General features: G+C 36.8%; 1 long non-coding RNA gene and 1 pseudogene across 1 annotated transcript; one reads left to right on the forward strand and one right to left on the reverse strand.

Annotated features, from left to right (window-relative positions):
* Positions 1-21,224: 21,224 nt before the first annotated feature.
* Positions 21,225-209,577, reverse strand: LOC140520381 (uncharacterized). The gene is made up of 6 exons (XR_011972484.1): positions 208,958-209,577; positions 111,086-111,186; positions 87,374-87,482; positions 47,381-47,604; positions 23,117-23,185; positions 21,225-21,453 (listed from the first exon to the last, which is right to left on the reverse strand). It is a non-coding gene; the product is annotated as an uncharacterized lncRNA (long non-coding RNA).
* Positions 209,578-226,697: 17,120 nt separating this feature from the next.
* On the forward strand, positions 226,698-227,431 carry LOC140527592 (proteasome subunit alpha type-7 pseudogene; annotated as a pseudogene).
* The last annotated feature ends 60,927 nt before the right edge of the window (positions 227,432-288,358 follow it).

The following is a 288,358-nucleotide window of genomic DNA, read 5'->3' on the forward strand; positions in this document are numbered from 1 at the left end:
TGAGGTCAAACAAAACAAGACAAAGCCTTTTCCGTGTGGCAGTCTTTGAATTGCCTGATGGTAATGGTCATACCCTATTAAGTCTATGCTAAAAAATTACTAGTCCTTTAAACTATTACTCACATATCAGAGTCTTCAGTCATTTTGCCACCCATGTCCACTCTTCTCTAAACAATAAATTGTTGCTTTAGTATGAAACTGAGCAAGTAGCAGGAACCATATGAATTTTTTCATCTCAACAGACAAGTGTTAGAAGAAGGCAGATGGACCAAGAAGATCCAGTCCTATTCTCCCATCAAAATACCACTTCTCTCTGAGAAGTTCCCCTGGTCTGACTGTTGCCAAGAAATCATTTTAAATCTAATCTTGATGTTAAGTGAATCTTCAAGCTTAATTAGAATTAGCATATGGAAACTGTATGCGGAAAGACCATTGAAAAGGTCTAAATTTAATCAAAGATGAAATCTTAATTTACGTTTTTCTGAGTAGCTTGTGAAAATCCTGAGGTCCAATATATGATACGTATGTTCATAATATACATTCTCATATATCTCTCTCTATTTCTACAAATTCTCAGATCTTTCCTATCCCTTCACCTCCCCTCTCCTCTGTTTCCTCCTCTTTCTTTTCTCTCCTGTCATGCCCTATCCTGTCCTCTCCTCCTCTGAGATAGAGATAGAGAGACAGACAGAGATAAAGACAGAAACAGAGAGAGAATGAGAAAGATAAAGAAATGAGGAAGAAAAACAGGAGGAAAAGAGGAAAAGCAGGAGGAGGGAGAGACAAAGAGACAGAGAAAGTGAAAGGGTGTGGAGGCTTGTATTGCCATGGTTGCTACCTTCTAACATGTATATTTAAAGTCTAAATAGATCTAAGAGATTTTTCCATAACTTGGCTTCCCTGATTCCACTAAACTGGTAAATCCGTTCCCCAGAATATCTTTCTAAACTTTTTTTTTCAAGTTGAGGTGTGGTGTAATGGAAGAGCAGTGAATTTGGAATCAAGACAACCAGGATCCCATGATCAAAGAATCATTGTCTTTATACGCTATCCTGTGTGACCTTGGGTAAGCAATTTAACCTTCCTGCGCTCCCCTTCTCCTCATCTGTAAAATTAAGTGGTTGGACTAGATGACCTTCGGGGTCTATTTCTTCCCCAAATTTGATGATTCTATTACGAATTTATTTCCAACCACAAAAAATTGCACCGAGTCAAATTTTGTTGCACTGCAGTGCCATCTAGTGGTCACTTTGGCTAATATCAAGGGATAATTCCCCAAGGAAACACTAAAAAAATAAAACGACACCACCTCCTTTCGCCCCAACCCCCCACTATCTTTCCCACTTCCACCACCATATTTTCAATTCAGTGATGTTATGCTAGGTTTTAGAGAAAGATTAACTGGCAAGTACCTATATTTACTGACATCAGGAGCTTAAGGGGCATATAGTCTAATACTACATTTGTATAATATTTTCGCTTTAAATAGTTATACTTCCCCTCGCCCCCACCCCCATTTGGTAGAAATAGCTCTGCTTGACGGAACTTGTTTTCACCAGGAAAATGAAAATAAAGTCTCCAGTATGAATCTTGGAGCTTGGATCAATTCACCTGCTGTAATCATGGTCACTTAAGACTGCAGGCACAGGCAGCCATGCCAAGAAAATACATTATGCTGAACTTGCAAGCATTTTCTGCAGATGTGCTATATGTATGAACTGCTGGGACCGGGCAGAAGGAGGCTTGAAGTGTGTTTATTGCTTCAAATGGAAATGCAAGATGTAATAGAAAGAATGGATCAGAAATAGGAGAACCCAGTATACATGTGCCTTTGTGTTCAACAGCTTACAAGTAACAGGACCTAGGACTTGCTCTCAGGAGGAGACAACATAGTTGGAGAGGGGAGAGGAATGCTAGATTTGGGGCATCAGGGCAACTGCACTGTGCTACTTTTGTGACTTTGGGTAAATCACTTAACCTCTCTTGGACCTCAGGCCCCCCAAACGTCAAAGAATTTGGATTAGATGGACCCTATGTTCTTATCTATCTCTGTCAATGGTCTGGATTAATTTTCCCCTTTGTGTCTAATTTGATTTATGACCTTGAATAAGATACTTCACTTTTACTGTTCTCCTTTCTATAAAATGAAAATTAAGACTTGTTTTTCTCCGCTACGTCACTGGATTCTCATGAGGACCAAGTAAAATGGGTTGCTGTGTTTTTCAAAACTGTTAAGGTAAAGCATTGTGATGACAGGATGTCTTCATTAATTCAGATCATTCATCTGAACTGTGTGGAACTAAGGTTTCCCTTGCTACTCAGAGACAGTCTACATGAACAAGATTATATTTTTGTATGTATGAGCTCTGGAAGATATTCAATGGAGGAAGTAAAAAGGAGGAAGGATGAGAGTGGGGAAGGAGGGGAAACCTGTAGCAAATGGTAACATGCAAATGATATCTCATGACAAATAATTATCAGCTCATTAAAACAAGTTCCCCAAGGGCATATACTATGGAAACGCTTCATTAAAAATAACTCCCATTCCTATAATGTGTTAATGTTTCCAAAGTATTTCTGTCATATTAGCACCATGTAAATATTATTATTCCCATTTCACAGATAGAAAACTCCTACTAGGAGGAAAGAAGAGATGACTAAGATTAAATACCTGGAAAATATAGAAGCCAGGACAAAAAAAATTAAGGTCTCCTGGCTTTATGCCAAACACTCCACCATGATGCCTTTTTGCATTAGAATTAATCACTAAGTGTCCTTGAAACCAAGACAATTGCCTGTCAATGACAATAATTTTCTATAATATGTGTTAAACTCTTTAAAGTTAGGGATTTATTTTGTATGTGTGCCTAGCACCTAGTGGACATTTGCTCAATGCTTGTTGATTGAAAAATTGACTGATTATACTACTTCCTCTTGTCCCAAATCCAGATGATGTAAAAATATAATGTTTAGGAATTAAATTAAAATAAAATATCTCAAAAGATGATTGGATTTAGAAAAATAAAATTTCACATTCGAAAAAAGTTCAGGTTTAAGAAATATTAATTCAAGTGACGTTGGAGACTATAAGGGATTCTCATCATGAAACAGGGTGATATACCAAAGGACAGTTTGATGTAGCTAGAGTCCCAGAACATGAATTCAAACCTTGCCTCTACTGCTTATTACCTGAGTGAGCTTAGATAAACTCTTCCTTAAATATAAAACTGGTTATCTAGAGTCATATAAAACTATAGATTCTGCTGGATATGCAAGTGACTTGAAAAATACCAAATTGTAGCAAGCATGACACAAGACAGAAAAGGTCAGTGTTGCTTGAAGACTTGAAAAGGAGGAGGACTCTTGAGATCCCAAGGAAACCCATTTTTCTTTTGACTGAAAACAACTATTCCCGACATTAAGTCTAAATTTACTTCCTTATAATTTTTATCCATTGCTCTTGGTTCTCCCTATTTCCATATGGCAGCATTTCGAAGACCCCAAAAGAGTTATCATGTCCTCCAGAGCCCTCTTGAGTCAAGCCAAACATCTTCAGTTCCTTTAGCTCACCTTCATAGGACAATAACTCAAGGACCTCAACATCTTAAGTAATCTATTCAGTTCTGGGAACCAGGATTTGGGGGAAAACAAACACACACACATTGATAAGATGGAGAAAGTTCAGAGAAGGACAGTCAAGACTGTGTTCTGATGAAGGCACAGTATAGAAGGATCTTATTCCCCCATTCCTGGAATCTGTGCTTTTCTAAAGCAGACCTTAGTTTTTGGCTGTCACGTCCCACTGCTGACTCAAATTGAGCTTGCTGTTCACTAAAACTGCCAAATATTTTTTTTTCCTCATACAAACTGTCATGTAACCATTCCTCTCGCATATTGTATTTGTGAAGTTGTTTTTTAACCCATATGCAATAATTTACATTTATCCTTTAATACTTTACATTTTTAATTTCATTTTATTATATCCAGGCCAATGATGTTCCTTTTCAAGGTGATCTCCCCCCACCCCTTATTGTGACAAAGTCTGAGTTTTCCTGCAATTACTGGGAAAATTGTAAAATGGATCGCTGAAGAGGTGTCAGTAAAACTATATCTGAAAAAGAAGATGGAGGTTGCAAAGAGTCAGCATGGTTTCATTCAGAACAAGTCAGGTTATAATAAATATTATTTCCTTTTTTAAAAGGAGACATAAATCACCAGTAGATCAGGTAGAGTTTACCCAGATTTTAGAAAAGCATTAGATAATATGTTTGTAGAAAATATGAAGAGATAAAGAATTGTATGCCATTTTGCGGAAGGAGGGGGGTAGTGGGGGGTAGGTGTGTGGGGGGTTAAAATCTTAATTTTATGGTAGTGATGAATGTAGAACATTAAAAAAATAAATAAATAAAAATTAGGAAATATGAAGAGATATTGACTAGATGATAAAAATGCATCTTTTAAAATTCATTGAATAGTTAGACTGAAAGAATAATTGTTAATGGTTTGCTCTCTAGTGTAATGCCCTAGGGAAGCTATTTTTGTAGAGTGAAAAAAACAAAATCAGAACAATATGTACCATGACTAAAAAATTGTATAAATGATACAAATCACTAGAAGGAAGGCAATCTATGCCTAACTAAATATATGATATTTGTAATAATAAGTGCATAGTTCCAAATAATAATATAATAACTGATCCTATAAGATATAATAATGATATCATAAGTGAATAATTGGTAGTTCCAGAGAACAAATAGCAAAGTATACCTTTCCTCTCAAAAGAAAGGATGCATAGGGTGGAATATTATGTACAATGGAAGACATGGTTGCTGTCTTGGTTGTCTTTGCCTGGTTTTTCTTTGTAAATGTTGGTGGCAGGGAGTAATTCCAGAAATGACTTTCGGAGGAATAGAAGGCATCAATATCACACACACACACAGACACACACACAATCATATACATACATATACACACATGCACATGCATATGCATGTGCATGTGTGTATACATGCATAGAAAGTATTAATAGTATTTTTAGGATCATTTTAATATTAACAGTTTCAAGATTTTTGTCAACTCTTTCTTTATTACTTTGAATCCACTTGTCACATATGCAAAAGCAGAAGCTTTGGCACAAAAAGCTTTAGATTCATTGGAGTCCATCCAATGACAGATCCCTCAGTTGATGGGCAGAGACTACTTGAGGAAAAGAGGTTACCTCATAACCACCCTGATGTTCCATCAAAGTAGTGGTTGTTAATGAACATTGATCTCAGATGGCAACATTTTGTCCATGTCCCTACATTTCGTACCTAAGGAGAACCAAAAGAAAGAGTAAAAGAAATCTTATTCTCAGCTTGAGAAATCATACTTTTGGAGACATAAACTTCAACGAATTTGGCCAATTCCATAAATAGACAACATTGATGATATAGTTCAATGGTACTAAATTTTTTTAAACATTACATCATTTAGTCATTTCTCCAACTAAAACAGGTAATTCAGTGTTTCATAGGAACTTGTCAAAAGTAGAGGGGACCTCAGAGATAACCAGGTCCAGCGAGTCAACCCATGTAGGGATTCAATCTCCTACAGCTCCCACAAACTGCCATTTGTACTCTACTTGCAGTTTTGTATTAGAGAAAGCTCAGTATTTCAGAGGACTTCATATTTCCCTGCTAGGAGCTCAAAATTGTTAGAAATTTCTGCCTTAAATTGAGTTAATATCTTCCCTCTGGCAGTTTCTGCGCGTTAGTCATATATCTCCATTCTGGTTTTTCACAGAATAAGGTCTCATTCGCATGAAACTCTTTCTAATATTTGAAGCCAGGTACTCTCTTCCTCCTAAATTATAGATTCTCAGGTAGAAAGCCAATGGGTCCAACCTATAATACAAAAAGAATTTTTCCTACAACATATCTAACAACTGTTAGATTTATCTACATAATCCTCCTTTTAATTGAAGAAATCTGGTCTAAGTCTTCAGACAGCCCATTCTATTTCTAAATAGCTCTATTTTGTGTTTTGTACATTTAAATTTTGTTTTTCTCAATTACATGTAAACAAAATATCTTGGCATTCATTTTTCAAAATTTTGAATTTCAAATTCTCTTTCTCCTTCCGTTCCCTTCCCTCTCCCCAGGAGGCAAGTGATTTGATATGGGCTATACATAAGATAATGGTAATTCATAGGAAAGTTTTCCTTACTATATTAAGCCTAAATTTGCTTCTCTTAAATTTCTAACCGTTGTTCCTAGTTTTGCCTTCTGAGGTAGAAGATCTTAGTATAAAACTTTGGATAAGAACCCACCACTTAACCTGAATGTATCTGACTTGCCTGTTCTTGGGGTTTGTTTGGTCTGAAGTTTCTCTAGGTCAGCTATGCTACCTACCTGCCTCTAATTAACCACAGAAACTCCTCCTTATATAGGCAGCAACTAATTACATTTTCCCCAAAGTAAAAGAACCCAAGATGCTTTCCAGAGAAATGTGTCCTGCTCACTCCCTTGTCTATAACACTGTCTTCAACTGTATCTCTGTGTAAAGATCAAGATCTAGTTGATAAAAGTAAAGCCATAAGTATTATGTGACACTAGGTAGGTCATGGCTATAGTCTATAATTTAATTTTTTAAGCTGTAAAATTGCGAGTCTCTAGAGAAATTTTTCTTGCAAATATCATCAGATCAAAGAAAAAGCTATCCATAGATGCTTAATTGTTATGAGGAGTTCTCAATTGGAAGTGGACAAAAAAGGACTAAAGTGATAATTTGGAAAATGAATCCTAGAATCACAGAAGTTGAGAGATGGAAAAAATCAGCTCAGATGAAAGAAAAAAAAATGAATGGCAAATTTAACAGTACTACATAATTGCTAGTTATTTTTACTTCCTAAGATCACATAGTTTGTTAGTGGCAGAATCAATATTCAAACTCAGATCTTCAGACTCCAAGTCCAAGTGTTCTGCTTTCGATTCTACGGCACCCTAGGACTGTATGTCTACTACTACGATTGTTGTAGTGATGCGTTGGAATAATAATAATGACAACTAATATCTCTATAGCATTTACTATATGTACCAGACACTATGGTATTATCTCCATTTTGTACATGAGGGGATTGAGGCAAACAGAGGTCAAGTGACTGGCCCAGGTCACAGCTAGAAGGTTTCTGAGGCTGGATTTGAATTCAGGTCTTCCAGCATTCCATCTTCTGTGCCACCTAGTTTCGCATAACAATGGAATGTATTAGATAAATCATGTTAGAGTTTACAGGAAAATGTAATGAGAAGTTTCTCTGTATTAAAAGCAAAATCATAAATTTGACTATGGTTTCTAGTCATACTCTACTTTATCTTGAAGTTTACTAGTTATTTAAAGTTTCTGATAAAATTTCACTGGAACATCCCACTCCTTCATCCATAGACATAATTTATGGCTCTTATCAGAGTTGTAGAGCTTCTTTTTCATTCAGTCTATTAAAATGAGGGAATATTCATTAATTCAAATTTGACATCTATATTTAATTTTTTTTTCAAAATACATAACAGAGTATAATATATTGGAAAGGCAACTTAGTAAAGATTACCCAAGGACATTTATTTATCTTTCAGTGAATTATCTATTCCAGGCAAGATTGATAAATGAATTCATTTTACACACAGCACAGATATAGAGTAGTAGAAGATTTCATAATGTCGCAAAATAAAAGGTATATTCACATTGCTGAAGTAAAAAAGAAATAATATAGGCTGTGATTTTTCATTTCTTGAAATCATTTCTTTGAATGGCAATAGCTCACATTTGCAGAGGATGAAAACTTGGTGAAAACAACTTCCTCTCCATAAACTTTTGAGGAAAGAAGTCCAAATTTTATTCCTTCTGTGTTACAGAGAGGTTGACTGACTTTTTCAGAACCATGCAGAGTAACAAAATCCAGATCCTATGTCTCTGAAATGAACCATTCAATGCAAGTGAAATTATTTTTTTTCAAATAAAATACATATTAGTGCTTAAAAGATATATGTGTTATCTGAAAAATCCAAGTGTATAAATTCATTTGTCAATGATGCTGGGAAAATGAAGAGTAATTGTGCATTATTTTTTAATTAATTTAGTATTTTGTTATATGTAAAAACAATTTTTAACATTCATTTTAAACCTTTGAGTTCAAAATGCTCTCTCTCTCCCCAATTCTCCTTCAGTGAGACGGCAAGCAATTCTATAAAGGTTATACATGTGTAGTCATGTAAAACACTCATAACAGTCAGGTTGAGAAGGAAAACATAGACAAGAAAAGAAATTCAAAAATGATGAAGTTTAAAAAAAAGAGTATGCTTTAATCTGGATTCAGACCCCATTAGTTCTTTCTCTGGGGATGGATAGCATTTTTCATCATAAGTCCATCAGAGTTGTCTTGGATTGTTGTGTTGCTGAGAATAGCTAAGTCATTCAGAGCTGATCATCGTACAATATTGCCATTTCTTTATACACAGAACATTTCATTTTGTATTAGCTCATGTAGGGCTTTCCAGGTTTTTCTGAAAGCATCCTGCTCATCATGTCTTATAGTACCAAAGTATTCCATCATAATCACTTACCAGAGCAACTTGTTCAGTCATATCCAAATTTATGGGCATCCCCTCAATTTCTAATTCTTTAGCCCCAGAAAAGAGCTGTTATAAATGTTTCTGTACATATAGGTCAATTTTCTCTTTTTAAAAAAAATTCTTTTGGGATAAAGACCTAGCAAGGAGTATTGCCAGGTCAAAGGGTGTGCATAGTTTTATAGCCCTTTGGATACAGTTCCAAATTGTTCTACAGAATGGTTGAATCAGTTCCAAACTACATGAGCAGTGCATAAAAATCTCATTTTTCCCACATTCCCTCCAACATTTGTCATTTACCTTTTCTGTCCTATTAGCCAATCTAATACATATGAGGTAGTACCTCAGAATAATTTTAATCTGTATTTCTCCAATCAGTAATGTATTCAAGTATCTTTTCATATGGTATAGATAGCTTCAATGACTTCATCTGAAAAATTATTGTATCTTTTGATCATTTATCAGTTGGGGATGATACTTATTTTTATAAATGTGACACAGTTTTCTATATGTTTGAAAAATAAGGCCTTTATCATAGAAACTTGATTCACATTTTTTCCATTTACTATTTATACCTGTATTTCCCTCCAAACTATCCCCTCAGTTTACTCTATTTTCTCTTCTGTTTCACCTTGTCCTTCTTCAAAAGTGGTTTGCTTCTGATCACTCCTTCCCCGAACATGCCCTCACTTCTATTACCCTATCTCCCCTTTTCTTATCCCATTCCCATCCTACTTCCCTTTAGCATGAGACAGATTTCTATACCTAATTGCATGTGTATGTTATTCCCTCTTTGAGCCAGCTCTGATGAGAGTATGATTCACTCACTCCCCTTCACATCCTTCTTCTTCCCCTCCAAAATAGAAATTGAAAGAATCCATTGATCACCTCTTGAAAAAAAGTTCAGAAATGAAAACTGCTAGGAATATTATAACCAAATTCCAGAGCTCTCACATCAAGAAGAAAATATAGCAAGCAGCCATTAAGAAGCAATTCAATTATTATGGAGCCACAGTCAGGATAAAACAAGATTTAGCAGTTTCTACGTTGAAGGATCAGAGCTCAGAGTATGATGTTCTAGAGGGCAAAGGAGCTAGGATTACTACCATGAATCACCTACACAGCAAAACTAAGTATAAACCTTCAGGGGAAAAAATGAACATTCAATGAAATAGAGGACTTTCAAGCATTCTTGATGAAAAGACTAGAGCTGAATCAAAAATTAGACTTTCAAATACAAGAGTCAAGAAGAGCATAAAAAGGTGAACAGGAAGGGAAATCATAAGGGACTTAAAACTGTTTACATTTCTACATGGGAAGATGATGTTTGTAACTCATAAGACCCTACTCATTATTAGGGTAGTTAGAAGGAGCCTATATAAACAAAGGGCACAGGTCTGAGTTGAATATTAAGGGATGATATCTAAAAAATAAAATTAAGGGATGAGAGAGTGGAATGTATTAGGAGAAAAAGAAAGGGATAGGTGGAATGAAGTGCATTATCTCACATAAAAAATGCTAGAAAAAGCTTTTGCAGTGGAGGGGAAGAGGGGAGATGAGAAAGGAAGTGAGTGAACCTTACTTTCATCAGTACTGGCTCAAAAAGGGAATAAAATGCACATTCCCCAACTGATAAATGATCAAAAGATAAAGCAAGTTTTCAGATGAAGTAATCAAAGCTGTTTATAGCCATATGAAAAAATACCCTCAGGGACTACCTCATATTATTAGATTGGCTAATAGGAATGAAAAGGTAAATGACAGATGTTGGAGGAAATGCAGGAAAAATGAGGTTTTAATGCACTGTTCATGTAATTTGAAACTGATTCACCCATTCTGTAGAGCAATTTGGAACTAGGTCCAAAGGGCAATAAAAGCATGCACACCATTTGACCTAGCAATACCCCTACTAGGTCTTTATCAAAAAAAAAAAAAAAGATTAAAAAAGAGAAAATGGGCCTATATTTACAGAAATATTTATAGCAGCTCTTTTCTGGGGCTAAAGAATTAGAAATTGAGGGGATCTCATCAATTGGGGAATGACTCAACAAGTTGTTGTGGTAAGTGATTATGATGAAATACTTTTTTATTTTAAGAAATGGTGAATGCGATACTCTCAGAAAAACCTGCAAAGCCCTGCATGGGTTGATGCAGAGTGAAATGCAATTCTTCAAGGGGAAATAGCTATTCTCAGCAATACAGCAATCTAAGACAACCCTGATGGATTTATGATGAAAAATGCTTTCCATCCCCGGAGAAAGAACTGATGGTGCCTGAAAACAGATTGAAGCGTAGTTGGGTTTTTTTACTTTGTTTTTCTTGAGTTTTTTGTTTTCTTTTTTTTTGTTCTTTCACATTGACTATTACAAATATATTTTGCATGACTATTAGATTATACACATGCATAATCTATATTGAATTATTTGCTTTTTCAATGAGGGGGTGGAGAGGGGGAAGGGAGAGAATTTGGAGCTCAAGCTTTTAAAAATGGATGTTAAAATTGTTTTTACATGTTGCTAGGGAAAAATTAAATACTAACTAAATTAATTAATTAAAAATTTTTTGAATAAACCAAAATACTCATTGTAAGTCTTTCTCTGGCAGCAAAGAACTAGAATTAAAATCAATGTTTATCAACTAGGCAATGGCTATCGAATTTGTGGTACATTAATACAATGAAACATTACTTAGTTTTTCATAAACAACGGATATGAAGAATTCAGAGAAGCATATATAAGTAAATATACAGAGCAAAGTAAGTAAAACAAAGGAAAAAACTAAATGCACAAGGACTACAATAATGTAAATAGAAAGAATTTTTAAACAGAAAAGGAAACTAAATATTGTTCAAATGTAAAGAGCAAAATTGTCTCCAGAGAAAGTATGCATAATTTTATTTCTATTTTTTTATGTAAGATGGGAACTACGTGTGTGAAACACTGCTTACACTTCGTAGACTCAGTTGATAGTAAGGTTTGTTTTGCTGAACTGATTCTTTTTCTTTTTTTTTAAATTGTCTGTAATAGTTCACTAGATAAGAGAGAGGGAGAAACCTATTCATATATGTAAGTGATATAAAAATAAAAGTTTTTTCTCTTAAAAAAACATGTATCCTACCCACCCTCCTAACGGAAATGCTACCGCAATTATAACTAAGGAAGGTACAGAAAACTTGACATCTTGGAGCTGGATGGGGGGAAGGGTTTCTGTACAGAAAGAAAAAGGGTCTAGACAGAGGGCTTCTTTGGGTTAGTCCTTTCCTGATGGAGTTAACAGAAGGCAGGAACCCACCTGAAACCCCACACCTAGCCCCTCCAGGAGATGAGGCTGCTCAGCCTCTCTGCTCTGCCAGAAGAAAGCATGTATGTCACACAGTGCTATCCACACAGTGGAAGGAGCAGAGCCAAATGCTGTGGAGGTAAGCCTGGGGCAAGACACTTAGACTGAGAGAAAAACACAGTTGTAGTTGTTGATGTTTCTCAATTACCTTTTGGGGGAATCAATAAGGTTTGAAATTTTTTTCCAGGTCTTTTATATCTTCCCCTCCAAAACCGGTGATTTGGAATGAAGAGAAAATCCAGTGTATCTTATGAACTGGATCTCTTATGTTTTCATCACCCTATGACCTACTCCCATCCCCAATCCCTGGCATGATTATCCTATACTGATATGGCTTCTTTTCCCATATTTGTTTTCTGTGGTGCCATTTTTGATACTTATAAAGTAAGAAAAACTTGTCCTCAATCAAAAGGCTACAACCAAAGACCTAGAAAGACACACGTGGCTTCCAGGCCACAGGTTCTGCACTCCTGGTAGGACTTATTCTGCAGCTTATATCTTTGAGAGTTGCCTTAGTGACCTCCCTGCAATAACACAACAAAAATGTGCCAGTGGCAGCTCTTGAATCTAAATCTTTTTTACACTGAGATTAGCTCTCAGCCAAATGCTATTTTTTGATTAAATTCCGGGGATATCACTAACAATAAAATAGGCCCTGCTAGCAAGGATCTTATCATCTTATGACAACTCTGTAAATACCATAGCTTTAATATGAATTAGAAGGTAATGAGAGAAATTTTTCCGCAGTGCAGTGGAAAGAAAACTGGATTTGGAATGAAAACAGCTGAGTCTTCTTCCATTCATTAACTTGGTGACATTGGGACAGCCAATCCTTTTCTCTGCTCTTCAGGTTACGCATCTATAAAATGCAGTGTTTGGAGTGCATTTTCTCTAATTAAATACAAAGGAGAGCTAAAGGAGCTGAGTCATGGTCAACATTTATTCCAACATCCTCAGGTTACCAAGGAGGAAACTGAGAGAAAGGAAAATCAAGTGATTTGTCTAAAATTACCCAGCTATGACTGATGGCGCTATTACTAGAACACAAGTCTCTTGACTTCTAGGGAAGTTCTTTTCTATCAGCTATGCTGCTTCATGGGAATATGAGGGAATAAGGACCACCTCTGGCTGGGGCTGATAAGAGAAGACTTCCTGGAGCAAACAACACTTTCTCTATGCTTAGAAGGATTAGAAGGAATTTCATGAGAATGATATAGGAGCAAGTTCTAAAATGTTATATTTGTGAACTGTGTCGCCATATTCAAAACTTGTGACTTCTTATATATCCAGGGTCAAATATAAACTCCTATTAGACATTTCAAACTTTTCACAACCTGGTCTCTCCCTAGCTTACCCACCTTCTTATGTATTAGTCCCTGCCATTCTCTCTACAATCTAGCCATGGTGTCCAACTCAAACATGCCTCCTCGTGTCCCAGCTTGTCTTTGTACTGACTGTCCTCCATGTTAAGAATACTCTTTTTCTTGTCTCATCCTTTTATAATTCCTTCTTCCTTCAATACTCAGCTCAAGTGGCACTACCATCTGTAGGAGCCATTTCCCCAGCACACAAGATGTTAGTGTCTTCCTTTCTAAGGTGTCCTCCTATCTACCCCACATGTATCTTCTATGTTTGACACTTTGTCCCCATAAACTTTTTGAGTGCAAGGATTGCTTGTGTTTTTCCTTTGTATCCCTAATATTCAGCATAGTCTTAGGTACATATTAAATACTTAATAAATGCTTACTGATTGATTAGCACCAGCAGTTCTTTGCCTGTTTACATCAGGAGCAGGGAGCCAGTTTGCCCCTGACTGAGGGAAAACTCAGCTATAGTAGGACCAAAAAGAAAAATATGATAGCTTAAATGAAAACTATTCTTCTATAAGTCTCCTGAAATGACAGCTAAATTGAGGCAATCACACCAAGGACAGGAAACAAGATCTAACAGAAATGCAAAGCAAAAAAGAAAAAAAATATTGATCACCTTTTAGAAATAATATCAGGAGAATGTAGCTATGAGAAAAATAGGAAAAGGGAGCTATTCATCAAAAGGAGAGGAGTGAGAGAGAGATAGAGAAAGAGAAGTAAAAAGGGTGGAGGAAAAGACAAAAGAAAAAATAACATGACAGGAGGAAAGAAAGAAGGATAGAGAGACCGAAAGAAAGAAAAAGAAATGAGAGAGGCAGAGACAGCAAGAGAATGAGAAGAGAGAAAAAGGAATGACTGCAGGCATTTGGGATCGTGCTGAAAGAAACTCATAAGTAAAAGCTTCTTTTAAAATATTGGAGTTCCTCCATATGGAAAGCTTGAGGAGAAAAAGAGAAAAAAATTAAATTAAAGCTTTTGAAAGTGTATTATAGTTTTATCTCTTCAGCGCTTAGATTTCAGAAATAATATAATCCTATAGAAAATATGCTGCCAGAGTATTTTATCTCATGGCACCCTGACAGAAAGGAACGGAATGATGTCAAAAAAGCTTATATAACAGTTTTGTTTTATTCATTTACATAAATCACATTTACCGTAGGTGTTTTATTCAAAATAAAGTTTGGGAAAAATAAATTGAACAGATGAACCTAAGCAAACCTGGTGATTTTTTCATGAGTAGTGTTTGATGATAAAAGCATAAAAGCATAATGTGGTATCGTTTCACCAAGGCACAATATGGATCACCCATATGGAGCAGAAGTTGATAATACTGCAAAGAAGCAAAAATAAACAGAACAGATGTACTTGTAAAATCAAGTCTGCACCCACCCCTGAGTACCTGCCTCTGACTGGGGGAGATGCTGCAAAATCTCTCAGCTGGCTCTGACCCACCTTCTCGCTGAAACACTAGGGAAGCTGGAGATTGTAGAATATGTCTCCTGAACCAAAACAGATTGCCATCCCCTAAAGGAGATGGAGTGAATAGACACTGTGGGGGACCACACTGGAACAAGATTTGCCATAGAGCAGAATTAAGTCTGAGAAAAGTTTGTCTGGGACCCTATCCAAAGTGTGGAGTGGCAGGATGCACCTTCATTCTGAGAACAGGTTACCTCTAAATTTGTCGCATAGTATGGGCTCCAAGGTGAGTTGTGGCTAAACTGAGCATCCAGTGTAGAATCATTACAAAGAAAATGCTTTTAGTTTTATAAAAATTCGGGAAATTGGTAGGATATTTCTTATTACAGCTGTTGCAAGATAAACTAGCCCCTGCATTATACATTGGAAAGACCATTGCTTTTCCAAACAGAGGACCCCTTTACTTTATTCTTTTTGTGGCCTTTGGCAAGTCATGTAATCTCTCTGGTCTCAGTTTCTTCACCTGTAAAAGGAGGCAGTTGGACTAGCTGGCTTCTCATAAGTCTCTTCCAGTTCTATGTTCTATATTCTAGTTCTATGATCCTATGACTAATTCCATTGCATGTATGAAGTGGTGGAAAGAAAGCAGGACCTGAATTTGGAAAACTGGGCTCAAGTCCTCTCTCCAAGTCCAAAGTTTATTATCTGTATGACCTGAGAAAAAATATTTCACTCTTCTGGACCTCAGTTACCCCATCCATAAAAAGAGTTGTTTGGAGGAAGTATGATCACATGAAAACATCATTGGATCTGGATACAATCGATCTAGGATGAAACTGAACCTACTACTTTCTAGTGTTGTGATCCTAAACAACTCACTTAATCTCTCTAAGCCCTTGTTTCCGGAACTATAAAATTAGAGTATTGGACTAATTTATTTCTAAGAACTCTTGTAGCTCTAATTTAATACTCAATTAGTCCAATAACCTTTTCTTACATTATTCTTCCAACTCTAATCTTATGATCATAGCTTCTCAAAAGGAAGGGTCCTCAACTGAATGCATTGTAAACCTAATTAAACTTGATGTCAGAATACCTGGATTTGTAAAAATAAAATGAGATGTTTTCAAAGGATTTGTAAACCTTAAAAACAATATATAAATGCTAGTTATTATTATTACTATTATTGATATCATTCTTATATATGTAAAATGACATCTAAGGTATTTTTCAGTTTCTAATCTATGACTTTATGATCCTGGGTATGCATTTTGATTATTCTCTTGTCATCACTAAAAGGTACACTCAATGAATTAAACGCTATAAATCATATCAGTTCAAGTTCCTTGAAGCATAAAGGGGCAAACTGAAATTCTATGGAAATGCTGGGATTTTCTTTTCATTGTGTATTTCTCTTCTTATTCCCTATCTTCAATAATGGACAACTAGGTGGCGCAGTGGATAGAGTGCTATGCCTAGAGCTAGGAGGACTCATCCTCCTGAGTTCAAATCTGGCCTCAGACACTTACTAGTTACGTGACCCTGACCAAGTCACTTAACTCCGTTTGCCTCAGTATCCTTACCTGTAAAATGAACTAGAGAAGCAAATGACAAACCGCTTCAGTATTTTTACCAAGGAAAATTCCAAATAGGACCACAAAGAATCAGATACAACTAAACAACAATAAAATCACCAATAATCACTTATTAATACCTTTTGACTGTACACCACCATCATTTCCAGATATGTTACCTCCTACCTCTATACTCTCCCTCACCCACATTCACACAAGGGCCTATTCTGGTAACAAAAAGAAACAGGTAAATAAAACCACTTAGTCTGACTAAATAAACTGTATTCTACACATGTGGTCTACACCTTTTTTCTGAAAGAAAAGACGTGCATTTCCTCATCTGATCTTCAGTGTCATTTTGAAGCACATTGGAAATCAGATTAAAGTCTTTTTATTTTCACTGTTATAGCCACAACATGGAAGAAATGAGATAGAGTGAATAAAGATGTGCCAAGAAAAACTGAGGTTCCAGTCCTTAATCTGACAAGTCCTGATACTAGCTGCCTGATTCTGTACAAGATTTTTCAGAACTCTAGAAAACTAAGGCTTGTAATGGTAATTTGAATTGGAAAATCTTTCCTATTGATTAATAGACCCATTAAGTCATATGGAGCCTATGGTGGGAGGAGTTTGCTGAATGGGTGGAACAGGAAAGGCAGAGCTAGAGCAGAGCTGAGAGGAAGTTAGTCTTGAGAGCAGTCAGATCTAGGAAGGATGCAGGCACTTTGGGGCTTGTGATTTTGTTTAAGGGGAACTGCTTCTGATTTGTTTAATGGACCTGGTTTGTGGGAAGCCTAGCAGGGGGAAGGCTTGGGGATGGTGCTGTGCTCTGCATTGTTATTATGTTTATATTTTTGTTGCTGTGATGGATTTGGCTTTTTGGTGTCTGAATAAAGGTTTTGGTTCTGCCTTTCATGTGGAGAGTCTGTGGTATTTCAAGATTCTGAATTGCACCGTGATATTCATGGATGCCATGGGTACTATGAATATTGCATTGGTGCTACAAGGCTACAAATACAGAATCTTAACCAATCCAGAAGAGTAGAAGTTTGTCATCAATTACTTATTACACCAATAAAATCACAATGAAATCAGTTTCCTCCCTATTCCCTTTGTGGGTATTGTCCTGGTTCTATTTATTTCATTATTATTCTATGAATCTTCTCATAGTTGTACATTTCTTATTTATAGTTATTATGGAGCAGTAATATTCCATTATGATCATATATCTTATTTTTTTCAGTGATTCCTCAATCAGTGGTCATTTGCTTCAATTCCAGTTTTTGCAGTTGTTTTTGCTACCACAAAAATACTGTTATAAAATTTTTCCACCTATAAAATGTTTCTTTTTTGACCCATTAGGGTTTGAGTCCATTATTGTGGTCTTTCTTCATTTCTTTAATATATTATTATGTAATATAAAAGCAAGAACAGTCTGTTAACAGACAGTTATTAAACACCCATTATATTCCAGACACTATGCTGGAGATATACATGCAAAGCAGATCAAGAAGGATAAAATCCAAGAAAGTAAACACTTGCACAGAACCTATGAAGAAATTTAAATCAAAAGAAAAAATACTCTTAAGTCAAAAGAAAAAAAATACTTTGTTTTCCCCTTGGAAAGACAGATTTTTTCATAATAATTCTGATACCATGGTCAACATCTGGAATTCACCATACATGACCTCTGATATAATAAAGTAGCCATCCATCTGCTGCCTTCCCAAAACAGAGAAGAATAGAGTCCCACATCCCACACACTCCAGCTGTCCCCAGCAGCCAGTGCTGTTTTTTTTTCTAAAAATAAAATAAAGTAAAATAAAATGACTTTCCCAATCAAGAGAGAGTTTGGGTAAGAAACAGTGATGATTGTGATAGATATCACTGTTTAAAGAGAGTTGTGAAGTTTTATAAACAGAATATAAAAGCCATTCTTTCATAGAGATGGCTTCGCTGAGGAAAAAAAGCTGAAAAGCTTATCAATATTTTAGTTATAGGATGAAATATGCCCTTAAATTTTTCTGAAGGAGGTAATTCTTGAGTACTATGGAGCTCTGGAGTACATAGATTAAAGACTGGTTTTCTCCAATAATGAATAAATTATAAGTCCCACTTTTACCTCATTATTGTAAGTTCCACAAATGTGTGTGAATTAAATTTTAGAATATATCTAAATGAAAGCATGAACCTTGTAGTTATTTATAGATACATAGGCTCTAGAGATTTCAGCAAATATATGTTCCATGAAACATTCTTTAAACTCTCTCCTTCTCCTACACACTCTAGTTGTCACTGGCTTTCTCTTTCAGACAACACAGAGTTGTTATTTTTGTACTTTTGAAATGCTTTGATTGGATTATACTGTATATTAATGCTATATATAACATTAATTGGGTTGTACTGTATATTAATGTTCTATTACATTAATTGTTCTCATTGTCTTAAAAGATTGTAAGATTGATGGAAGTGTACATCTTATATAAAACATTCTATTTAAAGAAGTATTGAGAATAGTTGTATATATGTGTAAATATATACATTTAATAATAATAATAATAACAGAAATTTATTATTACTGTTCAGAGAAAATAGTGACTTCAGAATTCAAAGTGTTAGAAACTAATGTTGAGAATTATTATTGCATATAACCAGGAAATAAGAAACACATGTAATGGGGTATAGAAATTTATCTTGCCCTACAAGAAAAGAGAGAAGATGAGGATAAGGGAAGAGTGGGGTGTGATAGAAGGGAGGGCTCATTGAGGGAAGGGGTAATCAGAATGCAAGGTATTATGGGATGGGAGGAGGGGAGAGATGGGAAGAAAAATTGGACATGTTACAAGGTGATGTAAAAGCAATTAGTATTAAAACAATTGGCTGAATTAATTACTGAGACTAAATCAGAGACGTCTTTAGTTTGGGGAGAAGAATTTTAGTTTAAGTTTCCTAGAGGCAGGTAACTTTGTGTAAAATTTGGCATTGATGGAAAAGTTAAGGTTTTAATGATAAATTTGATTTTATGATTGTTATTTAAGCAGAACTAGAACATGTATAGAAAGGCATGTAAGCCACTTAAGACTTGCCTCAAAAGATGTTCTTTAGCCAATGTGAAATTATAGTCATATCTGAAACCTGGTTATTGAAGCTTGCTATTTTAAGATGCTATGGAACTATTAACAGACTGTTCTTATGAGTCTAAATCCAGGCATGGATAGCAAGAAAGGAGGTCTGAGCCTCCAGTCCATGATGCCAGTAAGCCTGTGAGATGCTGGTAAGAACTAAAAAAGGTGACCTCATGGGAAGGGTGGGAGAGCAGCTGTTCAGCCTGGGCTGAGGTAGGATTCTCCTGACTCAGTTTCCCCACTGACATCTGGCAGACTTTAAGCCTCACTGAATGCAAGTTGACAATCTACTCATGCCTGGAACTGACATGAAGCTGGGGAGATATTGTTTCCCTACAATGTTCCTACTCTTAGTGGCAACTTCATATAGTCAAAAGCTTTGTAAGCTTAATACCAGATCTAGGGGAACATCCAAGGTTAAGTCTAAAATTAGGCTATTAGGCTTAGGACTTTAGACCAACAACAATAAGTTAGGGTCCTTTACTTCTTAGTAATAATGTGGAGACAATTAGGTCAAGGGCTTGTGAAGATAGCATACATAGTTATCATTTGTGTCTCAGCTGGTTAATGTTTAGAAAAAAAAAATCCGTTTCTGGTCTATATTGTAAATGCTTTAAAAGTATCACCTGACCAAAAGTTGGAATTGTTTTATGTTATATGAACTGTGTTAAAATATGAAAAATTTTTAAAAAAAGAAAATAGTTTCTTCCCTTACAATAGCACATTTTAGAGCAGTCACTCTCCAACTTGTTGTTACAGGAACTTCAGGTGCCATAGATATATTTTCTTACCAAATTCTAGAGCCTTAATTCAATTCAAAGGAGCTAATGATTAATAGAGTATATTGTTTTCCATATGCTCACACCTCACCTCTATACATAGTATTTTTTTTCTTATTATAGAATATAATATACTATACAATTTAAAGTGATAGCAATCCAGCACTTTTTGTAGCAGCAAAGAACTGGTATAAAATAGTCATCCATTATGGAATGGCTAAACAAATTGTAATACATGAGCACGACGTAATACTACTCTGTTGTTCGGAGCAGTGAATATGAAAATAAAACAGAAAAGCATGGGAAGACTTAAATGAACTGATTCAAAGTGAAGTAAGCACAATGGAGGAAACAACAAATACAATAACTACAGAGATGTAAATAATAAGAACATCAAAAAAAGATTAAACTGAATACTGAAATTAAAATGATAAAGCTTGACCAAGAAAAGTGAATGAGAAAAATATTTTTTCCAGAATTGGGAGATTTGGAGTTTTGAATATTTATATAATGTTAAAGTTAGTTGATGTGCTGGTTTGTTTTACTAAAATCCTTTTTTGGTTGTTTTTTTTTTCTTTGTCAAGGAATATTTTCTTGGAGAAAGGAGGAAAAAGAGTAGACTTGGAAATTATGGTGATGAAAAGAAAAAAAATTGAAGTGGAAACCCCTAATGCTTTTCCCCTCCTCCTATGGTATTGTTGAATTAACACATTCATTTTTCAATCATTCATATATACATTCATTTAGTTAATGTTTATAAATGTCTATTGTACACAAAGCATTATGTCAGATAGCAGGGGACATATAAGTCATGATTCATTTCTCCATGGAGCTTACAATTTAGTAAAAAAAAAAAAAAAAAGCATACACACACATCACCCATAACCCATAAAAAGTTTCAAGTATCCATACAAGAAGGGCAAAATCAAATATTAGGTGAGGTCTGATTGGGGGAGGCAAGGAATTTGATGTATAGGACAGGAAGGCCATAATAAAGTTCAGTAGGTTCAGGATCACTTGAGCTTTGAAGCTAACAATAAATAGCACAGTTCTTTGCTTAATGTCAGGAAGAGCTATTTTGGCAGGATAAACCATAATGAATTGGAATAAATCTGACCTGGTTTCCAGGTCTGACACCAGACATTTTTTTAATATATTAAACATCTTACCTGTATAGAGCATGCTTGTTTTTACTGGAGAAGATTCCAAGGTGAGAAAAATCATGATGCTTCTCTTTATATTACCTGTAATGAATTCAGTCTCTCAGTAAGGAAAAAAATACATCATATTAGGTACTAAAGGACACAAAAAAGAAAATAAAGGTAATCTCTGCCCTCCATGAGTTCACAATTTAATGGGGGAGACAACAAGGAAACAAATAAGTACAAGTGAAATAAATACAGGAAAAATAGGAAGTAATTAAAAGGAATGTGCTAGAAATAAGAGACATTGGGAAACACTTTTTGCAGAAAATGGAATTTTAGTTGAGATGTAAAGGAAACCAGGGAAACCAGTAGGTAGAGATGGGAAGGGAGAGAGGATCTTAGTTTCCATGGACATCCAAAGAAAATGCCTGGAGTCTAGAGGTAAAAAGCTACAGGCAAAGAGGCCAGTGTCACTGGATCAAAGAGTATGTGGTAGGGAATGAGGTAAAAGATGATTAGAAATGTAGGAGAGGGCCATGTTTTGAAGGGCTTTGAAGGCCAAAAAAGATGATTATGTGTTTGATCCTAAAGATGATATTGTGCTAGATAAATGGGCAGTGGGGGAAACATTTGACATGATTGGACCTAATCTTTAGGGAAATCATTTTGGTGGCTGAATGAAGGATGAATTGGAGAGTGGAGTGGCTTGTGACAAGCACACCCACCAACAAACTACTGTAATATTACAGATGTGAGATGATGAGTGACTGCGCCAGTATAGTGGTACTATCAGAGGAAAAGGGAGACGTTTAAAAGAAGTGTTGCAGATGTGAAATCTATAAGCCTTGGCAATAGACTGGATATGGGTAAGGTAGAGTAGGGTAGTGAGAGATAGTGAGCAGTCCAGGATGACTCCTAGATTATAAGCCTAAGGTACAGGGAGGGTAATGTCACCCTCTATAGTAACTGGAAAGTTAACAGGGTAGAGCTTAGAAAGAAAAATAACCTATTCAGTTTTGGACATGTTTACCTTAAGACGTTTACTGGATATCCAATTCAAGATGTTCTAAAAGTCAGCTGGAGATGTGAAACTGAAGATCAGCAGAGATGTTAGGGCAGGATAGGTAGTTTTGAGAATCATCAGCATAAAAATGGTAATTAAATTCATGGAAGCTGATAAGATCACCACGTGTAGCACTATATAAGAAGAGAATGGTGCCCAGGAGAGAACCCTGTTAGATACATATGGTTAGAGAGTGTAATCTGGATGAAGATGTAGCAAAAGAGACTGAGGAGTGGTCTGATAGGTAGGAGAAGAACCAGGGAGAGTGGTATCCCCAAAACTTAGAGAAAAGAGAATATAAAGGAGAACTCAATAAACAATGTCAAACATTTCAGAGAGCTCAAGGAGAGAGACTCTATAGAAAAGGCCATAGATATGGCAATTGAGAGATCATTATTAATTTTGTAGAGATCAGTTTTGGTAGAATAATGAGGAGAATTTTGAACTAAGTTAAAATGGGTTATACATAACAGCTGTTCTAGATTTTAAAAACTCATGATTTTATAAATTTATAATATTTTATAGATATATTATATTATATTAATGAATAACATATTATTTATATTATATATGATATGTAATTATTATATATAATATATATTATGAGGAAGCCCTCATGTGGAATCAGTGTCAGAAGTGGAAGAATCATAGATAATCTAGTCCAGCTGGTATGAAAACTTCTTCTATAAGATTACTCACAAATTGTTACCCAAACTCTCTTCTACAAAATTACTCAAAAGTTGTCTTCCAACCTTTGCAGGACAGCACCTGGGAAAGAGAACAGCTCTGTGTTGAGATAATTCAACTGACATTCAGACCACTCCAACCACTGGAAAGTTTTTCTTTCCTTTCATCAAGCTGAAATTTGTCCTTTTGTAACTTCCCTCATCTGCTCCCTGATATATTCTGAAGAAAAAAAATATAAATATAAATATACATACACATACATACATATATATCTCCTGAATAAAAACTAAGAACCGTCCTAATGCCACTTCCACTTGTAAATGATAAATACATCTCCTCTTTACTGGTAAAGAAATTGATAACATCCTTTATTGTTTTATGTGTGTGGTTTTTCATCTACTGTTCTTCCTTTGCCCTTAGATTTTTAGTTTTACTCACCTCAAGTTCTAGATCTTAGAACAAAGGACCTTCAAAGATAGCAGGATTTTGGAGATGGATTCATTCATCTTCATGGTAAACCTTTCCTGTGACCAGAGAATGACTTTCATACTAAAGCATCTTCTGTTAAGTTTATTTTTTTAAAGACATAGGAGGAAACAATCATTTTAACCCAGCATACCTAGATATAGTAGCGTTCAGAGTAAACAGTTGAGTAGTGATCCTCCAGAATCTCCAAAATTAGTACTAGAAATTAATAAGTGGTTTCATTTCATTGATTCTCTTTTGAAAATGGATAGTCAAGTCCTTCAGGCAGGAGCTCTAAAATCTCATAGAAAAAAAGACTTAATGATTTAAAAATAACAATATGGTTGCTTGGTTATTGATTGAACTGATACCAAGCAAGCCACTTATAGCCTCTGGTCTTTGCTTCTAAAGGGATGACTGTTAGCAGATGCTTAAATAAGCCACTTTTTCACACAAAAGCTTTAGTAGTACTGCATTAAATTCAAAGTACTGTGCATGGATGTACATTATAGTCAGAGTTCTGAGTTTGTGTTTCTGCTGAAGTATGTTAGAAAATTAGCATGTACTATTATTGTATCCCCCTGGCTAGAGACATGCATTGCAGTCACTAAAGACTGCAAAGGAAACTGATAACGATCAATTTGTAAACTAGAATGACCATTATGTTTATAGTAGAAAAGCCACCAGTCAAGAAGACCTGGACTTTAATCCCTCATATTGAATTCCACCCTAATTAAGTGTATGACAATGGGTTTGCTACCTCACTTTTCTTATAAAAGGGGAAAAATAGTATTTTCATAATTACCTCACAAAGTTGTTTGGGGAAAGCATTTTGTGTACCTTTAAAAACCAGGTAAATGTAAATTATTAGTATCTTCAATAACTACATTTAATTCATTTTCTCTCTTATAAATTTAGTTCTTAGGATCTAATAATTCTACTTCCACATTCTCTCTCATATCAATTCCTAATTCGGAATTCCCATGGATATTCCCTTCTATGGGTCTACATGGATTATTATAAGAGATTCATAATATATCTTCCCTTTTCCATTATATTCTCTTTCATCCTTCATAATAATTAATTATCCTTATATGGATATGAGATGATGCCTGTTTCAGATGTGTATGATTTCATCATTGAGATAGAGAGAGACAAGGAAAGCTATAAGAGAAAACTGAGAATGTAGGCCTCAGACAAAAGATGCTCAGAGTGAAAGTGATCAAAGTATGCTGTTTCGAGCTTGTTTACATGCTACTGAAATGAGGATTTTGAGGTTGATAGCTGGGAAAGTCTAATACATGAAACTGTTTAGTAACTATGAAACAAGCATGTATTGCCTAATTGTAACTTAGTTGAAAGAAATGTGCACTTTAGTTTTTTGACATGAGCTAGAGGTGAGTCATATCATTCAAGAAAAACTGCTTGGGAAAATAACTATTGGTCTAGGTCTCCTGGGAGCCAAGATGGTGGAGTAAGCAGCAAATCACTGTAACTCTTTCATATTAACCCCCAAAGAACCATAAAATAGCACCCAAAGATAAATCATGGTACATCAGAAGCAGCAAAAAGATGGGGCAAAACAATATTTTAGCCCCCAAAACTTGTGAGATCAGCAAGAAAAGTCTGTCCTTCTTGGGTAAAAGGGGAGTGCATTCCAGGACAGGAAGTGACCCAGCATACCAACAACAAGCCCCACCTCAGCATAATAGTATGAAATCCTGAGCTCCAGTGTGGTGGAGCAGGCAAATGCCAATACCAGGACCCCCACCCCCCATCACCATGTGCCTTGGCATAGCCATGGGGACCAGCAGACTACAGCTTCAGTGTAGTCACAGGCAAATGGGCATCCTATAGCATAGCAAGAAAGTAGGTCAAACCACTACATGCTTAAATATAACCTCTGGGAAGCACCAGGCCTCAGTACATACCAGACATTACCACTAGGACCACAGTTCGACACCACATAAACTGTCAGACCCCTGCAACCTCCAGCAGTGCCAGCTACTCTACACCCCCACCACACCCCATCAGCACAGCACCAGACACAAAGATCCCCCAGGGACCCCAGGGCAACATAGGGTAAACAGATAGAACCTGTGGCCACTGGCACAAGAAGCCTGAGACAGTGCCCTGGATGTGGAGTTCAAATTTAAAAAAAAAAAATGGAAAAGGATAAAAATAGCAAAAAAATAATAATCTGACTATAGGAAGTTATTATGGTGACAGGGAAGACCAAGACACAAACTCAAAAGACACAGCCATGCTAAAACATCTATGGGCAAAACCTCAAGTGTAAATGGGAAGTGATCTCAACCCCAGAAAGAACTCATGGAAAAGTTCAAAAAGGAGCTTAAAAATCAAGTAAGAGAGGTAGAAGAAAAACTGGTAAAAGAAGTAAGAATGTTGCAAGAGAATTATGAAAAAAAAAAAAAGAATCAATGGCTTGGAAAATTTCCTAAAAAGTAGAATTGACCAAATGGAAAAGGAAATACAAAAATCCAATGAGGAAAACAATTCCTTAAAGAGTATGATTGGTCAAATGGAAAAGAAAGTACCAAAGCTAATTGAAGAAAACAATACCTTAAAAGTTAGAATTGGTCAAATGAAAGCCAAAGACTCTACAAGACATCAAAAATCAATCAAAACAAATTTAAAAGAATGAAAAAAAAATGGAAGAAAATGTAAAATACCTGATGGGAAAAACAACTGACCTAGAAATTAGGTCCAGGAGAGACAATACCAGCATCATTGAACTACCTGAAATGCATAATCAAAAGGAGAACCTGAACAGTATCTTTCTAGAAATTATCAAGGGAAACTACCCTAATGTCCTGGAACCAGAGGGGAAAATAGATCTTGAAAGAATTCACAGATTGCCTTGGGAGAGAGACTGAAAAATAAAATTCCAAGGAATGTTATAGCCAAATTCCAGAAATATCAGGTCTAGGGAAAATACTGCAAGTGGCCAGAAAGAAACAATTCAAATATCAGGGAGTCACAATCAGGACTTAGCAGCTACAATTTTAAAGGATCAAAGGTCATGCAATATGATACTCCAGAAAGTAAAAGAGCTAGGACTACAGTAAAGAATCACTTACCCAGCAATAATTAAACATAATACATGAATGGGAAAAAAAGATTATTTAATGAGTTAGAAGGACTTCAAACTTTCTTAAGGAGAAGAACAGAAGTAAATGAAAAATTTGACCTCCAATATGAAGATCCAAGAGAAGCCTAAACTGTAAAAGGGAAAAGAAAACATAAGCGATTTAATAGAGCTCAAATATATACATTCCTTCATAGGAAGTTGATACCTATAACTCTTTAAAATTGCATCACTAATAATGCAACTAAAAATAATATACATAGAGAGAGGGTAAGGATACAATGAAAATTTGAGAGACTGAAATTAAAAGGTACAGTGGGTACAGAAGGAAGGGGGGGTAGAATGGGTAAATTATTTTACATGAAGAGTTGTGAAGGATCTATTACAGTGGAGGGTATGATGGGAATTTGTGTGATGAGCATCACTTGAACCATACTCTCATCAGTGTTGTCTCAAAGAGGGAATCATATACACAGTTAATTGAATATAGAAATCTATCTTATCTGACAGGGAAGCAGGAAGGGTGGGGATCAAGTAATGAAGAGGTGGAGACTGGCAGAAGAGAAAGCAAATTACGGGAGGTGGTAGACAGAAACAAAGCACTGGTCAGGAGGCAAATGGCAAGAAGAGAGGGCAGACAGGAGGAAGAACAGGATGGAGGGAAATACATAGGCAGTACTTATAACTGTAATGTAAATGCGATGAACTCTCCCATAAAATGGAAGTAGATATTAGAGTGGATCAAAAATCAGAATCCTACAATATGTTATTTATAAGAAATACACTTAAAACAGAGAGGCAGAATCCATTATACTTCAATTGAAGCAGAAAAAAAAAACATAGGTAGCAATCCTGATCTCAGACAAAATGAAAGCAGAAATAGACCTAATTAAAAGAGATAAGGAGGAAACTACATCTTGCTCAGAGTACCATACACAATGATGTAATATCAATACTAAACATATATGCACTAAGTGTTATAGAATCAAATTCTTAAAGGAGAATTAAGGGAGTTACAGGTAGAAATAGCAAAACTCTACTAGAGGGACACCTCAACTTTCCCCTCTCAGAACTTCATAAATCCAACAACAAAACATAAATAATAAAGAAGCTTAGGAGGTAAACAGAATATTAGAAAATTTAGAGATGACAGATCTTTCCATGACTTAGATATAAAGGGTGAGACCTTAAGCAAATAGAAAAGCAAGGTATAATCTATATGTCAGATCTATGGGAAAGGTAAGGATTCATGACCAAAGAAGAGATAAAGAACATTAAAAAATATAAAGTAATTATATTAACTTTTTTTAAAAAAGCTTTTGTACAAACAAAACCAAGGGAACTAAAATTAGAAAGAAAGTAAAAAGAAGAGAAACAATATTTACAGCAAGTGTCTCTGATAAAGGCCTAATTTCTCAAATGTATAGAACACTGAATTAAATTTACAAGAATACTGGCCATTCTCCAATTGATAAATGGTCAAAGGTTATGAATAAACAGTTTTCAGCTGAAGAAATCAAAGCTCTCTATAGGCATACGAAGAAGTGCTATAAATCACTTTTAATTTGAGAAATACAAATTGAAACAATTCTGAGGTACCACCTCACATCTATCAGATTGGCTAACATGACAGAAAAGGAAAATGATAAGTGCTGGAAAAGATGTGGGGAAATTGGGACAATAATACACTGTTGGGGGAGTTGTGAACTGATCCAATTATTCTGGAGAGCAATTTGAAACTATGCCCAAAAGGCAACCAAACTGTGCATACCCTTTGTTCAAGAAATAACACTATGAGTTCTATACCCCAAACAGATCATAAAAAAGGGGAAAAGACCTACATATGCAAAAATATTTATAATAGCTCTTTCTGTGGCTGCAAAATATTGAGAATCAAGAGTATGCTGATCAGTTGGAGAATGGCTGAACAAGCTGTAGTATATGAATAAAATGGAATACTATTGTGCAATAAAAAAATGAATAGTCAGATTTCAGGAAAAACCTGGAAAGAATTGTATGAACTAATGTAAAGTGAAATGAGCAGAACCAGGAAAACACTGCACACAGTATCAGAAATATTGTGTAATGATCAGTTATGAATGATTCATCTCTTTCAGCAACACAATGATCCAAGAAGAATATAAAGGACTTATCTAAATGCTAACCATGTCCATATAAAGAACTAGTGGATGTTAAATGCACTTTGTTTTTTTCTCATTTTTTAAAATATTTCTTCTTTCACAACTGTGACTAATATGGGAATATTTTTACCTGTTAGCACATGCATAAACGATATCAAACTGCCAACCATTTTCAGAACAGGGAAGGAAAGGGAAGGAGGGAGAAAAATTTGGAATTCAAAATCTTATAAAAAAATGAATGCCAAAAATTGTCTTGATATGTTATCATCACAATGTCAGGGAAAAGGGTCATTCTTATCATGCCATGGACCTGTCCTCCTTTCCTATCGTACATTTCCCTGCTACCATCCTTTACTCCAGTTCTTCCAAGCCCAATTTTTCTATGTGTTACAGCCTAGTTACATATATTTTGTTTCTCTACTCTCTCTGTGTAATTACTTAATTGAAATTACTAAATAATAATTGTTTTACTAAATAGTAATTCTTTAACCCAGGAACCCTGAGGATCTTCTCTTCTCAGTCTGATTTTTTTTTTTTTTTATTAAACAGATCATCCCTTGAGTAATTACTTAAAAAAGACTATTCATTGAATGGGTGTATCTCACTCAAAGTGAGAATGCCATAGGACCTTAACCTGAAAGGGCCAAGGTCTCACCTTGCATCCTGGGCCATCTCCAGTCGTCCTGATGAATATCAGGTCACTGGACCCAGAAGTCTCAGGAGAAGAAAGTGAAGTTGGTGACCTTTCACAAATCAAATCAAAGTCAACTACAAGTCATGTCATCATCTTGATGTCATGATCCTCTTCAAGAATGAAAGACAAACACAACAACAACAATATGTAACTGAGGAAAAAAAGGTAAAATACTATTCAAAGGGCAAACAAAGGTAGTACTGGTCAAGATCAATCTCTCTGTGGGTTAGAAGAGATCTCTTATTTGACTATGTGAAGATTTCTTAAAGCAGGGACCATGACAGACCTCCAGATAGGTAGGTACAGAGTGGGCCACATTATATTTTGGAAAACAACTTACCTTAGAGCTCAGAGAAGGCTGAGCTAGGAGCTGAGCTGATCAGAGTAGATTTTATGCTTAGAGAAGACCTACATTTGGAATAGCTCAAAGCTTAGTAAATAGTTGAGCTTGAAGTAGAGTTAAACAGTCTTTAGAACTTCAGAAAAGAAAAAAAACTATGAAGAGCTGAGCAGAGAACCAAGAACCCAGGAGAGACATCTGGTCTCAAAGCAGATATTAGAGTTTACATTGTTGTCTACCACAGGGAGATAGAAAATTTTCAGTACTAAATCAAGAGAACAGACTTTAAAAAGTTCCACAAATGCATACTTAAAGTTTGTTTTGCTGCTCCATTAGCCCAGTAGAGAAGGAGCCCCAACCTGCAGGATAGTCAAGTGACCTTTGAGGAAGAACAACCCCATCTATCAATGAATAAGTTGCACAGGATTTTCCTGGGGGAGACACAACATCAAGCCCTGAATTTTCCCAGACACTTATGATTCCCATTCTTTGCCCTCCTTTCCTTGGTTCTGTATATTATGATTCATGTACTCCATGGACACTGTGCACTGGTTTCTGATTTGTTAAATGGATACCAATAGGGTATCTGAAACTACAGTGGTAAGAAGAGCAGAACTCTCCTGGCAAAGGATAATTTTTGAGATATTGAAAGTGATTTGTAGAGAGGTGGCTCCTCTTTCTAGGAACCCTTTATTTGCAGGTTGAGTAATCAACCCAGTCCAGAGAGAAAGAGTAGCGGTACCACACTCACTCATGTGTTATAAATACATGTGTCCATATAGCTCATCTCCTTGAAGAGTCTTTGAAAATTGAAAGCCAAGTTTAAACTCCTTTCACTTCATTCAAAGCTTTCTACAATTTGTTTTCATCCTAACTTTTCATCCTCATTTCACACTACTGCACATGCATAGTCTACATTCAAGATTACTATGGATAGTCTCTATTTTCCAAATGAATTATTTGATTTTCTTATCCCATTGTTGCAGTAAGCACATACAACATATACAGAGGGGCCTGCTATCATAGGTTCGTAGGTCAGCATTCATAAAAGAAAGTAACTTTCAAGGGATTAGCAATCACTTCAATCAAACACATGTATCATTCTTTTAACCAAGTACATATATCATTCAGTTAGTTCAGGGAGCACCCTGAATTTCAAAGAAAATACAGAGAAATCAAAAGATCAACAGCCATGGCTTCATCTGCCTGAATTCAACAGACAATTGGATCCCAACTTTCTGACCATAGTTACCAGAGAGGGAAGCACGACATCTGGGTTCTCAAAGCCAGGGGCTCATTAGTGGCTTACCAGAGAACTTATCTGTCACTCAAACCTTCTTACCAAAAACTAAACCCCAAAATAAAACCTCACCCTCAGAATATTTATACCTTTCTTAGAGCCAGAGGGCATCCCAACCCTTGAGAACCAGTGCCTCATTAACAAAAGCTGTGGGTGTTCCTACAAATCTTCCCTAATCAGACTCCCCTTAATGGGCAGGCCCATTAATGAGTGGGGAAGACCTTTAATCACATTAACAACACAAATACATATACTGTTTCTAGTAAAAAAACAAAGAAACTCTTGTTGCTGTATTTTACTCCTAATAAAGACTCTTGATTGATAAAGGCAAGATTCAATCAGACACTTAATTATACTAAAACAAAAACAGCAAAACATCCTATTTTGATTGCCATTATGCCCATGTATACTCATATTCTTCCTAATAATATCTTTCATTATCTTTAGCTGTTAGGTTCCTTATCCTTTAAAGCCCCACACAAATGCTACTTTCGGAGTCTCTCCTTCTATCTCCAATTACAATATTATCCCCTTTACACATATCACTTTATTTTAGGCCACCCTAATGTCACTATCATTATTATTGTGAAAAATAACTTTCTGTGTATGTATTGTGTGTGTTCATCCTTCATTGCTGAAAAAGACCATGCCATCAGAGAAATGATGACATGACTTTCACTTGAGTTTGTTTTGAGTGAGGGAGGACTGTGCAAGGTCACCAACCTCACTTCTCCTCCAGAGTCATCTGAATCTAGTGACCAGATATTCATCAGGATGACTGGAGATGACCTAGGATGAGGCAATTGGGGTTAAGTGACTTGCCCAAGGTCACACAGCTAGTGAGTGTCAAGTGTCTGAGGTGAGATTTGAACTCAGGTCCTCCTGACTCTTGCACTGGTGCTCTATCCACTGCACCACCTAGTTGCCCCTTGTGTATGTATTATGTTGTTCAAGAAGACTATGAGCTTAGTAAAGGCAGAGATCATGTCTTACTTAAACTGTCTCTCTCCTGGTAGCAAACAAAACGACTGTTCAAAGAACCCATAAATATTGGTAAACACAGAAAAGTCATCATTCATTTTGTTCTGGTTCTATCCAGCTCCTTGTTAAGGAGATCACTGTGTGCCAGGCACTGTGCTAAGCACCGAGGATGAAAAGAAAGGAAAAATCAAATGCATAGACCACAACATAGCCCTTGTCCTCAAAGGACTCACATTTTAAGAAGGGAGAAAACATGAACAGTTATGTACACAGAAGACCTATAGAGAGTAAATGGAAAATAATCTCAGAGGAAAAGTATTAGGATATTATTGTCCCTATAATGCTTAGTAGGAACTAAGTAAAGATGTGTCAATTGACCATAGAGAGTGGAAAAGGAGGAAGTCAGAAGAAGCTGTTTCTTTGTTCTAAATCATTTGGTCTTAACTATTATCACGTTTTGCAAGGAGAATAGAGACTAATGAAGAATTGTCTCAAAAAACTGAGTTGTTGAATGAGCAAATTGCAATATTTTCTAGAGACCTGCTGAAACTCTGCCTCAAAAATTAAGGCATCAATATCCTAAATTTGTACAGAGCTTTGTAGTTTAAAACATGCTTTCACACCTATTTTCTTAATTGATCCTCAGAGATCTTGTGAAATAAAGTATTATTTTTAATTTAATTTTATTTTTGTTACATTTTAAGTTCTGAACTATCTCACTCCCTCCCCTGCACTAGAGAAGGCCACTTTTACACACACACACATACACACACACACACACACACACACACACTATACTATGCAAATTTTTATTTATCAGTTCTTTCACTGGTGATAGCATTTCTTCATAGGTTCTTTGTAGTTGATTATAATATTTAATAAAACTCAGAATAACCTAGTCATTCACAGTTATTCTTCAGAAAATGTTTCTGTAATTGTATCAAATATTCTTTTAGTTTTTCTCATCTCACTCTTCATTATTTCATGCAACTCATTTCCATTCTTTTTCTAAAATCATCCTCCTCATGATTTCTTACAACACTATGATATTTCAACAGAATAACCCACCACATAGAATGAGTAGTATTATCTCCATTTTGTGCTTTTAAAAAGTGAATTTCATCGAAGTTAACTGATTTGCCAAAGGTCATATACCAGCAGAAGTGTGTTTCCATTCCAGATCTCCTTGCTCCAAGTTGAGAACATTTTGCACTGTATGTATGACATTACCTATTATGACTTCCAAATGGGTTGTTGGGGACATCTTCATCTTTCTGGCTCTTAACTCTTAGTTGGGCCAAAAAATCTGTGTGTGATAAGTATGCCAATATTAATCACAAAAAAAGGAAAACAAAACTTAGCAGCAAGTGAGAGAGCTGATTGAATTCAAAGAAAATAAAGTATAGTATGTTTGAATTGTAACAAAAAGCACATTGTCTTGGTCCCCACCAGGTTAAGGCTTAGCAAAACTTAGACTTTAGTTGCCTTCTTTCCTCTCTGTATGCTGTTACATACTTCAAGGGAATAACCCTTTACACATCTCAGTCATCTCCCCAAACCCTTTTTATTCTAAATGTTGTAAGTTAGCAATATCCCCACAGTGTTTTCCTTGCTCCCCATGGAATATCCTCATGCAAAAATATCTGAGTAGGAAACCCCAACTATGTATGTTTTTATGTATATATGCATGTGTATATGTATGTATGTATATATGTATGTATGTGTATATTACATATGCATATATATAATATATGCACATGCATACAATGTCATTGTGAAAAAATTATTATTTATTGAAATATGAAAGATTCACCTAAAGGATAAACTAGAGTTTAACTTTCTTTAAAGAAAAGGTTAAAAGAATTATGTTTTTGTCTAACTAAATCTCCTCCATTATACAGTGATATGTTGGAAAATATTTAACAACCAGCTAACTGGAAAAAATGCATAAATCATTTAAGTTTAAGTTGTTTTTAAAACTTTCTCTATCACATTCTGAAGTCTAGAAATAAACTGAGCCCTAATTTTTAGTGCTTGCCAATTTTCTGAAGTATAAATGCTTACACTGAAAAATTCAGAGTTGACCCTGGTTTCTAGCATACCTCTGCCATGATAGCATATTGTACCATGCTTAATGTATAATGGCATGATCTAAGGTTCCAATTTCTACCATCACATATTTGTGATGGGGAAGGGAATGAGGTCAGCTGAAATAAAGTGACTCCATGATGAACTTGGAATAATACTCAACTTTAGCAGCACCCAGCTCCTTTTCCTTTGTTATATAAGATATTTGATAAACAGCGATGGAAGAGACTGATACTCCCTAATAAATCCCTCACATGCAGATGGATCTCTTGCAAAACAAAGAATATCTTTATTTCTCCCACACATGACTAAAATATAGATCAACAAATTGGGGGAGGGGAAAGAATCAGCTTAAAACACATGGGCACATCTACAAAAATAACTTCTGTATATCATGAGATACTTAAAATTCAGCTATGACCATATTCATGAGGAGAAGAGAAGGAAAGATTCTCCCTCACCAGAATCACTGCACTCACAGACACAGAGTTCAGGAAACAACACTGAGAAGTTGAGCAGTGGTTAGAGCACTGGACCTGGAGTCAGGAAGTTGCTGCTATTAAATCATTTCAGTCATGTCTGACTCTTTGTGACCCCATTTGGGATTTTCTAGACAAAGGTACTGGAGCGGTTTGCCATTTCTTTCTCTAGCTCACTTTACAGATGAGATAATTTAAGCAAAGAGGATGAATGACTTGCCCAAGGTCCCACAACTACTGTCTGACGCAGGACCAGCACTCTATCTGCTGTGCCACCAAGTTGACCTGGACTCAGGGAGACCCAAGTTAAAATCTTGTCTTAGATATTTACGAACTGTGTGATCATGAGCAAATCCCATAACTTTTGTCTACCTCAATTTCTTCTGATGACAATAATAACATCTACACCGTAGGACCACTGTGAGATCTAAAAGAGTAATCATATTCAATGATATCCACCCTACAAATATTGAAGCAAACCAAAAAGAATTATGGACCTGTTGATGAAACATGGAACACTTCTTTATGAATGAATGCTGTGCCACTCTCTCCATTAAACAAATTTGACATGGGCAGAGTTATTATTATTGTTGTTGATTATTATTAATTAATTACTGTACTGTTTCACACTTATATAATATTTTCCTTCTTAATAATAATGTATGGAATCATTGACTGTATCAATAAATATAATCTACTTGAGGAAAGTGATGGGATTATAGATTGGGAGTTGGATAGGACCTTAGAGATAATCTATTGCAGCAACCCATTTATTTCATAGATATGACCCCAAGGGAAGTGACTTTTTTCTAGGTCATTAGTGTGATATTATGAAATATGAACCAGATTTATACGCAAGGTCTAGGTTCAAGGTTTAACTCTGCCTCTTACTAGGTTGCTGAACTTTAGGAAGCCATAACTCGTTTGAATCTCAGTCTCCACATCTGTCAGCGTGAAAATGCTCAGCGTCTACTCTATCTGTCTCACAGGATTGTGGTGTCATCAGTAGGTATATTACTTTCAACAATAGGGATCACAATTTCTTTCAGTGTTTTTGGTTCCTATACTATTCTCATGTCCTGGTTTCTCATAAATCCTCAGTAGAGAATTTTCCAACATGTTGGAAGCCATCCTCATGCTATCTTTATACCTCAGGGATATCAATACACCACTCAGGCTCTCCATCTGTTTTCTCTCATTCTTGAATGAGATAATGTATCTAAAACATTTTGTAATCATAAACTACTGTATGAAGGTAAGTTCTTATTCCTAGGGAGTAGATAACCTAGGTTCTGAAGGGAGAAAAGATGCCTCCCTAATTCAAGAGAGTTATTTGAGGGAATGAACAAGTGCATAAACAAAGGACGGAATCCCTGAGTATAATTAATCTATGTTGTCAAAAGCCCTTTAATGAGTCTCAAGTAGTAGTGCTACGTGTGGAAGAGACACTAGTCTGAGAAATCAGGAGACCTGGTCTATAGGCCAAAATCTAACACTTACGATACTGTTTGTCTATGGGAAACATAACTTTACTGCACTGGACCTCAGCTCACTCATCTAAAGGGAAGTCAAAGGAAATGATCTCTAAATTTCCAGTGCTAATAAGTTAATATCTATTACTTAGGTGGCACAGTAAATACAGTGCCGAGCTTAGTCAGGAAAACTTGACTCAGACACTACTACCTGCGTGATCCTGACCAAGTCACTTATCTTCTGTCAGCCTCAGTTTCCTCCACAGTAAAATGTGGATAATAATAGCGCTTACATCTCAGAGTTGTTGTGAGGATCAAATGGGATAATAAATGTAAAACACTTTTCATAGTGTCTGGAACGTAAGGGCTATATAAATCTTGGCTATTACTGTTATCATTTGTGTTTATGTTCTTTGATTTTAAAGCTGTTAATAAAAATCACCCTGAGAACTGTAGTACAGAAATAGGTGAAAGCTGATCTAAAATCCTGCTTTTGACACATATTAAATCTATGACCTTAGGCAAGTCATTTAAACTTGAAAGGCACTGAAATGTCTCAGACAGTTATCCAAGATTGTAAATTACAGAGTAGTTGCTAATTCCTATACTCAGAGTATGTTTTCTCATTGAGTGCTCTCTTTACAAATGAAATCCTAAGTTTGAGAAAGAATGAGGAAGAGAAGGAGGGACAGGAGAAGGAGGAAGAGGAGGAGAAGGAAGAGGGGGAGGAAAAGGAGGAGGGGGAAGAAAAGGAGGAAGGGAAGGGGGAAGGGGAAGGGAAAGAAAAAGAAGATCAAGAAACCATTTCCTATAGACCTGTTTAAAGTAATAATAATACTAAAAACCTTCTGCCATGTGAAGAAGAGAACACACACACTCACACACATATACACACATATACACACATATATACATATACTATATTTGTATATATGTACACGTACATACACAGTGTGTGTATATATACATATATATATGTATGTTTCATTAAATAAGGATCCTTGATGGCATTAATATTATTTGATATGTTCACAGGATTTGGAATTGGTTGTTGTCATTCAGTTGTTTCAGTCAGATCTGACTTTGTGACTTCATTTGGAGTTTTTTTGACAAAGATACTAGAGTTGTTTGCCACTTCCTTTTCTAACTTTATGGCTGAGGAAACTGAGGCAAACTGGGCTAAGTGACTTGCCCAAGGTTAAACAACTAGTGTCTGTGGCCAGATTTGTACTAAGGAAGATGAGTCATCCTCACTTCAGCCCCAGTATTCTATCCACTTTGCCACCTAACTGTCCACTTGGAACTGGAAATGACTTTAAAGTTCATCTAACAGAGAGAAAGGAAATGACTTGCCTAAGGTCACATAGCTACTAAGTAGCAAAGGCAAGACTGAAATCTAGGTGTTTTGACTCTTTCCATAACATCATCCATCTTACTCGTAAGAGATGTGGAAGAGGGAGTGTTCAGTGACATCTTCCACTTTGTAAAGAACAAGGAATTCTTTTGAGTAATAACTTGTCATGCTGTCAGAGATAGACTGAAGCTAAGTAAGCTTTCACAAAGCTGTCTGAGTGGGCAGAAAAGTGGTAGATTTGCTTCAGTGTGGGTAAGTGTGAGGAAATGCATCTTTGGAAAAATAACCTGAACTAGTTGTTAAAATGAGGATCTGTAAACCATGATCCATGAACCGAGAAGAGCAGTAATAAGTCATTGTTAGCCATTCCCTGAAGATATCCCAATGTGCTGATGTTAATCATAAATGGTAATCAAATCAGCCAACTTGCTGAAAGTTACATGATATCACCAGAAAATAAATAAAAATATAAAACACAATAGAGAGCCCCATGGACTTTACACACCACCATAGTGTCAATACTATGTGTAATTCTGGTGATGGCATTTTAAGAAAGCTACACTAGAGCTAGAGAAGGAGGAGATAAAAGGAAGAAAGAGGCTTCTTTACTAGAAAATAGACTAAGGAATTTTTGGTTTGAAAAGGCAGAAGCTAAGAATGGGAAATGATGCCTTGATAGAATGGAAACTCATTAAGAAACAGGAATTGTATAATTTATGATTGTCTCACTAGAACCTAGTAGAATATCCAATACATAGTAAAACCACAATGAATACTTGTTTCTCTCTTTCTGTCTTTCTTACTCTTTCTTTCTGTTCACACATTCTATGATCCAACCACAATGGTCTACTTGCATTTGCTGGACACGTGACTATTTCTTGTATGTTCTCTATGGTAGTCCTCCCCCTATGCCTTACTAGGATATTGACATGACCATAGACTCTCAAAGTGTATGCCAATGGGACATTAGCTATGAAAGTTCCCACCAGATTGGAAAGACCCTTAAAAAGAAACAAGTGATGAATTCTATATCTGTTTTCTGAGGACTAATTCATCTGATCTCCAGGTTTATTATATGATAATTTTATTCAAATGAAAGAAATCACTAAGACCATTCATTACACAGTAAAAGAATGAAGATTTGTGTCCCAACAGTGGGAGTTACCCCAACAAAACTAGGAGTCCTTAGCTGAAGGTAAACATTGTTGTATTAGGTGAAAAGATGAAGTGTACATGTTAAGTATTTTTTTTTGAACCAATTATTAGACAGGAACCAAAGACTTCTTCAAAGAAGATTGGGAGTTGTTAGCAATCAGAAGAATTCTTGTGGTGGGTAATGTGGCCTTATAGGATGACTATTTTCCATGGTGGGGCTCTTAAAAATGTGTGGCTTCTACTCTATTGTATAGAGTATGACAATGCATGAGTGAATAGACTAGCTAGCATTTATAAAGTGCCTACAGTATTCTATTCACTGTACTAGGTGCTGAGGTTATATATAATTATCTAATTAAGACTGTCAACTTCTCTCAAGAAAGTGGCAAGACACACGTCACTGGAAAGGTCCTGCTGTCCTGGTAGACAGGGGCTCAGTACAATATATCCATCATAATGTTTTACATCTACAACTCACACACCCATTTCCAAATTCTAAATGTAATTCTTGCTCATGAAAATATTTTTAACAAGTTGTTTGGATTTCAAGTTTTAAATATAGAGGATGCCTCGTCCAATCCCTATTTGAAGCATGATTTTCCCCCTGAAAAGTCATCCAATTTCTCCTTGAAGATTCCAAAAACAAAATTCATTACTCTCCATTTCCTTCTTGGGGAGATTTAAGTTTTAGAAAGATTTTTCATATATTGATTACAAATGTGCTTTCCTGAATCTTCTACACAATGATTCTACAGCTAGGTTCTGAGTAGTGTGAGTGACGTATCCCAAGAAGTGATTGCATGTTTTCTAGTTTGCACTATTCAAAGGTATAATTATGTAAAATATAATCATTGATTCCAGCCCAGTGGAAATATGCAGTACAAATTCAAGTAATGTGACCATTTCATAGGATTCATTATTTACATTAACTGGGCCCTAGTTATAGCTCAAAACTCTAGGGCCAATCAGATTAAGTCTAACTTTTCTCCCACGTGCTAAAGTATTCATTGAGTGCTTGGATATCACATTGCAGCCATGTCTCCTCTTCCCAGGTATAATAATGAATGAATGAATAAGTAAATAAGTAGCAGCTAACACTGAAATCGTGCTTCAAGGTTTGCAAGGTACCTTACATATGCTATCTCATTTGACCCTCTTGATAATCATTTGAGGCAGGTAGTTCTATCATGCCCATTTTAAGGATGAGAAAACTGAGGTTAATAGAAATTGAGTGACATACAAAATGGCACACTTACTATATGTCTATGGAAGGAGACAAACTGAGGACTCCAGGACTCCAAGTACTCTACCCTCTCCTGTCAAAAATGAATATTCCCAGTTCCTTAACCATCATAAATACCCTCTTCTGGGCACACTCAGTTCTTGATGTTCTTCCTAAAATACAGTTTCTCAAAGAGAACACGTGATTGTAGACATCTTATCAGTCTTCCCTAGAGGCTAAATTGTGGTCACTGACAATCAAAGGTTAGTGCGTGCTTCATTGGCTAGCCGCACTCCCCCATCCTTTCCCTAGCATTTCATCGCATTCTCAATTCTTAAAGGCTGTGTCACCAAAATTCAAGCTCTGGCAATTACTCCATTGCTAGAAAGATTTCAGATACTGACCTTTAATAGGCAATGTTGCAGTTGTTTGAATGTCAGTTCCTCTAAGCTTGGAGAAGCTTTTCACCAATGTGACTATAGGACAATTATTATTCGTATTAGTATTGATCATAGCTACTCCTGAAAAGCATCTACCAAGTAGTAGAAGGGTTGTGATAAGCATCACTGGAAGGCATGAATGTGATATCAAAACTGGTGATTTTGGAGGTACAAATTTAATAAGGAAGCTTAATGCCTAAAATGAAGTAAAAGATGTATCTCTCTTCTTTCTGATCTGGAGGTAGAATTAATAAATGTCTTGACTAGGTAGGGGTTTGTCATCATTTTCCTTGCGAAGCCAAATGGTGAAGTAGATGAAATATTACTTTGGGAATGAAAATGATCTAAGTTGAAATCATTGCTTGGACACTTACTAGCTGTGTGATCTTGTTACACATCAGGTATTTTTAAGCTCTGTCAATCTCAAGTTTCCTCCTTTGAAAAATGATAGTAATAATTGCTATTGTTGTTGTTTGTTCTTAATTCTTTAAGAGGACCATGACATCAGGGAGGTGATGCCATGACATACAAATGTATTGGATTTAAGTGAGGGAGGTCTGTGCAAAGTTACCAGCCTCACTTTCTCCTCCAGAGTCATCTGGGTCCAATGGCCAGATATAGATCAGGGCAACTGGAGATGCCCCAGGATGCAGTGGGGGACCTTGTTCTTTTCAAGCTAAGGTCTTTAACAGGTCTTAGTTTGACTGAGGCAATGCCTAATCAGTGATTAAGGCTTAATCACATGCACTTTAGAATATCAAAAACATGTGTACAAGTCAAGTTATGACACTTTATAGCTTTGTGTCTTTGGTCATGTCATTTCTAGCATATGCAAAGCTCTCTGCCAGGCACCTGGGGGAGATTTAAAAAAAAAATTTAGGCAAGTCACTTCCATTCTTCAAGTCTCAGTTTCCTCACCTGTATTAGAAGGATTTTGTCTAGAATATCATAAAAGTAACACCTAACCTTCAAATTATGTGACCCTAAATTAATACTATAATAATAATTAATATTATAATAATGACTACCTACATTCTATCGAGCCTATAAATACTTTTATGAGTTCTTATACATGGCTCCTGGCATATGGGCAAGATTAAAATTATTTAAGTGATTTTAAGTTTACCATTCCATGGTAGAAATAATGTTTTGAGCTTCTCATGAATTAATATTTTCATTAAGCCACATTTGTCTATTATTTTCCTAAACCTTCAATATACATTTTACTCATTGTGTGTGTGTATGTGTATAGATGTATTTACAATCTGGTTGTGATTATTAAACTATGTTACTATTTAATATTTGTCCTTGACTCTGACTGATACTCCCTAACTAACAGGGTTGACTCAATTATTAACTTCCTAATGTGGCTTACCACTCCCATCTGTTGTGCCTGTACCCTGAGTTTGGTACTCATTCCAGCTGAAATACATTAAAAAATTGACTGACTAAGGCAAAAGTGACTTTAATTTCAAGAACTTAGATTGTCATTACCTCATATCTGATTTTTCACTGCTAGTCAAGCTTCTGGATTGCTGCCTTACCTTAACACTCCCTCCCCACCTGTCTAATCTCAAATTTTTATTTTTCAGCATCTGATTCTAACTTAACTAGCAGCTTCCAGGCACTATATTCTTTTGTTCACACCTGTTCTTTGGCTGTCCCAGTCCTAAGGTCCTAACTGTTTCCTAGTTCCATTATCTACTGACTATGATCTGGGCACAAATGAAAAAATAAAGTCACAATGCCATCATTAAGAACCTCCCCCCCTCTCCATTTGACAATAAAAGGATTAATGGAGAGCTGGTTTCCAACAGATGAAAGGCTATTGTGGAATAGACATCAGATTTTTTTATCAAACCCAACAACAGAATGGAAGTTTTTTTTAGAATAGGGGATATTTAATTTTTGCCTTTATTTCCCCAGAGCCTGATATAGTTCATGGCACACAATACATGACTAATAAGTGCTTAATGAATTCCAAATTTGAAGGGATATTTTAAGGAAAGCCTTTTGTAATCTGTTAAGTCCTATACTAATGTGACATATTGTTGTTGATTCATTCCCCCAAATCAAAAGAGATGTAATTTATGTCATTAGTGTGAGATCATAACGCAGTTATCAGCTTCTTCTTGCTTTGGTGAAGTCTTTGTGAGTTACTATGGATAACAAAATACTGATCTGGTGCTAAAGTTGTTTTTTTCACACATGCTATTATCTGAATTTAGCTGTCTGGGTCTCAAATGACAGGTGAGAGACTTCTCATATCTATTCTAGAAGTCTTTCTATCTTATTCTCTGCTGGCATGGCCTTCAAGAATCACGGCTGATCTTGATTGTCTAATAACACTTAGAAATAACAATCAGGGGAGTTCACTCTCACAGGAGATGTTCAAACTGTTCAAACAAATTTGGATGATGAGTTGTTAACTTTGTTGAAGTTGAATTTCTTCTGGGAGAAGCTGTTGAATTTGATGGCGTCTAAGGTCCTACCCAAATCTCTAGTCTTCTGATTATGCTTCTAAGTAGAACTATAGCCTAAGATGTTTGCTAATATTGGATGGAAAATATTGGGTTGGAGACTCTGGCCTGGTGTCAAGCTTCTTAGCTTCTTATCTATTCACGCTGATGAACTTGAAGTGTTAGTGTTCAAAGGGGAAGAAAAGAGCAGAGGATTCTAGAAAAGTTATCTCACTTTTTCTCACTGTGTTCCATAAGATCTACCATGTAATAGGACCCAATTTTTTTGCTGTTGACCAATGTGTGGCCTTGAAACATGACCTGGCTTGATTCAAGGCACTATGCAATTTTAAGGAAAACATTTGTTTCTTAAATTGGAAAACAGCTACAAAATTACTGGCAGATGTTGAGGAGGTTCTGCGTCTGATACAAGCAGGTCATTATTGGCATTATCCAAAGCTCATTACAAGCCACTCTGAAGCAGTTTAGGTCTGCAGTTTGGAATTATGCCCAAAAGGCTATAAAACCATACATGCCCTTTGACCTAGCAATCACACTACTAGCCTGTATCCCAAAAGAAATAAAAAACAAAAAGGAAAAGGATCTACATGTGCAAAAATATTTATCATGGCTCTTTTCTGGTTTGCAAAGAATTAAAAATTGAGGCAATGCCCAACCACTGGGGAATGGCTGAACAAATTGTGGTATGTGATTATACAGAATATTATTTCACCAAAAAAATGATGACTAGGATGCTCTCAGAAAAACCTGGAAAGAGTTTCATGAGCTGATACAAAGTGAAATGTACTATGTACAAAGTAACAGCAATATTGTAAGATGATCAGCTGTGAATGACTCAGCTATTCTCAGAAATACAAAGACCACTCTGAAGGATTTATGATGAAAAATGTTATCTATCCCCAGAGAAAGAACTGATGGCGTCTGAGTACATTTGAAGCATACTTTATTTGCTTCCTTTATTTTTCTTGAGGGTTTTTTTTCTGTTTTGTTTCACAATATGATGGTTAGGGAAATGGTTTTCATGACCACACATGTATGCCCTATTTTGAATTATTTGCCTTCTCAGTGAAGTGAGCGGTGGGGAGTGAAGAAAGAAGAGAATTTGGGACTCAAAATTTTAAAATCAAACGTTAAAATTGTTTTTACATGTAAGTGGGGAAAATAAAATACTTGATAAAAAAAGAAGCATACATCTGTTGGAGCTAACATGTCACTCAAAGGGAGAAATATTTGGAGATGATGACTTCAACATTTCAGTATTGCTAAGTTTTTCTTTGCTTTTACATCTTCTTAATAGGTCATCCATCATTAACTTTAGTTCTACTTAGTGGCATACACATAAAAATTATCAAACCATCTGAACCCTATGCATATCAGTCTTTAAGGATTTCCTTTTGGAAGAGAGCTATTTGCCATCTGGTGAGCCTCCATGACCATGAAATTGTCACTAAACTTTTCCTGGTCTCTGTTTGTCAGTGTGCTCCCTGTAACAGTTAGAATAGTGGGACTATTTTATTTTTGATTTTCAAAATAAATGATCATTGCTATTTAAAAACATTTTTCACTTGCCAAAGAGAGGTGTTTAAACTAGAGAATATAATAGTTCTAAAGAATCTTAGATTTCATCTGTCTAAACCTTTTTGTCCCCTTATTCTTAACCTCTAGAAATAGGCAACCCATTACCTCTGTTTTGGCCCTTCCTATTGTAAGGAAGATATTGTTTTTGCTGTTTTTGTTTTGTTTTATTTAAATTGAACCATTGATAGATGGAATTTCCTCATCTGGCTGTTCCCTATAGCAATAAATCATAGGTATATTCCCAATCTCTGGTTTGTTAAAATATGTCCCATAATTTTTACCCTTTGGTTCTAGTTCTCCCCTCTGGGACCAGATCCTGTTCTAGAAGACAACACTTTTAACATATGAAGATACTCACCATTCAAGTCCTACCCCCATCTCCCTTGTCCTAAATATCACTAGTTTTGTGTAGACAATCAGTAATGCCCCAAAGAATGAACCCTTCTAGGGAAAGGAGTACAACAAGTTATAATCTGAAAGATTTAATGTCTTGTGTCAGAGGTGAGAGGGAAAACATATTTGAAGTACAGGACAGGAAAAGAGTCTATGACAATGCAGTCACCATACAGTCTTCAAAGAAAGTAGTGGTAGAGATATAAGATGACAATTTGCCCCTTACACACAGATCTAATCATGTCACTTCTCTGAGTTGCTCCCTACTGCCTGTCAAAAATAATAAATCAATACTTTTGTTTGGCATTCAAGGACCTCCACAATCTGGCACCATTCTACTTTTCTAGCTGGGTTTCATATATTTCCCATGGCATGGTCTTAATGAACTTCTCCCTCCTATTATTACCCTTGGTAGCTCTCCAGGTTACCAAAGTTCCTTTAACTTTTTTCAAATCCATTGTTCTTCTGGTTATATCTGTGACTATTTGCTTTTTTGTTATATGCTAATTTGCTTCAATATTATTTTAATATTTTAATTAATATTTAAAGTATTCTCAGTTCAAATGTTCTGTGAAGATCCTGATGATCAACTAGACTGAACAATAGTCATGCATTTCTCACCTTGTAGGACTCAATAATCTTTTGAAATAATATCATAATATTAATATCATAAATATAGAGATAGTTGGTACTTTTTATATCATCATTGAGTTCAATTTTCTCATTTCACAGATGAGGAAATTGAGTCTGGGGAAGGTTAAATGACTCATCTAAGGTCTTATAAGAATTAAGTGGAAGAAGGAGGGTTTAAATACCAGTACTCTAAATCAGATCCAGCATCTAATCCTCTAAACTAGATCTAGTACTCTTTTACTACAAGTGAATCTCATGACTATGAAAGTGGTAAGTTTTCTGTGTGTTTATTTTTTCCTTCTCATGGTATTTTGCATCAAACAAGCCTATTCATGGTGGTGAGAAAGCATATTTGGTGACTTTGAGCCACTGATACTTGGCATAAACCAGTTGATTGTTTCCCAATTGTTTAAAAATTACATTTTAAATTGGGTACTCATTGTGGGCTACAATATGACCTAGAGGCCAAATGTTTGCTACTTTTTGTCTAGCTCATCTGTCATATTTGATAGACAAGGGACTGATGTTCCAAGAAGGGGATAATTTGCCCTATAACACTTAAGAAGTAAACGATAGAGCGGGATTTGAATTGATATCCTCTTATTCTCAATCTATTATTCTTTCCTCCCAGGAAAGAAATTCTACCAAGAACCTCTTAGATTCAGTCAGTTCTCCAGCTCTTTGAGGGAGGACATTGAATATTCTATTCATCTGCCTTCCCTCAAAGATTTTTCCCTACCACTGATACTGTTTCTGGACTCATTCCTCAATGGCGAGAACACTGTAATGACTCTTTTCAAAGGCTTTTCCTTTTTTTGTTCTATCTTATCTTGATGATTTCATTAACTTATGCGTTCATCTTTATGAATGATTCCTAAGTTTATTTTTCTAGGCCTAGTCTCTCTCCTAAATTCCAGTCTCATAGCACCTTCTGCCTTCTGTGAGTTGTGTCACAGGTATTTCAACTTCAGCATGTCCAAAGAGAATCCAGTTTTCCTTCAAAATCTCCCCTCCCTAATACTGTAGACAGTATCATGATCTTCTCTGTTATCTAGGCTTGCAATCTTGGTTTCATCCTTAACTCTTCACCCACATTCACTCTACATACCAAATCTGTTGCCAAATCTGGTCATTTTTGCCTTCATAACATCTTTTATATACATCCATTCTCTCCACTAAAAAAAGAAAGAAAGAGAGAGAGAGAGAAGAAGAAGAAGGAAGGGGGGAAGGAACTGAAGAAAGAGAAAGAAAGAAAGAAAGAAAGAAAGAAAGAAAGAAAGAAAGAAAGAAAGAAAGAAAGAAAGAAAGAAAGAGAGAGAGAGGGAAAGAAGGAAGGAAGGAAGGAAGGAAGGAAGGAAGGAAGGAAGGAAGGAAGGAAGAAAGAAAGAAAGAAAGAAAGAAAGAAAGAAAGAAAGAAAGAAAGAAAGAAAGAAAGAAAGAAAGAAAGGAAGGAAGGAAGGAAGGAAGGAAGGAAGGAAGGAAGGAAGGAAGGAAGGAAGGAAGGAAGAAAGAAAGAAAGAAAGAAAGAAAGAAAGAAAGAAAGAAAGAAAGAAAGAAAGAAAGAAAGAAAGAAAGAAAGAAAGAAAGAAAGAAAGAAAGAAGGAAAGATCTAGCCAGTAAATCCCAAGTTGACTGGGCATCCTCTGGCCATCCAAATTTACTTTTCTTTGGAGAGGAGAAGGAAGTGGGGGACAGAAGAGAGAGGATAAGCTGAGTTACCCAGCTAGTTGGGTCTCCATTCAAGCAGCTCAGTCTGCTCATACCCAAACTCCGCTTAATGGCTGTTTTCTGGATCCTCTTGGTTTAAGAGTGATTATCAATAATAACTGTTGCTCCTTCCTTCCCAGCTTGATTTACTTATTTTTTTTTCTTTTGCTCATTAAAAGGGACATTTCCTGATTACTTCTTAAAGAAGCTTATTCAATGGACATCACTTTACTCTAAGAGAGTACCTGAATAGGGCTTAGCAAAAAATGGTCAAGGTCTCCCACTGCATCCTGGGTCATCTCCAGTCATCCTGATGAATATTTGGTTGCTGGATCCAGATGGCTCATGAGGATAAAATGAAGTTGATGACCTTGTATAGCTCTCCCTCATTCAAAACAAAGTCAGCTGCAATTCGTCATCATTTCTCTGATGTCATGGTCTTCTTTGAAAAAGATGGATGATCACAAACCTGTGCATAGGTTAGGTACACAAGACACAGTTGTCAATGATTATAGTGTTCTACTGTTTGATAAGACCAAGGACTCCAACTTCTGGGATAAGAACTCACTGTTTGACACAACCTGCTGGGAAAACTGAAAAATTGTGGGGAAGACACTGGGCATAGACTAATGCCTGACGCTATATACCACAATAAAGTCAAAATGGGTACATGATGTAGGTATAAAGGCTGATACTATAAACAAATTAGGGGAGCAAGGAATAGTTTATTTGTCAAATTTATAGGTAATTGAGTAATTTATGACCAAGCAAGAGATAGAGAATATTATGAAATGAAAAATGAATAACTTTGATTACACTAGTTTGAAGAGTTTTGCACAAACAAAGCCAATGCCACCAAGATTAAGAGGGAAGCAGAAAACTGGGAAAGAATTTTTACAACTAGTGTCTGTGATAAAGGCTTCATTTCTAAAATAGAGAACTGAGTCAAATTTACAAGAATACAAGCCGTTCCCAAATTGATATAGTCAAAGGATATAAACAGGCAGTTTTCAGAGGAAGAAATTAAAGCTATCTATAGTCACATAAAAAAATGTTCTAAATCACTATTGATCAGAGAGATGCAAATCAAAACAACTCTGAGCTACCACATCACACTTAACATGATAAAACAGAAAAATGATAAATGTTTGAGAACATGTGGGAGACTTGGAACACTATTTCATTATTGGTGGACTGGAGAGCTATTCCAACCATTCTGGAGAGCAACTTGGAACTATTACCAAAGGGCTATAAAAATGTGCATACCCTTTGACCCAGCAATACTGCTTCTAGGGCTGTATCCCAAAGAGATCATAAATGGGAAAAGGAATCACATGTACAAAAATATTTATAGCAACATTTTTGTAGTAGCCAAGAACTGGAAATCAATGATATGCCCAACAATTGGGGAGTGACTGAACAAGTTGTGGCATATGAATGTAATGGAATGCTATTGTGGTATAAGAAATGACAAACAGGCAGACTTCAGAAAAACCTGGAAAGTTCTATATGAACTGATGGTGAGTGATGTGAGCAGAACCAGGAGAACATTGTACACAGTAACAGCCACAGTGTGCAATGACTGACTTCCATAGACTTAGCTTTTCTCAGCAATGCAAGGACCTAAAAGAATTCCAAAGGACTCCTGATGCAAAATACCATCCACATTCAGAGGAAAAACTACAGAATCAGAACACAGAATGAAGCAGAGCATTTTCTCTTTTGTTATGTTTAGTTTTTCTCATGGTTTCTCCCATTCATTTTAAGTCTTTTGTGCAACATTACTAATGTGAAAAATGTGTTTAATAGGAATATGTGTGAAGAACCCAAATAGGATTGTATGCCATCTTGGGGAGGTAAGATGGGAGGGAGGAGAAAATTTGAAACTTATGGAAGTGATAGATAGATAGATAGATAGATAGATAGATAGATAGATAGATAGATAGACAGATAGATAGATATAGATATATATAGATATAAATATATATATATATATTCCATTAATCTTTCAAATATCATGCATAAGTCTTATTTTCAAGTTGATAATCTATATTTATTCATTTATCTATTTATTCATTTTGAGTCTGGTTCATATAAATACATCTGTTTTATTCAAGAGAGACAGGATTCTTCAATGGATAGAGAGCTGACCTCAGAGATGTCTCTAGACTCTAGGTTTCTTAGACCTAGGTTCCACTTCAATCTCTGTTGTATACTGTCTGTGTGATCCTTGGCACAGGATCTTTCTGGTGCTCTCCAAAAATATTAAGTAGTAGAGAAATTGATGATCTGTATTGGTAGAGAGAATTTTCTCATCTGGGAGCTCCATTTACCAATGGAACCACATGTACAGTCTCTATCCCTTATTCTCTGGCCCAGGAGTTTTCCTCTATATGCTTTGTACTTATTCTACTACCTCCCAGTAATTCTAGCTCTACATTACGCCCAGGAAGAACATAGCTCCCTTTCACTTCATTCCTTTTGTTTTTTTATTCATCCTCCCACTCACTGCTACTTCACTATCCTCCAAAAAGGACCACCAGAGATCCTGTCTGGGAAGAACTAAGTCACTCTTCTCTGTAATCTCTGGGACCAGGTAGCGCCATCTTCATCCCCCTCCTCCTGCCAGATTCTGAAAAAAACATAATCAAATGAAAAGGATGCATGCACTAGCAAAGGTATGTCAAATAAATACTCTATTGTTCTACTCATCCACTAAGTGAATTTGCTGACCACAACTCTCTTTCTAGGCTGTCAGTTCCCTTTTTTCAGTCATGCCCAACTCATCATAACATAATTTGGAGTTTTCTTGGCAAAGATACTGGAGCCATTTCCTTTTTGCCATTTCCTTTTCCAGCTCAGTTTACAAATGAAGAATCTGAGGCAAACAGGGTTAAGTGAGTTGACCAGGGTCACATGTCTTGGAAGTGTCTAAGGCTAGATTGGAAATCACAAAGATAAGTCTTTCGGACTTCAGCCCTGGCATTCTATTAATTGTGCCACCAGGACTTAGCAGTGGGATTGGCTCAAAGGATGAGAAATGGACTGGTTCCATAATTTTTTTGTTAGAGAATATATCTTAATTAGTAGTATCTCTCTACCACAGCAAGTCAGGACAATTCAAAGTATTAGAAAGTAGCCCAGAGCACTAAGAAATTGAGCGATACCCGCCCCCCCCCAACTGCCATACAGGCAGTATTTTTCAGAGGTAAGTTTGGAAGCCAATTTCCTAGTTCTGAAGCTAAATTTATAACCATTGTGCTAGTCTGACTACTTTAAAGGAATTCTTTTACTCATTCACTAATTCATTCATTACCTCTGTTTCTTAGAATCCCTAGAATTATTTTTTTTTAATTCTCAGCATTTACTAAATATTTATTAAATGCTTATTAATTGGTCAGTTAAAAGACGGTGTGAATTCTAGCCCTAGTTCTTTCCACAATATCATGTGGCCAATGGATTGATGTAGAATTATGCTTTTAAAGACAGAAAACTTCTGTTGTTCATTAGCCAATGATAAAACCCATAGCCCCATTAAATATGCAAGTGATTTCACCTACCTGGGTCTCAGTTTCTTCATCTATAAAATGGATATGAATATTTACTAACCTCTAAGGGTTCCTTGTAGGTGTAAATCCACTAATCTTATATTGAATTCTTGCTGAATAAGATAAGAGTAGGGGGAAGGGCAATTCTGTTTTGCTTGTTTATTGTGCATTGGTGGTTGGTTTTGTTGTGATAAATTAGCAATAACTTTCAGGCACATTTGGTAAGGGAGAGACAAATGGATTTTTTTTCTCAATGCATTGAATAAACATCTTCTGCATGAATATCCTATACTTCAGTTGTCTCAATACAGGAGAAGTTTATTGACTTATGTACTGCAAGCTAGATTTGAATGATTGCTTCATATATTATGATATGCTACATTACATCGTGTTCCTTCCTACATCTATAGCCCAAAGACTTATTGAAATAGGTTTGTTTCAGACTCATAAAATATACATGACTTAAAAAAAAGATTATTATACCAAAGAAACCACCAGTCCTATGAAACTGCAGGCTTGGCTATTTGTTGAAATTCATTTCATTTTTTTCTAGCATTATTCCTGTGCGTGTTAAGGCTTAAAGTATAGTATAAAAGTGCAATCTGTTCTGTAAGGCAGTTTGTAATAAGAAGGTAGGAAACTGAATTTTTAGTACTGCAGATTGTTTTGTTTTGTTTCTTAAGAATAAAGCTCTTATAAAAGAGAAAGTTTCAAAAAGGGCACCTTTCCAAATTCATAAATTTAAGCAAAGTGAATCATCTATAAATTCAAGAGAGTATCTGGGGGAAGCACGAATGTGTGTTGATTGATCTTAGAGTTAGGAGACCTGAACTTCTCAGAAGTAATCAAAGACGATAGATGAAGACTCCAAGAATACAAAATCATAGGGGAAGAACTTTCTGTCTGATGAGAATTTCTGGAAAAATTGGAAAAGAATTTGGCAGAAATTAGATTTGGACCAATATCTTATACCATATTCCATAATAAGTTCTAAATATATATGCCATAGAATGTAAAAGGTTACATTATTATATGAATATAAAGTGAAATATTAAAAACAGAGAGAGAAATATAAAGAGTACTTTGTAAAACCATAGCTAGATGACAATTTTTTGCAAGGTAAGATATAGGGACATTCAGGAAAGGTAAAAAAAAGGAAAATTTCCAATGCATTGAATTTTAAAACATAAGCACAAATGTTATGAAGAGAGACTAAGAAGAGAAACTTTTGAACAGGAAAATATCTTTGCATCAACTAAAACTGGTGAAAGTCTGATATTCTAGATAGAAGGGGATTCTCATACATATTTATGATATATATGAATACATACATGTGTATGAATTTTCTGTGTGACATTTGTTATTATTTTCAATTTTAAATAACGTAAGTGTTCATTTACATCTGTGGAGGGTATCAGAGCTGATGAAAGTGTATGGAAGTATATTGTGTATGTAAGAATATATATGAAAATACATATATATACATATATGGGTGTGTATACACACTGTGTGTACGTGTGCACACACATACATATACGTTTTTTCCATGAGTCATCCTCCAATGAATAAATCATTAAAGTATATGAAATGGACAAAATATTTTCAAAGAATTGAAAGCCATCTGTGACTTTATAAAACGTACTCTTTTCCCTTCATAATTGTTTTAAATGTGATTAAATGTAATAAACTCAGACGTATCACCTCACAACTGACAAACAGGCAAACATGATAACAAAATGAAAGTATTCAACAATGGTAGTGATGTGGGAAGTCAGGCACAATCTGTGGGCCTATGTGACATGACACTTACCTGTGGCCCAATATTATCCTTACTAATACATTAAATATTCTTTAAGGAATAATGAAATCTGTGTCTCACAGAGGAAATTATGTATGGTATTGGTTAGAACACCAGACTTAAAAATCTTAAAAACTTCAGTAAAATTTAGCTGTCATTAAACTGCATTCCTCTCAGAATCTAGCACAGGTCCTTACACTCACTATAATAATAGTAAAAAATAATGATGATTAATTACATTTCTATAACACTTTAACATTTCCAAAATATTTTATATCACTGTTCAATTGATTTAATATTCCTGAGAGATCAGTACTGCATGTATTATTAAAACCTGTTTTTCAGATTATGAGACTGAAGCTCAGCGAGGGTTTGCCCCTCTTCATGCATTTCACTAAGTGTCTAAAGTAGAAAATGAACTCAAGTTTTTCTACAGATACCACACTATGATACTTTTTGCATTAATTAACATTTAAATATATGTTGAATTGAATAGTAACCACTTCAGTAGCTGTTTCATCAACTAACTGATTGATAGAGGTATAATTTAGAAAACTATTATTTGTGGAGAAAGGAAAAAAAATATTCATTGGAATATTTCAAGATACGTGTATTGAAGAAGGGACTCTGGGAAAATTGGATATGTCTTAGTAAAGATCAAGTTTCCTAACTCTCTTCCTTCCACAGAGCTCCAACCTGTGAGATTGCCAAAGCAGGAAACATCTCCTAACGAAGCAGGAACTCGTGCTTTAAGTGCCATCACTGGGTCTTTCTGCACTGGCTGTTCCCCATACCTCCAATGTCCTCCTTCCTCACTTCTGTTTCTTAACCCTATATGATTCTGTGAAATTCCTAGTTGGTAAACCTTCTTGATTAATAATAGCTAACAAATATATAGATATAGATATATTACTTCCTGGGTGTCAGGCACTGTACAGTTTTTATTTGAAGTGATCCTGGGAAATAGATGCTCTAATTATCCTCATTTTACAAATAAAAAAACAGAGATTAAGTGATTTGCCCAGTAAAGTAAACAGATAAATAAACAGAGACAATTAATAAGTATCTGAAGTTGGATTTGAATTGAGGTCTTCCTGACTCCAGGCTCCATACTCTATCCACTGAAACACCAGTTCAATAGTTTTTTCAATCATGTCTGACTCTTCATGAACCCATTTGGGATTTTCTTGGGAAAGAAACTAGAGTAGTTTGTCATTTCATTATTTGATTCATTTTACAGATGCAGAAACAGGCAAACAGGGCTAAGTGACTAAGGATAGTGTTTGAGACCAGATTTGAACTTAGGAAGATGAGTGTCCAGACTAGATACTCTATCCACTAAACCACCCAGATGGCCCTAACTCCCTACAATTTGAATGTGAGAGATCTATTTGTCTAATAACCACAGGGAGGAGCTGAAAGGACCCCAGTAACTGCTTTAAAACAACTTACTGAAATTCGCTTTTCAGTTGTTTTTTATCTGCTCCATGAGAGATAAAAAACACAGATTTAGAGACAGAAGGACCTTAGGGATCAATTAGTTTCTCATTTTATAGATGACAAAACTGAGGTCCAGGGAGGTGAAGTGATATGGAGAGTCACATAACTAACAAATATCTGATTCAGGATTGAAACCCAGCTATTCTTGACTCCCCAGTCCAGAGCTTTATACAATCTCCCTTTCCCTCTCCCTCAAGAGTGTACTGAAAAGATCATAGAATTGAGAGATTTTTTTAGATTTGTTTTTACTTAACGTTTTATTTTTTTCCCAATTACAAGTAAAAATGACTTTCAACATTCATTTTAAAAATTAAGTTCCAAATTACCTCCCTCCCTCCACACCTCTCTCATTCAGATGGCAAGCAATTTTATATACCTGTTTAATCATGCAAAGCATATTTCCATATTAGTCATGTTCTAAAAGAAAACATAGACCAAAATAAAAACCCAAGAAAAGTATGTTTTGATCTGTACTCAGATTCTATAAGTTCTTTTGCTGAGGATGGACAACATTTTTTATGATAAGTCCTCCAAAATTATCTTGTATCATTGTATTGATGAGAACAGCTAACTCATTGATAGTTGGCTATCTTACAGTATTGCTGTCACTATGTACAATGTTTTCCTGGTTTTACTCATGCCACTCATGCCAGTTCATGAAAGTCACTCCGGGTTTTTCTGAGAGCTTTTAGTTCATCATTTATTATATCAAAATAGTATTTTATCACAATCATATACCATAAATTATTTAGTCACTCCCAAATCCATGGACATTCTCTCAGTTTCCAAGTCTTTGCCATCAGAAAAGAGCCACTATAAATATTTGATCATAGTTCTAAATTGCTCTACGTAATGGTTGAATTAGTTCACAACTCCACCAAAAGTACATTAGTGTCTCAATTTTCCAAGACCTTCTCCAGTATTTATGCTTCTTCTTTTCTTTCTTATTAACCAACCTAATATGTATAAGAGAGTACCTTAGTATTATTGTAATCTGCATTTCTCCAAACAATAGCAAATTAGATCATTTTTTTGCATGTTTGCATTGCAACAGTTTTGATTATTTCATCTGAAAATTGTTCATATTTTCAAACATTTGTCAATTGGGAAATGGGTCTTTTTAAAATAAATTTGACTCATTTCCCTATATATTTGAGAGATGAGGCCTTTATCTGAGAAACTTGCTTCAAAATTTTTTTTTCACATTTCACAGTTATGCTATTTTACTTCATTCTCACATCTCCCCCTCGTTTATCCAATTCTCTCACCTTTTACACTTTTCTTCCCCAAAATTATTTTGCTTCTGTCTATTGCTTCACCCAATCCACCCTCCCTTCTATGAGTACCCCTCCCATTCTGTTATTCCTTTCCCCTCCTACTCTTCTTTAGGGTGAGATAGATATATATCTTATATCTATACCCAAATGAATGTGTATGTTATTCCCTCTTTAAGCCAATTCCAATGAGAGTAAGGTTCAAGCATTCCTCACCACCTCTCCTATTTTCCCCTACGCTATAATAGCTCTTTCTTGCTTCTTTTATGTGATATAATTTCCTCCATTCTATTTCTCCTTTTCCTTTCACCCAATGCATTTCTCTTTCTCACACCTTAATTTTATTTTTAAAGACATCATTCTGTCATATTCAACTCACATCTATGCCCTCTAAGTGCCCTCCAAGTGCCCTCCTTTTAACTGCCTAATAATAAGAAAGTTTTTATAAGTATCATCTTCCCATGTAGAAATGTAATTTAGTCTTATTAGGTCTCTTATGATTTCCTTTTTCTGTATATCATTTCATGCTTCTCTTGAGATTTTTATTTAGAACTCAAATTTTCCATTCAGCTCTGATTTTTTCATCAGGAATGTTTGAAAGTCATCTATTTCATTGAATGTCCACAATCCTGAAGGATTAAACTTAGTTCTCCTTGATAGGTGATCTTTGGTTGCAATCCTAGCTCCTCTGACCTCCAGAATATCATATTACAAACCCTCTGATCCTTTAAGGATTAGCTGCTAAATCATGTGTTATCCTGATTGTGGCTCCTTGATACTTGAAATATTTCATTCTGGCTGCTTGCAACATTTCCTCCTTGGGAGAACTGGCAACTCTGGAATTTGACCATAACATTCCTGGGAGTTTTCATCTCAAGATCTCTTTGAGGATGGCTTCTTTCAATTTCTATTTTGCCCTCTGATTCTACAATATCAGGGCAGTTTTTCTTGACAGTTTCTTGAAAGGTGATATCTAGGCTTCTCTCTTGATAACACCTTTCAGGAAGTCCAATTATTTTTAAATCATCTCTCCTGGATCTGTTTTCTGGGTCAATTGTTTTTTTCTAATAAGATATTTTACATTGTCTTCTTTTTTCATTCTTTTGGTTTTGTTTCCTGATCTCTCATAGAGTGATTAGCTTCCACATGCTCCATTCTAATTTTTGAGGAATTATTTTCTTCAGAGAGGTTTTGTACCTCCTTTTCCATTTGGTCAATTCCATTTTTTAATGAGTTCTTTTCTTCTGTGAATATTTATACCTTTTTTCAATTTGACGAATTCTATTGTTTTAAAGTGTTATTTGCTTCGGTATTTTTGGTGTCTGCTTTACCAAGCTGTTGACACCTTTTTCATGACTTTCTTGAATCAGTCTCATTTGTCTTCCAAATTTTTCCTGTAACTCTCTTACTTGATTTTTAAGCTCTTTTTTGAACTTTTTCATGACCTGAGACCATTTTTTTTGGGAGGGAGGGAGGCTTTGGATGTAAGAATTTTGACTTTGCTGACTTCTTCTGAATATATTTTAACATTTATTGTCACCATAATAACTTTCTATGATCAGAATTGTTTTCTGTTGCTTGCTCATTTTTCCAGCCTATTTCTTGACTTTAACTCTGCTAAAATGGGGATCTACTTCCAGGGTGGAGGGCACACTGTCCCAAGTGTCAGGAATTTTGTGTAACTGTTTTCTGAGATGCTTCTGGGACCTGTGACTTTTCAGTGTTTTCAAGGTGTTATGATCTAAAGATAGGTGTGTTTAATACTCTCCCTAGCCTGTGCTTTGCTCTGTGAGCAACTACAAGCACTTTTTTCTGCTCTGGAACTGTAATGAGAGTGCCTGATTCACTGCAGCCACAAGATCTGATTTGTTAGTACTTCTCCTTTCTCTGGGACTACCACCCAGGACTGCCACCTAGTACTATGACCTGGAACTGAGTATGGGCAAAGCAACAAATTCCTGCCTCCAGCACCAGCAAAGAGAGCCCTGTAATCATCTGACCAGTAGTTCAACCCCTTTTCTGTCTGTAGGATGAGAACTTGAGAAGCACCCTATGCAGCTTCTGATTCATTCATCCCCAAGGTCTGCTCCTGGTTCATTGGAGCCTGCTCTGCACTGGCGTGCCTTGCTCTGAACTATGCTCCACTCTCACCACTGTGTGACAGATCTTTCCTGCCAAACTTTTAAGTGGGCTGGAAAATTATCTCATCCCATCCTTTTCTGGATTCTACCACTCACCAAATTTTTATGACAATATTTAAACCTCTTTGGAGGGGCTTGGGAGAGAGCTCAGGTGAGTCCCTGACTTCACTCAGCCATCTTGGCCTGACCAGATGATGTTAAAAGATCCTTTGTAGACTGAAATGTATGCTCTTATGAGCTATCAAATGGGCTTTTGAGTTTCCATGAAATAGTCCACTAAACAAATGTTGTGCAAAGGAAACCTGCAACCCCTCATGGCACTGAAAATAAATCCCTCAAAGAGATTGCTTAGCCTGATATTACTTAAACTTATTAATTGCTTGGAACCTGTCAAATAAGTAAGAGAAATAAACCAAAGGGAAAATCCACCTGTCTCTAACCACTTAATTAGTTTGAGGCTGGGAAGGAGCCATTCTATGCCAAATACTCTGGACTCATGCACTCAAAGAAGGCTTATCTTGGTTGAAATATAATGAGGAACAAACCCAGTGGGGAATTGGGATCTGCTGCTGGAATAGGAAACAGCAATGAGCAGATGCTATGGAGAGATAAGAAATACGCTTGCATTACCTCAACAGCTGCATCCTAGGTCTCTGAGTGTTGAGTGTGTTAAATATTCTCAGTCTTTCCAAGCATATTCGATGTGCCAGCAGAGCCCTTACACATGCCTCTCCCTGGCACAAGATCAACCGAAGTCAGAGAAGAACTGAAGGAAAGGAGTTACAAAGACCTCAGAAAATGGGGGGACAAATGCTGATTTGGAATTCTGGGGACTTGGCTTCGTGTTCTGCTTTGCCCTCACTTTCTCTGAATGGGCTGGAACTCTTGACTGTGTCATTTTCCTCCTCTGGATGGTTCCTCTTCTAGATGATCTCTGAGGTCCCTTCTAAGTTCTAAGACAGTGGAGATAGTGCTGTGCTTATGATTTCATTGGTTTACAGAGTCCATGATGAGCAAGTTCTTCTATCAATAGAGGTTCCCACTTTCCCTACAACTTATCATTTTTTTTTGAGTAAGTAAAAAACCATAATTTTTTTGGCCTCATTTCTTACCTAGCCTTAATCACTAAATGGTAGTGCCTCAGAAAAACTGAGACCTTGGAAAGAAGATCTCCCACTGTATCCAGGTCCATCTCCAGTTATCCTGATCTATATCACTGGATACAGATGGCTTTGGGGGACAGAGTGAGGCTGGTGATTTTGCACAGACCTGCCTCATTTAAATCTAATTCATTGTAAGTCAAGATATTACCCTCCTAATGTCATGGTCCCCTTTGAGAATGAAGGACAAGCAACAACAGTTATATTGGAGAAGCTCTCTAGGCCTAGGAAAGTTTGGTAGTGCAGTGGATAGAGGAGAGTACAAGTACAAATCCAACTGCAGAGGTTTACTAATAATGTGACTCTGGGTGAATCTTTTAACTCTGATTGCTTTAAAAAAAAGAACTCTGAAAGGTTAAGAGACTGATCTAGTGTCATACAACCAGTATGTATCAGAGACAGTACCTGAACCTATGTCATTCTATTTTTGAAGTCAGTTCTCTATCCATCACACGATGCTTCCTCTCTCTCACATAGTAACTACCTAATGAATATTTGCTGAATTGGGTTTTTCTAAGTGTTCATAAAAGGATATGTTAGGTTGAATGTGAATCATTCATGTTTTCATGTCCGACGATTTGACTGTGTTTCCCAATTCCACATTTCAAACTCCTTTAAACCATGTGTTTTTCATCTTGATTCTTGCCTTGATGCCTTTGCTTGGGACCAAAGATTATAAGTCTGGGTAACAGGGCCTGAGGTCATCCTAAGCCTAACATTTCTACAAATATCTTTCCCCTCTAGAGTTCTTTTTTCTCTTTGAGAACAAAGATTATTTTTTTGTTTTGTGTTTGAAAACCCAGCGTTCAGAATAGTATCCTACAAACTGTAGCCCTTTAATAAATAATTGTTCAGTTGACTTCAATGTACAATCACCTATTCATTCATTCTACCAAGCAACATTCAATAATCTATGACTAAAGTCCCATCCTCATGGAGTATATAATCAAAAAAAGAGTAAAAAGACATGTATATACATACATACATGCATATATACATAGATACACATATACACATATAAGTATATATTATATATATTGGAAAGTGAGACAGATGTACAGGAGAACTGAAGACAGCCCTTGAGGGAAATGTGGAGAGCAAATATCAATTGACTTTATGATAACTATCTCTTGCTCATCAAATCATATTTCCAGGATAGAATTTGATATTACCTATTTATGCCTCAATATCAGTTAATTTCTCAGGAGTGCTTATATCTCAAGAAGGCTCTAACTGCATAATGAAATCATTTCATTCCTGTTAAAGAAGTTAAGGTATTAGGGGGTAAGGGGTTTATTTAAAAGGAACATCCTTTACAAAATCTCTAAAATTACATGTCGGCAAGTATTTGCTCCATCTATATGTAAAACAAACTCTATTATTATAGGGCAAGGCAACAATAGCTATTTCAGATCAGAGGGCCACAATGGATTTGTGGGTTTGTTTTTGCTTTTGTTTTGTTAGCTCATTCATTCGAAATATACTTATTAAATGCCTCCTGTTCTAGGAAATGTGTGAGGAGATAAACAGATAAGGAAGACATCGTATCTGAGGATAGAAGCATCCTTAAAGATTATTTTATCCAGTCTCCTCATTTTGTACAAAAGGAAATTGAGGCTACAGTCACAAGCATATTAAATAGCATAACCACCATTCAAAGCAAGATCCCCTGACTGTGAATTCAGGGTTCTTTTTCGTAATATTGCACTATCTTTATATAATCCCTAACTCTAAAGAGCAAGATAATTTCTTTGGGGGATCTTTTTGTGGGATATACAGACAGAAGGGAAATATGAGTTGCACCTATATTTAGTTCTTTGATTCTAATTCGAATCTGGGAATCACCTTTGAAATTTCCCCGTACCTCTCTAACTAATCAACACACGCAAGGGTCTTCTTTTATATAACACCTTCTCTTTCCTCATGAACAAAATGTAGAGATATGATCCAGATGAAAGAACAGCAGCTTTCATACAGGCCTAAAGCATGCTTAAGTTACAAAGCCAATGTAATTTTAATATAAAATATGCCTGCAGAATGGATTATAGATTCCAAAGAATCTATAAATCTGCAAATTTGTAAACAGCAGTTTCAAGAAGCCCCTGCCTTCTAGAGTTCCTTCCACCTCTATGTATATTATATTTGCAAAATAAAGGAGTTAAATTGTTTGATTACATTAATAAGTGTTCATTGGATCAGTAAGTGGAAGATGAATAGTAACATATAGGTTGGGGAGGCAATAGGTATATCTCAATGTCTAGCACAGTATCTGGCACATATTAAGTAGTACATAAATAATTCTTGATTTATAGATACTATATGAATGTGATTTAGTGTTACTGCATAAAATTCAAGGCCTTAAAGTGGCCTAAATCTCCAATGGAATACATCTCTTAGAAACCAGGACGTAGGCAGGGTATAATGAGGAGAGTCCTGTCAAGGTGCTTTGGGTCACCACACAAATGACTGGGGCAAATAGCCTTCTGTAGGTGCAACGTAATTTTACTGGAGATGGAACTATGGGCCTTCACTTCTGAATCTTGAAAATGTGATCATAAACTCCCTCTTTTAAGTGGTAAGCTGGTTTCCTTTTGTATTGTTAGGATGTACTACAATTCAGCGATAATGTGTTGAGACTGACTGCTTGATGGACCATAATCCACTTCCTCAAAGGAAAAGCAAACAATGGTGTCAGCTGGCCCATAATCTTCTATGTGTGTGGCACAATTGGGCCCACAACAATAGCAGAATATGAACCTACTCTGAGGCTTTAATTTAGCCTATGCTCTTCCTTCTTTAACAGTGGACCACAGACTGCTGAGTTTGCTTCCAGACCATTTGAGAAGACTGAACATTTAAAGAGCTAGCAAGTAGGAGAGAGAGTATCAATGGTCAGGGCTCCCGGTAATTTGGGACAAAGTTCTGTAAGGATTCATCCATAATCAAGGCCAAAGTGTTCTCAGTATTCCTAGTTACAATTTCTTATTGTTCCCAAAGAAGGGTCAGCAGAAGAAGCCATGATATAAACTGTATCTCAGTGGAAAAGAATGGGGACAAAAGCAGATTCAATCCAGAGTCACTTGGGAAAAACTATTAAAAATGGCACGCCATAAGCGAGTCTACTGAAAGCTCATGTGGTAGAATGTGTTGGATATGGAGTCAGAAGACAGACAGGTTAAAATCATGATGCTGACACTCACCAGCCGTGCAGCTACAGATAGGGCACTTAACTGCTCTCAGGCTCAGTTGCATCATCTGTAGAAAAGGAATGTAAATTCTATAGTGCCTACCTCACAGCATGACTGTGAGGTTCAAACAGAATAATGCTTCTCAAGCACTTTGAAAACCATGATGCACTACACAAATGTCTATTTTTATAATTTTTATTTATTTTTATTACTGTAACACATGTTTATAGCCTTGATGTATCTGACACATTGGATACTTTTTGAAAGGTCAAGACAAGGAATCATGGAATCCATCAGGTTTGCAAATTAGAGGACTTCAGAGGAAGTGCTGAAAATGGAAAGAGTTCTGGATTTGGGGCCATGATAAAGCTGGATTTGAATCCCCCCTCTGATGCTTGCTAGCTGTATGAATTTAGGTAAGTCATTTAACCACCCTGAGCCTCGATTTCCTCATCTGTAAAACTGAGGACAGCAATGTCTGTACTGCGTGAAGATTATTGTAGGTATCAAATAGGACACTATATATAAAGTGTTTAGTGAACTTTGATTCAGGGGTTCTTAACCTGAAGGTCATGAATTTTCTATTAAAAAAAGTTAACTTGTTGAATCCAACTGTTTTTTTTAAATTTTTAAATTTTTGATTTTTAAAATTTTATTTATTTTCAGTATTCCATCATCACTGCAATATAACTTAGACTTTTTCCCTCCCTCCCTTTCCTTCCTCCCTCCCTCCCCTCTCCCTCACTGAGACAGCATACAACTGTATATAGGTTCTACACATACATTCCTGTTAAATACATTTTCATCATAGTCATGTTGCATAGAAGAATTAAAATGAATGGGAGAAATCACTTAACAAATCAAAATGTAATACAAAAGAAAATGTTCTGCTACATTCTGTGATCCAATTCCATAGTTCTTTCTCTGGATGTAGAAGGCGTTTTGCCTTAAAAGACCATTGGGAAGTTTTAAGTCCTTGCATTGCAATTGAATTCTAAGTCTACCAGAAAAAATCCTCACACACTGTGGTTTTTGCTGAGGTGGGGCAGTCTGGGACAACTCTGGCCCTCCACCACAGTAAGAAGAATTCTCCTTAGCAATTTTTCTAGTCTCAGGTGCTATGAGACTGTTTGCCCCTTCTGCTGATCCCACTGATTCAGGATTTTTTCTGGGAAAATATTTTATGGTTCTTTCAATATCAACAAGGGGAGGAGAAGAGAGCATTTTCTGATCACTCTGCCATTTTGGCTCCCGGAAGTTCATGTAGGTGACACTGAACCTCCCGCCCTGAACTGCTATTCCACAGTGCTGCTGTTGCCTCCCACCCCTCCACCCCACCCTCCCCACCCCCCCAGGTCCTGCCTTGGCAGGGGCTTGTGGGCTGTGCACTGTATGCTCCTCTACTCCAGTGGAAGAGATCCTTCCTGTCAACCTTCCAGTCTGCCCTGGTCTGGGAATCTTCCACAGTCTGTCTCCTATTCGATTGTGCACCTCCAGAATTTGGTTAGATTCTCTTTTTAGGGGTATCTGAAGGAGTTTGTCTAAGAGCTTAGATGAGTAGTTGCTCTCACTCCACCATCTTGGCTCTGACCCTCCCCACCCCAACTCATTTTCTTCTGCAAATATATCTGTGAGTCCATCAGGCTATCAAAGGGGTCTATGAATCACAAAAAAGATAAAGGACAACTGTCTTAAAGTGTCAGTTATTAATGAATTACTGGTGGAGGATTTCTATACCTGGACTTCTGTAGGGTGTGAATGTTGATAGCAGGTGATAAGAGAAGAGTGTCTTATTCTGTCTGATCATTGCCTTGTTTTATAGGCACAGAAAATCAATGTAAGGCCTGAGGAGAGATTCACAAATGTATCTTGGGCTTTTTGTCTCTCTCTTTTTATTTTATTTGCCTTATTTGTCCTTCTTCTCTGAAGCTTTCCCTCATCACCCCAGCCCACATTGATCCTTACCTTTCCCAAAAACCTGTATCACCTGTCTATAGGACTCACATAGTACTGACATATACCCTATTATATTGTAGATATTGGAGGACATACCATGTCTCCCTAATTAGATCACAGACTTCTTAAGGGAAAGAATGGCGTCATGTTCACTGACTACTAAAAGAAGTCTAAATTCTTTGGGCTGGCATTTGAGGCTCTCCACAATCTTCTTGTAGCCTTTTAAAATTTTATTTTAAGTTCAACTACTCTATTTCATATACTCTATGATTCAGGCAAAATATACTATTTACCCCTAACATATTATTTCCTTTCCCACCACAGAACATTGGATCACATCATACCAAATGCCTGGAATTCCAGTGTTACCTAATCACATCAATCTATTTAAGTACTTTAAGGCCCAGTTCAGGTAGAAGTTACTGTGCCCATTTTAACTCCACCTTTTACACTTTCTAGTTGTATGACTTTGGGCAAATCATTTGACCTCTCAGCCTCAGTTTAGGACAGCTAGTTGATGCAGTAGATAGGGTGCCCAGTCTGGAGTCAGGAAGACTCATCTTTCTGAGTTCAAATCTGACCACAGACACTTAGTAGTTGTATGACCCTGGACAAGGCATTTATCCCACTCGACCTCAGTTCCTCATCTGTAAAATGATCTGGAGAATGAAATGGCAAACCACTCAAGACAAGAAAAGTCCCAAATGGAGCCACGAAGAGTTGGACACAACTGAAGTGACCAAACGACAACACACAAGGTGTTTCTCACCTGTTAAATGTGAATCATATCATGCCTTTTCCAGTGTTGTTGTATAGATAAAAAAGAGATATTTTATATAAAGTGCCTTGTAAGATTTAAACTTCTATGTTAAAGTTATCTAACAGTAGTCTTTGTATTTTCTCATTAAATAGCAGATCCTCATATATAATAACAATAATAAATTATTTATACAGTGCTTTAAAATTCACAAAGTACTTTACATTCTCTTAATTGACCACAACAATCCTGTGAAGTATATTCTCTAGAAAGTATTACAGTATTTTTTTATGGTTGATGAAAAAATAGAGGTCTGTGATTTTGTGATTTGGTCCTGGTCATCCAGTTAACATCAGAAGTTGGAATTAAATTCAGATCTTTCCTACCTACAAGTCTAGTTTTCTCTCCACTGCCCAGAGGGGTCAAACACACTGGGATAACACCCCTCAATGTCCAGGAACCAGATTAAAACATAATCAGGGAAATAGTTAACAAAGCAAACAAAAACACAACATAAGTAATATTAATATGTGGTTTTCTATGTCTATATGATCCCCTCAAGGATCATTATGTATGGTTTAGTAGCCCTTTTCATCCATACAGCCTCATGCATTAATAAATGATTAATAGTTTTCTCTTGGATTTAATAGTAAGCATTTCAATAAATGTTTCTTTGATTGCTTAGTATGCATATTAGAAAGTTGTTAGGGGTTTGGGACTTGGAGAGCTTTCTGAAACATTTTAAGATAAGTTTGTGCTTAAGAAACACAAGGAAAATTGGATAAAACCTTGGAAAGATCAAGTCTCCTCACTTTCTTCCTTCCAGAGAACTCCAACCAGTGAGATTGCTGAAACAGCAGACACCTTCTCCTGATGAAGCAGCTGCTTGTGCCTCAAGCAGAATGATTGCAGTCAGAGCTTTTTTATTATTATACTTTAAAAAAAATGCTCCAATGCCATGTTCAAGAGTCCAACAGCTGTGAGTCAAAACTAAGTATCACATGGACATTATTGCCATGGTAACTACCTTGGCCACATTGGAGAAAAGATGAGGGCGGGAGAGGCTGTCCCTTCTTGTCCACTCTCCTCACTTTGGGGTGATCCTGGCATTGTTCAGCTTGAATGGTGATCAGTTGCTTTGACTGAAATTATGTATTAGCAGCCGAGATGCTCTAAGCTCTCTGGCAGAAACAACTAGGCTGGGATCTGGGGGGCAGGGAGGAGAGCAACATTTTTATCAACCATTTTGTTCTGTGCCTGAACCCTGGATGCCTTGGCCTGGCTGCCTGAGAAAGCAGCTGGATGAGCAGTTTGAGCCTTCTTAGTTAGCGAAGCAGGGCAGCTACCTCAGCCTGGAGTCTGAAAAAACAGAGGGATGTTAACTGGTTTGATTTGATCTGGTTTGGTTTTCCCTGTAAAAAATTCAAATTATCCTTTTGTGGACCTACACCAACTACAAGAAGAAGTATAAAAAATAATTAAGTGAGCCCATCTGACATACAAAAGTCGGAAAATGTTTTCATTTCAAACCATTTTCAAATTCTAAGTTTGGTTGATTGATAGAGGTCTTTTAGGATTTCATTTGTGTGGTGTATTTATTTTATTATTCTTGTTTTGGGGAGACTAGACCTCTGATTTCATTGGTATAATGAACTTCAGGTGAGGAAAATTGCACAGATACAAGTCTTCACAAATGATAGATGTGCAATTTCAATGTAGAAGGTTTCAGAGGTTAAAAGACCTGCACAGGATCACATAGTACGTACACGTCAAAACTGGGACTTGAAGTGCAATCTTCCTGACTCCAAGAAGTGCTTAGTCAATTCTCAAAGGGCTATAAGTTAGGGAGGAACCAGCAGTCTGCATTGCTAAATTGATTTTCAACCTCTGGGAGTTCTACATATCAATGAAAACTAAGATAAATCCCTACTTCTATTTACATTGTGAAACAGAATTGTTCCAGAATTTTATACATTTCTAAATGGGGAGATGATATTTCAACAAAACCTTAAATAAATGCTGGATGTCAAAAAAATAAGATGTATTTAACTTTCATAGATAAACGTGTTTCAATAGCTTGAGAGGTCACCTGATTAAGAACCTGTTGAAACCTTAGGGGATTAAGTCTAGAAGCAGAAGAATGATCTCTTCAACAAAAGGATATTTATTATTTAATATCTATTGTGATGTGTAATAGTCTATGTATATAGTGATGAATTAGATAATGTATGTCAAAATCTTGTGAATTCAATTCCATATTATTTGAGTAATTGTCACAAAATGAGAACACAATGCACGTATTTTTAAGATGATTTTAAAGGTTGTAAGCTTTATTACATATCAACCAATTTAATAATTTACACTGTACAAACTCATTTGCATGCTACTGTATATATGAATATGCCTATATCTATATATGTGTATGTATACCAGCGTGTACACATATATATATGGATACGTGTATTATGTATGTAACTATTGATTTGTCTCTCTATGTATCCACCTTTTACTTCTCCTATCCTTCTCCATTTAACACTTGCTCTCAACTTCTGTATTGAAAATAGAGATCCAGCTTTTCCCTAAGGACTCTTTTCACCTCCAGGAAGAAGAAGTGTATTCCTTTCTCTCCATTACCATTTTCAAGCCATGCTACTACCACCAACATTCAAAGATCTTTGCTTTTAATGAGTTCCTTGAAATTTGCAAATATCACCCTCCCCCAATCCATGAATGGTCATCTACTGCTGGCTTACCCTTTTTCTCTACTTAAGTATTTCTCTTCCTCTTTCTCCTTTGCCAATGAAAAAGCAATCCCTTTTCTCAAAGGTCATCAATGACCTCCTAATTGCTCAATGCGTTGTCCATTGATCTCCCTATAAGTTTTGATACTGCTGATCATCCCTTCCTATTGGATACTCTCTCTTCCTTTAACTACAGCAAGTAAAAGAACCTAAGTTTCCCTCTTACCTCTCTAATCACTCCTTTGTATCATTCACCAACTTCTCATATCTTCAATATGGATGACCTTTAAGGACGTGCACTTTTCTTAATTCATACTGACTTGAAAAGATAATGCAGTACAGTGGAAAGAATATTAAATTTGGAATCAGAGTTACCTGAGTTAGAATGTGGTTGAAAAATTTGCTACCTATGTAACTGGGCAAAATTATTTCTCTCTATGCTCCTCTCACTTTTTGCACTTTAATATAGACTCTCTTTCTGATTCACTTGAACTATTAAAATTATTTCCTGGGAGATATTACCTCTTCTACCCTCCCCACTTTCTTTCATCTTCCTTTCATACTACTACAAAAATGTTTCCTACGAATAGATCTGGTCATGTCATTCCTCTGTCCAAAACTGATTGGTAATTTCCTATTTTCAACTGCATAAATGTAGATGTCTTTGCCTGGTCTTTAAGGATGTCTGCAATAGAGCACCACTAACCTTTCCAGTTTTACTAAATATTTTTTCCCTCCAAGTATTGTAAGTTCAAGGCAAATTGAGATCTATTCACTATCTACTCACCTCTCCCAGCAACAATCAATGCTCTACTCTCTCTGTTCCTTTGCTTACATTGATTCTTGTGCATAGAATGCCCACCCACCCTCATTTCTCTTTTTCTTTTGACTTTGTACTTATTCTCCAGAACTGGAACCTAATAACATTACTTTTATGAATCCTTCTCTGCTGGGTGAGGTCAAACTTCATGTAACACTTTGATCTCTAATTATTTTTTTAATAGTTTTATTTATTTTTAGGTTTCAGCATTCATTTCCACAAAATTTTGAGTTCTAATTTTTCTCCCCAACTCTTCCCTTCCATCACCCCATAACACCCTGCATTCTGATTACCACTTCCCTCAATGTGCCCTCCCTTCTATCATACCTCACCCTTCCCTTATCCCCATTTTCTCTCTTTTCTTGTAGGGCAAGATAAATTTCTATACCCCATTATCTGTATTTCTTATTTCCCAGTTATATGCAATAACAATTCTCAACATTCATTTCTAATACTTTGAATACCAACTTCTCTCCCTCCTTCCCTCCCCACCCATCCCCACTGAGAAGGCAAGCAATTTAATGCAGGCTATATATGAGTCATTTTGCAAAAGACTTCCATAACAGTTATGTTGGGCAAGACTAACTATATTACCCTCCATCTTACCCTGTCCCCCCATTTTTTCTATTCTCTCATTTGACCTTGTCCCTTCCCCAAAATGTTTACTTCTAGTTACTCTCTTCTCCCATTTGCCCTCCCTTCTATCATCCCCTTCACCCAACTTGTCCCCTTCTCCCCTACTGGATTCTTTCAATATTTATTTTGCCCTCTGGTTCTAGAATATCAGAGCAGTTTTTCTTGATAATTTCATGAAAGATAATGTCTAGGCTCTTTTTTTGATCATGGCTTTCAGGTAGTCCCATAATTTTTAAATTGTCTCTCCTGGATCTATTTTCCAGGTCAGTTGTTTTTTCCAATGAGACGTTTCGCATTATCTTCTATTTTTTCAATCTTTTGGTCTTGTTTTGTAACTTCTTGCTTTATCATGTAATCATTAGCTTCCCCGAACTCTACTCTCATTTTTAAAGAACTATTTTGTTCAGTGAGCTTTTGAATCTCCTTTTCCATTTGACTAATTCTGCTTTTTAAAGTCTTCTTCTCCTCATTGGCTTTTTGGACATCTTTTTCCTTTTGAGTTAGCCTATTTTTAAAGGTGTTGTTTTCCTCACCATTTTTCTGGTTCTCCTTTAGCAAGCTGCTGACTCATTTTTCAAGCTCTTCTATGGCCTGAGTCCAATCCATATTCTTTTTGGAGGTAGTGGAGGCAGAAGCCTTGACTTTCTCTGACAGTATGCATTGTTCTTCCTCATTTGAAAGGATGGAAGGAGATACCTGTTCTCCAAGAAAGCAACCTTCTATGGTCTTATTTTTTTTCCCTTTTTGGGGCATTTTCCTAGTCAGTTACTTGACTTCTCAATCATATGTCAAGAGGAGGGTCTTAGTGCTCCTCCTTCCTCCAGGACTGTGCTCAGGGCTGAGATTCAGATCAGCAGCTCAATTCCTCCTGGGGCTTTGGGTGGAGGCAGGGCTACCACTGAGGCCTGAGGTTCAGATCCCCTGCTCAGTTCCCCCAGAGGCTTTAAGCTGAGCTGCTTGGACACTGAACCTAGGCTGCTTCCACAGCCACCATAGCCACCTGCTGCCCACTGCTGCTGCTACCGCTGCCTGCTGCCACTTGGAGCCAGTGCTGGGGGAACCTTGCTCCCCTCTCACCCAGCTAGAAAAGCCCTCCCACACTGACCTTTGAAGATTTCTTTGTGGCTTGTGGGTTGGGGGATCTGGGAGCCTCCCTTCTGGGGATTCTGTCCCAGAGGCCTCTTCAGGTCCTCTTCCTCCCTGTGCCACGCGGCCAGGGCTGGGCTCCACTCAGCGTCCTATGGGATAGACATTTCCTGTCAGCCTTCAAGGTTACCTTTGGCTAGAAATCTCTTTCACTCTGTTGTTCTGTGGCTTTTGCTGCTCTAGAGTTTGTTGAGAATCATTTGTTACAGGTATTTTGTGGGCTGTGGGGGAAGCACTAGAGTGTATGCATCTTTCTACCCCATCATCTTGGCTTTGCCCCCTGCTCTATAATTCTTTCGAAATTCTTAATATTTTTGATTTACTATTGTTTAGTATTACTACCTAGATCATCATCTTGTCTCCATATTGTATTTTAAGTCTAATTTAGTATTATTGAGTTTCAGTTTCCTCACCTGTAAAAATAAATGGATGTTACTATATGATCTCCAAGGCCTCTTCCAATTTTAAGTACTATGATCCTATGATCCTACATGAAGGCAAGGGTCATTATACACTGGGGAAAAGTGCTAGATTTAGAGTTAAATGGCCTGGATAAAAAAGAAAACAATTGCCCTTACAACATATAAGACTTGGAAAAAGTCTCTTCATCTTTTGGGGTCTCAGATTCTTCCTTTGTAAAATGAAGGGGCAAGGAAAGGGAATGTTAGATTAGATGACCTCTTAGGTTCTTTCTAATTCTACTTGACTTTATTTTCCATGTCTTATTGAAACATTAAACATAGTATCCCTTCTCCTCCTCTTTCTCACAAGCACCTAATAGAATGTTCTATAAACTAGGAAGACTTAATCAATATTTGCTGAATTAATGAATCTTTTAATTACATTAAATTCAAAATATAGGGAACCAAAATCTTAAACTAAAGGACTGAAAAGTTAAGAGGAAAATGTTAGCTAACAAATTATGGCTAAGGGAGGGTTTTGAAGGACTTTACCACTATTCCCTAAACCAGTTCACTCATACAATTGCCTACCTTGCTGGTATTTAAAATCAGCAGCCTTTTCTACAGATTTCTACACCACCTTGTGGCAGAATTGGGGTTCACAGTAATATCTGGACTCCCACCTCATCCATAGATAATTCTATCTAGTAGCTGGGTAATACTGTAATCATATGGTTTGTCCAAATGGATGCTATATGTTGCTTAGCAGCACTAGCTAATAACACCAACTTCAAGGCTGGCTCAAAGTTGCAACTCAAAACACAATTCATCAGCTGCAGTGCAAACAATGAGTTCTCAATGGATTATATGGCTGTTTTAGAGGCAGGTCAGCAGAATCATTATGGTTCCAAAAGTCTCCTGCCAGTTGGCGAAAATCCCAGTTAACCCCAAGCTTTGACAAAAGAGAATCCAGCCTAGCCAGAATCATGTTACCATGTGATTTGCCTTTTATGTGTTTAGGATTTTTGTCCAACATTCAAAGATCTCTGAGAGCTGACCACAATGTGCCTTTCTAGCTTTGGTGCTAATTATTTCTTTATATTTATTCCCTTTTCTACTCATTCTAGACTACACATTGTTCCTTGAAGATCCGTGTTCCATCTCCACATTTGTTCCAGTATTGTAGGCTGCCTCAAATATTACATCCACGACTTCACCTAAAATTCCCTCCCCTTTAGTTCTATGTTTCCTGATGCTAAACATCAAGTAATGACATTATTGTTAAGAAATATTAAGAATATTTATTAAATTATTAAATATTAAGGAATGTTAAAACTTAATAAATACAGGGTTATGAATAGTCTTTATGGTGACACTTGCCATTATTTGATCACTAACTTCTATGGTCAAGAAAAGTCAAAATAGAAAGTGGAAAGAGCAGAAATGAGCAAAAACAGCCCTGGGTGAGCAGAGGACTTCAGATCTATTCCTACCTCTACAATTAATCAGTTAAGTGGCCTTGGATTGTAGATTACTCTCTCTCTCACACACAATATTCCTCTTGGAATTCAGAGAAACAAACATCCTGGCCTTGTATTTTAGAAACATGTCTCTCTCCTCAATTCCATAATGGTTCATAGGGAAAATACCCTCTCCCAGAACTAATGTGATGGTGTTTCTATTGGCTTAGAGGCTTGAGACATAACCTCAATTTCTTTCCAGTTGTTTATCAGTTCACTACTATTCTCCCTAGAAGAGTTGGTCATGGCTTGCAAATTTCCCCATGTAAATTAAGATTTGGGACTGATTTAACATACTGCTAGGGGCACCTAATCTCTCAGCACTTCTGGATCGCATGGGCAAAATTACATATTTGTGTATGTGTGTCTGTGTATATATGTATGTATATGTGTTTCTATGTGTGCATACATAGACACAAATATGTATGTGCAGTATATTGATTACATATAAGGAGTTCATATAGCATCACCCATGCAAACACATGCATGTGTATATATATGAACTCATGTATATATAAATGCCTATGCATGCATGTATACACATGAACAGAAACAGGTGTACATTTGTACACATGTGCATACACATATGCAGAGCATATTCATATGTATACGGATATATCATGTGTGATTGTATATATGTGTATGTGTACACACATGTATGTTGATGTTATATTTCTTCTGTACATACAATATACTGTATGCAAATGCATGCATGTGTGTGCATGTAGATGCATGTATACATATGTATATATATAATATTCCAGTTTAAAACTTTAATATCACTTTTGGGACATCCTTTAAATACATTGTAAAATACCTTTCATTTGACAAACCCCAAAAAACATTGTAAACAGGCCAGCAAATCTCCTGGCAGTAGACACCTGGCAGGTCCTATGCTCAGGATTACATACTCACATGCTAGATGAAAGCATTGCCCTTTCAAGATTTAGCTCTTATGAATTCATAGGAATATCAATCTAGTTCTCATTCTCAGAGAGAAGTAAGTTCCCTAATTAAAACTTTATCTTGGGGCAGAGCCAAGATAGCAAAGTAAAAGCAGGGACTTGCTTGAACTCTCCCTGAAACCCCTCCAAATACCTGTAAAAATGACTCTAGACAATTTCTAGAGCAGTCAAACCCACAAAATGGCAGAGTGAAATAAATTTCCAGTCATTCTAAGTGATTGGTCCACAGGAAAGGTCTGTTGAACCATTCTGACAGGAGTGCAGTCCAGTGTGGGTCACATAGACACAGACGGGCCAGAGCAGGCCTCAAGGCACTTAATCACTGGCAGCTGTGCTGATTTCCAGACTTCTCAGCCCCAAAATGCCATAGAGAGCTTAGAAGTTCAGTAGGAAAGGTCAGTGGGATCTGCGTGAGAGAGAAACACCATTTGGCTCCAGGTACAGACTACTGCTGCTGCTTCTGGAGCTCTTGGCCCACAGACGGTAGTGGAATCAAGTAGCTGATCAGAGGGGGATTTCAGGGATCTCATTGCTGACACTGAGGAAAGATTCTCTGGCTTTGCCTGTGCTTTGATCTGAGTCATAGTTCTGGGTGGTGATTCTGGGATGAGAAGGAGCACTGACATGGTGGACCTTGTGACAGCAGCGGAGAAGGAATCTGCCTCATATTTGCAAGGAACAAAAGAGGACTTATGGTCACTCACAGATGAGAGCACAGGCCAGAAGAGGAGTAAAGAACTCTCCTTTGATCACAAAACCTTGGAAGAATTGAAAATTTGCAGGTCTCTGAAAATTGTGTAAAACTTCTGAATCTTGAGACAGTAAACCCTCCCTCCCAAACTGAAAGCAGAGATCTACTTTAACAAAGAGTTAAAAAGTCAAATAACTGGGTGGCACCATAAACAAACAGCAGAAAAGGCTATAGAGTCTTACTTTGGTGACAAGGAAGATAAAAACATGCAACAAGAAGACAACAAAGCCAAAGCTCCTATATTCAAAGCTTCTAAGAAAAAATATGAGTTGGTCTCTGTTTATGGAGGAGTTCAAAAATGATTTTGAAAATCAAGTAAGAGGAGTAAAGGAAAAATTGGGAAGAGAAATGAGAATGACATAAGAAAATTATGAAAAAGGAGTCAAAAGTTTGCTAAAGGAGAACCCCCCCTCAGAAAAAAACTGAAGAAAATATCATAAAAATAGACGAACCCAAATGGCAAAAGAGGTCTAAAAAGCCAGTGAGGAAAAAAATGCCTTCAAAAGCAGAATTGGCCAAATGGAAAAGGAGGTTCAAAAGCTCACTGAAGAAATAATTTCCTTTTTTATGTTTATTTATTTTACTTTTCAACATTCATTTCCACAAAGTTATGAGTTCCAAATTTGCTCCCCATCTCTTCCCCCCCCACCCCAAAATGTTGTGCATTCTGATTATCCTTTCCCCAATCTGCCCTCCCTTATCTTACATCCCTGCCTTCCCTTATCCCCACCTTCTCTCTTCTCTCGCAGGGCAAGATAGATTTCTATACCTCATTGCCTGTATTTCTTATTTCTAGGTTGCATGCAAAAACAATTCTCAGCCTTCATTCCTAAAACTTTGAGTTCCAACTTTTCTCCTTTCCTCCCTCACCACCCATCCCCTTTGAGAAGGTAAGTCATTCAACATAGGTTATACATATGTAGTTATACAAAAGAGTTGCATAATAGTCATGTTGTGTAAGACCTCTATATTTCCCTCCATCCTATCCTGCCCCCATTTATTCTTTTCTCTTTTGAGCTCGTCTCTCCCCAAAAGTGTTTACTTCTAATTACTCCCTCCTCCCATTTGCCCTTCCTTCTATAATACTCCCCACCCCACTTCTTCCCTACTTTCCTGTAGTGTAAGATAGATTTTCATACCAAATTGAGTGTGCATGTTATTCCCTCCTTAAGCCAAATGTGACAAGAGTAAGCTTCACTTTTTTCCTCTCACCTCTCCCCTTTTCCCTTCCACTGAAAAAGATTTATCTTGCCTCTTTCATGAGAGATAACCTTCCCCGTTCCATTTCTCTATTTCTCCTTTCATTATATTTCTCTTCTACTCCTTGATTTTATTTTTTAGATGTCATCCCTTCCAATTAACTCACCCTGTGCTCTCTGTCTATATGGTGTGTGTGTGTGTGTGTGTGTGTGTGTGTGTGTGTGTGTGTGTGTGTAATCCCTCCAACTACCCAAGTACTGAGAAAAGTTTCAAGAGTTACAAATATTATCTTTACATGTAGGAATGTAAACAGTTCAACTTTAGTAAGTCTCATGATTTTTCTTTCCTTTTCATGTTTCTCTTGATTCTTGTGTCTGAAAACCAAATTTTCTATTCAGCTTTGGTCTTTTCATCAAGAATGCTTGAAAGTCCTCTATTTAATTAAATAGTCATTTTTCCCCTGAAGTATTATACTCAGTTTTGCTGGGTAGGTGATTCTTGGTTTTAATCCTAGTTCCTTTGACTTCTGGAATATCATATTCCAAGCCCTTCGATCCCTTAATGTAGAAGCTGCTAGATTTTGTGTTGTCATGATTGTATTTCCACAATACTCAAATTGTTTCTTTCTAGCTGCTTGCAATATTTTCTCCTTGACCTGGGAACTTCGGAATTTGGCTACAATATTCCTAGGAGTTTCTCTTTTCGGATCTCTTTCAGGAGGTGATTGGTGGACTCTCAATATTTATTTTACCCTCTAGTTCTAGAATATCAAGGAAGTTTTCCTTAATAATTTCATGAAAGATGATATCTAGGCTCTTTTATGATCATGGTTTTCAGGTAGTCCCATAATTTTTAAATTGTCTCTCCTGGATATATTTTTCAGGTCAGTTGTTTTTCCAATGAGATATTTCACAGTATCTTCTATTTTTTCATTATTTGGTTTTGTTTTGTAATTTCTTGATTTCTCATAAAGTCATTAGCTTCCATCTGCTCCATTCTAATTTTTGAAGAATTATTTTCTTCAGTGAGCTTTTTGAACCTCCTTTTCCATTTGGCTAACTCTGCATTTTAAAGCATTCTTCACCTCATTGGCTTCTTTGACCTCTTTTACCAATTGAATTAACCTATTTTTAAAGGTATTATTTTCTTCAGCGTTTTTTAAAGATCTCCTTTAGCAAGCTATTTACTTGCTTTTCATGATTTTCTTGCATTGCTCTCATTTCTCTTCCCAATTTTTCCTCCACATCTCTTACTTGATTTTTCAAAATCCTTTTTGAGCTCTTCCATGGTTTGAGACCATTGCATAGTTATTTTGGAGGTTTTGGATGCAGAAGGTTTCCTCTGATGGTATGCATTGTTCTTCTTCATCTGAAAGGATGGAAGAACATACCTGTTCACCAAAAAAGTAGTCTTCTATAGTATTATTTTTTTCCCTTTTTGGGGCACATTCTCAGCCAATTACTTGACTTTTGAGACCTTTGTCAAGAGGAGGGTATACTCTGGGAACGCATAAGTTCTTAGTTCCTCCAAGGTGGCACAATCAAGGGATAGGAGCTTACTCCTCTCCTGACCTGTGCTCTTGTCTGTGAGCAATCATAAGCACTCTGTTCTGCCCAGAATCTGCGAGTACAATTCCCTCTCCTCAACTACCTCCAACTCCACCATGGCAGCACTTTTCCTTAGCCCAGGAGAGCCACTCAGGGCTAAGATACAGATCAGCTGCTCAATTCCCCCAGGAGCCAAGGGCTCCAAAAGTGGATGGTGCCTCTGCAGTTGCTGCTGCTAGCAGGGCTAGGCCCTGTTTCCTTCTCACCCAGAGAAAAAAGCTTTCTCACTGACCTTTGAAGCTGTCTTTGACATTTGTGGGTTGAGCAATCTGGGAACCATAGCTGCTGCTGGGAATTCCACCCCCTGAAGCCTGTTCTGGTCCTGACCCTACTGCACTATGGCCAAGGCCAGGCTGTGCTCTCCACTCAGCACCCAGTGTGATAAACTTTTCCTGTTAGCCTTCCAGGATATCTTGGGCTAGAAATCTCTTTCACTCTGTAGTTTTGTTGCTTCTGCTGTTCTAGAATTTGATTAGAGTCATTTTTTGCAAGTATTTTATGGGCTATGGAGGTGAGCTTCTACAGGTCCATCCTTCAACTCTGCCATCTTGGCTCTGCCACCAAGAAAATAATTTCTTAAAAATTAGAATAGAGCAAATGGAAGTTAAGGACTTTATGAGAAATCAAGAGATTATAAAATAAACCAGAAGAATGAAAAAATAGAAGATAATGTGAAATATCTCATTGGAAAAACAACTGCCTTGGAAAATATATTCAGGTGAGATAATTGTAAAAAACTATATACCTGAAATCAACGATTAAAAAGAAGAGCTTAGAAATGATCTTTCAAGAAGTTATCAAGGAAAAACTGCCCTTATACTTTAGAACTGGAGAGTAAAATAGATATTAAAAGAATCCACCAATAGCTTTCTGAATGCAATCCAAAAAGGAAAATTCCTAGGAATATTGTTAGCCAAATTCCAGAGTTCACAGGTCAAGGAGAAAATATTGCAAGCAGCCAGAAAGAAGCAGTTCAAGTATTGTGGAACCATAGTCAGGATAACGTAAGGTTTAGCATATTCTTCATTAAGGAATCAGAGGGCTTGGAATATGATTTTCCAGAGGTCAGAGGAGATAGGATTAAACCCAAGAATTACCTACCCAGCATAAATATGTATAATACTTCAGAGAAAAAATGGACATTTCAATGAAATAGAGGACTTTCAAGCATTCTTGATGAAAAAACCAGAGATGAATAGAATATTTGACTTTCAAATACAAAAATTGAGAGAATGAAAAGTTGAATATGAAAGAGAAATCATAAGGGGCTTGTCAAAGTTGAACTGTTTACATTCCAACATTGAAAGATAATATTTATAAGTCATGAGACCTTTGTCAGTATTAGGGTAGTTGGAGGTAATATATATATATACATATATATATATATATATATATATATATATATATATATATATATATATATATACACATATATACACATATACATACATATACATATATAAATGCATATGTAATACATACATACAGATAGATAGATAGATAGATAGATAGATAGATAGATAGATAGATAGATAGATAGACAGACAGACAGACATGGAGAGAGAGGTGGGAGAGAGAGAGAATAGGGTGGGTAGAGTAGAATATGAAGGGATGATATCTAAAAAAATAAAATTAAGGAGTGAGAGAGGAGTGTATTGCGAGGAAAAAGGGAGATGTAGAATGGGACAAGTTATCTCACATGGGGAAGAAAAAGCTTTTTACAATGGAGAGAAAGAGGGGAAGATGAGAGGTAATGATTGAACCTTACTTACTCTCATCGCATTTGGTTTAAGGAGGGAATAACATACACACTCAATTGACTATGAAAATCACTCTTACCCTACAAGAAAGTAGAAGGGAAGAGAATAAGGAGTAGAGGGGCCAGTGATAGAAGGGAGGGCAAATGGGAGAAGGGGGAGATCAGAAGCAAACACTTTTGAGGAAGGATAGGGTCAAAGGAGACAATAGAATAAATTGAGGACAGAATAAGATGATGGAAATACAGTTAGTCTTTTACAACATGACTATTATGGAAGGGTTCTGCATGACTACACATGTATAACCTATATCGAATTGCTTGTCTTCTTAATGGGGGCTGAGTGGGGAAGGAGAAAGGCGGGGGGGAATGTGAAACTCAAAAATTTTAAAAATTAGTGCTAAAAGTTGTTTTTACATGCAATTGGGAAATAAGACAAGCAGGCAATGGGGTATAACAATCTATCTTGCCCTGCAATAAAATAGAGGGGAAAGCAATAAGAAAAGGGAATGATACCAAGGTTAGGAGGGAAGTGGAAAACTGGGAAAGAATTTTTGCAACTAGTGTCTGTGATAAAGCCTGCATTTCTCTTTTTTAAATTAAGTAATTAATTTGTTTTATGTAATATATATGTATATATATGGTAGGGGAGGGGTTGGGAGAAAATCTAAGACTTATGGAAGTGATTGTAGAAAACTGAAGACAAATTAATAAAAAAGAAAAACAAGAAAAGAGGGTGGTGTGATAAAAGGGAGGGCAGATTGGGGGATGTGGTACAGAATGTGCATGCTATCTTGGGGTAGAGAGAAGGGAGAGATGGGGAGAAATTTTGGAATTCAAAATCTTGTGGAAGTGACTGTTGAAAACTAAAAAAGCAGTAATTAATAAAAAAGTCATAAAAATGTAATTGGGAAATATTTTTAAAAAATAAACCTAAATACAATAAAAACAGATTTGAAAACAAAACAAAACTATATCTCATCTGTAGTGTTCTAAATGTACTGCTGTGGAGTTTGGAGGTATCTTTCTCCATTGCTGTTGGTTCTAGCTCCCATTCTGGTGTGTTCTCAATATCAGTTTCCAGCGATTAGTGTCCCTGAATCATGTAACCAATTAACATCAATTAGCTTTTCCAATAGCTTAATGACTTTGAAGAAGATAAACCAAGGAATAAAAAACATCTTTCCCTTAACACCTGTAACATGCTCTCCTCCATTTCACACTGGCTCCTTGGAAGAATGAATTTAGACTTAAGGTGGTTTCTACAAAGCATTTGCCCTAACAAGTGTACTTCCAAATGAGATATGGTCATGTTATAGCATGTTATCACTCCTTCCTACAAGCAGGTTTCTGGGGGTGAGGGCTGGTAACAGGCAGAATACACTATATGTATACTGAGAATAGAGTTCCACTGATCAGGTCCACCTCCTTCTCTGGTAATTTAACCAAAAAGCAATTCTGAATCTGCCAGATGTCTTGGCAAGTCATATAACCTCTCCTGGCCTTACTTTCCTCATCTGTAAATTGATAACCATAGTATTGACATTTCCTGTCCCAAAACTTTGCAGTGAAGATGCTTTCTCTTTTTTTTTTTAGTTTTCAGTTTTCAACAACCACCTCCATAACTCTTAAATTTTCTTCTCCTCCCTCCCTCCCCAAGACAGCATGCAATCTTATATGAGTTCTACACATACATTCTTATTAAACACATTTTCACATTAGTCATGTTGTACAGAAGAATTAAAATGAATGGGAGAAAACATGGGAAAAAAGAAAACAAAACAAAACATAACACAAGAGAAAATAGTCTGCTTCATTCTGCATTTCTATTCCATAGTTCTTTCTCTGGAGATGGATGGCATCTCTAGTTCTTTGGGAATGTTTTAGGTCCTTGCATTGCTGTGAAGGGCTTAGTGTATCAGAAACAGTCCTCACATATTGTTACTGTGGATGTTACTGTGTAGAATGTTTTCTTGGTTCTGCTCATTTCACTCAGCATCAGTTCATATAAGTTTTTCCAGGTTTTTCTGAAGTCTGACTGTTCATCATTTCTTATAGCACAATAGTATTCCATTACAGTCATATACCACAACCTGTTCAGCCATTCCTCAATTGATGGGCATCCCTTCAATTTCCAGTTCTTGGCCACAACTAAAAGAGCTGCTCTAAATATTTTTGTACACATGGGACCTTTTCTCATTTTTATGATTTCTTTGGGATATAGCCCTAGAAGTGATATTGCTGGGTCAAAGGGCATGCATATTTTTGTAGCCCTTTGGGCATAGTTCCAAACTGCTCTCCAGCTCCACCAACAATGAATGAATTAGTGTTTGAACTGTCCCATATCTTCTCCAACATTTATCATCTTCCTGTTTTGTCATGTTAGCCAATTTGATAGGTGTGATGTGGTACCTCAGAGTTGTTTTGATTTGCGTCTCTCTAATCAATAGTGATTTAGAGCATTTTTCTTGTGACTATAGAAAGCTTTAATTTCTTTCTCTAAAAACTGCCTGTTCATGTCCTTTGACCATTTATCAGCTGGGGAAATAATAGTATTTTTTCCCAATTACACAAAAAAGATAGCTTTCAACATTCATCTTTGTAAGATTTTGAGTTCCAAATTTTTCTACCTACCTCCCTTCCTTCCCCCCTCTCCAAAACAGTAAGCAATTTGAAGTAGGCTATACACATACAACTACGTTAAAAATATTTCCACATTAGTCATTTTGGGAAAGAAGAATCAGAATAAAAGGGAAAAACAAGAAAGAAAAATCAGCAAAAAAGTGAAAATAATATGCTTTGATCCACATCCAGGCCCTGTGAACTTGTGAGTGTATGTATGTATGTATGTATGTATGTATGTATGTATGTGTGTATGTATGTGTGTATGTATGTATGTGTGTGTATGTATGCGTATATACATGTGCATTCATGCTTGTACAAACTATGTACATAAATGTAGGTATATATATGTATTACTTATAATATACCTATACTTATATAGAAACAAGCAAACTTTTATATTACATACAAAGGCTCACACACATAAATTGATAACTATATTTCAGGGTGTACTTTGCAATTCTGTATATTCTATGCATTTACCAAAACATATTGTTCTATAGACTTTACCAGACCACCAGAGGTGACCATGACATGCAAAAAAGTTAAGAAGTTCTGCTCTTAGGTGATCTTGATGAGTTAATGACAATTTTTTGCATTAGAGTGAGATAACAGTGAAGAGTGGATTGACTCTAAAGTAAAAGGAGTCTTGGGTTCAAATTCTTCCTTTGACAATTACTACCTATGTGAACCTGGCTCAAATCATTTAACATTCCTAGGCCTTATTTTCCTCAGTTGTAAAGTGAGAGGGTTGAATAGAAATCCTTTGCAGGTCCAAATCTAATATCTTCTCTCTGTTGTTTTTATCTTTGCATTTCCAGAGCCTGGGACATGGTAGTCTAATAGATGTTTAGTGAATTGATTTAAATTGAATACTTACACCCTAACACAACCTTAAATACTCTCATAAATGCTCTAATAAACCTCCCACAGATGCTTCAACATGCACAATCTTACAGGTATTCTCATATATGTAATGCCTATTTGTTCACATTCACTCTTACAAAAGGAAACGTTACAGCCAAGGCAGTCTTGCTTTTATAGAAATCAGGAGTAATTCAAGCTGTATTGAGAGTTAGTCCAAATGGCAGAACTTATAAAGGTTCTGACGTGTGGGAGAGAGGCTAAAAAATAACCAGTAGCTTCCTCACCATGGAAAACCTCAATGAGAATAGTAAGGCAGGCAGAAAGCCAGAGAAAAGAGTAAATATGATCTGGAATTGAGCATCCAAACTGGACAGGTTGTGTATCCAGATGGCAAAAAAGCAACACACTCATACACACACACACACACACACACAAGTGAAGTATCCAGTTTGAACATTTTAAAAGTTTCACTTGATTAAAATACATTTCTGGGATGCAGTCTGGAAAGAAAGTCTGTGCTGTCCCCAGTTAGTTGGCAGGGCTTTGATTTGGTGTGGCAGAGGTGCCCTGGATCTCTAGGCACAATTCAGCAGAGAGATGTAAGCAGCAGGACTGTCAAAACTTGGGGCTGGGGCTCCCCATGAGGCATGCTTCAAGCTGAGGTGAGTCGACAGACGGCAGGGAGAATTCCTCTCCTTTCCCCTGTCGGTCACAAGCCTGCCAAGCCACAGCTTGGAGACCAGCCTGACAGGATGTAAAACTGCCACCAGGAAAGGGCCAAATGGAAAGCAGTGGAGATGAGACAGGATGGGAGGTGACATGGGACAAAACAAGAGGTTGTTTCCAAAACATTATTTGGCAAAAGCAAAGACTCCATCAAAATGTCAGGTAAATCACAGATAAAATTGGTTGGATCTAACAGAATTTATCCACTTTCAACATCTTGGAGGGTTGATGGGCTACTATATGTGACTCACATTCACAGACTCTAAATAGAAAGGACCTTGGTGGCCATTTCATTTTCTTCTTCCCGAGCTAGCACCTTGGAGAAATCCAAATTATTAGGAAGATTTTTAATTAGTTATTGCTAAAAGGGCCGAAATAATCATAAGTGTGGGCAGAATACTAGACTCCCAGTCAGGCAGTCAGTGCTAGTTATCTATGAATTTTGTCACTGAGATGACAGACATTCAGTTTAGAAAGATCTCCTATTGCCCAGATACAGCAACAAGCTAGAGCTTTGAACTAACTGAGCTTATTAATTGTGCTGTTCAGTTCTCATTCCTGGAGCAAACATCATTACTGATTGAACACCGTGAACACAAATGATAGTTCAAGAACATTAGAGTTGAAAAGGAATTTTTAGAGACGACCTAATTCAGGTCTTTTATTTTACATTTGAAAAAACTGAGGTCCAGAGGGTACATGACTTAACTATGTCCACAAAATTAGCAAACAGCAGAAACTTCATTGAAAGCTATGTCCTATGAAACCAAATATTTCTTTTCTTTTCTTAATATTTTCTTAATTTTATTTTAACTTATGGAACAAAACAAGCATTTCCATAACGTAGTATAATAAAAAAAGATCATTGCATATGAAATGGAAAGCTAGTATGTGCAACTTGTTATTCCTGTTAAATATATAGTAAAGTTATCATGTAAATAATATACAGACTCATTTAAACAAAATTATACTCAAGAAATATTTCTGAATAAATGGATGAACATACTTAGCTAAATTTTACCTTTGATATTCTCTTTTCTCTCACAAGAGGATTGATCTTTAGGACACAATTTTGTTGTTCAATTATTATTTCAGTCATATGCAATTCTCTTTGACTCTATTTTGGATCCTTTCTGGCAAAGATACTGGAGTGGTCTGTCATTTCCTTTTCCAGCTCATTTTATAGATGAGGAACTGAGGCAAAGAGATTTAAATGACTTGCACAGGGGTTACATAGGTAGTAAGCACCTAAGACCAGATTTGGTGCTCTGTCCACTCTATCATTTAGCTACTTGTTTAGAATGGGAAAGATAGGGGATGTGAAATTCAAAATGAGGGAAGAGATGACAGAAGCATACATAGCTGCCGTCAATGAGTTTAGTTGCCTAGAAGGGGGAAATTAATCCTTAGGTATTTCAAAATTGGTATTAAATTGCTATGGTAATGTAAATGATCATGGAAATGGCAGTGGTATAGCAAAATTGGGAAAAGATAAATATCCCAGCCTTCAAAAAAAGGGAACAGCGTCAAGCCTGTAAACTACATACTAGTCTACATATAGTATAAACTTTAAACAAGTTAGTGTGCTGGCTTGGTTCTGGGCAAAGGCATTGGATATGTTATGAAAGAAATGGTTTGTAAGGGTTCACAAATGGAAGATGCAACCACTAAAAGCTCACTTGAGTTTATCAAAAACAAATAACATCAGATTTTCTTTATGCTGTTATTAGACTAAGAAGTTGTTGTGAATGTTGTATTCTAGATGTTGGTAAAATGTTTATCATTCCTCATGCTATACATGGAAGGAAGATGAGGAGATATGGTTTGGATGACAGTAGAGTTGTCACTTAGATGACCATGCAATGAATAAAATTAACTGACTTTTATGGTGATTTAGTTTGTTTTATTAAATCACTTTGCTTTCATTGACTCATTTGAGCCTCAAAAAAAAATTCCATGAAGTAGATATAATTTTTCTTATCACTCCCATTTTGCAGATAAGGAAAGCAAAGATCAGAGAGACTTGCTCCATGGTTACACATTAACAAGTGTAAAAGGGTGGACAAACTCAGATCTTTCTGATTCAGCATCCTATCTACTATTTCATGCGGCTCCTGGCCCAAAGAAAGATTTTTTTTTTGTTTCCAGATCAGTACCATGTTAGAAAGTATCTCTACCCTGGGCTGGTATTGTTCAATACATTAATCTATAACTTCAATGAAGGCATAGTTGGCATGCTTATTAAACTTGAAAATGACACCATTCTAGAAGGGATAGGCAGCATGCTAAATAACAGTGTCAGAAATTTAAAAAAGAACTCAAAATATAATCATTGGGCTAGATATAATGAAATTAAATTTACTTGAGATTATCATAAAGTTTTTCCTTTGTGGTTACAAAACATTTTCATCAATAAAGGATAAAATAGGCTTGGGTTAATACAATGGACTTTTCTTGAGCTTTCTCCTTCTTAATCTCTTGACAATATTTGACACTGCTGACCACACCCACCTCCTGTATTCTCTCTCTTTCTTCAGGTTTTATGACATTCCCCTCTTTCAGTTATCTTCTGCAACTTGTCATGAGGGTTTTTCTTAGTTTCCTTTGCTGGATCATCATTCATGTATTGCTTTTATATTCTTTTCTTGGTTTTGTCTCATGGTAATCCCATCATCTCCTATGGGTTAGCTCAATAATAATATCTATAAAGATAAGCCTAAAATCTGCATATCCAACTCTTATCTCTCATGAGCTATAGCCCCATGTTTCTGCTTTTTAGACAACCTTCTTCAAACTAAACTTATCCAAAATTTTACTCATTTTGCTTCCTTTGAAACCCACATCTCCTCTTAACCTCTTTTTTCCCCTTTTGAGGTCAATTCCATCCTTCCAATTTCACAACAGCTCCAGAATCCTAGACAATTAACTAAAACTGATTAGCCCCATGTCTAACACATTACCAAATATTATTAATTCTTGTCAGCTAGGTAGCACAGTGGATAGAGCACTAGATCTGGAGTCAGTAAGAACTGACTTCAAATTTGTTTCAGACTCTTATTAGCTCTGAGATCCTGGGCAAGTCACTTAGCCATGTTTGCCTTAGTTTTAACATCTGTAAAATGAGCTAGAGAAGGAAATGGCAAACCATTCCAGTATTGCTGCCAAGAAAACCTACAATGGGGTCACAAAGAGTCAGTCATGGCCAAAACAATTAACAGTAATGAATTCATTCCAACTTTAGAAAATACATCACAGCTATCTCTTTCTCTCCATTAGCATGGCTAAAATTTTAAATGAGCAGTCATTACTTCTCATGAACGCTACTGTGATAGCCTATAAATTTGTCTCCCTTCTCTTAATCTGTCCCCTCTTTTATCTTTCCTCTACAGATACGAAAACTGATATTTTTAACACAAAGGTTATTATTCTCCTGCTCAAGTAGCTTCGTTGGCTCCCTACTGCCTCAAAGAGAAATGTCTTTGTTTAACATTTAAAACTCTTCACAATCTGGATCCAATCTCTCTTTCTAGAATGATTTAGCATTATTTCCCCACATACACTTTAAATTCCAGCCAAACTTGTCCTCATGCTGTCATAACTGTAAATGATATTCCATTTCCCTTCCCTAAACCTTTGCACAAACTATTCTAAAGGGACCAAATGCTTCCCCTTCTTAACTGTGATATCCCTTATCTTTTCAAGTCTCAGATCATATTCTATACAGGAATATACCTAATTCTCCCAGTCCTCAGTGTCTTTTCCCTCCTAAAATTTATATATGTGTATGTGTGTATTTACAAACACACACATATAAATAGATGTAAATATATATTGCACACACATTCATTTATTTGTATACATATTTATTTGTATACATACTTTTGTTTTGTCTTTTCTCCTAGTAGAAGATATACTCCTTGAAGGCAAATCTTGACTTTTTTGTAAAATAAGCATACTACAGTAGACAATAAATGGTTGTTGAATTTGGTTGGTTGGTTGTTGTCCTTCATTCTCAAAGAAGACCAAAATGACATCACCATGTGTTTAACTATGGCTGATCAGGCCAATATGAGCTCTGAATGCTCTACCACAGATTGGGCACAGATAGTCCACGTGAACATTTGGGGTGGATACTCTAAATTTGCACATCCTATGCCTCCCTTGTGCTGTTTCAATTCTGCTTTGCTCATAGAGCACAGCAACTCTTCTGATGTGGGCACACCATTCTAAGCAGTCCCACAATCAAAGCCAAAGTTCTTGAGAGAGACCTTGAGAATGCCCTTGAATCACTTTTTCTGACCACTATGTGATCGCCTGCCCCATGCCTCAGTGTCTGGTACCTTATCCTCCCAGGTGATCTTCAGAATCTTCCTAAGACAGTACAAATGGAAGCAATTCAGTTTCTTGGCATGGAACTACTAGATTCCAAGCTTCACAGGCGTACAACACGAGGTCAGTACAACAGATCTGTAGACCTACAGTTTGGTAGTCCGTTTAATACCTCCTCCCTCCCATACTTTTCTTCAGAGCCTCCCAAACACTGAACTAGATCTGGCGATGCATGTGTCAACCTCACTATCAATGTGTACAGCCCTGGAAATTATGCTACCAAGGTAAGTGAACTTATCCACAGCATTCAAAACCTCTACTTGTTGTAACCAATGGTTCCACGTATGGATGGTGTGGTGGTGGCTGATGGAGCACCTGTGTTTTCTTTGTGATAATTATTAGGCCAAAATCAGCACAAGGAGCAGAGAATTGATCCATACTTTGGTGCATCTCAGTTTCAGAGGCAGCATTGATTGAATAATCATCTGCAAACAGAAAAGCATGCACCAACTCTCCCTCCACTTTGGTCTTTGCTTGTAGCCTTTTCAAATTGAAGAACTTATCATCAGTAGGGTAGCTGACCTTGATGCCTGTGTTCATCCTCACTGAAAGCATTTGACATTTAATCTAATTGAATGAACACATAATCAAGAGTTTACATTTCCATGGGACTTCACTACACAAAGCATTTTATTTATGTTCTCTTGCAACAGCCATTGGAGAGAGCTGATGTAATGAATTGCTGGTGATTCCAACAATATATATTTTCAGATTTGTAAATAACTGCAGCTAACTTTAGTTCCTTAGAGGAAAATAAGGAGAATATTACCTCTGATTAAAGACTGTGGAAACAATTAGGCCTGAGAGGTTCACTTTGGACTATTCCTCTCTATATAAGGAGATTCCATCGAAGAGCTTCTTCGTGAAGGTTTCCTAGCCTGCAAAGAAAGGACAACAACCAGTTAAAACTTTACATGAAATAAAGATTGGCACTGCTGGCTAATGCAAATGGCATTTGCCTAGATTAAAAAGTAATCCTTAATTCAGTGTATCCAAAATCTTGCCCATGTTCTTTTGTGCTAAGCACTTTTCACATTTCCCTATCTTGGGAGACTAGCAACTTTCATCAAGAATAATTAAATCCAAGAAACTCAAAGAAACTGGAAATGTTGGGGAGAAGGGATAGGAATATATGAAATTTCTTCTTTCCTTCCTTCTTTCCATCCATCCTTCATTCATTCATTTCTTCTATCCTTCCTTCTTTGCTTTTTCCTTGTTTTCTCTTTCTCTTTCATTCTATTAGAAAACGCAACATACTGAAAATGAATCATGTTATTTCCATACCATATCAACTAAATATAAGTTCTTGAACTGCTTTGCATTCTTGAACTACTCACATGCTTTCCTTTTAATTATTAGACCTCAGCAAAATGTTGTATAATTGTATAATGTTGTATAATGCATGTATAATGCATATTTTGATAATAATATGACTGTGCACAAGTCATTTCTCTGCTTTGAGCCTCAATTTTTTTTAATCTGTTAATTGGGTCTAATATTTATGCTACTAACTACAAGATGATGTTGCATAGATCAAAACAGAAAAATATACATAAAACACTTAGGTATCATATGGTTACTCCTATCAATGTCAATTTGGAATGATAATAATAACCATAGAGTAAATTATATATAATATACACTTATGTGTCTATAGCATGTTATAATTTACTGTACAAATACTTTTCTTACAACTGTTCTTACCACAGTGTTTCACACACAGTAGAACCTTTTGGTTAATGATATTATATTTGCTTGAGTGGTTTTTTTTGTTTTGTTTTGTTTTAATAAGCAAGGCAAAAAGGGTAAAGAGAGATGAAATTGAAAAGAAGCCAGAATAGGTATGCAGGAAAAGGCTACACTGCATGAAATGGAGAGCAGGCTTAGAGAAAGTAAATACGTGGCCAGGAAGGAGAGATGAAATAGGGGCAGGGAGGAAGGGATTTGTCTTAAATTTATTGTGGTTGATAAAGCTTCCTCACACATGGTTTCTATGTTTAACTCATCAGTCAACCTTACATATGTACAGGGGAAAAAAATATCACTTGAAAATCTGTTTAATTTTCCAGACCAAGCTAAAGAAGGCTCCCAATTGCCCATCTTTCACTGTCACATTCCCTACCCCCTACTCCTACTCAATCATATACATAGTAGCATAACATAGTAGAACGTAGTAGAACCTTAATAAATGCTAGCTGATTGACTTGCTGACTGATAATAGCTCTGTGAGACAGGTATTTAGTCAAAATATGTTCACCATTTTAAAGATGAGTTTTCTAAAAGTCAAAGGAACAAAGTGGTCTGTCCGTGGTCACACAGTTGACAAATTTTGGAGGCAGTATTCGAATCCAGTTCTCTTCAAATACTTGACAGTATATGTCGAAGGATTAGATTTCTTTTGTTTGGCTTCCAAAGGCAAATCTAGACACATCTAGTAGTTACAAATTGACCAAGGAAGCTAACAGACTTGATGGCAAGAGAAACTTCCTCACAGTGAAAGCTGTCTCAACATGGAATGATCTGTTATTGAGGTTGTTGTTTCTCTTTTACTAAAAGTGTTTAAACAGACACTGGATGACCACTTGAAAGTCTGTTAGAGTGGGAGATTGCTTTTATTATCAGTTTGGAATAGACAGTAACTGAAGTTCATTCCAGTCCAGAAAGTCTGATTCTTTGGCTTTTGATGCCAAGTTTAGTATTTTTTCCACAATACTATAATTCTAGGCCAACTAAATTCCACAGTAAAGTTGTGAAATGAGACTATAACATTATTCAACTGATCACTGATCCATAGCTCCGTTGCTGTAGAAATAACTATCTCCTGTCGTAGTATTTTGCCTGACCTTGTATTGTCAGAATCAGTTATTGCAAGGGCTTTCGGTGTTTTGTCTTGTAAGTGTTGACATTATAACCCAGCCTTGCCTAATACATTTGCCTGCAGCTGAGCCCCCAGTGGCACAGAGAGACTGAGATGCCAGTAAGTTTTATAAATTACACTAACTTTTTAATATGGCTTCTGGACATATTTTTCAATGTTTGCACTCAGGTTTGAATGAGTCCTTTTCTGTTCATGTATGATTTCAGTCTGCACTTGTTTTGAGTTTCCTTCTTCTAATTATCTCCAACTTCTCTCTTGAGTTTGACCACAAGCTAAGCTGGTCTGCAACTCATTAATCATGTCCTCTCCTTAGCTTGGATCCCTTATCTATGTAAAACCATATTGATCTGCCTTCCTTTGAAACCTGTCACACATAGCATACTTCTCACCTCTAATTAGTTCTCACCTTCCTCTGCCTCACTTGTAGTCAGCATTCATTAATCACCCACACTTTTTCTCCATCATAATGAATATTGTAGACACAGGCTTATTTATTGTAATTGTGGTTTACAGAAAAGATCTCACTAATTATTCTGTGACTGTGACTCTACAAATATGGTCTAAAGACCATCACTGATCTCTAAAGGGTGAGAAGGAAGAGCATATGCTGGTTCTATCAAGGTTTATTAGATAAAAGTCTCTGAATCATAGGATTCATAATTAGAAGAAAATATAGGGACAATTGAATCCAATCCCTTCACTTATGAGGACATGGAGGCCTATGGAGGTGAATACATTATGCAGGTAATCCATGACAGAATCAGGATTCAAATTCAAATCTTTTGACTTTTTCATTCCCCTCTAACATATTGCCTTCCCTCTGCTGGTTTGGGTGGAATGGGGAGGGAATGGATTAATAACTTTTTTTTTTACAACTTCCATTGGTATTGCATGTAATATCAGATAAGTTACTGGGAAAGCTCTTAGAACAGTTCCATAGTAGATGGTATGTAAATATGTATTCTCTTTCCTCTTCTCCCTAATATCCTGTCATTATTCCCATTAGTTAGGGTTGTGTGTGTGTGTGTGTGTGTGTGTGTATGTGTATGTGTGCATGTTGCTTTGATTTAGGTTTTTTGTGACTTTTAGTAAGGATGATTGGGAATGATTTAGAATCCATATTCTAGAGTGAGAGGGTCAAGGGGAGGCTGTTATTTTCCCCACTCACTCAATTATTCAGTCAACAAATTTTTATTAAACATCCGTGCAATCAACATTATGCTGGGTTCTGGGGACACAAAACTAGAATGAAACAGTGCCTAATTTCAATAATTTGACATTATATTTTATATTATGTTGAAATAAATAGCATATGTACTCCACAGTCAAATGTGATTAAAGTAGATGTTGTGAAGTCACTGTCATAAGGAGATATATCTCCATCAACTAGTGGTATATTGAATGTATTTTAGTACCAGGTTTACTAAGTACGTCTTGTATGACTTTGGAAAGGATAATGTCTCTAAGTCAGTTCCCCACCCCTTACCCCATAAAATGGAGAAAATAATGTCAGTATGGTTTCACCTTACAGCACTGAACTTAGCCTCAAATGACTATGTAGGATTTCTTTGAACACATCCAAGTATATAAAATGGATGCTATTATTATTTCATTCTTATCTGCTTTGATGGAGTTCACATAGAAACATTTCTGGGATAAGTAACTCTTATTATTCTCTTATGTTTTATTGGCCATTTTACAGGTAGATAAAATAGTTGATAATTTTGGATTAAATGAAATCATAGAGAGATAATCTTATCTTTTGTTATCTCATCATGAAAGTATCTTTAGGCTAGATCTGGTAGCTGACAGTCTTAATGTGGGTTTAAGTTTTAGTAGTTTTATGAGCTTAATATTGCACTAAGACTTTTGGGAATTCCCTGTCCCAATAATACAATAAACATTTATTAAGTGCCTGCTATCTACCAGGCACTGTACTAAACACTGGGGATACAGTTAATAAAAAGAAAAAAGTCCCTGTACTCAAAAAGCTTTCGACAAAAATGTAATCAGGGGAGAGACACAAAAGGAGGTAAGAAAGTAATGGGAGGAAAAGTGAGGACATCTTTTTATGTGGAGTGAGTTGAAACCAGGCAGAACAGCATATAGTGAAGTGAGCCAGACAGTTTCTGCCTTCTAAAAAGGAAGATATTGGAACTCTTTTTCTCATATATTCCTGATTTCATCTGCTAGGTTTCTGTATTTTGAGGGCTCTACCTCCTATGCGGTTTGGAGGTTGTGTGTTTATCACACCGTTATCTATGAAAATATTGTTAGTAAATTCCATGGTGAAGAGATAATGTTTTGTGTGGGAGAATGTGGGCAACAGTTTTATCTCTAATAATGTTATGATTCCAGTACCATTTGTTTAATGAATTATAAGTGATATTTTTGATCTTGGATTCATAATACAAGCATTTGTTATATGCAACTTTTTGAAAAATTGCAAATTCCTTATGTATAATTCTAGCTACTTGATCATAGCTTTCTAGGAATTTTATCAGTGCTAATTTTTGCAATCTATAGCAAATGCTGTTGCACAGTTCCTGTCATTTCTCTGACAAGTTCGCATCAACCAATAGGGCTTTATTTCTTAGTTAGGAGTTTTCTTTAGTTGAAGATATCACTTACCTCTTATACTATCACTTATCAGAAACCCATCCATTTGTACAAACAAATCCAGCTGACTAAGCCTTTTAATTTTTATTGTGATATTCTTATTCAAGTCCCTGAACATTGCCTATGAAGTGCATTAGCTTCTATTCTTAAACTTAATGATTTCACAGGTTTCATTCCTGAATAAATCAGTGTGGTATTCTGTAATTGGTCTTTAAAAAACTATGCAAGGTGGAGTCTTCTTTCAAAAATAATTTATCCCTCTTTAGAGAGGGACACAGCTGGATGGCACAGTGGAAAAAGCACCGGGCTTAGGATCAGGAATACTCATCTTCCTGAGTTCAAGTCTGGCTTCAGATACTTACTAGCTGTGTGATCTTGGGCAAGTCATTTAATTTTTTTAGGAATGTAATGAGTTCAACTTTAATAAGTCTCTTATGATTTCTCTTTCCTGTTTACCTTTTCATGCTTTTCTTGGTTCTTGTATTTGAAAGTCAAATTTTCTATTTAGCTCTGGTCTTTTAATCAAGAATGCTCGAAAGTCTTCTATTTCATTGAATAACCATTTTTCCCCTGAAGGATTATATCCAGTTTTTTTGGGTAGGTGATTCTTGGTTTTAATCCTAGCTCCTCTGACCTCCGGATATCATCCCTTCATGTTCAACTCACATTGTGCCCTCTATCTGTCTATCTATCTATCTGTCTATCTGTCTGTCTGTCTTTCTGTCTATTCTTTCCAGCTACCCTAATACTGAGAAAGGTCTTATGAGTTACAAATATCTTTCCATGGAGGAAATTAAACAGTTAAACTTTGATAAGTCCCTCAGGACTTCTCTTTCCTGTTTACCTTTTCAGGCTTCTCTTGATTCTTGTATCCAAAAGTCAAATTTTCAATTCAGTTCTGGTCTTTTTATCAAGAATGCTTGGTAATCCTTCTGGTGGCTATGCTGGAAGCTACCCAAAGGAACATAGAAGGCTTTCCCTCCTCTGAACTCCATTTTAAATAATTGGTTCTTGATACCTTTTTTTGCATGTCACATTCATCTCTGACAAACATGGTGCCCAACGTGCTACTCCCCCTGCAAATGTGGGGCTCAACTTGCTTCCTTGGAGGAAGTCAGATTAAGTTTATGGGAATAAGTGGTCCTGTAAAAAAGTTTTGTTTTTTTTTTTACATTCCCTCTAAGTTCAATCTACTCCAGTCCAGTTGACATCTGACCACAGGCAGGGAGTTCAGAAGAAGGAAGGGAGCAAAATTTGCTGGCAGACCAGGTGAGTCAGTATACTGAGCAAAGATCAGGTTAGCTCTGGGAATTTTCACTCTTGATTGATCTTTTACTAATTATGTGAAAGTTTGGGTGCATGGCAAACTCTTGTTAGTCCTATTTCTGTCCAGAAGTCTCCTTTTGGGCACTAAGCTAAGAGAGAACTTGGATGGAATCCTGGAGAATTGAAGCCATGACAGGAAGGAGAGCCCCTGGTGATATTGGGAGGATGTGATCCACTCCCAGGTCAAAAGAACTATGGGGGTCAATAGGGCCCAGGACTTAGTCCCAACAGTGACTGACCTGCATTTCACAACTCCTTCTGGTGTCAAGACCTATAGGCACTTGTTTGTCCAGGAAGCTGGTGTGAGCTTATTAAGGAAGAATTTAATCCTTTGAATTGGCTAGAAAGCACAAGTTTTTGACCAGGCCTGAATTCAAATTCAAATTGATGTGCACAATGTTTTGTTAAATGTCTGTGTGTTTGTGAAGTGCCTCATGGTTGTGGTAAAGATTGTAAATGTAGGCAGCCAACAAGACTTCCTGATTATCTTCCGCTTCTCCCATCCCCCACCTGGAGCAGTTTCAGAGGAGTGTATGGGACAGAGAAGAGAAAGAGAAGGGAAAGAGAAAAAAAATCTTTCTTTATGCATTCTTAACCTTGTCTATGTTTTTGAATGTGAAAAGAAAGATAAGAGAAAATGAACTTCAAGGCAGTCCACAGGGAAAAGTTGAGTTTTGATTTGATGAGATCTCAAAGCTAAACTCTGTACTTTAATTTTGAACTGGGTCAATGGATATGATACCAGACAGTGTGTTTAAAATTGCAAGTTCAGTTTGGAATTTCAGTGATTTCTTTTGGAGGTATTGACTCTCTCCAGTTTCTGAAGGATGAAGGCAAGGAGGGTGAGTATGGATCCTTCTGCTTAGGAAGAGTGGGAGCCTTAAATTAGGTTTCTCAGGTCTCTGGCTGGATTTTGTGCTAACCTGAGGAGAGCAGGTGGAATTTCAACTCTTTGTAAAGCCTGAAATTCCCAAGGCAGAAGTATATGGATGAGACAGCAGTATTCATGTGCATAGACAATTGTGCTAGGGGGAAGTTACTCCCTTTCCCTCCTAGTCTGAGTTAACTGAGAGAAAACTCCTTGTCTGGTGGACCTTCCAGGAGGGGGAGGGGAGCCATAAGATGGTGTTTCATCTCTTTAAGGAAGTGAGTAAAAAAAAAAAATAAGCAAAAATGCTATTCAGAGCTGAGAGCAGCTAGTCACATGTTCCTTCAAGGGAAATTTTCTTTTAAGCAGCTAGAATATTTAACTTAAGGAAAAAAATGCTAAAATGTTTATCATTAGTGATTATAAATCCAGGTTTGATATGATACAAGTCAAAATCTGTCCTAAAAGAATGCAATGCAGCATCTGAGAATGCTCTTCCTATCAGGATCCAGCAGAAAAAGATATTGTAATTTGGCATTTGTGATTGTAAAGCACTTGACACAAGGGTGGGCATATGTTAGATGAAACATTAATCTAATATAATAGTTACACAATTTTCAAATTTAAATTTCATTATGTAAAGATTGGGATTTTAAAAGGATATGATGGAAATTTGATAATTTGAAACTTATTTTTGGTTGTAAATAAGTGATAAATGATTAACCTGATTTAATAGCTAAGAGTTCAGTCAAATTTGAGATGACTCTATCTGATCAGGTATGGAGTATGCCCACATGATGGTAAGGAGATAAATTATTGTTCATTTTTAAATTAATGATGGATTAGTTAAGAAACTGTTATGAATGTGTAAGAGTTTCCTTGCTGTAGGATTCTTATTGAGAAAATGAGAATCCTTAAAAAAAAAATTACATATATATATATATATGTATGTATGTATGTATGTGTGTGATTTTCAAGCCTGTTCCACCTAAAGATGTATTCAGTATGTAAAAAAGCTTATTTCTGCTATTAAGAAGGACGTTTTAACTCATTGTTTTTGCTATAAATCGAGCATTTAAGGAAACCTATTGAATGTACAAAGGCCTTCATTTTAGGTCTTTTATTGCAATTTTTGTCAATTGGGTTCAAGAGGGTTATGTGATAAATTGTAAACTGTTCTTAAGAGAGGAAAATATTTGTTGTATGAAGAAATGCTTTATAAAATCTTTTGTATGAGTTTTGGAAAGCCTACCCAATTTGTATTTGCAAATTAATTTGTTATATAAAGGTTTTATGGGGGTTGGAAAATAAGAGACAAGGAACTACAGCTCCTCTCCAGTCAAGATATGGAATCCTCCCCCTTCTCTCTCTCCAAGTACCTTGGAAGCAGGTTTTTTTGGGGGGGGGGTGCTGACCTCTCAAGTCCAGGTAGATTAGGCAGGTACCTTTTTGTGTTTTCTTTGCCTTGGTTTGTTCTGTTTGTTTTTCAAGGCTTACTCTTCAATCTTCCATTATGGAGAAAGGGACTTCCCTCCCCACATCTATAATGGGTCAATCCTCTTCAATCCCCCAAAATTTACCTTTTGGGTTTGTCTTTTACAAAATTGGGGAAAAATTTAGCTTCTTTAAAGAATTTAAAAAGAAAAAGCTTGTGTTCTTTTGCAACACTGGCCTCAGTATTGCCTAGAGGGCTACAAAGTATAGCCTGTTTTGGGGACTTTAAAAATGAATACTCTCTTACAGTTAGAATTATACTGTCACCAAGAAGGAAAATGGGTATAAGTTTCCTACATAATGGCCCTTGTCGAACTCTCAGAACCTTGTTCTCAGGAAAGATTGTGAGATGCTCATAATTAGAACTGACCCTTGGAGGAGAAATGAGAGTCAACCAGACATTTTTGATGATCCCTTCTTATGACCTTCAGAGTTTTGGCCCTCTCCCCCTCCCCTGGCCCCAGCCAAGAATCTTGCTGAGGTGTGTCCTTCTGTAGTCCCTCTTCCTGAGGTGACACCCACTTAGGCCTCAGGCCCCACTCTCATGGCAGTCTCTGGAGAATTACCCCCTCCGATCCCTGCCCCTCTTCAGGTGCCAGCTGATCTTTCTCCTTGCCAGCCAGATGCCCTGGCCTTGCAGCCTAATAAAGTTCAGGTAGTATTCTCCAGCCCCTCCCCCACAAGGAGTGGGACCAAGCCCCCATCCCCACATGGCCATCAGGGCATTTTCCCCCGAGGGAAGTGCCTGCTTCTAGTGGGACAATTAGAGTGCATGTTCTGTTCTCCATGTCAGACCTCATTCAGGTTGGAGAGAAACTTGGGAGATACTCAGAAGGCCCCACTACTGAGGGGTTTAGGGACATATTCTTACAATTGGAGCTTTCTTGGAGTGACAGGCTCAAAAATTTGGGGATCATTTGGCTAGCAATGACCCCACACAATATCCCCCAGGAGCAGATGCTGTTTCCACTGGTGACCCAGGATGGAGTTATCGGAAGAGTGAGGATAAGGGAAAGGTAGATCAAATGATAATTCACCTGTTAGAAGGCCCAAGAACTGCATTCCAAAAGCAAGTAAATTTTAAACAATTAGGGGAATTCCTCAGGGAGAAAAGGAAAACTCTGCCCTTTTATTAAAGACCAGAAAGTACAAGCTATTAAAAGTATACAAATTTATATCCTGACTCTATAAAAGGGGCAGCAGCTATAGCGTGGAAGTATCTAGAATCAGCACGTAGCCACATCCATGGGTAGGGAGTGAAGAGGAATGGGTCAAGGTAAAGAAGCCAGCCAGTAGTTGTCTGCACTTGGTAAGACAACCCATCCTTCTATCAATAATTGTTATATTATATGAAAATGCAGTTGATATCATTTGAAGTTTATTGTTCGTGTTCACAGCTAAAACAATTTGGTTATCACTTACAAAAATTGTAAGCTTATTGTTTATAGTTTTAATGCTAAAACCTAAAGCTGGTACACTGTGTGTGTATATGTGAAAAGGAGCAGTCCTCAGGCTAGTCAAAAAGTACAGCCATCTCTAATGATTGACTTTTAAGACAAATTTAAGATATAAGATGTTAATCCTGGTAATATTCTTGATTAGTGAATCCTGACATCAAAGGCAAAGCCTCTAGGATCATTCTCTCCTGGATCTATTTTCCAGGTCAGTTGTTTTTCCAACTAGATATTTTATATTTTCTTCTATCTTTTCCTTCTTTAGATTCTGTTTGATTGATTCTTGGTGTCTTATAGATTCATTAGCTTATACTTGCCCGATTCTATTTTTCTATTGAATTGTTTTCTTCAATTAACTTTTGCATCTCCTTTTCCATCTGTCCAATTGTTCCTTTTAAGGAGTTATTTTCTCCAGTTAAGTTTTGTACTCCCTTTTCTATTGTTCCAATTGACCTTTTAAATTCTTCTATAATTTCTTTTTTTCATATTTTTAAAGTCATTGGTCAGTTTTTCTTCTGTTTCTCTAATTTGTGTTTTAAAATCCTTCCTGAGCTCTTCTAAGATGTCTCTTTGTGCTTCAGACCAGTTCATATTTCCTTCTGAAGTTTCACATGAGAGTATAGTCTCAATGCTGACTTCTTTGGTATTTGTGTTTTGGTCCTTGTCCCCATAGAAAGATTCTATGGTCTTTTCTTTTCTGCTTTTTTCTTACTCATGATAATAACCCTTTTCCTGGCTTTTAAAGTAGGTGTCTGTGTCTGGGGCACAGAAAGCTCTGTTCCACAGTTCTTGTGCCCAAAACATGAGGCTTTTTGTGTTGTGGTCTCTGGTTCTTTTAGTTAGAAGCTAAAATGCTGCAGCTTACCTGGTGCTGAACTGGCTGGGATTGGAAAGCAGAGACCAGGTGAGGTCTTTTTGGGTTTCTCTGCAGTTACCCCGGACCTAGTTTGTTCAGTGCAGGAGAAAGGTGGTCTGGACACCAGAGGTCTCCTCTGCTGAGCTAGAGCATAGGCAAGCTCAGTTGTTGGTGATCCTGTCTGTACTAGTGTCTTCCCAATTTGCCTGGGGTGCTAAGGCATGTCTTGGGTCCTGGTGTTGGCAGTTGCTGGCTTCATCCCCCTGGGGTTCAGGATCTTCTCCAGGTTTGTTGAGGTGTCTGTCTAGGACAGCTCTGATCCTGAACTGGTCCCCTTCAGCAACAGCAAGAGGAGCCCTCCTTAGGGATCTTTCTAGCCTCATGGGCTAAGAGTCTATTTACTCCTTCTGTTGCTCCCACTGTTCCAGGGTTTTTCCTGGAGAGATATTCTCTGGGCTCATCAAGGTCAACAAGGGGAGGGAGATAGCAGTCACAAATCATTCCACCATCTTGCCTCCCAGAACCAAAATCAGCCTCTGAGACCATTACAAATTATGTTCTATTACTCAGAGAGGAATGTGACTGTTACAGGCAGAAGTTTGCCTCAAGGGCAATTGTGTCCTCACCCTGGGAAGGAATTCTTCTGCCTCAGTATCCCCATTGTCTTCCTCTGAAAAGAGATGTTTTCCCTCTTGACTATTTCTGAGTCTGGTTATAAGGTGAGGATGATATCTACTTAGGTCCTTGCTTTTCATCTACATAGCATGTTTCTATAATCAAAGCAGATAGTTTAAGATGTAAGCACAATGCAAGTAGTGGAATCTTGCTGTTTTCAACTAATTAGGTAAATGGGTACTCTGGTGTGAAAGACAAAATCCCTAAAATAAAGCATTCTCTCTGAATGCAATGGGAATGATTAGTTGAAAGAAAGGAAACCAAAAACATAAATGTGATGCTGTATTATTGTTCTATAGAGCAAGATTGGGATTTAAAATTAAGGGTAATGGTATGGAATTGTTGAGGTTTGGGGTCCTTGGGATCCAAAAACAGCTGCTCATTGGGTATTGCTCAAATTAATTGAACTTAAGCCTTCTTTCAACCAAAGAAGGTCAAAGGTTGTTGAGATTTCTCCATATTGGGTGAACTCTTAGGGAATCTGAGCATTTGTAATTCTAAAACAAGATGTATCTTACCTACAGAGGGACTCTAGGGAAGGAGTCCGCAGTGGTCTTGATGGGAGTGGCCAGTCACCTAGAGATTTAAATTGACAGGATCAAGGGTGGGAAATAAAACTGAGATTTGGGCATAATGATAGGGAAAAGTTTATGGGTCTCTAGAGAGCCAGTACATGTGGGGAAATCCAAGGAGATTTCAAGGTGAGATTTTCCAGGGCTCTTTTAGACAAATAGGACTAAAATTCTTTTGGGGTAATGGACAAAGGTTCCAACTTGAAATAAGGTCTTTACACATTACAAAATCATGTAAAAGAAATTGGTGTTAAAACAATTGACTGAATCAATTAATTACTGAGACTAAATCAGAGACATCTTCACTTTGGGGAAAAGAATTTCAGTCTAAGTTTCTCAGAGGCAGGTAACCTCTGGTAATATTTTGTATTGATGGAAAAGTTAAATGTTTCTGTTTTGATTTGAATTCATTTCAAGAACAAGTCGAAGTTAGTGTTTGAACTTTTTATATGTGTAGCTCACTTTTTTACATTGAGCATGGTTAGAAAGGTATAGGGAAGCTTGGGAAACAGGTGTAAATCTATTATAGCAATAATTTATGGTTTTAATGATAAATTTGATTTTATGATTGTTATTCAATCAGGAGATAGAACAAGTATAGAAAGGCATATAAGCTACTTAAGATTTGCTTCACAAGGTGTTCCTTAGCTAATGTGAAATTGCAGTCATATCTGAAACTTATTACTGGAGCTTGCTGTTTTAAGATTTTATGGGACTATTAACTGACTGTTCTTCTGAGTGTGGATAGTAAGAAAGATGATCTGAGTCACTGGTCCATGATGCCAAAGAGCCTGTGAGATGCTGGTATGAACTGCAAAGGGGTGATTTCATGAGAAGGTTGGGAGAACAGCTGTTCAGCCTGAACTCAGGTAGGATTCTCCTGACTCAATTTCCCCACTGACACCTCATAGACTTTAAGCCTGGCTGGATGCCAGTTGACAATATACTCCAGCCTGGAACTGATATGAAATTAGGGAGATGTTGTTTCCCTGAAATGTCCCTACACTTAATGGCAATTTCCTGTTATCAAAAGTTTTGTAAGCATAATACCAGATCTATTAAATAATACATTGTTGGTAGGGGAACATCTAAGGTAAAGTCTAAAATTAAGCTATTAGGCTTAGGATTTTAGACCAATAATAATAAGTTAGGATCCTTTAATTCTTAACAAATAGCACGGAAACAGTTAGATTGAGAACCTATGAGGTTAGCATATGTAGTCATTATTATTTTTGTCTCAGTTGGTAAATGTTAAAAGAAAAATGGTTTGTGGTCTACATTGTAAATGCTTTAAAAGAAGCATCACATGTCCAGAAGTTAGAATTGTTTTATGAGGTAATATGTGCTGTGTTAAAATGATTATTTATTGTGTTTATTGTGTTAAGTACTGGAGCCTGTTATTGACTCGTTAGTGAAATCTCATCCTCCTGATGGGGGAAATGGATAGTGAATTAATGTAAAGTGTAAAAGCTTAGTTCTAGTGTAAATTTTTAAACACAACAATTGGCTAAAGTTACAATTTTGATTTTGTAAGAATGATAAGTCTATAAAGCTTAGAAATGGTAATCTAAAATTGTACCAAGGTCAGTTTTGTAGGAGAGTGAACATCTGGATTTTTACAAGAAGCTAAGGGAAAGAAGATGCTCAGATGCTGTACTGAAGATGGCTTGAAGAAGCATCCAGACCAGAAAACTGCATCAGATGATGTTACTCCCCAGACTGCTGTATGATATGGTACTTCTAAAGGAATAGTTTATTGATTTACCTTTGTATCTTTATTTATAACAAGAGGACTACCCCCTTGTAGTTTGTCAGTGCCTCGGTCAAATTTGCTACCTTCCCATATTCATATAAAGAGGAGATAGATGAAGGGAAGAATTCATAGGGGAAAGAAAGTGAGGAGGTATTGATTGATTTGATTTAGGTATGGAAACAAAAATTTTAATAAAGGGAAAAGGTGGGGGTTTGTGGGAAACAGGAAGTAAGTTTTATTTTCACACTTCCAATTGATTGTATGTGTGATGTAGTACAGTGAGATGAAGGTCAGAAAACTACTGCACATGCTCAATAAGTTGCTTGAGGGGAAGCCTATCAGAGAAGAACATGAAGTCACATGGCCAGGAGATGGCAGCCCCCGAGGTTCAAAGTTCAAAATTCTATAAGGTCCTGCCTCATTCTGACCTGGTCATAGCCCTTCTGGTGGCCATGCTGAAAGCTACCTGTTCCTTCAGGGGAAGGAATGTAGAAGACCTTCCCTCCTCTGAATTCCATTTTTAATGAATTTTTCTTTTTTTCTTTTTTTTTTTATTAAACTTTTAACATTTATTTTCACACAATTTTGGGTTACAAATTTTCTCCCCTTTTTTCCCCCTTCCCCCCCAGACCCAAGTTTTCTAATTGCCCCTGTGACCTATCTGCTCTCTCCTCTATCCTCCCTCCCTGCCCTTGTCTCCGTCTTCTCTTTTGTCCTGTAGGGCCGGATAGCTTTCTTGACCCCTTAACCTGTGTTTCTTGTTACCCAGTGGTAAGAACATTACATTTGGTCCTAACACTTTGAGTTCCAACTTCTTTAGCTCCCTCCCTCTCTACCCCTTCCCTTTGGAAGACAGGCAGTTCAATATAGGCCATATCTGTTTAGTTTTGCAAATGATTTCCATACTAGTTGTGTTGTATAAGACTAACTATATTTCCCTCCATCCTGTCCTGTCCTCCATTACTTCTATTTTCTTATGGTCCTTTCCCTCCCCATGAGTGTCGACCTCGTATTGCATTCTCCTCCCCATGCCCTCCCCTCTATCCTCCCCCCCTTCCTGCTTGTGCCCCTGTCCCCCACTCTCCTGTATTATGAGATAGGTTTTCCTATCAGAATGAGTGTGCATTATATTCTTTCCTTTAGTGGAATGTGATGAGAGTAGATCTCATGTTTTTCTCTTGCCTCCCCTCTTTATCCCACCACTAATAAGTCTTTTCCTTGCCTCTTTTATGAGAGATAATTTGCCCCATATAACTTCTCCCTTTCTCCTCCCAATATTTCTCTCTCACTGCTTGATTTCATTTTTTTTTAATATATGATCCCATCCTCTTCAATTCACTCTGTATACTCTGTCTCTATGTATGTGTGCGTGTGTGCATGTGTGTGTGTGTGTACGCCCACCCAGTGCTCAGATACTGAAATGTTTCAAGAGTTATAAATATTGTCTTTCCATGTAGGAATGTAAACAGTTCAACTTTAGTAAGTCCCTTATGATTTCTCTTTGCTGTTCGCCTCTTTATGGTTCTCTTCATTATTGTGTTAGAAAGTCAAATTTTCTTTCCAGCTCTGGTCTTTTCATCAGGAAAATTTAAAAGTCTTCTATTTCATTGAAAGACCATTATTTCTCCTGAAGTATTATACTCAGTTTTGCTGGGTAGGTGATTCTTGGCTTCAGTCCTAGTTCCTTTGACTTCTGGAATATCCTATTCCATTCCCTTCTATCCCTCAATGTAGAAGGTGCCAGATCTTGTACTATCCTGATTGTATTTCCACAATACTTGAATTGTTTCTTTCTAGCTGCTTGCAATATTTTCTCCTTCACCTGGGAATTCTGGAATTTGGCCACAATGCTCCTAGGAGTTTCTCTTTTTGGATCTCTTTCATGCAGTGTTCTGCGGATTCCTTGAATATTTATTTTGCCTTCTGGTTCTAGAATCTCAGGGCAGTTTTCCTTGATAATTTCGTGGAGGATGATATCTAGGCTCTTCTTTTGATCATGGTTTTCAGGTAGTCCCAGAATTTTTACATTGTCTCTCCTGATTCTATTTTCCAGGTCAGTTGTTTTTCCAATAAGATATTTCACATTATCTTCCATTTTTCGAATCTGCGCGGTATGTTCTGAGATATCTGTCTTTCTTGAAAAGTCCAAAGCTTCCATCTGTACCATTCCAGATTTAAGAGATCTATTTTCTTCAGTAAGCTTTTGAATCTCCTTTTCCATTTGGTTAATTCTGCTTTTGAAAGCATTCTTCTCCTCATTGGCCCCTTGCACCTCCCTTGCCAGCTGAGTTAGGCTAGTTCTCAAGGTGCCAATTTCTTCAAGATTTTTTTGGTTCTCCTTTAGCAGGGAGCTGATCTGTTTTTCATGCTTCTCCCTTATCCCTCTCATTTCCCTTCCCAGTCTTTCCTCCATCTCTCTAACTTGATTTTCAAAATTCCTCTTGAGCTCTTCCATGGCCCGAGCCCATTGGGTGGGCTGGGGCACAGGATCCTCATTTTCTGTGTCTTTGCCTGATGGCAAGCATTGTTCCTCCCCATCAGAAAGGAAGGGAGGAAGTTTTTTTTCTCCAATAAAGTACCCTTCAATAGTTTTATTTCTTTTCCCTTTTCTTGGCATTGTCTCCACCTAGTGGCCTGACCTCTGAATGTTCTCCTCACACCCACCTCGCCTCCTGGTCCTCCCAGCCAGTGTTTGGGGACTGAGATTCGAATGCTGCTTCCCACCTTAGGATTTTTGGCGGGGGCAGGGCTGTTATTCAGTGTTAAATTTAGTTCAGGTGCTGAGGTCAGGGGCAGGGCCACCTCTCTGGCTCAATTCCCTCAGGGGGTTTATGCACAGACCTTCCACAATGGATCCAGGTTCCAGTCCGTTTGGGTAGCCCCCGTCCGCAGCCGCCTCTCAGCCCCCACCTCCCGGGGGGGCCCGAGCTATGGGGGCACCTCACTCCCCTCTCAACCCGCCAAAGAGACTCTCTCACCTACCCCAGTCAGTCACCTGTTGGTGGGGGGCCCGTGCAGCTGCTGAAGATCCTGCCTCCGGATCCCTCTCAGAACTTTGTCTCTCGGAGCCGTGGCCGCCGTGTCTGCAGAGCGACGGACCTTTTGCGAGAGGTTTGCCGGTCCCTCTGTGGGTGTGGGGACCCGCGTGGCCACTGGAGACTCCATTCCGCAGCCCTCTCGGATCTCTTTCCCACGGTGTTGCTGCCGCGGCAGGGCTGCTCTCCTCTTCCCGCCCCGGCGCCCAGTCCCTGGCGGGAAGGTCCCCCCGCGAGAGGTTTGCAGGTCTCTCCGGAACAGAAATCTCCCTCGCTCCAATATTCCGTGGTCTCTTGGTGCAGAATTCACCCTGGGTTAGTCCCCTCTGCCGTTCTGTGGTTTGTGGGTTCGGAGCTATGTGTATGTGCGTCTTTCTACTTCGCCATCTTGGCTCCGCCCCCTCATGAATTTTTCTTGATACCTTTTTTAAAAAAAGAATGCTTAAAAGTCCTCTATTTCATTGAATCCTCATTTTTTCCCTAAATACTCAGTTTTGCTCCGTAGGTGATTTTTGGTTTTAATCCTAGATCCTCTGACCTCTGGAATATCGTATCCCAGACCCTCTGGTCCTTTAGTGTAGAAGCTGTTAGATTTTGTCTTGTATTTCCACAGTACTTAAATTGTTTGTTTCTGGCTGTTTGCAATATTTTTTCCTTGACCTGGGATCTCTGGAATTTGGCTACAATATTCCTAGGAATTTTCCTTTTAGAATCTCTTTCAGGAGGTGATCAGTAGATTCTTTCCATTTCTGTTTTACTCTCTGGTTCTAGAATATCAGGGCAGTTTTTCTTAATAATTTCTTGAAAGATGATGTCTAGGATCTTTTTTTGATATCTTTCAATAATTTTTAAATTATCTCTCCTGTATCTATTTTCCAAGTCAGTCATATTTCCAATGTGATATTTCACAGCCTTCTATTTTTTCAGTCTTTTGGTTCTTTGGTTTCATTCTTTTGATTTCTCATAAAGTTATATTAGTTTCCATCTGCTCCAATCTAATTTTTAAGAAAATATTTTCTTCAGTGAGCTTTTGGACCTCCTTTTCCATTTGGCCTATTCTGCTTTTTAAGACATTCTCCTCATTGACTTATTGATCTTCTTTTGCCATTTGGGTTAGTCTATTTTTAAGGCATTATTCTCTTCATTATTTTTTTGTCCTCTTTAGCGAGCTGTTGACTTGTTTTTCATTAATTTCTTGCACCTCTCTCATTTCTCAATTTTTCCTCTACTTCTCTTATTTTATTTCCAAAATGCTTTTTGAGCTCTTCCATGATCTCTTGCCAATTTATATTCCTCTTGCAGGCTTTTGATGTATCAGTTTTGATGCTGCTGTCTTCCTCTGGTTGTATGCCCTGATCTTTCTTTTCACCAAAACAAGATTCTAGAATCTGAGCTCTTTTACAATGTTCACTCATCTTCCCAGCCAAACACTTGACTTTCTAACTCTTTGTCAAGGTAGGAGTCTGCTTCCAATTGGGGTGGGGGGAAGGGAGGTTGTACTGTCCCAGGCTTCATGGATTTTGTATCAGTTGCTCAATACCCCAAACCCCAATACACCACTCTGGGGTTGGGTTTAGACCTGGTCAGAGTAAGTGCTCCTCTTTCCCTCAGTTCCCACAGAGTTTTCCCATTGACCTTTTTGGTGTTTGTGGTTTGAGAAATCTGGAAACTGCCACACCTGCCAATGATTCAGTCTCCCAAGGCCTGCTCTGGCCATCTCTGCCTGTGTGGACCATGCTGAACTGCATTCTGTTCCCTGGCCAGTGCAAAAGACCTTTCCTGTCAATTTTCCAGGTTGTTTTGCACTGAGGAATTGTTTCACTCTGTCATTTTGTGGGTTCTGTAGCTCTAGAATTTGTTGAGTCATTTTTTACAGGTATTTGAAGGGCTTTGTGAGAGAGCTCAAGGAAGTCCTTGTTTTTACTCCACCATCTTGGCTCCTCCACCCCCCAACCCCTCAAAGTCACTTAATCTTGTTTGCCTCAGTTTTTCATCTGTAAAATGAGCTGATGAAGGAAATGGCAAATCATTCTAGTATCTTTGCCAAGACAACCCCAAATGGGATCATGAAGAGTCAGACACAACTGAAACAATCCAACAACAATAGAGAGGGATAAAGAACAAAATTCTGTATAATGAGTGATGGCATAATAAACTTCAATGTTTCTAGAATCTCTTATTTCTCTGGTGCTGGTGATTATCCTTCTACTGATGTGGATTTTAATTCATCCATTGCTTAGTAGACTGTATTCATTGCTTCTCTTCCCCTCAAGTTGCCCAAACCCCTCCCATTACCACATGTTGACCAACCCTCTGGTGATGAGCATTTCTATACTTAGCTATGCTGGTCCTCAACTGTCATACATAATATCTCTCAACAGGCCCAGATGCAAAGTCATTCCAGCTTGGTCAGTCCTGTCAGAACTTGCACTATTGCTGTAACAACCCTCAAGAATCTCAAGCCACTGCCATGCTCTATGATGAGGTATCAGAGGGAGACTTTAGTGGAGGAGCAATATCAAAGCTATGCATGATACCCCTATTGGTTGGAGACTTTTCCTCCATTCAAATTATCTTTAGTCATTTTAGAATTCACAGAGCTGCTCGTCATTCATAAGTCTTGTAAGCCATAGAAGTTGAGTGTGAGAAATGTCAGCTTAAATCTGGATATGAAATGTCAACTTTTCCTCTTGAAATACATTGTCTCCTACACCGAAGTACATTTTCCTTCATGAATTACACTTTCTGTATTTCTGTTCAATTTCAGTTTCCAATTTCATTAACTTTATTGGGATGATGAGTTATAAAATGTTACTAAAATCAATACATCATATCAGTGTTCCATGAACAGGATTTTGAGATAGAAATAGGTTACAATGGGAACAGAGAAATAGCATAAAATCTCATTATGACCACAGGGCATCTTGCCACACATTTTAAAGTTATTCCAATTCTATTCATCCACTTTTTAGTGAGGGATCTTTTATGATTCCATGCAGGACAGAAATTATCATCATATTTTTTAGGATTTGAAAAGTGGCATAGGAAATCTCCATATTTCCAACTTATCTTCTCAGCTATCTTGATTTAAACTCAACCCTGCTTTCTCTAGCATGACCTCTTAGGTTTTGTGGTTTCTATTGGTATTATGAGGCCACTACATCTGTAACTGAAAGGGATTGCCAGGCAATGAATTGCATTCATTATGCTAATGTTGTATGTCGGTGTAACAGGGGATGGGGCCCACGTTGGCCAATCTACACTGGAATTTAAAACAATTCTATTTGTGTTTTTCCTTAAATCTTCCCAGAATACAATTGATGTTTGTTTTATTGTAGATTGGTTAAATGCAACAAAGGACCCTGGCTTGGGAGTCAGCTCGGCAAAGCAATTGACTTTTGGTCCAGTTTCTGCCACTTCTGTGCTATGTGACTTTGATAAATCACCTCATCTCTCTTTGAGACTTAGTTTACTAAACTATAAATAGGAATGATATTTGTTCTTCTAAACTCCCAGGGCTGTTGTGAGGATCAAAAATATAATTTATATAAAGGACTTGTTAGGTTTTAAAGTACTATAGAGAAGTGAGTTAGCACCAGCAGCAGCATCACCATCATCATTATCATCATCATCAAGGATTTAATCCATTGTACTAGGTCACTGGGTATCATTAACTTTAATAATTCCATTGATGCTTTACAGATGTTAGAAATTGGGAAATTATGTATTTATAAGTGTTAAGAGCCTATCTGTTCACAATATATTTAGATATATTGTAATGGAAGGGAAGGGAAAGAAATAAACATTTATATAGTATCTATTATGTGCTAGTCACTACACTAAGCACATTATATGTATTATATTATTTGATTCTCACAACAACTCCAGGACGTAGGTGCAGATATCCCCATTTTACAGGTGAGAAAGTTGAGGTAAACAGAGTTTAAGTGACTTGCTTAGGTTGGCATAATTTTTAAGTGTCTGAGGCCACATTTGAACTCAGGTCTTCTTGACTCTATCTACTGTTAGGAATAGGGTGAGGGGAGGGAAGTCAATTCAACTTTCCCTTACTCATCTCTAACCGAAATAATAGATCTTAGAAGACAGAGTGGAAGTAAATTGTGTGTCTGAATTAAGGAAACAACTTTCCATTATTAATAGCGTTAGCTGGACCTCCTTAATTCAAAACTGACATATATCCTAAAAAAAAACACAATATAACCCTCCTGTTCCCTCAGATTAGCTTAGAGCTAAGCCTATTAAATTGCTGATGTTGCCTTAGCCCTTAGAAGTAGCTTCTACAGACTCCAGAAAGTAGGAAGATGATTGCATGCAACCTAAAAGTAGTAAGTAAGAGTTAAAAATTCTCTAGTCCAACAGTCTTTCAAACATTCTTTTATCACTTTTCCCCTCTGGTGTTCAAAAAATTAAGATTACAAAGCTTATGATTCTCTCCTATTTTGTCTGTGTCCTGAAGATTATTGTTACTCAATTTCTAGATATTGCGTTTGATTTATTTATTTATACTGAGTTACAAATGTCCTTCACAGTACTGATCACATGTTGGCAAGTCCCCATTAAACTGATCTCTCAATATTTCTTGAGCAATGAAATCTTTTTCTCCAATGACATTGAAGTCATGCAGCTTCCTTTTGTCCTTTGTTTAAAAATCCCTAGTTGCTGACTCAAAAGTTAAACTTACTCCCAATCTAGTCTCAGAATTGTGAGCCTAATACAACAGTTGAAAAACCAGCATTGATTTAGAGTGTATTGACTTTGGTTTGAGAGCTGCCTTTGCCATTTACTAGCTATGTAAACTCATACAAATATCCTAAACTTCGTGTTCCTCATTCATGCAATAGGATAATAAAACCTCTTCTGTCCATTTGTAGTATAGTGGAAAGAGCTTAGAAGAATAGTCAGAAAGCCTAAGTTCTAGTCTTAAGCATACTGTTTCATGACCTTGGGAAAGTCATTTCCTCTTCAGAAACCTAAACTTCCTCCTCTTGAAAATGAAATATTTAGAGTCTTGTAATCTTTAAAGTCCCTCACATTTCTACCATTGTATCATCATAGACTCACAGAGGCAGTGATGGTATAATGAATACAATACTGTGCCTGGAGTCAGGCCTATCTGAGTTTAAATCTGGCCCTAAATACATACTAGCTGTGTGACCAAGGGCAAGTCACTGAACTTCTGGATAGCATAACATCACCTACTTCACAGGGTTGTTATGAATATCAAATCAGATAATATTCGTAAAAGGTGTTTAGCATAGTACCTGACACATAGGACATGCTATATAGATGTATATTCCTTTCCCTACCTATTCTCAATTCCCTCATCTGTAAAATGGGAAACAATATTTATACTGCCCACCTCACCTGTATGGAGGTGAGAGCAAAATATAAATGTCAAAGTTCCTTTTCAGTGTTAAAATGAATCAAGGAATAAATGAAAAAGCACTTAATATGTGTGATTAATGTGTCAAGAAATAAGCTACAGAAGTATGTCATGAGTTTGTCAACATTCAGTATCTGAAATTTTACCTGTATAAACAGAAACTACATGCTTGACAGAGATTCAATGAGAAATTAACTAAATTTTTAAAAATCTCCTTCAAACCCCTTGTCTATACTTCTTTTGTGCCCTTATCATCTATTGGGTTTACATTTCACTTACCTTTATTTATATCTTATTGATCTTGTAGACTGTAAGTTCCATGGAGGCAGAGACTATGTTTCATCTCAGCTATGTATCTATACCTAGCATCCAGCACAGTACTCTGCACAAAGGAACAGCTTCTGGCACTACTAAGAGTCCTATCTCAACAAGCTCAAGGTCAAAGATTAATGTGTATAAGTTACCCAGCTAGGAAGAACAAACTTGGACCTTACACCAGACTTCATGACTCCCAGTCCAAGTGTTAAAGACATCTTTGGCTTTGGCTTCCTTAAACTGGATGTTCTGAGAGGAACCAAGCGGATGGTGAAGCCTCCAGGGAAGAGAGTGCTTCTAACCAGGAGAAGTTAAGTGACTTACCAAGGGTCAAAAACCTAGGAAGTGTCTGAGGTAGGATTAGACCCCATCTTCCTGACTCCAAGTTTCTCTCCATCTCCATTACTACTAACTAGCATTTATATAGCTCTTTGAAGTTTACAAAACTTCTAAAATATATTAATTCATTTTATCCTCACAAGAACCCTGTCAGATGAGCGCTATTACTATTTTCATTTTGCAGATGAGGAAGCTGAGGTTGAGAGATTTTAAGTGACTTTCCCTGGGTCACACAAGTAGCAAGTGAGGTAGGATTTAAATTTAGGTCTTCTTGACTTCAAATACTGAGCTCTATTGATGACACCACAGAGAGACCGCATTCTACTCCACCATACTACTAGCTTCCTACTCCACCAACTAACTGTTTATTGAAATATTATTATTTTCTTATATTGCTTATCTCTCTGAAGACTTTATAAAGAAAAGCACTTATTTTATTTATATAGAGAATTCTGCAATAATAAAATGCTCTACATATATATATATATATTTTTTTTTCTCTCTCTAACATAAAGTCCTAGAGTATCGCTTGAGCACTACGAGGTTAAGTAATTTGCCTGGAGTCACTCAACGCATATCAGAGGAAGGACTTGAACCCAAATCTTGCTGACTTCAAGGTCAGTTTTTTTATTCCTTGCTACACAGATGTCTTTTTATCATATGATATTGTGCATTATAGTTATTAGCTTTACAAACCTTGTAAATTTCAGTTCTCATGAGATCAGATATTTCATTTGACCCAAACTTTGCATTTCTCCATGCACACAGTAGGTGCTTAATAATTGTTTGTTGCATTGTTGTACAGTCTCTTCCTCAGGTTTAGCAGAAAATAGAGAAGATTCATCTGAACCAGTATCTCCTTGTGGTTACATCGTATTAAAAGTTTAACTTACCTTAGAACTTCTTCTCCTCCTCCTCCTCCTTAGTTATCCAAGCTGTCAAAAGCTCTCTGATCCCTGGTAACTGTGTGATGTTGGCCACATGCTCATTGTCCCTTAGAAAGATCGGAGATTTGATATGATTTTAATTGCTGTCTTATAAAATTGTTGCAATAACTTTATTGAGAAGAGCGGGGGCAAAGACTTGGGTGTGGAGGGGTGAATAATACTCCAAAGATTTATTGCATATGTTTAATGATATCCAAGGCCCACAGAGCTTTTTTTTAAGTCATTATTTTCATAACCAAACTCCTTCATGCACTACAGAATCTGTCTCCATAGACTGGTAATTTAGAATCAGATTCTCACTTATATGCATCAAAATAACTTTCTTGATATTTTATATTTATCTCGGATCTGCCACTTAGCACCCCCATGTTATTCTCAACTTCCTCTCCCTGATCATGTTTCCCACTGAATTCTTGTCTCTGGTATAATGATCCAATATAGAGGTTCAAGGAGAGGTATGATTTAATTGGACGCATATTTACCTGTACGAGGATGTTTTGTAGTTTTTAAGAACTGCTGGTTCTTCATTAAGATAAAACTATATACATATACAGTCCTTGCCTATGTACGTGGTGTCTCCTTTGGGACAATTTATATATGTAATTCTTGCTACAGCCCTATTAGATAAATGGTATAAGTATTGCTTGCTCTCTTGACCAACTCCCTTAATCACTCTGGACCAGTTTTCTCATCTATAAATAAAGGACTAGATGACTTCTGAGATCTCTTCTAGCTCTATATCAATGATCCTGTGTTCCTACATGGTTATGTATCTATCCATCTATCTATTCATTTATTTGTTTGTTCATTTGTTTATGGATGCTCTTCATTTTTAAAGGAGAGGAAACTGAGGCTCAGAGGATGTAAATTACTTTCCCTTGTTCATGCAAGTTACAAATATCAGCGCCATATCTTCTGAAAGACCAGTATTTATGCTGCTTTGCCATCCTCAGCACTGCTCCAGATCACATAGTGATCCAAGAGTTCACATTGATAATGTAGTACCAGATGGGTAATTGATCAGAAATGGCAGATTTAATGGAGATGTCTTTATACTGCAGGCAGAGTGTTTAAAGTGAGCATGGAAAAGGAAAAGAAAAATAAATCTATAAGTTTCTCAGAAATTTCTGTTCCAAAATTAGTATTATCATGATTCAATCTTAGGTGAACAGAATCTAAATAGTCATTTAGTTCAACCTCCCTACATTTCAAATGATGCACAACTGGCAATAGCAGATTCCAGGTCAGAATAAATGTAACAACTTACATTTCTATAGAGCTTTAAGGTTTATAAGTGCCTTTTCCTCACTACAATCCTGTAAGGTTGTTAGAACAAAGAAATTGAGGACCAGAGAGTAAAAGTGACCTGATCGAAGTCACATAATAAATTTGTAACTGTAACTTGAACCTAAAATTTCTAATTCTGAGGAAAATGTATTTTTCATTCTGTCTTGTTGAGATAACCACAGCCAGATCTCAACTCCTTTCATAATAAACTTTCAACTGCCCAGCAAGAGATATCAATTCAGGAAAATAACACAACAAACAACTAATAAGTACATTTTGTGGTAAAAAGAGGGGCTGTATTTGATAGCAGAAGACTTGGATTCAAATTTTCTAAAAAAATGTTTAACAATTGATTTATTATTATTTTAAACTTAGCCTTTGTACTTATTACGTATTTGTTTTTTTAACCTTTCTGGGCTTTAGTTTTCTCATCAGTACAATGAAAAGATTAGAGTAGATGACCTCTAAGATCCCTCCAAACTGTTAATCAGTAATATCATTGTAACCAAATCTTATAATATTTTGCTTATTCTAAGTCAGAAGGAAATATAATGGCCCCTATGATACATATGGTGCCCTCCTCTTAAGACTTAGGGAGTTTATTCTAGACAGTCATGAAGTTAGTCAAAATCACTCTAATTCCCCAATTAGAAAATTTTTAAACATTTAAGCTGAGGTTAAATGCTGCCAAATTTTACATTTATATCTATCTCTAGTCAGCTCCTGGCGTTTTTGTGGTTAAGACAAAATTCAGTTTCCTGGAAACGTTTAAATGACGAAATAGCTGATGATATTATAGTGCCTCTGGATAGACAGGCTTCTGAAGGGGAAGTTCAGGAAGTTTTCTTGGGACTTCCCCAGCTTGGATTTTCTCTTCTGATATTTCTGTAGAGTCAATTATCCACCTTGATATCTCCTTTCTCTGCCACAGCTCAGTACTATCTTTGTTCCTCAAAACCACATGCTTCGTTTTCTGGAATTTCTTCAAATTCTAGTGAACTTGGTATTTATATTCAAGTCTTAGAGGTTATAGCAAAATCCCCCAGCCAACTGAAATACGTATATCTTGCTCAGTATGTTTTCACTTTATCTAGTGACTTTTAAAGACTTTTCAGACTCACTACAAGGTCTTTTAATTGTTTCATTGAAATATGCTCACTCTGTTACAGTTTCAGAGCTAAAATTTGACTTCAATTTGGTTTCAACCTTTACACTATGCGTAAAGTACTATATTAAGGCTCCGTGAGATATATAAAAATGCATGGAGTGATAGACTGTAAGGATGACCCTTTGTAGCAGGAATTGTAAGTTCCCCTTTACCAAGGATTCATGACTATTTTAGTGTATTGGTTTGATTCCATGACTTTACTCTTCCAAAAATATGATTGAATAACAGTTGGTTTTAATTTACAGAGTTTATATGAAATGAAATCCTCCTAATTCCAACACTTCACTGATTCTGGTGTCATGCCTATGCAGATGCTTCTTCCACTAGTTAGAGATCACAGCCTCATTTCATGAAATCCATTCTTCGGTTATTCCCATAAATCCTCCATACATGTCCATAGCATATTGGAGGCCTTCCTTTGTTTCTTTCATCTTTCTTTAATTAAGATATTTTTAAAAAGAATTCCATTATATACTTTGAAGCAGATAAGGTGCCCAGAGCATCAAGATCATTGTACAGACAGATGTTCAACTTTCAACAGGCAAACTCAAGCCCTTCAGGACTTTGGGTGACAGCAAGGACAGCCACTATACCCTAAAAGAAGTAGAAGTTCATACTTTCCTTACTGATGCAGAACATAATCATAAAACTTCCTAATATTGTATTAGTTTACATACCCTCCTTCCTCACTCCCTTGCCAATAATAATAATGATGATGATGATGGTGGTGGTGGTGGTGGCCAACCCTCTGATGGTGAGCCTCTCTGAATTTATTGTATCAACTTGGGTCTGAGATACATTCCCTATTTTGTCATTGGTCCATAATCAAATCCTTTCCAACAGAGTTTAATATTCAAGAGCTTGTGATCTGTGGGCATAAGAATCCAGGGTCAGTTCCATAAGATACCAGAAAAGAAGTCTAAGTTCCCTGAGGGAAGGAACAATTTCATCTTTGTCTTTAAATTCTCTGAATCTAGCATAGTGTCTGACACATAGTGGTGCTTGATAAATGCTTATTTCATGATGGTTTTTATTATATCCCTCAATAATGAGTGAGTACTATTTTTTACCTAATCCTATTAGGTAATTAGTTATTGCTATGATGAAAATAGTATTGGATTTCCAGTTATAAGACCTGGGTTTGAATGTTAAGTTACTCACTACCTGTGTGAATTTAGGCTCATCTTTTAACATTGCTGGGCCTCTGTTACTTTATCTATAAAGTGAGAGAGTAGGATTAGCTCAGCGGTTCTTAACCTGACATCCTAGATAGATTTCAGAGGGGTTTTATAAACTTGAATGGGGGTAAAAATCATCTTTATTTTCACTAAACTTTATTTTGTTTTGTTTTCTTCTATACCATATATTTTATTTTGTGTCAATGGGTGTTACCAGACTGTCAAAAAATTCCATGCAGAAAAAAAGTCAAGAGCCAGATTTCTTTAAGTTCCCTTCTGGATCTCTATATGCTAAACTCCCAGATACTGGGCTCTCACCTTGTTAAGTACCAAACTAACCTTCTCTATTAGCTCTTTCCAAATTTTCTTTTCCTTCTTTCCTTCTTTCCTTCTTTCCTTCTTTCCTTCTTTTCTTCTTTTCTTCCTTCCTTCCTTCCTTCCTTCCTTCCTTCCTTCCTTCCTTCCTTCCTTCCTTCCTTCCTTCCTTCCTTTCTTCCTTCCTTCCTTCCTTCCTTTCTTCCTTGCTTCCTTCTTTTCTCTCTTTCCTTCTCTCTTTCCTCTTTTTGGTCTGGGCTGACTTCTTTGCTAAGCTATCTTCTGATCCTGACAGAAACATGGTTCCTTTAGGAATAAATAAATCATCTACATTAATTTATCTTTCTGGCTGCCTCCCTCCTCCAGCTCTCTTCCCTTAGCTACTTGAAAGCCTGCTTTCACTCCCACCTTCATGCTGTCCCAAATCAAAACTTCTGTGAGCTCTGCTTGATTATTCTTCTCTGAATATAACAGCCCCAGGTCTGGGTGGGATGGGGTGAGGAGCAGCAAATTGTAAAGCTAATTGTCTCTCTGAACCAGTGCTGGCCTTCTTAGTAGCTTAGAGAACAGACACGTGCAGGAAACACATGGAGATGGAGGGAGAGGCCACTGACAAAAAGGGGAAGACCCACACTGTCAGAAGAGAATGGAAGAACACCCAGCCAACCCAGTGTAGTGGAAACCAAAATGGGTGGTAGGGGTAGGCAGAGCATATTGAAAAGGAAAAAAAAAAGCATCAAAAATTCAGTGGGGGTTTGGGGGGCAGAAGGATTTGTTTGGAAAAAAATAAAAAATCATGTTTATCACAAGCCCCATAAATCTGTACACCAGCCCTCTGCTCTTAAAACAGCTTCCCACATTCAGGATGGTGGCACCTCATCTCAGCCATTTGACGTAGCCTGAGCAAGTGTCACCTTTTTGAAAGACATCAGTATCTCAGGGCTAAACAGACATGGAATTACTTATAGTATGTTCCTCTGACAGAAAATAATCATCCTCACCCCACCCCCTGAAAAGCAAACAACCCATACTGTTTTCCCAAGATCTGCAAATAATTTCTGAAATTAAGTAAAACCAGACAAGTACATTTTTCCTGGAAGGCTTCACTTTGCAACCTCTGATGAGACACAAAATAACAAGGCAGCTTTGGCTGGTTTCTATAATCACAGTTTATTTATGTTGCCATTCCAAGATAACCCTTTCTTTCAAAGGCCCTGAAGTATTTGCAGCTAGATCAAGTTCAGATCCAGTTCCTAGGCCCAGGGAATTTGATGGGAATGTTGGACAGTCATGGTAGAAGGTTGGTAATGTGGCACCACTAGCGTTTTTCATAAAGATATCACAGATGTATGGCTCAGAACCTGCCTGCCTCCCAGGATTAAAAAAAATTCAGAAAGATCTAGCTATAATATTTAAACTCTGTCATCAAGAGCTCCAGAATCAAGAGAGGCGAGGACCAAGGACAGAAAAACCCTACCTCTCCAAAATTAGTTTTAAGCAAGGTTCAATTTCACACCATGTGTGATTGTACCTGTTCTTCAGTGTTATAAGAAAGGATAATATTTTTCCCTTAATCTAAAATTTTGAGGCAGGAGATTCTCAACATTCCTCTAAATCTGGGATTCTTAAACTTTTTTATATGCCATATATTTCTTTTGCAGTCTGTTGAAGCCTATAGACTCCTCTCAGAATGTTTTTAAATGAATAAATACATAAGAGTACAAAGGACACCAAAAGTTTGTGAAAATAAAAGGGCCATTTTTTTTCCCTATCCAATTTCACATCCTCCTGAAACCTGCCCATGGAGTCCAGGTTAAGAACTCCTGCTCTAAATTCAGGGGAGTAGATATCTAGTGTTCTTATGGAAGGTCAAGGGGAGATAATGCTCCATGATTATTCACCTAGAAAACTGAGATAGATATTAGCTCAGAGATATCAATACATCCAATACATGAATACTTCAATAACATTTCTTACAAGTGGCCCCATCGCCTCTGTTTGAAAACTTTTAGTGAGAGGGAATTCAAAACTTCATTCATTTTCTCATCCACAATCTGACTCCTTATGCAGTTTCCTTGATGTTATCCATAATAAGGTTAATGCAATAGTTCTCAAACCTTACTCTTATGATGGCACACTATATTTTTCCAAAAGAATGGCAGCTCCCAAAGTTACATGAAGCCTAAATGTGCTTTACTATGGATTTCATCCAGTTCAACTACTTCTACCCTCTGGGACCTAACAGATCCAGTCTAAATCTTCCACTCCTTCTCCCAATCCTCCTTAATTCTAGTGCATCCTTCTTTTGCTTATGCCCAATTTTATAGAATATACACTCATCTACCCCCACTCCCACATGTGCATATACATACATATATATGTATATGTATACATATATATGTGTATATATAAATATATACACATGCACATGTAGGTGGGCATGCACACATGTATATATGTACATGTGTATGTGTATCTACATATGTATATATACATATATACACAGAGAGAGACAGATACAGAAACATAGAGACAGAGACAGCAAATAATGTTTGCATATTATCTCTCATTGGACTGTGAGCTCCTTGAAATGAGGGGTTGTCTCCTGTCTTTCTTGATATTCCCAGCATTTAGCATGATGTTTGACACATATTAGACGCCTAATGAATATTGAGTGACTTACTATATGGAGTTCAAAATAATGAAGTCACACATGGCCAGTAAGTCAAACATCCTGCTTATTCTTCTCCAGCTCCAGTCTTGCCTTGAAATATATATAGGTTGAGGGACCCCTAACAAGTTCATTAATCTCTCAGAGGTGACTTCACTTTTCAGTGCCACCAGGCAACTTTCTAAATCTCTGTCTCTGTCTCTCTGTCTCTTTTTCTGAATGTCCGTCTGTCTCTCTCATATATATGTATGTATGTGTATATTGATATCTATATATACATGCATATTTAAACACATACACAAACATGTATATATGTGAACACATATATACACATACATACAATATGTATATGTACATGTGAGTATATATATGTATACACATACATATTGCTGAGGTCTCACCTCATAGAGGTAGATATTTCTCATATGGAGCTGCATGCAAGATTTTCATCTATGCCTAAAATATCGTCATGTCCAATATGAAAATAATAGCAATAAGAACAGCACAATTATAACAAAACAATAATAATAAAATGACGATAAAGCAGAAATAATACTAAAAGTTAACCTTATCATAAACGTAACAAAAATATCCAAATTTTGTGGCACATTTAGCTGAAACTTGTGGCACTCAGTCTTAAGGCACATCCTTTGAGAAACATTGGTCTAATGCATATTCTACATGATAAGTGTATATCTGATAAGTGTATATCAATATCTAAGAATACTTAAAAATTAATAATGGTGGATTTAGGACTAAACTATACGACCTCTAAGAAAATTGTTTTTCAAATTTTAGATTCCATTACTTTTTTTTTTCAAAGGTTCACTTGAGCCTTCTCTTTTATAGCATAAAAATTCCCCGTTCCTTCAAATAGATCACATATGCTACAGTATTCAGATCTATCATCATCTCTATTTTTCCTCCATTATGTCAACAACATTATGTCATGGCATCATAGTATTTCAAGTTGGATAAGATATTCAGGAAGATCTAGTTTATGCTCTTCTTTTTATGGAGAAGAAAACCAGGTCCCAAGAAGAAAGATAACATATCCAAAGTTACACAGGTTGTGAAAAACCGGGCCACTTTGTAGTCCTGGTCTTTCACATTCAAATCTGTAATTTCTTGGTATATGACTCTATGATCAGGATTATTCATATTTTCTACCTTAAGTTTTACTTGAGGAAATAGAGATTTTTAGATCTCTAAGAGTATTAATTTTTCTTCTCAATTGCCCTCAGCTTGGGCACATGGACAATCTCCTAATGACTCTAGGATTCTATAGAATCAAGCTCCATTTCAGCATCAGGCCAATTCTGAGAAAGACAGAAGAACCATCCCTTGTCCTTTTCAATTAAAGAAAAGAAAGGGGGTCATGTCGTAGGAGAGTTGGATTTGGAGTCAGAGGACTTTGACCTTGAACAAAGCCACTTCCTTTTTCTGGTGAAATGTAAGGATAGGATTGGATCATCTCTTTATTCCTTTCTAACTCTGACATTCCTATGGTCCTTAAAAATAGCAGAGACATGAATAACTGAATCCTTCAGAAACTCAATAGCCTTGTAACAAAAGAGAGCGATTCCTAAACTCAGTATAAGGAACTAATTATCATGTAAAAAGTATGAATTACTAATAGCTAATTTAAAAGCCAAACATAATACAGACCCTTGCTTCAAAAATCTTACAGTTCCCAAAGATACACAGTTCCAATACTTAGGGTGTGGGGGAAACATAGTATTAATATAGCACAAGGGAACTAGGGCAAGTTCTTGGGGAAACCAAAAACTCATAAACACAATATAAAGAAATTCAATGCCTTTGAAAAGAGATGCCATTTTAGATAACATAATGAACAACATAGTCATACTCTATATTTTTTTCAAAATGTAGAAAAGAGTCTGGGACTTAGGTTGTAAGACTCTTTTCATGTCATATTCTTCCTGTCCAGCTGATATTCCATCTTCTCCAATATTACCCTGTATTTGTTTTGTGCGTACTATATGTATGTTGGTGTACATATATGTATTAGACATACATATTCACAATGTATACATGAAGACATGCTTGTATGACATTTATACGTATGAAAATATGTGTGTACACATATTTATAATTATGTACATACACATATGTATGCATACATATCCCTCCTGTTAGAATGAAATGTTTCTTGAGGACAGGAACTATAGAACTTTTTCTTTTCTATTCCAGGCCCTTGAGATGCAGCATCCCTTAAAGGTTAGAGAGCTGGCTTTGAAGTTCTGTTTTTGACAAATACTGGCAGTGAGACTGGGCAAATTCCTTACCCTATCTATTCTGGAGGCAACCCTCAAAGATTATAAATATCAGGGAAAGTGCTGACCTGCATATTAGTAGAGTTTCCTGCTTGGTAGTTTTATTTACCAACTCAATCATCATGTCTGGCATAAGGTAAGTACTTAACAAATGCCTTACTGAAATCAAGAAATGTTCCTACTTAGAGATGTCATAGAGTAGTAGAAAGTGACCTGGCTGGAGAATCCTCATGCCTATTCCTGATTCTTACCCTATACTCTTTACCTGTGTGATCAGGCGCAAGTGATTTTACCTCTCTGATCCTCAGTTTCCCCATCTATATAATGGAGGGGGGCAGAGGTCATCTAAAATTCTTTCCAGTTTTAAATTTTATGATTTGCTAATTGACCAATTAGCTCATGGAAAGAATAAAGGAAAGAAAGGCTCTATTTGGAGCTGAAATGGGAGCCTAGACTTCCCAACACTGCTACTTCCTAGCAGTGTGATATTTAACAAATAACATCCGCTCTTCCAGCTTTAGTACCTTGAGTTGGGGGTTATGAGATGCGCTTTGCTTCCCTTGAAAGGTGGTTGTGAAGAAAAGACAAAGTCCTTCAAAGAAATGGAAGCGCAGAAAAGGAAGTGGTTTGCCCCAGATCACACAACTAATAGGCGAAAGAGCTGGGCTTCAAACTCAGTTGTCCTGAGGTCAAATCCACTGCTGTTTATCCTAAACCACACTGCCCTCTCTTGGAGACAATTTGCTATATGTCTCCACATAGGGTGGAAAAGGAAAGGCATTAGGCTCAGGAGTAATCTGTATTCATAGCCTAGTTCTGTCTTTAATTTTCTGTCTAACCCAAAGTAGATCATTTTACTTCTAGGTGTTTCAAGTTTAACCCTAGAGTGTTTCCAGGAAAACAGTCTATGCCTCTGAGACCTGGTTTCCTACTCTTTATAACGAGAATAATAATATCTGTATTTCTATCTATCTATCTATCTATCTATCTATCTATCTATCTGTCTGTCTGTCTGTCTGTCTGTCTGTCTGTCTATGTCTGTCTGTCTGTCTGTCTGTCTGTATGTATGTATGTATGTATGTATGTCTACTTATCTAGCTGTCTTACCATATTATTGTATGGATCAAATGAGATTTTTGTCTATAAAAGTGCTTTTTATCTATACATTGAGAGGCTGTATCCTCATCTGTAAAATAGAACAACAACAACAAAAAAAAAACCTTGCCATGCTCCATATATTTTTTCCAGATTGCTAGGGATTAAATGAGAGAATGTATAAAACAAAGTGCTTTATAAACCATTAGATACTATGCACATGTGCTTAGAGCTTGTATTCTATGAATAGTAAGATCACAAGATTTAGAAATGAACAGAAATTTAGAGATTACTTAATCTAATGTCTCCATTTTACAAATGAGAAACTTGAGGCCCAAAAAGGTAAATTTTTCCAGGGTCATAAGACTAGTGAATTTCATAATATGAACCCTCTTCAGTGTCTTTGTAAGGAAATACACATTTGGATTGGTTTCCATCCCCAAGGTCTATCACCAGATTGCCTGAAAAGAGATAAAGTTTTAAGCCACAATGGACTTTAAAGTCTACCTACTAAGTCACAAGAGGTTGCAATTTGTATGAGTCATACAAGTACCCGAGGCAACAAAATCACAGATGTTGCAAATAAAATTCTATACCTTTGGGAATGTAATGGGGGATAGGCTTGTGATTTCATTGGTACAAGTAGTTCTTGGGTAAGGAAACTCTATCGATGAAGAACCACTACTTTCTTTGTCTTAAAGATCTGACTAAATCCCCAATAGATTTAAATGATTTATGTAGAATGGCTCAATATAAATCAGAGACAGAACTCAAACACAGAATTTCTTTGCTCCCAGGCCAGCTCTTTCTTCACCATGCCACAATGCTTCACTTATTACTTTAGAGGGATTACATATTCACTAACTAACATAGTAACAGAGATTCATTTTTCTGATTACTAAGCCTTGTGAAATTCTATTTTTTCATGTATAAAATGGGAATGATAATATGCATAATAACTATTTTAGAGGGTTTCTGTGAAGAAAGCATTCTATAAACTCTAAAGCAGTATAAAATGTGAGTTTGTATTTTTAAACTATTATCATCTCTTTCCCTTGGTACAGAATAAGGTCCTCAAGTATTAGATAAGGGATGGTTGTGTTTGAGTGAGACAAATAAGGTAGAAAAAAAGATGGAAGTCAGGGGTATTATACAGTCATGTGAATGCTACAATGGAACCTGAGGTTGTCCTGAAGACATTTATTACTTAGGGAGAGGGTAGCAGAAGAAAGGAACCAAGATGTTAAGAGGAGAGGAGAGGGAAAGGGACTACAATGTCTATTAACTCATCTGTTTGAAGGTCAACTGTGTTCACCAATGAGAGTATTACAAGTGGATCTCTGTCCCTGAGAGAAATATGTCCCTAAACATAATGCATTAGATTTTTGTAGTGTTGCATGTGTTTCAAATTTCTTTCAAATATCAGTGTTTAATATTTTTATCAGTTATTTAAAGACATATATACCACGTTGATCACATTTATAGATGATATAAAGCTAAAGGGGATAACTGACACAGTGGATCCTAGAGCTAGGATTTTAAAAGATTATTAGCTCAATATAGGGTGATATGTAATAAGATGATTTTTCACATAAATAAATGCAAAGTCCTAATCCTTGGGTTCCAAAAAAATCAGCTTCAAATGTATAAGGTGGGGGAGGTATAGCAAAACAGAAGATGCTATGCAAAATTTCTAGGGTTCTAGTGGACAGCACACTAAGAGTAAATAACTAAAGGATCTATGCAGTTGTAGGCTGCTTTGGGAGACTGTACAAAAGGAGGTAGGTCATAGAAGAAGCATGATGATAAAAGTTTAACTGGTTTTTGGAGGGACGGGGGCAGACAATGTACAAACAACACATTTTAACGTCAATCTGTATTATGAACATTTTCTCCTTCACTTTTGTAAGTCTTAGATTGTCAACAAAAGAATAATCAAATTTTGATTTGTGGCATTTGTCAATTTCTGAGTAAATGTAAGTGTAAATACGCACCATTAAAAATTTGACAACTGACTCTTTCAGCCAATACCAGCTAACTCCAGCACACCCTTTGGTTCCAATCACATACTGTATACCACTCAGACGATATCTGTTATCTTCAATTCTGGGCACCAGATTTTGGAAAGTGCATGGAAAACTTAAGAAAAACTATGTCAGTGAAGACTATGAGACCACAAGAATTTGAAAAGACTTATCCAAGGTCACATAAGTCAAATCAACAAACATTTATTAAGTTACCATTCTATGCCACGAACTATTCTAAGCACCGGCAATACAAAGAAAGAAAAAAATCAAACAAGGATCTCACAGTCTATATCAGACAACGTGCAAACAACTATGTACAAACAAGTTATATGCGGAATAAATTAGAGAGATAAACTCAAAGAGAAGTCACTAAAATTAAAAGGGACTGACAAAGGCTTCTGGAGAAGCTGGAATTTTTACTGAGATTTGTTGGAAAATAGGGAGGCTATGAGATAGAGAAGAGAGTGAAATTTTCAGCAATGTGAGACAGTCAGTAAAAAAATATGATGTACGTGAAGGAGGCCAGAGTCACAGAGAGACAGAGACACTGAGACAGAGACAGACAGAGAAACAAAAATGGAGTGAGAGGGAGGGGGAAGGAGATAGAAGAAGACATTGGCATCGAGATGATGAGCCTGGATGACTGGGAGAATAATAGTACCCTCAACAATAATAAGGGAATTAGGAAAAGGGGAGGGTTTAGGGATGAAAGATAATTAATTCAGTTTTGGACATATTGATTTTTGGGTATCCACCGGACATTAATTTTGCTATATCCAATAGGTAGTTTTACATGTGACTAATAAGAAAGAAGAGCCAAGATTTGAACCCGTGTATCTGATTCTCAATCTGGTAAGATATGATAGGGTAGGATGAAGAAATCTATCAGTCCACATTGTTATTATTAATATTGCTTTGGTTTCTTTTTACCCACGTTCATACTGACTCAGTTTCTTCAGCTTTCTTTAGAAGTTACAGATCATTAGCTGGCATTTCTCCCAGCTTCCACCTTTACCCCTTCCTTCCAGAAATCAAGGCAACCTAGCTTCAATGTATATGCATATGTGTGTGTGAATATACATGTATGTGTGTATGTATATATGTGTGTATGTATATGTGTGTATATATTTTTTATATGTATATTTATGTATATATGTGTGTATGCATATTCCCAAAGAAGAGTAGTTCAGGTAAATTCCCATTAAATCCCAAGTTACCCTGTCCGATGTTTAATTAATAATTTGCTACCCTGAAACCTTAGAGGGAGGGAGGATATCCTTTCTACAAATGATTGACAAAGTTGGGACTTTCAGCTTGCTAACTTAGCAAATTGACCCCACATTTTGACCTTCCTCAACAGGATTTGCATCTCTCTCCCACCATTGCCACCCACTAGCAGTATACATTTCCATTCTTTGGAATGACATTTGGCAACTGTATTCCATCACCTGAAAATCAAGAAGGCCAGTTCCGGAATGAAAAGATCAGTAGGAGGACTTAGTACAATCTGACCAGAACAGGGTACTTTCTGCTCTCCAACCTGTCCAAACAGGAATCAAAGTTTTGAGAGTTGCCCAACGTCCTCATGACCTTATCAACAAAAAAGTAAAGTCTGGGTTGAGGGAATTTCATGCCACATCTGAAATTCAGACCCAGTTCACAAAACTGCTCCTGCAGGTGGGTGAAACTGGGAAAGTCAGAACTGTAATCTCTGAGAACTGAAACTATGGTATGAGAGAACATTGATGACTCACATGTACATGGAGCAGAGTAGGTGGGTGGTCAACTTCAAGGAAAAAACACTAGTGCCCTTTGTCCTTTGCAAAATACTATCTACATAATAAACTTGTGTTATAGGTGATATGTATATCATAATTCCCATTTTACAGATAAGGAAAGTAAGGGAAGTGAGTCCTTAACAGGTGATTTAGCCATGGTGCTTGACCTAGCTTGTAAATGGGAGAGTCAGGAATCTAGTACAGATCTCTTAACTCATAATGGACAAGACGTTAGACTAGATCATGCTTCTATGCAAGGATTTGGAATATCCTTTCCTGGAAGATTGCAAGGCCGTATGGTTTGGATGTTTCCCCAGAATCCTCTATCAATTGAAACCAGTGACATTCATATAACTCCCATGGCACCTGCTTCGACCAAATGTTAGTGTTTTACATTTCTAACAGTGTTTCTAAACTCGAATTTGTTCACTGTTGCAAGCAATGAACAGATGCAGAACAGAGAACCTTTCTGAAAGTGGGTGGTGGCTTAATATGGTCCTTAACTATTATACATACATATATATGTATATGAATATATACATATATATACATATACTTATATATATATATAATGTTTGTATATTCAGTCCAAGTCATTCACTTTATATATGAGTAAACTGAGGCCCAGAGGGGTTAACTGATGTGTCCAAGGTAATATACATAAGGTAACAAGATCCAGGTTTTCAATTCATACCTTATGGCTTTCAATTATTAAAATATAACTGAAAATTGAATTCAATTATTGAAATTATTTAATTCAATTATCAAAATCCAGGATTTCAATCCATACCTGAGAGCTCTTTTCATGGTACCATCTTGTCCTCTTATGAAATTACTGTGGAGCTATTGTTTATAGTTCAATAACTCAAGACTTTTGGATCAGTCTACCTTCTCATGAATACTCTTAGACACACAAAGAATCTAGGTGACTCAGTGAAAAAAATTATTAGATTTGAAGTCAGGAAGATCAGATCTGGCCTCAGACAATAGTTATGTGATCCTAGGCAAGTCACTTAACCTTTCTTAGCCTCTGTTTCCTAACCTGTAAAATGAGAATAATAATGACACCTCTATCACAGAGTTGTTATAAGGATCAAATGAGCTAACAAATGGAAAACACTTTGTAGATTTAAAGGTGCTACCTTTTATTTTATATATAGTAAATGATAATCAGTAGCCTACATTGTTTATTCAGATTTATTTGGGGGCTTTTGCTCTAGTTCTTAATGGAGGTGTGTCTATGTGTTTGTACACACACATGTACACATTTACATATGCATACACATGTGTATCTATGCATGTATGCCTTTTTATAGTTATATACATGCTTATGCGGACATATGTGTGTGCAATTATGTTATACAAATACATATCTGTACAGGCACGCATACTACATATGTATATATAGTGTTTGTCTCTATATAGACATGCACACATATATGTATATGTGTTTGTATATGTGTATATTCTCCAAGATCATATGTAGTAGATAGCAGAGCCAGAACTCATACTCAAAGTCTATTTCAGCACATTTTGTACTGTACCATGCTCCCTCCCCTCCCCTGGCTATGCTGAAGGAAGAACCCTCATCTCTCAAACCTGAGTTTTATTGCAAAGCACAGCAGCTTATGATAGTTCCACAGCAGAAGCCCTTGGATAGCAGTGCAGCCAGGCTTTGGTTTACTGCAAAACTTAGGGTTGTTATCATATAATGGTAAAACAACTTCTCACTTAATATGGGTACTAAGTTCTCAAATTTATTCTGGAAGGTAACTTTCCGATGGATCTAGAGCCTCCATTTGATGTGATTAATAGTTAATGAGTTTCTTAAATAACACAGGCACATTATTAACCAAGACTTTAATGGCTTTTTTTATTATGGGAATGGAATGGGATGTAGAACACTGAATGTCTTTGACCTTTGGTCTGAGCGCTGGGAGGCTCAGTTACAAGGACAATGCCTTAACTTGGAACCAAAAAGAGTTAGCCGTTCAGGAGATCCTTATCAGTAGTTTCTGTTGTCAACAAGTTTATAAAAAATTCAGTAGGGTGACTTGAAACTGTAGACTCAACTGACCTTGGATTTGGATTTGGATTGTTCCAGAGCAAATGACTTTTAAGCAAGATAATAAAATTAAATGAGCAAATGGGTGCCCTTTAAGCTATGTTTCTCATTCAAATAAGCCTAGAAGATGGCTTTCAAACAAGTGTGACAAAACCTCAGAGAATTCATGTTTCTTTGCTGAGTCTGATGGTCCCTGTTGCAGAGGAATCTATAAGGGCACATGCAGCAGAAAGAGTACAAGATTTGTCCTTCAAAAACATTGGGGTATTGGAAAGGTCACTTAACCCCTCTCAACTTTAGTTTCCTTATCTGTGAAAGGAAGTGTTAGAATGTTATAACATCCCTCATTCAGGGAAGCTGTGAATTAGTGGCTAGAGAACTCATCTGAAAATTATGAAGAACCAAGTCCAAGTTTCATCTGACAGATATTTCTTTAGTTGGGTAAGTCACTTAATATCTCAGGGCCACCCTATTTCTCTGACTATAAGTTTCAGAAGAGCTGATGATCTGTATTGGTAGAGAAAGTCCCTCACAAGGAATTCCCTAAACCAATGATATCAAAGATGTAAGCTAAAAACAAAACAAAAGAAAGAAAGGATGAGGAAAATGTGTCCCTTATGGAATATATGTAGGTATATGTGCATGTATGTGTGCACATACGTACACATGTGTGCATGTATACATGTGTGCATACATGCATACATTTACACATATGTGTAAAAAATAGGCAGTCAAAACATTTATTATTAGAATAATAAATATTTAACTATACATTCAGAGTACCATGACATGTACTTTGGAAAACTTAAACAACAAAAGGATGTATATTCCATGCCCACAGGGAGCATATATTCCATAACTAGTAGTTCAATCAGTTATTAGAAGTAAGGCATGTATAAGCATAGGTAAAAATAATGCAAGACAAAATTGGAAATATTAAAAGTGATATGCAAATTTTGATGAAGTAGAGATCACTGCTATCAGGTAAGATTTAGAGTCATAGAATTTTAAATTATAAAGGTCTTTAAAGATCATGAAGTCCAATCCTTTCATTTAAGAGATGAAAGATCTAATGTCTAATTTACCTAGGTCCACATAAAAAGTCGTAGAATTTCAATTTGAACCTGGGACTTTTGAATTCAAATATCCTGTACAATAGGGCATGTAGGAAATTGCATTTAAGGTATTCCTTGAAGAATGGGAAAGGTTTCAACAGTTGGAGGTAATAGGTATGACAGTCTAAAGAAAGGTAGTGTTGTGCACAAAGGAACAAAGTTTCGAATGTTCTTGGGAAACAGTATACTGTCCAGCACTGATGGATCACGGAGTATATGAAAGGAAATTGGAGACAAGATGAGAAAGACAGATTGTGGCCAGATTTTGCATGGTTTAAATAATGAGATTAGAAGTTTGGGTTTTTCATAGGCAGTAGAAGACTTCCTCTAACAACATTATTAAGGAATATTAATTATGTTTCATACTTTTCCTACACATGCAGAGAGTACTCCACCTCTAATCATAATTCCTCCTCTCATATATATGCAACTAGTATGCATTTATTAAGCACATGGCATTGAGGATACAAAGAGACTAAACCACAAGGAGCTTATATTCTAAAGGGAGAGACAACATGGGACAAAAAGAGGTAACGTATCATGTAAGATGTGGCATCTGAGCTGAGTTTTGAAGATATAGAAGGGGCCTGGGATGGAAGAGTCCTTTGCTTACTGATTCACTCACTGTGCATCTAATCTAAGCATAATGTGATCCGATAATGTGCTCTGTACTGGGTATAAGAGAAGAGAAAATATTTATCTAAGTTACAGTTGTTGACTTCAAGTAGTTTATATTTTAGTCAGGGAAGTTGAATTGTGGTGGAAAAGAAACACAAATGTGACCTTGGGGGGAAAAAGACAAAATCAAATGAAATACCAAATAAAACACCTTTCTTTAGAAGCTTAAATATACTTGCAACTGTCCTGTTTGCTCTCTTCAACATTTTCCTTTTACCAGTAGTAACCTATATGTTGCATCATATAGCACTTAAGTTTCACATTTCTCTAACATATTTGTTATCTAATTATACTATATTGATATCTGATAGTATTATATGCCCCTAACAAACTCATGCCTTTCTTAACTTAAAAAAAAAAAAAAAAACTTCCCTGATGCCTATTATGGTGCAGTGCTCTCAGTTGGGGGTTGGGAGGTGCTTTGAGGAAAGATACAACCTGTGATCTTATTGTTATGGGAAATGTCTACGTTGGGGGAAAAAACTTTTCTGAAAGCAGATTAAGCAACCTCTTCACAACTTAAATGTTAGAGGGTTATCTAGTGTGCTGACAGGTTAAGATACTTTCTGTCCCAAGGTAACATAGCCAGCAGATGTTAGAGATAGGACTTTAAATGCAGTCTTTCTGACTCTCACACCTTCTCTCTATCTACTCATTCTCACCATCTCTCTTAAAAATATATCATGTTTTGTATTGTACTTCATTTTGTGCATCCTAGAAGTCTAAACATCATCCGTATGTCGCAAATTCTTTCACTAGGCTCAGTTAGCAATTCCTTCATCATCCTTCTTATCATACACACATACACATACACACCACAAACAAACCAAAAACAATCGTCATCCCCCTAGTTTTTAACCTTGTGTCTATAAATTAAAAAAAAAAAGATAACCATATTTTAGTCTAATTTGTTTCCTTTGTAATCCTATGCATTTTATTGAGGAGTCAGCAGTTTTGACCAGATTGCACATGAGGTCCATAAATATAAATACGGTAAAGAATTCCCACTGGGTCTTTAGATAGTCCAGAACATTTTCATATTGAAAGGCTGCAGAAATTCTGTGGCTATAAAAGGTAAAATTGTTAGTATGACTTGGCAGTCAGGCCCATAGCAAACAAAACAGGAGTCAAAGAAAAGAGCCATGGAATGACAGATCCAAATATATCATCAAGACCATCTCCCCAAACCCTAACATTTTGCTAAAGCAGAAATTGAAGCTCAGATAATAGATATAATTTTTCTAAAGTTACAAAACTCATCAGTGTGGAGCTAGAGCCAGAATACAATTTTCCAATCTCACAATGATCTACTAGTTTTCCAGAATTTTGGAAAGTGATAGGAAGATAGAGAGGTAAGACTAGGTAGGTGAAATTTATGTTAAAGGTAGGTGGATTCAAGGAGAAATATAACTGTATAACTGAGCTCTTTGAGCAATGGAACGGATTCTCAGAAGGGCTGCTGGTGCTGTCTCTGAAAGGTCTTATCACCACCATCATCTATATCAAGAAAAAAAAGGAAAGTGTCAAAGATCACTCTAGTATATAACATGAGTAGGAAAGGGAAACAGATCCAACATAGTACTACTCTCCCATTTGTCTCTTTACCAGTCTGAGTAGAAAGGAAAACAGATACTGGAAGATATAGTGAAAAAGTGCAGTGCCTCCTTTCGTTATTTTAGAGTCTTTTTTAGTGTCTGAATTCCACTCCGCAAAAAAAGAAAATCCATGTTGAGGTTATAAATGTTTTAGCTATACTAATTATCTACCTGAAGCAGAATTATCCACTCATCCTTCTTAAATATTGCATCCAGATACTGTTATTTTCCTATCCACAGTCCAGTAGAGGCAGTAGAAATGAAAAGTACCTGTGGTCTCCTTCATTTTCTCCCAGTTTTTGTGTAAGAGTATCAGGCAGATGGATGAAAGATTATGGACTATGTGGCAGTCCAGGAAAGATGATTTGGTTCTCATATGGGCTAGAGACAGCTGCTATTTCACCAGCAATGGTAGAGTTGACCCAATTTTCAGGTGACTTTAAATACACTTCAAATAGAGTATAATGATGATTTTACCCAACATATGTCCAAATCAGTTTCAGAGAACTGTGTAGCCTTGCTTCTCCTCACTATCTTCAGCAAGCTGCCTTGAAGAGAACAGAGTAATGCTCAGTGGTACTAAAGAATCTGACTTCTTTTGGCTTCATCTTGAAGATTATTCTGATTCCCATTTGAAGGTGAATGAAATATTTCAGGAGGCATTACGTGGATGAGGTAATTTATGTGCTAAAACCCTAGGGCACTGGAAAGTAATAATTCTCCATTGCAACAGAGCATTTCAGTCCCAAGGAGTAATACATTTACTGATCCATCAAGGACTGATCCGGCTTATATAAGGGTCTGCAAATCTGTTTCTAGAGGCAAATTAACTTGTTCCACTAAGCCAGTTATCTCTTCCAGAGCATGAAATGGTATACTGGACTTAATTCTAAATGGATCAATATTCTGAGGGGAAAAGCCATGTTAACGTTTTCCTTCTCCCTATCTAATGCCTCAAGAACAAGGCTATTCAAATAGTGTTTGTGCTAACATTTCTATTGTTGCCTCATTAGGATTGCTATTCATTGAATTAAGTGTTGGCCATGGGACCAATATTTGTAGAATTGAGAAAGATATGGTTTATATATTCAGTGAATAGACTCCAATCCAACACAAGCATTTTGGTTCCAAGAAGGAAAATAAAGATCCATTTGCTTTTCATTTTAAGTACCCTGGTGCTCTGGTGAGTCCAGACTCTTGGGTAGGAGCAGATAGCGGAGTTGCTCTTCTAGTTCCCAGATACAACCATGGCCATAAAAGAGATGATTCCCTTTTATTGGAAGGACAATACCCAAACTAACCACATAATTTCTATTAATCATGGAGACACCTAGGCAGTGAGAGTCTCTTTGTATATACTTACTTTCCCTATCCCTCACTTCTCTGTAATCACAAGATAGCTATTTTCCTTCTAGTTTATATCAAAACTATAAGAACTTAAGATTTTGGGACAAGAAGTCATTATTTTGTGACTATTGTTGTGGAAACTGAAAAGTAATATGGCAGAAACTGAGCACCATTTACCAAGATAAAGTCAAAGTGAATATATGACCTAGATATAAAGACTGGTTTTCTACAAGAAATTTAGAAGGACATGAAATATATTACTTATCAGATTTATGGATAGGCAAATAATTTATGATAAAACAAAAGATAGAGAGCAGAGTTGGATATAAAATGAGTAATTTCAATTGAATTAAATAATTTTTAATAATTGATTGGTTGACAGGTTGAAGTAAAAAAAGGTATGTATCTATATTCATACATGAATTTTAAATTAATATGATTTATTCAACATGATTTTATTCACCTCATAGATAAAAAAATGTTCCAAAAATACAGGAAACTCTGATCCCTGATGCATAACACTGTAGATTTCCTTCAGTCTGAAGCAGAACTACTAATGATTATTTTAAGGGTCTAGTCATTTAACTTATTTTGCATCTACCTAATTTTACTATTTTCTAGGTCATATTTCTCTATATTTTCCACAAGCATAACATGAAAAAATTGTTTACTATTTCATTAAAATCTAGGGAAATCATTTCTAGAGAATTCTGATTTTTGATTACCAAAATCCAGTTTAAAAAAAAAAAAAAGAAAGAAAGAAAGAAAAAGAATTGAGTATGGTGTGGCATAACCTGTTCTGGTTTAAGCCATTATCTTAGAAAGAGAATCCATGGCTTACAATTTAGAGTAAAAGTCAGTAAAATCTCTTTATTTCTTCCATAATTACAAACCATAGGAGGGAGAGGCAACAGCTAATCCACAGAAAAGATATTAGTTGGGCAACTGAGCAATTTCTCAAAGGGATTTATAGTATGCAGGAGACACAAGTATTGTATGTTTATAGTCATTGGAATAGTTTGTTGTGGTCTGGGGAAGGGGACAGAGATTTACCAAGTTGCTCGTCTGTTTTTGCACTAAGGTTATCCAAGAGGTGGCATGTTTTGTTTTGTAGTTGTTTTTTTTTTCTTTTTTTGCATATGAATTGGGGTACAAAAAGTCAAAATAAGCATTAAATATGGCTTCTTGGACTACACAGCGAACAGAAGTATCAAATGCTTCAGAGAGGTGAAGATGAATGAAGGCTGAAACAAGTGCATTTACTTTGGCAGGTAAGAGTTGATTGGTAATTCATGAGGTCAGTTTCAGTCAAGAGGTAAAAAAAACAGATTGACGAGCATTTAGGAGTAAAAGAGAGAAATTGGAAGCATTGAACATAGATAGCTTTTTCTTTTTCTTTTTTTACTTTTCTAAAAATATAATTTGTTTTCAGTTTTCTACAATCATTTCCATAAATCTTAAGTTTTCTCCCCCTCCCTCCCCGAGACAGCATGTAAACTTAAATGGATTCTACACGTACATTCTTATTAAACATATTTTCACATTAGTCATGTTACATAGAAGAATTAAAATGAATGGGAGAAACAATGAGAAAAACTCAAACAAAATATAACACAAGAGAAAATATTTTGCTTCATTCTGTGTTCCAGTTCCACAGTTCTTTCTCTGGATGTGGATGACATTTTGCCTCAAGAAACCTTTGGGAATGTTTTAGGTCCTTGAATTGCTGTGAAGGGCTAAGTCTACCAAAAAAAATTTCCTCACACACTGTGGTTGTTACTGTGTACAATGATCTCCTGATTCTGCTCCTTTCATTTAGCATCAGTTCATATAATTCCTTCCAGACCTCTCTGAAGTCTTCCTATTCATCATTTCTTAGAGCACAATAGTATTCCATTACATTCATATACCAGAACTTGCTCAAGCATTCCTCAATTGATGGGCATTCCCTCGATTTCCAATTCTTGGCCTCCACAAAGAGAGGTGCTATAAATATTTTTGTACACATGGTTTCCTTTCCCATTTTTATGATGTCTTTGGGATACAGTCCTAGAAGCTGTATTGTTGGGTCAAAGGGTATGCACATTAGGCATAGTTCCAAATTGCTCTCCAGAATGATTGGATCAGCTCACAGCTCCACCAACAATGAATTAGTGTTCCAACTCTCCCACATATTCTCCATCTTTTACGAACTTCCTGTTTTGTCATGTTAACCAATCTGATAGATGTGATATGTTACCTCAGAGTTATTTTGATTTGCATCTCTCTAATCAATAGTGATTTAGAGTATTTTTTCAGATACTACAGATAGCTTTAATTTCTCCCTCTGAAAACTGCCTCTTCATATCCTTTGACCATTTTTCAACTGGGGAATGACTTGTATTCTTGTAAATTTGACTCAGTTCTCTCTATATTTTAGAAAGGATGCTTTTATCAACAACACTAGTTGTAAAAATTCTTTCCCAGTTTTCTGCTTCCCTCCTACTTTCTTGGAGGATAAGATTTCCACATCCAACTAAGTGTGTATGTTATCCCTTCTTTGAGCCAATTCTGATGAGAGTAAGGTTTACACAATCCCCCTAGTACCTCTATTTTACTGTCCAGAGTAAAAGCTCTTTTATACTTCTCTTATGTCAGAAAATGTTCCCCCATTCTACCTGTCCCTTACCCCTTCTCCCAGTGTAACCCTTTTTCTCATCCCTTAATTTTATTTTTTTGGATAACCACGTCATCACATTCATCCCCTCTGTTAATGCATATGCCTTATAACTGCCCTAATAATGAGAAATATTTTAAGATTTATGAATATCATTTTCCCATGTAGGAATGTAAACTGTTCAACATTATTGAATCCTTTATGATTTCTCTATTTCAAAGACAAATTTTCTGTTCAGCTGTCTTTTCATCAGGAATGGTTGAAAGTTCTCTATTTCATTAAAACTCATTTTTTTCCCCTGAAGGATTATACTCAGTTTTGCTGGGTAGGTAATCCTTGGTTGTAATTCTAGCTTTTTGACTCACCAGAATATCATATTCCAAGACTTTTGATCCTTTAATATAGAAACTGCTAAATCCCTGTGTTATCTTGATGGTGGCTCCACAATATTTATTTTCTCCTTGACCTGGTATAGTGCTAATATAACATTCACAGCACCTATGGTGACCATAAATATTCCAGTGCACTTCTGAATCATAATACACAACAGATTTTCCACATGGAAGACAGAACTAAAACATTTGTTCAGATACCAGAAAGTCAAATCCTAACACCAGAAAGTCGAATCCATCATAGCAACAAAAATATACACACAATAACAATGTATAGGACAACACTATCCCCAAGCCTTCCCCATGCTAGGGTCTTCCCACAAAAAAAGAAACAAACTTTCACTAGCCTTGCCGTCTGCTTCCTCTCTCTTCCTCAGTTCTGACTGCTCTGACCCATTTCCTCTCAGCTCTGCTCCAGCTCCACCCCTTTCTGTTCCATATGACTAGACTTAGGTGACTCAGGCTTCCATGTGACTTAAGCAGGTCTCATGGACCTATTAATGGATGGGAAAAATCTTCCCATTAAGAAGCAAAATTATATTAGCAATAAGCAAAAATGCATTATCAATACGTTCGGCCCCAAAATCTTTCTTATCCATTACGTAGGTCAAAGGGGCAACTGGTATCAACAGAACTTTAACAGGGATAACAGAAAATAAGCATATAAAACAATATCTTAGACAACTGGTGTCAACAGAACTTTACAACAATATGACAGGGATCACACAGAATAAGCTTGTAAAGCAATACTTCAGGATGGAGCTTGAGCACAAACATTCCCCCCCACCTCTGAACAAATGGGGCTCAAAATCCCTTGAGGTAAAGGGGGAAGGTCTCTTCTTCTATAGCTACTTCCTGCTGATATCAGATGCAGTGCTGTCCTTGCCCCAAGTGGTCCTATTAGAGGGGTCAGTTCTGTAGCTGGCATCTGGAGCTTGGTCGATGACAGATCCAAGGATGACACATCACAGTCATGGACAGGGGTAACATCTGACTTAATCAGGCAGCTGTAGGTGGAGGGTACTAAGCCTGAAGAAAACAAATCTAGCAAACAAGTTTAACAGACAAAACACCAAAAAGAAACAAGGAAACAATAACTAGAAGCAAGGTAGATAAGGTCACCCATGCTTCTGAAATCCATGAACAAAATATCATAGCCTCATTCACTGTTGTTTACTGTTTTCTAATTTGCAATTTGGGGGTCATCATTCTGGCAAGAAGTATGTTTTCTTTAATTTGAGTTGAGGCCTGGCCAATTTCCTGTACTCCCTTTAGGTGTAACAAACTTGGATACAATGTTTCAGGAGGATCTGTAAGGGCAGTTCTTATTTCCCTGCTCAGTCTAATATCAAGCCTCTTTTCCCATTATGTTTTATATAGTTCATTAGTTGTAATGCCATCTATTGTTCCAAAATTCACCTCTGTTCTCAATACAGCAGTAAACAAGTCTTTTCTTGTCAATCTATTCTTTTGAATCCACTGGCTGTTTATTCTCTCTTGAGGAAATTTAGCTTTTTCACTGATTCTCACCATCCAAGATATCAATGATTCTCCCATCCTTTGGGTGAACTGACTCCAAATATCTGTGACCTCCTGTTGAGTAAAATTCTCAGTTGCCTCCTCAAACACTATGTGGACACCCTGATTCTCCTGCTTCCTTCATATTGGGTGATCTTAAGCCTCATTATTTAACTTTGTTTCATTCTCCTTCCATGCATCCTGCTGACAGGTGTTTGGAACCTAATCAAGCCCAGCCAGTTCCTCTTGCTACTTTTTGCTTCTTTTTGTGAGCTAAACTAGCAACAACTTTCTCTTCTACCACCTGAAACTTTCTAGCTTACTCTTTGAAAGGAGAGTTTGAACACTGCAGGATAAAAAGCTTCCCCTGGAAACTAGCCAACTCCCTTTCTATCTGACCTTTCTTCTCCAGCACCTTATCACTGCTTTTACACATAAGGCGATAACTCATTAGCAAGACACAGCCTCTCCTACTTACCCCTGACAGTTGTTTCCCTGGTTCTATTGGTATTGGTATTCCTTGCAAACACCTTTCCAAATCTCTAGGTTTTCCCTTTTATAGCCTCAGCTTCCCTTTTTCATGAAGTCCTGTGCTTTTAGCCCATTCTCTTGTCAGGAAGGAATAAGGTAAATCCTCCCATCCTGAGAAATCCATTTCTCTCTCTAAGTTCTTTCTGCCTCCAAATAGTAGTCTGATATTTTGCAATTCCATCCTCACCCATCATAATAACAAAGAAATCTATACCATTATTAATTCAGGGAGCATGGCCATCCTCCATTAGGCCTCCCTACAAACAAGCTGTCTTAGGAAAAATCAATCCCTTTCTCACTCATCCTAGCTACTCTGCTCTGCTCTGCCTCCTCTCTCCCAGCTCTGTCTCACTCTCTCTCAGCGGCACACTTCCTGCTCCACCAGTTTGGCAAGCTCCACCCATGATTGACTCCATGCAAATCAGGCTGTGGACTCGGCCAGAGCTCAAAGCAGGTCACAAGGGGCCTATTAAGGAGCAGGGAAGATCTTCAAATTCTCCTACCATTACATCCTTCTAACCAGTTGTCTGACTTCCTTACTATCTATAGGTTGAGAGGTCCTGAAACTATCACTGTTGTCACTGATTCTGTCACCTTCAAAACCTCCTGCTGGCTTTCTGGGATGTGGCCTGAACTGAACCGCACTGCCCTCTCACCCTGGTGCAACAAATCATTCCTACCAAGCTTGTAAATTGTATTGGGATGGAAAATTTTCACCCCATCCTTTTGTGGGTTCTGCCACTCCAGAATTTGTTTTAAGGCATTATTTAAAATTGCTTGGAGAGGTATAAGGAAGAGCTTAGGTGAGTCCCTTGCCTTTTCTCTGGCATCTTGTATATACTCCAATTGTCTAATTCATGGAACTTGTCTATAGTCATTCTGTCTGACAGTTTCTGATATGTTCTCAAACCCCAGGGGATAAGTAGAGGGGGATCTCTTGCTTTAGCACCTTGGTCATCTGATCTATTTCCATTACACTTTTGTGCATGTATCTGTACCCACTTTTATAGAACTTAACATTCTACTGAAACAGGACTGAGCCAAAAGCATGAGAATGAAGGAGAAGATACAATTTAGTTTCAAGAGAGTCCATGGAAGACTAGAAAAGCTAGAAAGGAAAACCACATTACAGGGTGCTTTCAGTACTGTTTGTTATAAATGCTTTGTATTGTTGTTTCTTTGGTGAAAAGAAATGCAAGAATGAGAAAAAATAGATTTGTGTCAATTCAAAAAACTACCCATAGATTAATAAATAAACTTAAGCACCAGTTCTCCAATGTGAAGAATTCCCTCTAATGAAAGCTTTTTGAAATTGTCTTAGTACATATTTTAATGAGCAGCACTGAAAACATAGAAAGGGAATAAAACTTGTTTCAAGTCATCTTTTTGTCTTAGATTAGAATTTGGAATGATAAATGTTCAGATATAATGTGTAGAGACAGCATGAAGTATTCAGGAAGTCTAGCTCTGTACCAGAACTACCTCTAGCCACTCACAATTGCCAACATCCTCCCTATGAAAGTAGAGGGTCATCTGAATCATTTACAGAAAATGTTTGATCATTAGCAACCAAACTATTCTCTAGAAGGCTCAGAATTTTTCACATTCTATATCTTTTTCTTCCACATCAGATCTTTATAGAAAAAAATAAGTTTTTTCTTTAATATCACTTCAATGCTTGCCTATACTGCTATACCTATGGATTTTAAGAGATATTTGAATCACAGCAGCAAACACATATTTGGGGATTGGGAGTGCAGGGAGGAAGTTGATTCATTTCCTCTAAGGAAAGCCTCATTACTACAGTCTTTTCATTTCCTTCTTAACCTCAAGAAAACAAAGATTACAAATTATTATTTTCCTATTGACACTTATTAAGATATCTTAGAATTTTGGACACAATAAATAGCTATCACCTTAGAACCACAATGGTTCTGTGTGCATTCTTTGTGTTTTTCTTTTTTTAAAAAAATTATTTGTTTTTAGTTTTCAACATTCATTTCCAAAAGATTTTGACTTCTAAATTTTCTCCCCATCTCTTCTCTCCATCCATCCCAAGAGATCATGCATTCTAATTGTCCCTTTCCCCAATCTGTCCTCCCTTCTATCACACCTCTCTCTTCTATCATCCCTTTTTCCTCTATTTTCTTATATGTCTTTTATATCCCATTGCCTATATGTATTATTTCCCCAGTGCATGTAAAAATAATTTTTAACATTCATTTTTAAAACTTTGAGTTCCAACTTCTCTCCCTTCCTCCTTTCTCAGTGGGGATTGGTGAGGCATTCTATCATGCCCCCCTTTTATTCTATTTTCTCTTTTGACCCTGTCCCTCCTCAAAAGTATTTACTTCTAATTACTCCTTCTATTTGGGCTTCAGACCAGTTCATATTTCCTTTTGCAGTTTCAAATGTGGGTATATTGTCAATGCTGTCCTCTTCTGAATTCATATTTTGGTCTTCTCTGTCTCCCATCATAAGATTCTATGGCCTTTTATTTGCTTCTTGCTCATGGTGATTGCCTTTTTCCTGACTTTTAAAGTAGATCTCTGCTTCTGGGGTACAAGAGTCTCTGTCCCACATTTCTTGTGCTGAGAACTTGAGGCTTTGGGTGTTGTGGCCTCGTGTTCTTTCAGCTAGAAGCTAGCATGCTGCAGCTTACCTTGTACTGAGCTGGCAGATGTGTGCCAAGACCAAGGCCAGGTGAAATCTTTCTGAGTTTCCCCAGGGTTATACCGAAGCTCACAGCATAAAGTGTGGGGGAGGGGTTTTCTGGGCGTTGGAGTTCTCCTTCTCTCTGAGTTAGAGTACAGGCAGGCTCTGACTTGTGAACCCCGATCTGTGCTGGTGTCTGCCCAATTCCCCCGCCTGTGCTAAGGCATACCTGGGATTCTGGTGTTGGTGCTTACAGACTCCATACCCCTGATGCTCAGGATCTCCACCTGGTTCACTGAGGTGAGGTGGTCTGGGACACCTCTGGTCCTGCACAGGTCCCATTCAGTCACAGCAAGAGGTATTCTTCTTGTCAATCTCCCTAGCCTCCCAAACTGAGAGACTGCTATACCCCTTCTGTTGATCCCAGTATTCCAGGATTTTTCATGGGGAAATATTCTCTAGGTTTTTCCAAGGTCAACAAGGTGAGGATGAGAGCAGTAACAATTTATTCCACCATTTTGGCTCCCGAAAGTTCAAGTAGTCCAGAAAAGTATTACTATCAAAAAAATCCACAGATTACCACCAGAGGAAAATAATGTCTACATATAAGTTTCATGTGCACACACACTCACACATACACATGCACACACACACACACACACACACACACACACAATCACCATCACCACTACTACCAACACCACTCCAATCACCACAATCAGATACTGTGGTAAAACTCTACAATTTCAATAATAAACAAAATATTTTATGAGGAGTGAGGAAAAATTCTTTCAACTACAAAGTCTTGTCAATTTGAATAATAGAGCATTAGTTTACAGAAAAGTTAAATGAAAGAAGATAATGGAATAGATATCCTTATAATCAGACACTTTATTTGAAAACCCCCCAAAACTGATATCCTTAAAATCAAGGAAATTTAGTTTGCAAACATAAAAACTCAGCTAAATAATCAATCAATCATTTTACAAAAAAGAGAAAATTGGACCATTTCTTCAACAAAAAGAAAAAAATTACAAAAACAAGATAATGGAATATTTGAATTGCAAACATTTCAAACGGCACAAAAGAAAGATAAATTAGTTCAGTTATTAAGAAAAAAATCTACATTATAAAATTAATTATCTCATACTTCAGAGGCTATTTTTTTCCCAAGAAAAGGTAAATAGCTTTAACTAGTAGGCTTTTAAAGGAACTATTAAAGAAAGATTATCAAGAAACAAAAATGGTCCAAGACTAAAGAACTTTAAAAGTTGTTTAAAGAAAAGCAGAAAACTAAAATCCTTGATACCATGTAAAAGAAGTAATATCTTCTACAAAAGGAAACAATAGACAGTATAGTTTGACAACTGGCAATATAAGAAGGAAGAGAGAGACAATCAAAGCAGATGTCCCTACACACAGTTTCAAAATTTAAAACATGAGATATAATAATTCCTTGGTTTCCTAAAATGATATGAAGCTACATACAAGTATAATAAAAATAATAGAAGGTTGAAAATGAAGGGGAAAGTAAAAGGTGCCTTTTGAGAGAATTGTTACTGTGTATATTCAGGTATGTATATCAATATAAGAGACAGGGGCCTTCAAAGGGGTTTTTTTATAGGATATTTACACAATTAAGATGATTTTCATATCTCCCATGATTGCATCCCTGCTTGAGGAGAGAGTATACCTAAATCTCCAACAGAAGCAAAGTCTAGAGGAGGAGGGAGGACATAGAAGCAGAGAGAAAATGACTTTGCCTTAGGAGTCGTGATCACAGTAAGGACAATGCACAGAAACAGGACTCCTAACTATAAATATAACATTATTGTTATCATGTCACAATGAACGTATTTGACATTGTTTCTTCTGAAATTTTCATTTCTAGCAGTGAGACATAGAAACAAAAATATGAAAAAGAATAGGATAAAATTTATGCATAGAATAATAGAAATGAGATAGAGGATGAGGCTCAGTATTTTGGCTGTAGATGCAAACAGTGATGGTATGGACAGAATCACCCTTCCTGATCAAATATGTATATATTTCTGATAAATGTCCTTATGATGTATACTAAGCAAGCAGACAATCTGACAGATTTCTTCTGGAGCAAGCAGATTTCAAATCACAAATCAACAGTAAAAATTGTCAATAAGTTCAAACCACTGGAGTTAACAAATTTAAATTGAATAACAAGCTGTACATAATAGGTTTGCAGTTTAATGTGCAAGTGTGTGTATGTGTGTGTGTGTGTGTGTGTGTGTGCATGTGTGTGGTAACTGTGTATAGTTTTCTGCTGGATGGTGGCTAGGGAATGGCAGCCATCTAAGACTGAATAGAAAGACATGCCATGAGTAAAATCCACTTGAAGTTGACCAACTATATGTCAACAAGCAAATAAATTACAAATCACATGGATTTGTTAACATAAACTAAGGGGCTTATATTGATGTAATGGTAATTTAATTGGAAAATCTTTCCTATTCATTAATAGGCCCATTAAGTCACATGGAGCCTGTGGTGGGAGGAGTTTGCTGAAAAGGTGGAGCAGAACCAGAAGGAAGTGAGTGAGCACAGTTGGGTCAGGGGGGAGAGAATCCAGGCAGGCATGCAGCAGGGTTCAGGGTCCTGAGTGTTTGCTTGTCCGAAGGGGGGTAGAAAGGCTTGGAATGGCTTTGTTCCCTGCCATGATCACATTTATTAATTTCTTGGTCACCATGATGGATTTTGCTTTCTGGTTTGGGATTTGACTTTCTGGTGTCTAAATAAATGTTTTTCTTCTGTGTTCTATATGGAGAGTCTTACATTTTGTGATTGAAAACTATGCTGGCACCACCAGCACTGTGAATATTGCTTTGGTGATACATTTTGTGTCATGAACAGGATCTCAAGGCATAAAATCTCTATTTGGAGGCAGAAAGTATTTAGAGGAAGAAACTGGTATGCCAGGTTGGGATGATTTAGCTTTTTCATAGCTAGTCAGAGAATGGTCCAAGGGTCACAATGGACTCTGAAAACTGGGAAGTGAGAATACAGGAGGAGGAACCTGGAAATGTGAAAAAGTGCTTGCAAAGAATGCCAATAAGACTAGGAAAGGAGTTGGAAGGTTAAGTAGGAGAGACTGGGTTTTACTAAAAAGTTACAGTATTGTGTGTAAAAGCAGGGATGAGTGGCTTAAGGAAAAAATTCAGATGGAAAAAGAGTTAGCTAGTTTGCATGGGAATTCTCAGTCTTCAGGCACTCTTTTACAAGACCCCCTAGACAGAAGGGAGAGCTATTTATTTAACTCAGAAGAGGTTGAAGGCTGACAATAGAAATGTGCATGTGACCTTTGTACAGACTCAGTCTAGTTGCCACAGTGACCAAGGAAGTGAAATAATTTTAGGAGAAGTTTTTTTAGGCAGAAGCACATCCAATAGTAAGGCAGAAACAGGAGAACCAAGGAGGTATATCAGTGTTTGGGGAAATAACTGAGGATTTTACTCAGCAGGAGGTACAGAAATTTTGAGTCAGTTCACCCAAAGGATGAGAGAATCATTAATATTTTGGGTGATGAGAATCTGTGATGAAGGAGCTGGAAGACTAACGATAGATCAAATGGACTGTATAAAATTTATAGTTATTAGAATCCTTTTGTACATCAAACTTTTAGATATTGCAATATGTAAGGAGGTAGCAATACAACTAATCTGTTAGTTTTGGCTGCAGAAGGCTTCTGTAGGTAGTATCCTACTAAGACTATGTGGCCTAGTGGAGCCACAACCTGGTATTCACTTAGGGACTATATAAGAAAGTTAAAGGAGAAAGTAATGGAGACTGCCATAATGAATGGAAATGCAGAAGAATACTATGACACTCCCTTTTCAGTTCGCCATAGAAATATAATAGTGAAGACAGCTCCCCCTACTTACAAGCACTTGATTTTGACTAATAATTGGGGAAATAGGGCATCCTCTTTCAGAGGTGCTGGACAATATTTCACAGTTAAGTCACTTCAGGGACTGGGAAAAAGACAAAATCCTAGAAAGAGAAGAGTAAATTGCCAGCAGATTCAAAATCAGAATAAATTGACAAGAAGAGAATTGTTTACTGCTTTATTAAGATCAGCAGTAGATTTTGAAAGTATAGAGGGTATTCCGACTAATGAACTATACAGAATGTACCAAGAAAAGGGACTTGATAGACAAAATAGAGAAGTAAGAACTGCTTCTACAGATCCTCCAGGACCCTTGTATCCAAATTTGTCACACCTTCTGGGAGAATAGGAAATTGGCTGACCCCAGCTTAGATTAAAGAAATACACAGATAGGATTACAGATCCCGTATCAATTTGACAATATATTAGGAAAATGGATCAAATATTGTAAGTAGGGCATTAATCAACACGGGGGCAGGGCCCTCCCATGTATATGGATATATGTTTAAACATGGAACTCCTTTCACCATCACAGGACTGGGAGGGGCTGAAATATCAGCCAGACAAGTTAATCTAATGATGAAAATTGGACAATTGCGTAAGAAAGAATATACCATGGTAATTGTACCCATTCCTGAATACATCATTGGAATACATATATTGAGGATGACTTTAAATTTGTCTGAGGGAAGATACCAATTTGCAGTAAAGAAGATAGGAATTAATACAGTTTTAGTGGGTAAAATAAAAATGGACCCAATCACTTTACCTGAAACTTCTGAAGTAATTACTTTAAATCAGTACCATGTGCCAGGTGGACAAAATGAGATTACCAATACTGTAAAGGAATGTGTTGAGTCAGGAGTTTTAGTCCCTACAACCACCCAATGGAATAATCCTGTTTGACCAGTATGAAAGTCACTTGGGACATGGAGGATGACAGTGTATTATAGACAATTGAATGAAGTTACTCCTTCTTTGTATGCTACTGTTCCAGATACCATTGCCTTAATAGAAAAGATCCAAAATTATGATGGGACTTGGTACACAGCTATTGATTTGGCCAACGCTTTCTTTACTATCCCAATAGATTCAAAACAATAGGACTAGTTTGCTTTCACTTGGCAGGGCCAACAATATACTTTTACATGTTTGCCACCAGGATATCTGCATAGCCCAACTATTTGTCATAGTATTCTGGCTGAACATTTGGATGAATTGGAGAAACCTGGTTTACAGCTTGCCCACCACAAAGATGATATTATGATGCAAGGAAAAACTGTAGAAGAAGTGGGGAAAAGTTTGACGCTTTCATTGACCATATGAAAAGCAAAGGGTGAGAAACTAACACTGCAAAGATTCAAAGGCCAGCTCAAACCATAAAGTTATGGGTATTCAGTAGAATAAAGGGCTGAGAAAGATTCTCCCACAAGCTTGACCAAAGATTCAGAATTTTCCTATCCCCATCAATAAGAAAGAGGTCCAAAAGTTTATAGGATTATTTGGATATTGGTGACAACACATGCTGCATCTAGGACAAATTTTGAAACCTTTATATAAAATTAAAAGGAAAAGATATGAATTTGATGGGGGACTTTAGCAGATCAAAGCTTTTGATGAAGCAAAAGCTACTATAGAATAATCCCTGGTATTATGGCCTATGCAAAGTGACTCAGTGAAATTACAAGTGACTGTACAAGATGAATATGCAAACTGGAGTTTATGGCAAAAACAACAAAGCCAAAATATACTTTTAGGATTTTGGTCTAGGAAACTCCCTTCATCTGGAGTTCAATATACCCCTTCTGAAAAGCAGTTATTAGCTACATACTGGGCTTTGGCACAGACTGAACAGCTGAATTTAGGCAATGAGGTAATACTAAGGCCTGGAATCCAAATTATGACCTGAGTAATGAGTACCCCAGCTTCTCACAAAATTGGACACACACAAGAGGCTAGCATAATTAAATGGAAATGGTATATTCAGAATAGATCTAAAACAGGCAAAAGTGGAGTTTCTGCTTTACATGAATCTGTAGCAAACATAGATACTGAGGGAAATGGTATACCCTCTGGGCCAAAGCAACAGTTGTTACTGTCCTTGGTAAAATGGAATGAGGGATATGGTGGATTAACTGGAGAACAAAAGAGACATGCATGGTTTACTGATGGGACAGCAAAATATTTGGGCCACAAAAGACATTGGAAAGCAGTACTCTATAACCCATGTACTAGGTGGACTTTGGAAAGTACTGGAATAGGTAGAAGTAGTCAATATGCTGAACTTATGGCAATACACCAAGCTATCAAAACAGAACAAGGAGGACAGTGCCATGTATTCACTAATTCATGAGCAGTAGCTAATGGGTTAGTTACATGGATGCCCATGTGGAGAAACCAAAATTGGGAAATTCATGGCAAAGAAGTCTAGGGCAAAGAATTACGGGAAGATATATGGGATGTGTCTTTGGTTACTAATTTGTCAGTTTTTCATGGAGAGTCTTTTATATTTTGCAATTGAGAACTATGCTGGCATATTCAGATTTACCAACAATGCTGTGAATATTGCTTTGGCAATACAATTGATCAGTACTGTGAGAAACAAAGAAAGGAATTTTATTTCTTCAGGATTAATACTACTCCTAGCTTTGCAGGAGTAATAGCAAGAGTGATAACAGGATGCAAGTCAGAGGTAACTGGTTCTAACTGGATATATTTAACAAAATAAGTATACATACATATATATATATATATATATATATATATATATATATATATATATATATATATATATATATATATATATATATATGTATGTGGTTCTCTAAGTCAATATGTATCCACAGGGATCCTTCTGTATGGTTTAGTGGCTCCATTCCTATTTAAGCTTGATACTAGTAATATAGAAAAACATTCTTCATTTTGCAAAGAAATAAACTAAGACCCAGAGAAACTGAAATTTGACTTGTCTCATGATCAGGTAGGTTGTAAACATGAGAGACAGGTTTCTATATTGTTAATGTATTTTTTCTTAATTTGAAGATCTTTCCCATCCATTAATAAGCCCATGTGACTTGCTTAAATCACATGGAAGCCTAAATCACATGGTAGGAGGAGCTTGATGAATGGGTAGAACAGGAAGGGGGGGCAGAGCTGAGAGTAAGTTGGTGAGAGCAGGTAGATTGGAGGAGAGGATACAAGCAGGCAAACAGCTGGGATTATGAGTGTTTCCTTCTGGGAAGGTCCCAGGGAAGGCTTGGGAATGGCATTGTCCCCTGCAGTGCTAATGTGTATTAGCTTCTTGGTTACTACGATGGATTTGGCTTTCTGGTGTTGGGATTCAGCTTTATGATATCTAAATAAATGATTTTTTCTGCCTTCTATATGGAGAGTTTGTTATACTTTGCAATTCAGAACTATGCCATCATATTTATAGTCACTGTTGATATTATGAATATTGCCTTGGTGATATATTTGGTGTCACAAAGAGGACTGCAGGGTGTAAAATCTCTATTTGGAGGCAGAAAGGCTTTAGAGGAAGCAATAGATATCCTACAATGGGAGGATTTACTTCCTTTCTCCCTAGCAAGGGAATGGGCTAAAAACACCTGACCCAGTGAAAACTGGGAACTGAGGTTACAGGAGGGAGAACCTAGAGATTTGGAAAGATGTTTTCAAGGAATACCAACAAAATCAGGGAAAGAACTGGTAGGAGAGTGTAGGAGAGGCTGAATTTTATTAACAGGTATTGTGTATAAAAGCAAAGATGAGCTGCTGAAGGAAAAAACATTCAGATGGAAAAAGTTAACTTGTTTGCATGGTAATTCTTAGTGGTCAGGGTCTCTTTAAAAGAGCAAGCTGGAGGGTCACAAGTGAAAGAAAAGGATGTTCCTTTAGCTGAGGAGAGGAAGCAAAAGCCTGGCAAAAGAAGTATGCATGCAAACTTTGTAGACATAGCCTACTTGCCATGGAGATGACTGCCAGATGATTGTATAGGCAGAAAAGGTAACGAAGTAAGAGGATGAAAATAAGACAATGCTAAAAGGGGAGGCTTCTCAGGCAGAAGTATACCCAATACTGATGAAAACAGGAGAAGCAGGAGGGCAACACAGTGTTTAGAGAGATAACTGAGTATTTTACTCAGCAGGAGGTCACAAATATTTTGAGTCAGTTCACCCAAAGAATGGGAGAATCATTAATATCTTGAATGGAGAGAATCAGTGATGAAGTGGCCAGAGAAGTATTGATAGATAGTGTGAATTGCTTGAAATTAATAGGTATTGGTCAGAATACTTTTATACAGAAAGCTCTTAGAGATTACAATATGCAAGGAGGTAACAATATGACAAATATTCTAGCTTTGGCTGCAGAAGGAGGCAGTAAGCTGTACCCTACTGACTCTATGTGGCTTAGTGGAGATAGACAGTGTTTTTTCACTGAGGATCTACCTGAGAAAGTTAAAGGAGAAGGCAATAATGACTACCATAATGACTAGAAACATAAATGCATACTATGATACCCCGTTAGAAGTTTCCATAGGAATATAATAGTGAAGATGGATTCTCCTGCTTGCAAGCACCTAATTCTGACTGTAATAATTAAGGGCATAGGGAGTGCTTCTCTTTCAGGAGTGCTGGACAAGATTTCATAGTTAAGTGACTTAGAGGATTGGAGAAAAGATAAATTTCCTCAAAAGAGAAGAATAAATAGCGAACAGATTCAAAGTCAGAATACAATGACAAGAAAAAAAGATCGACAACTGCTCTGTTGACAGTATGGGTAGATTTTGGAAACTAGACAAAATAGAGAAGCAAAAAATGTCTCTACAGATCCTCCAGAATCTTTGTATACAAGTTTGTCACACCTTCTGGGAGAATAGGAAATTGGCTGAACCCCAGCTTAGATTTAAAAAATACACAGATGGAATTACAGATCCTATATCAATTTGACCAATGGACCAAATACTGTAACTAGGGCATTAATAGATACTGCAGCAGATGTCTTCCTTCTATATGGAAAACCTGATAAGTTTAAACATGGAACTCCTGTCACCTTCACAGGACTGAGAAAGGCTGAAATATCAACCAGACAAGTCAAACTAATGAGGAAAATTAGACAATTACCTGAGAAAGAATATACCATAGTAATTGTACTCATTCCTGAATACATCATTGGAATAGGTATATTGAGAAGTATGACTTTAAATTTGTCTGAGGAAAGATGCCAATCTGCCATAAGGAAGATAGGAATTAATAAAATTTTAGTGGGTAAAATAAAAATGGACCCAATCACTTTACCTGAAACTTCTGAAGTAATTACTTTAAATCAGTACCATGTGCCAGGCGGGCAAAATGAAATTACCAATATTATAAAGGGGCAGGAGTGTTAGTCCCTTCAACCATTCAATGGAATAATCCTGTCACGCCAGTGAAAAGATCAGATTGGACATGGAGGATTATAGACATTGAATAAAGTGACTCCTCCCTTGTATCCTACTATTCCAGATACTATTACCTTAATAGATATGATCCTGAAATAGGATGGGACTTGGTATGCAGTTATTGATTTATTCCATGTTTCTTTATTATCCCAATAGATTCTAAACAATGGGACCAATTTGCTTTCACTTGGCAGGGCTGATAACATATTTCTACATACTTGCCACAAGGATATCTGCATAGCTCCACTTTTTGTCATGGAGCTGTGGCCAAACATTTGCATGAATTAGAGCTATCTAGTGTCCGGCTTACCCACCACACAGATGATATTATGATACAGGGAAAAATGTAAAAGAAGTGGAGAAGAGTTTGATGCTTTTCACTGAGCATATGAAAAGCAAACATGGGAAAATAACCCTGCAAAGGTTCAAGGACCAGCTCAAACAGTCCTATTTTGGGGCATACAATGGAATAAGGGGCTGGGAGAGATTCTCCCACGAGCTTGACAAATGATGCAGGATTTTTCTATCCTTATCAATAAGAAAGAGGTCCAAAAGTTTATAGGATTATTTGGATATTAGCAACATCACATACCATATCTAGGACGAATTTTGATACCCTCTTATACAATTGCTAGGAAAAAAAATGTGAATTTGACTATGGACTTGAGCAGAGTAAAGTTTTTGAAGAAGCAAAGGCCACTATACAATTGGCCTTAGATTTATGGCCTATGCAAAGTGGCCTGATGGAATTACAAGTGACTGTACAAGATGAATATGTAAACTGAAGTTTATTGCAAAAACAACAAAACCAAAATGTACCCTTAGGATTTTGGTCTAGGAAACTCCCTTCATCTGAAGTTCAATATACCCCTTCTGAAAAGCAGTTATTAGCTGCATATTGGGCTTTGGCACAGACTAAACAGCTGACGTTAGGCAATGAGGTAACACTAAGGCCTGGAATCCAAATTATGACCTGGTTAATGAGTACCCCAGCTTCTCACAAAATTGGACACGTGCAAGAGGCTCGCATAATTAAATGGAAATGGTATATTCGAAATAGATCCAGAACAGGTAAAAGTGGAGTTTCTGTTTTACATGAATCTATGACAAACATTGATAATGATGGAAATAATCCACCCCCAAACCAAAGCAATAGTTGTTACTGTCCTTGGTAAAATGGAATGAGGGATATAATGGATTAAATGAAGAACAAAAGAGACATGCATAGTTTACTGATGGGACAGAAAAATATTTGGGCCACAAAAGACACTGAAAAGCAGTCACCTATAACCCATGTAGTGGCCAGACTTGGGAAAGTACTGGGATAGGTGGAAGTAGTAAATATACTGAATTTATGGCAGTACATCAAGCTATGAAAACAGAACAAGGAGGACAATGTCATATATTCACTGATTCATGGGCACTAGTTAATGGGCTTGCTACATGGATGCCATGTGGAAAAATCAAAATTGGGAAATTCATGGTAAATAAGTCTGAGACAAAGAATTATGGGAAGATATATGAGACATGTATTTGATTACTAATTTGTCAGTCTTTCATGTGGACACTCACGTGGCCCTTATCACACCAGAACGTGAGTACAATACACATGCTGATTGACTAGCAAAGATTGTTACTCAACACATTTCCCCTACTCTGACACCAACTGATGATCTAGTACTAGTAAAATGAGTCCATCAAGCAGCCAGTCATTTAGAGTTCCAGGCTACCCACCAGTTGGTCCAAGATCAAGTTAGTAGTATCTCTCATTCGCTGTTAAAACAAATAGCAGACGAATGTTATACGTGTCAGTTGGAGAAGGAACGAACTGTTCCTTGAGTAGTAACTGGAGAGATAGTAAGAGGAAAAGTACCAGCCCAAATTTCTTAAATAGATTACATTTGACCCCTACCCCAAGATAAAGGCTGCAAATTTATATGTACTTGTTTTGATACCTATTCAGGTATCAAATTTGATATTCAGTGGTTTGTCCCTATAAAAATACAATCCAGAAAATCATCTATAAAGCTCTAGATATCGTAAGTCTATATTGTGAAATCCCAGTGTAGATCCAAAGTGGCAACAGGTCACATTTCAGTGGTAATGAAGTGAAGAGATATTGTGTATTAAACCACATAGAATGGATGTATCATATTCCATAGCATCCACAAGTGTCTAGATAAATTGAGAAAATGAACGGAAAATTGAAAGAACAGTTAAGAGAACTTCACCCCTTTCCCCAAGATTTTAGGCCCCATTCATTCGACTGGGAAATGATGGGGTGCTTGTGCTCATGCCCCACCCTAAGATCCTGTTTTATGTGCTTATTTTGTGTGATCCCTGTTATATTGTTGTAAGGTTCTGTTGACACCAGTTGCCCCATTGACCTATATAATGGACAAGAAAGATCATGAGGCCAAATGTATTGTTAATGTATTTTTGCTTAATTTTAAGATCTTTCCCATGCATTAAGAGGCCCATGTGACCTGCTTAAATCACATGGAAGTCTAAGTCACATATGGTGGGAGGAGTTTACTGAACAGGTGGAACAGGAAAGGTGGAGTACAGCTGAGAACAAGTTGGTGAGAGTAGTCATATCAGAGGAGAGAGAGGACACAGGCAGACAGACAGGTAGGATTGTATGTTTGCTTGTGGAACAGGCAGACAGCTAGGATTGTGAATGTTTGCTTGTGGGAAGGCCCCAGTTGGGTTGGGGAAGGAAAGGGGAAGGTTTGGGAATGGCATTGTCCCCTACAGTGTTAATTTGTATTGACTTCTTGGCTACTATAATGGATTTGGCTTTATGGTGTTGGGGTTTGGCTTTCTGGTGTCTGAATAAATGTTTTTTCTTCTGCCTTCTATATGAAGAATCTGTTATACTTTGTGATTCAGAACGGCACTGGCATGTTCATAATTGCCATCAGTGCTGTGAATATTGTCTTAGCAATACAGCTTCTAACCCAGATTTTCTGATTCTAAATAGAGAAATCTTGTCTTTATAAGAATGAAAAGGGACATACTATCTTAGAAAAAAGGAAATACTAGGAAAAGGAGATGTGAGGAGTCTTTATGTAATCAGCTGGAGGGCTAAGTGAGTATATCTGCCTTCTTCACAGACTAATACATACCAGTAGGTAAGTCATGTCTTTTGGTTCGTTTGTGCCTCAACTGAGTAAAAACAAGAGGCAAGAAATGGAGATGGAGTGAAATAGGAGCAGGGTAAGGCCTACTGACAGCTATTTAATTACCTGTAACCATATGTAACCATGTCTTCTCTATGATTTCACTCCCTAACCTTGGCTACTAGACCCCCTGTAACCCTGGTCTCTGCTTTTCTTTGGAGGCTCTTAACCTTCCCATCACACTAGCATGACCAAATTCTCATAGCGAGAATACAGTATACAAAGTGTCTAAATGCAGAAGATCAAGGGATGTAAAACTGAAATATCCAACCATTTCATTTTACACATGAGGAGACTGGCACTGTCAACAAGCAACAAACACTCACTAAGAATTTACTATGAAAGAGGCAAAGCCCTGTGAGGTGAGGCTGAAAAGAAAGGCATAAAGTAACATGCCTAAGGTTGTTGAGATAGTTATGTGCAGAGCCAGGACTCAAATTCATGTTTTCTCTGTCTAAATCCTTTCTTCTTTCCATTATACTTTGTTGCCCTATGGATTGCAATGATCAGAGAGAGTCTTAGAGAAAAGGTAAAGTTGGCCTGAGTCTTGAAACATGAATAGGATTATTAAAGGACAACAGCAAGATGAAGGCTTAATCTGACCCTGGACACAGTTGATAGTTTACCTAGAGGGGAAAGTAAGGTGGGGAAGACCTCAGCTAAGGTCTAGGCTGAGATAAGCACTGTGGCAAAAAGAAGAGTGGAATTATATTTGAAGGATTTAAATTGAAATGAATTATCTCTTTATTTACTTCTCTTTTCTGGGCCTCAGTTTTCTCTTACATAAAATAAAAGGTTGGGACTTCATGGTCTTAAAGATTCTTTCCAGTATTACAATCCCTGTTTTCTTCCCCTATTTTCATACTGCACCTTCTCATTTTACCCTACAAATGAATCTTTTTTTTTTAAGAGAAGTGATTGTACTTTAGAAACAAATAGAATGTTCTCAGAGCTGACATTCTTCAGAGAAGGGGCCTCTTGGGAGAAAACATGCATTTGATTAAAACTACTCTTTCCAGAAAATGATGTGTGTTAGAGTTTGCTCGGTAAACATGTCCTTGCTTTGGCCCAACATCTGCTGCCTTGGTCACATACTCTGTGTAGCATAATTTAGAAGTGCTTCAACCAAATATCACTTCCTACATTCCCACTAGTCCTAGGTATTTATCTTGGAATCTCATTTCAAGCTCCCTATGACAGGTCCTCCTGTTTTCCATAGTGGCGCAAAGCCATAGTTAAGCCTCCAAGTCACAACAATGCAACTAAAGCAGTTAAATCATTATTGTCATTTAAATATGTTTGAAGGGAAAAAATCACAAGTATACGTGGACAAGGAAAACATGTAATTGGTAGTCATGTTGCAAGTCATGGATCTATGTTCCAAGTGATACAGATGTTATTATTGGGTTTTACTATGGAAAGAGAACTTTGGAGCAACACCTTTAATCCTTAATCTGAAACTGGAACGTGAACTTTGACTGAGGATACAAATTGGGGCAAAGCATGTTCAGAGGCCAGAGGCCAGTAAGCCAGGGTCTGACTAACATTTTATCACTATAATCTATAACCAACTGGAAAATTTGGAGAAATCTATAATTATATACAGGAATGACCCTCTCTATTAAGTGTTTTGTCTCCATTTTACTACCTTCCCAGGCTATAGGCATTGCTTGTCACCTAAGTTTTGCCCATTTACAAAGGATAAAACTTTCTCATCTAAGTGGAACAAGCTTCAGGATTTTAAACTCAACATTGACCGAAAAAATCACTGTCCACTATTAAATCTTAGACAAATGAAATCCCATGTGATGTTAAGGTCCCTTTTCTCAGGAGGAGGGGCAGAGTGAGGAGCACAGTTCCAGACATTCCCTCCACACAGAAACACAAACTGTGCCTATTGATTGAATCACACCAATTACAGTATGAGGCAAAGTAGGACAGGTGTAAAAAATGCAAGCAAAAATCTGAAGATGTCAGGATCCTAGGGAGGTGAATTGTGGCAGAGTACAAACAATCAGAATGACTGAGAAAGAGAATCTCTATCCTCTATATTTCTTGAAATTGAATCTGAGCAGAAATTAATTATGATGAGAATATAAGAACAACAACAAAGCATAGTTAATAAAGAGCTAGGCTTGGCATCAGGACAACTTGAGTTTAAATCCAGTCTCAGACCCTTACTAGTTGTATGACCCTGGGCAAGTCACTTACCCTCTCTGTACTTGAGTTTCCTCATCTGTATGATGGAAATAATTATAGGACCTATCTCTAATGTTGTTATGAGTAAAATGAGAAGATATTAATAAAGTGTATTACAAACCTTAAAGCTTTACATAAAGTCTGGTATTATTAGTGACAATTATGAGGATGATGATGTTTATTTACATTTCAATTTAGAGTTGGCAAAACACTTTGCATAACAATTGATCCTCATAGAAATCCTGGAACGTTGGGGCTATTAACATCATCATGTTGCAGAGGGGGAAACTGAGGATGAAAATAAAAATGACTTGCTCCAGGGTTAAAAAGAGAGTTTCTTGGGTGTGATTTGAATTTAGGTCTTCCTGACTCTCAACTCCATTCAATTCCCAATGCCATAGGGTCATATTGTCAAAGCCAGAGCTATGCTATTGTCCCAAAACAATGGAAGGAGGTCTCTGACTCCTTCACTTCAGCTGCCTTTTCCTACACACCCCTTGCAAAACAACAATGACAACAACAAACAAACATTTTTTGCAATCCAGCATTATAGCTTTCTGATCAGGGATGTGTCTGGAAGAGGCAGCTCAGGATGTGGGTGCCAGTTGAATTATGGAGAGAGAATGGTCTTTGTGACTACTCCAGGACACAAGTAGAATTGCCAAAGTGCTAAGTTAAATTTCACCAACCAAAGAAAGAACAACTGGGAAATCATAACATCATAAAGTGGGAGAGATAGCATGGTGCAGTGGATACAGTGATGAACTTCAACATGGCCATGTGATTTACTTTCAGTTTCTTAATATGTAAGATGGGGAGGGGTGATAGTGGCACCTACCTCATGGAGTTGTTGTGAGGATAAAATGGGATAATGCATGAAAAGTGTTTCACAAACATTGAAGTTCTATACAAAAGCCAGTTATGATGATGTATCTACTTCTGTTTTTTATCACATAAATCACAAATTTCCTCTAATTGTTGCCAGAAAGAATATACAAAATGATACAATTTAAGGCTGAAAGAGCTCCTCCCTTCAAAAACAAATCTAGTCCTGCTCTCTGCCTTAAGAAAGATAATTTTATTATTTGCATTTATAAATTGAAGAATTGTGGCTAAGAGAAAATAAGGGAGCAATAAAAATTGTAACTCAAATGTAGGTAACACTTTAAAATGTCCAGTGTTTTTCCTCACAATAACATTGTGAGGTAGGTTACCACAAGGATTATTTATTTATATATTTGCTTGTTTACCAATTTATTTCTTTACTTTTTACACATTAAGAAGGGAATAAATATTCATTGAGGACTTACTATGTGACAAGCCTTATAATAAGTGTCTTACAAACCTCTCATTTAATCATAACAATAACCCTGGAACTTATTTTTATTCCCATTTTATAGATGAGGAAACTGAGGAATGTGGAAGTTAAACGACTTGCCCAGAGTTACATAGTTATTAAGTGTCTGAAGCTAGATTTTAATTTAGGTCTTCCTCACTCCAGGTCCACTGAATCACCTACCAGTTTATAAATGAGAAAAAAACAAGACTTAGAAGGATAAAGATTGCTGATTGTTGGGAGGATTCTGGGGTAGACAGGAATAACCTACTGATTTCCTGACTCCTTCACTGAAGCATGCCACCTGACATTTCAGATCATTTATTACCAACCCAAACCAATCATTAGCTTCTACATTCCTGCCTACAGAGTTGGCATTCAAGCTACTTTGTTCTTAATTCTTCTTGTTTCTTATCTTTATATCTGGACAATGTTCCAAACATCACAAATATGCTTCACTATACCATAGACTACATACACTCTCCCACTGCACTTGGTACATTCCAGCCACTCAGCAAATATTAAGCCTCAACAACAACATACTATTAAAATATCCCTGCCAGAAAATTGATGTCATCTCTGCAGCTCATCCAAAATGATGAACTCACATGAACTTCAGCTGGGTTGGGGGTTGGGAAAAGAAGTGAGAAGACAAATTGACATTTTTGTTGGATGAATACTAGAGTGACTTTGAAAGCTCCCAAATAGTTATGATGGAATTAGAATAAATCAGAAGGGAGTGGCCTGGGAGTATTGTCCATGAACATACATGTCCCAGAGCAAACAGGCCTCAACAATATCTAGAACGATGAATTTCTCATGCCCTTTTGGCTCCGTTTTAGTCTCTAACCATGACCTGCTTGAGAAAGTGCTAATGTCAAAATGGCTAACTGTGAGAATCTTAGGGAAAAAAAATTCAGGACTAGAGAACTGGCCTTTGTCAATATTTACCTTTTCCACTAGCTAAAATCTTTTAGAGAGGATAGAGCATGGTGTATAAGAATGCATCCAGCACTGGCCTGGGAGTCTGAGATTGTGAAACAAAATGCAACTGAGGCCTGGGGAAGGACCTCATATTTCAGCTCCTAAAAGTAGTTAAAAGAATCTTTAATTTGGGGTCATGCTCCTGGTTCATCCTTTTGTGGTTTAAACAAAACAAAGGTTTGGTGCAATGGACAGAGCTCTGGGGCTGGAATCAGGAAGACCTGAGTTCAAATCTAGCTCATGGCACTTAACAAATGCTTATACTCTTCTTTCTCCCTTCTTCAACATGACTGCTCTTCAAATACTGATATAAGACTATTATTTCTCCCCTTCCAATTTTCTCTCCTTTGGACTAACCAACATCCTCAAGGCCCTGAATCAATGGCATGGATCAAAGAACCTTTCGTAATTCTGGTTACCCTCTATGTCTGGTAAGTGGTAGAATTAGAACCTGATCGCAAGTCTCATGTCTATAAGTCCATTACTCTTTCTACTACAGAACTTTGGTACATGTCTTTATAGTATAAAAATCTGAAAAAAGATATATCACCATGCTGTTGGTGAGAATAACCTATTGGTTATGAGCCCAACACACAGGCTAACCATTTGCATGTTGTCACCCCATTAGACTATAAGTTCCTTGTGGACAGGGACTGCTTTTTCCCTTCTTTTGTATCCTCAGAACTAACCCAGTACCTGGCACATACTAGACACTTAATAAATACTTATTGATTGATGGATCTACTCTATATGCATCTTGTATATACTGGTGGTTTTTAATATATTTTTCTTTGTATATCATTTGGCATAGTGTCTGAAAAATACTAAGAGAAAGCTTGACAAATATTTATTGATTGATTTGTTGATATGTATCTTCCTAGTCACTTCTACATCATGCCATTTACACTGCAGTTATGACTGATCCTTCTCCCACTGGAACCCTGAAATCTGCCTGCGATGCCAGATTCTGATTTTTGAGGTTTTGCCTTACTTTTCTTGAACCCAGTTCTCTACCTCGCCAGAGTCAGTGGGTAAGACCTATGGAATAAACTACAATGCCTTGCCCATAACTAAATATAGATGCAATTTTTATCAGGCTTAGAATCCTTTCATGCTTTAGTTATTATTTTGATAGTTGCTATATCCAGTGGGGAAAAAAGAACCATCTCTCCATGGCTAAACTTCTAGTGATGAGATTCTCCAGTCTTAGTTGGAATGGTGCTAGGATGATGAAATTCATAAGTGAGTCAATACTCAATATAGGTTTCAAAGTCACCTGACCTCAGAGAAGAGCTTTAGGGGTATCTTTGCACATAGTAAGTAGTCCCTGATAAAAAATTGATAATTAGATAAAAAAATGAATAAGTGAATGAGCTGTTTGGTTGTAATGATAAACCCCATGTACAGTAAACTTGAAGGTAAGTTTATTCCTCAGCCAAGAATTTTAACTGAAGATGAATAAAACTCTCCAAACACAAGTAGAGGAGTAGATGAGTCAGGCTACACATAGTAACAGTGTGTTGTCTTGACAGTGAGGCTAAGAGACAGAAAGTGGAGTTTATTGGCACAGCAAATAGAAAACATGGAAGATGTGATTTCGGAAAGACTCAATGACTGAGTTTATTGCAAAGGAATTACTCTATGTGTAGTATGAGGAGTTTAAACTGCTTAGCTTGTATTTCTACAATCTATTCCATTTAGGCTTACTTCCTATGACTCCCACCCATGCTTTATGCTCCAGGACTATCACTGTTTCCCAACATACCCTATACTTTCCTTCCTCCATACATTTCATTTGCTAATATTCTTGTCTGCATCTCAGACTGTAGAAATCTATTACTTCTTCAAGATGAAGCTCAAATGCCCTTTTTTCCATTAAGCCTTTCTAGTTGTTCTCTCTACCTCCACCCCAGCAGAAAGCGATATTTGTCTGTCTTGAACTCTCATACTTTCTTCTTCTACTTGTTTTGTGTATCTATCATGCTATGTTTTCTATGCATATATCAAATTCTATGCACATTTGCCTTGTTACATATGTATGACCTATACTGAGTCGCTTGCTTTCTCAATGAGGGAGGATGGGGAGGGAGGGGAAGAATATGAAAATCAAAGTTTTAAGAATGAATGTTAAAAATGGTTTTAGCATGCAACTGGAAATTAAGGCAATGGAGTACCGAAATCTGTTCTGCCCTACAGGAAAATAGAGGGGCAGGGGGATGGAAGAAGTTTGAGTAATAGAAGGGAGGACAGACTGGAGGAAAGGATGGATGGGATGCATGCTGTCTTGGGGTGGGGAGTGGGGAAAGAAGGGGAGGAAATTTTGAATTCAAATTCTCATGGAAGTGAATGTTAAGAATTGAAAATAAATAAATTACATATATATGTGTGTGTATATATATAATATATATTCTATGCATATCACAAATTCTTGTACGGTGGAAATTATGTTTTATTCCATCCCCACCTTGCTTAGCATAATGCTTTTCATGTAATGGATGCTGAATGCTGTTTGTTGAATGCAGTATTCACTGGTGGAAATAGAAGCATATTTATATTTGTGCTAAGTTACATTTGGGCCAAGTCAGCTGAATATTTCCCAGAAATATTTTTGAGAGCCAGGAGGTACCTGGAAATCTGTCAAAAATTAAGCTAGTAATCACTTGACTGATATTTCTCTCTCCAAAATTTTCTGTCATCTCTGATTTGCCAAACTTTTCTTAATGGATTTTTTTTTATTATTCATCAACCTTCTTAAATCATATACTTCATCTGATAATGGTGAACATCATCTTCTGGTACATATTCTCTGCTCTCTGGCCTTTTTTTTTTTTTTACCAGTATTCTCTCTTGGTTTTCTTCCTACCATTCTACCTACTTCTTCATGCTCTCCTTTACTAATCTGTCCTCCATATCATGTCCTCTAAATGATGTAGACACAAGAATCTTTGCTAGGTCCCCTGTTCTTCTACCTCTATATTCTCTCTCTCTTGGTGACCTCATCAGGTGCCACACATTGAACCATCATCTTAACGTAGATGACTTATAGAAAAGCACCAGATTTGAATTTGAGCATCAATAACAAATTATCATGTTCCTATCAGACATTTCAAATTAGATTTTCCAAAGATATCTTAAACTCAAGAAGTCTAAAACAGAATTTTGCTTTCTCCCAAAATTTACCCTTCTTTCAAACTTTCCTGTTTTTTCTAAGACATTACTATTCGAATCAATCAATAAACTTTTATTAAGCTGCTAGTATGTGCCAGGCACTAGGCCAAGTGCTGGAGATACAAAAAGAAACAAAGGACTGCCCCTGCTCTTAAGGAGTTTACTATCTAGTGGGACAAACATCATACCAAAGAAAGATATGCAAAATAAGCTTTTTATAGGATAAATAAGACATAATTGCTAGAGGGAAGGCATTAGAATAAGAGGATTTGGGGAAAACATCTTGTAGAATATGGAATTTTAGTTAGAACTTAAAAGAAAACCAGGTAGGTTAGTCATCAGAGGGGAGTAAGAATAGCATTTCAGACACAGGAGACAGTCAGCAAGAATGCTCAGAATTGAGAGATGGTGTTTATGGAATCCCCAGGAGGCTGTCTTGTCCTCTGTAGTAATAGGGAAGGCAGGAGGGGAAAGAATTTAGAAAAAAAAACTATGAGTTTTGTTTTTTATCTATTGAGTTTAAATGTTCCATTAGATATTCAATTCAAGATGTCTGAAAGACAATTAAAGATGATTAAATGGAGGTCAGCAGACAGACTGGGGCAAGAGAGACAGATTTGAGAATCATCAACATGAAACTGGTAATTAAATAAATGGGAGCTAATAAGATCACAGAGTGAAATAGTATAGATAGAGCTAGAAGAAAAGAACCAGGACAGAAGCCTGAAGGATATTTGTGATTAGGGGACATGATCTGGAAAAACATCTAGCAAAGGAGACAGAGAAGGAACAGTCAGAATTGTAGGAGGAGAAACAGAATAGTGTTCCAAAAACCTAGAAAGAAAAGAGTATGAAGGAAGAAAGAATAAACCACAGTATCAAGGCTGCATAAAGAGCAAAGAGAATGAGGATAGAGGCGAAAAAAACATTGGATTGGGCAACTGAGATCATTGGTAACTTGAGAGATAAGTTTAAGTGAAATGATAAGGTGAGAAACCAGATTATAAGGGGTTGAGAAGAGAGTGAGAGGACAAAAAGTGGAGGAAGTTATTTTAAATCGCCTTTTAAAAGAGTTCAGGTACAAAAAGCAGAAGAGATATAAGATGATAAGCAGAGATTGAAGGATCAACTGAGGACTTTTTCAGGATAAGAGGGACATGGGCATGTTTGTAGACAGTAGGAAATAGGCCAGTAGAGAGGGAGAGATTGAAAAATGAAGAAATGGAGGTGTCTGGAAATTCTACTGGGTGAGATGGGATAGATAGGGATAAGATGAACAAGTAGAGTGATCAGCCTTGGTATGTAATATGGTCAATTCACATGAGACGGAGGTGAAGGAGGAGAAAGTGACAGAAGAGATACTAGTAAAGAAATGAGAAAGAAGGAGAAGAGGGACTTCTCAGAGAACAGACAATTTTTTTTCTATAAAATATGAAGTAAAGTTCTCATAAGAGGGGAGAGGGAAGATTTTTAAGAGGGATGAAAAGATCTGAAAGAGTTGCTATGGAGAGTTGGATAATAAGTTGTTAAGAGAGGTGTAGTAGGATTTCCTAGTAGCAGTGAGGTCCCAATTGTTATACAGCATAAATTTGTAGTGGAAACTGTCTGAATGACTACATGGTTTTCTCTACCTTGTTCAATAGCATATTCATAGGAGTAAAGGCAAAAAAATAGTAGGAGTAATTCAAGGATAAGGCTTGACTGGGCATAAGTTATAATATAATAAGAGAGTGAAGAGAAGAGGACAATGTAGGTCTGAATTGTTTCAGCAAAGAGTCAAGAAGAGTGAGTTGCTAGACTACAGGACATGGCCTGGGAGAGAATTGAGGGAACAAAGTATTGGAGATTAGGGTATGGATAAAGTAAGGTTATATAAAATAGGGCAATGGGAGAGATGAAAAGACAGTAGACGATGGTCAGAAAAAAAGTTATTTCAGAATTCTTGAATATAGAGGTAGTATATTTGTAGGTAATGGTAGGATAAAACATATGACCCTCTTTGTGTGTGACAGAGGCTGGATGAAAGAGTAGCTCATGGTCAGTGAGTAGGTTGATGAACTGAATAGTTAGGGTATTTATTGGAGAATCAATATGTATGTTGAAATCCCCAAGCACGTGGGCAGGTATTAAGAAGGAGAGGATAATTGTAAGCCAGGTATTGAACTCATTGAAGAAAGACGAGAAGTAAGCTGGCAGTCTGTAGACAACAGCTACCAGGACTTTGATTGTGTGGTAGATGGGAATAGAATAGACTTCAAAGACACAGAGATGACTGAGCAATGGATGCAGGCAGAGAACCTGGAAGTGGCAATGGTGAGTGAAGAGTCTTCCAACTGTCACCATCTCAACCACCGAACCAAAGACAATGAGTCAAGGTGCCTGTTTCTCCCTCACTCAAATATCCAATGAAAGATGTCAAATCTTGTTGTTGCTTCTACATCCACATCTTCACATTTGACCCTTTACTTTTACTCACACAATTAGCACCTTACTTCAGACCCTCATCACTCTTAGCATTATTGCAACTGCCTTCTAATTTATCACCCTCTCGCAAATATCTCCCCACTCCATTATATCCTCCAAGGCAATTTTCCTTCTGTGCAGATAACACCATGTCACTACCTTATTTGATAACCTCCAGTGGATCCCCATTGCCTATAAGATCAAAAAATAAACTCTTTTGCTTACCTTCTGAAGTACTTCACAATATCATTCCCACACATCTTTGTATATTACTCCTCCTCAAAATCAAGCCAAATTAGACTTTTTTTCATTTCTTATCTCTGAACTTTTGTACCATGCTTAAAATGAGTTTGCTTCTCCATTTACCTTATAGAATCCTTTTCTTTTAAGACAACTCAAACCTCATCTTCCACATGAAGTCTTTCTTAATTCTGCCAATGGCTAGGACTTTCCCTCTCAAGCGACATTATATATACCTAGTCTGTGTTTATTTATAGTTATTCTGTCTATTGCATATACATATACATAATACATACTTGCCCTCATTAGAATGAAACCTTTTTGAGAATAAGAATTATTTTATTCATTTTATTTATATCCCTAGAACCTAGTAGAGGATATACCATATAACATGTGCTTAATACTTGGTTATCATATAGCTATTCCTTAGCTATGTCTTTAATGTATACATATACATATATATACACATTCATATACATGCATATCTATTGATAAATAAATGATAGACAGATAGATAGGCATGTAATAGAACCATCTGGGATGGTGTCCCTCCAAAGGAAGAATCTGGAAACTGCTTCTAGCAGAATCATGAAGTTTAGAACCTGCATGGGAATTCTTTGATGATCTCCTGTATGGTTAAGAGGACCCTTTTTTCCATCAGCTGATTAGCTGAAACTGTGAGCATCCCTAAGATGACCTGATTTAGCACCAGCTCTATTTTTTCCTCTACATTTAGGTCTGAAGGAATCAGGTGACTCCTTCCCTAAAACCTTATTGTTAGAGAAACACAATTTAAGGACTAGCTTCTCTGGGCCTCCTTCCCTCATTCACACACCTACCCAGGCCATATGGTACCCAAGAAACTGGTTTAGGCCCTTATCCTTTTTATCCATTCTCTTCTCTTCAAAGTGTAAGGAGTAAAAATTCTGATCTGGGCCATGGGGATGCACAGTCTAAGAACCAACGGTTGGGGTTTTACAGCCAGTTGAGAATTAATGTACTGTACCAGCTTTGCATGTGAATTTAGACCAGTCTTATAGAGGAACTAAGCTAAATTCAATCCTAATCCTCCCTCTATGCCCCACACCAAGACTGAAATGGATATGTAGGGAGGTTCATATCCCCAAGGTATTGGGGAAAATAGCTATACTTTTTCTGTTGCTATATGTTTGAGGTAAATTCCCTCGTAGAATCTAATCCAACATTAAGTGGTTAAATGGAACTGGAGTACTAGGCATTAGTAAGCTATAATTGGGGTGTTAGACCTCTAGGGGTATTATAGGGTATAGCACACAGACACACCCAAAAAGTTATCTCTTCAACTTCTACCCATTGTTTCAAGTTTTTCCCTCTGGGTCCAAGTAGGACAATCTATATAGCAAACCTTAAAATATTAGAAGTGAATGATGATAGTCTCCCTGCCCCAGTCTAATTCTTCTATTCTGCTAGCTAAACATCCCCAGTTCCTTCAGCTCACTCATCTGGCACGATCCTGAAATCTTTAGCCATGCTGGCTGCTCTCTTGCAGACACCAAAACACTTGCGAGCAGTTTTCCTGATATGTAGCACCAGAAACTAAGCATAAAACATTTGTTTCTGAACCTGGAGTGTTACTTTTTTTTTTGTTACCGCTCCTGAGTTCAAATTCTATCTCCACCATCTGTGACCTGTGTAATCTGGTAAAAGTCATCTTACTTCTCTGGGCCTTAATTTTCTCATTTGCTAAACTAAGTTAAGGCTCAGTAAACCAAGGCCAACAGCCACATCCAACTCAGTTCCTTGAGCTAAGAACAGATTTTTACATTTTAAAATAAAAGGTGGGGCTTTTTTTAATTTTAAAATTTAAGAAATTATATTCTTAGATGTTCAGGTTGGATTTGAATATCTGTCTAATTTGACTCCTAAACTAACTCAACAATCTATGAACTAGATTCCAGCTCTAGATTTATGACCTTATAAACTACTAAAGCATATCCACACATTGACATATATACACATATGTATATACAAGCATATATATCATATGTACACAAATTGAAGTTAATGCTAATTCTTTATATTATCTATTTATATTTGAATGAGTAAATGAGTATATATGTATATGTTATAATTCATAATGAGGAGCAGTAGCAACTCACTAATTAAATGCACAGATAAATGAAATTATCTCATTCAGTAAATCAAAGTAATAATAGCTGCATTTACATAGTTCTTTAAGGTATTTAAGATATTTTATAAACCTTACAATACTTGATCTTCATTTCATGACAAGCAACATCATTGACCTAATTTTTGAATGCATAAGTGGAAAAAACAAAATGACATTATATGTTCTAGCCAGTGATGACTGCCAACATTATCCTGCAAACATTATCATGCATGTTCAAGGACCAAGGAAAAACAAAACACAAGAGCATCTCTCCCTTGTCCCTTACCAGGTCAACCCAAAAATGTTTAATTATGCTATCAAGTAAGTCTTCACAAACTCATTGTGGTTTGGAAGTTTTGTACATTCCCTCTGGTAATATGGTAGAAGTTCTGAGAATTATAAAGATATTCGGGCTAATGTCAAATAGTAGCTGTAACTGACATAAGTACATAATGGGGGAGACCACGTAACGGTTGCAAGACAAGATGAAAACGCAAGAAGGAAGAGTTCTTGTCAGAAAATTATTTATGACCCTGAAACACACATAGAAGATGAGGCAATGATTGCCGAAGTGAAGAATCAACCGTTTTAGAACTACGAAGGAACTGAGCCAAATATAATACCAATTAAAATGGGGGAAAAAAATCGAATGGAGGGCATTTGAAGGCATCCTTTTATGCTGATTATATCAGTGTCATCAACATCCTACAAAAAAGAGAAGATTGATTTGAGAGGGATGTGCTGGGTCAGACAGAGGATAAGTAAGTGAATTTTCCCAGATTTAATGGCAAGCAATTGTCTCAGAAAGTGAGAAGTCCTGTACTGAAAAACAACCCCTATGGTTTAGTAAGGATGCTGTTCTCCACACAGTGAAGTCTCCATTCCTTCACTACCACAGAATCTAATGATTTCTTTAACAAAACTGGGCACTTAGTAGTGATTCATGCAAAAGGGCAGAAATGTAGTTCTTGGCCAAGGATACATAATTTTAGAAAGAATGACTGTAAGTAGAAACCTGAAATAGGTTTCTGAAAATGGGTTTGTTTTAAAAGGAGTTAAACAAGAGTAGATCATTTCCTTTCAATTAAAAGGAAATCAGGCTTATCAATTTTAGTGGGACTCTAGTTTACCCAAAACCAAATGAATAAGTTGATGGAGTCCTAGAGATCTGGAGAACAGGAACTGAGTTAGTAAGTGAAACACTGTGATTCCAGTTTTGTTCTGAGCTTTTTCAGCTTTTCCTGAATTTTGTCAGTACAAAGCTTTACCAAATTGAAGGCATACTTTGGGAGGTATTTCTTTACATGTTTATCTTTCAGAACTTCCTCTCTCCCTGAGGTTTTTCTGCCCTATTATGGAGTGCTTCTTTTATCATCTTCCAGCCAGTGGTGGACAGAATGGTCTTACTAGGATAAGCCAAGGTTGAATATACACATTTTGGTATGAAGAGCTCATTTGTTTTAGGTAAACAAGTAGTTCCCAGACAATAAAGTCACATATAGAAAGAACCAAAGAATTAACAGGGTTCATCATCTTGGGGGGACTGTGGTAATAATCAATACCTAGTCCATTAACATGTAGATAGCCAAGAAGTCAATGTGTCACAGTGAATCATGTGTTGAATTGTGAAACAAAAAGGCCTGGGTTATTATTATTTGAGAGTGTGTGTGTTTGTGTGAGGCTGAATTTACATATAATTTATATGAAACTGTGTTCATATTGATATAGGCCTACTCTCCAACTTTGTAATAAGAATAAACTCTTGTTTTCCCATACTGAGCTACTCTTATAAGAATCTTCCCATAAGTCCTCTGCAGGGCAAGCACTAACTGTGCTAGATGCCTCCTTCTAGACCTCTAGACTTTGGATAATTAAGATATTAGATTTATAAAGGGAAGAGACCTTATGCCTAGTATAATACTGTGATTTTTATAAAAGATAAAATCAAGGCCCAGAGATATGATGTTATTTGCCCATCAGGATGTGAATCAATGTTATCTATCTTCAGATCCCTCAACAAATACTAATTGAGGCCTATTAGTGCCATGTACTATGCTAGCTGCTAAAGACACAAATATAATAAGTGAAACAATATCTACTCAAATATGGCTGTTAATCAGTTGTTCCTTATTCTCACTATGTAAATTTCTTCTTTCCTTTTTTGGTGACACATCTTTAAAGATATGCTTTGCCATAATTCTTGTCTCTAAATCTTCTCTAGCCATCATTATGTTTCTCTCAAATTGATGGTGTGCTCTTCAATGATCCTAACTTTATTTCTTCAGGGTCCAAAGTGCTCCATGATTCCTAGCTATATAATTAAACTAGAAGAATGTTGGTGTTAAAAAAAAAAAGATATGCATGTGTTTTGAAGAGAAGTATGACATCATTAAAATTATACCATGGTTTCCCTGGGCAGTTAGGTGGTGCAGTGGATAGAGCACCAATGCAGAATCCAGGAGGACCTGAGTTCAAATCTCACCTCAGACTCTTGACACTCATTAGCTGTGTGACCTTGGACAAGTCACAACCCCAACTGCCTGGGTCATCTCCAGTCATCCTGATGAATATCTGGTCACTGGATTCAGATGGCTCTGGAGGAGAAGTGAGGCTGGTGACCTGCACAGACTTCCTTCACTCAAAACAAATTCAAATGTATGTCATGTCATTATTTCTCTAATGGCATGGTCTTCTTCAGCAACGAAGAATGAACACACGTCATTGTTTCCCCAAGTTCTAGTCTAGCTGTTCCTCCCATTTTTGTTTTCATTTTTACTTTTTTGTTCAGATATCAAGGGTTGTGTTATTACTGACTAAATGTGATGACTGGACTCAAAGGTAAAGAGAATATTTGTAATAAACATCTTAACAGATCTTTTCTCTTTTTATCTATTGTCCTCTCGATTTGACCTTTACGTGATCTGAGCAGGATATAACTTAACTGACTCTCTTAGCATTCTTTCTGTAAAACTTTATTTCCCTACACCACTTAATGGCTATATTTTGGGCCCTCCAGGCTCAGAGAAAATATCAATAGTAACAGTTTCTCTTTGGACTAGCAACCCTGAGGCTCTTCCCCTCCCAGTTTGATTTTAAAAAAATTTTATTAAAGGACCATTCCTTGACTCACTTCTGAAAGAGACCTATTGACTGAATGGGTGCTACCTCACTCAAAGTGAGAACCTGTAATGGCCTTAGCCTAAAAAGGGACAGCGTCTCCCATTGCATCTTGAGTCATCTCCAGTTGTCCTCATGAATATCTGGCCACTGGACCCAGATGGCTCTGGAGCAGAAAGTGAGGCTGGTGACCTTGCCCAGCCCTACATCAGTCAAATCAAGGTCAACTGAAAGTTGTGTTATAATTTCCCTGATATCATGATTCTCTTTGAAAATGAAGGACAGGGGGGCAGAGCCAAGATGGCGGAGTGAAAGCAACGACTCACCTAAGCTCCTGGAAAAACTCCTCTGGATATATCTGGGGGGAGAGTCTGACCAGACTTTGGAGGTGTAAAATCCAGTGGGTGACGGACTTTGACGGATTCGGAGCCCAGGCTGGACCGGAGGGTCCACGGGAGGGATCTGTTCCGCGGGGGTAAGACCCCGGTGCACAGCGCAGCGCGGTCAGCGCGGCAGGGTGGAGGGGACCAGAGGAGCCCGAGAGTGGCTGGCGAGACCAACGGAGCAGGAGATAAGCCAGGCCGAGCCGGTGAGAGCCGCTGAGTGCCAGACATCAGCGCAGCAGTCCTTGAAATCTTCAGCCTGAAGACGGACTTCGGTGGGTCACTACTTGAACTTCCAGGAACTGGGATGGCAGAGTGATCAGTAAGTGCTCTCTCCTCCCCCCTGATGACCCTGAGGGAACCATAAAATTCTTCCCCAGATTAATCCTGGATCAGCGGGAACAGCAGAAGGGGGCGGGTGGTCTCATAACACCAGAGGCTGGAAAAGTGGCAAAGGGGGATTCTTCCTACTGTGGTGGAGGCGATCTGGAGGGACAGATGACCCAGGGCAGAGAAAATTCGTACTGAGACCCAGGCAAGCCTCAGAGCTGGGAGACGAGCCCCAGGAGGGGCGGGAACACGCGTTAGCTTCTAGGCGTGCCCCAGCCCTCCAGGGGAAAAGGGAAGACAATAGGGAACCTGGGATTACCATCCCCTGACCTTGCCTTTGCCTCAAGTCAGCTGAGGAGATAGCCTGAGACCAGACCACACCTTCCACACGCCTAACAAGCTAACCCCAGGGTTGATCGGGGAAACAAAAAACAAAAGCCTGCTTTTAGCCTAGACACACATCAGCTCAACTTAAAGATCTGTACCTTCTGACTGAAAGAACCAAAAGCTACAACACTCAGCCAACATCATGAATCGGAAAAAGCAGACGAAAAGTGAAAAAACCATAGAATCTTTCTATGGGGATAAGGACCAAAACACAAACACCAAAGAGGTTAGAGCTGAGACTGTACTTCCATCTGAAACCTCAGATGGAACTATGAATTTCTCGCAAGCACAACTAGATTACCTGGAACGTCTGAAGAAGGATATAAAAGAAAAACTGGCCAATGATTTTAAAACTATAAAAAAAGAATTCACTGATGAGAACATCACCCTGAAAAAGAAAATTGAAGAAATGGAAAAGGAAGTTCAAAAATTAACTGGAGAGAATAATTCCCTAAAAGGAAGAGCTAATCAAATGGAAAAGGAAACCCAAAACCTAATTGGGAAAATTGATCAGATGGAAAAGGAAACCCAAAACCTAACTGGGAAAATTGGTCGAATGGAAAAAGAAGTACAAAAATTAAATGGAGAAAATAGCTCCTTAAAGGGAAAAATTGGTCAGATGGAAAAGGAGATGGAAAAGCTAACTGAAGAAAACACTACGATGAAGATTAGAATTGGGCAAGTAGAAACTAATGACTCAATGTAAGAAAGGCAGGAGTAGCAATCCTAATCTCAGACAAAGCAAAAGCAGAAATAGATTTAATCAAAAGGGATAAGGATGGAAACTATATCCTGCTAAAAGGCACCATAGACAATGAAGCAATATCATTACTAAACATGTATGCTCCAAGTAGTATAGCATCCAAATTCTTAGAGGAGAGGAGAGGTTGGGGGAGTTGAAGGAAGAAATTGATAGCAAAACTATACTAGTGGGGGACCTCAACCTCCCCCTCTCTGAACTCGATAAATCCAACCTCAAAATAAACAAGAAAGAGGTTAAGGAGGTAAATAAAACTCTGGATAAGGTAGATATGATAGATCTTTGGAGAAAATTAAATGGGAATAGAAAGGAATATACTTTTTTCTCAGCGGTACATGGAACATTTACAAAAATTGACCATGTACTAGGACATAAAAATCTCACAATCCAGTGCAGAAAGGTAGAGATAATCAATGCATCCTTTTCAGATCATAATGCATTAAAAATTACATGTAATAAAAGGCCATGGAAAGAGAAACCAAAAATCAATTGGAAACTAAATAATCTAATTCTAAAGAAGGGTTGGGTTAAAGAAGAAATCATAGAAACAATCAACAATTTCATACGAGAGAATGACAATAGTGAGACAACGTACCAAAACTTATGGGATACTGCAAAAGCAGTTATTAGGGGAAGTTTTATATCTCTGAATGCTTACATAAATAAAATAGAGAAAGAGGAGATCAATGACTTAGGCTTGCAGTTGAAAAAGCTAGAAAAAGAACAAATTGAAAATCCCCAAGTAAATACCAAATTAGAAATACTGAAAACCAAAGGAGAGATTAATAAAATTGAAATTAAAAAAACTATTGAATTAATAAATAAAACCAATAGTTGGTTTTATGAAAAAACTAATAAAATTGATAAACCTTTGGTCAATCTGATTAAAAAAAAGAAAGAAGAAAACCAAATTACTAATATTAAAAATGAAAGAGGTGAACTCACCTCCAATGAGGAGGAAATTAAAACAATAATTAGAAACTACTTTGCCCAACTTTATGCCCACAAATTCGATAATCTAAATGAGATGGATGAATATTTTAAAAAATACAAATTGCCCAGATTAACAGAAGAGGAAGTTGATTACTTAAACAACCCCATCTCAGAAAAAGAAATTGAACAAGCCATCAATGAACTCCCTAGGAAAAAATCTCCAGGGCCAGATGGATTCACAAGTGAATTCTATCAAACATTTAAAGAACAGTTAATTCCAATACTACATACACTATTCTTGAAAATTGGGGAAGAAGGAGTCCTCCCAAATTCTTTCTATGATACAAATATGGTTTTGATACCCAAACCAGGAAGAGACAAAACAGAGAAAGAAAATTATAGACCAATTTCCCTAATGAATATAGATGCAAAAATTTTAAACAAGATTCTAGCAAAACGAATACAGCATCTTATCACGAGATTAATACATTATGATCAGGTAGGATTCATACCAGGACTACAGGGCTGGTTCAATATTAGGAAAACTATTAGCATTATCGATCACATCAACAACAAAGCTAACAAAAACCACATAATTATCTCAATAGATGCAGAAAAAGCTTTTGACAAAATACAACATCCATTCCTACTAAAAACATTGGAGAATGTAGGAATAAAGGGAACTTTCCATAAAATAATAAGCAGTATCTATCTAAAACCTTCGGCAAGCATTATATGCAATGGGGATAAGCTAGATGCATTCCCAATAAGATCAGGGGTGAAACAAGGTTGTCCATTATCACCACTATTATTTAATATGGTACTAGAAATGTTAGCTGTAGCAATTAGACAAGATAAAGATATCCAAGGAATTAAAATAGCCAAAGAAGAAACTAAGTTATCACTCTTTGCAGATGATATGATGATTTACCTAGAGAATCCCAGAGATTCAAGTAAAAAATTACTAGAATTAATAAACAACTTTGGCAAAGTTGCAGGGTACAAAATAAACCCACACAAATCTTCTGCATTCCTATATATTAGCAACAAAGTCCAACAGCAAGAGATAGAAAGAGAAATCCCATTTAAAGTTAGGGTAGACAGTATAAAATACTTAGGAGTCTACCTGCCAAAACAAACCCAGGGATTATATGAACACAATTACAAGACATTTTTTGCACAAATAAAGTCAGATTTAAGTAAGTGGAAAAACATTACTTGCTCATGGGTAGGCCGGGCTAATATAATAAAAATGACAATTCTACCCAAATTAATATACTTATTTAGTGCCATACCAATTAAACTATCAGACAATTACTTTCTAGAGCTGGACAAAATAATATCAAAATTCATTTGGAAAAACAAAAGGTCCAGAATATCAAAGGGACTAATGAAAAGAAATGCTTGGGAAGGTGGCCTAGCGCTACCAGACCTCAAACTGTACTATAAAGCAGCAATTATCAAAACCACTTGGTATTGGCTAAGAAACAGAGCGGTAGACAAGTGGAATAGACTTGGCACTCAAGATGCAGTAGGCAAGGAATATAGCAACCTTCTGTTTGATAAACCCAAGGACCCCAGCTTCTGGGATAAGAACTCATTGTTTGACAAAAATTGCTGGGAAAACTGGATAACAGTGTGGCGGAAATTAGGCATAGACCCATACCTGACACCGTACACAAGAATAAAGTCCAAATGGGTACATGATTTAGGTATAAAGATTGATACCATGAATAAACTGGAGAAGCAAGGAATAGTGTATTTATCAGATCTATGGAGAAGGGAAGAATTCTTTACTAAAGGAGAGATAGAATGCATTATGAAATGCAAAATGGATAACTTTGATTACATTAAACTGAGAAGTTTTTGCACAACCAAACCCAATGCAACCAAAATCCGGAGGGATGTAGTAAATTGGGAAAGAATTTTTACAGCTAAGCTCGGGGATAAAGGCCTCATTTCTAGAATATATAGAGAACTGATCCAAATGTACAATCATACAAGTCATTCCCCAATTGATAAATGGTCAAAGGATATGAACAGGCAATTTTCAGAGGAAGAAATTAAAGCTATCTATAATCATATGAAAAAATGCTCTAAATCACTATTGGTTAGAGAGATGCAAATCAAAACAACTCTGAGGTACCAGATCACACCTATGAGATTGGCAAACATGACAGAACAAGAAAATGATAAATGTTGGAGAGGATGTGGGAGAGTTGGAACACTAATTCATTGTTGGTGGAGCTGCGAGCGCATCCAGCCATTCTGGAGAGCAATTTGGAACTATGCCCAAAGGGCTACAAAAATGTGCATACCCTTTGACCCAGCAATATCGCTACTAGGACTATATCCCCAAGAGATCATAAAAATGGGAAAGGGTCCCACATGTACAAAAATATTTATAGCAGCACTCTATGTAGTTGCCAAAAACTGGAAGTCAAGGGGATGTCCATCAATTGGGGAATGGCTGAATAAATTATGGTATATGAATGTAATGGAGTACTATTGTGCCATAAGAAATGATGAACAAGAAGACTTCAGAGAGGCCTGGAAGGACTTATATGACCTGATGCTGAGTGAAAGGAGCAGAACCAGGAGAACTTTATGCACAGCAACAACCACAGTGTGTGAGAGTTTTTTCTGGTAGACTTAGATTTTTGTAATAACACAAGAACTTCTTACCAAAAAAAAAAAAAAAAATCCCAATGGAGGATCTCAAGGCAAAATGCCTGCCACACTCAGAGAGAAAAATATGGAAGTCACTCACATATTGTAGCAGATCATGTTTGTGTATGTGTATGTGTTTGTGTATCATGTTCTGATTTGTTATACGATTTCTTTCATTTATCTTAGTCTGACTACATAGCATGACTATAGTGAAAATATACTCAATAGGAAAGTATATGTAGAATCTATACAGAATTGTATGCAGTCGTGGGGAAGGAGGGGGGGAGTGGGGGGTAGGTGGGGGGGATAAAATCACAATTGTATGGCAGTGACTGTTAAACATTACAAAATAAAAAAAAAACACACACACACAAAAAAAAAAAAAGAAAATGAAGGACAGACACAACAATTTCCATCCAGCACTTCGCAACATTGTATTAGACAATAATGTTCATAATCTTCCACCTTACTTCTCTATGAGTTTCTTTCACACAAGTTTATCTACTAAACTGATCTTATCCATGGCTACCAAATATTGATATTTGAATGAGATGATTTCTTTGCTTTTTCTCTTTGTTATGCTGTTAATATACATTATTTAAACTTTCATGGAAATGACAATGATATATTGATGTCTCTTTCATTTATTTCCCATATTTAAACATTAACAGTTTGTATAAAGGTATCAGTTCAAACTTACCTTACTTTTGAACCATAGTTATTCTAATTTATTTTTTTTAATTTAGTGTTGATGTTCACGCTTGCTCTAAGAGGTTGATGGTATCACTGTAGAGACAGTTAATTTGGAAATGACTCCCGTATTAGTAACCCATAATTTCCTTTCTATTAAAATATAATTGACTTTATTTTGGGGATGCTATATAGTGCTTATCGTGTACAAAATTTACCTATTCTCTTCTTAAATAACATGCTAATTAAATACAGTGGTGAGGTTTCTATCTACAAGCTTTTGGAAGCGATAAAAAGTTATCTGATTGGCCTTTAATGTTCTTCATTATCTGACAATTTCCCACTAATTTAGCATGTTTCTACTGTACCCCATATACACACACTATGATTTAGCTGCATTGGTCTACTTATAAGTCCTTAAACATAATACGCTATCTCACATCGACTTGCTTTTGTGTTATCCTCCATGACCAAAATGCTCTAACCCTTCACCTTTACCTCTAAGTTTCTCTGACTTCATTCAAGACTCAGCTCAAATCCCACCTTCTCTTTGAGGCTTTTTCTGGCCCCACCAGCTACTAACTCCTTCCCCCTTTAGATTTCCTTCAAATACACTGTATATATGTATATATATGTATATGTATATGTATACACATATACATATACATATATATGTATATACATATATATACATATATATATCTTGCATGTACCCACTTATTTATATATTGTTTTTCCTATTAGAATGTGAATTTTTTGAGAGCAATGACTGTGGTTCCCCACTCCCCCCACCCCCATGTGCACACACCTTCTTTATAGTGATAGCACTTAACAGATTTTGAAAAATGTTCAGACTTGACAACCATTTTTTCAAACATATTTTGTTCATATATAATTATTGGAATTTAAAACATTGCCTTCATATTTTGTTTCATTCTAAATTTCCTCTGTGTAGAGTGACAAAGATTCAGAAAAAGTGAGATTAGCAAAAATGATTTCTCAGTACACACAAGAAGAAAATTGTCTTTCCCTTCCTTGTCAAGGGTCTCAAGAGCGTGTATTCAAAATAAGCAGGAAGTCACATGATCTGAATGAAGAAGTTTCTAATATTGACTACCTTTCTTCCTTCTACTACCTTTGGGAAATTTATTATTATTATTTTGTATTGTCTTGTGTGCAATAGGTCAAGAATGGCAAATGCCATGGGTTTCAATATTGCTCATGTGTGGCTATCAGAGTTCACTGCTACAGAGATGATTGCAATAGTTTAAGAGAGACAAATAGAGATTTCAAGGAGAAAGAATCTTGAATCTGAGCCTGAAAGCTTCTGTGGTCTCCCATTGAAATGATGAGCTAGAGGTGATAATGATTTTTTTTACCATTCTCTTCATATTTATAGTATATAACCCTATGATGACTTTTCAAACTCACAGCACAACACACACGCACACATTCTTACACACTTCTTTTATTTTTTTTCTAAGAGGTGGGGGTATGGGAGTTTTAGGACTTTCATTCTGCCATACCAAAGATCTCTGACAGCAAGCAGGAAGGAGTCTTAGGTGATAATTGGAGGCAGATGGCACCATATAGAAACATTTGGCTTATTTCTGTTCATATTTTCACCAAGTTCAATAAACTACATTTAAAAAAAAAGATTCTCAGTTTCTGAATCTATAGATATAATGAGCCATGACAAAGATAAGAAACTCAGAGAGAAGGTGTAAGGGTTCATAAACTAAATAGAAAACTGACTTTGCATTTTAATATTATGAGTAACATTCCATTTTATCCCCTAGATTAACTCCAGACCTAGCCAGAATTGATATTTGAATCCATACTATCTGAAAAGGCAGGCAATAGTATGAGTCTGCAGACAGAGCACCCTCTGGTGGCAATATAGGATGTAAAAACCTTTTAGGAAAGCTATCCTGCATGTGTCAGAGAGATCCTGACAAGACTTCTGCGTTGGTAATTCAAGTGGAGCACCACCTGGTGGACAATTCAGGCATTATACTGCCTTCATAGACAACATCATGACACAATGCCTTTGTGGAAGTTTAAGGAAGGTAAAGCATGGGAAACATGACTATGTCACAATAAAATCTTGATCTATAATCCAAACATTCTATGAATAGGCAGTTTCAGAGGAAGAAATAAGTTATTAATGTTCATATGAAAATTCTAAAATAATTCATAAATAGAAAAGTGAAAATTAAAGTAATTCTGGGGTTCCTCTTCATACTCGTTTGGTTGTCAAAGATAATGGGAAAAAAGGAAAATTATAGCTATCTGAATGCTGAAGGAAAAAAAAACAATAATTCACCAGACAGAGACTTAGTTTGGTACAGTCATTTTCAAAAGTATTTTGTAACTACACCTCAAATGTCACAAAACTCTCTATACCGTATAACCCTTTAATGCTATCATGGGCCTGTATCCTCAGAGATTAAAGAAAGAAAGAAATGACCTGTATTAAGCACTAGGCAAAGAAAGGGAGAAGAAGTAAAAGAAAAACAGGAGAAAAAGGAGAAAGGGGAGGAGAAAGAATAGAGAAAAGAGGAGAGGAGAAGAGAGGATGATGGAAAGAAAAAAGAAGGAAGAATGAAAGAATGAAGGAAGGAGAAAAAGGGAAGGGGAAGGGAAAGAAAAGGAAAGAAAAATGCAAAGGAATAAAAAAGAAAGAAAAAAATTCCCTGCTCTCCCAGAGGATATATTCTAATAAGATGGCAATGTGTCAATATCCAGATACATGTAAGATATGTACAGACCACATGAAGGCAATCTCAAAGTGGAAGGAATTAGTATCTAAGTAGACAAAAAAGATGCCTCCTTCAAAAAAAGAGGGATTTGAACTGAGTATTTAATGAAGCAAGGGAAACTAAGAGGTAGAAAAAAGGAGTTAGATATTTCCAGGTATAGGGTATAATGAGCACCAAGGCATTGAAACTGGAGCCAGAGGGAATTTTTTGATGAAGTAAGTAAACCAGTAATGAGTGCTAAGAAGGTAGAAAGATGTAAAAATCATCTGGGAAATTAGGAAGGGGCAAAATTATGAAGAGCTTTAAATGCTAAAGGTGTGGGGGTAGGGAAAAAGATCTTGAGTTCTGTTTCTGAACTATTGAATTTAGAATCTGAGATAACCATGGGACATAAAATTTGAGCTAAGAGTCAACTGAAGCTTCATGATTATAGTTCAACATGTTCACACCAAGTGATATAATAAAATAATGAAAAAAATAAGAGAACCCAGGATATAGCCTTGGGAGACATCCACTGTGAGTATAGATGAGGGAATAGCAAAGGAAAATGTGAAGGTATTATGGGACAGATAGGAGAAAATAATGTCACATTATCTAGAAAGACAGAATCTGAGAGAGAAAAAGAGGGAGAGAGAGAGAGAGAGAGAGAGAGAGAGAGAGAGAGAGAGAGAACATCCAGAAAGAGAAAGCTAAGTATGGCATCAAATTCTGTTGAGAGATCAAGGAAAATTAATAGCAACAAAAAAAGCCACTTGACTGGGATAGTAGATCATCAGTAACTATCAGAGAGGGTTTAAAAGAGAGTGAAAGGACAGTGGAAACATTGATTGAATATGGTTTTCTAAGAGTTTACCTATAGGAGGCAGAGCCAAGATGGCAGAGTTGAGGCAGAACCAGGAGACTGTTCCTACCATTCCCTCCAAGAAACTTTAAATAATTCAAAAAAATGAATTCTTCACTGGCACAGCCATCAGAAGTTTGGAGTGAGACATTTTTCTAGCCCAAAACAACTTAAAAAGTTAGGAGAGGTCAGTGATATGCAGTGTGTTTGTGGAGGTTGTGGGCTGGGCACCAGTGGCAATATTAGCTGTGGGACTCAGAAGTGGCAACAGTAACAGATGCAGCACTGGAAACTCTCAGTCCATAATCAGTAAGGAGATTGAACACCTGCTCAGAAAAAGATAATGGGGACTCCAGTGCTGGCCCTGAGTGCAGGATCAGACGCTATTTGGCAACTCCATTATCACATGCAGTTCCAGATCACAGTTCCAGGGAAGACAACACTTGTTACTGTAGGGAAGCAAGTAAAGATTAGAGTGTAAACCAGGAAAGCAGTGACCATACCTTGTCCCATATCGCAAAACCTTGGAAACTCTGACCTATTACAGATCCCCAGTGCCCTCCACCTTCAAGTTAACATAACCCAACTTTATAAAAGATTTCAAAGCAAGAAGTAGACTGGGAAAATGAGCAAACAACAACTAAAAAGACTTGAATATAAAAAAAAATACTATGATGACAGGAAAGATCAAGACATGAACTCAGAAGAAAATGACAATATGAAAATATATACAAGCAAAGCCTCAAAGTAAAATGCATAATGGAAATAAGCCCAATAAGAATTCCTGGAAGAGCCAAAGAGAACAATGAAGTGAGTGGCAAATGAGAGTGCAGCAAGAAAATTATGAAAATAGAATTAACAGTTTGGGAAAAGAAGCAAAAATTTTTCACAGAATAAAAGAATTTCTTCCTTAAAAAGCAGAATTGGCCAGATTTTTTAAAAAGTCACAAAAGCTCACTCAAGAAAACAGTACACTAAAAAAAAATAAATTTGGGCAAGAAGCTAATGTTATCATGAGACATCAATATAAAACAAAGTAAAAATGATGAAAAAAATAAGAGAATGTGAAATATTGGGAAAAAAATTACTGACCTGGAAATAGATCAAGGAAAGAATTTAAAAATTTTTGGACTATCTGAAATTCATGATAAAAAAGGGCCGAGATAATATATTTCAAGGAATTACAAAGAAAAACTGCTTTAGTATCTTAGAACCAGAGTGTAAAATAAAAATTGAAAGACTCCACTGATCACCTCATGAAAGAAATTCCCAAATGAAAACTCCAAGGAATATTACAGCCAAATTCCAGAGCTGCCAAGTCAAGGAGAAAATGTAAGCATCTAGAAAGAAAATGTTCAAATATTATGAAGCCATAGCCATGATCACAGAACATTTAACAGCTTCCACATTAAAAGAACAGAGGGCTTGAAATACAATATTCCAGAAGGGAAAGGAACCAGGACTACAATCAAGAATAACCTACCCAGAAAAACTGAATATAATCCTGCAGGGGAAAAAAATGGATATTTGATGAAATTGTGGATTTTCGAGCATTCTTGTTGAAAAGACCAGAGCTGAATAGAAAATTTAACTTTCAAATACAAAAAAAAAAAACTTCAATAGGCAAACATTAAACAGAATTCATAAGAGATTTAATAAGTTTAATCAGTTTATATTCATATATGGAAAGATAAACTTATAAATCTTTTTAAAAATTGATGAGGCAATCAGGATTAAGTGACTAGTCCAGGGTCACAGAGATGAGAAGTATTAGGTGCCTGAAGCTGGATTTGAGCTCAGGTTCTTCTGACTCCAGGGCTAGTGTTCTATTCACTGTGCTAACTAGCTTCCCAGAAACTCTTAAGAACTTCATCATTATTATTATTATATTATTATTATTATGGCAATGAGAAAGAGTCTACATAGACAGAGGGCATGAGTATTAGTTGATTGTGTTGTGATAAACTCTAAAACAATAGAGAAGTGAGACAGAAGGTTGCACTGGGAGGAGAAAAGGAAAGGAATAATGAGGAAATTTATCTCAGAAAAAAAATGAGGCATGCATAAAAGAGCTTTTATATTAAAAGTGAAAATGGTGGGGAGCCAAGGAACAGTGTTCCAACCTCACTACAGCAGTATATCACAAAGATCATATGGTATGACCAGGTAGGAATTATAATAGGAATGCAGAGCTCATTCAACACCAGAAAAACTATCAGGATAATTGACCATATCAATAACAAAAATCATATGATTATCTCAATACATGCAGAAAAGGTTTCAAACAAAAAAATAGCACTCAGTATTTAAAAATAAATATAGAAATAAAAGGAGTTTTTGTTAAAATGATAAGTAGTATCTATTTAAAAACAAGGGCAAGAATTATCTATAATTGGTATATGCTAGAAGCCTTTCCAATTAGATCTGGAGTGAAGCAAGAATGTCCATTATCACCACTATTATGCAATACTATACAAGAAACACTATCTATAGAAATAAAACAAGAAAATTAAATTTAAGGAATAAAAAATATATTGAGGAAACATGATTATCACTCTTTGCAAATGGCATGATGGCACCCTTAGATAAACTTAAGAGAATCATCTAAAAAAACTAGTTGAAATTATTGTATAGACATAGAAAAAATAACAAAATTCATCTGGAAAAAGAAAAGGTCAATAACAGGAAGGGAATCAATGAAAAATATGAAGGAAGGTGTCCTAACAGTACTAGATTTCAATCACTTCTTTCACGTTTATTTTATGGTTAGATTTATCTAGTTCTGAGAGGGGGAGATTGAAGTCCCCCACTAGTATATATTTGCTGTCTAGTTCTTCCTGTAACTCACTTAACTTCTCCTCTAAGAATTTGAATGTTTCATCCCTTGGTGCATATATATTTAGTACTGATATTACTTGTAATGGTGAGACAGTTGGATCTGTCTGTTGATCTGTGACGTATGTATTGCTTATGGTCAGACAGTTAGAAGCCCTGTCTGTTGGTCTTAATTCTTCTGCTTGTATTTTCTCTGTAGGTATTTATAATTAAAGAAGATTACTGACCCCTCAAAAGTTGCTTTCCTTTTAGAAAAGCAGATCTCAGAACCTAAGAACTAGCAAGCCATACTGGATGTGTCAGGGTACTTGCTGCTACATTACTTCATTGTCTATGACACATTTAGCAAGATGTCGTTTCCTTCTTCATCTTTATTTATCTTATATTTATATTAGATCTATTTTTGCTTTTCCTTTGTCTGAGATCCGGATTGCTACTCCTGTCTTTTTTTTCTTTTTTACTTCATCTGAAGCATTATAGATTATGCTACAGCCTTTTACCTTACTCTGTGTGTATTTCTATCCTTCAAATGAGTTTCTTGTAAACAACATATTGCAGGGTTCTGGTTTTTAATCCACTTTTCTGTACATTTCTGTTTTATGGGAGAGTTTATCCTACTCCCATTCATAGTTACTGTCTTTCTGTCTAGCCTACTTCCCCTCTGTTTATATTTTTCTCTCCTTTCACACTTCTCCCCTCACCAGTGATTTTCTTCTTATCACCACCTGCCTCAATCTGCCCTTTCTTCAAAAAGCCCCCTCCCTTTTCTTTCCTTTTTCCACTTTTACTTCTTCCCTCCCTTCTATCCACCCACTCCCTTTTCTTTTCCCTTTCTCCTACTTCCCTATAGGGTAAAACAGATTTTTATATCCAATTGAATGTTTATGCTGTTCCCTCTTTGAGTTAAATTGGATAATAATAAGCTTTAAACAATGCTCAACCCCCACTTGTCTTCTTTCCCTCTACTGTAATAGGTCTTTTGCACTTCTTCATGTGACATAACTTGCCCATTTTCTCTTCTCTCAGTACAATCTTTTTCTTCACCCTCAATTTTTTTATATCATCACATTAAAGCCAACTTGTACCCACAACCTCTGTCTATGTATACCTCTTATAACTGCCCTAACAAGGATACAATTATCAAGAATTATAAATGTCATCTTGCTGTGTAAGAATGTAAAGAGTTTACCCTTATTGAATAATGTTATTTTTTCTTGTTTACTGTTCACCTTTTTATGCTTCTCTTGAGTCTTATATTTGAAGATCAAATTTTCAGTTCAACTCTGGTCTTTTCATTGAGAATTATTGGCAATCTCCTATTTCATTAAATATCTATCTTTTCCCCTGAAAGATTATGTTCAATTTTGCTGAGTAGTTGATTCTTGGTCATAATCCAAGCTTGTTTGCCTTCTGGGATATTACATTTCAAGCCCTTGAATCCTTTACTATAGAAGCTGTTAAGTATAAGGTAATTCTAACTGTGGCTTCACAATAATTAAATTGCTTGTTTTTTGCTGCTTGCAGTATTATCTTCTTGACCTGTAATTCTGGAATTTAGCAATGATATTCCTAGGAGTTTTCATTTTGGTGATTTTCAGGAAGTGATTGGTGTATTGTTTCAATGACAATTTTATCCTCTGGTTCCAAGATATCAGAGGAATTTTCCTTGATAATTTCTTGAAAGATGCTGCCCATTGTCTTTTGTTTTGATCATAGCTTTCAGGTAATCCAATAATTCTTGAATTATCTCTCCTCAAGCTATTTTCCATGTCGTTTGTTTTTGCAACGAGGTATTTTATATTTTCTTCTATTTTTTCATTCTTTTGAATTCATTTGATTAATTCTTGATGTCTCACAGAGTGATTAATTTCCACTTGCCCAATTATATTTTTTAAGGAATTGTTTTCTTCAGTCAATTTTTGTCCTTCCTTTTCTAAGCTGTTGACAGTCTCTTTCATATCTCTCATTTCCTTTCCCATTTTTAAATCCTTTTTGAGCTCTTCTAAGAAGGCTTTTGGGGCTTGAAACCAATTCATATTCCCCTTTGAGGTTTTAGACGTAGGCATATTTACAATTGTGTCCTCTCCTGAGTTTCTGTTTGGATCTTCCCTGTCACCACAGTAATTTTTTTATGGGTAGGGTTCTCTTTGCTTCTTGGTCATTTTTTTGCCTATTTCATAATTTTTCAAGTTGAACTCTTCTTTTTGGTCCACAGGGTCACTGTCCTAATCTACTTGTACTTGGGGTCAGGGATTTGTTCACTGACTTTGTGCTCTGGTGCCTCAGGTCCTGGAAGTTTTCTTATTGCTCTGGGTTGCTGTAGCCTAGTCGTGCCTATTGTTGTATGGTTTTCAGGGCTAGCAACTTGTCTTCTATGTGAGGGTTGGAGGTCTGGCCTGTTGTGCCACTGAACTGCTGAGCAAGGACTAAAGGCCTCAGTTGATGATCTATGCTGTGACTAAGAGCTTCCCGCTGGCTTGCTCCAACATTATCTTAGCTAGATTGTGTTCCCCTTTTACCCAAGTAAGAAAGATCTTTCCTAAAGTCGTTCTAAGTCATCTTAAGGTGAAAAATGGTTTTACTCTATCTTTTTAAAGGTTCTGTTGCTCCAGAATCAGTTTAGAGACTTTATTTAATAGTGTTTCTGTGGGAAAGTAGGTGAAGCTCAGGCAGCCCCCTGACTTCTTTTTGCCATCCCTCAATTTATTTTTCAGGTCAACTGCTTTTCCAATGTGACATTTCACATTTTACTCTACTTTTTTCCCATTTTTTGACTTTTTTTAAAATTGTTTTTCAATGAGCCATTAGCTTCTAATTTCCCAATTCCAAATTTGTAAGAATTATTTTCTTCAATGAGATTTTGTGTCTCTTTTTCCATTTGGCTAATTTTGCTTTGTAAGGGCTTCTCCTCTGTGGATGTTTCTGCCTCTTTTACCACTGGGCCAATTCCCTGAGTTCAGAAAAACAAGTGTCTAACTCCTCCTCAGTGTCTGTAAACAATCAAAGGAACATGGAAACAGTAATCAATTGATCATTATGGGTCTAGTTTTTAAATTAGACATATGGGTAGATTGAGATGTACAATTGTGAGAAGATACTTGAAAAAATCTATAGTTCTGACTGGGTTTCTAGTTATCATAAACCAGGTCCTTATTTAAAGGTTTCTAAGCAGCAGTTAGAGGTGGCTTAGTTTCCCAGCTACTCAGAGATATGTTCAAACAATACAATAAGGTTTTCTTCCAGTTTCCATAATGGAACAAAGTTTTCTCACATGACAGAAATTGGACTATACCCATAATTGAATAGAAAGGGAACTGAGCTAGCTCTAGAGCTACATCACAAGACAGAGTCAGTGTGGTTCAATCAATTTCCATAATTAAATGCTTAGTGTCCCAGTCCCCTCAATTCACTCAGCTTTCTCAAGTATTATTTCAAAATTGTTTGGAAGGCAATGTTGGGACAATTCAGCCAGGTAGCCAGCTTGGATCCATCTTCTTGGATCATATTCACATTTATTTTTGCAGAGGCAAATTGGCTTAGTAGTACTCTGGACTTAGTGTCAGGAAAGGCCAGCATTAGAGTCCCAGTTCTAATTTCTACTAAATTCCAGACAGATATTGGTCAGGGCATAACCCTAGACTTCAAAATGTCAATATCAGATTGGCTGAAAGGACAGAAAAGGGAAATTGCACATATTGGAGGGGCTGTGGGAAAACTGAGACACTACTTCACTTTGGAAGTTGTAAACTGATCCAAACATTGTAGGGAGCAATTTAAAACTCTGCCCAAGGGGCTATAAAACTGTGCATACCCTTTGAGCCAGTAGTAGGTCTATATCCCAAAGATAAAGAAAAGAAAAGAATATAGACCTATATGTACACGAATAATTATAGCAGCTCTTTTTGTCTTGGAAAATAACTGGAAATTAAGGCCATGCCCATCAATTGAGAAATATCTAAACAAGAGGTATATATGATCATGATGAAATACTACTGTGCTATCAAAAATGATAAGCAGGATGGTTTCAGAAAAACATGGGAAGATTTATATGAAATTATACAAAGGGAAGTGAGTGGAACCAGGAGAATATTGTGCACAGGAACAGCAATATTGTGTAATGATCAACTGTGAATGGCAGCTATTCTCAGCAATACAATGATGCAAGATAATTCTGAATGAGATGAATGAAAACCCTGAGAGACAGAGTTTCTGGGTAATTCATAATATTTTTATTAATTAGGCTAGCCAACAATCAATAAATTGATGGGGGGGGGGGGAAGAAAGATGCATATACATTAGCGTTTCCCCCACAGCACACAAAATATCTGTAAAAACTGACTCTCAACAAATTCTAGAGCAGCAGAAGCCACAGAACAAGAGTGAAAGAGACTTCTAGCCGAAGGTAACCTGGAAAGCCAACAAGAAAGGTCTATTCCACAGGACGCTGAGCAGAGCAAACCCAAGCCCTGGCCACATGGGATGGGGAGGAACAGGATGAGAACAGGCCTCCAGGGCAGAATTACCAGCGGGAGGGTCCCAGGTCCCTCAACCCACAAGAGACAAAGAAAGCTTCAAAGATCAGTGTGGGAGGACTTTCCCAGATGCGTGAGAGAGTAGCAGGGTCCCCCCAGCACTGGCTCCAGATGGCAGCAGAGGAGGCGGCAGCAGCAAAAGCAGGGGGCAGCTATGGTGGCCATGGAAGCAGCCTGGGTCCATTGTTAGAGTAGCTCAGTTTAAAGCATCTGGGGGAACAGAGCAGGGGATCTGAACCTCAGCCCTCAGTGGCAGCCCTGCCCCCACACAAAGCCCCTGGGGAAATTGAGCAGCTGATTTGAATCTCAGACCTGAGCACAGTCCTGGGGGGAGGAGGAGCACTAGGATTCTCCTCTTGACAAAGGATTCAGAAGTCAAGTAACTGGCTGGGAAAATGCCCAAGAAAGGGGAAAAAATAATACCAAAGAAGGTTACTTTCTTAGTGAACAAGTATCTCCTTCCATCCTTTAGAATGAGGAAGAACAATGTATACTGTCAGAGGAAGTCAAGGATTCAGCCTCCAGTACCTCCAAAATGAATATGAAATGGGCTCAGGCCATAGAAGAGCTTGAAAAGCAAGTCAGTAGCTTGCTAAAGGAGACTCCCCAAAAAATGCTGAGGAAAATAACACCTTTAAAAATAGGTTAACTCAATTGGAAAAAGAGATCCAAAAAGCCAATGAGGAGGAGACTTTAAAAAGGAGATTCAAAAGCTCACTGAACAAAACAGTTTTTTAAAAATGAGAGAGGAGTTCCGGGAACCTAATGATTATGTGATAAACCAAGAAGTTACAAAACAAAACCAAAAGAATGAAAAAATAGAAGATAATGTGAAACATCTCATTGGAAAAACAACTGGCCTGGAAAATAGATCCAGGAGAGACGATTTAAAAATTATAGGACTACCTGAAAGCCATGAGCAAAAAAGGAGCCTAGACATTACCTTTCATGAAATTATCAAGAAGAACTGCCCTGATATTCTAGAACCAGAGGGCAAAATAAATTTTGAAAGAACCCATTGATCACTTCTTGACAGAAACCCAAATGGAGAAATTCCTAGCAACATTGTCATCAAATTTCAGAGTTCCCAGGTCAAGGAGAAAATATTGCAAGTAGCTAGAAAGAAACAATTAAAGTATTGTGGAAATACAAGCAGGATAATACAGGATCTGGCAGCTTCTACATTAAAGGATTGGAGGGCTTGGAATAGGATAGTCTAGAAGTCAAAGGAACTGGGATTAAAACCAAGAATCACCTACCCAGCAAAACTGAGTATAATACTTCAAGGGAAAAAATGGGCATTCAGTGATATAGAGGATTTCATTTCAAGCATTCATGACGAAAAGACCAGAACTGAAGAGAAAATTTGACTTTCAAACACCAGAATCGAGAGAAGCATGAAAAGGTAAACAGGAAAGAGAAATCATACAGGATTTTCTAAAGCTGAACTGTTTACATTCCTACATGGAAAGATAATATTTGTAACTTGAGACTCTTCTCAATATTTGGGTAGGTGGACACACACACACACACACACACACACACACAAAGTACAGGTTGAGTTGAATCAGAAGAGATAATATCCATAAAAAAATTAAATTAAGGGGTGAGAGAGGAAAATATTGGGAGGAGAAAGGGAGAAATGGGATTGGGCAGATTACCACTCATAAAAGAGATAAGGGAAATCTTTTTCAATGGAAGAGAAAAGGGAAGAGGTGAGAGGGGAAAAGTGAAGTTTTCTTTCTTCACATATGGCTTAAGGAGGGAATAACAAACTCACTCAGTTTGGTATGAAAATTTGTCTTACATTACAGGAAAGCAGGGTAGAAAGGGACAAGTGGGGTGATGGGGATGATAGAAGGGAGAGCAAATGGGAGAAGAGAGTAGCTAGAAGTAAACACTTTGGGAAGGGACAAGGTCAAATGAGAGAACAGGAAAAAAATAGAGGGACAGGGTCGGATGGAGGACAATACAGTTAGTCTTACACAACACGACTATTATGGAAGTCTTTTGCAAAAAGACACATACATAGCCTGTATTGAATCGCTTGCCTTATCAGTGGGGATGGGTGGGGAGGGAGGGAGGGAGAGAAGTTGGAATTTAAAGTATTAGAAAGAAATGTTGATAATTGTTATTGCATATAACTGGGAAATAAGACATACAGGTAATGGGGCATAGAAATTTATCTTGCCCTACAAGAAAAGAGGAAAATGGGGATAAGGGAAGGGTGGGGTTTGATAGAAGGGAGGGCACATTGAGGGAAGGGGTACTCAGAAAGCAAGGTGTTATGGGGTGGGGGAGGGGAAAAATGGGGAGAAAAATTGGAACTCAAAATTTTGTGGAAATAAATGTTGAAATGTAAAAATAAATAAAACTATTAAAACTTTTTTTAAAAAAATAAATTAATTAATGGTCAGGGGTTTCTCTCCATAACTGAAGATTCCAAGGGAGACCCTGAAATGCCTTGAATACCTTCTAAAAGAGCATTCCCCTGACAAGTGAAATTCAACCCCATTTAGTGAACTTATAATTAAGAGGTGGGCTAAAATTTTTGAGCTCCTCTTATGGAGAATATTGCTTGATTATGAGACTCAGCAGCCTCAAGTCCTCCAGGCAGGGAAAGTCATTTCCATCAAGACCTCTGTATTATTTTCTGCATCATGAACTGGATTGTCCTACTCTCTAATGGAGGAGATAAAAGCCAGGGGGTTCTTCTACCAGGCAAAGACTCATCCAGACTAGATTTTATGTTCTAAATAAAAATTAGGTATTCCAGTTGGGTGGGGTGCCACCCAACTTATTGGTATGTACCTTGAGGTTATTAGTCAGCCATATCCTTTCAGAGGCTGACTGACCTTTTCAAGAGTAGACACTTAACTGAAACAAGCAGAAAAGAGTGGGTCACAAATTAAAATTAGTTATTAACACAATAGTATAATATTAATTTCTCTCATGAAGGACTTATGATAAAAAAAAAATCTATCCATCTCCAGAGAAAGAACTGATGGAGTCTAAATGTAAATTGAAGCATATTTTTTTAATTCTTTTTCTTTTATTTTTCTGGTCTATATTTTGTTTTGCAATATGCCTAATATGGAAATGTATTTTGCATGACTGGACATGTATAATTTATATCAAATTGTTGCCTTCTCAAGGAGGTGGGAGGTGAGGAAGGGAGGGAGAGAATTTAGAACTCTATTTTTTTAAATGAATGTTTAAAATGTTTACATGAAATTGAAAAAATAAAATATATTTTTTAAATTATTTTTTAAAAAATATTGCTATTATTTTACACACATCAGAACAGGGTCCCAGGAAATATTCATTCTTATGTCTTGAGACATGACAAAGGCTTGCCAGCTTCTGCCTACCCCACCTCCCATCTACTCTTTTTATATTTTCACCCTTCCTGATATATGCACTTTGAAATACCTCTAAATTTGCCAGGAATATAAGAATGAACACAGTCCACCAATGCACATATACACAAAAAGATAGACACATACTCTTCAAAACACTCAAGGTCTACACCCATTTCACTGCATTAGCTGTAGCAGGCCTCCTCTAAGTTGGTAATTCACTATTACAGGCAACTGTGATTCCTTACTTTAGCACACAACTATTACTTCTTCAAATATGGAAGGGGAACACTAGAAGGTTATTTCACAGAATTACAAAGTGTCAGAGGCTAGTTATTCTAATCTGCAACTGAGTAAAAGTGTCCCCTCCAACATTCTTTACAAGTGACTCACTTAACTTTTCTTGAGGAACCTTCATGGTGTGGAAATCCACTCTCTCTTAAGTCTCCTCTTCCTGATGTTACTGACTAGTTCCATCCCATCAGAAACTTGGACTCTATCTCTGGATTTCCTACTTCTTATAGGGGAGCAATTTTTACTTATATTTCCTGGATGCCTCTATGCAACCTTCCATAGTCTCTTCACCATGTCCCAGTTGGTACCCATCCCATCTCCAGCTCCCCTATAAGTGTTGTCTTGCCTTAGAAGAACATAAGTTCCTTGAGGTAAGGGACTACCTTGATTGCTTGCATTTGTATCCCCAGCACTTAGCATAGTGCCTTCTGGCACATAGCAAATGTTGAATAAATGTGCTTTCTCTCTCTCCCTCTCTCCCTCTCCCCCCTCTCCCCCTCTCTCCCTCTCTCTCCTTCTCTCCCTCTCTCCCTGTCTCCCTCTCTCTCTCTCTCTCTCCTCTCTCTCTCTCTCTCTCTCTCTCTCTCTCTCTCTCTCTCTCCTCTCTCTCTCCTCTCTCCTCTCTCTCTCTCTCTCTCTCTCTCTCTCTCTCTCTTTCTCCACACCTACACATCCACCCCCCCCCCCCACACACACACACATACTCTCTTGAGCAAATTTTAGTATTTTAAGTGTTGAGCAAAAGACCATGCAAGTTGGCTACAAAGTGTTTTGGTGGCTGCTGAAATAAAGAGATTCAAATGAGGAAGTAAACATTTTTCAGAATGGAAGAAAATAAGCAGAGTTGATACTTTTTCATCTGGCTCAACCCATCTCTGATAAGCTTTAAGCTTCAACGACCAGTGATTCGTGATTTGTTCCTGTTCCTTGCACTGCCATACCACTATAGTCCAGGTCAGGTCTGCTCTGCTCCTTATCAATAAGAGCATGGGCAAAAAAAAGATGTCTACACAGTTCAAAACAAGGGATCTGCTCAGTCAATTTAGCATAAAAAAAAGCAACTGTATTTCTGACATAATTTGTATTGAAACAACTAGTTGATCGAGGATTAAACAGAAGCAAATACTTGGGCCAAAGTTTTGACCAAGCAAAAAAATTCTCTTATTTTCTTTTCAAGTCCTGGAAGGTGAATCATATTATTGATCTTGAAAATATTTTCCTTATTACATGTTTATTATTAATAGGTAATTATATAAAAAATATCCTAATTATAGAATTTCAACGCTTTGTGCCCCTCCCCCCTTACCATCCAGGCCTTCTTTATTTTAGTGTCTTTCTCTTTTGAGCCCTGTTTTCATAGGATTTGAAGCTTGAGGGGAATTTAAAAATTAACTGGTATGAACTTCCCATCTTACCTATGCAGAAACTAAGGCCAGAGGGAAGAAGAGGAAAACCTAAAGTTCTATAGATACTAAGTCCAAGAGCTAGAATTTGAACCTATTCATCTGGTTAAAAATTGCCTCTTAATCAAAAGTATAGGTATACAGTGTTTGCTTCTAGCATTTGTCATCTCAGGAAATTTAAATGACAAGGTCACTTCATCTTCCTTAACTCTGATGTAATAAGAATCTCACTTGATCTCCAAGTGCATCCAAAGTGGGGTTTCCTGCATCTCTGTTTCAGCAAGAATGTTATCAATAGGAGAGGTAAACAGCACTGAAAATGGTGATGAAGGTCTGGGCCATGGTTTATTGTCTAGGACATGATTTCTGTTTATGCATTCATGAAGGCCATGTCGTCAAGATTCATAGTGCCAGCTTGCACACACTGAGCAAAGATGAATAAATGAATAATTGTTTTGATAATATTAAGCAGCATGTGTGATGTCGCGCAGCAACATCTGTTATTAACAGTATAAACAAAAGGAGTTTTTACTGTTTGCATGTCATTCTGCGTTGAGGAACAATGCAATTTGTCCAATTTGGTATGGCTCTTTGGGCAGCAGGTGGTACCAAAAGCCTTTGTTGGGGGGAAGGGGAAGAATCAGACCCAAATATGAGCAATAGTATTTTTGTGCAATGTGATCTGCAGTTTCTGCAAAGGTGATAGAGGAAAATTGGTAAGTACTCACGGAACTGAAATGATTTTGGTTAAGTTTTATTTAGACATATGAGAATGCTTTAAGGAACCCATCCAAGTGATACCATTAGAAGATGAACCAAGCTGACTCTGCTCATAGCATTAACTATTCTTGGGTTTAATCCTACTTTGTAAAAGGATTGGTTATCAGTCTATCAACAAGTACCTATTGAGCACAGCAAGTAAGGCACTAACCTTAGAATCAGAAGGACAAGTGTTCAGACCCAGCCTCAGACACTTGCTAGTTGTATGACCTTGAGCAAGTCACTTAACTCTGCCTGAGTTCCTCATCTGTAAAATGAGCTTGAGAAGGAACTAGAAATCAATTCCAGTATCTTTGCCAAAATAACCCAAAAAAACCAAGTCAAGTCATGGTGTGTCAAAGATATCTGAAATGACTCAGTAACAAAAATGCTGGCATAGTAGAAATCAAATGGTACAACCTGGAATTAAGAGGCATAGGTTCTAGTCTAGACTCTTGATCAAGATCCTACAGCTTGTTGTGGCAGTGTCTAACCCAGTGTTCCATTTTCCCCTCTGTAAAAGGAAGTGGGTGGATTATATGATTTCCAAAGTCATTTCCTTCTACAAGGTCATATAAAAGGTGGGAAGGAGAATGTCCTCTGCCCCAAGTTCTTTTTCTGAATGACATCTCACAAAAAGATGATGTGATGCTCAACTGGGCATAGAAGTTTATCTTATGAGCAGATGGATTTCATAAAAAAGCTGGAAAGTCTTGCAGGAACTGATGCTGAGTGAAATGAGCAGAACCAGGAGGACACTGTACACAGTAACAGCAACATTGCACCATGACCAGCTTTCATAGACTTAGCTCTTCTCAGCAATACTGTTATCTAAGACAACTCCAAAAGACTCATGATAGAAAATGCTACCCACTTTCAGAGAAAGAACTATGGAGTCTGAATGTAGATTGAAACATAGAATTTTCATTTTTTTGATGTTTATTTTTCTTTCTCATGATTTTTCCCTTCTGTTTTGATTCTTCTTTCTCATAGTGACTAATATGTTTAATATGACCGCACATGTATAGCCTATATCAGATTGCATGCCATCTTGGAGAAGATTGAAGGCAGGGAGGGGAGAAAATTGTGCATGTTGAAAACTAAAAATAAATTAATTTTAAAAATTAAAAGAAAAAGAAATCTAGCTTACCCTACAGGGAAATAGGAAAGGAAGGATATAAGGTGGTGATAGAAGGGAGGGTAGTTTTGGGGAGGTGGTAGTCAGAAGCAAAACTCTTTTGAGGAGGGACAGGGTGAAAGGAGAAAGATGATAGAATAAACTGGAGAAAAATAGGTTGGAGAGAAATATAGTTAGTAATCATAACTGTGAAAACATTTTTGAAGCAAGTTTCTCTGATAAAGGCCTCATTTCTCAAATGTATAGAGAATTGAGTCAAACTTACAAAAATAAGAATCATTCCCCTACTGATAAATGATCAAAAGATATAAAGTCATTTTTCAGATGAAGTAATGAAAGTTATCTATAGCCATAGGAAAAAATGTTCTAAATCATTATTTATTGGAGAAATACAAATTAAAACAAGCCTGAGGTACTACCTCACACCTGTTAGATTGGCTACTATAACAAAAAAGGAAAATGACAAAAATTGGAGGGGATGTGGGGAATTTGAGACACTAACGCACTTTTGTGAACTGATTCAACCATTCTGTAGAGCAATTTGGAACTATGCCAGAAGGGCTATAAAACCATGCCCTTTGACTCAGCAACATCACTCTTAGGACTGTATCCCAAAACAGATAAAAACAAACAACAACAAAAGAGATCTAAATGTACAAAAATATTTATAGCATCTTTTCTGGTGGCAAAGAATTGGAAATTGAGAAGATGCCCATCAATTTGGGAATGGCTGAACAAGTTGTGGTGTATGGAATACTACTGTGCTATAAAGAAATGATAAATAAGATATTCTCAGAAAAATCTGGAAAGACGAACTGATGCAAAGGAAATGAGTAGAACCGACAGAATAATGTACACAGTACCAGAAATATCATAAAATGATCAACTATGAATGACTTAGCTATTATCAACAATACAGTAGTGATCCAAGACAACTCTGAAGGACTTATGAGGGAAAATGCTATCCATCCCCAGAGAAAGAACTGATCGAGTCTGAATATGGATCAAGCATATTTTTTTCTTCCTTTTTAATTTTTCTTGCCTTTTTGGTCTGTGTTTTCTTTCACATTATGACTAACATGGAAATAAGTTTGACATGACCACACATGTATACCCTATATCAAATTACTTGCCTTCTCAATGAGGTTGGCAGGTATGGAGGGAGAGAATTTGGAACTCAGAAATTTAAGAACAAATGTTAAAAATTGTTTGTACAGGCGTGGCCCACCTTTCCATCCTTGGATCTGCAGGCTGTTCTGCTGCTCCCGCTACCCTGGCACCACCGCTGCCGTGCTGCCCACCGTTCTGCTCCGCCACTGCGGTCCCCACCTGCAGCACCAAGCCTGGGTCCCGAGACAGGAGGACCTTGCGGTCCACGCCTACACTGCAGGTGTATTTCAACGAGTCCAATGTGAAGCAGGAGGATAAACCAACCCAGATTGGGGCCTTTGGGATCCTCGCTGCCCGTGTCCCCACCCTGCAGGTGCTGAAGCCCGGCGTGATGAGTGTGCTCGCCGAGCACAGCACCACCACCACCAAGTGTTTTATGGGCAGTGGTTCTGTCACAGTGAATACTGATTCTTCGGTGCAGCTGCTGACAGCAGCAGCCATGCCCTTTCAGAGTGATCAGTTTAAAAAGAGAACAAGAACCTCAGATGGGATGAAACGTGAGCTAGAAGTCTGGGCTAGCAAAAAGCTATTTGGCTGAAGCACAGGTTTCTGGGAAGTGCGGGTCCAAAAGATAATATGACATAGGCATGCCCCCCCACCCAGCTTATGAATAGAAATAAGAGGTTAGAGGTTAGAAGTTGGGGGAATATAAACAGTTAATCTAATTTATTAGCTTATGAATGGCATAGAACCAGAGAATATTAGATAAGCAAGTAGTTTCAGAAATCAACATATCTGTATATCTAAAAATCTTTGTTGAAGACCTCAGTTGGTGAGAAGTTTTTAAATTCTAAAGCAATCCATTTGACTTTTAGACAGCTCTTACTGTTACAGTATTTTGATTCTCTCTTCCCAATCTCTTAGTTCAAACTGAAACCTTCCTCTTTGTAACATCTATCAATTATTCCTAAATCTACCCACTAGGACCAAGTACAATAAATTGAATCCCTTTTCTACTTCACTTCTCTTCAAATACCTGAATTCTATTTTCAAACTCCTAATCCCAGAAGACTTCTTTACTCCAAGTTAAATATCTATTATTCCAGCTCATATATCAGTTTTCCAAATCCCTTGCTTTTTCAGGTTGTTTTCCTCAATGTGTCATCCAAACACTGCGATTGGTTTATGTCCTTCCTAGATGTGGCATACATGTCCTGTTTGGGTATGATACAATGACTCTAATTAGGAGCACAGCACAATGTGCATCCCAATTTTCTTATACTTCAGTCTTTTTTGTTAAGTTTTTTAAGGCTAAGAACTGTTTCATTTTTGTCTCTCTTATCCCCATATCTACTCTAGTGCCTGACACTTGATAGACAGATGATCAACAAGTTGTGTTTGTTCATTTATTTTCAATTAATTGGTTCTCAAGTCTTCATAGTATTGAGTGATGGAGGCAATGGTAGGAAGGCTCCTTGACTACTTGTTTTCCACTCAAATAGTCATTAGATATGAGTCAAAGTAGTAAAATGAAGAAGTCTCAGCATCTTCTACCATATTACATTAAATTTGGATGTAAGAATGGTCCTTCACAATCTTAAATTTTGCTTTACTTCTCTACCATGTGAAAGGTGCTGTTCTGGATGCTGTGAGTGATAAGAAAAGGAATCAGAAAAGAGTCTTGCCTTCAAGAAGCTTATAATCAAGTTGGAGAGCTAGGAATAACACTAACTTAATGAAATATATGGAAACATCCATGACCCAGATGTGTATATAATGAATGTTGTTCTAATTTTTCAAATTCTTGGTTAATAATATTAGGGAAGGAGGGCTACGTTCTTCTTTTTAAAAATATCAAAAACTACTTTAACCTCTGAATGAAGGAAAACAAATTTTGTCAGTCCCATTTTCCCTTCATGTTAAAACCTGTGTTTATTTTAAGGGGGATTTTATCCATATGGTTCTGATTCATTTATACTTAACTCATCAAAATGTTGTTTCTGAACAGCTGTTTGACATCCAAGATTCCTTGTGAAAACTGAACAGCAAAAGTTTGGTTCAATACTTTGAAACCACTGAAGTGTCTAAAAGCAGCATAATGTTCCCAGCTATTCCCTGAACAAGGTATGGTTTTTTCCATCACTCCATGTGACTGATTATCCCTGGGAACCTTCCCAGACCTAAAGTTTTGGTTTTAGTTGTTGTTGTTTTTTCCCCAGCGGAGGGCTCTGCCTAGTTCAACTTTTGCCATGGACATCTAATCAATCATTAATCATAAAGTAGGTCTTAAGCATCTATTTTGCAACAGTACCAAGGACCAGAGCTACAAAGACAAAGAAAAAAGTCCCTGCTCTTGAGGAGCTTACATTCTATTAGGGAATTGTAGTAATAATCCTTTACATATGTAGATATATACATACATATACATATACATAAATATATATATATGTATATTCATCCAGGAAATATGTATCCAATGCTTACTGTGAATCAATCCAACAATTCTTGAGGATATAGACTACATTATCTCATTCAAGCATTGAAAAAGCCCTGTTCACATTTAGAGGAGGGATGGTTAGCCCTGTATTATTCAAATATTCCGGGGGATCTGATATACTAGATATGGATTCCCTTACAATCATGTCTATCATAATACATCTCTGACTGCCTATCCTGGGAGACCCTTGTCTATGTCCTCCTGTAAGGTCACCACAGGAAGTCCACTCAGTATTCTAGGAGGGTTTCTTTACTTGCCCTTGACACTGTGAAGATTCTAGTAGAATAGTTGATCTAATCTGAAATTACCCCTTACTATTGGGGCAGCTAGGTGGTGCAGTGGATAGAGCACCAGTGCAGGAGTCAGGAAGACCTGAGTTCAAATCTCACCTCAGACACTTGACACTCACTAGCTATGTGACCTTGGACAAGTCACTTAACCCAGCTGCCTCCTTCTGGGTCATCTCCAGCCATCCTGATGAATATTTGGTCACTGGATTCAGATGGCTCTGGAGGAGAAGTGAGACTGGTGACCTGCACAGCCCTCCCTCACTCAAAACAAAGTCAAGTGCAAGTCATGTCATCATTTCTCTAATGGCATGGTCTTCTTCAGGCAACGAAGGACGAATACACACACCCCTTACTATCACCACGTTGACAAGCTCATCTTCTTTTTCGATCCTACATGTTTTAGAGCTATCTTTTACTCCAAACATCTTCATGGGTCCTTGTTTGTCATGGGCTGCTTAATGTGAAGGACTGATTTTCATTAATGTTGTATGATTTTTTATTAGTGTACTTTTCAGTTATGTTTTTCTCAACTTTGTAGCTAAAAGTATACATTAAAACTGGCATTACTTTGGTGTTACTTGCTTTAAATATTCTCTTTCCATTGAGTTTTGGTGTCAGGATATCAGTAAGTCCCAATTTATAAAGTGATAGCTTTGTCTTTAATAGTTTTATCCTCAGTGTGTCTGGCTTAGAGGAGAACAAGGTTTGTTGTACCTATAACCTTCTTCCTTTGGTTCCATTTGGCCTTGGGATTCCAAGCTTTACTTGGAAGATATTAAGAATCTTATATTTATTGAGTTCAATTGATATTTTGATATTATCTGAGGAGTCCAAGAGATAGAACATATAAGCAATGTTCTTCTCCTCTTCTCCCCCTCCATCTTCCCTTCCTCCTCTACTTTTTCTTCCTTTTCTCCTCCTTTTTTTTTCTCTTCCTCCTGCTCTACATCATCATTACATCATTTTCATTATAATTGAGGAAACTGGAACTCGTTGTTCAAGGTTAAGCAGCAGGGCCAGGTACTGTCAACACAAAGGATACATCCTATTTTGCCATCACGCCATGGATACTTTACTAGCTCCCCTTCACACTCTTTAATGTCCTATTCAGGTAGTTCACAGGCATTAGGAAAGAATTGCAAGTGCTCACCTTCAGGCTAGTGTACCAACACAAGCAGGGTGATTGAGTGGGAAGAGCATTTGATTTGGAGTTAGAGGACCTAGACTTAAACCCTGCCTCTATTACTAAGTGGTTATTTGTATGGGAAAAGGGTCAGGAGGTTAGACTCAAAGTCTTAATTGTCCTAACTCTAAATCCAATAAGTCCATAACTCCAACTCCCAGAACTAGACCCAGGCTCATTTCTTCTTTCTACATCTTCTTCTAAAATCAACACTTACTGTCTCAAGTTAACTCCCCACAGACATTCTGCCTGACTTTCCTTACAGAAAAGCAGACAAAAAACATACAACAGCAGACTTCATTCCATGTGGGGAAGCCCAGAAGAGATGTGGGAAAGCTCCAAGAGGGCTTTATTTAGTGGATCTCACAAGTTTTTTTTTTTTTCTTAAGCCATGCAAACCACAGGGAAGGGAGAAGGAGTAACCCTTATAGCATAGTGTTTGTCAAGAAAGACTGTGATTATTTATTTGGCCGTAAAACATCCCTGCCAAGAAACAGAGCTGCAGGGAATGGAGCAAATGACACAGACTTCAACATTCTGCGATTCCATAATACATGAACCAATAATGGCTTGGGAACTTCTCAGGACAGATTGACACAGCAGCCGCTGCCTGAGAGGACACAGAAGTTAGAGTTGAGATGATTCTTCAAACATTTTTAGTCTTTAACAGGAGAAAATAATTCCTTCCTGTGACCAGAGTCTATTGGAACATTTCGGTCAGACAGTATTCAAAGATCAGCTTCCTCTATCTTTTGAAGTAAGTCATATCAAATGTTTAGAATCCTACCTAACTATTGCCTAGTGAGTTGATGTTAAATGAGTATCAACATTATAAAAAGGCAAAAAAACAACTATTCTGAAGTTTGAGTGGGATTATGACAATCACTAATATTTCGAGAACACTTTAAGATGTGTGAAGTGCTTTTCCAATAGTCATATGAAGTAGGTAATTCAAGTGTTTTTGTCTTAATTTTACCAATGTAGATACTAAGACTGTGAGACCACTGAGGTCATAGAGCCAGCAAGATACATCATCAAAGGAGAGAATTTCAAGAATGGAGATAAGAAATCTTAGAACAGAGAGCCCTGATGACCTCCTCCTGCCACACATGCATCATGATTAAATTGCGGGGCATAGATGATGACTCAATAAGTGACACATTGAGGAGTATAGCAGACAGGTAAGAGAAGTCAGATAATAGTCACAAGAATGGAAGTAATATTGAAAGAGAATCCATAATCACATTTCTATTGAGGGCGAATTTAATTCAATACATCCATTCAGTGTCTGAATACCTAGGTTCTCTCCAGATGGCCTGTTATTTATCCCACTGTTACTGAGTGGTTTGAAGCTTCAATAGATTAAAAGAAAATGAATCAGAGAAAGACAGCAGTGCCTTCCTGCAGATCACTTCTTTGGACCAAGTTACAAAATCTCCATGCTTTCAGTACGATCAAGAATAGAACAGTTCATGGGATTATAGGATACAGAGCAGGAAAAGACTTTAGGCACAATCTAATCCAACTCCTTCATTTAATTGATGAGACCCCCAAAATCTGGAGAGAGGATGGATTTGCCCAATTCTATACATGTTAGTATATACAGTCAGTAGCCAAGGCAGTCCATGAATGCAGCCAGGTGCTCTGACTTCAAATCCACTACACCACTAGTCCAAGAATAATCCAGCAAGCCGTATTCATTAAAAGGAAAGAACTATGGAGGACCTGTGACAGTCCAAAAGTCCGCATGTACCAAGAATAACTTGAATGCAAAGAGTATTATATATGTCATGAGAGGGAGATGCATACTCAGAAAAGAAGGTACTAGGCAGTCATATAATCAGACCAAAGGATAATGGATGGGTAGCAGGAAGCCAACTCTGGTGTCCCTGGAATATTCAAATACCTACTGGAGAGGAAGGCCATTGACATGATGCACCTTCTAAGGAAAATTTATGGCAAGATAAGGATAAAAGCCAGATGAACTGAGAATACATGGAAGTATTTGACCTATATCAGTGGAAGGAATGTCCATGATGATGAGATGATGGATAATTAAAGTATCTTGGTAATTTACTAAAACCTACTTAGGCCTTCTACACTATTGAATTCCCCCATATACTTTTTGAGTCACTCATAATTTGAATTCTTCTGAGAGTATGCCATTTTAGTATTCATAGAGTTCATTAATCCTTAGTTGGAAGGGATTATAGAGAGATTATTTAGTTCAAATCACCAGATGAGGAAACTGAGGTTTTAACAATGGGAAGTAACTTGGCTAAAATTATACAGTTACTATGTGACAAAACTAGAATTATAATGAAGATCTTCTGGTTTCCAGTCCAAGATTCTTTCCATTACATAATCTTGCTTCTCAGACTGCTACTTCTCGCCTTTTTTCCCAAAGCATGAGTAGAGGCAAGGGGGAAATAAAGCACCACAATGGGTTGTTAGAATTAAAGGCTCTTAGAGTGTGATCATCTTCACTTATGCATGGGCCACTCTTAGCAATTATGGATTACATATTAACAAAGTTGTCCATACTCTCTGAAGCAAAGAAATGAACCCCAAAGTTATTTGCAAACATGAAGGTTCTGGGAGGGGAACCAAACAATATAAAGAGAGATTTATTGCTTGTTCAGATAAACTGACAGTAAAATAAAAAACTTAATTATTTTGTTATGGATTTTGAGAGGCATCTTTCCCCACTGAACATATGAAAAAGTTTCAAAGCATTCTGAGGCAATAAAACATCTGTGACCCAATTTACATGAAACAGAATGAAACCGTGAGTTGTTATGGCAGCAAAAAGCAGAGACACAGTTGTGAACCCATCTCCCATTCTACACCAATTAGTGAATTATACCGTTCGAAGCAGGCCCTGCAAACAAATCTATCAGAATTCTTGAGAGTATTTGAGAGAGACCAAAAGAAAAAAAAAATGCTACTATGCAGAACAGGTACAGGACAAAGCAAAGCACATATGAAATGAGCTGGCTAATGGAAAGATAATGACTTTTAGAAGGTTAGTGGTAAAAGTACAGATACTCATTGGGGACAAATTACCAGAAGAGACACATGCTTGAGAAATGTTTTGTGATAAGTTTCTCTGTGAGAATAGAATAACATTAACCTATTCTGTGCTGCTTCTGTTCCATCTGCACAGCACTGATAAGGAAGATTGGCTTCCTAAAATAACAAGATAACAACAACACCATCACTGCTTCTACTACTATTGTTCCTGCTCCTGCTCCTTCTACTACTAAGACTTCTGCTGCTGCTGATTCAACTGCAACTACTGGTACCGGTAGTATCATTATTACTACTACTAATAGTAACTGATAGAAGTAGTAGCTAACATTAGAAAAATGTTGTATGGTTTGTCAAGTTTAGTGGCTTAAATAATAGGAAGCTGAGCTCTGTATAGACACACACACACACACACACACACACACACATATACACACGTATATACATATGCATAATAGCTAATCTTGGCCATAGAAAACAGGCCAGGAACTATGCCTCCTTTCTTGCCAGAAAGGTAAGGAGCAATGGAGATGTAATGTGATATATGAGCATATCTTTATATAGCTACACTGATAGAGTATCTCAGCAAGAACGGAAAGGGAAGGAGAGGGGAGGGGAGGGAAGGAGAGGGGAGCAGCGGGGAGGGGAGGGAGGATGGGGGAAGGGGAGGGGAGGAGAGGAGCAGCTACTCACTCACAGGTTGTGTTTGTCCTTCATTCTGGAAGAGGACCATGACAAGATGATGACATGACTTGCAGTTGACTTGGATTTGGGTGAGGGAGGGCTGTGCAAGGTCACCAGCCTCATTTTCTTCTCCAGAGCCATCTGGGTTCAGTGGTCAGATATTGTGCCCAGGGGAAGGTACACTTCCATGGCCAAAAGCTGCCTTTTTTTTCCTTTGGGCTTCCTGGCTAAATTTCTTGCTCAAAGACCAAGTCTTAAGCCCCAATTCACTCTGGAGCTCATAGATTGGTCAACAATAGCATAGAGTGAATATAAATACTAAATAGTAATTGTTTCTCTCTTATCCAGGAACCCTGAGGGTTTTTCCCTCCCCGTTTGATTTGTTTGTTTGTTTGTTTTTTATTAAAGGGGCCATCCCTTGAGTAACTACCTAAAGAAGCCTATTTATTGAATGGGTGTATCTCACTTAAAGTGAGAATGTGATAAGACCTTACCCTCAAATGGCCAGGGTCTCACATTGCATCCTGGGTCATCTCCAGTCATCCTGATGAATATCTGGCCACTGGACCCAGATGACTCTGGAGGAGAAAGTGAGGCCAGTGACTTTGCACAGTCCTCCCTCAGTCAAATCAAAGTCAAGTGCAAGTCATGTCATCATTTCTCTCATGTCATGGTCCTCTTTGAGAATGAGGAACAAACACAGCAACAGTATCTACATAGCTATAGACATGTGTGTATATATACACATACACCCATACATACATGTGCATGCATACATATATGTGTATATATGTATACATGTGTGTATATGTATGCGCATGCACGTATATATTTACATATCTTCAAAACTATTCACTATAGTTGTTCACTGTGTCAGCTGTTTTTCTTGATTTCTTTTATCTTGGTTAGAAGGAGGGATCAATTTCAGGGATGAGGGAGCAATATATAGAAATGATTCCAAGTGAAACAGTACTAATAAAATTCATTTTAAAGCAAGTTAAATGATCTTCCTTCTATGAATGGTGACATGGTATAATAGAAAGAACACTAGATTTGGAATTAGAAAACTTGGGTTTGAGAGACAGGTTGACTATTTAATTTAGAGAAGTCACTTTGCATTTCTTACTAACAATGATCTCATCTGTAAAATGGAACTAATAATACTAGTACTGGAAACTGCACAAAGTAGATGCTAGGAAAACGTGATGGAATAATGAGCTGTTAAAAACTGTTCATGAAGTAAAGAAATTTTTCAGCCATAGGAAGACATTTTTAATATTTACCACTCCAAATAAAATTTTCTAGAATAAGAAATTGTTATATATATATATATATACATATATATGTATATATATATTACATATATATATATATGAGAGAAATGTGCATGAATCTTGGAAGATTTGAGTAGATTTTTTTCCCTAATCTGACATATAAGTTAAAAATCTGTTCAGAAGAAAGTATAGAATATTGACATATGGCAATTTACTAAATGGAGGAGAAAATCTAGGCAGCACCTACTTCTGGAATATATCAAACCTTAATCATGTTAGCAATTGATATTCTTGAATCCACACTGAAAACTCAAAATGTCTGACTTGATAATAACATATAGCATTGTGTATACATTCATATATATGTATATAGTTTTATAGTGCATATATAGTTTTGTAGAATATATACATCCTTAAGTACATACATACTTGCAAATATATACAAGCATATGTGATTGCTATTCCAAATGTCTTAGTGTAGCTTTAATTTATTAAAGCTTAAAACTGCACAAAGACTTTTACAATAACCTTTATATGGCTACAAAGGCCTTAAAACATATTATGTTTGTCTTTTGGCTTTTAATGTAATACAATGAGGAATATACTATAAATGTTATTATCGAACTTCTATCTATGACAAAGTTCCATCTCAAAGATGATAAATAAATGGAAGCTTGGTGTTGCTGATAGAATGTTGGGCTTGGGGTTCAAGTTCTGCTTCTCACATTCATTAGTTATGTGTAAATTTAATAAGTCACTTAACCTCTATAAACCTCAGTTTCTCATATGTAAAAATGAGGGGTTGTAAGGGCAATTTAAATGGGAAGATTTCTCCCATTCATTAATAGGCCCATATGACCTGCTTAAATCACATGGAGGCCTAAGTCACATGTGGTGGAAGGAGCTTGCTGAATGAGTAGAACAGGAAGTGTGGAGCAGAGCTGAGAGGAAGTTGATCAAGTTAGTCAGAGCTGAGAAGTACACAGGCTAGGGGGCACAGATAGGCTCCTGTTTATTTGTGGGAAGACCCCAGCAGGGGTTTGGAGGAAGGCCTAGAAATGTATTTGACCCATGCAGTTCTAATGTGTATTGACTTCTTGGTTACTATGATGAATTTGACTTTTCTTATGCTTTCTCTATAGAGAGTCTGTTACACTTTGCAATTCAGAATTACTTTGGTATATTCATAGTCACCCTTGGTGCTATGAATATTGCCTGGGCAATACAGTGGGCTGGACTAAAGATCCTCTAAGATGTTTTCCAGTTGTAAATCTAGAATCTTGCAACTGTTCCAAAGTCAAACAACTCATAAAGTGCTGGAGCATGACATTAGCTTAGCTAACTGGAGAGGCTTCTTACTTTAAGCTTTATCATGGTAAACTGTTCAGTTAATTCAGTGAACAAATTATTTGCTGAGCATAAAACAGTGAAGAAAAAGGAAGAGGAGGAGGAGGAGGAGAAGAAAAAGAAGAAGAGGAAGAAGAAGAAGAAGAAGAAGAAGAAGAAGAAGAAGGAAGAGGAGGAGGAGAAGAAGAGAAGAAAAAGGAGGAGGAGGAGAAGAAAAAGAAGAAGAGGAAGAAGAAGGAGGAGGAGGAGGAGAAGAAGAAGAAGAATGCCAGAGCCTGAGAACTAAAGGGAGAAAATCAGGCAGACAGCAAATCTGAGAAATGGCAAAATGAGAAGAATCCATAGGTATTCATCTGGTAAAAAGGAACTTAAAATACTCAAGAATTCATCTACCTCTCAAAGTGACTTGTAGAAAAATGATGGCACTGATGCCTTCTGACTAACCATTGGCATTGATTTTTAATTATTTTTAATGTCTAAATTAATTTTTCAATTTCATAATTGCATTTTGATAACATTATTTACTTTGTTATTACAATACATCTATGATTTCATTCCTTCATTAAGTGCAGATTTCACACACGCCTTTGCGCACCTCCCCCCCACACACACACACACAGACACCAGCTATTCCTCTTCCACCGAAGTCTTATTCCAATGCTTTTTTTTGGCACAGAGATTGCCAACAGCATGCCATTGGGGCACAAGACCTATGGTTGCAGAATCAGGGTGGCTTAGGATGGAAAAGCTCATCAACAGTAAATTGGCTGCTAAGTGATCATTACTTTGTGCTTGACAATCCAAGAAACGAAGTACTCCTGAATGCTTCCCCCTCTTAGGGCCCACAGCTCCACATCTTACAAGAGATTTTTTTCCCGTCTCCTCTTTATTAGTTTCTTCTGCAGCCAAATCATTGTATATTTATTTTGAGTTCCGCCTAAATTTACTTATCTATAAACATTTTGCTTTCCTTAAAAGAATGTAAGCTTAAGAGTAGATACTAACTCGTTTTTGCATCTTTATCTTTAGCATCTAGCACCATGCTTGCCATACAGTAGGAGCTTAATAAATGCCTACTGGTTGATACCATTTTTTCAGTGATGATTTTAGAGTGGCAAAAAATGGAGGGGAGATGTTTTAAGTGTTATGTAAAATAGTATTCATAGGCTGCACTATTCTGGTACATTTTGGCTTCTCCATTGTGCCCCAGGAAGCTCTTTACTGGGAAAATCTTATCCTCCTGCAAGATCCACCTCATTGGAGTTAAGAGCCATGAACTCCCAAACCTCCATTGAAGGAAGCAACTCAGAGCAGACACCTCCTCATTTCTCATCTGGCGGCTCTACTATGGGACTTCTCAACTCTGCCCCCTAGTACAGAACCTCATATCACCATCTCTGCACCCTACTTTTTAGCTTCTTTTTGTCTATTGTCTTGCCCCATTAGATTGTGACTCGGGAAGAGCAGGGAATCCTTTTTTTTTTCTTCTTTATTTGTATCCTCAGTGCTTTGTATATGGTAGGTGCCTAGTAAATGCTTATTAACTATTGATTATCCTTAGTCTCAAAATTAACCATTGTGAAATCCATATAAAATGAGTTACAAACTGATTTCATGGATTAGAAAAAAAAAATTGAGACCAATAATTGAGAACTCGTAAGTGAAACTACAGAAAAGGATGCTAGCCAGGAAATGTGAAGTTAGAAAAGTAAATGTGTTAGTTGTGTAACAAAAGTGAGGGATGACAGAGATAGCCTATGCTGGTACCCACAAAATATTAAATGATAAAGAAAGAGGACTTTGATGAATTGGGCTGCTCTTCTCCAGAGGATTTATAGCATAACAAGGCCAAATATTATATATATAAAGACATGAATGAGAATAATGAATACAATTATAAGCAAGTATTCGTTATGTGATTGTTTCAAAAATCCAAGTGAGGCAAAGTTTATCATATGCTTGTAACTTAACTCTCCTTTTAGGATCTTAGTATTCATGACTAGAGTTCACTTTAGAGATGTACAAAAATGAAAACTTTTTCTTTTTTCTTATAAATAAGAAACAAAAGGGCAAAGATATAAAGTGACTTCCTCACATTCCTTCAGTTAAGTCACTATCTCTCTTGTCCTTCTTTTTCTTGTTCTTCATATATTCTAAGACTTATTCTACCTGCCCTCTTTCCTGTTCTTATATTTTCCATCTTCTATAATATAAAGAGTTGGCTGGATTCATAATAAGAAGGTCCAGATTGAGTCCTATCATTTGCTATATGTATTTACTTGGGCAAATCATTTTCCATTTCTGGTCTTGAGTTTCCTCATCAGTAAAAGGAGGGAGTTTGGACTGTAACACACCTAAGATTTCTTCCCATTCTAAATCTATGATCCTATCACCCTTTGTACCAGAATCCCCATTCCTATCCTTTGATTCTAACTGCAGTATTCTTGTATGCTACATACACACACACACACACACACACACACACACACACTCACTCACTCACTCACACATTACCTTTGTAAAGCTCCTTGAGGGCAAAGACTGTCATATCTATGTTCTCCCTTTCCCTATGTAATAAACAACAACAAAAAAAAAGCAAAAAAAAAACCACTTTGGATCTACCTCAACAATTAAAATAGGGACTTCCATAAAACTGACATCTAATAAATGTTATATGTTGAATTAAATGGAAAGCAATAAATTGCCACTTCTTACTACAACTCAATCCACATTTTCCCTTCTTCCTGCCAAGATAACCATAATCCAAGGTTTCATTTCAAAGATGGAAAGCAGAACTGCATGAACTCAAAGTCAACTCTTCAAGGCTTAAATCAAAGACTCCAGGCCCTTACTCATTCTAACATTGCTATGACATAAAAAGCAGTAGGCCAACAACATCTCCTCTCTAGTATAATGTGTTCTAGGTAACTGCATCACAAAATGCTCCTTCAAGAAGTAAACTGACTGAGCAGCTGCATCACAAACAGACCTTTAGGAAGCAAATTTTCTATGTATATATGCAAAATAACCTCTTCCACCAGAGAGAACTAGTGAATGAATGGAAAAATCAAATTACATTTGAAAATATCTGTTAAGTACTTATGCTCCTATCACTTTTTGCCTACACTATTTTTCTCATCTTTCATTTTTAAATTATATTTTCAATTTCTTTCCCTATTGTCCTCCACAATTTGAAAAAAAAGAAAATATGCATAATTAATCAGAAAAAAAGAAACCTGACAGAGAGGTTATGAGCTCAGGATACAATATAAAACATCTATATTTTGGACACAAAAACAGTGGAAATTTACTTGTACTATAGCAACAGCTGCTTATTAGTCTCCCTGTCTCAAGTCCTTTCTACAACTACATGCCCTCCCCCAATCCATCTTCATAAAGTTGCCCAAGTGATATTCTTAAAACATAGTTCTTACTATGTCCCTCTCCTGTTCTAAAAGATTCTATGGCTCCCCAATGATGCTAGCATAAAATAAAAAGCCCTCTATTTGGCATTTAAAGCACTTTACAATCTGTTTCCAGGCCTACCTTTGGAGACTTATGAAAGGTAGTTAGGAACATGAGTCTGCTTATGAAAATAAGCAGTGACTAAGTGAAGTCAGTCTTGACAATGCCTGGGACATAGGTGTTCATAGCGATGTCTAAGAGAAACTTACTCTGACAGAGTCTGGACACAGCAACTGATCTTTAGAATGTGATAAGCTGAAGTATACTGGAGCTATGGCAACTCCAGAACTATTTGTTATATGACATGAGGCCAATACTTGATGATAGATCTACTTGATGATAGAACATAAGAATTTGGTTACTAACTTTAAACTAAAGGGTAATGCACAGAAAGGATCCAAAGTCTACATCTAGAAAGATAAAAGACATTTGAAAGGACAGATTTCAGAAATGGATTAAAGGGAAATAACTTTCTCCTGTACTAACATTGTTTTTGTTATTTTCAAGTGAAATGTTTTATATTTTTTTCTAATTATATGCAATAAATTCTAACATTCATTAAAAAAAAATTGAGTTCAAATTTTATCTCTCTCTCCCCTCTCCCCTACTTGAGAAAGCAAGCAATTTGACATGGTTTATATATATACACATAAATATGTGTGTATGCATATACATATATATGCAGTCATGCAAAACATTTTCATACTAGCCATGTTATGGAAGAAAACAGACTAAAAACAACAACCAAAAGGGAAAATAAAGTAAAAATAACATCTGCTTCCATCTGTAATCAGACTTCATCGTCGGTTCTTTCTGTGGGAGTTGGTTAACATTTTTCATCATAAGTCCTTTGGTACTATCTTGAATCATTGTATTAATGAGAAGAGCTAAGACATTCACAACTGATCATCATACACTGTTGTTGTTACTGCGTACAATAATATTGTCATTGTTGAGAGGAATAAGAAGAGCTAAGCAGGGGAATAGCTTAGAAAGAGTAAATCAGAGAAGTCATTGCAATCAATGAGTTTGTTTGAAGTGCCATGGCCAGTGAGCACAGCACAGGTCAACTTAGTAGTAGTGGAAACATCTATTCAACAAAGAAGTTACTTTCATCAAGGAACTTTTATGAATAGTTCCTGAAGCAGAAAAACAAATCTAGATTTGTGATTTACCCAAAATGCATGAGTGTTCTTCTCTCATGTGCTTTGCCTCCAGATTTCCATAACTATAGTCTAAGCCTTCCCCACAGATACTGAGTCAATTAACAAGAAAGAGTGACCCAGGTTTCTGTGTGATACATTTATTACTTGTGCAACTGCTTTAATATATAAATAGCCATGATATTATTACTACTTTTGCCTATTGTTAAGTAAATGAGTAAAATATTTATGTTAAAACCTGTGTCATCATTATGAGTGGCTAGATTTGTGTAAATGGAAGCAAATTGGTTGGTATCTGAGATATAACAGGGTAATAACAGAGTTTGAGTGTAATAGTGTGGTAGTGATCCTTCTCTTTGAAGACTGGCCAGAGTGAAAGTATGTTGATCCAGTTATAGTCTGTACATTATCTCCTGTATGTGGGCTAGTGTGAGTAAGTCAGCCCCCAAAATGAGTGTGTCCATAGATATTGTGTCATATATGAGATAGTACGGGCAGCCACCCCATGCAAGGCAGCACACATGCATTACGCTTAAACCTATTACTTCCCTTCACATACTTCATGACCTAGCATAACTGGCCTGCTTCCTGATCCTCACACTTTCCGTCTCCTGCAGGATATTGAAGTATAAAGAAAGCTGCTATTTGTTACCTGTGTCACCTTGGGCAAATAATTTCTTATCTCTTGAACTGTTTTTGAAAGAAAAAGTTGTGAAACTGCAAGTGGAAGTGAGGGAGACTCTGGAACAAAGTTCAGCGGCAACTAGTCTCCTCCTTTTCACTTGGGAGTTTCAAAGCCTTATCTCTGAGATGTCTTTTCTCTTTCTTCAGTAGGTTTCTCAATTTATCAGTTAGTACTTTAACACTGTCCTGCAAATTCTGCACCATCTGTCTGTTCTTCCATTTCTCTTCTAAGTTTAGATATATGGGTGCTGGCTGCCTTTCTGGGCTATTGTTCCTTGTACTACTCTCTGACTCTCACGGGGCTGTCTGTGAGGATGTGATGAATGTCCCCATTTGCACTGCTTTGCCACCATCTTCTATGAACACATTCTTCAGCATGTTATATAGAAAGAATGTGTACTGACCCTGACTCAACTTTTGTGAGCTTTGCCCCATTTCAATCTTACTCACAGTTACACCTCGTCTCACTTGATCTGAATGTGTGTGTCTTCTCCTGCGTCAGCTTCTTGGATCCGCTTTTCGGAGGAACTCGGTGAGGCAGACAGGCTACTGTTTCCTGTCGCACTCAGGTATCAGCTTTTGACCCTGTCCTGATAGCTCCTGTACACTGTCTAGGCTTCTGGAGAGCCTGACTCACTCGGGGGGTTACTGAGGGACCTGATTACCTCAGCTGGGGTTCCTGAGGGACCTGACTCCCTCGGCTGAGTTTCTTAAGGGACCTGACTTCCGTTGGCTGAGATTCCTGCTCCTTCCCCCTGCTTGTGGCCCCACGTTGGGTGCCAAGTTGCTATGGTGACGGCATAGCTTACCGAGAGGAGCAAGTCTTATGCCTGACCAGCAGGCTGCTTGTCCTCCTGTGGAGCTCACGAGTAAAAGAATGAGGCAGGAGAGCGGGTCATGAAGCAACTCCAATTTATTCAAGCAAGCACTCTGATTATATAGTCTTTGCCAGCTAGCCCAGTGAACCATGGTAACACACACAAACAAACCCGAAGCTATAGTAATGAACGCAAGCTGGAACTATAGTGACAAAAACAAACCAGGGGTGGGGCCATCCCTTCCAGCGCCATCTTATTCACCCTTCCCTGCACTGGACTCAGTTTACCCGATGTCCGTCAGTGTGGCATCCCAGATGGTGTGGCAGTCAGCGCCCCTTACACCTCATCAGTGAAAGGAAGGAACTTGGACTACATCACATCTAAGGTTCCCATTGTAAATTTATGATCTATGACCCATGAAACATGCAGCCTCTAGCCCTGATATGCATTGTTTCTTTCTCTTCACTTCTAAGATCCCTAGCTTTTTTCATTGCTCACTACGTGCTGCTCTGCCAACACAAGGACTTTCCTGATGCCCTTAGCTTTTAGTGTCTACCCACTTCCCAAATACTAGATACAGATAGATATAGATGTATAATGTTTATATGCATATATATATATATGCACTTTGTATACATTTCATATAGATGTATATGAGTATATTTGTTTCTCTTGCATGGCTTTGTCTTTGCATGTCCAAAACCTAGTATATTCCCTAATACATTGTAGGTACTTAATAATAATGCATGCTGATTGATTATCTACCTGTCAGGAACTAGTAATGCAAAGACAGAAGCAAAACAAACCCTTTTTCTCCATGAGTTTACATTTTTATGTGCAAGATAAAGACAGAGAGAAATGAAGTAGAGATAACATTTTCATCCACATGTTGTCTATCCATTGTTTTCTATATGTAGCTTATAAAAAACCTAATGATAGCCTATAATTCTACTTTTAAATTTTTTTATAATTCCACTTATAAAGTTATCAATAGTGTAACCCTATCAATGAAGGGGTATGCTTGAACCTGCTAAGCTTAGGAGAGTGGATTGTTAAATTTTGAGTAATTTTATAGCTCAAAAATTGGCAAACATTATAAATCAAAGATCAATATATTGTTTTATTGATTAAGGCCAGGATCAGCCAAATATAGCCTGTACCAATAACAATAGCTAACATTTATCTAGCACTTAGTATGTGCCAGACATTCTGCTAAGTGCTTTACAATGAGAATTTCATTTGATGCTTACCACAACCTAATTGGTGCCATTATTATCCCCATTTTACAAATGAAGAAATGGAGGCAAATAAGTGTGTTGCCTAGGGTCACAAAACTGGTAAGCATCTCAGACCAGGTTTTAAATCAGATCTTCCTGATTCCATGACAAGAGTAGACACTAGTTCTAACTACTATGCATGCTAACTTCGTTGAAATATGACATTCTACTTTCAGGAGCTAAGAATGATTAAAATTTTTTTAAATAATATAAAACTTTATTTAATGATGTAAAATCATGGTTAGCTAGACAAGTTATACAAAAATAGGTGGCAGACTGAATTTGGCCTGTCATCCATAATTTGCCAATTCCTGATGGAGACAAAAGAAAATAATGGAGAAAATTTAATAATTCTGACATCTTAAAAGTGTCTTGTGCATATATTTTTTTTTGAAAGTCAGTTGTCAAACATTTACCAGCACAACATTCCCTGAATGTCAACAAAAGCTGTAAAAATTAAGAGAACAATGATGATAAAATTGCATAAAATATCTCTATTTGAAAACCTACATAGCAAATATTTGATCCCATAATTTTTTCATATCACCCATTCTCTTTAAATTCCATTTTATATTGAAGGTTATATTTTTGCCAATACCACATTTACTAATCAGAGGTGAAGAAATATGTAACAGCAAAATAAAGGGTTCTATTTCTTATATTAAATTAAAATCTTTAGCTAAATACAAGCAATAAATTAATAGTTACTAAGCACCTGCTATGTGCCAGGCATATGGGCACAGAGACAACTGTATGGTTTAGTGGGTAGAACACTGGGCCTGGAAGCAGGAAGACCTCAGACATGCACTAGTTGTGTGACACCTTTGTTTGCCTTAATCCACTTGAGAGGAACATGGCAAATCGCTGCAGTATCTTTTTTTCCAAGAAAACCAGATGGACAGTATTGGTGTGATATGGTCTATGTTTGTCCTTCATTGCCAAATAAGACCTTGCCATTAGAGAAATAATGACATGTCTTTCACTTGACTTTGTTTTGAGTGAGGGAGGGCTGTGCAGGTTACCAGTCTCACTTCTCCTCCAGAGCCACCTGAATCCAGTATCAGGATAACTGGAGATGACCCAGGATGACACAATTGGGGTTAAGTGACTTGGCCAAGGTCATGCAGGTAGTGAGTGTCAAGTGTCTAAGGTGAGATGTGAACTCAGTTCCTCCTGACTCCTGCACTGGTACTGTACCCACTACACCACCTAGCTGCCCCTATGCTATGGTCCATAGGTTCACAAAGAATTAGATACAACTGAAAAACTGAATAAGAAATGTGCCAGGCACTTTGCTAACTGTTGGAGAGACCAAAAATAATCCTCAAGCAAATTAAAATCTAATGGGGCAAGACAACATGTAAACAAATATATGCAAAGGAAACTATACATAAGATAAATAGTACATACTTAGTAGAGAGAAGGTACTGGAATTTTGAGGGAATAGGAAAGTCCTCCTGCAGAAGGTCAGATTTTAGTTAAGATTTGAAGAGAATCAGAGAGGTCCATAGTTAGAGCAGAGGAAAGAGAACATTCCAGATATGGGGGATGGCCAGAGAGAATGCCTAAAGGGAAGAGGGTTAGTAGAACAGCCAGGAGACCTGTGTAGGTAGATTGAAGAGTACTTGTGGTAAGTAAGGAGCAAGAAAACTGGAAATGTAGGAGGAGGCTAAGTTATGAAGGTCCCTAAATAGCAAATAGAGCAATAGGGAACTTTTTTAGGCAATAAGGAGTCAGCCCCTGGAGTTTATTGAAATGGAGATCAGGGTGACAAAATCAAACCTGCATTTAAGGAAAATCACGTTAGTAGATGAATGGAGTTTGGATTGGAGTAGGGAAAGACTTGAGGCAGGCAGATTCATCAGCAGGTGATTGCAGTAGTTGTGAGGTGTAAAGTGATATGGACTTATGAAAGAGTATTGTCAGCATTGGAGGAGAGAAGTGGCCATATTGGTGAGATATTTTAAAAGTGAAGTCAACAGACTTTGGCAATAGATTGGATATGAGAAATGAGAGTTAATGAGGAATCCAGGATGACTCTTCTGTTAAGATCCTATGGGACTGGGAGGATGGCGTGACCTTCTACAGTAATAGGGAAAGTAGAGATCAAGAAGAGTTTAGGGGAAAAACACAATAAATTCTGTACAATGTCAGATTCTGCAGAGAACTCCACCAATCAATCTTTAGTCAAAGAGAAATGTGGATCTCAGAGTTAAGGAAACATAAGAGACTAGTTGGGTCCTCTAATTTTACAGATACATTACTGGTTGTTTTTCTTCATTCTTGAAAGAGGACCAAACTGACATTACTAGCTAGAGTCAAATTTCACTATGTCTGACTGACTGATCAGACCAATATGAACTCAGAGTGTACTACTACAGGTCAGGCACAATACTGAGGTCCAGAGAGACTACATTAACTTATCTAGGATGAGTTGTGAGGATCAAATGTGGTACCTCATATACAGTACTTTGTACACTGTACCATACTAAATAATTATTATTATCTCATCTTGTATCTACATAGCTGTGTGCATGTTCTTCTACTTCCCTTCATTAGAATGTGAGTTCATTGATGGCAGGAACACAAATTTTGGGCTTTATTTTGAATCCCTAGCACATCATGGTGCCTGGAATTTGATAAGCACTTAAACATTTTCTGATTGACCAATTATTTACTAAATTATTCATTTTGTGGCATTATGATGACAGAATAAAAAATAACCCAAATTTTCAGTTTCACTGTATTTTTTGCCCATTTGTCTTTTATTCAGAAAAAATCATCAAAGCAAGAAAAAGTTACATGGTGCTCAGCAAAGAGCATTCTGAGGAATAGATAGAATCACAGAATGATAGGACTGAGAAGGACCTTGATAATTCCCTTGTCCAAGCCCCTTATATTACAGAGGAGAACACTGAGGACCAAAGAGATTAAATTGGTTGGCCCACCTCACATTGCTAGTTGGAGATGAAGAAATCTCAATATATTACAGGAGAATGCTATGGCTACTAGGTCTGTTACTAGCTGTTTCAGCTCCCTACCATTCCATTCTTGAAAGGCAATCTGCAAAATAATCACAGAAAACCAACGATCTAAGATATATAAAACAAGAAGCAAGTAGTCACTCAGGAAGTGAGTTCTACTCCATCCAAGTAGATTTTAAGCAGCAGCTATAATCAGAGCCAGGCAATTTTCTCATCATCCTAAAACGTATGTCATCTGGGCTCACTGATTTATATATGTCCAAAATGTACAAGTATTCCCTTACCTGCTTCTTGCCAAAGGTGACTTTTACAAAGTTTTCATTCCTCCCTAATTATTCCAGTTTTTCTTCTTTTCTTTTTCTGGTTAAATATAGAAAGTCTCAAGTGAATTGTATATCTCCATTCAGTCAGTACTGTATGTATCTTTTCACTGATTACTACATTTCTTGCTATCTTTTTCATCCACTAAAACATCTGATTATTAGAAATGTTTATCTTTTTTCCTCTCTGTCATCTATTCTTTCTTTTATTTTCCATTTCCAGTTAAGTTTTCAAATTACTGTCTTGGGAAATCAAAATGGGATGTACTCGCCTTCTTCTCAGAAACTTGGTCAAACTTTAAATGGGAAATAATTTGCTTTAATAATAACCATCTTTGAAATGTGAATGATTTGGTTAGTTTTTAATGGTCATTTCCCCCTCTCTGAGTTTCTGAGTTTTTTTTTTCTTATGGGCTATTATGGTTTTTTCCACCTCTATTTTCTTATGATTTTCTGATTCTTTGCACCTGCACAGGACGAGCTAAATTTCTGAGAGGGGTTCACCTGTCTGCCAGTGGGTAGGCATCCACAGACATGGAATTAAATACCATATGTGATGTATCTAAGTTCTGATCTTTGTCAAATATCGTTGTCTAATGTCTCGTCTTAGAGCAGAAAATTCAAGTCAGGAAAGGTCCTACAAACCTGGGCAGGTTTTAGCTATAGTGACAGTGACAGATGAGTATCTGTTATCAGAGAACTTACCTAATTAAAGTGAAGAAAGGCTTATCACAAAATAGCTTTCACCAGTGATGAACTTTTTTAACTACAGAGGCTCCAGAAGACTAGCTACAAAAGCATCAAGAAGTTGCAATCTGTGTTGGTGGCAGGAGTAGAAACACTGATTAAGTCACACATACTTGAAGTGTTGGAGTAAGAAAATAAGTGATATGCTTATCAGCATATTTCTACTGAAAAAATATGGCATGGCCACTGAATTAGCAGAAGATTTACAACACCTTCTGTTCTAGCTTGCCCCCACTGATTGACAGAATAATCTGTTGGAGGAAGAAAAAAATCCCTTTCTTATAATTGGAACAAGCACCAAGTAAGTATTTTAAACCCAAAATGCACTTTGAGTCATAGGCACCATTTTTGCTTTTCTTTTGATTCCCAAGGTTTTACAACAACAAAGGCTACTTTGGTTGTTCAGTCATTCCATTCATGTCTGACTCTTCATGACCCCATTTTGGGTTTTCTCAGCAAAGATACTGGAGAAGTTTGCTATTTCCTTCTCCAGCTCATTTTATGAATGAGGAAGCTTAGGTGAACAGGGTTAAATGTCTAGGTTAAGTGTCATAAAACTAAGGCTTGATTTGAATTAAGGTTTTCCTGACTTCGGACATGGCATTCTATCCACTGAGCCACCTAGCTGCCCAGTACAGTACCTAGAATGTGTGGAATGCTTGATAACTGGTTTTTAATTGATTATTTAGATGATTTTTAGTTCATGATATACTTTTATTCAGAATTTTAAAAGTACATGTATATGTTTTTTGGGAGAAGGAAATGTTATGTGGTTATCAGCATAGTTATAAGCATAGATCATATGATTTTGCTTATTTGAAGCAATGTCATTGATATTGTATAGTATATTGTAAACTGAATCCTTTACAATATCCCCAAAACCTTTGTAACCTTATTCGGAATATCTCTAAGACTCAGATCAGATGGCTGGTAACAATTATTCTTTACTCAAAATCTTGGTGACCATGAGAAAGTCACTTAATCTCTGAGTGCCTCGTGAACTAAATGAGGGTTTGAATTAGTATACTTGATTTGTCATCTTATGATCCAAGCTAGTGCTTTGTATTACATCAATAGAATAACAGATTACTGACAGATCAATTTTAGACACCATTCCTAGGGAGCCTAATGTCCTTTATAAATTATTTTTACCAACCTCAGTGTTATACAGCCTGTTGATGATAATACATGGAAATACCTACTTATCATAAAATGTATTCCATAGTGGACTTCTCAGTAATGATCATCACTTCCTCAGTTTGGGCATTTGAGATCACGTTAGCTTCTAAATTAGGTGAATATTGAAGAAATATGTTTGGCCAAGGAAGGACAGTCAGAGAAACCTGATTGTTCCTATGGATCTTGCAGCAACAACCAAAGTGTTGAAATGAAGACACCTGCACTTTCTATAGGTGTAGAAACCTGAGTTTCCACATGTACAGGCAATGCCAGTGCAGTAAGAAAAGAAGCAGTCTTGGAAAACATTTCATTAAAATGTTTACAAAGGTGGAAAAGGTTCTCTGACTCCAAGTCTAAACAACACAGTATAAATGGAAGCACAATTCCAACACTATGCTACTATTGTAATGATTTAAAGTACCCATAGGGTAGCTAGGTGGTACAATGGTTAAACTATGGAATCCTATGGACCTGAGTTCAAATTTAGATCTTAGCTGTGTGACCCTGGGCAAACTGTTTACTTTCTCTCTACTTTAGTTTCTTCTTCTGTAAAATGGGGATGATAATCGTACCTACCTCACAGGGTTGATGCTAAGAATCAAATTAGATAGTATTTATAAAGTGTTTTGCAAACTTTAAAGCACTTTATAAATGCTAGTCATGATGATCATGATCATGATCATGATGTTTGAGTCAGAGCTGTTGAGTCAATGTTGTCACTGTAACTGATTTTGTATAAATAAGAAACTTATATGGGGATTCAGGAGCTACACTGGCAAGTAGGCATTGAGATGGAGTGGGGTGCTCCCTTTGGTAACACATATACTAAAATTATAGATGTGATGGAGAGAGTTCTGGTCTTAGTATCCGATGCCTTAGATTAGAGTCATAGATCTGACACCTACTAGTTTTGTGACCAGGAGCATAACACATAATTTTTCTGAGTCTCATTTTCCTTATCTACAAGGAAATGCAATTTCTTTCATTCTGTGATTGAAGATACTAAGGCCAAGAAACATAAAGTAACTCACTAAAGGACACACACTAGTTTGTTCATCGTATTTATTAGAAGACTAATGGAGAAATAATCATAAAATAGTGTTTAATCAATAGATGGTAAAAACAGGAAAAATCAATGCCATTGATATAAATCTAAATCAACTACTATGCTAATTCTCACAATGTCTGTGTCAGGAGCCCAAACAAGAAAAAAATAGCAATGAGCCTTATGATCAGAAAAACCCTGATGCTGTGGCAACTTATGATATTGGACCTCAGGCCTGCATATTCATGGTCTCTTTAAGTGAAAAACCTATACCTCATACTACCTGATCCTCTTCTGAATCTTACTGGTCTTTTACTGAATGAAGTTACTTATATGTTACTCCTTGGGCCACTGAATTCCAGCAAAATCCCAGTGTTGCACTTTTTAGAGGACAAAAAATAGTCCTAAAATCCACATCTGCAGATTTCTAAGCCTGACCCCATGTCTGGATATTGTAGCAATGTTAAGCTATTTTAGTGACTCCAGAGAAAAGCAAAGTTCTTCAGTTTGGCTCATTGGAGCTTTTAGGATTTTCTCTGTCTTGGTCAAAAGAAAGTAGTACAGAGCTACACAGTCAAGATCTTGACTGTTTTTCTCTCTATTAGGCTGTAGACAGTGCTAAAGGCTTAGTCAGCTCTTCCTAGAACAGTAGAATTCTGTTTCCTTCGGTAAATTCTGTCCTGATAATTTTCAAGCTTTGGTATCCATGGTGTCAAAGTGAAACAGAAAAAAATCATTAAATTGGACATAAGGATCCCTATGGGTTGCATATTGACTGAGAAAACTGTTCAAAACCATTTATTAAGTAACTACTATGTGCCACTGTCATGGTAATTTAAAATGGAAAATCGTTCATGTTCATCAATAGGCCCATGTAACCTGCCTGGGTCACATGGAGCCTGAGTTACATGAGTCTGAGTCACATGGAGTCTGTGGAGGGAGGACATTGTTGAATGAGTGGCACAGGAAGGCGGGGGCTAGAGCTGAGCTGAGAGGAGGTGAGTCATGAGAGCAGTCAGAGCTAGGAAGCATGCAGGCTCTTGGGTAGGGTAAGTGATTTTGGGATTGTTTGTGATTTTGTTTAAGGGGAACTGCTTGTGATTCATTTAATGGAGCTGGTTTGTGGGAAGCCTAATAGGTGGAAGGCTTGGGGATAGTGTTATCCTCTGCATTGTTACTGTATATAGATTTTTGTTGCTGTGATGGATTTGGGTCTGAATAAATGTTTTGGTGCTGTCTTCCATGTGGAGCATCTATGGTATTTGACTGCAGTCAGGCACTCTGCTAAATATTATCGATACAAAAATAGGTAAAAGACAGTCTCTGCCTTCATTTGAACATTATCTAGCTTCTATTTTTGTTTTCATTTCTTTTGTTAAATGTTGTGTTTTTTTTTTCCAGTTACATTTTCTTCTGGTTCAGTGCACTAGGAGTTGTCACACAGTCTGTGGATTTTGCTTCCTCCATGAAGAAGCCTGCTGAGCTTCTCTTGGTCTCTTTCAGACAACTCTTTCAAGGAGCAAGGCTAAGTCCATTCCATCACTTTCTCCTTTGGGGCTACCTCAGTTTCTTTTCATTCTTCTGATCTCCGTATTTTTATCTTCTCATCTTCTGTAGCTTCTAATGCTTCAAATGAAGAATTCCTCATCTGTAGTGACTCATATCTAACCCTGCAGCTTCTACTGGATATAACACAAATAAATGATATGCAATTTGTACTTAATTCTTAGAAGAGTTCTATGAATTGTAGTTTCTCAACTACATCCTTTGAAACCTTGAAAACAGTTACATGTAAACAAACTGTGATGGATAATAAATACTTTGCAGCCATTGAGCATCTTTCAATGGGTCATCTCAATACATTCACTCTAAGAGAGGGAAAATATAAGTTTCAAGCTGCTTTTATCATATAGATACTATTTTTCCCCTGTACTTTAAAGGAAATTGAATGGCCATAAGCAAAAGTGGCAGTACTTTACGTATAAAATAAATACAAGGACATTTAAGAAGAAACCAATAGGGACAGGGATATCAAGAATGGTCTCTTGTAAGAGGAGTGATTTAAAAGGAGATTTGAAGGAAACTGGGATTCTAAGAAGCAGGAATGAAGAGGAATTTTATTTCTGACATGAACCATAGCCTTGCTCAAACATACAAACCATATTTGTAATGTCGTGTAAGAAATGGAAATAAAGCAAGTTTAAATGTACCTAAGAGTACATGAAGAGGAAAAAAATAAAATAAAAATGAAAAGATTTGTGAGAACCAGGTTGGGAAGGGCTTTAAATACCAAAAAAGTAGTTTGTGATAAGTCAGAAGACCTAGATTATAATCTCATGTCTTTGACTTTGTGCAACTTGAAGTAAATGATGTCACCTCTCTATGTCTCAGTCTTTAGATTATTAAAATAAAAGAGTTAAGGGACCAGCACTGGGTGATATTTCAGTTCTACCCCTAAATGGTAATATCTTTTAATTTTAATTGCCAAGAGACAATTGTAATATTTATGCATTTTGAAAAGGACCCGTTCTTATTGTTAGAGGAAACAATTAATGGTGCCATCATGGGAAATTGATGTTGTGTTCTTTTAATAACAAAGCTATAAATATGCTACTACCAGGAGACCATGAATGATCATAGGGTTTTTTTTTAAAAATTATCTCTCCCCCTCCCCACACTATGTTTTTTTTTTTTAAATAGGGCAACTTATATAATACCTAAGGCAAATTGACTTTGAGAGTGGAGAATGATTTCCTAGGTGAGAAGGCTGATCATGTTTCTGACAGTGAAATTCCATTATGATTTCAGGGAAATGGTGTTTTCTTGAGAAGTAATGGCAAATTTTCTTCCCTAGCTGAAATTTCAGTATAACCAATGTAAACCTCACACTCACAAGCACCAGTTGGCTCTACCTCCTTTAACATTTTTCCCCCCGAAGTAAATAATTGTTACTGGCTGAAATTACTTTCTGCTGCTGCAAAAACGGTCCTTCTGTGGCACAGTGGGGGACTAATGGTCAGATGGTATACCCTTAACTTGCCGTGATGCAAGCTTTTGCAGTGAATCTTCCCTTTCTATTTGAAACACTTAGCTTTTTCAATGGGGAGTGCTCAGGAGGAGAGGAAAATTGCTCTGGCATCAGAATGAAAACAAAGAGAGGAAAAATGGAAAGAAAATTGGTGAGAATCACTTCCCTGATGCTCAGTCTTTTTCCTTCCTTATTTGTGCAAATTGCTTGAGATTTTTTTTTTTTTCAACTTTCTTATAGCAATGACTGAGTATCAGCCTGGAAGACCGGATGTGAGTTCCACAGGCACAGCTTGCATTAAGTGAATATTAATCAACTGTGATACACGGGCTATATGATTGTCAAAATGAATATGGCCCCATAGAAGTCTTCCCCAGGCAATGCAGTTCTGGGGCTACTAAAACTTTCTTGCACATTCTTACAGCACAGCAGAAGTGGGGGAGCTTGGCTTGGCCTCTTACTAAGGCCGACCCAATGGGAACAAGGCTGATAAAACATGTTCCCTCTCAGAAACAAAGTGCCGATCTGCGTGAGCTAAATTGCCTGAGCCTAGAAGCCAAACAGTCTGCCTGGAAGAAATCATTTACCTCCCATAAGTGATGGAGGCTCTTTTGGCCCCCTTTGCTATACAATAGGATTGACCAATTATTTTTTACTACTTTTATTGGTACAGATATGTGTTCATACCACTGTAAAATAGGTTACTGGTAATATCGTATGTAAGATAATGGCATCATTAGCTATAATATAATTCCATGTGTAAAATACTAATGATGCAATTATATTGATTATACATGCTCTCATATGGCCGCTGAGGCACTACAAAAAGGGCTAGGCAGAGAGTCAGGAAAGGCCTGGGTTTGAATCAGGCCAGCATCATTCTCTACCTGTGTGAGATCGTAGACTGTAGAGTGAATGCTGGAAGAAACTCCATAGGGCTTCTCATCTACCCCTATAATTTTACAGGTGAGGAAACTGAGGCCCAGAAATGTTAAGTGATTTGTCCAAGGTCACAGAGGTAGAAAATGTCAGAGGAAAGAACTGAACCTAATCCTCTAACTTCAGAGCTCTTTCAACTGTATCAGTGTGATCATGGAGAAAATCACTTCATGTCTCTGATCTTGCTTCCTTTTATGTAAATTCTGAATAAAAATCCTGTTGAGGGGCCAGGTGGTATAGGTGATAATGACCCACCCTTAAATTCAGTAAGGCCAGGGTTTACTCTGACATATGCTAGTTGCGTGACTCTTGGCAGAGCAATGAAATTCACTTTTGTTATTTGTATGTATTCACTGTCATATGTAGATTATTATTCTCTTAGGGTTTTTAATAACAATAATGTCTAACATTTATATAGCACTTTAAGGTTTGAGAAGTGCTTCAAAAATGTTATCTCAGTTTACTTCATTACAACCTTTACAATAATCACTGAGGCTGGGGCTATGATTATTCTCATTGAGCCAATAAGTAAATGGCAGCCCAAATCATTCAAGTGACTTGGACAGTTAACAAGTATCTGAGGCTGGATTTGAACTCAGGTCTTCCTGATTCCAAGTGCCATCTATCTACCTCCAAGCATTTTTGTCCTATAATGAAAAAAAAATTCAGTGTTTTGAGGAAAGGGGCAGAGTTTATATTCCCCCTACTAATATAGATAAAACCAATCACACCTCATTATCCTGCTCAATTCTTCTCCATATCTTCATATAATTCATCCATGGAACATTCATCAAGTGCAAATAAGGCTTTTGTTTCCTTCTTTGAATAGTTCTGCATCCAACTGTTATGCCACAATTTTGCTTCATATTCTCCCCCCATCTTTCACACTGACACCTCTCCTTAATTAGATCTTTCTTTTATTCCACATCTTGCCCACTAGTCATCATTGATAACACTCAACAGCCTAGTTACACCCACCAGTATGCAAAACTAGATCATCATGCTATGGAGGACTTAAAAGTATGTCTATTGTGGTGGGTGGGGGGAGGTGTGCATATATATGTTTGTATGAAAAGTAGGAAGAGAAATAAGATATATTTTAGTCCAGACTGCACCAAAACATAAATTTTCTCCATAACTAAATTGGCTGTGGGGGTTGAGGGGACAAAGAAAAGGAGGTAAGGAGGGGATAGGAATTATAGCCCAGAAATATGACACTTATCAACTGTTAGTTTTAGAAATAGAATTACCTGAGTATAGCCCTGTATGTAAAACATCAAATAAAGACAGAAAAATATTTAAACTCTAAAAACAGTATGCTTTCTATCTATCATGTTTTCCAATTTTTTTAAAGGCTCACCAGGTCCTTCCTGTGTGTTTAATGGGCCCAGAAGCAGCTCATGTAAATGAAGGCTGTATGTGCATAGAGTACAGTTAATATAAAATGGCCTACAAACCTAACCACAGGCAAGGCTAACCTTCTTTTTCATCTTTCAAAAGAACTGTGATGTCTAAGTCCCTGAATCATAGATGATAAGGGGAAAAAAGAAAGATATTAGCTCACTGGCCTACTGGAAGCACCATAGATTCCCCAACTCAGGCTCTTATCATTTCTATTTTTGTAAAAGCCTTCTATTGGATCTCCCCAACTTACGTCTCTTCCCATTCTAATTCATCCTTTACCTAACAACCAAAATAATTTAGTGATTTTCCTAAGGTGCAGGTCTGACTATGTCACCCTTACCACTCAATAAACTCCAATGACTCCCTAATATCCTTAGAATCATAGACAAACTCTTCAACTCAGCTTTGAAAACTTTTCACAACCTGACCCCTTTGTACTCTTGTCTTGCTACACATTACTATTCTATGGGCACAGTATAGTTTATCCATACTGACCCAAATGCTGTTCCTCATACACAGCCTTCTCCTCCATCCCTCTGCCTTTCTCTTAACTATGCCCTGAGTCTTGGAATGTTTTCTCTTCACCCACATCTTGTAACCTCCGGTTTCCTTCAGGAAGCAGTTTGAGTTTTCTTCTGCAAGAGACTTTTTGTTTCTAGTTGTTCGTGCCTTCCCACCAAAGGTTAACTTGCAGCTGCTTTGTGTGGATCTTTATGTATATGTTCTATATATGCATTTATATACATACATGTTATCTCTTCCATTGGAATTTAAGACCCTTAAGGTCATGGACTACTTTGCTTTTATCTTGATCTCCTCACTACTTAACATGGTGCCTAGCAAACAGTATGTGATAAATAAATACTTGTGCATTGTTTGATTAATTGAACCTGGGGAACACAAACATACTTGAGGTATATGGGTAGGGGGAGTATCCAAGATAGCCACATCTTACCCTCACCAGCACCAGATTCCTGTCAAACAGTTTTTGCATATATACCTAAATAAAAGTGGAACCTAGAACACAAAGCTATTTATGTATGTAAACCATTGTTTACAAGCTAAGAGAAACACAATATCTCAATAAGAAATAAATTCCAAAGTAGGGGAAACCAAATTACCATAGAGTGGTTATAGTACTTACTCCTAAACTAAGGACTATGAACTAGATTTTATCAAATACAATACACTATAGCAGCAAACACCTTTATACATCCAGGATGACTTGCTAGCACAGGTTCTTAGATCTGTTTTTCTAAAAGGAAGGCAACTTTTGGGGGGGTCAACAATATTCATTAATCATATATCCCAAAAGAGAAAATAGAAGCAGAGAAATAAAGACCAATAGACAGGGCTTTTAGCTGTCTGACCATAAGCAATGCATACATCAAAGATCAACAGACAGATCCAACTGTCTGATCATTACATACATACATAGTTACCAGAGAGAAGCATCAACATCTAGGTTTTCAAAGTTGGGGAGCTTCTTAATGGTCACCCAGAGTCTCATCTAGCACATGAACCTTCTTCCAAAGAGTAAGCTGCCAAAGTAAAACCTACCTCAGAGTACATATACACTTTTTAGAGCCAGAGGGCATCATGACTCTGCTGACTCAGTGCCTCATTACAAATTAACAAAAGATGTGGCCTTTCTACAAGAAAAACGTCCATAATCAAGCTACCTTAATGGGCTCCACTTGAGGCTCATTAATGGACAAGGAAGATCTTTTAACTCTCATTAACATCACATTAACATTACACATGTCCAAAAAGTGTTTATCCAGCTTCCATTGAAAAGCTTCCAATAATGGAGAATCTACTACTTTTGCCTCCATCCCATACCACTTTTAGACAGCCATAATTGGTAGAAGTTTCTGCTTTTCCTCTCTCTTCACACTAAGCTAAAATCTGATTTTCTGTAAATTTCACTAAGCCTAGTTTTGTTTTTTGAATACCTATTATATGAAAACCCTGGGAATTCAAAGATAAAATAGGATATAATCCCAACCCTAAAAGAACTTACATTCTATTAACAATTATGTATTAACTATGGAAAGGAGGGGTAGAAACACAGAAGAAATCAAAACAAATTACCCTATGAAAATTTGAATAGGAAGAGAACACTGAAACAGGTGGGATAAGTGAGGCAAAGGTATAATTAGAAGAATATTGCAATAATCCAGGTGAGAAAAGCTCCGTTAAGTCTCATATCCCATGACTCAAAGCCCCTTTACACCTTCATCTATCCTCTCCTAATTTTATTCTAATCTCTGAGAAAGATTTGCATAGGGCTTCAAGGCTGATTTAAAGATGTAAAGTCTTCTACATAAAAGTGATCCTTAAAATCATAGGCACAAGTTAGATCACTGAGAATGGGAATGAGGAATGGGTGAAAAGACAGCCTAGGTTTGACCATTGGGGCATATACAACAAAGATGAAGAGGACAGTCAACAAAGGAAATTCAATAGCAAGAAAGGGAAAGGGAATAAACATTTATTAAGTTTCTATGTACTATGTGTCAAATCATTTTACAAGTATTATCTCATTTGATCTTTAATACAAACATGTGAGATAGATGTTGCTGTTATCCGTATTTTATAGTTGAGGAAACTCAGGCAGAAAGTAGTTAAATGACTTGCCTAGCAGGTAAGGTTGGGTTTGAACTCAGGTCTTCCTGACTTCGGTCTCAGTGCTCTATTTACTATGGTACCAGCTTTCTCCAGTAGTTAACCAGGTAGGAGAATAAGCAGGAAGAAAAGAGTATTTTGGTAGCCAAAGAGGGAAAGAATAAAAGGAAGGATAAAGTGACCTTTGACAGCTAGAAAAAAAATCAGAGTCTCAAAAAGAGAAATGACCATCAAGTTGGAAGTTGAGTTTGTTGGTGATTTTGAGAGAATAATTCCAGTAAAATGGCAATATTGAAAGCCACTTTAGCAGTTTGTAGAATAGTCAATAGATCATTGGGCCTGGAGTTTGGAAGGCCTGAGTTCAAATTCAACTTCATATGTTTATTGTCACTTAACCTTTCTCTGCCTGAGTTTCCTCACCTATAAAATGGAGATAGTAATAGCTCCTATCTCACAGGGTTATTGTGATGATTAAATGAGATATTTGTAAAGTGCTTAGCATAGTGCTTGGCACATAGTAGACACTTAATAAATACACGCTCTTCTCCCTTCCATCCCTTCCCCACTCTGCAAAGGACTGGAGTATGAATGGATGGTGAGAACTGAAGGTAGTGAAAAAATACATTACCCTTCCTAAAACTTTAACTACAAAAGATAGCAGAGAAAAAGTGTAACAATTGGAGGAGATAGTAGGATTGTGAAAATATTTTACTGAGTGATAAGATCTAAGCATACTTGTAGATAGTAGAGAAGGGGTTAATTAAAAGAGGTAGACTTAAGATAAAGAAATGAATAATGGACACATTCTAGGAAATGGAAGGAAAAGGGATCAAAAGCAAAAGTGGAGGAGTTAATCTTGGCTAGAAGGGTCACATCACGTGAAACAGGATGTAAGGAGGATAGGATGAGTAAATATGTGGGAAATGTTGTGTGGTGTGAGAAAGGTAAAATTGGGAATCTTCTATTAAACGATGTAGTTGATCTGAGTAATGAAGAGAAAAGGTCAATTGCTAAGTGAAATTAAAGCTGGTATCTTGAAGAGAGAGGAGAAATTTTGTGATAGTCAAAATAGGGCATCTGACAGAGAGTAACTCAGAAATTAATTATTAAAAATTGTTACATGGAGGTAGGGCTCCAGTTTAGGTTCCAGGACTTCACATTGTAGCATTACCATCATCACAGTTTCATGACTTTCCCTCCAAAATATTCAGTACACAAGAATAAGACTAGAGAAGACAATTATTCAATGTGATCAAGAGATCAGGATTAGCATGGTATGATCTGCATGAAGACAAGAAATAAAGGACATTATGTCAAAGCACAATTCCTTGTTGAGGTGGTTAAATCCATGATCAAAGCTGTGAACAGGTAAAAAAATGTGATGTGAGAAGTATGATAGATGGTAAGGATAGGAAGGGATCAAAGGACTGGGAGCTATGTTAAGGATAAAAAGAAAGATTAGGAGGAGCGAAGCAGTTAGAAAGGTAGAAGTGGAGAACACTTAAATTCTTGAGTGTAAAACAGATAGGAATGATAGGTCTAGTTGAGTATGACAACTACTGTAAATTTCTGTGATAAGAGTAGGGTTGAAGGTCACGTGAGCTGAAAAAGTTAATGAACAGAATCTCTCTTTGGGTGACTTTAGGTTGGAAGCTCAGAGCTAGGAGGATGGTTGGTGACCACTGGCTGTCCACTCTGTGGTAGCCTTCTCACCATCACCTCTGATCTGAGTCAGGCCCCAGCAACCCCTTCCTCTCCCTCCCTCTCTTTCTCCTTTCCCTCCATCCTCTGGAGCTAGCAGTGCCTGATTCCCCAAGGGAAATGAGTTACAAAGGGGCCATCACGATCTTCTCCCCAGATGGGCACCTTTTCCAAGTGGAATATGCAGGAAGTGGTGAAAAAGAGCTTGACTATGGTTGGTTTATCAGGAAAAGATACTGTTGTTCTTGGTATAGACAAGAAATCAGTGGCCATACTACGAGATGGAAGGACTGTGCGGAAGATCTGTGCTTTGGATGACATTGTCTGCATGGTTTTTGCAGGGTTCACTACCAATGCTAGAATAGTTATGAATAGGGTTCATGCAGAGTGCCAGAGTCATTGGCTCACTGTAGAGGATCCTGTCACAGTGGAATATATCACTGCTTACTTCGCAAGTCTGAAGCAGCATTATACTCAGAGTAACAGATGAAGACCTTTGGGCATTTCTGCACTTATTGTGGGATTTGACTTTGATGGAACTCCCAGACTTTACCAGACAGACCACTGGCACAGACCAAGGATAATGCTATTGGTAGAGCAGCCAAGTCAGTCCATGAATTTTTGGAAAAGAACTATACTGATGAAGCCATTGACACTGATGATTTGACCATCAAACTTGTTATCAAGGCCCTTTTGGAAGTGGTACAGTTAGAGGGCAAAAACATTGAACTAACTGTCATGAGGAGAGATCAGCCTCTTAAGATTTTAAATCCTGAAGAAAATGAAAAGTATGTGGCCAAAATTGAAAAAGAAAGGAAGAAAATGAAAAGAAGAAACAAAAGAAAACATCATGATGAATGAAATATCCAGTTGCTCTAGCCATTTGTTTTTAATCCATTCAAATCATGGAGATTCTATAAATGACAAGTAGGCAGCTCCAGTTCATTTATTCATATTATACTGCTGAGTGATCTACAATAAATCTATGTATTTTTAAGCCTTCCTCCCTTAAAAAATGTTAATGAACATAAGGAATAGGTTTTTCAAAGAGTCATCATCAATGCCACACCACATATAACACTGGCTAACATGATGCAACAGCAGGCTTTCAGGCACCCAGGACAACTTTCTGGTACAGGTTCTCAGATCTGCTTTTCTAAAAGAAAAGCAACTTTTTAAGGGGTCAACAATCACTTTAATGAAACACATATACCTTAGTTCAGGGAAAAAAGTCAGCACCCTGAATTTCAGATAAAATACAAGCAAAAATTACAAGCAGAAATTACAAACAGAAAGACCAATGGACAGGGCTTCCAACTGTCTGACCATAGACAATCTATGCATTGTTACTAGAGAGAGAAGCAACAATATCTGGGTTTTCAAAGCCAGGGAGGTCCTTAACAGCTACCCAGAGTCTTATCTGACCTAATTATACAAACACTCTTCCAAAGATTCGAGACTCAAAGCAAAACCTCTCTCAGAGCCAGAGGGAATGACCCCTGATGACCCAGTGTTAGCCTTCATATGAAACAAGCCTCCCCTAATCAAGGCTCCCTCAAAAGCCTCACCTGAGGCTTCTTAATGGGCAGGAAAGATTTTTAACACCCATTACACATGACAAAACAGGAAAATTATCTATGTTGGAGATGTGGGAAAATTGGAACATTAATTTATTGCCAGTGGAGTTGTGAATTGATTCAACTATTTTAGAGGGCAATTTGGAACAATGTGCAAAGGGCTATAAAATGTACATACTCTTTGACTCAGCAATACCACTTCTAGGGCTATATTCCAAAGAGATCATAAAAATGAGAAAAGAACCCACATGTGCAAAAATATTTATAGCAGCAACTTTTGTGGTGGCCAAGGACTAGAAATTTAGGGGATGTCCATCAATTGGGGAACGGCTGAACAAGTTGTGGCATATAAATATAATGTGATACTATTGTGTTGTAAGAAATGGTAAACAGGCAGACTTCAGAAAAACCTGGAAAGACTTATAAGAACAGATGTTGAGTGAAGTGAACAGAACCAGGAGAACATTGTTCACAGTAACAGCCACAGTGTGCAATGACTGACTTTGATAGACTTTGCTTTCTCAGCAATGCAAGGACCTAAAACAATTCCAAAGGATTCACGATGGAAAATACCATCATGATGGAAAATGACATCCAGAGAAAGAACTGTGGAGTGTGAATGCAGATCAAAGCATACTATTTGCTCTCTGTTTTTGCTTTGTTTTGTTTTCTTTTTCATTGCTCCTCCCACTTGTTCTAATTCTTCTAATGTTAATGTTCTAATTCTGACTCATGTGAAAAAACATTAAATAGGAATGTACATGTAGTGCCTGTATCACATTGCATGCTGACTTGGGTAGGGGGGAGGAGAATTTTGAAGTTAAAAGTGGAGAGCATGAATTGGAGTGGAGAAGAAAACTATGAGCCAAGTACTGTATTCTAAAAAAGAGCAGAAGGAGGAAGGAGAGAAGGAAGAAGAAAAGAAGAAAAAAGAAGGAAGATCATAAAAAGAATCTAAAGTTTCATAAATAACAGTAACAAATATCTTTTCAAGGCATTGTCACTGGTTGAAATGAGCTTCAAAAAAGTGGATGCTTAGTAATGGTGAGAGAGAGGGGAAAAAGGAATGGCTGTGGGAAGTAGGGAGTATTGAAGCCATGTCTTCTCTCCCAGCACATTATGACTTGGAAACAATGGAGAAAGTAGTAATGTTTTATATGCCTTTAAGAGAAAACCAGGTTTCAAGGAGTCTTATAAAATGGGAAAAAATGTGAGAGGAAGCTATCTAGGATGTAAGGGAATATATGTATTAAAAAGGCATAGAGATGCCAGAGAATATAACAAAAGAAAAAGATAGAAAAATTTAAGGTCTAGATCAGCATTGTTTAGAAATGAATTCACCATGATGGTGTAGAGTCAGTTTATGAGGGGAAAATATGAGTTTGTCCTTCATTGTCAAAGAGACCATGCCATCAGAGAAATGATGACACGACTTGTACTTGACTTTGTTTTGTGTGAGGGAGGGCTGTTCAGGGTCACCAGCCTCACTTCTCCTCCAGAGCCATCTGAATCCAGTGACCAGATTTTCATCAGGATGACTGGAGATGACCCAGGATGATGCAATTGGGGTTAAGTGACTTGCCCAAGTGACAGATAGTGAGTGTCAAGTGTCTGAAGTGAGATTTGAACGCAGGTCCTCCTGACTCCTGTACTGGTGCTCTATCTACTGAACCACCTGGCTGGCCCCCCCCATATACAAAGTCATACACAGAAATATACATATATATACATGTATGTATATAAATATAGGCATGTATTTGCATTTGGAGACATCTTTCCTATAATTTCATCTGTGTAGGTAACTCTTAATGTGGAAAAATCCTCTGCAGATACTGATTTACAATTCAGTGGTAATTTTTAATTTTAGTTGCCTAGGACACAGTTTAAATGTCCATGGGTACCAAGTTGGTATGTATAATAGACAGGCCTAAAACTCAGGTGATAATAATAAAACTGGTGATGATGATGATTATGATGATGGTAGCTAGCATTTCTATAGTATTAGAAGATTAGCAAAATGCTTTACACATGTCTCATGTGAAACTCATGGTAACCCTTTTGAGTTAGGTGCTATTAATATTTCCATTTTTACAGATGAGAAAACTGAGCTTCACAGTAGGTAAGTAGCTTACCCAGGACAAATGAATATACCCAGTTGGTACTGAGGCACAATTTGTATTCAAGTCTCCCATTATTCAAGCACTCTATCCACTTTAATATTGTCTGTTAATTCTAGCAACTTCTTGGTTTGTTCTTCATGATCTGTCCTGACTAGACCAGTGTATAACTGATGACACAATCTTTTCAAAAAATTCCTGTCTTTTCCTTTGTAAAATTCAGGATTGAAAAAGACAGTTGCCTTTTTGTGTATTGGAAGGAATGAGTTGATTTCTAAATACCTGGACTTCTTGACAGGTCTTCCTTTCTCAAAGGCTACCCTTCTATTCACTATGCCATATTACGTCTATCCCTCTATCCATGTAGTTATCTATTTGTTCACTCTCGAGAGATCACTGTCACGTGGTCTTTTTTTTCCTCCCAGAATACATACTACTAGCCAACTTCTCACAAACCCTTCATAGAATATTCTTAATATGTCACTTAGAGCAGAGGTGGAATTACACATGATTCCACTATCTCCCATACAGATTCTTGTGTATCACTAATAGAGCACATATCTTGTTTCTTAGGAGTAGCTAGGTGGTGCACTGGATAGAGCACAAGTGCAGGAGTCAGGAGGACCTGCGTTCAAATCTCACCTCAGACACTTGACACTCACTAGCTGTGTGATTTTGGGCAAGTCACTTAACCCCAATTGCCTCATCTTGGGTCATCTCCAGTCATCCTGATGAAAATCTGGTCACTGGATTCAGATGGCTCTGGAGGAGAAGCGAGGCTGGTGATCTACACAGCCCTCACTCACTCAAAACAAAGTCAAGTGCAAGTTATGCCATTATTTCTCTGATGGCATGGTCTTCTTTGGCAATGAAGGATGAACCACATGAGAGGAAAATATTTTTACCTAGGCAGATGGATCTACCCTGAATCAGGGGAAGAGGGATTGATTATTATTATTTAGCCGTAGGGCAGGGGAAGGACTAAACAAGGAAAAAAATGTATTCTAAACGAACTACACAGTTCTAATCAGAAATCTAGTACGAAAGTGTCAGCCACTTGGTGCCCTCTTAGTTGATTAAAAAGAAGAGATGGCCAATGGAAATTGACTATATGCTTATCAGAGAAACTTGCTGTGAAACTTTTCTTTCTAATTTTAGCTGCTTTGGTTTTGTTTGTGCATTTTTTTTTATTTCATGTAATGAGAATTATTTATTTTACCTCCCGTTATTCTCTCTATTGTTTACTCATAAATTCTTCCCTTGTTCACTGATCTGAGAGGTTAATTGTTTTCCCATTTTCCCCGAATTAACTTATGTCACTCTTTATTCTAAATCACATATCTACTTATATTGATATATGGTATGAGATGTTGATCTATGTTTAGTTTCTGCCAAAGTGCTTCCCAGTTTTCCCAGCAGTTTGTTGGCAAAAGGGAGTTCTTGCCCCCAAAGCTTGAATCTTTGGGTTTATTAAACCTTCAATTACTGTGATTGGTTACTATAGGTGATCCAGCACTCCATTTCTTAGTCATTATAACATTGTTTTGATTATTACTGATTTGTAGTATGTTTGAAATCTAGTTCCTTCAATGTTTTTTGATTCCTTTAACAATTTTTTACCATTTGTTTTTCCAGATGAATTTTGTTGCTATTTTTTCTAATTATGTAGATATTTTATGTAATTTAGTAAGGCAGTGAATAAGTAAATTAATTGAGGTGCAAATGTCACTTTTATTATATTTGCTCAGGCCACCTATGACCGATTAATATCTGTCCAGTTGTTTAGATGTCTTTTATTTGTGTGAAAAAAATGTTTTATAATGATGTTCATAAAGTTCCTGTGTTTGTCTTAGCAGATAATATTTCAGTTTTTTATATTGTCTGCAATTATTTTAAATGAAATTTCTTTTCTTACTATTCCTAGTAGGTTTTGTTGGTAATCTATAGAAACATTGATGAGTAATGTTTTTTACTTAATAATATTTTTTCAATTACATATAAAAATAGTTTTTAACATTCATTTTTGTAAGATTTTTAGTTCCAAATTCTTCTTTCCCCTCTTCCCTCCTTCCTCCTTAAGACAGAAAGAAATCTGATATAGGTTATACATGTACAGTTGTGTTAAACATATTTTCACATTAATCATGTTATGAAAGAAGAATCAGAACAAAGGAAGAAAATCATGAGAAACGAAAAAAAACATAAAACAACAAAAAAGTGAAAATCTTATACTTCAATCTGCATTTAGACTCCATAGTTCTTTCTCTAGATGTGGGTACCATTTTCTATCATGAGTCTTTTGGAATTGTCTTGGATCATTGTACTGCAGAGGACAGCTACATCTACCATAGTTGATAATGGCACAATGCTGTGTTGCTGTGTACAGTATTCATTTGGTTCTGCTCACTTCACTCAGCATCAGTTCATGTAAGTCTTTCCAGGCCTTTCTGAAGTCTGTCTGCTCATCATTTCTTATAGCACAATAGTATTCCATTACATTCATATACTATAACTTGTTTATCCATTCCCTAATTGATGGACATCCTCTCAATTTCCAATTCTTTGCCACCTCCAAAAAGAACATTATCTATCTATCTATCTATCTATCTATCTATCTATCTATCTATCTATCTATCTATCTATCTAGATATAGTATATGTGGGTTCTTTTCCCTTTTTATGATCTCTTTAGGCCACAGACCTAGTAGTGGTATTTCTAGATCAAAAGATGTGACTTTTTATAGCCTTTTAGGTATACCTCCAAATTGCTCTCCAGAAGAGTTGGATCAGTTCATTACTCCACCAACAATACATTAGTGTTCTCATTTCCCATACCTTTTCCAGTATTTATCATTTACCTTTTCTAATTTTTGATGATTTATGTGGGTTTATTTTATATCCTGAAATTTTGCTAAATTGTTATTTGTTATTGTTTTAGGTGATTCACTAGGGTTATCTAAATGTGCCTTTCTAGAGTCTGCAAACATTGAGTTTTATTTCTGCTTTGCTTATTCTTATTCCCTCTTTTTTTTCTTATTGGTATAGCTACAATTTCTAGTAAAACATTTTATAATAGTGATGTGATCATGGGAATCATGGCTCTAACTCAGATGTTATTGGGAAGGTTTTAGTTTATCCCCATTGTAGATAATGCCTGTGTTTGCTTTTAGATAGATACTACTTATCATGCTCCTATGGACAAATGTGTTTTTAGTAGGAATGGACATTGTATTTTGTCAAAAAGATTTTTTTTGAGGCAACTGTATGGCTTCTATTGGTTCTGTTATTGATATTCTCAATTATGTTTTAAATTTTCCTAATATTGAACCAGCTCTGCATTCCTGGTATAAATCACAACTGATCATACTGAGATTTTGAGATACATTGCTGTAATGAAAAATGAAAATTAAAGTAACTCTGTGACTCCCCCTTATGCCCATCAAACTAGTAAAGATGAAAAAAAGAGAAATGTGACAAATATTGAATGGACACCATTTAAATGGCATATTCCCAAGGCAATGTTAATAGCACTGATGGTGGCTGTGAATATGCCAGCATAGTTCTGATCCACAAAGTATAACACACTCTCCATGTAGAAGGTAGAAGAAAAACATTTATGCAGACATTAGAAACTCAAATCTCAACACCAAAAAGGAAATCTGTCATGTAACTAAGTAGTCAATACACAGTATCACAGTAGGGGACTACATCATTCCCAAGCCTTCCCTGCCTCCCACTGGGGCCTTCATACAAACAAAAATTCACAAGACTAGCTGTGCCTACCTGCCTCCTCTCTCCTCTTTCCCAGTTGCTATTACCAACTTTCATTCAGTTCTGCTCCACCCTTCCTGTTTGACCTGTTCATCAAGCTCTTCCTACCACCTGCAACTTAGGCTAGTATGTGATTTAAGTAGGTCACATGGGCCTATTAATGGGTGGGAAAGATCTTCAGATTAAGCAAAAAATACATTAACAATATATTCAACCCCAAGAGCTTTCTTATTCCTTACATAGGTTGGCGGGGCAACTGGTATCAACAGAACTGTAACAGGGATAACAGAAAATAAGCATATAAAATAATATCTCAGGGTGGGGTTTGAGCACAAGTACCCCATCATTCCCCTCTCAAACTAATGGGGCCCAAAATCCTTTAGGGTAAGTGGCGAAGACGTCTTCTTCCATAGTTGCTTCCTGATGAAATTGGTCCTAAAGCTATCCCTGCCCCAAGAGTCCCATTTGAGGGAGTCAGTTCCTCAGCCATCATCCACAGCTTGGTTAACACCAGGTCCAAGGGTGACAGCATGTTGGATGGGGGTGACATCTGGCTTAAACAGTCAATCATCTGCAGGTGGAGGGTATTTAGCCTGAAGAAAACAAATCTGACAAACAAGGTGAACAGACAAAAAGTCAAAAGTAAATAAGGAGACAATAGCCAGAAACATGGTAGATATAAGGTCAGTCATGCTTCTGAAGTCCATGAACCCACAACCATAGTCTCATTCACTGTTGTTTATTGTTGTTTTATAATTTGAAGTTTTGGGGTCATCATTATGGCTAGAGATATACTTTCTTTAATCTGAGCTGGGGCCTGGCCAATTTCCTATTCTCCTTAAAGATGTAACAAACTTGGATACAAGGGTTCAGGAAGATCTGTAGGGGCAGTTCATACTTCTCAGTTCCATCTACAATCAAGTCCCTTTTCTCAGTACATTTTGTATAGTTCATTAGTTTGAATACCATCTATGCTTCCAAAATCTACCCTTGCTCTCAATAGAGTAGTAAATAATTTTTTTCTTGTCAATCTATTCTGACTTTGAATCCACTGGCTATTTACTTTTCTCTCTTGAGGAAATTTATCTTTTCCCCAATCCCCTAATTCACTTAACTGTGAAATCTTATACAGCACTTGAGAAAAGGGTACACTATTTCCCCAATTAGTAGAGTAAGAACTAGTGGCTTGTAAGCAAGAGAAGCCATCTTCACTATAATATTCCTATGGGAAACTGCAAAGGTGGTATCACAGTATACATCTGCATTTCCAATCAGTATGACAATCTTCATTACCTCCTCCTTTAACATTCTTATACAGTCCCTAAGTGAATACCAGGATCTACCTCTACTAGGTCACTTAAAGTCAGTAGGATACTGTTTATTATATTCATCTGCTGCCAAAGTTAACAGATTAGTCATATTATTACCTCTTTGAATATTGTAATTCTAAAAGCTTTCAGTACAAAAGGATTCTAATGCCTATTAATTTCAAGCAATCCATGCCATCTATCAATACACCTCCAGCCCCTTCATCACTGATTCTCCCCATCCAAGATATTAATAATTCTTCCATCCTTCGGGTGACCTGCCTCAACATATCTGTGACCTTCTGCTGAGTAAAATATTCAATTATTTCCCTAAACACTGTGTTGCTCCTCTGGTTCTCCAATTTTTCCCTTAGTATTGGGCATGCTTCTGCTTGAGAAGCCTCCCCTTCTAACACTGTTTCATTTCCTTGCTCTGACTTTGTTACATTTTCCTCCCACACACTATCCTGTCAATCATTATTGTGGCAACTAGGCTGGGTCTGTACAAAAGTTGTATGCACACTTTTTTTTGCCAGTTTTTTTCTTCTTCTGAGCTGAATGAATGGTTTTTTCTTCTGTCACCTAAGACTGTCTAGCTTGCTTTTTTAAAGGAGAGCTCGAATGCTGAGAATTCCCATGCAAACTAGTTAACTCTTTTTCTATCTGAATTTTTTCTTCAGTAGCTCATCTCTACTTTTACACAAAATATGGCCACCTGTTAATAAAATTCAGTCTCTCCAACACACCCTTGCCAGTTCTTTCCCTGGTTTTACTGGTATTTCTTACAAGCACTTTTCCAAATCTCTAGGTTCTCCCTCCTGTAACCTTGATTCCCAGTTTTCACAGGGTCCAGTGCTTTTAGCCCATTCCCTTGCTAGGAAGGAATAAGGTAAATCCTCTTATCCTGGGATATCTATTTCCTCCTCTAAATACTTTCTGCCTCCAAATAGAGATTTTATACACTATGATCCTGTTTCTGATGTCAAATGTATTGCTCAGCAATATTCCCAGAACTGAGGGAAACTATGAATATGCCAGCATAGTTCCGAATCACAAAATATGACAGAGTCCCCATTTAGAAAGCAGAAGAAAAACATTTATTCAGACACCAGAAAGTGAAATCCCAACACCAGAAAGCCAAATCCATCATAGCAACACAGAAATCCATCATAGTAACCAAGGAGTCTGTACACATTATCAGGTCTTCCTACAAATGAACACCCTCAAACAAAATGCCCTTTTTTTACCCAAAGCCAGCTGCCTGTTTTCTTGTCTCTTTCTACCCATTCAGCAAACTCCTCTCACTACAGACTCCATGTGACTTAGACTTCCATGTGACTCATGGACTTATTAATGTGTGGGAAAGATATTCCCATTTAAGTTACCATTGTGAATGGGTAAACTAATGTATCTTCAGTAGGTCTGTGAAGTGGTCCAGTCACTCTGGAAAAACATTTGCAATTAAGGTCCTAAAGTTACAAAACTGTGCATACTCTCTGACTCAATACCAATTCTAATATTATCTTCCCAATAAGGTCAAAGAAAAAGGAAAAGTTCCCATATGCAGAAAAATATTTTTTGTAGCTCTCTTCATAGTAGCAAAGAACAATAACAAAACAAAACAAACAAACAAAAAAAACAAACCTGAAACATATGTAGGTTTCCACTAATTGGGGAAAAGAAATTTTGGCATAAAATGTAATTGATTAGTATTTTTCCATAAAAATGAAAAAAATGGACAAATTCTGAGTAACTTGAACTGATTTCCAAGAATTGATACAGAGTAAAATGAGCAACACAAAGGGAAAATTTTATATGATGAAAAATTACGAAGAAAAATATCTTTGAAGGACTAAATCTCTGACTGGTATTTCAGAGGACCAGTGAAAAAGGCTGTACTCACATCCTATCAGAAAGGTGATGTACTTATAATGAAGAATATGAGTTACATTTTTTTTATTTGGCCAAAGTGTAGTCTCATTGTGCCTGCCCATTCATGTAGGTATTTGAAGGGTTTTTTTCTATTTTATGTTTTGATTAATCCAGGGTAGATCAAAAGAGATAAAATAAATTACTCTTTCTTGGAAGAAAAACAATGGAATTAAATTTTTAAAAAAGGAAATTAACTTAATGTACAAGTCAAAGATCAATAAAATGTGTTTATGGAAAAGTGATCTTTCAAATACTTGAGTAAACTGATTGTAGAATCAGAGATAAAGAATTGAAATGGATCTAGAGGCGATTTGATTCAACTTCATCTTTTTAAAGATGAGAAACCTGAGAAGTAAGAAAATGAGATTGTACAAGAAAAGGAGGCTGTACAGAAAAGGGTCAGAGGTGAAAATTGAACCTAGATCCCATTACTCTAAAGTCAATGCTGCTTCCAGTGACACATTTCCTCCCTTATGCCATGAACCACAGCATGAGTTTTCTTATCTCCTGGCTAAACATCTCTAGTTTTGTGTGTTTTTTAAAATTGATACCCTAAATACCATTGTATCTAATTCCCTCACCAGCCTGGTCTCTCTCCTCCAGTTTTATTCTAATTTGTCAAAGTCCTTCCTAAAATGAAGTTCCTTGACCAGGGCAAAGTAGATGATCAATTAGTCAGTCAATAAACATGTATTAACTGACTGATCACTTTCCTCAATAAATGTTTATTGACTTACAGGTCACCATCTTTATTCTGAATACTTTCCCTCTGTTATGTAATGATTAGAATTCATCATAGTCTGTATTGATATGGTATCTCACAAAGAGTCTAGATCAGTGTTTTGCCTATGTAGATACTCAATGATTGTTCATTAGATGAAAATCTATTTCTGATTACAGGGCACATGTTTTCTTGTTTCTTCCATATAAATAGCAATAAACAAAAGGTTCTGGGAGGACATTGGTGGAAATGGGAATTATTTACTAGAGCAACCTTGACTGTCAGGTCCCTTGAGTGATTATTTACACACTCATTTGCATGGATCTGCATAAATCATGATGCCATCTGTACTCTTCTTCTGTGATTAAATTTAACACAGTAAAATAACTTTGCTATTGCAAAAGTTGTCATGTTTGATGTCTTCTCTATCATTTTTGATCACTCCCTGTCTCAGCCTCCCAGGTTCTTCAGACACAGGCTGTCAACCCAGAGTCACTGACTAAAGTGTTTTTGGTCATAGACCTCTCTTTAACTACTCATTTCCATAGTAACAATAAAAATATACACATTTTGAAAAGATTTTTTAAAAAATGCTTGGACCCTCCCACTCACTGAAAATATGTGGTTTGGTGGGTCTGTTTCTCTTGGCTGGTAAGAAGACATGAAAACTCTGTTGTATTTCAAGTGAAATACTGTGTTTCCATAGCCACCAATTTGCTTATTTTAAGTTTATGTATTAGGCAATAATGTACTGACCTGATTGAATAAACTGGAGACATGCTAGGGCATCAAAACAAAACAAAGGTGAATAAAGGATTAGCCCCTATACAAGACTGATGATTTGGTGAAATGAATTGAATTACACAAACACCAATTTCTTGAACATACCCATCCTTCGAGTGCCAGACCTAGAGTCATTATGAAGCCAACATAAAACATACCCAAAGTGCTTTGCAAATTTTAATGAACTGTATAAATGTTAGTTATTATCACCCCACTTCTCTCATCTTTTCTGTTTGAGTTCAGCTACAAATAGTCTTGAGACCGATCTCCATTCTGTTGTGTTTTTTTTTTAATTGAAGGTTCTTAAGATTATTATACAGGTGAAAAAAAATGAATTACTCTAGAGATATTGATAACCTATCCAAACTCATTCTTCTGTGAGAAACAAATTCCCACCCACTGATAACCTCCTCCTTTATTCCATTGATTCTGAATCCCTGGCTGTCATTATTCAAATGCCATTAGCTACCTAACACTGCCCACTCCCTTATTACTATCCATTTCAGCCCAACCCTTCCTGACAACAATATTCTACAGGTAAAAGTTTGCTTTCATCTTAATTTATTTTTCTTTCCTGGTTCTTCCATCTTTTGGATCTCACTGAGATATGACTTAACTCCTGATGACATAGTCTCCCTTTCCAGTACTGGTTGGACTTTAGCTCACTCCCACCGACTCAATGATCAAAGAAGGTGACCTGTAAGTTTTCAGTTCTTCCAGGGTGGTATGATTTAAGGAGAGGTGTTTATTACTCTCCTGGCCTGTGTTCCAACCTGTGAGTGATCACATGCACACATGCATCTGATCATAATCTGTTATCATTTCATCCCTTCCTTTGCCTTGTAACCTCAAATCTTCTTCTTCATCTCCACTGTGATCTTCCGACTCCTAAATTCTTGCCCATATCTTGATCCTTTGGTGAACCAGTTCAATTTCATACCATCCTCCTCTCTGTAGTCTTCTGTTCTCGTATCTTATCACCATGCTTGCCCTCTCAAGTCTCAACTTTAGTTTACTTCCACTATCCACTGCCTTTGCTCCTACTCATGTGCATCTCAATAAATTTAGAGAAAAATCACAAAGCTTTAAGTCTGCTACAAGTTTATGTTACATGATTTCAATTAGACTCTCCCTCCAACAACACAATTGTTTTACACCTCTTTAATCAAATTACTTTCCCATTCATCATAATGTTTTTTCTGAACCTTTTCATACTCCCCCAAGTTTTACCATGCTTCTTTTATCTCAGCTGAGAAGTCTCTCTTCTCCTGCTCCTCATCTCATATCACCCAGATACCTTTTGCCAAACCTCCTTCATCTCTGTCTCACACTATTAAGTGGCTCCCTTCTCCTTGCCAAGGCAAACCATTTTATATACCTATATCATCCCATTCTACCCTGTCTCCTCTAGACAGCTGCCCACTTTTTCATCCCCACTCTCTCACTTATCTTCAACGTCTCCATGACTATTGGTTCTTTCCCTAATGAGTACAAACACACTCTTTTCCCCATTCCTTAAAATCCCTCACTTAATCTGTCCATCTCTGCCAGCTATTGTTCTATATTTCTCCTCTCTTTTGTGGCTGAACTCCTTAAAAGACCATCTATGACAGGTGCCTACACTTCCTTTTTCTCAGTCTTTAATTCCTTATAATTTGCCTTCCTAGCTCATCATTCAGTTGAAATTGCTCTCTCTAGAGTTGCCAATGATCTCTTGATTAACAAATTTAATGGCATTTTCTCAGTCCTTATCTCCACGCATCCTTTGACATGGGCAATCTTTCTCTTCTTGACAATCTCTTCTCTCAGCTTTCTTCGTTCTTCTCTTACCTGATTTTCCTCTTACCTATCTGACTCTTCTTTTTCAGTCTCTTCTCCTGGATCTTCATCAAGGACTTGCACACTAATTATGGGTGTCTCCCAAACCTTTGTTCTGGGCTATCTTCTTTCTGCCTTTATAATATTTTACTTGGTGATTGTATCACTCCCCATGGATTCAAGTATCATCTCTATGTTGATTATTTTAAGGTGTTCTTGTCTAATTCTAAACTCTCTCCTAACTTTGAGACTTGCATTTTCAACTGCCTATTGGTCAGCTTGAACATGCAGACACCTTAAACTCAACGTATTCAAAACTAAATTCATCATTTTCATCCTAAACCTTCCTCTCTTCTTAACTTCTCTATTTCTCTGGAGGGCATCACCATCTTTCTAGTCATGGAAGCTAACAACTTAAATGTCATCCTTATCTCCTCATTCTCTCTCACTCTTTGACATTGACAAGTTCCTATCACCCCCCACACACTCAAATACACTGTGTATGTGTGTATGTATATATATGCACACATGTATATGTATACATGTATATATGTATATTTGTACATGTGTGTGCACATGCACATATATTTACACATGCATATGTGTATATGCATGTGTGTATATACACATCCACAGAAACACAAACACATGTCTATATACTCACATGTATACATATATGTATGTTCACATGTGTGAATATATGCACATGTATGTAGATATATGTCCATATAACTATTTTTGTGTATATATATTTATCTATCTATCATTGTGTTGCAACTGAATATCCTTCTGGAAATAATCATAGGCAATGAGTATATGAATCTACTTGTCCTAATGATTACTTTAAGGCTGATAACTATATTTCTATTAATGCAAATTGTGGGAGAAGACTGGATGATTGACTGGAATTGTTTGCATTCTCTTTGTATATAATTTATATTTATTTATCCATGTATAGTCTCTTCCCCTGTTCCAGTCCCCAGTAACACTACAAGGTTCATTTCCTCAGGGGTGGGTCATGCCCAGTTTGTCTTTTTCCATTAGGTAGTACAAAGCACGATACATATTAATTGCTTAATGGGTACTTGTTGAATCGAACCCCTAGTGTCTGGCTGTCGTACCAAATTCAGACAGGGTATTAGCATCTTCACAATAATATCTATCCTAAGTACTTCACTCTCTCTTAGGGCACAATAATACAAATGCTACACTATCTAACACACCTTTCAAATTATGAAATATTGGTAGCTATCTATAGGTAGGATTGTCACTATAATTCCATCTAGGAGTGACTATTGCAACCATGCAGTGGGCAGGAAGGTATCTCCAGTCATCCGGATCACTGTGCCCTGGTGACTTTGCACAGCCTTCCCTAATTTAAATGCAACTGAAATTATCGTTTCTCGGTTTTATATGCATGCAATATATACAAATAATATGTTCATATGTCTATAGATACAAACGTAGATTTATCTATATAAAAATATTTATATATGCATATATCTATGTACATGTATACATAACTGAGAAACCAAAATTTCCATTTCATTTGTGATACATATATACATACATCTGTATACATAAATAAATATATACATCTCCATAAATCTGAATCTGTATGAAGATAGCTGTAGACATAGATCTATGGATTCTCTTTGTATATCTACATATATAGTATATCTAAACTATATAGTGATTGCAATCATTAGATATAGATAGACGGATGGATGGATAGATAAATCTAGAGTTTGAATATCTATCTTTTATTTATGTGCATGTATCTATGTGAATGGCTGCATACATGTTTATTGATATTTATATATACAATATATGCACATATGTATTTTATGTACTTAATATATTTTATACATAGATGTGTACATATAAGTATATGTGTGTGTATTCTAAATATATATCATTATATAATGGGTGTATATATATATATATATATATATATATGCATTTTTCTGTAGATATATATATGTATATATAAACATAAATTGGCATATTATATGCATATACATGCATATGTCTTTATATTACACATATAACTGAGAAACCAGTTTCCACTTCAAGGTTTGTTTTAAATCTTTTTTTTCCTCCTATGTTGTGGTCACATATCTATTTACTGTAAGGAAAAATAACCAAGTGTTTTTACCTGCCCTGGCAAACTCCAAGAGTCTCCAGGTGAAGAGAAAGAGTTATTTGAAAAATCATCAGGAAATTCTATCCACAGTTCAAATCCATGGTGCTAGAGACTTTTTCCCCCATTGAATAATTTCCTCAAAAATCCTTGTCTGGCATCTTCAGATCATCCCAGCATAGGCATTTTAAGTTTGTCTCCAGTAGGAGACTGAAAGATCACTTTACCCAGAATGAGGTAGGCTAGAGGTAAGGTTAAGCATTAACTCAATGTGGCTTCTATTTCTCATCTCAACTATCAACCAATCAGAAAGGTCTTCTGATACATTTATGCTCTACTTTAATGATTTCACAGAATTTTAAAAAAATTGACTGTTGGAAGAGACCTTAGTCATAACCTACTTCAACCCACAAGTGAAATATGTCCTCTATCATAACTTTCCAGACAAGTTGCTGTCCAGCACCTGCTTGAAGAGCTCTGAGGAGAGGGATTCCCATCCCCCTGGAAGGATCCTATTCTACTTTTGTCCACCTTTAATTGTTAAGAAGGTTCTCCTCATATCAAGCCTAAAATTCTGCTTTTTCCTCTTCCATCCATTGCTTCTGGTTCTGTTCTACTTGAAGACAGTAACCATGTTCTTCTTGAGTATTCTCATTTCCAGGTTAAATGTCCTCAGTTTCTTTAACTTGAGTCCCTATGACAGGTTCTAGAGAAGGCATATGTTATTATCAGCTTTGACATCATTGACAAAACCTTTGATTATTTATCTTGAAAACAGCCATAGATGTATTTTTACTTTCTAAGCTATTTTTTCTCCTCACAGGCATATCTCGACAAGAAGTAATGAGATTCTTGAGGTCAGAGTTCTTAGGATCATTAGAATCTGGCCAAGAAGCAGAGACACTCCTTGAGGCATTAGGGGAACCATATTTGTAAGAGTCTCTGTGAACTATCAACAGGTATTCAATTCTGTAGATATCTGAGTTCTAAACACTACTGTTTATGCTTGCACTATGAACCTGTTACATCCAGTTGCCTTGATTCAGAGTCTCATTTATGATGGCAATCTCTTTTGTCTCAGTCTCTTCTCTGTGTGTGTGTCTCTCTATCTCTGTCTCTCTTTGTGTTTCTGTGTCTCTGTCTCTTGCTGTGTGTGTCTCTGTCTCTTTCTTTCCCCACACACTGCTCTTTTTTCCTCATGGTCACTTTTGGCAGTTTTGTGAAAACAAATACTACTTGGTTCAGTTGCCTACTTTCAAAATTAAAATAAATGTTAGATTTCATTTAGAACTAAGTGAAAATAAAGACTTTTTTCATATACAAGTTCTTGGACCCCCATCTGTCTGTGAGCCCAGAGGTCTGGGAATGCCATGTTAAGAGCCTCTACTTTGAATATGCTTCTCTTCCTTTTTTGTACCACTTAAGTCCCAGTCCTATTCATTCCTGGATTCTGCTTTTCCCACTGTATATTTGGTACAGTGGATGGACTTCCAGGCCTGGAGTCAGGAAGACTCATCTCCCTGAATTCTTTTCTCACCTCAGATATTTATTAGCTGTATGACCAGCACAAGTCAGTTAAGACTGTTGATCTCCATTTCCTTATCTGTGAAATGAGCTGGAGAAAGAAATGGCTAACTGTTCTTTTTCAAGAAAACCCCACATAGGGTTATGAAATAGCAGACATGACTGAACTACAATGACAAAATTTGGTATAGTGTAAAGAACACTAAATTTGGAATAAGAAGACATGCTACCCACTTCTTGTGTGACCTTGGACAGACTACTTCCCCTCTTTAAGTCTCAGTATCCTTATCAGTGAAATAAAAGAATTGGGATAGATATCCCTCTAGGGAACCATCCACCTCTAATTCCTGTGATCTAATAAGACCTATATCCTTGTTGACTCAATTGGAAGATACTATTATTATCTTGATTCAGCTGTGGCTAGCCCACTGCTGTCCTCTGCTCACAACAATGCTGGAAAATATTTCAGTTCTTTGTGTAACCTTCAAGGTCCTTGTTATTCCCAAAAGAATCATGGAATCTTAAATTTGCAAGCGATTTTAGAGATGATCTAACTCAACCTCTTCATTTACAAATCAAAAAACTGAATCTCAAAGAGGTCAAGCAACTTGCCTAAGGTCACATTATTGGTATTTGGCAGGGCTAGTATAATAATAGTTAAGATTTAATTAGAACTTTATGGTTCACAAAGCACTTTGTATATTTTATGACATTTAGTTTAACAACTCTGCAACGTAGATATTATTATTATCCCCAACTTACAGATGAAGAAACTGATACTGCATGTCACACACCTTGCAAGTGTATGAGGTAATATTCAAACTCTGTTCTTTCTGTCTCCAAGTCCAGTTCTTTATTCTCTACATCACCTAGCTGCTCCCAAATCTTCTGGCTTTCAGCCAAGCACCATTTTTTTCCTCCACTGTACTATATTTTATGATTTCTGTAATTCTTTAAGGGATATACAAGTTGCTGAATTTGGCAGATGCTCCTGTAGCTTCTCTTTGTAAAAGACAGTTGGGGTTTGGTAACCAATGTTGCTGGTCCTCCGGGTTTCCTATTATCTTCTTGATTCAGTTGAACTAAGAACTCCCCTGTCAAAAGAATGGGATTGTTCCCCAGTTTTTCTCTTCATTTCCATTTTCAATGCAGTTGAATTTGTTATAAGTGTCTCATTGTCTATCCTTGTCTTATTTAGAAATGACGGGAGGGGTCATATCTGTAGTTGATTGAATATAGTAAATTTGTTACATATGAGTTTCCTAGAGAGCAATCACATACCTTTAAGAAAGTGAACAATTTTGAAGCAAAAATAGCTTTCAAATGTCATTTAAAGCTGCCAGTGGGGAACTAGTCCAGTGCTCATATGATATTAAACAAAAAAAAGCTTCATTTTGTCTAAAAAATGGTATATTGAAGTAAAAGAAAGAAAAACTCTAGCAAGCATTTTTTGGACCTAGAAATGGGTAAGAATATATGTGTTATTCTGCATATTATGTATTTTGGTCTATTAAATATTTCTTTTTCAATTTGCTAAACCAGAGAATGTGGTTTAAGGGGCAAGATGTGTTTTTTATACTTATGGGTATCATGCTAAATGAATAGACTCTCAATATGTAATTCATGTGACATGGAAATATTAGTCTATCTTTACTTACTTTCTTATACTAAATTGTAAATATCACCACTGTTGATATGTAGGATTATTGCATTTACAACCAAAAAGGCATCTCAATTCCATCTAATCATAAGATTATATATTTAGAAACAGAAAAGACTCCAGAAATCATCTAATCAACACTTCCCTCCAACTTACAAGTGAATAAACTGAGGTTTAGAGAGGGAAAATAACTTATAAGTCTTTAAAAATGGGTCCTTTTACTCCCCCAAGGGTCTTTCTTTATATCTGTCCATTACACACAATTCAGGCATTGATGGGGAAAAAAAGCTTATTTTTTTTAAAAAATGAAATTGGCAAGGTTGCTTTACAGGCTAGAAAAAAACACTATGTATACGTACTTACCATCATTTTTAAAATAGAAAATCTTCAGTATGGTGTTATGAAAATATACTCAACCAGAAGGTAAGAACAAGATTTGAATCCTGATATGGCCACTGGATGGATACTTATCAGGAATTTTCTTGTTTAGGTAGTCAGTCAGTCAGTTGGTATTTATTAAAAGCCTAGCTGGACTAGGTGGCTTCTATGACCTTTCCAATTCTGATGTTCTATGATTTGCAATGCTAACTGCAATATCATATGCAAATAAATGAGTCTTTTTACCTGTATAGCCTCAGTTGCTTCATTTGTAAAAGAGGGTGAAAAGCATTTGCATTCCCCAACATTCAGAGTTTTTGGAAAGGAAGCTTTTTTTTAAACCTGTAAATCTTAAAGGGTTACATAATTGTGAATTATTAAAACTGTTATAAAGGAAGAGAATTTCAAGGTCCCTCATTTGGAACCTTCAAAATTTACCAAAATCTGTTTGCAGAATTGAATCAAGGTGAAACTCATAGCTCAAGGCATTTATATCACACACATCTCTAACCATAGCTTTCTTCCTTTCTCTGTCCATCTAAGAGATAATTGGAAATACTATACATATATATATATAAAACTGCTATATTGGAAAGAGTGGTGAATTGGTCAACATAGGACCTGATTAAAAACTGCAACTTTTCCAAACACTTCTCACCTGTCAGACATTAGCCAGATCATGTAAGAACCGTGGCCTTTATTTCTTACTTTGCAATATGAGGGAATTGGACTAGATGACCTCCAAGATTTCAGCTCCAGTTCAGCTATGTTCTGCAGATTTCAAAGGAACCAAGCAATAGATAAACATCATATCTGTTTCCAGAACTGCCACTTTGTACTGCTAGACAACTAAATTGCATAATGGACAGGGTTAGATATCAAGTCAGGAAGTCTTGAGTCTGAATCCTGCTTCAACCACTTTCTTTTTGTTTGACCCAGGGAAGGTCACTTAACTTCTTTCAGTTTCACTTTCCTCCTCTGTAAAATGGGAATAATAATAGCGTTTATTTCAGAGGGTTGTAAGGATGAAATAAGATTATGCATATAAAAGGTTTTGCAAACCTTAAAGTGTTAGATAAAAGCTATGATGATGATGATAACCATGGTGATGACCATCATGATAACTAAATACCGTTGCACAGGGTCATGAGGAGCAGACAAGATGCTGGGATTGAGAAAGCAAGACAATTTACACAGCACAAAAATCATCAGTCAAAGTTCACAAAAGAAAATAATGGATATTTGAAAACATCAATAGATCCTTGATTTCACTACAGGGAACATTACCAACATGTTAGAAACATTCTTACTTTCTGTTGATACCATGAGATTACTGATGAAGTAAATCATGTCATAAAATACCTCTTAGTTTACGTTACATCAATAAAAAAAAAATGAGTATTCATTAATCACTTACTGTGTGCCAACCACGGTGCAAAGATTTGAGGATACAAAGACAATAAATTAAATAATATCTATTCATAAGGAATTTACATTCTGGCAGATGACAGAAGTAAATATTGAATAAATAAAATCATTAAATACAAGGTAATTAGAGAATGAATCCTTTATAAATTGCATTGTTGTCCTTTGGATAAAAAGTGAATATGGATTACTTGACACTTCAAGTTATTTTACTAGTGGAAGGGATATAAGCTAATTCATTTATTCTTCACTTCCATAACCCAGAGCAAGTTAGAATACAAAGGAACTATGAGAGTAGGGACATTTAGTCTCTGTCACTGTCTGTCTCTCTATCTATGAGTCTCTGTCTCTTTGTCTCTTTCTGTCTCTGTCTCTCTGTGTCTCTGTCTCTGTCTCTGTCTCTGTCTCTCTCTCTCTCTCTTTGTCTCTCTCTCTCTCTCTCTCTCTCTCTCTCATAGCAGAATGGCGGTACAGTGATAAGTATACTGGGTTTGGAGTCAGAGATCCTTGCTCTGTCACCAGTTGCCTATGTGGTTTGAGCAAGTCAATTAACCTTTTGGTCCTCAGTTTCCTGATCCTTAAAAAATAGTTACTTACACCCGATAACTTCTAAATTCTCTTCCAATTTTAAATCATAGGGTGATCATGGAGGTAATAGATTTCTACCTAGAAAGGAGCTTAGAAGACATTAAGAACAAGCCGTTCACTTCAGAGAAGGAAACAGTTATTTAATGCCTCCAGGTCTCAATTTATTTGAAGGATTTTTGCTATATTATTTCTATAATGGTATCATGAGACTAACATTAAATAATGCATGTAAACCTACTTTCCGGAAGAGCTACATAAATGTCAATGATATTGTCATTGCTGTTATTATACTTTTGAATCCTAATACTTTCTGCCATCTTGGCTGTAACACAATTGCTTAGCTATTGGTATTTTTACTGATGAACTCATAGTCAACTAGCATTTCTTAAACAACTAATATGTGCCAGGTACTGTGCTAAGCACAGGTATGAAGGATGGCAAAAACCAGTCTCTACTTTCAACAAGACCACAGTATAGTGGAGGATTCTCAATCATAGATGAAGGCTCTTGGAAGATGTTACAATTTACCTTTGGTTCCAATTTAATTCAACAAGTATAATTTAACCGCCTACTGTATATAAGGCCAATTTATTACGGGGCATGACTGAATATTTTCCATAATTCCTGATCTCCCTAGGTTTGCTTTCTGACTTAAGTCTGGTCTTGTGCCATAACAGCACTGTATTTTTCTATGCACAGCTGTAAGCACTACAAAGATAACGAAACTTCATGGAAACCCACTGTGTGATCAGTGATGGAGCTGAGTGGTGCTCCTAAAGGCAAAGACTGCATTTATTCCCGGGACAGTTTACAGTTCATTAGCAAGCAGCAGTCAAAGCCATCTGACAGTTGGCCAGAACAGAGTGCTAAACTGGATTCTAATGAGCTTTGGAAAATTTCTTAGAGGGATGCAAGTATCCCAGGAGTAGCCCCTGATTGCCCAGAGAAAAATTGCAAAGAGTTTGATAGATCTTTGCCTTTGGAGTGTCTCTGGGGTAATTCAGTAATTCAGCATTAGGAAGGCACAAACACATTTTCACAGGAAGAGGCCGTTTCTGCCAAAAGCCAGTGGCAAACTTGATGAGCTCCACAGACTGTGTGTCTCTGATTCACAGTGGTGAATTCATGTGGCCTTGTGAATGCAGGACTAGGAATCTGAAGCCACAGACCCTTACAGAGGATATAATGAGGATTAACTACAGGCATTGAACTCTGTGATAATGTCATAGAATCACAGGATTTAGGAATGGAAGGGGATCTTAGAGGCCATCAAATACGAATCTTTTCAAACACCAAAAGAAACTGAGGCACTTTTAGGACAAACAATTTCACCAACATAATACAGGGAATCCACTGACAAGGCTGCAGTTGATACATAAATCTTCAGGTTCCATATCCAGAGTCCCTTTACGAGCTGCTGTAATGACGTGGCTGACAATTCAAATTTTTATCACTATACAGAGAAAGTATCCTTTTCTCTTTTGGTTTTCAGGAAATTTGACAATCAATAAACATTTTTTTTGAGTACCTATTAGGTGCCAAGCACTTCAGATACATATTCAGAACAATCCTATGAGTTAGGTGCTACTGTTACCTCCATTTTACACATGAGGAAACTGAGGCAGTCCAAAGTTGAGTAACTTGATACAACTAGGAAGTGCCAGAGACTAGATCAGTCACTCATTAAGCACCTACTGTTTGCCAAGGCAACTATCCGAAGCACTGGGGATACAAAAAAAAGGTCAAAGACAGATCTTGTCTTCAAGGAGCTAACATTTTTATGGAAGATACAGCATACAAATAAATGATAGACAGACAGACAGACAGCTAGATAGATAATCAAACTATATGTGGAATAAATAGGAGAAAATCATAAAGAGAAGGTATTAAGAGAAGTTGGGGAAGTCTGTGTGATGAAGATAGGATTTTAATTAGGACTTAAAGGAAGCCAGAGAGGTAAGTATTTGGAGCACAGAAGAAAGACCCTTTCAGCCATGGCAGAAAATGCCCAGATGCGAGAGATGAATCATCCTGTTTCTGGAAGAGCCAAGAGATCAGTGTCAGTCTATTTGAATTCAGCTCTAACCAGTCTGAGGCCTAGCACTTTATGCATTTTGCCTCACCTTTAATAAATTACCTTTAATAGTTTTTTCTTTAAAATGTCAAAGTTTTTCCTCCTTATTTTAGAACCCACAGAGATACTTATTGATTTTAGCTTTTCTAATTCTTAAAAATTGACAAGATTTTTCATTAAAACAATTTTAATGTAAAATGTGAGAACCCTTTTTTCCCCCAGCACCAATAAATAGTTCATTTTCTGCATTTTTCTTTCCTGGAATCAGTTTATTCTTTTGTAGTCAGAATTTTGGTTTGGTTTTCAGTATGGTGGTCATTTCCATTGGCTGTCCCATTCCCAAATAAAGGAGCAATATTTACTATACTCAGGTTATAATCTTAATAGAAGAACCATCACTTTCAGATTCCAATAAACACAAACTTTTATAGAGGAAAATTTCATGCAAAATGTTAGTAAAATACATTTTTTTCACAAAACCAGTTGTTGGTTTCATACATATATATAGACATACATATATATATACACATATATATACAAATACATATATACACATATGTGTGTATGTGCATATATATGTATATATGTGTATATGTATGTATATTTTTTCTTTCCTGAAATTAATTCTGTCATTTGAGGCCAGTATTTGTTGTTATTTTAAAATTTATTTTATTTTTGTAATGTGGTGGTCCTTTCTGTCTTTGTTGTCCATTCAAAAATAAAGAGGAAGTATTTGGTATAGGCAAGCTACAATTCTATTAAAAGAACAATCTTTTCTAGATCGCAAAAGATATGTGGTGAATATATTTCGTACTTAGTATTACTTTTTATTTTCAAATTATTTTATTTGTTTTCAGTATTTGACAATCACTTCTATATATCTTAGATGTTTTTCTTTCCCTCCTCCTTATTCCCCCCTCCCTTTCCATTCCCAGCCTGAGACAGTGTCCAATATGCTATAGATTCTACATGTACATTCCTATTAAATAAATGTTGCAAAGAAGAATTAAAATGAATGGGAGAAACCATAAGACAAACAGAATACAAAAGAAAATCTTCTGTTTCTATATGGGATTCAATTCCATAGTTCTTTCCCTGGATGTGGAAGGCATTTTGCCTCTAGAGTCCATTGGAAATTTTTTAAGTCCATGCATTTCAATGAAGTACTAAGTCTACTTAGACTTAGAAAAATTCCTCACACACTGTGGTTGTTGCTGTGGACAGAGTTCTCTTGGTTCTGCTCCTTTCACTTAGCATCAGTTCATATAAGTCTTTCCAGGCTTCTCTGAAGTCTTCTTGTTCATCGTTTCTCATGGCACAATAGTATTCCATTACATTAATATACCAGAACTTGTTCAGCCATTCTTCAATTGATGGGCACCCCCTTGATTTCCAGTTTTTGGCCACAACAAAGAGAGCTGCTATAAATATTTTTGTATATATGGGACCCTTTCCCATTTTTATGATCTCTTTGGGATATAGTCTCAGAAATGATATTGCTGGGTCAAAGAGTATGCATATTTTTTGTAGCCCTTTGAGCATAGTTCCAAATTGTTCTCCAGAATGGTTGGATCAGCTCACAGCTCCACCAACAATGAATTAGTGCTCCAACTCTCTCACATCTTCTCCAACATTTATCATCTTCCTGTTTTATCATGTTAGACAATCTGATAGGTGTGATGTGGTACCTCAGACTTGTTTTGATTTGCATCTCTCTAATCAATAGTGATTTAGAGCATTTTTGATATGATTATAGATAGCTTTAATTTCTTCCTCTGAAAACTCCTTGTTCATATCCTTTGATCATTTATCAATTGGGGAATGACTTGTATTCGTGTACATTTGACTCCATTCTCTATATATTTTAGAAATCAGGCCTTTATCATAGACACTATTTACAAAAATTCTTTCCCAGCTTTCTGCTTCCCTCCTAATCTTGGTTGCATTGAGTTTGGTTGTGCAAAAACTTTTCAATTTAATTTAATGAAAACTATCCATTTTGCACTTCATAACAGTCTCTATCTCTTGTTTGTTCATAAATTCCTCCATTCTCCATAAATCTGACAAATGCACTATTCCTTACTCCCCTAATTTGTTTATAGTATCAATCTTTATACCTAGATCATGTATCCATTTGGACTTTATTATTGTGTACGGTGTCAGGCATTGGTCTATGCCCAGTTTCCATCACACAGTTTTCCCAGCAATTTTTGTCAAACAGTGAGTTCTTATCCCAGGAGCTGGGGTCCTTGGGTTTGTCAAACAGTAGATTTCTATGTTCATTGACTACTGCGTCATGAGTACCTAACTTATTTCACTGGTCAACCTCTCTGTTTCTTAGCCAATACTAAGTGGTTTTGAAGATTGCTGCTTTATAATACAACATGAGATCTGGTAGGACCAGATCCCTAGCATTTCTTTTCATTAGTTCCCTTGATATTCTGGACCTTTTGTTCTTCCAGATGAATTTTGATATTATTTTTTCTAGCTCTAGAAAGTAATTATCTGGTAATTTGATTAGGATGGCACTGAATAAGTAAATTAGTTTAGGTAGAATTGTCATTTTTATTATATTAGCTCAGCCTACCCACAAGCAACTGATGCTTTTCCACTTATTTGGATTTGACTTTATTTGTGTGAAGATAGTCCCTGGGTTTGTTTTGACAAGTAGACTCTCAGATATTTTATAGTGTCTACTGTAACTTTAAATGGGATTTCTCTTTCTCTCTCTTGCTGTTGGGTTTTGCTAGTAATATATAGAAATGCAGGTGATTTATCTGGGTTTATTTGGTAACCTGCAACTTTGCCTAAGTTGTTTATTATTTCAAGTAGTTTTTTACTTGATTCTCTGGGATTCTCTAAGTATATCATCATATCATCCACAAAGAATGATAACTTAGTTCCTTCTTTGACTATTCTAATTCCTTCAATTTATTTTTCTTCTCTCTAAATCCTTAGTAATTCCAAAAGAAGTTTCACATTTTAAATATATTTTGTTGCCCTGTTACAGGAATTCCATCCTTTTTAGTGTTAAAGCTAAATGTTCAGTTTTCTTTTTGGATAAATTAGGATCATAAACAAGGATATTTTGGTTAATTTGATTCAATTGCTTACACTTGGAAGATAGAGTGATTACTTCAATTGGGGGTCACCATTTTGGTGGTCTCCACCTTATGCTGAAGCTCACCATGAGAATTATAGAATTGATCATCAAATTCATATTCAGTAAAATTCTAAGCTTCTGCAAAGATAGTATATGAGGGAAGGGAACAGTCCTCTATTAAGTGTCTCCTAAGCTAAGAGCTTTATAAATGTTTCATTTGATCCTCAGGATAACAATGTATAGGACAACAAAGGGGCCTTGGCATTATTTTCTGATCACCTGCATTTTTTCTTTTCTTTTGTTTTGTTTTTTAACCAACATAGTGTTTATATGCTTTATTAACTAATAACAATGGTTCTCAAACTTTTCCAGTTTCAAAGCCCTTCAGACAAAGAAAGCATTAACAAAAAATTGCAATACAATTCTCCAAAATTATTATTTATATTTTTTAATGAACAACATAAGGTTTATTCTAAAGAAACTTGGAATATTTCAGGGTTGTTTGTATCAGAATTTGGAACAGCATTGAACTAGATTAGAATATTGTCTCTAAGATTTAAATTTTAGCCTCCTCTATACATGATAAAAATTACTCAGCTGTGAACGTCACATGTACCATTATCAACAAAGAATAAAATATTTAAGAAAACAGCTCATAAAAAGTAATGATATTTAACAAAAGATGACTATAACAAAACAGCAAAATCTACCACATAATGAATCAAAGAATCCTAGAATCCTTAGAAGGGATTTAGTACAACAACCCATACAAAAAGAATCCATTCTACCACCATACTTTTCAAATTGATATCTAGCCTCTCCTTGAAGTCTCTGTTAAGACTATTCTGCTCTCTCCTTAGGCATCCCATTCTACCTATGTGATTTAGACTTGATTTCAGTGCAAAATTAAGAAAAAAAGAAACAGAAAACTATCCTAACGTGAGAGTTGTCCAAAAGCAGTAACCCTGGGAGCTAGTGGGCTGCCTGTCATTGGAGATCATCAAAGAAAGTTTGATTGACAAATTAAAGGATTTAACAATAGAGATTACTTTCCTTTTCCTTTTCCCTTTCCCTTTCTTTTCTTTCCCTCCCTTCCTCCTTCCTTTTCTTTCTTTCTCTCTCTCTCCTCGTTCTCTGCTTCTTTCTTCTCTTTCTTTCTCTCTCTCTCTCTCTCTCTCTCTCTGTCTCTCTGTCTCTCTGTGTCTCTGTCTCTGTCTCTCTTTCTGTCTCTCTCTGTCTCTCTCTGTCTCTCTCTCTCTCTCTCTCTCTCTCTCTCTCTCTCTCTCTCTCTCTCTCTCTCTCTCTGTCTTGAATGGCACAGGAGAAAGAGTTCCTGCATCAGAGTCAGGACAATCCAGGTCTACCTCTAACACATAGTGGCAAGACATTTAATTTCTCAGTGCCTCAGGCAAATCTCTAAGACTCTAAACTGTAGAGCAGTGTTGATTTGCATTAATTGAAGGATTATCTTCATCAGGAGTACCTTACATCAATAAAATTATAGATGTATTCTGAAAATGTGTGTGTGTGTGTGTTTGTCCTTCATTGCCAAAGAAGACCATGACATCAGAGAAATAATGACATGACTTGCACTTGACTTTGTTTTGAGTGAGGGAGAGCTGTGCAGGTCACCAGCCTCACTGAATCCAGTGACCAGATATTCATCGATGACTGGAGGTGACCCAGGATGAGGCAAATGGGGTTAAGTGACTTGCCCAAGCTCACACAGCTAGTGAGTGTCAAGTGTCTGAGGTGATATTTGAACTCAGGTCCTCCTGACTCTTGCACTTGTACTCTATCCACTGCACCACTTAGCTGCCCTTATTCTGAAAATATAGTTAGACTAGATGACTACTCCTATTTCCTCCATCACTAAAGTTCTCTGCTTCTGTGACTCTTAGCACACTGACTCTTGTCATGCCTCAAACGTATATGTGAAAATTCCCTAGGGGCTGTAGGCTTCTCTATCTCCAAGGCTGAAATGGCTAGATGGCACAGCAGACAGAGAATTGTGACTGGAGTCAAGAAAATCTGAGTACAAATCTGGCCTCAGATGTTTACCAGTTGTGTAATCCTGGACAATTCACTCAACCACTTTCTGCCTCAGTTCCCTCATTTGTAAAATTGGGGTAATAATAGCACTTAGCTTCTAGGGTTGTTGTGAGAAGGAAATAAGATAATAATTGTAAAGAGCTTAGCATAGTGTCTGGAACATAGTAGTTATTTTTATGAATATGAGTATTATCATCATCAATGTTGATGTTTCAGTTTCTCTATCAAAGCTACACACTCATCTATATACCTTTGCTGAAAAAGGTTCTTATAGTTGCCATTCTCATCATTTGTATTGTTAGAATCTTTTTTATTATTTTTTTGGTTTTTTGGTTGCTTGCTTATTAGTTTGTTTGTTTTTATACAAGATGTTTTTAGACTAAATTAGATCTTCCAGGCTATAAGTGTAGTGACTGCTCACCGACTTGAACCTCTAGGGATTGACACAGAATTTTTAACTTGTTCCTTTTTCCTGACCTGGATCAGTTTGCCCCTTGTTAGGAAGATTCATAACCCTCCACTCCTAGGTGCTTACTTTATTGCTTCTAGATCTAGTACAGACACCTAAATGAATTTAACCCTAATTCATCTCAAAACTCCTAAACTTAAATGATCCATTAGCTTGAGCCTTCTTGAGTAACAGAGACCTTGAATGTCTAAAGCTCCATCTCTTTGGTGGACTCCCATGGCTCCCATTCAAAGGTGATTTCTTTGAAGAAGCAGTACAAAAAGAACTCAAAATTTAACTACCTGAGATCAGTGGGACTTGTACTTGCAAGTTCAACTTAGGTGTCTACATTGGCTCTACAACATTTTCTACTTGAATGTTGTGAGGGAATGATAGAAAAATGAGTTTCCCTTTTAGCCACTAGATTTTCCTTATTTAGTCCAAGTGCTCATTTTCATATCCAGGGACCTAATATCTTATGACTGTCACATGTTTTAGGTCTTACAGTAATAGACAGTTCATATAGCTGGGCACAAAAAGAAAGTATTGTTGGCATGAGAAAATGTGCTACGGTAGAAAAAACAATGGTCTTACCGTTAACAGGCACAGGTGTACATTCAGATTATACCGATAGCTGGGCAACTTAAGAAATTTATTTTTCTGCTCTATACATCATTTTTCCAAAATGTGAAGTGGGAAATAATCATTCTCACAGGGTTCTGTGTAAAGGGATTTGCCTACCGTTAGTCTTATAGAAAATAGAGCTATTATTATATTCCCATGTAATTAAAAAGACAGCCTACATCTGATTCCTGGAGTCTCAACTAAACCCATATATCTCCATTCTAAAACTGACTAATGCTTTTTTTTTCCTCATTGTAACTGATATCCATTTTATGCAACTGAAAACTCAGGTCATGCATATCTATATGTGAATACACAGTTTTCAACCTTTTTAGAAACAGTTGTCTGTTTTGCCCTTTGCTCTTTTTCTACTTCAAAATATAGAGGGAGAAACATTGAAAATATGTTGACAAGAGCCAGTTGTTGAAATAAAAATATGTTGACAAGAGCCAGTTGCTGAAGTATTTAGGGGCAATCATGTATGTCCTTTCTCATCTTAATATACATACTTAATGGTACAGATATAGTATGCATGGCAGGGATACATTTACTATGGAATGTGTTTGCAAAGAGATACCTAAGGTAATTTCCCCCTGACATTTCTAATCCTTGATACCCATGTACTCTCAGATTAGGTAATATCATTGAAATTTTCAGTTTTCTCTCTGGTAAAAGCAAAGTACTTTAGTTACTAGAAAGTACAGTCATTGACAAATTTCTCAAAACTCATTCAGCTCAGCTTCATAATGAGGTGCTGTTTTTTTTTTTCCAGTATGAACCATGTCTCCTACTATAGTTCTGGAAGACAAAACAACATAAATCATTAATTTGTTAGAGTTCCATTTTACAAAACACCCATATACTTTTCAGAAAGATGACAGAGATGATGAAATCCATTGTACATATCAGCTTTTACATTTAATTTTACCAATAAGGAAAAAAAAATGAAGCCTTCCTCATGCCAATCCTCTGCTTAAAGAATCTACCATGTCTCTTTATTGCTTGGAGGATAAAATATAAGGTCCACTGTTGAACATTTAAAGCCTTTCATAATCTGGTTTCATCCCATTCTTCAAAACTGACAACATTTCATCTCATTAAACATTCTTTATTAATCTAAATAGTCAATTTGCTCTTCTCTTTATAGGTATGACACTGTAGTTCCCACCTATTTGCCTTTATACAGTCAGTTATGGTCCCCATTCCAGGATTGTTACATCTCTTCACCTCTATTTCTTGGACTCCCTAGTTATCTTCAATGTAGCTCTTTCTACCCAAGGTCTTGTCGAATTCTTCCTAGTTATCAGTCCTTCCTACCCTCACCCTTGTTTATATTTTAATTTTCTTCATCTACATTGTTCTCCTTTAATAGACTATAAGTTCCAAGAGGGCAAAGGTGTTATCTTCTTTTGTCTTTCTATCCCTGGCACTCATTTAACAAATTTATGTTGAATTCAATTGAATTAAGTAACTTCCTTCCCAGTATTCTAATTTCAAACCAACCTGAACTAATTACCTTCATTTGTTTATGTCTTGCCTTCTCTAATCTTGACACCTTTGTTGCTAATGTCCCCAGATTGGAACAGACTCCCTCTGCTATTCCCCAATCCATTAATTTCCATTAAAGTCTCTCCCTCACTTTGGAGGCTAATTCAGTAGCCATGTCCTCCAGGAAACTTGCCCTCATCTCTCAGTGAAAGTGACCTCTCTTTCCTCCTATTTTGTGCCCTTTCCTGAGCTTCTGTTTTGCTCTTAATACATTTACCTTGCAGTATAACTTATTTAAATATGAACTGCATGCTTCCCATAAGCTTTTTTAGGCTAAAGTGCATGTCCTTTTTCATTTTTTTTTATACGTAGCACCTGCCAGAGTGCTTTGTGCATACTAGATGACTAATAAATGTTTGTTGAATTTAATTTGAAAGACAAAATACATGGGGAAATACTGAAGTGCTTTTCTTAGTTTTTCTCAGATCTATCATTTCTAACTTTTTGTATGATTTGGCTCCCTAGTGATATATCAGAATAATACTCATTTTTGATTTTTTGAACTTCACCATTTCATTGACTCTCTCCCATTTCTGGAATTTTCTTTTTTTCTTCCAAGTTTTAGAATCTTGGATTCCTTTAGGACTCAACTCAGATATCAGCTTCTGAAGGAAATCTTTTGCGATCCCCAAAGTGACAGGTGCTCTATTGGACAGAGTAATCTTTCCCTCTAAGAATACCTTCCATTTACTCCGTATTTATATTATCAGTGCTGCTTTATGTTTACATTGCTTTACCCAATAGCAGGTAATCTTCTTGAGGGCAAGAACTATTTTGGGTGTTCCTTTATCCTCAGTACATAATACACTTCTTAGAACACAGATTGCGAGGGTGACAGAATCAAGATGGTGGAGTGAAAGCAGGGATTCACCTGAGCTCTCTCACAAACTCCTTCAGATACTTCTAAAAAGTCAACCTGAACAAATTTGAAAGTGTCAGAATCCACTAGGAGACAGAATATGGCAGATTTCCAGTGCAGAAGGGTCCAGAAGGTTGACGGGAAGAATCTGTTGAACCCAGCTGGGAGACTATAGAGTATATGGGTCAACCATAAGAGAAGAAGGAACAGGCCTTGACAGACTGAATCACTGGTAATGGCAATTCCTAAACCTCTCAGCACAGGATGGGGGTCTGTCAGAACTAGGTGAGAGAGAAATACAGGGTCTGCAGCAGTGACAGCAGCTACTTCTGGGGCTACCAGCCCACAGACTAAATGTTTGAAAGTTATTTACTTGAGCTTCTGGAAGCCAAGATGGTGGAGTAAGCTGTAAGTGCTCTCATCCCCTCTTATTGACCTTGAAAAACCCAGAGAATATTGCCCCAGGAAAAATCCTGGAATAGTGCAGCCAGCAGAAGGGGTGCAGCAGTCTTCAAGTTCAGGAGGCTAAGGAGATTGCTGGGGAGGGTCCCTCTTGCTCTGGCTGAAGGGGACAAGGATAGGATGAGAGGTGTCCAGGAAGTCTCACTTCAGCAGACCGTAAGAGATCTTGAGGCATAGGGGGGTGGTCAGCAAGCAGCAACACTAGAACTCCAGGCATACTTTTACACAGCCAGAGGAATCTGAAGACACCTATGTGGAAGTATGTCTACCAGCTATTGAGTCTACCTGTGCTCTACTTTAACCCTAGGGAAGGAGAACTCCAGCTACCAGATCATCCCTCCCCCAAACCTCATGCTGCAAACTTTAGTGTAACCCTGGGGAAACTCAGAAAGACTTCACCTGGCCTTGACCTTGACCCACACTAGCCAGCTCTGGCTCAGCACCTGTTAGCTGCAGCATTATATAGCTTCTAGTTGACAGAAGGAGAGGCCACAGCACACAAAGCCAGTAACCAGACCCCTACCTCCAGCACAAGAAGCATGAGACAGAGCCCCCTGTTCCCTGGATGTAGAGATCCACTTTAAAAGTCAGGAAAAAGACAATCACAATGAACAATAAGCAAATTAGAAAAACAAAGACCATAGAATCATACTATGGGGACAAGGAACATCAAAATACAAATTCAGAAGAGGACAGCATTGACACTATAGCCACATCTCACAAGGGATTATTACTTGGTCTCCAACCCAAAAAAATATTCTTGGAAGAGATCAGGAAGGATATTAAAAGCCAAATAAGAGAGGTAGAAGAAAAATTGACTACTTCTTTTCAAAAATACAATGAACAAAATGGAAAAAATATCACTCAACAGAACAAATCTTTAAAAAGTAAAATTTATCAAATGGATAAGGAAGTACAAAACCTAAGGAGAAAATAACACCTTGAAAAGTAAAACTGACCAAATGAAAAAGGAAGTACAAAAGTTAACTGGAGAAAATGATTCATTAAAAATTAGAATTGGGCAAGTAGAAACTAATGACTCTGTGAGGCATCAAGAAATAATTAAACAAAATCTAAAGAATGAGAAAGAGAAGGAAATGTAACATATCTCATTGGAAAAACAATTGAACTGGAAAATAGATCCAAGAGAGATAATCTAACAAGTATTGGTCTGCCAGAAATTCATGATGAAAAAAAGAGCTTGGACAGGATCTTCCAAGAAATAATCAAAGAAAATTACCTTCAGGTCCTAGAACCAGTGGGTAAAATAATCATTGAAAGAATGCACTGATTATCTCCTGGAAAATATCCCCAAATGAAAATTCCAAGGAATATTGTTGCCAAATTCCAGAATTATCAGGTCAAAGAGAAAATACTACAAGCAGTCAGAGAGAAGCAATTCAAATATCAAGGAACTATAGTCAGGATTACACAGGACTTTGCAGCTTCTATATTAAAAGATTTGAGGAATTAGAATATGATATTCAGTAAAGCAAAGGAGTTTTGACTAAAAATAGGGATCAATTCCCCAGCAAAACTGAGCATGATCTTTCAGGCAAGGAGATGGACATTCAATGAAATAACAAACTTTCAGACCTTCCTGATGAAAAGGACAGAGCTCAATGAAAAATTTGATCTTCAAATACAAGACTCAAGAGAGGCATAAAAATGTAAACAGAAAAAGAAAAAAATACTTGTTACTCAATAAGGGCAAACTGTTTACATTCCTATATGGGAGGATGGCACTTGTTAATCTTGAGAACTGTATATTTATTATACATTTTACATGGGATATACATACACAGAGGGTATGGGTATAAATTAACTGATGTGATGAAAAAAACTTAAGTGGTACAAAGGGATTCTCATGGAAGAAAAGGAAAGGAGGAAGCAGTAAAGGGTAAATTACATCACATGAAGAGGCACAAAACATATTATAGTAAAGGGAAAGAAAGGAGGGAGATGAGCATTGTTTGAGCTTTACTCTCATCTGATTTGGATCAAGAATGGAATAAAAATTCTGTTAAGCATAGAAATATAACTTGCCCTACAGGCAGTAGAAGGGGAAAGGGGAAAGGAAAAGGAAGATTAGAAGTGAGGGAAGAAGTAGTAAGAGAAAAGGGGGAAAGGGAGAGGGGATGATAGAAGAGAATTGAAATAGAGGGAGGCAGTGGTCCAAAGCAAATTTCTTTTGAGGAGAGGAAGGGAGAAGGGAGAAATAAAGGCACAAAAGGGGGGTGGTAGATAGGATGGAGAGAAAGACACAGATAGTCAAAACTGTGAATGTGAATGGGCTAAACTGTCCCATAAAATGGAGATGGATAGCAGAACAGATTAAAAACCATAATCCTAATGTAATATGTTGTTTAGAAGAAACACATTTAAAACAGGGAGACATATACAGGGCAATGGTAAAAGACTGGAATAAAATATATTATGCTTCAGCTGAAGTTAAAAAAAAAAGCAGATGTAGTGATCCTAATCTCAGACAAAGCAAAAGCAAAAATAGATCTAATCAAAAGAGATAAAGAAGGAAACTATATCCTGCTAAAAGGTAAAATAAACAATGAAGTAATATCATTCCTAAGCATATATGCACCAAGTGGTATAGCATCCAAATTCTTAGAGAAAAATTAAGGGAATTACAGATGGAGTTGGTTCACCAGACTGACAAAGGCATTCATGACACAAAAGGGTTAAGAAGCCTTGGACCACATCAACACTAAGGTCACTTATAGTGTTATTTATATTCATTTGTGATATTTACATTCAATTTTAACAAATGTTTTTGATGTGCTAGGCACTTGGGTGAGGTTCTGGGAAATCCAAAGTAAAGAAAAGAGGCTCTGCCTTTAAGAAACTTACGTTGAATTGAAATCGACAAAAGTTTAAGTATTATCATCTCCATTTTATAGGTGAAGAAACTGAGGTCCAGAATGATTAATTGACTTGTCTATAACTCAAAGGGAGTTTAAAACTGGAGATTGTAACCTCCCTCAGACTTTGACTAGCTGTGTAGCCTTGAGCAAGTTACTTAACCTCCATCAGCCTCAGTTTTCTAATCTGTAAAATGATAATAATAATATTAATAATAATAGCACCTGCCTCATAAGGTTGTTGTGAAGATCAAATGAAATAACATATATATGCTGTATGCATTCTACGTTGCAAGTTGTACAGCACCATCTACATGTTTGTTATTGTCATTATCATTATACTTGTAGTAGCATCAGTACTTGTAGCAGTAGTAGGAGCAGCAGCAGTAGTAGAACAATAGTTACAGTAACAGTTGCAGTAGTAATGGTAGTAGTAGTTGCAGTAGTAACAGTAGTAGTAGTAGCGATAGTAGCAAAGTAATGGTAGTGGTGGTGGTAGTAGTAACAGCAGCAGCAGCAGTAGTGTTAGTAGCAATAGGAGTATTTCATTTTGTAGTTGTTCACAGTCATATAGCTAGTAAGTATCATACTCAGAAAACAATAGCAGCACTAACATCTCTCAGTATGACAAATAGCTGTAGTGCTGGAGTCAAGAAGAGCTCAGATTGAATCTCACCTGCACGCTTACTTGCTGTGTAGCCCTGAGCAAGGCACTGGACCTCTTTAAGTCAGTTTCACCTCCAAATGAAGATAGTGATGTTTGGAGTATGATGAGAATCAGATGTTTTAATACATGCAGAGTGCTTTGCAAAGTTGAGAGCTCTCTACGATCCAAACTATAACAATAAAAACAAAATATCATAAGAAGATCAAATGTTTGGATATAATAATAATAGCTACAATTTATATAGTACATAAAGCTTTATAAAGTTCTTTACATATAGGATTTTATTTGATCCTTGGGTGGTAGGTGTTATTATCCCCATTTTACAGAAAAGGAAATTGAGGTTTAGAGAGGTTAAGTGAATTGTACATAGCTAGTAAGTGTCTAGTCAGAATTTGGACTCAGATCCTCAAGTCTACCTGATTCCAAGTTCAGCACTCTATCTCTGTGCTTTCTAGATGTTGGACACATATATTTAATAACATTTGAAAAAACAATCATTAAACACACTTATTTTGCTCAGATCAGCATGCAAATAAAATGACCCTTCTAAAAATAGTGGGATACAACAAGCTTGGTATTTTTTTTTTTTTAATATTAAGGAGAACTCTGTGTGTAGAACAATGAGCAAATATATTCTCCAGAAGCAGAAAGATTAGATAAGAGCCTCAAAATCTGGAAAAACCACCAATTTGCTTTGAAGGTCAGTAAGATGGCATTTTTAAAGACCTTCTGAGAATGAATAACCATGACATTTTTCTATATGGATATATATGTACATATGCATATGTGCACGTGATCAATTTGAGACATTTGGATCCATTTTTATCTGGCTATTTGCAGCATGCCTCTAACTTTACACATCACAAGGTTCCATTTTGGCATCAGCTCCACATACACATTTCTGAGAGTTCCACACCGCCTCTGAATCTTTCCTCAAAATGTTTCAACAGCAGTTTAAATGGTAAAGGGCCCGGGGATGTTTAAGGGATTGTTTTCATGGCCTATTGAAGGATAACAGCTTGCAGAGACAAGGGGGAGGTGTGTGTATGCCTGTGTGTGTATTTGTGTGTCTGGGTGTGTGATTTGTAAGTTGTCGGGGTAACTCATGTTTATTGTCATTGCTTTTACCACACAGAATGAGAGGTGTTGTATGGTACAAGGAAAGTTCTCCCCAAATGACCCTAACAGACTGTGAGAATTTTGTGTTTGGTAACAGTACACTTTCTTTTTTCTTTTCTTATTGCAAGAGATCCGGAAGCTTTTCACTTGGTATAAAAGACATCATTACTGCTTCTTAAAATGTCTTCCTATAAAATAATAAGAATCTTCCCTAATAATAACAATCTGCGTTAGAAAGTAGGGGTGCTGTGGAATATGGGATAGAACATTGGTCTCAGGGTAAAAGAAATGGGTTCAAGTCCTTCCTTTAGCATATGCTGACTGTGTGACCTTCAGCAAGTCACTTAACCTCTGAGTGTCCCAGGCAACTCCCTAAGACTATAAATTCCAATTTGCATTAATTTCTCCACTGGAAGTTAGTCAATCAATAAGATCTAATTTGACGTAAGTCTACTTTAATAATAATAATAATAAATTCACGTCTTTATAGTTATTTGTGACTTAAAAAACACTTTTCCTGCAACTACCCTATGAAATAGTTTTTTTCTAAGTATTAACATCACTGTTTCCCAGATGAGAAAACTAAGAAATGTTGAATAATTCAAATGGTGACATAAATTGGGGAGAGAGAAAGAGAGTCTCTATGCAAAATCTTGACTCCCTTCCTAGTTACACAAAGATTATTGAAATTAGTTAATAGTGAATAATATCCCATTTATCCAAGATATCAAAGATATACACACTATATATTAGACAATACATAGAGTGAACAAGATCTCCCATGTGGACCTAGTTATATCAACAATAGATAGAGAGAAAAAAAGGGAGACAGACAGAAACAAAGTCAGAGAGAGAGAGAGAGAGAGAGAGAGAGAGAGAGAGAGAGAGAGAGAGAGACAGGGAGACACGGAGAGAGAGAGGTCATGGAAAGGCAAAAAGTACAGTGTGACAAACTGGGAATAGGAACATATTTGAGGAACAAGCTCCTGAAAATAACAGTTTTTACCCAAAGTCAGATATTGTCTTCAGGGACCTCTCTCTGAATAGAACGTGTAAAATTATGGGTCCTCTATTGAAACTGGAAGCCAGAAGGAGATCTCTTCTCTCTAAAACTCCCGCGAACTCTGCCCCTCACAAAGGAACACAGTTTGCGGTGATCATTTTCTCTAACAATGAGTAAAATATTATGCAAATGCAACAAAAATAAACTATAGCTTATTAGTGTTTTTTTAAAAAAAATATTGAATTGCTTATTCAAGATGTTCTCAAGACCAAAATCAATTCTCCCCAAGCTACTGTAGTTCTTGTGATCTCTCCTTCCTCTGAAGTGAGAGCAATTATTATCTTCCCAATTTTCCCTATATAATTTCAAGAACTGTTCCATTTGTATAGATACATCATTCTTCTTCTGTTGATTCCTAGGAATTTTCAATTACTCTGTAAGCTTAAGGAAATCAAGAGTCATTTTTCATAACTTCCTTGAAGTTATGAACTTTGAAGTTTTAAACTCCTCCATTTAACATTTAATACTTTTTTTCACAGTGTGATCCTTTCCTACTTCCCTCTTTTCTTATATGTTACTCTCCTCTTCTCACCTAGAATCAAACATGGGTCCACTCATGTGAAATCCAGTAAAAGTTCTATAATAGCATGGTTACCTTTCACATTGTATACATGAAAATCAGTAAAGCATTTGACAGTCTCACATGATACCTTTGTTGACAAGATGGAGGCATTTGGATTAGATGGTAGCAAAGTTAAGTGAATCTGGAATTGCTTGGTTGTCTCCAAGACTGGGCAATAGTGAATTCATTAAAGTTTTTTTCTCCTGGTTCCTTAAAGAGTTTGCAATTGGAATGGTTATATTTAACTGTTATGTGTCTTGGTGTCTATGGAATGAAACATTTTTTTCTAGGGGCAATCCATATATTCTTTTATTGGTATTTCATTTTCTGTGTTCAGAAATTCTGAGCAATTTCCTTGTATCATTTCTTATATTATCATATCTTGACTTTTGACTTGTCTTACTCTTTTGCAAGGTTGTTTATTGGCCATATGCATCCTGTCTTTGAGATCAAAATGTTTTACTTGAAGGTAGGTCATGTTCATTTAATGTTTTTCCCCCTTTGGCTTACCTTCTTAAAGGTTGTCCTTCAATTCTGTGTATTTGAATTTCCAGTAAGTTATTCTCTCTTTGGTGAAACTTGCAACCATACATTGAAGTTTTTATCTAGTCTGCCAGTTATTTCTGCTATAAAGTCCATAAATTTCACCATCACAATTCTTATTTTTGTTTTAAACCATTCAAGAATCTCCTGCTGTGGATACATGCTCTTGTGGGAATTATCAGGTTTCTCTGTCTAATCAGGTATTGATTTTCCTTTGTGTTACAATATTAATTCCTAGACCCTTTTGTCTGACCTATATTCCATTGTTATTAATATCTTTCCTATTGATTTATCTACTTAACTCTAGAAATCTTTAACTGAGTTTCCTTCCTCCTGACATTTTTGACAATTTCTGTCTTTTTTTCTCTTCTACTGCTCTATTGCCTACTTTCTTACTCCTTTCCTTTTGTTAGAGGTTTCCTTGGGATTTCAAAACCATCTCAGCCTTCTTCACATTGGACATTTCATGGTTCTGCAGTCTAGATTTCTTCTCCAAACAGCTTCTGAGAGAACAGAACTGGTTACAACTATGTATTGGACTATTTCCCTCAAGCTTAGTGGAGTTTTAAATGACCACATAAGATGACTTGCCCCAGCTCCCTCTGCTCCTCAATTCTCTGTTTGAGTCATACTGTAGCATAAAGTGCTGCCAAACTACTGTCCAAGCAGAGCAAGTTTTTTCATTTTGGCTCAGTCAGGAGAAGGGAGTGAGGGTTGTGGTGTAGTGTTAAATTCTTTCCACTCATGGACTTCTACAAACTTGCTGGAGCACAGTGGCCCATTGTGAAGGGGGCTGCTGAGTAAGCAAATTAGAGATTAAGGATTAGCTTTTTCTACTGTTAGTTAATTGGATTACCTTTAGGGTGCAAGGACTCTAAATCCATGGAGATGGGTGAAATTGCTTTTATCTCTTGCACATAATTATTATTTAGAAGTTTAAGGGGTACTGAGGAACAGAGACAATATCTAGTTCATTTCTTGCTGATATGACCCAAAATTATTCTGTTTAAGTTTTAAAATTCTTCACAACCTGGCCCCGACCTATTTCCACTCTTATTGCCATCCCTTCGTAGTCCAGTCTAAAACACTTTCTTGCTGTTCCTCATAGATGATTTTCCATTCCAAATCTCCAAGCCTTTCCTCTGGCTATCCATCATTCCTAGAATACACTTCTACCTCATCCCTGCCCCTGTAAATTCCTTACATGAGCTGATGCAAAATGAAATGTACTGTGTCCAAAGTAACAGTAATATGATAAGATGATCAGCTATGAATGACTTAGCTATTCTCAGTAATACAGCAATCCAAGACAACTCTGAAAGTCTTATGATGAAAAATGCTACCCATGCCCAGAGAAAGAACTGATGGTGTCTGAATATAGATTGCAGCACATTTTTTTAACTTTATTTTTCTTGAAGTTTTGTTTTGTCTATGTTTTCTTTCACAATATGACTATTATGGAAATGTTCTGTATGACTACACACATATAACCTATATTGAATTGCTTGCCTCCTCAAGGCAAGGTGGGAGGAGGGAGAGAATTTAGAACTCAAAGTTTTAAAAATGGATGCAAAAAATTGTTTTTACATGTAACTGGGGGAAATAAAATACTAAATAAATTGGTTAAAAAATAAGGAAAAAAGCAAAATTATCATTAATTGCTGATTATATGATATCTTACTTAGAGAACTCTGGAGCTACAACAAAAAATCAACAGAAAAAATAAAGAATCAGGATACAAATGTCTAACCTTTTTAAAAAATTAATTTATTTACACTAATAAAAACCTATGTGATATAGAAAAAATAAAATCCAATAAAAAACTACAAAATGTCAAGAATATCTGATTTCAAATAAACACTTAGAACACAAGAAGACAACTGCAAAATACTTCTTTTATCAATGAAGAATTATATCATTGTAGAGATGTTAACTGTTTGTGCTTGGTCTCTATATATAATAAAAAATGACAGCACTTAATTAACTTATAAGTTTTGTGTCATACAAACTAAATTAATTGTAGTGCTACTTTAGAGAATCAGATGAAACTCTGGAGAAGCATAAGAATAAGAATCTAAAGAAAAACCTTTTTAAAAAAATAATGAGAATAAAATAATCCTAGCTATACTAGGTCTCAAACATATTTGTCATCATATACACAACAAGAAATTCAATAATGGTCAAATGATTAGGCAAATAAGTTCCAGAAACAACTGAATATGACATAATTTTTTTAACAAACTGAGGGTACAAGGCACTTTCTATTCAACAAAATTCTGGAACAATTGGAATTCACCTTATCTTCATTTAGTTTTAGAATAATAACCTATGCTATATATTGTAATCATCTCCAAATGAATATCTTAGCTAAATAGTTAATGTCATAGCAGACAGAGAAAAGAAAAACACAGTCAAATTCAGAGACAGAGAGACAGAGAAGATGAGATATTTTTCATAATTATAGCTAAGGGGAAATTCTTAACTAAAAAAAGAGGAAAGGTTCATCATAACAGACAAAATAAACAAATTTGATTACAGAAAATCAAGTAGTGATTTTGGAAATAGATGAAAATTCTGTGTATATGAATGCAATGGAATTTATTGTGTAGTACAAATGATGAATATGAAGAATTAAGAAAAAACATCTGAAGAGCTACATCAAATAATACAAGATACAAAAAAGAAGACCAACAAGAACCATATTTATACACAATGAAAACAAAAAAATAGGGGAAAATATATCCCTAAAAAGAAATGAAACTTTCAATAAGCAAAAAAAAAAAAAATACCCTATAATCCTAGAAAACAAATAATAAAACATACTTTTTCTTCCCTTCAGAGAAATGTGGAACTCCTAAAACAGAATATACATATTTTCAGCTATGGTTTCCTCAGTTGTTTTTCTTTGTTATAAGGAAGCATTCAAACTGGAAAAGTAGAGACATTTTGTGATTTTTTTGTTTTATTTTCATTCATAAAGTATTGTTTGTTTTAAGTAGGCGTTTTCCAAATAGGTAAAAAGGAAGAACAGTCTAGAAAAGGGGTCCAGCTAGAAGAAATGCTTAGGAGCTACCTTTTTTCAAAATAACAAATTTTTATGTCCTTTATCCTTCCAGTGTTGGGGAGGCCTTCTACTGTTGACATATAAACACTTGAAATCTACCAGGGAAACATTATCAGGATGGTATTATAAACAATGTCACAGAACTGAGGAATGGAAGAAATCTTAAATATCCTTTATCCCATGTGTTCTTGTGTGTGTATGTGTGTGTGTGTGATTATGATGATCATGATGAGATGAGACTCTTTGGCATCCTGGTGAAGCCTATGGATCCCTTTTCAGAATAATGCTCTTAAATTTATGACAAAACACAAAGGATTATAAAACATACTAATTATGTTGAATTAGGTTGAAATACACATCATCTTTTTTTTAATTCATGGACCCCAGAACAATGTCTTCATTTCATAGATGATGAAGATGCCAAAAGAAATTAAATGATTTGCTCCATATAACACTGCTAGTAAGTTGAAATTCAAGGATTCCAATACCTTTCTTCCAACACCAAACTCAAACTGTGATCTTTCAATGCAAAACAAGGCAAGGTAAAATCAAGGCCAATGGTAGTCCTAGGCCATTAACCAGAAGGCATGAAGCAGTTACACTGTTGTGGGATAATCAGAGCCAGTCAAGTGCTAGTTATGGAGGTAATGGTGAGGAACAATAGCTTACACTTGGAATTTCTCAGAGGTTGCTTACTTGAGGTTTCAGGCCTCATGGCAACTTTTATTTGTGCCTGTCAGTGACCTTCAGGACAGAAACATGATGGTATTTAACTATGCTACCACAGGTATATTTATCAAGCATGGAATGTACCACCTACTCATCTAAACTTGTAATAACAATTCATTTTGTAATTGTAATAACAATTAAAATTACTTGTAATAGCAATTCGTTCAGGGACAAGCACAGATTCCAACATTTTAATCAATAAGCCAATAATCATTCATTAATCACCTGTTAAGTGCCTAGCATATGCTAAGAACTGAAAATACAAAGAAGGGCAAAAGATAATCTCTGCTCTCCAGAAGCTCACAGCCTAACAGAGAGATAACATTCTAACAACTAGGTATGAACAAGATTTAAAAATATTAAAGATAAGCAAGAGAAGAAGGGCACTAGATTAAGAACTGAGAAAGGCTTCTTAAAGAAGGTGAAGTGTTTGCTGAGATGTGATGAAAGTCAGGAAAGTCAAGAGTTGGAGATGAGAAAGGAGAGCATTCTAGGCATGGGGACAGTCTTTGAAAATGGACTATCATGTGAAAGGAATAGCAAGGTCAATTTCATTGGATCACTGAGTACATGACATGTTTGCTGATTCTCCCAGCTAAAAGTAATTATCTCGTTCCTCAACTTTCCTGAACACTTGACAAGGTTATGAGACCATATATCTAAGACTAAAAAATATTAAATGTCACAGGATTAAATATTTAGAGTTCAAGGGAATCTCAGAGGCCATCTATTCTGATGCCTCATTTTACAGATGAGGAAACAGTGCCCCAAATAAGTCAAGTGATTTACTCAAGGTCATTAAGTAAATAACAGTAAGAATTTGAACCTATGTCCTCTGATTCCAAATGTGGCACTCTTTCTACTGTATAATATTTTACATTCATTTTTGTGAATATGATAGGCTTCTTTATGCCATGTCTACTTCACTAACTCATATGCTGTACAAAAAGAAAATAAGCAATGAATTAAAATGCTTACTAATAAAGTTAAGTAGAAAAGAGAGGATAGAACAGACCAAATATGCCCCAAAATAATCTGTATAGGGCACAACACAACCTTGAAAGCATTGAGGGAACTTCAAGCAAGGAAAGTACTCCAAAAATAATGAATAATGAAATTTCATGAAAAAGAAATCTGTAACAATCAACCCATAATTTCTTTTATTTAAAATCTTTATGAGAATAAGTGCATGTTTTGAAGCTATCCTTGATGATAATATGAAAATAAAATATCCTTTTGTATAGGTTTTCACAAATCACTTCCTTTAGCATATATATAAATATATAATATACATGTATGTATGTATCTATATATAATATATGTGTGTGTGCATATATTACATTTGCATGCATATATACATATATTTGTTATCAGGTGTTTCTGTTGTGCCAAACTCTCTGTAACCCAATTTGGAGGAGGGTTTTTTTGTTGTTGGGGAGGTTGTGAAGATACTGGAGTGGTTTGCCATTTCCTTCTCCCACTCATTTTTACAAATGAGAAACTGAGGCAAACAGGGTAGAGTGGTTTGCCTAGGGTCACACAGCTAGTAAGTCTGAGACCATATTTGAATTCAGGAAGATGAGTCTTACTGACTTCAGGGCCAGCACTCTATCCACTATCCAACTAGCTTTACCTAACTGAAAGGTGCAGAAAATGTAATATTCCTTTGTGTTTATTGTATTTCACTGTCTCAGTCAAACGAAGACCTATTACAGGCTTACCTTGAAAAGGCCTAGGTCCCCCATTGCATCCTGGGCCATCTTCAGTTGTCCTGATTGTAAAAGCAAGGACCTCAATATACACAGGAGGGCCTGCTATCACAGGTTCTTTGATCTACTTTTCTAAAAGGAAAGGCAACTTTTGAAGGGTCAACAATCACTTTATTCTAGCACATGTATCATTCACTTAGTTCAGGGGAAAAAGTCAGCACCCTGAACTTCAGAGAAAATATAGAGAAATCAAAATCAACAGACAGGACTTCTAGCTGCCTGACAGATCAAAAGACAGATCACTGTCTGACTATACATACATAGTTACTAGAAAGAGAAGCACCAACGTTTTCAAAGCTGGGGGTCTCTTTAGCAGCTATCCATAATCTCATCTGGCCAAAAACATTTCCAATGAATAAGCACCCAAGTAAAACCTCACCTAGGAGTATTTATACATTTTTCAGAGCTAGAAAGCATCACAACCCTTGAGAACTAGTGCCTCACTAGAAAATTAACAAAAGGTGTGGAACTCCCCTAATCAAGCTTTCCTTAATGGACAGGCCCATTAATGAGTGGGGAAGATCTTTAAACTCTCCTAGTTACCATTATACTGATCCATCTCTGGTCACTGGACCAAGAAGGTTCCAAAGGAGAAAGTGAGGCTTGGTGACTTTGTACAGACCTTTCTCACCTAAATCCAATTCACTTGCATGTCATGGCATCACCTCCTTTGATGCCATGGTCTTCTTTGAGAATAAATGACAAACAGCAAGCATTTCTGTTGACTACAAATAAAAAAACAGCATTTTAATTGATAATTCAATTTTTATAATTGACAATCATAGCTTTAAATAGCATATGTCCCTCATGTTTCATGCTTATTTAGGTTAAGAGCATGCTATCTATAAATATAGAAACATCTACAGAGAAAGTTATTAACAAACACGATATAAAATATATAAAATATACTTATTGAAGGTTATCCATACCATCATGACTACTGTCTCTATGTAGGGTTTAGCTAGAAGAGTCATTCCTTACTGAGTATGAGGTGCTCCAGATACTACTGTTTAAAGATGACATTATGCCTTTAGCATATTACATGGCCTCCTGATTCACAGTTACTTGAAAGACATCATTCTAACAATATGCACATAATACCTTTGTTTCCAGATTACAACATATAATTGTATATAGTCAGGTCATTGTTAGTCCATCAGTATATTGGGTCGTTGTTAATCTATATCTATGTAAAATCATACACGCATACATATACGTGTATATATATGTATATATGTGTGTGTATATACACATACATCTATATCAACCTATATGTGTATGTATGTCTATAATCTATGAATGTATATCAGGAATGCATAACCTGTAGCAAAAGGGCCACAACTGGCCACAATTTGACCCAAGGCCCTTCCTTGGGTGTGGCCTTTTGACTAAGTTCAAGTTTTACAGACAATACGGGGTCATATGTGGCATTGAGGTTCCAGGTTCCCCACCCCTAATCTATATATTTATGTGTATATATCTATATCTATCATCTATTATCTATCTATCTATCTAGCTAGCTAGCTAGCTAGCTAGCTATTTATCTATCTATCTTGAACTGATAGACAAGAGACTGATTTCCAAATCAAATAGAAGGAGAGCAAGCTAAAATATATTTAGAAAACTGCTGTTAATAATTCAAAGCTGCCCATATTTCTCAGGGATACGGTGTCATTGGGTATCTCAGAACACCACTATCACTGAAGAATCAGTTTCAAGGGACTCAAAGGCACATATGAAGCATATGATAATCACATGTAGGCCTCAGTGTATTTGCAACATGAAAGAAGAGTAACAAGAAATTTAATCCCAGAAATGTATTTTCAGATGAGAAAGTGATCTGGTTATGTGTCTACATGTCACTGATAGATGACCAGAGTTCTGTTCTGGTGCCTATAAAATTCAGTGCTGAGTAATATAGAACATTGTCTTGAAGAAAGTTAAATAAGAGGATACAAGTAATTGTCACTGTTAAAATGAGTATTCTTTTCCTCTCTAAAATCATACCTGTACAAGTGAGGAGACCAAAGAAATAAACCTTACTTAAATTTTAATTGTGTAGGGAGTTGAAGCCAAGATGGTTGAGTAGAAGAAACTCTATGGTTAATGTCTCCCAACATCGCCCTCCAAACTTCTTTAAAATAATGCCTCAAATTGAATTGTGGAACTGCACAGGCAACAAAAGGTTGAAGTGAGACATTTTTCAAGTCCAAGATAACTTAGGATGTCAGAAAGAGAGGTTTGTGTCACTGGGGTGGCATCTAGCCCAGAGTACACAGGGTAGCAGCACCAGCAGAACAGCAGCAGCAACAGCTTCAGGAACTCTTGACCCAGAGATAATAAGAAGATTGGAAAGAAAGAAATTACAGCAGATTCCTGTGTGAGAGTTGGGCACAGGACAAGGCACTGTCTGGCAGCTCCATTGCCAATATTCACTTCTAGATTACCGTTTCACAGTAGAGAGGAAGGCTAGTTAAATGTTGAGTGAGTTACAGCAGGAGAGAGTAAAATTATACTAGTGAATTTCCTCAGATTTCACCTCTCAGACCTAGATAAATCTAAAATAAATAAGAAAGAAGGTAAAGGGATGATGAGAATTTTAGGAAAGATAGATATGATAGCCCCCTATGGACAATTAAATTAAATGGGAATGGAAAGGAATATACCTTTTCTTAGCTGTATGTAGTACATTCTCAAAAAACTGACCGTATATTAGGGCATAAAACAAAAACTTCATAACTAAAATCAGAAAAGCAAAAACATTAAAAATGCATCCTTTCAGGACCACAGTGCAATTAAAATTACATTCAGGGCCTTGGAAGAATGGATTAAAATTTTTGAAATGAAATAATACAATGTTAAAGAATGAACTGATCAAATAAGAAATCGTATTGGACAATATACCAAAATTTGTGGGATTCAATCAAAGCAATATTTAGGAGAAAACATATATCTCTAAATGCTTTCATTAATAAAATTCAGAACAATCAGATCAATAAATTGAGTGTGCAACTAAAAAAAGAAGAAATTAAAAATACCCAGTTAAGCTCTAGTAGAAATTCTGAAAAATCAAAGAAAAAATAAAATTGAAAGTAAAATTCAAAACACTAAACTAACAAATAAAATGAGGAGCTGGTTTTATTTAAAAATCAATAGAATAGCTGAGCTATTGGCTAATTTGATTTTTTTAAAAAATTAAACAATCAACATCAAAATAAAAAAGAAATAAATGTACCACCAATGACAATGAAATTAAAGCAATTATTAGGATCATTTTTTTTTCAAAAACTAATTATCTAAGTGACATGGATAAATATTTATATAAATATAAATTGCTGAGATCAATAGAAGAAGAAATAATAATTTAGATAACCCAGAAAAAATTAACAAACCATAAATGGACTCCCTAACAAAAAAATCCCCAGGACCAGATGTATTTTGAAGTGAATTCTACCAAATATTTAAAGAACAATTAATTCCAGTGCTATATAAACTGTTTAAAAATGGATAAAGAAGTTCCACCAAATTTCTTCTATGACACAAATATGGTTTTGCTCTCTAAACCAGGGTTAGCAAAAATGACAAAGAAAGATATGGATCAATTTCCTTAATGAATATTGAGGCAAAAAATTACTAATAATGAGATTATAGCAATGTATCACAAAGATTGTAAATTATGACCAGGTGGAATTTATAACAAGAAAGAGGGAGCAGTTTAATATTTGGAAAACTATAAGCATGATTGACTATCAACAAAAATCCAGCAAAAATCGTGTGATTGTGTAAAGAGATGCAGAAAATACAAATACCTGAAAAATACAAAATGCAACACCCTTTCCTATTAAAAACACATGACATCAGAAGACTGATTAGAGCCTTTCTTGAAATAAGTATAATCTCTCTAAAAACAAAGAGCAAACATTGTCTGTAACAGGTATAAGCTGAAAGCCTTCCCAATGAAATTAGAGGTGAAGCAAGGGTATATATTATCACCATTATTATTCAGTGTTTTACTAGAAATGCAAGCTGTAGTAATAAAACAGGATAAATAAATTGAAGGAATAAAAATAGTCAATGATGAAATAAAACTATTACTCTTTGCAGATGATATGATGGGGTACTTAGAGAACTCTAGAGAACCAACTAAAAACTAGTTAAAACAATTAACAGCTTTAATCAAGACAGTATATTAAATAAATTCACATTAACCATCAGCATTTCTATATGTAGCCAACACAACCTGGCAGGAAGGAATAGAGAAATTGCATTTAAAATAACTGTAGACAATTTAAAATATTTGAGTGTTTACCTGCCAAGAAAAGTCCATGAACTATATGAACACAATTACAAAGTACTTTTCACAGAAATAAATACGCATCTAAACAATCAGAGAATTATTAATTGTTAATGGATAAGCTAAGATAATATGATAAAAATGAATATTCTACCTAAATCAATTTACTCATTCAATGACATACCAGTTAAACTAGCAAGGAATTATTTTATATCTCTTAGAACTGTGAACCAAAAGTGTTATTATATTTATTGTTCTTTTATAACAAAAAAATTCATTTGGAAGAAAAGGAGATCAAGTATGTGTTTACTTTGTGCTGTCTCAATTCTGCTTTGCCCAAAGACCATAGCACCCTATCTGATGTGGGCATGCCATGCTGAGCAGTCCTATGCCAGTGTCTCCTATGTTGCACAGTCAAATCCAAAGTTCTTGAGAGAGACCCCAAGAGTGTCTTTGTATCACTTCTTCTGACCACCATATGATTGTCTGCCCCATGAGAGTTCTCCATAAAATGGTCTTTTTGGCAAGCGTACATTTTGTATTCAAATAACGTGGCCAGCCCATCGAAGTTGCACTCTCTGAAGCATAATTTGAATACTTGTCAGTTCAGCTTGAGCAGTGTCTGGTACCTTATCCTACCAGTTGATCCTCAGAATCTTCCTAAGACAGTTCAAAGGGAAGTGGTTCAGTTTCCTGGTATGGAGCTGGTAGACTGTCCATGTTTCACACGCATATAACAATGAAGTCAGAACAACGGCTCTGTAGACCTTCAGTTCGGTAATCAGTCTAATACATCTTCTGTCTCAAACTTTTGTTCAGAGCCTCCCAAACACTGAGCTAGCTCTAGCAATGTGAGCATCAACCTCATTGTCAATGTGTACATCCCTAGAAAGTACTCTACCAAGGTAAGTGAACTTATCCACAGCATTCAAAACTTCTCTATTTGTTGTAAGCGATGGTTCCATGTATGGATGGTGTGGTGGTGGCGGATGGAGCACCTGTGTTTTCGTAGTGTTAATTATTAGGCCAAAATTAGCACAAGCATCAGATGATTGATCCATACTTTGTTGCATCTCAGTCTCAGAGGCTGCATTGAGCACACAATCATCTGCAAACAGAAAATCATGCACCAACACTCCCTCCAATTTGGTCTTGGCTTGTAACTTTTTCAAATTGAAGAACTTGCCATTAATACAGTAGTTGACCTTGATACCATGTTCATCCTCATTGAAAGCATTTGTCAGCTTGGCTGAAAACATCATACTAAAAAGCATGGAAGCAAGCACACAGCCCTGTTTCACTCTATTGGTGACTGAGAAGGCATGAGAGCATTGTTCATTATTCAGAACCCAGGCAAACATGCCATTATGAAAATGACCTACAATATTGATGAACTGCTCCAGGCAACCAAATTTTGACATAATTTTCCACAAGTCCCCATGACTAACAGTGTCAAAGGCCTTGGTCAGATTTACAAATGTTCTGTACAGACCTCTGTTCTGCTCCTGGAATTTCTTCTGGCATTGTTGGACAGCAAACACCATATCAACTGTTTCTTAACCCTTTCTGAAGCCACATGGGCTCTCAGGCATATGACCATCTTCCAGGTGAAGGATTAGACTATTAAGGAGGACTCTAGCAAAAATTTTGCCAGCAATGACTAAGAGAGAGGTCCCCCTGTGATTGTCACAGGACAATATGTTCCCTTTACCCTTATAGAGATGGACAGTGGAGGCATCCTTGAACTCCTGGGGGATAACCTCCTTTTCTCATATAACCTGGAAAATTTCAGTCAACTTTTGGAAGAGCAATGGTTCCCCTACCTTGTAAATCTCAGCTGGAACAGAATCAGCACCAGGTACTTTGCCACGTGAAAGGAGCCTAATGGTCCTCAAAACCTCTTCTTCAGTTGGAAGTTCATCTAAGGAGGGATTGACTTCAACCTGAAGTATACGTTCAATGGCTTCAGCGTTGATTGATGATGCTCTGTTGAGAACACTATGGAAATGTTCAGCCCATCTGTCTAGGATCTTGTCCTTATCACCAATCAATCTGGCTCCATCAGCACTGAGTAGTTGTGATACACCATAGGTTTTTGGACCATAAATAGGTTTCAGGGAATCATAAAAGCTCTTTGGATTGTTACTATCAGCAAAAACTGAATTTCATCTGCGTTCTTACTGAGCCAGGAATCCTGCATCTCTCTAAGCTTTGCTTGTACTTTGCTTTTGATGGAATTAAATGCTGCCTTCTTAGAGGTGGATGAACTATCCTGCTAGTAAATATTGTGGAGTTCTCATTTTTCATTTAGCAGCTTCTAAGTTTCCCCATCATTTTAATCAAGCCAGTCTTGGTGTTTGCTAGTGTTCTGACCCAGATGAGCAAATGCAATGCTGTACACCAAATCTCTGAAAGCTGCCCACTCCTTTTCTGCTCCACTGTTGCCAACTGTGTGTTGGCTCAACTTTCCCTCCAAGTCAGCAACAAAATGTTCATTCTCAGATAAGAGCTCTAACTTGTTGACATTAATTCTTCTGGTAGTCATTTTGCCTTGGAGGCGGCGCTTTTGATGAATGCGAATGTTTAGGTTGGAAAGGATAAGGCTATGATCAGCCCAGCACTCTGTACCACACATTGTCTTTGTCACTCTCACATCTTGTCTGTCTCTTCTCCTTATAAGCACATAGTCTATTAGATGCTAACGTTTTCTGCGAGGGTGCATCTGTGAAGTTTTATTGCATTTAGGTAAATGGAAGACAGTGTTCTTGATGAGAAGGTCTTGTGATGCACAAGTCTTCAGCAATAAATGACCATTGTTGTTGTTGTTTCCAACTCCATTCCTCCCTAGGACTCCCTGCCAGTTCTGGTAGTCTGAGCGTACTCTAGCATTGAAGTCACCCAGAATTATAAACTTGTCCTCTTCAGGCACATTAACGATAAGGGTCTCTAGGGCTTCATAAATTTTTTCTTTGACTTCATCAAGGTTTTTCATAGTGGGAACATAAGCACTGATGATGGTGGCATGATGCTTTCCTGTGAGTGGCAATTGCATTGTCATGCCTGTCATTCACTCCTTTTGGCAGGCATACCAGCTTCCTGGTTAGATTAGTTTTGATTGCAAAACCCACTCCAGCTTCACAGAGCTCCCTTTCACTTTGCCCACTCCAGATACAGGTGTATTCAGTTCCCACTTCAGTAAGCTGGCCTTCATTTGCCAACTGTGTTTCACTGAGGGCTGCTATTTGGATGCGATACCTACTGAGTTCTCTTGCAACAAGAGCAGTTCTTATTTCAAGTCTACTGGGTTTTATGTTGTCTATTAGTGTGCACATGTTCCATTTGCTGATGGTGAGTGGAATCATCTTTGCAAAAGTTTTTGAAAATTTGGTCATTTCTTTTTGTGTGTGTTTTGACCACATAGTGGGATTCCCCACCTGCTGTGGTAATCAGGCCAGGGTTGCATAAGCAGACAATGTTTAGGGCACCTTTTTTAGCCCCCTTCCTCACACCAGGAGGTGATCAAGTGATTATTAAAAGGCTACTCAGACACCCGGGGGCTGCCAAGTCCCACTGCTGCTTCCAGTGAGAAATGACCCTATGGCCTGGGCCGCCTCTGTGCAGGGCTATGACTATAGATCCCAGCGTATCCGCACCTGCTGCTTCATCAGTTGCCTGTAGCCACAGGACTTTGAGGCATAACATGAAATGGTGTGGGTGATGTCTTTTGATTCATATGTAAATTGAATTTAAGTGAGACAGAGTTGCACCCTCCAGAGTTATCATAGTCCAGTGGCAGGACAGAGTCAAGATGGCTGGCGATGGCTCAGGATGCAGTGGATGACCTTGGTGTCTTCGGTGTCTAACCAAGCTCTAAGTGTTCCACATCACCTGTTTCATCTGCTTTCATGGCTGTAGGAACAAATTGTTCTCAAACTCCCATTCCACCACAGGAAGTCTTCACGTGCTTATGGTAGACACCCCACTAACTCACCAATGGGTTTGAGAACCCTTGGTTACCCTCAACCTGGTTTGATCCATCTGCTGAAATGGTTTACTGGGGTGTGGCCACTACACATGCTGCAGCTTCTTGGAGTCACAGGTGAGAATTAGGTGGAAGAGGTGAACACCAAAGGTGGAAAGAAACCCTGAAAAGGGCTTGGGAGCCATCACACCAAAGGTACTGGTCCTCCCTGAACACACCCTACACCTAGGTGGACTAGTGGAATACATTAGGTACAAAATACACATTAGTAAATTAGCCTAATAATCTAGAAATTGATTTTTAAAAAGTATCTAAGCTTTGGGAGTAATAACTAATTATTTGACAAAAACATACTGGGAAAACTGGAAGAAAGTTTGGCAGAAACTAAGCATAGGCCAACCTTTCACTGTGTATACCTAGGTGCCATCGAAATGGGAACATGATTTAGACATGAAGGGCGATGTCACAAGCTAATTAGGGGAGCAGGGGAAAATTTACCAATTACTTCTATGAATAAGAGCTTATGAAAAAAACAAGATAGAGAAGCGATTGTTGGAAACAATGGATAATTTTGATTATATAAAACTAAAAAGTTTTTGTACAAATGAAACCAAGTAAACCAAAATTAGAAGAAAAACAAGAAACTGGGGAGCAGGGGAGTTACAACAGGTTTTTCTGATTAAGTCCTCGTTTCTGAACTTTATAGGAACTGAGCCAAATCTATAAGAACAATTCCCAAATTGATAAGTGGTCAAAAGATATGAAGAGGTAGTTTTCAGAAGAAATCAAAGCTATCAATTGACCCTTGAAAAATACTCCAAAACACTATTGATTAGAGCAATACAAATTAAAATAACTCTGACGTATTGCCTCACATCTGATTGGCAAAAATAAGAGAAAAGGAAAATTACAAACACTAGATCAATTATGGAAAAAAATATACAAATACACTGATGGTAGAGATGTGAACTAGTCCAACCATTCTGGAAAATAATTTGGGATTTTACTCAAAGGATTATCAAAGTGTGCATACCCTTTGCCTCAGAAATACCACTATTCGATCTGTATCCTGAAGAAATCAAAGATCTATAAGTACAAAAAAAATTATAGCAGTTCCTTTTCATGGTGTGAAAGAATTGGAAATTGAAGGGATGTTCATCAATTGCTAAGTGGGTAAAAAATTGGGATATATGATGATGATGGAACATTATTCCACTATAAGAAATGAAAAAGGAAACTGATACAGAAGAAAAAATAAACAACTAGGAAAACATATGTACTGGACTGATGCAAAGTGAAACAAGCAGAACCAGGAGAACATTCTTCACAGTAACAGCAATATTGTAAGAATGATCAATGGTGAAAATCTTTCTATTTTAATCAATACAATAGTCCAAAACAATTCAAAAGACTCATGAAGAAAAATGTCACCTACATCCAGAGAGGGAACTGAAGAATTCTGAGGACAGGTTATCATACTTTTTCACTTTATTTTCTTCTTTTTTTTTTTTTTTTTTTTAGCAATGTGGCTAATAAGGAAATGCTGTGCATGACTTCACATGTATTACTGATATAATATCACTTGTCTTCTGGGGGGGGAGGCTGGAAGGAAAGAAAGAACTTGGAATATATTTTTTTAATTGTTAAGGTAAAAAATATGCTAAACATTATAATTGTATAATGGCAACAACATAATTAAGAAAGCTCTGGCCTTGGAAAGCAGCAAAGTCATCATTAGAAGGTATTGACCTTCAGTAATTAGTACCTTATGACCTTGAGTAACGAATTCAGAAGTTATGAATGCCTTGCTTTATGAGTTGTGGCTGTAACTTGAAACTTTTGATTGAGTAAACAGCTACAAATCACATTACCAGTGCTCAAGTGAAGACTGTTTTCTTTTAGTTTGTAAAATGAGGACAAACAGCGACACTGTTTGGCAATGTCAAAAGTCACATTATGGGAAATTATTGATTTTCATATGTCTAGTATTTAGAGCTTTAATGTTTCATTTCTAGAACAGTTTTGTTTTTTCCCATCAATAGCACTGAACTATATTCAGGAATTTGATATAAAGCTTTCATTCTATGTAGACCTAGTTGAAAATCTGCTGAAGTAATTAAATCCAACTCTCCCTCTCTGTCTCAATCTCTGTCTGTCTCTCTTTCACTCTCTCTTTTCCCTGTTTCTCTCTCTGTCTCTCTGTCTCTCTCTCCCTTTTGTCTCCCTCTCTCTGTCTGTCTCTCTGTCTCTCCTTCTTCTCTTTCTTCTCGTCTATCCATAACACTCCCCCAACACACACATGCACATGGAGAGAGAGAGAGAGAGAGAGAGAGAGCTTCTACTGAAGGCAATTTTGATTGCTGAATAATAGGGGATTGGGGAGGTTGGGAATGAAAAGTTGTATCTTCAGACCCACTCTCTGATTTGAAACTTTGTGATTCCAGGTCAACTTTTTTTCCCCAGGCATAGATATAAAGTCAGAAAATGTGTCCTCACATCTTTTCAATAGAGAGAGTCTTCATGATAAGGAAATGAGTTCATCCTCCAGAGGTCCAGCTTCCTTTTCAGTCATAGGTATGTGCTCAAGACAGCACTGCTTCAAAGAGTAATAACCGCTGATGATGTTGCGTACAACTGTGTGACAAAGTTATCAGTTAGGAACCAAATCATGAAGAGTAAAAGGAAAATAATTGATACCCAGTGTTCAGTGGCACATAAATGCTTATTCCCTCCCTCCTTCTATAGTGGTCAGAGTCAGCAGTCATAGGATCACAGGTTCATAGATCGAGAGATAGAAAGGTCTCTAAAGTCCATCAGGTTCAACTGTTTCATTTAAGAGAGAAGGAAAGTGAAGAATAGACAAATGAAATATTTGCCAAGCAAATAAGCAACTATGGTGAGATTTGATCCAGATCTTATTGATTCTAAATCCAGTGCATACTGGTTGGAAATAAGTGATAAGAAGTTGTCTTTTTTTCTGTGGATTTTCTTACTGATATTAAGCTCCCAACTTTCTTTCCTTCATGTTCCCCACAATGTACAAGAAAGGAGCATTGGATTGCCTGTGGCATAGAATCTATGCTAAAGTCACACTGCACACTGGACTAGATTTCCTGATTTGCATATGGGCATTGCTCCACCCACCCTGATTTTATGTGTGGTGCATGTGTTCCCATTCTGTGCTGTGCCTGGGGCTTGGAACTTGAGCCTGTAGTTTGAGTAAAAAGAAAGATATGAGTAACAAATTCAAATAATTGAGAGGTCAGGTAAATTCAAGACATTAACCATTCATATGTCCTTCCTTTTTTCTTCTTTAATTTGTTTTGCTAATTTTATTTTGGTTTGCTATGCTATATAGTTCATTTCAAATTTATGCACTCCTTGAAGGTATTAGTGATATTCCTGACCCATGACAGCATGGCATTAAGTACCATATATAGAATCTCCATCTCTCCTATCCCTACATCTGTATTAATCAAACATCTAGCAAATAGAAGGAAACTATCCCAAACAGCCACCTCCATGATCTGTCAACACAACCCATCTATTTATTTCTCATTGCAATACTGACCACCCTTTCTTGATATTTCCCATTCCACATTAAAAAATTCGCTTTGCCTTGGGCTACTTTCTGTCACATTGCTTCTGTCTCCTAACCACCCCCCTGAGATGTGGCTTCCCCATGACAATATTATATCTTTGGACTTCTATCAAAATGTTCCCTGTGCCTTCAACAACACTCCATCATACTTGTGGGGGTTGGGAAAGGGAAGTGGGTAGAATAAGCATTTTCATTAGCATCTACTACATATTGAACGCTGTGCTAATATCACACATATTATCTCATTTGATCCTCACAAGAACCCTGAGAAGGAGATATTATTATCTTCATTTTATAGCGGAGCAAATTGAGACAAAGATTAGGTAATTTACCCAGAGTCACATAGTTAGTAAGTGTCTAAGACAATATTCAAAGTCCTGATTTCAGGTCTAGAACTCTATCCCTTGTGTTTGGGTCCAGGAGAGAAAGTCAAAATGTTCTTTGCTCCCCACTGTAATTCATTCTCTTAGATTTTCCCTTTAATAGTCACCCTGTGATCTCCTCTCCTTTAAGGTTAACAGCATCAAAATTTTTCATATGTTGCTTTATAGGTATACCTAATCATCCTCCCATCTTGTTTTGAATAACTTTTGACCTTTTAAAAATATGAATTAGGGAAAAACAAGAAAGATTGTTTTTCTATATACAAAGGAGAACAGAAAAAAGGATGATGTATCAAACTGGGGATCTCAATTATGTACAACTTGCTTTAAAATGTATGTAATGAATGCAACCTGTTAAAGTTACCTCCCTTCTCTGTTTTTGTCTGAACTTCTTTTCTATCCTGTTCATTCATTAAAATGTTTCAGCAATCCTTTCTTGTTTCCTTTTAGTTTTGGAGTTTTTTAGTGGGCAAAACAATATTGCTAGTTCTCTCCTCTCTCTTCAGTGACTCACTAAATAAAAAGAAAAAGAAAGAAATTTACTTTAATGAATAAGCAGCTCAAAAAAAATAAATCCACATATTTCCATGTCCAAAAATGTATATTTAATACTATCCCATCAGGCCATCTCCCTTCTTTCAGAAAGTGGTTAGCATATTGTATCAAAGAACCCTGTAAAAGTGATTGGTTATTGTGTTAACCAGAGTTCTTAAGTCTTTCAAAGTTGTTTTCCTTTGTAGGTTTTTTTTTTAGTGTGTGTATATATGTATGTGTGTATATACATATATGTGCATGTATGTATATGTATGTATGTACATATTTGCCTTGTCTGCTAACTTCACTCTGCAACAGTTTGTAAAGTTTTCCTAGGTTTTTGTTTCTGAAACCAGCACTTTCATCATTTCTTACAGTGCAATAGCATTCCATTGCATTCATGAAACATATGTCCACTCATTATTCCTTGATGGAAAACCCCTTTCTTGACAGTTCCATGCTACCACTAAAAGATCTACTACAAATACTTTGTACATAAGCATATTTCCTTCTCTTTTTTATCTCTTTAACATATAGGCACATTAGTAGTATCAAGAGGTCAAAGGGTATGCACAATTCATTAACGTTTGGAGATGAGCTCCAAATTGTTTTCCAGAATGACTAATGCAATTCACAACTGCATCCACCGTGATTTAGTTTACCTGTCTTTCCACACCTTTGCCCTCAATGTGGTGGCATTCCTCTGGCTTCTCTATCATCACTCCCTTTCGAGGCATTTTGTCAACTTTTTAGCTGCTTTTTGTGTATTGTCTTCTTCCATTAGATTTGAGATCACTGAAAGCAGAGATTGTCTTTCTTTTTCATATTTGTATTTCCAAGACTTATCACAGTGCCTGGCTTTATTAGGTATTTAATAAATATTTATTGATTGACATAACGATGATCTGCGCTAATCAAGTAGGTGTGAATTTCTCTAATTATCCATGATCTGTAGGATTTTTTATTTGCTTTTGAGAATATCCTGTTCACATAGTAGGACCATTTTTCTATTTGGGAATAGATAAATATAAATTTGAATCTGTTCCTTACATATCTTAAATATCAACTCTTTATCAGAAAAATCTGCTGCAAAAGATTTGCCCCAGTTAGCCATTATTCTTCTGATTTTAACTGCATTGATTTTGTGTAAAACCTTTCAGATTTCTATAAAGTATCTATTCTAACTTCTGTGATCCTTCCTATCCCTTTTCTGATCATAAACTCTTTTCCTATATGAGGTTGTGAAAGATATTTTCTTCTTGATTCTCTAATTTGTTTATGATGTAACTCTGTAACTGTCATATATCCATTTGCAGCTTTTTGTGTGATATGGAATGAGAAACTGACAAAAATCTAATTTTGTTACAGTGATTTCAGATTTTTCTAGCAATTATTTTGTGATAAATTAGGTCCTTATCCCAGCATTTTTGGTCTCTAGGTTTATCAAGCTCTGTATTACTATTCATTTGCTTGTGAAAACTGTGGTCCTAATCTAGTCTATTTATTTTTTCTCTATTTTTAGTGAGTATCAAATTGTTGTAATGATTATTACTTCATATTACAGCTTGAGATCAAAATTTCCTTAGCACTTTCTGGATTATCAAGTGATTTTACATAATGTAAAGTGTAGTGGGATACAGTGGGAAGGTCGTTGGGTTAACCATAATACCTTAGGTATGTTGTCCTACATCCCTGAACATGACATACCTAAGCTCAACATCCATTCAATTACCTGTACAATGAGATGATTGGGCTTCAGGTCTTGTATATCTCTGACACTGTTACGCTAGCATTATTTCATTGCGTTTTCACAATAACCATGGAAATAGGCAAGTCAGATATCATTATTTCTATTGATAATGGACAAAGAATTTAAGGGAAGTTTCCAGCATAATAGATTGTTCATGGGAGATTTTTTTTAAGTAAATAGAAATTCTCAAGAAGAGAAACCAATAGAGGCGGGGTGGTACTGGAATTTTATAGGTAGAGGTAATACCAATGATAGTGAGATCAGAGACTCACTGAAAAATAAAATAAATGAATGGTGAAATTATGAACCAGAGGGTTTCATAGCTATGAAAGACTAATACTATCAGTTGAACACAGTTCATTCAACATCTAGAGTAGTAGGTAATTTTGTTGACCATGGTATGAGATGTCATGGAAAGAACACCAAATGTGGAATTAGAGACCTGTGTTTGAATCCAAGCTTTGGCTATCTCGTGTCTTTTACCCTGGCCAGGTAACACTGTATCTCTCTCTCCTCTCCCTCCCTCCCTCCCTCCCTCCCTCCCTCCCTCCCTCCCTCTCTCTCTCTCTCTCTCTCTCTCTCTCTCTCTCTCTCTCTCTCTCTCTCTCTCTCTCTCTCTCCCCTACAGTTTTCTCCTCTGAGAAACAAGGTACTTAAAAACATTGATATTTAAGGTCCCTTCCAGCTTTCGACACTGACAAAGAAGGGGACTCTTTATTTACATTCTATCTAGGGAATCTCTCAGGTGAAGAAATAGCCAATGTAACACTCTTTCCTTTTTGAAATCCTCTGTCAAGTAACAAACACTAGAATTTGAGGGAGGGCATGTGGTGGGGCAGTGACAGGAGGAGACAGAGACAGAGAGAAAGACAGAGAGAGAGAGAGAGAGACAGAGACAGAGACAGAGAGAGACAGAGAGAGACAGAGAGAGAGAGAGAGAGAGAGAGAGAGAGAGAGAGAGAGAGAGAGAGAGAGAGAGAGAGAGAGAGAGAATGAGAGTGTATATGTGCGATTTTCTGCAAAACTTTCTCAAGTCTAACAAATGTTAATGCAAAACCTATGGCAACAGTATGACCTGGCATCTTCCCAACCTCTGCACCTGCACAATTACATCTGAGCTTTTCTGAACATCTCTTCCCTAACAGTTTGTTTTGTTTTCATGTGTATGTGTGCGTGTGCACATGCTTGAATGTGGGAGTCTGTGTTCTTATTTTGAATACTTTAGAAATCATTTTTCCAGAGATTTTATTTGTTTGTTTGTTTTGTTGGGGTTTTTTAGGAGGAAGAATTTTTTTTTGGAGCTAATAAGATATGCCCCTAGAGAAGCATAGCAAGACTGGCCGGTGCAGAGTCAGGGGCAGAAGCTGCCACTGAAAAATCCTCAGCCACCTGGCTTGCCTGAAGGGCAACAGAAGATGCTGTTCAAGGAGTGGATGATGAACAGCTGTTTTGTTTTGTTTTGCTTTGTTTTTTTACTCTGACCACTTCGACAGTTCCCCTTGTACCAGTAAAGCCAGAGTCATCAATCACAAAGTGAGATGAGCCATGAGTCTACCATCTCCCTTCCCTACCCCATATTACTCACTCATCTTATTTCCCCAAACTATCCAGTCTTGTCCCACCACTACAAAAGGGTTTGGAAATAGGAACCAGGGCACAGAGTACAAGTGTTTTCACGAGTCATTTTGCTAAATACTCAGACCTGTCAAAGGAAGAAAATGAATAACAACCAATTTTTAATTCCTCTATAGCAGAACTGTTTCCAAAACTGGAGACAGAAGGAAGGAGGGGTTACATTATCTGTCTACATATTTAAGTGCTTTGCATGCAAAAACTACTTTGTTAAGTGGGACTATAGACATTAAAAAACAAAAATTTCCTGCCCTCCAAAAGCATATGCTCTATTGACCATATATAATATGTACATAGATA

The sequence above is a fragment of the Notamacropus eugenii genome, chromosome 1 (genome assembly GCF_028372415.1).
Source record: "Notamacropus eugenii isolate mMacEug1 chromosome 1, mMacEug1.pri_v2, whole genome shotgun sequence".
NCBI lineage: Eukaryota > Metazoa > Chordata > Mammalia > Diprotodontia > Macropodidae > Notamacropus > Notamacropus eugenii.